The 288,358-nt window shown below is 44.2% G+C and overlaps 2 protein-coding genes across 4 annotated transcripts; both read left to right on the forward strand.

The window, feature by feature from the left end:
• Window positions 1-20,296: 20,296 nt before the first annotated feature.
• On the forward strand, window positions 20,297-45,121 carry LOC144506229 (zona pellucida-like domain-containing protein 1; the record flags this gene model as incomplete). The annotated part of the gene is made up of 9 exons (XM_078232086.1): window positions 20,297-20,530; window positions 23,577-23,761; window positions 25,404-25,476; window positions 28,451-28,548; window positions 29,464-29,547; window positions 36,255-36,423; window positions 37,997-38,111; window positions 42,326-42,349; window positions 44,982-45,121. Coding segments are annotated over 9 exons (1,122 nt in total), but the record flags the coding sequence as incomplete, so codon positions are not given.
• A 9,189-nt stretch (window positions 45,122-54,310) lies between these two features.
• Window positions 54,311-198,525, forward strand: LOC144506594 (E3 ubiquitin-protein ligase DZIP3-like). 3 transcript variants are annotated; one of them, XM_078232930.1, is made up of 25 exons: window positions 54,311-54,404; window positions 68,841-68,877; window positions 74,731-74,765; window positions 75,904-75,953; window positions 86,823-87,137; window positions 92,081-92,386; window positions 98,339-98,989; window positions 100,886-100,933; window positions 103,244-103,341; window positions 105,139-105,192; window positions 107,131-107,198; window positions 113,042-113,118; window positions 131,844-132,007; window positions 134,995-135,048; window positions 135,571-135,720; window positions 141,986-142,125; window positions 147,154-147,222; window positions 152,810-152,906; window positions 154,018-154,121; window positions 159,624-159,714; window positions 161,817-161,924; window positions 165,493-165,617; window positions 187,695-187,794; window positions 190,189-190,284; window positions 198,117-198,525. In XM_078232930.1, the coding sequence occupies exons 2-25, from the start codon at window positions 68,842-68,844 to the stop codon at window positions 198,210-198,212; spliced, it is 3,132 nt and encodes a 1,043-aa protein (XP_078089056.1). In that variant the 5' UTR covers window positions 54,311-54,404; window position 68,841; the 3' UTR covers window positions 198,213-198,525. The 3 variants fall into 3 exon arrangements, with proteins under 3 accessions (XP_078089056.1, XP_078089059.1, XP_078089057.1); XM_078232931.1 differs by having other exon boundaries at window positions 54,355-54,596; XM_078232933.1 differs by lacking the exon at window positions 74,731-74,765 and having other exon boundaries at window positions 54,344-54,404.
• The last annotated feature ends 89,833 nt before the right edge of the window (window positions 198,526-288,358 follow it).

Genomic DNA, 288,358 nt, shown 5'->3' on the forward strand with positions numbered 1-288,358 from the left:
CACACCCCGGACATTCTCTCTTCCACCTTCTTCCGTCAGGAAAAAGATACAAAAGTCTGAGGACATGTATCAACCGACTCAAGAACAGCTTCTTCCCTGCTGCCATCAGACTTTTGAATAAGAACATAATAAGAACATAAGAACTAGGAGCAGGAGTAGGCCATCTGGCTCCTCGAGCCTGCTTCGCCATTCAATAAGATCATGGCTGATCTTTTTGTGGACTCAGCTCCACTTACCTGCCCACTCACCATAACCCTTAATTCCTTTACTGTTCAAAAATTTATCTATCCTTGCCTTAAAAACATTTAATGAGGTAGCCTCAACTGCTTCACTGGGCAGGGAATTCCACAGATTCACAACCCTTTGTGTGAAGAAGTTCCTCCTCAACTCAGTCCTAAATCTGCTTCCCCTTATTTTGAGGCTATACCTCCTAGTTCTAGTTTCACCCGCCAGTGGAAACAACTTCCCTGCTTCTATCTTATCTATTCCCTTCATAATCTTATATGTTTCTATAAGATCTCCCCTCATTCTTCTGAATTCCAATGAGTATAGCCCCAGTCTACTCAGTCTCTCCTCATAAGCCAACCCTCTCAACTCTGGAATTAACCTAGTGAATCTCCTCTGCACCCCCTCCAGTGCCAGTATATCCTTTCTCAAGTAAGGAGACCAAAACTGTACACAGTACTCCAGGTGTGGCTTCACCAGCACCTTATACAGCTGCAACATAATCTCGCTGTTTGGTGCCATTATTAGTGCAAAATCCACGTAAACTACTGAACTACCAGGATGGGAACAATGGGAAAAAGGCACTGATCTTTCTCTACACCCTAGCTATGACAGTAACACTACATTCTGCACTCTCTCGTTTCCTTCTCTATGAATGGTATGCTTTGTATAGCACACAAGAAACAATACTTTTAATTGTATATTAATACATGTGACAATAATAATCAAATCAAATTATTCGAGTGAAGTGAAAGAGCAAATGACTATTCCTGTCATATCTGCTTGTCCGTCAGTTTGCTACTAAAATGATTTGATTTGATTTATTATTGTCACATGTATTAACATACAGTGAAAACTATTGTTTCTTGCGCGCTATACAGACAAATCATAGAATCATAGAAACCCTACAGTGCAGAAAGAGGCCATCTGGCCCATCGAGTCTTCACCGTCCACAATCCCACCCAGGCCCCTTACTCCCTTATCCCAACACATCCCTCTAACCTACACATCCCGGGACACTAAGGGGCAATTTTAGCACGGCCAATCCACCTAACCCGCACATCTTTAGACTGTGGGAGGAAACCGGAGCACCCGGAGGAAACCCACGCAGACACGAAGAGAATGTGCAAACTCCACACAGACTGTGACCCAAGCCGGGAATCGAACCCAGGTCCCTGGAGCTGTGAAGCAGCAGTGCTAACTACTGTGCTACCATGCCACCCCGAAGCCCCCAGAATGGTCTAGTTTGGACCAGGGAGCGGCGCGGGCTTGGAGGGCCGAAGGGCCTGTTCCTGTGCTGTATTGGTCTTTGTTCTTTGAAGCATCCCACTCATAAAGAAGGAAATGAGAGAGTGCAGAATGTAGTGTTACAGCCATAGCTAGGGTGTAGAGAAAGATCAGTGCCTTTTTCCCATTGTTCCCATCCTGGTAGTTCAGTAGCTTACGTGGATTTTGCACTAATAATGGCACCAATGGCTCGACCCAGGACCATCCTACATAAATTCCTTCAGAGGCCATAGGTTAGCCCAAAGGTTTTTGTCCAAGAGCCAGCATCAAGGAAATTCCAGTCCGTGCATTTTGTTTATGGCTTAAAGTACTTACTGTCTCGCTGCTTTGTCATTACATGTTAAAACCTCTTCTCTTTTCAAACATTTAATCTTTGATTCACTGCTACTATCTACGTTAGTGATCTTCCTTGGCCAATGTCCTATTCCAGGATATACCAAACTATTATTTACAGTGCTGGACCATGGTGAAGCAACAAGCACCTTTATTTTCTATCATGTGCATGTCATGATCCCTATCATGATGTTATCTGATTGATACTGGAATTAATTCAGCTCTTCTGCGGGAAGTGAATGGAAGATAACCAGCAACCTTCAGACTAATGTTATGTGGCACATAGCTCGTCAACATCTGAACTAGCCAATAAGGCACATTACTCACAAAAATCAAGGACAAGTAACCAACATCAGAGATATTTGTATTTGACTCGAATCACAACTCCAGAACTGCAAGTATCGAATGAGCAATGAAATCAGCTGGCAGGTATGATCATGCATTAGCAAAGATGGCTATCAAGGCAAAATCTTGAAAACAAAAGGTGAGTTCTTAGAATTATAAACAAAGAAGACAAGAATCCGCTGAGCAGGAATCGTGGCACTTTTGTTAAGATTGCACCTGGTAAGAATTTCCCTTGCTATCCCACAACTGACCCTGGCAAATATTCCAGGATTTACAGGGGATTCCCTCATTCTTATTGGAATTCACTTGCAAATCAAATCAGTCAAAAGCTGCTGAGTGAGCACATGGAGCCACCCTGGATGCCTGTCACTTGAAAAACAACAATGCCTACAAGCGACCTGGAATTTGGCTGCATGTTCTCTTAGCAAATGTTGATCAATCGCTGCTGCTCTGTCAAGCCCAGATATATTAATGATCAGCATTCTCATTTGGCAGGGGAACAGTTGGTAGGAGATCTTTTTCCTGCAATGATGTTCACAGGGGCACAGTGGTTAGCACTGCTGCCTCGCAGCCCAGGGACCCGGGTTCGATTCCCGGCTTGGGTCACCGTCTGTGTGGAGTTTGCATGTTCCTCCCGTGTCTGCATGGGTTTCCTCCGGGTGCTCCAGTTTCCTCCCAAATTCTGAATGACGTGCTGGTTAGGTGCATTGACCCAAACAGGCGGCGGAATGTGGCGACTCGGGGAATTTCACAGTAACTTCATTGCAGTGTCAATGTAAGCCTTACCTGTGACTAATAAATAAACTTTAAAACTTTACTCTTATCTGGCATTCTTCATCCTTCTAAACCTGCCTTCAGCCTTTGACATGGTTAACCACAAAAATCTGTTCCAATAGCTCTGTCAAACAACTGAGTGGGTGTGCACTGAACTATGCAGTTACTTGCAGTGGCTTCTCATTCTATGACTGGTGTCCCCCAAGGATCTACCCTGGTCCCCCTCCCATTTCTCATCTGTGCTGTCTCTCAGCGACATCAATCAAAACCACAATATCCTATGTCATATTTACATGTTTGACACCGGGTTCTACCACACCACCACCTCTCCTGATCACTTCGCTGAGTGTAAATTGTGTGACATTCAGTCCTAGGGGAACAGAAATTTCAGTGAGATAAATATTAGGAAGCCAGAAACAATTATCTTCAGTCTCTGTCACAATCTCCATTCACTGACCACTGTCTCTGCCCCTAAACCTGGCAAAATCTTCGATTGAATCAGGCCATTTGCAACCCTGCTGCGGACTTTTCCCATCCACGGGAATCGTAGCGGGCGGGACACCCGCCATGCAAAGGCGGGATTTTCAGGCCTTGGGGCAAGCACCATAGTGTCATGTTTGACTCCAAAATGAGCATCCTATTGTTAAAAAGGCCACAAAACCTGGAGGGAACCTAAGATTTTACAATATTGATTCCAGGTTAGCATTGTAAAATGGCTGCTTGAGGGAAAAAAAGCTATGAAACTAAAATGGTTTCAATTGAATGGTTGCCTTTATATCTCATGTGCAAAATACATCCTTCAAGCATTGTAAATTGGGAAGAATCCAAATTAGCCCCCAAACACACACCAAAAACTAGCAACCATGCCATGAGTGCACAGAGCAAGACAGCAGTCCAAAACACTTGCCACAACTCATCTGTTGCTGAAAGTCTCATTCATACCTTTTTTACCTAGACTTGACTATTCCAAAATACTCCTGTCTAGCTCTCTAGCTCTACCTTCCTCATACTTGGTTTTATAATAACTCCAGGAGTCAGCTGTAAAGGAAAAGTGCTTTATTCCACAAAATAAAGTAAGGCAAAAACCTTAAGCCTGTGGTGAACACAAGCAGGTCCCAACCGGGACAATACAATAATGGACCCACTCAGGGGCCTGCTTTATACAGGCACCGGTTTGCAAGGCGGGTAAGGTAATTGGTAAGGTAATTACCAATTGCCAGGGAGCTCATATTCTATAAGTCATACAGGGAGGTCAATCAGTGATGTCCCATGCGGGTTTCGGGGTTATCATAAGGTCATTCAAAATTCTGTTGCACATTTCATCCAACGTAATTGTTCATTTTTGTGTCCCCTGTCCAAAATCTGAAATCCAAATTGCAGTCTTCTCTTTAAAATATTCTAAGTTCAAATATGTCTCTTTGGCCAATTGATCTGTGGTGAGTGTTAGGAGGGGAGTGGCCCTTTCCTTGTGACAACTAACTCTTGAGGGGAAGCCACAACTAACTGTATCTCTGTAGTTTCTATCTGGTCAGCTTGGTGTCATTCTCTATGAGATTCTTCAGTGATGCCCAGAGGGGGAAGGCTCATTGTTGTTGTCCTAAAAATCAGCAGCATCAACAGGAGGAAACCCACGCAGAGAAGGTGCAAACTCCACACAGGCAGTCACCCAAGGCTGGAATCGAACCCGGATCTCTGGGGCTGTGAGGCAGCAGTGCTAACCACTGTGCAATCGTGCCGCCCCTGTGTCTATATCCCATCCCCTAGGATCTGAAAACTACTACACATGGTATTGCCCAATCTCTTCTTAATTGACACCAAGACATTTTATTTTCTACCTTGGAGGAGGAGATTCTTGACAGCTCATGGGCTGATTCCGAGGTTTGGGAAGGCAGTGGGGTTGGCATTCCACTGCAGTTGCAATAGATTCAACTGATCCTGCAATAAATCAGAAGCTTCCTTGATGTTCCACAAGTGCAAGATGTGGGTTGCAGACTGTTGTAATATACCGAGAGACACTGACCTCAGAGTTTGCTTATAGCAAAATATTCCTTGAATATCATTTTCAGGCAACTGCTTATAAGCCAGTAGCATCCTGATTATATTATTGGGTTAGTAATCCAGAGGCCTGAATGAAGAACATACAAGTTCAAATCCCCAATTGGTAGCTGGGGAATTTAACTTCAATTCATTAAATAAATCTGGAATTAAAAAACAGATACTGTAATGGTGACTGCTGGATTGTTGTGAAAACTCATCTGGTTCATCCATCTCTTTAGAGAAGGAACTCTCATCTATAAATGACTCTAAACCTACAGCAATGTGGTTGACTCTTAAGTGACCTCTGAAATAGCCTAGAAGGCCACTCGTCAAGAAGGCAGCTCACCACCACCTTCTCCACAGTCTCCAGTGAGAAGGTGATACATCCTCACTCACCCCACCCTCCAGCATTCTTATGTCCTGTGAATCTCATCGATTTTCACAGATTTCACTATCCAATTCCTTTCATCCTGAAAGTATCTGAGCTGATTAAAGGTTCACATGAGGGGGTGGAGCACACTTTGGCAGAGAAACATTCAATAAAATCTTGTTCCAGGGCTCATCAGTATCCTCAATGTCTTCCTCCTTCGCATTAAAATGCTGATTATTGTCGTCAGATTCCAATCCACAAGGAAGAATTTCCTTCCCGTTTACTCCTCATCCTCATTATCATTATTATCATCTTCAACCTTTGGTGTTAGAACAAAGAACAAAGAAAATTATAGGCCTCCAAATTTGCACTGACCATGCTGCCTGACTGAACTAAAACCCCCTACCCTTCCAGGGACCACATCCCTCCATTCCCATCCTATTCATGTCTTTGTTAAGGCCCCCCCTTAAAAATCACTATTGTATCTGCTCCCACTACCTCCCCTGGCAGCAAGTTCCAGGCACCCACCACCCTCTGTGTAAAACGTTTGCCTCATACATCTCCTTTAAACCTTGCCCCTCGCACCTTAAACCTATGCCCCCTAGTAATTGACTCTTCCACCCTGGGAAAAAGCTTCTGACTATCCATGTAGGGAGCATGAGTCAGATCAGAACACCATGCTCATGCTCAAGCTTTGCAAAATTTTCATTCAGCTATTCTGACCAGAATTTACTACACCGTGTCGGATGAATGAAATATTCACCATTTTTAGGGGAAGCGATGGCCTAGTGGTATCGCTAGACTAACTAATCCGCTAACTCAGCTAATGTTCTGGGGACCTGAATTCGAATCCCACCATCACAGATGGTGGAATTTGAATTCAATAAAAAATATCCGGAATTAAGAATCTACTGATGACCATGAAATTATTGTTGATTGTCAGAAAAACCCATCTGGTTCACTAATGTCCTTTAGGGAAGGAAATCTGCCATCCTTACCTGATCTGGCCTACATGTGACCAGAGCCACAGCAATGTGGTTGACTTTCAACTGCCTTCAGGCAACTAGGGATGGGCAATAAATGCTGGCCAACCAGTGATGCTCATGTCCCATGTATGAATAAAAAAATTATGCCTGTGAAATGAATACTTGGGTGTTTGGGAAGTTTGAAATTACCATTTTAAATAGACATTCAAATTCCATTTTTTTGTGATTCAATTTTTCAAAATTTCTACAGGATGAAACCCGCCAAAGCAAAATTGGGACCACTTGCCAATATAGTCAGTGGCTCTTAAACACAGACAAAAAAAGGGAAGAAGTGGAAAATGTAATCCATATTACTTAGATCAACTGATTTGTAAATGGAACAAATATTTTGGCTTTCAATTGATATCACAATAGCTGCGAACATTATACCTGTGTGAGGATACAAGCTCCTTACTTCGTTTTGAAATTTTGCCTCAGGCAAGTTGTGTCCTATAATAAAGAAAAGTTCAATTTTTTTAATTCTAAAATTTACATCTGAAAAGTATGCCACATTGTGACATCAATGCTATCCAATCAGCTGCGAGGAAAGCTCTATAAAAGTGCAGAAGCTATAGAACACTAAATACAAGTCAGCTACGCCATACAAGAGGCAAAGTATCACTATTTTCTGGATTGTTTCATACTGGTATGTTTTACATTAATATTATTTGTTGACTTATTCATTGGCTCTAACTGCCTATTGACTTGTCCTGTTACCTATCGATTTATTTAGGTGTATTACACACACAATCTAGGTGCTCGTTTATAATCTAAACACACCATAACTATTTATTGATTTTTCAGAATCAATTTTGAAATATTTTACTTAGTATTTTGGAAAAAAGGGAACATGTGTAGTATACAGAACTAAGATGAATAGTATGAATATTGTGCTTCATAGTATGGTATATCTGGGAAGTACGTACAACGTTTTAAACAGGGGAGTATTTGTATAACATTGTACAGCCTCGGATTAACTCTGAAGTTTCCTTTTGTTTAGTTTCATTCTCATTGTGTTATTTGCGCACTTCTCCAGGTTAAGTAGAAGTTTGGTGTGAAAATAACTTTTGTGAAATAATTTTCAGTAGAAATGCTGCAATTAAACACAGTAAATCAAGGAAAACTGGTAAATTTGCCCATATTTAAAATGTTAGGACAGCTCAGCAGGTTTACGTGATGAGTAGCAGAGCCATCTAGATAGGCCAAGTCCCACAATGGAGTCCTGATATTCAATAGATTAGCAGAACCATCAAGGTAGGCAGTGCCCCACAATGGAGTCCTGATGTTCACCAGGCTAGCTAATCTCAGATAACGCAGCAGCAGCAGCAGACACAACAATTGTCTTCCCCACACAGGAGGCAGGAATAGGATTGACAACATCAGACAAAAGTTGTCCCTTCTGGAACTCCAGCTGACAAATACATGTGTCGGCATTGAGCAAGGACAGGGTAGAGACAGCATGCTGCCCCTGCAGTCAAATAGTGCAGTGGCATTTACTATTTGGTTTCAGGTGCGAAGAATGATCCATAGGGCAAGGTATCAGTCTGCATTACGGAACATCGTCCAAAGAAGCAGGCAACATCTTCACAGATGAAGATGGACAAAGCAGTAAATGCGCTGTGAAAAGCAGTTCAATGTGTGTTGAGTGCCAAGCTTATTGATGTCAGTTCGGGCAGAAGTTGGACTCTTAGGCTTCAGAGCCTTGATCTTGGGAAAAGAATAGTGAACCAGGGGGAGCCATGTTTATTTGTTATGGAGTGACTGGAAAGTATCTGTGAGTGTTAGTAACAAGTGGGAACAGGATCGGGTGCAGCTGTGATGATGTCCACTGTTCAAAAGCCTGCTAAGATTTGGGCTCAGCCATGAAGATGAGGACTGTTAGGGGCCACAGAAACATCAGCCAACATTTACAGAAAAAAAGGAATGGAAAAGAGGAAAGGAAATTCAAACAATTATTTTAAATTATGTCCCCAATTCGGTCAAAAGAGCTTTGACAAAACTTGAGATATTTATAATGTTTTGATTACTTCTCCCATGTATAAGTTGGCAAATATCCAGATAAGAATACATAGTTACACAATTTTACTGATATCTGTTTGTGCAATGACTTATTCATATGATGTTATATTAATCTAGGGAACACAAACCTTGAATGAAATGTAAGAATACAAGCTACATAATGCTTATTCGGATATTTACTGTTGTTGCTGCGAAGTTCTCCAATATTTCCTATTCTTTATTCTACTGTCCAACATCTATTGTTGGAAGAAATGTTGGAAGCAATTAATAAGGAAGGGATAGCAGCACATTTGGAAAATCATAATCCCATCAGCATGGCTTCATGAAAGGGAAATCGTGTCTGATTAATTTATTAGAATTTTTTGAGGAAGTCTTGAGCAGAGTGGATAGAGGGGAACCAGCAGATGTGTTGTATTTGGACTTCCCAAAGGCATTCAACAAGGTACCGCACAAAAGATTAAGACATAAGATAAGAGCCAACGTGTTGGAGATAGTGTATTAGCATGGATAGAGAATTGACTAATTGGCAGGAAACAGCAAGGGGTTATTTTTCAGGTTGGCGACCTGTAACCAGTGGGGTCCCACAGGCATCAGTGTTGGGACTGTAATTGTTTACAATGCATATTAATGACTTGAAGGAAGGAAGTCAATGTACTGTCGCCAAATTTACAGAAGGCAAAAAAATAGGCAGAAGGCAAGTTGTGAAAGGGACACAAACAGTTCACAAAGAGATATTGATAGGTTAGGTAAGTGAGCAAAAAGTTGGCAAATGGAGAATAATGCAGGAAAATGTGAAGTCGTTCATTTTGGAAGGGAGAACAAAAGAACAGAGTATTATTTAAATGGAGAAAAACTGCAGAAAGCTGCAGCACAAATGGACTTGGGGGGTACTTGTGGATGAAATACAGGGAGGTCTTACTGCAACTGTACAAGGTAATGGTGAGACCACATCTGGAGAACTGTGAGCAGTTTTGGTCCCCGTGTTTAAGGAAGGATACTGGGGGTGATTCTCCCAGCCCGCTGCACCACTTTTGTAGTGCAGTAGGCCGGGAGAGTCAAGCGGAGGCCATTGCGCGGGCTCCTCACTGGGTGCCATGGCCTCCGCAGCTGGCTTTCCAGCACCATCAGTTCTGCGCCAGAAATCGGCGCAGAGCTGCATAGTTTATTTAAATCATCATTTAAATGTATTTTGAATGTAATTAGTGGGCCCGGGACTTAAATCTCCAGGCCCGCTAGCCTCTCCATCCCTCCAGGAGTGTTTCACTCCAGCAGAGTCTACTATAGCTCCCTACTCACAAGGAGCTGGCGGCCTGACCCCGCTGGAGTAAAAGGGGGCCATTGAGGCCCCTCAGAGGGTCAGGGGTAAGGGGTGGGTGCCCCCGGGCATTGCCACCTTGGCAGTGCCAGCCTGGCCCCTGGCACTGCCCAAGGGACAAAATGGCAATGCCCAGGGGCCACTTGGCACTGTCCACCAGGCACTGGGCACTCCAAGGGAGCAGGTCCTAATGGGGGTGGGGCCTAATGTGGAGGGGCCTCTGGGGGAGATCGGTGGGGGTGGGGGGGTTCCCGCTGCCACTCTGCATTTGGAATCACAAGCAGAAGGAGGGAGGCCGGCGATCAGGGCAGGGCATTGGGATGGCAGTGGGGGGCGCTGGCCTGCTGGGGGGGATTGCAGCTGCAGAGGAGGGAGTGGTCGGAACTGTGGGGAGGGGCAGATCAGGACTGCGGGGAGGCGGGGGGGGGGGGGGATGGTCGGGGTTGCTGGTGGGAGGGGGAGATCAGGGCTGTGGTCAGGGTGGGGGAGATCAAGGTGGGCTGTGGGAGTAGGAGTCGAGGCTGGCCCAGACATGTCCTGGGGGCCAGCAATCGGGCCGTAGGGGGGGTCGCACAGTCAGCAAATTGGGGGTTGTGGGGCTGGCCAGTGATTCAGCTGGCCAGCGATCAGGAGGTCGGCAATGCAGGGCCACTGTGCATGCGCCAACCTCGGCACTAACAGATCGGCAGATGCGCAATGGCCCACTCAGCGCTCGGCCTCTCCAGTGGGAATAGGCCCCGTCCCCTGATTTTTAGCGTGATTCCTGCTAGTGCATCCTGCAGTGCACAGAATGTGAGAGATTAATTTTGAAACTCCTGCTGAAAAAACCAACAGGCATTACTCCAGTTTTTACACAAATTTGATACTTTGAATTTTGATCTCAGCCTAAAATATACACAACAACTCTATCCCTACAGCTTTCTGTGGTAAGAAGTTCTAAAATCTCACAACCCTCTGAAGAGAAGTAACTCCTCCTCATCTCAGTCTTGATTGGCGCTCCTTCATTCTGAGACTATGCCCTCTGGGGTTTAACAGCCTAAATGCTAAGAGGATTGCCCCATTATTTCATTTTAAGGTAGTTCAGAGAAATGGATGATCCCCAATATGGAGGGATTGTCTCATGAGGAAAGTTTAAAAAGGTTCATTGAAATTTAGAATAATGAGAATCATAGAATTCCTGCAGTGCATCAGGAGGCCATTTGGCCCATCAAGTCTGCACTGACTCTCTGACAGAGCATCTTATCCAGGCCCTATCCCCATAACCCTACGTATTTACCCTGCTAATCCACTTAACCTACACACCTTGGGACACTAAAGGGCAATTTAGCATGTCCAATCAACCTAATCTGCACATCTTTGGACTGTGGGAGGAAACCGGAGCACCCAGAGGAAACCCTCGAGAGGTGATCCTGTTGAAATCTTAAGGGGTTTAACAGCCTAAATGCTAAGAGGATGTTTCCCCTCATGGAAGAGTCTAGGACCAGAGGGCATAGTCTCAGAATGAAGGAGCGCCAATCAAGACTGAGATGAGGAGGAATTACTTCTCTTCAGAGGGTTGTGAGATTTTAGAACTTCTTACCACAGAAAGCTGTAGGGATAGAGTTGTTGTGTATATTTTAGGCTGAGATCAATAAACTTTTGATCACTAAGGGAATTAAGGGCTATGAGGAAAGGGCAGGAAAGTGGACATGAGGGATGTTGAATCAACCTTGATCCTATTGAATGGTGGTGCAGGCTCAAGGGATCAAAAGGCCTACTGCTGTCCCTATTTCCTAACAGAATTATTGCGGGTTTCTGCCTGGTGGCTCAACACGGTGGGATACCAATGGAGAATGAGGAAAAAAGCTTACTGCTGCCTCACGATCCCAGTCTCAATTTCCTTCGTTCTACCTTGTCACGATTGTAGTTGGCTTCCCCCCTAGCTTGAAACCACATGTAAATGCTGGTGGATAGTTTGAGTCCAGTTCTGGGTTTATTTCCATCCCAAATGCCCCATCACCTCCGCTTCCTGGAATCACTATGTATAAGATGATATTAGGACTATGCTAGTGGTAGTAGTGGTCCTAAGACCTCTACTAGTAGGTACCTATATTTCCTGACCCCAGGACCAGAAATTCTACCTTTAACCTACCATGCATAATCAGTGACCATTTAGTCACAGACATGGATTGGAGTTACGGTCAAGTTGAAGGAATGGGTGGGAGCAACATGTGGGCTAAAGAAGATAATTTAGCCAACAATTTCAGATACCCCTGCATAATATTTTGTTCCATCATGACTAAACTGCATAATCCTATGTCAAAAACTATCTGCTGCCACATTAATAATAAAGCAAATATTAAAATGCCTCCAATGTCACGTCACTTTATTTGCTAAATAGTCCCTTCCTTTTTGAATCGGGGTGTCACATCCAAAAATGAGCGAGGTTTTCCAATCCTCCAATACTCCAGAATCCAAGGAATTTTGGAAAATTACAACCAATGCAATCTATGTAGCTGTTTCTTTTGGGGATCTTAGGATGCAAACCATCAGGGCGAGGGGATTATCTGCCTTTAGCGCCATTAGTTTGTCTAATACTGTTTCTATGGTGATGGTACTTAATCGCTACCACATATTCTTTAGTATTAAGGGAATGTTCGAAATATCTTCCACCATAATGATGGTTAGCTGACCGAGAGTAAGAATCTATACTAAACTAATTTCTATTGAAAATATTTAAATCAGTAACTATATATAAGTGCCCATAGAGACAGTTCCTGATAGTTTCCTGGTTTACATTTGATCATATGGCATAACTGCTAAGGCCAACAGCAATGCTGCATCTGTTATTCTATGTTGAAGCCTATTGTCATCCAATTAAAGTTCTTGACTTACTTCATCTTCCATCAATCTCTTCCTAAATTTGGTGGTTCCATGTGCTTTGGCTCTTCAATTGGGTTTAAGTTAATGAAAAAAATCAAAATGGAGTGCAAATATATGGTTGCAAAGCAGTAATAAAGAAATAGTATATATTAGAGAAGCTAAAGAGGGCAATGACTTTGACATAAACTACGTGTAACTGATATATATTCATTTTATATTCAGAAGTTAGAATGATTCGGGTGGTAGCAAGACAGCATGCACACATTTTCAGCAATTTCATACAGTTAGTTCTGGATTTCAACTAATCTGTTGGAGAAAGAATTCGGCAAAGTTAAAGCATTTCTTTTCCTGGGAGAAGACAGAAATAAAAATCACAGTGTCAATCAACGTGAGATCCTCACACACCTAATGAGAGCTTATAGGGCATTGGCAGAAAGTGGTGATCAGGCTTTCTGATGCAATGCTGTTGTCCACCAGACAATAGAACATAGAACATAGAACAGTACAGCACAGAACAGGCCCTTCGGCCCACGATGTTGTGCCGAGCTTTATCTGAAACCAAGATCAAGCTATCCCACTCCCTATCATCCTGGTGTGCTCCATGTGCCTATCCAATAACCGCTTAAATGTTTCTAAAGTGTCTGACTCCACTATCACTGCAGGCAGTCCATTCCACACCCCAACCACTCTCTGCGTAAAGAACCTACCTCTGATATCCGTCCTGTATCTCCCACCACGAACCCTATAGTTATGCCCCCTTGTAATAGCTCCATCCACCCGAGGAAATAGTCTTTGAACGTTCACTCTATCTATCCCCTTCATCATTTTATACACCTCTATTAAGTCTCCCCTCAGCCTCCTCCGCTCCAGAGAGAACAGCCCTAGCTCCCTCAACCTTTCCTCATATGACCTACCCTCCAAACCAGGCAGCATCCTGGTAAATCTCCTCTGCACTCCTTCCAGCGCTTCCACATCCTTCCTATAGTGAGGTGACCAGAACTGCACACAATATTCCAAATGTGGTCTCACCAAGGTCCTGTACAGTTGCAGCATAACCCCACGGCTCTTAAACTCCAACCCCCTGTTAATAAAAGCTAACACACTATAGGCCTTCTTCACAGCTCTATCCACTTGACTGGCAACCTTTAGAGATCTGTGGATATGGACCCCAAGATCTCTCTGTTCCTCCACAGTCTTCAGAACCCTACCTTTGACCCTGTAATCCACATTTAAATTTGTCCTACCAAAATGAATCACCTCACATTTATCAGGGTTAAACTCCATTTGCCATTTTTCAGCCCAGCTTTGCATCCTATCTATGTCTCTTTGCAGCCTACAACAGCCCTCCACCTCATCCACTACTCCACCAATCTTGGTGTCATCAGCAAATTTACTGATCCACCCTTCAGCCCCCTCCTCTAAGTCATTAATAAAAATCACAAAGAGCAGAGGACCAAGCACTGATCCCTGCGGCACACCGCTAGCAACCTGCCTCCAATCCGAAAATTTTCCATCCACCACCACCCTCTGTCTTCGGTCAGACAGCCAGTTACCTATCCAATCGGCCAACTTTCCCTCTATCCCACACCTCCTCACTTTCATCATAAGCCGACCATGGGGGACCTTATCAAACGCCTTACTAAAATCCATGTATATGACATCAACTGCCCTACCTTCATCAACACACTTAGTTACCTCCTCAAAAAATTCAATCAAATTTGTGAGGCACGACTTGCCCTTCACGAATCCGTGCTGACTATCTCGGATTAATCCGCATCTTTCTAAATGGTCGTAAATCCCATCCCTAAGGACCCTTTCCATCAATTTACCAACCACCGAAGTAAGACTAACCGGTCTATAATTACCAGGGTCATTTCTATTCCCTTTCTTAAACAGAGGAACAACATTCGCCATTCTCCAGTCCTCTGGCACCATCTCCGTGGACAGCGAGGACCCAAAGATCAACGCCAAAGGCTCTGCAATCTCATCCCTTGCCTCCCAAAGAATCCTAGGATACATTTCATCAGGCCCAGGGGACTTATAGGCCTTCAGTTTATTCAAAACTGCCAAGACATCCTCCCTCCGAACATCTATTTCCTCCAGCCTATTAGCCTGTAACACCTTCTCTTCCTCAAAAACATGGCCCCTCTCCTTGGTGAACACTGAAGAAAAGTATTCATTCATCACCTCGCCTGTCTCTACTGACTCCATACACAAGTTCCCACTACTGTCCTTGACCGGCCCTAACCTCACCCTGGTCATTCTTTTATTCCTCACATAAGAGTAAAAAGCCTTGGGGTTTTCCTTGATCCGACCCGCCAAGGACTTCTCATGTCCCCTCCTAGCTCTCCTAAGCCCCTTTTTCAGCTCATTCCTTGCTAACTTGTAACCCTCAATCGAGCCATCTGAACCTTGTTTCCTCATCCCTACATAAGCTTCCCTCTTCCTTTTCACAAGACATTCCACCTCTTTCGTGAACCATGGTTCCCTCACTCGGCCATTTCCTCCCTGCCTGACAGGAACATACCTATCAAGGACATCCAGTATTTGTTCCTTGAAAAAATTCCACTTTTCATTAGTTCCTTTCTCTGACAGTTTCTGTTCCCAACTTATGCCCCCTAATTCTTGCCTAATCGCATCATAATTACCCCTCCCCCAATTGTAAACCTTGCCCTGCCGTACGGCCCTATCCCTCTCCATTGCAATAACAAAAGACACCGAATTGTGGTCACTATCTCCAAATTGCTCTCCCACAACCAAATCTAACACTTGGCCCGGTTCATTTCCCAGTACCAAATCCAATGTGGCCTCACCTCTAGTCGGCCCATCCACATATTGTGTCAGGGAACCCTCCCGCACACACTGCACAAAAACTGCCCCATCCAAACTATTTGACCTACAAAGGTTCCAATCAATATTTGGAAAGTTAAAGTCCCCCATGACAACTACCCTGTGACCCCCACACATATCCATAATCTGCTTAGCAATTTCTTCCTCCACATCTCTATTACTATTTGGGGGCCTATAGTAAACTCCTAGCAACGTGACCGCTCCTTTCCTATTTCTAACTTCAGCCCATATTACCTCAGTGTGCAGATCCCCCACGAAGTGCCTTTCCGCAGCCGTTAAACTATCCTTGATTAACAATGCCACTCCTCCACCTCTTTTACCAGCTTCCCTACACTTAGTGAAACATCTATACCCCGGAACGTCCAACAACCATTCCTGTCCTTGTTCTACCCACGTCTCCGTAATGGCCACAACATCGTAGTCCCAAGTACCAATCCACGCCCCAAGTTCATCTACCTTGTTCCGGATGCTCCTTGCATTGAAGTAGACACACTTCAACCCACCTTCCTGTCTACCAGTACCCACCCTTGACCCTGATACCTTCCCCAATACCTCACCACCCTCACTGACTTCTGGACTACAACTCCCTTTCCCACTCCCCTGACAAATTAGTTTAAACCCCCCTGAAGAGCCGTAACAAATTTCCCTCCGAGGATATTGGTGCCCCTCTGGTTCAGGTGCACCCCGTCCTGTTTGTACAGGTCCCACCTTCCCCAGAACGTGTTCCAATTATCCACGTATCTGAAACAATGAATGGAAAGATCAAAACAAACAATACTACTTCATAGGATAGAAGAAGGAAAATATACCGCATGTCTCAGTATGTCTATGTTTTGTCATTTACAGGTGTCTGACCTATAAACAGGGAAGATGCTATCCCCCATCTATTCACTGATTGCTATTACAATTATCAAAGGAATTAATTCTCAGTCTATTGTTATTAAGGGTCAAGATTGTGGTGAAACCTATCGGCTTCCAGGTAATCTCATATCTATGAGAGATTTCTAACCGTACATCTATAAAATGCCATGTGAAGTAGTTTGGCCAGTGGTGACAATACAAGCATTTTTCACTGTCTAGAGATATCAACTCATTCTAGCCATGTTCCATGACAACTCCTTTCTTGGGGCTTAGATTCTTGCCCTTAATGGTATCCAATTGCATAATTCCTTGTGTCTAATGCATTCTGAACACAGTCGAGTGTTACAATTAGCCTCAGCAAGCCTAGGCTCTACAACACTATTGCTGATCCATGCTGGGAAGCTTTTATATGTGGTCAGAACAGGGCTTCAGTATGAGGCAGTAGCAGGGATGGTGACATCCTTTGCCAAAGTTCAATACGAACAATGGCCACTTGTTGGCAATAACGGAAGTTTGTTGAAATCTGTAGAAATGTGCACCAAAAAGAATCAACATAGAAACATAGAAGGTAAGAGCAGGAGGAGGCCATTTGGCCCTTCGAGCCTGCTCCGTCATTCATCACAATCTTGGCTGATTGTCCAACTCAATAGCCTAATCCTGCTTTCTCCCCATAACCTTTGATCCCATTCGCCCCAAGTGCTGTATCTAGCCACTTCTTGAATGCATTCAAGGTTTTGGCATCAGCTACTTCCTGTGGTAATGAATTCCACAGGCTCACTACTCTTTGGGTGAAGAAATGTCTCCTCATCTCCATCCTAAATGGTCTACCCTGTATCCTCAGACTGTGACCCCTGTTTCTGGACACCCTCACCATCTGGAACACCCTTCCTGCATCTACCCTTCCTAGTCCTGTTAGAATTTTATAAGTCCCTATGAGATCCCCCCTCATTCATCTGAACTCCAGTGAAAACAATCCTAACCTAGTCAAACTCTCCTCACACATCAGTCCCGCCATCCCTGGAATCAGCCTGGTAAACCTTCGCTGCACTCCTTCGAGAGCAAGAAAATCCTTCCTCAGAAATGGAGACCAAAACTGCACACAATATTTCATATACATCTTCAGGAGAACAGGACAGAAAGGACAAAAAAAATCATAAACACAGCATTTACAAATGTTGTTTATTCATATAGCTAATATTATCTGAATTTAGAAATTAATTTAGCAACTAACTTTGTTTGTTCTGCAAAATATAGCTAAATTAATACAGATAAGTGCAATCAGAAGTAACTGAATTGTTAGCCCGAACACTCAAACAGGTTTAGAACAATGTCAGGTGTCCAGGCTAGCACAAATCATAAACCAGTTCACTCTCAGGTCTCACTTACACATCAATACATCTTAATCATTATGTGTAACAGGTATATATTCATTTTATATTCAGAAGTTAGAATGATTCGGATTGTAGTAATGTTTGAAAATACAACATTAAAGTTTATTTATTAGTCACAAGTAAGGCTTACATTAACACTGCAATGAAGTTACTGCGAAATTCTCCCAGTGGCCACAGTCCAGCGCCTTTTCGGGTCAATACACCCTAACCAGCACGTCTTACAGAATGTGGGAGGAAACCGGAGCACCCGGAGGAAACCCACGCAGACACGGGGAGAACGTGCAAGCTCCACACAGACAGTGACCCAAGCTGGGAATTGAACCCAGGTCCCTGGCGCTGTGAAGCAGCAGTGCTAACCACTGTGCTACTGTGCCACCCCACTGTGCTACCGTGCCGCCCTTGCAGAAGAAAATTGACATTTTGATGTAATGTATAAGATAACAAAGTTATCAAAAGGGTTCTTCCAGAATGCCCATTGCAACTTTGGAGAAAAACACAGAAAAATATTTTGGCCTGGATTTTCAGGTCATTCCCGCCCCACTGCCGCTGCCAATAAGGACAGAGTATTTGGCGCTCAGCCAAATCTCCGTTCACTGCAGTTGAACCAGAAAATCCCGCTGGCGCGAACAGCCGGAAAATTCAGCCCTATTTTTTTCAGGGATTGGACCACATTTCCACCAAGGAAACAAGCACCTGGTGTCTTCTGCCATTGACAAAACATGAGACAGTCATGCGCACAAACTGCAAAGATCAAGGCAGGATGCCCCCAGCCCTCGTGGAGTGTTTGAAAACAACGGAGGGTCGGGGAGGGAAGGGGGAATGGTAGGGAGACAATGGGATCTCCCAGTCCCACTGATGTCAATGCCGTTTTGTGTTGTTCACCAGTCGTGCTGCCGGGGAACCTGGCGCTGGGGGGGGCGGGGGAGGCATCAGTGAGATTGGAAGATCTCACTGGAGAGATGTGTATAAATGTGTATAAAACTGTGTATCAATGATCTTTCTTCCCAAGGACAATTCCACAATGGAAAAGTTGCCAAGGAAATAGTCACAACCCCATCACTTGAAATCTTTAGATTATTTCGATTTAACAGTTTCCATTATAAGGACTGCTATTTCAGCAGATTAGGCCTGGTTTAGCTAGCACTCGCCATATAAATGTTGGTGGAATATGAATGGTCTGTGATACCAACACAACAAAAGCTCAAAACAGAGGTTAAAGCAAGCAGGTCGAGAGAAGCAACGCTAACATTTTATCTCAGGCTTTACTGGAATACAAATTTATACTACTACAAGAAATACTAGCCTAGAAATTAGTTTTTAACAATATATGCTTTTGAGTAAACAAAAAGCAATTGAACAGATTAACTTATTGAGAGCCTTATAAAAGACTACTGCGATAAAGAAACTTGAAAGAAAATTTAAATACCATCTTGGAGACTGATAATGCATCCCATCCCCAGTGATACCCACCAAGGCCATGACTCTGAATACTCCCTCTCTAAAGAGACCAGGGTGCAACTGTGGACATGGAAGAGAGAAAGATAATTGAGTCAAGCACCCTCAACCACCTCTGGACCTGTTCATGACCACTTTGGCCAGGTCCATGAGCAGGCTACTAGAAACTCATTCCCAAATGTGGGACTTGAACCCATGAACCTTGGATTGAGAATCCCATTAGCTGCTAACTGAGTTATATACGTGGACAAGCATTTTTGCAAGTTCAGCCGCCATCCTACCAATCACTGCTCTAACACAGGTGCTAATTTGTTTAATCTGGATGTGTTCACATTTCTCCTAAAACAGCAGAAAAGAAAGGGGAAATTTTAAATCCGTCCTGCCCACAAAATGGTGCAATGATGTGTCGCAAGGTTAGAATAGTTGCGGAAAGAGTCGCTCACTTCTCTGCTTGATTCCTGCCTGCTGCCATCTTACCTTTTTTAGGCAGCTGAATCTCCCTTTCAATACGGCCAAGAAGGCATCACCTAGACTCGTGAGGAAAGATCGGTTGTCTCCTTCCTGAGCCTGCTTTTCCAATCAACAAATGTCTCCAATTCCCCACTACTTCCCTTGGTGCTGCAGGGCAGCCCCCAGGTTCCATTAATGTAACCTATTCGGAGCTGACTACTTCTCAACCTCAGCTGCTGCTCATTTCAAGTAGACAGCTAACTATGGAGTGACATGGACTGGAATTCTTTGACCTTGCCAATGAGTGGGATTCTCCGATCCCGCTGCAGTGGATGGAGTTATGGCTGAGCATCGAATTCTCCATTCTTGCTGGCAGGGGGACAGGGTGGACAAGAATCCCGGCCCTGGTCTTCTGGCTGACCTATTCATATTTTCTGCTAATTTCCAATACATGTACTACCTCAGTAAAAACAAGAATTACAGGCAGAATTGAATATGGAAGTACATGCAAATCACGGCAAGAATTAATAAAAGCCCTGGCCACAAACTGATGATATCTGGTGGCTGTGACTGTCAGAAACCTGTTCCATGTTAAAATCCACTCTAACAAATGGGTTTAACCCAAAATAGTAATATTTAGCTACTATCAATTACTGCAACGTTTTCCTTCATGACAGTATAATCTATGTAATTTCTCTTGGCAGATAACAATGATATCAAAGTGACCTGTGGGACCCAAGATGTGCAGTTATCAATCTTTTTGTGCCCAATTTACTTTGCTGGCTACAATGAGAGCCAAGTGGCTTTAAACAGTAAATTTGATGACAACAAATGCAAGGGAACAGTTGATGCATCAGTTTCTCCTCCCCTTCTCAGATTTTCCTTTCCCATCAGTTACACAAACTCTACTTTCTGTGGAAACAAACTTGAGGTATGTCAGTCATAGATACCGGAAGGAATGCCATGTTTAAATGAAGCTGATGGTACACGTTGCTATTTGATACATATACGTATAGAATTTAAAAAGATAACAAATATACAAATGATAATGTAAATGGAGTGACATGGACCGGAATTCCCCCACCTCGCCAGCGGCTGGGATTCTCCGGTCCTGTTGCTAGAGTTTTGGCAGAGCGCCAAATTCATGGGTGGGGGGGATGGGGGACGGGACGGGGGGGCGGGGCGGAGGGCGTATAAGATCAGAGAATTCCGGCCATGGTCTTCCCACTAATCTCCATATATTTCTAGTTAATTTCCTATATATATATATATATACTAATTCAATACCAACAAGAATCACAGGCAGAATTGAATACAAAAGTAGATTGCAACTTGGTACTTTTTTTTGCATGAATTTCCACAGTAAATTAATACATAGAACATAGAACAGTACAGCACAGAACAGGCCCTTCGGCCCACAATGTTGTGCCGAGCTTTATCTGAAACCAAGATCAAGCTATCCCACTCCCTATCATCCTGGTGTGCTCCATGTGCCTATCCAATAACCGCTTAAATGTTCTGAAGTGTCTGACTCCACTATCACTGCAGGCAGTCCATTCCACACCCCAACCACTCTCTGCGTAAAGAACCTACCTCTGATATCCTTCCTATATCTCCCACCATGAACCCTATAGTTATGCCCCCTTGTAATAGCTCCATCCACCCAAGGAAATAGTCTTTGATGTTGGCTAAAAAAGTGTAAAAAAGTGATACCGCAGTAAAAAGTGAGACACGAGTGGTTTGCACAGTTGTCCGACTCTCATCTATCCCTCCTGAAGGGCAATGTCATTAAGAGCATAATCTTTCTCTTGAGGGCCACAATCTCAACCAATGAGTTGTTCAAGGGTCATTTGCTGGAATGCTGTAATATTCTATACCATGGAGTGATGGGACACAAGTTGGCATTTGCTATTTCCCAAACTCTGAGGTCCTTGTTTCAACAATATTACCATCGAGTGAAGCCTAAACAATTCCTCATTCGAACAGGAAGGTTAATGGACTATTAACAGGGTCATTTCACTTGCGTTATGGAAGCTCTAGCCTTTGATAGCATTTGGGATTGTCTTGCCTTTTTTGCTGGCAAGCAATAAAAACAAAGAGAACAACACTGTTGATATTGTTGTTATGGGTGGCATGGTGGCGTAGTAGTTGGCACTGCTGCCTCACAGTGCCAGAGACTCAGGTTCATTTCTGGCTTGGGTCTCTGTCTATGCGTGGTTTGCATGTTCTCTCCGTGTCTGCATGGGTTTCCTTCAAGTGCACTGGTTTCCTCCCACAGTCCAAAGATGTGCTGGTTAGGTGGATTGGCCATACAAATTGACCCTTATTTTATCCCCACTATCAGGAAAATTTGTGATGAAGAAAGATTGGAGAAACTTGAGCTTTCAGGCAGGTAAGGAAGTATCTCAGAGGTGTTTTTTTTTTAGGTATGTAACTAATGGTAAGGAAAATGTAGAATATTAACTTAAATTAATCTGTTAGACAGAGAAGAGAACACATCTGGCAAGGAAGAAGCGCAAGTAATATTCATGTCACACAAGTGCTAGGCAATGGTCATCTCAAACAAGAGAGAATCTAACCATCTCCCTTTGACATTAAATGGCACCAGCATCGCTGAATCCCCTACCGACATCTTGGGGGTTAACATTGACCAGAAACTGAATTGGACTAGCCATATAAATACTGTTGCTACCAGAGCAGGTCAGAGGCTCGCTGCAGATCCTGCAGTGAGTAACTCACCCCTGACCCCACAAAGCCTGTCCACCATCTACAAGGTACAAGTCAGGAGTGAAATGGTATATTCTCCACTTACCTGGATGAGTGTAGCTCCAACAGCACTGAAGAAGCTCAATACTATCCAGGACAAAGCAGCCCACTTGATTGCTATCCTTTCCACAAACATTCACTCCCTCTACCACTGGCCAACTGTGACAGCCTTGTGTACTATCTACAAGATGTACTGCAGGAACTCACCAAAGCTCCTTACGCAGCTCCTTCCAAACCCATGACTGCAACCATCTAGGATAATGGCAGACATATATGGGAATGCTACCACCTGAAAGGTCCCCTTCAGGCCACTCACATTCTGGACTTGGAAATATATCACCATTCCTTCTCTGTCACCAGGTCAAAATCCTGGAACTGCCTCTCACTATGGGTGTACCTACACCTTAGGGACTGCAGTGGTTCAAAGAGGCAGCTCACCACCACCTTCTCAAAGGTAACTAGGGGTGGGAAATAAATGCTGGTCTAGCCAGTGACACCCACAACCTTTTAATGAGTTCAAAATTCAATTTGAAACTAGCAAAAGGTAACTTTAGGACTGATAAGTTGTTCTTCCGATAGAATGGACAAGTGGACAGAGCAATGGAGAAATTTAAGAAAGAGCTGATATGGTAGCAATGAGAGGATAGGGTTATTCTAAATAGATTAACTTTCTTCACACCTCAGCATTTCTTTTTAACACTGCCTCCCAGATCAGTTGCTACCCTCATGTGTGTAACAATCTGGGAGGCTCCAAACTAAATGAAGCAGCGGGAATATGGAAGCTGGTCTTTTTAAAATTTATTTATGAATCACAAGTAAGGCTTACATTAACACTGCAATGGAGTTACTGTGAAAATCCTCTAGTCGCCACACTCTGGCGCCTGTTCAGGTACACCGAGAAAGAATTTAGCCTGGCCAATGCACCTAACCAGCATGTCTTTCAGACTGTGGGAGGAAACCAGAGCACCCGGAGGACACAGGGAGAACGAGCAGACTCCGCACAGACAGTGACCCAAGCTGGGAATCAAACGCGGGTCCCTGGTGCTGTGAGGCAGCAGTGCTAACCACTGAGCCACCGTGCCGCCCATCTATACATGGCCTGACAGCCATGTTCGGAACACCACTGCCTACCAATATGTTTCCGTCTTGAATATCTTTTAAATATCCATTAATTTACCCTGGTATTTATTTATATTTTCATCTACATACAGATCACCAGTGCTGAAGGAACGGGTGCTTTTAAAGACTTCTCAAAAATCCAGTCTGTCGAAGTCAGTGGTACAATAGAAACAAATGATCCAATAGCAAATGTCATAACATATAACCAGGAACTGTTGTATTTGTATTCCTGCTCCTACCCTTTGGAGTATTTTATCAATGATACTAGGGTGGATGTGTAAGTGAAGAATTTGCTTCTTGTTTGGTTAGGTGAATCCACTTTAGAATAGAATTTTTAAAAATCTGAGTTAGATGTCTAACTATTTAAGAGTTAACATGTTCCTTTAGAAAATGTATGATTTACTTCGATTCTTGTTGCATCCCTTGCTTATTATTTTTAATATAACTGCTCGCGATGTTTTCTGATATATCCAAATAAAGATGGAAGTGGGGATTTTCCATTCCTGTTTTTTTTGGGAGGGGGTGTGTAAAATCCCGCGTGAGTCCCAAATTGCCTTTTACACCAGCGGGATTTCCCGTTGAGATTATCCCCGACCCCGCCAATGACGTAACATTCATATAGATTCAAATGTCGTACCAATATCATATCATTATCATTATCTGTACCCAATAGTCATTCCCTCCCCCCAACCCGGGATTGTCAATTCACATTGGCTTGAGCACAGTCTGGATTCCATTGGGAAAGTGCCAGGAGGAGGAGTTCTGTGGCCGGGGGGTGGGGGGGTTGCATGACAGGGGTTTCTACTTTCATTTTTCATTTAAAATCATAGAATTCCTACAGTGCAGAAGGAGGCCATTCGGCCCATCAAGTCTGCACCAACAACAGCCCCACCCAGGCCCCGTAACTCCACATATTTACACTCTTCATCCCCCTGATACTACTGGGCAATTAGCATGGGCAATGCATCTAACAAGCACGTCTTTGGACTGTGGGAGGAATTCGGAGCACCGGGAGGAAACCCACTCAGTCACGGGAGAACGTGTAACAGACAGTCACCCAAGGCCAGAATCGAACCCAGGACCCTGGTGCTGTGAGGCAGCAGTGCTAACCACTGTGTCACCGTGCCCCCAGAATTGGGGCACCCTTTCAAAATGGCTCCTCAATCTTTTGTAAACTTGAGCTCACCCCACCAGCATGACGTCGTGGGGCCTGCCCGTTAACTTCCTCTTGCCCAACTGGCTAAAAACATGGCAGAGGAAGCCGATCTTGGGGTGGGTGGCTTCCACCCCATTTTTCCCACCCACTGCGCCACTCTGCACAAAAATGAGAAATTTCTGCCCGTAGACTTCCACCCTCCTTGTGCCCGACCCCAGCCCGGTCCGAAGAGAATGGGGTCTGATTAGGGCGGGTTGATGGGGATTGCACTGCGTTCCTGTCTATCTCCATCGTAACCTACCTGTGAACGGGGGCAGGAAAGGCATCCACTCCACCTGGCGGCTCTTACTTTATACTGACAAGTCACACCACAAGTAAGTCATGTTTACTCACTAGTTTGTGATCAGCAATGATAACCCTGATTGAATTCCCTTCCCTAATGCCGAACTACACTCCAATCAGCACTCCTGCTGAGACTAGCAGTCCCATGTCGCATTCCTCATTTCCTGCGCTCATTTTAGCCTCTCAATCCTCTAAATATCCTGTTTGATTCAGACGAGCCAGAAAAGTCAATGTTCCATTTGGACAATGGAGTAATCTTTGCAAATCTGAACCGTTCAATCAATTGAGTAGATTTCTCCTGCCACACTATTACAGAGTACAATCTGATAAGTATAATGGATTGAGTGTGATAATAAGATAATTTGGGTGCAATTTATCATTATGATTTCATACTGATTGATTTATGTAATTGTATTTACAGGGCAGGAGTCAGTATAGCCATCAAGGATAATAATGGTACCTTCAGAAGCACCCTCGCCCTTCAGCTTTACAGTGTAAGTAACCGCATCATCTTTGCTGTCAGCAGGCTAACAAAGTTGCAAAATTTCACCAAAGCTTAATTCACAATGGATAAATGAACTCAGGAGTATCCAGCCTCCAAATCTCCTGACTTAATGCATCCCTTAAATGTATTACGAGCAAAAAATCTGAAGTAGAATTTGAAGATGTACAGGCAGATTGCAATACCTGGAGTTATTAGATCCTGACCAATTCTTCTTTGGCCATTCACTTACATTCCTGGAAAATTGAACAAATTCCATTATAGATTAAAGTTTATTTATTGGTCACAAATAGGCTTACATTCACACTGCAATGAAGTTACTGTGAAAATCCCCTGGTCACCACACTCCAGCGTCTGTTTGGGTACACTGAGGGAGAATTTAGCATGGCTAATCCACCTAACCTGCACATCTTTGGACTGTGGGACGAAACCGGAGCACCCGGAGGAAACTCACGCAGACACGAGGAGAACGTGCAAATTCCCCACAGACAGTGGCCCAAGCCGGGAATCGAACCCAGGTCCCTGGCGCTGTGAGGCAGCAGTGCTAACCATGGTGCCACTGTGCCACTGAAAGCTTGAGGATGAAAATAATTATGTCATGAGGAGGCTGGACAGAGTATATAGGGAGTAATTGTTCCTGCTCATAAAAGGATCAAAAATAAGCGGGTCCAGATTTAAAGTGATTTGGAAAAGAAGCAAATGTGTGATGTAAGAACAACCTTTTCCACACAGTGCGTGGTTCAGGTCTGGAATGCACTGTCTATGAGTATGGTGGAGGCAGGTTCAATCGAGGCATTCAAGAGGGCATTAGATGGCTATTTAAGTAGAAACAATGTGCAGGGGAACGGGGAAATGGCGGGGGGTGGCACTAAGTCATGTTTGACTTGTTTGGAGAGTTGAGGGTGCAGGCATGATGAACCAAATAACCTCCTTGAGCACTGTAACAATTCTTTGATCTGCACAAATCATTGAAAATGGTGGGGCAGGTTAAGAAAATGCTTAACAGTCAAAGAGGGCATACATAGAGGTATAGAATACAAAAGCAATGAAGTTATGGTGAAACTTTATAAAATGCTAGTTTGATCTCCGCTGGAGTATGTTGTTCATTTCTGGGCATTGTCCATTGGGAAGGATGTGAAGAATTTAGAGACTGTGCAGAAAACACATATGAGAACAGTTCCAGGAATGACAAACTTCAATTGTGTAGATAAGACTGCAGATTCTGGGACTGTTTTGCAGAGTCAGTATAGACATAACAGGCCAAATGGCCTCCTGTGCTGTAACTATTGTGTGATTCTATAAGTTCAGAAGGCAGAGTAAGCTGTCATTTGAGATGATGTCTTAAGAAGAAGAAGATCTTGATAAGCAATGGAACTGTAAAGTGATGGAACACCTCCAGTAAAGTGATTATTGAGGCTAGGGAAATTGAAGTTAGCAACCTGACAAAGAAAAACACAGTAATCGCAGATGTAGGTAAATCGAGATTTGATTAAGTTTAGAGAGTAGAATCCACATAAAAGGGATATACAGTGAAAGTACAGTGAACTGGGGAAAAATACTGACCAACAGGGCTGCTTTCGAAGCTTGGGAGAAAGATAGGAAAGACCCGTACAGGATAGGATTATGAGATTGGAGGTAGGGTGGGCAAACACTAACAAAAGAGACAAACTCCTTTCAAGTCCAACTTGGTATTCAGTGGTCAGCCAGGTCCTGGTCAAAGGGAGTAAGGAACAGGAGTCAAACTGTTGCACTTAGTTTCAGTGAGGTAGATGTGCTTGTACCATAGTTTTCAGATTTACTGGTAATGTCTAAGCCGGTATAAGAATGAGGAAGTAGCGGAATTCATATCGCTATTAATGTGGTGGTGATTTTCAATGAAAAGGTTGACTGACTTTAACCACATTGCCTGATGTGAACAGGGCATTTGGGTGGTTATGACAGTACCCTTCAAGAGGCAATGGTGTAGTGGTATTGTCACATTACTAGAGATCCAGGGTAATGCTCTGGAGACCCGGAATCAAATCCCACCATGGCAGATGGTGAAAGTTTAATTCAATAAAAGTCTGGAATTAAAAGTCTAATGATGACCATCAAACCATTGTCTATTGCTGTAAAAGTGTAATGTGTATACTAATGTCCTTTAGGAAATTAAATCTGCTCTCTTTACCTGGTCTGGCCTACAAGTGGCTCCAGACACACAGCAAGGTGTTTGATTCTCAAATGCTCTCTGAAGGGCAATTAGGGATGGGCAATAAATGGTGGATCAGCCAACGACACCTACATCCCATGAAGGAATATAAAAATCCTCTGAGTTTGCAGCGTACTCATGCTCACATGTTTCAGGCACTTCCATGACTGCCTGAGCATCTTCATGCTGGTTTGCTGCAGTCCAAGAGACTGTTCTCAATTCCCACTGGAACTGGGCAGGAGATTCACCTGCAAGATGGAAATAAAGCGATCAAAGGTTATGGGGAAAAGGCGGGAGAATGGGGTTAAGAAACTTATCAGCCATGATCGAATGGCAGAGCAGACTCGATGGACCGAATGGTTTAATTCTGCTCCTATATCTTATGGTTAGATTATGGAAAGATTATTGGGGATGGGCAGGAATGTGGAGTTGAGATTACAATCAGATCAGCCACAATTTCATTGACAGGGGGAGCAGGCTCAAAGGATCGAGTACTCCTGGTTCATATTTGCATGTGAGCTCAGCCAGATATTTTGAAATCAAAAAGACAAAGGACAAATGAGATGGTAAAAACACAGCAAAAGGCAGCCAGACAGGTGTGGGATCAGACAAAAGGGAGATCTAGATGAACATGGCTTTCAGAATCATGAATGTATTTCGATTTGAATTATTTTCAGATTTAGGTCTATAAACAAAAGTAGCCGAGAAATCAGATTACTGTACAGAAAATGCCACAACTATCATGTCATAAATATAATAAAACTGCTTTCTTTTTCAGGATGCAGAATACACAAATGCTTTGATCATACCAGAGTCTGGACTCATCTTGAAAACCAAGATTTATGTGGAAGTAAAAGCTATCAATTTAACCAGCAAGTAAGATTTGTTCTATTTGTCATGCCTGAAAAATTCTGATTGCTTTCATAATTAGAATAAGACAAACTTTTGTTTCACAAAAGATAATTGTCCTGAGAAATGCCACATGTGAGTTTGTGTGAATTGTTGAGAAAATATGGCCAGAATTTTACCAGGACGGCGGGGGAGCCAGTGGGGGTGGGGGTGGGGGGATAATAATAGCTTAAAATAGCATGGGCATGATGCCCTCTGGGATCTTGTCCACTCTGACCCAAACACGATTTTATGGTGGGACAAACAGTGCATTGGACTGGACGCCCGCCCTTGCCCCTATTCAGGCCCTTAAGCAACCACCTGAAGGCCTTTTCCGCCCAGCCTCAATTTTTAAGCCGTGGGCACCCAATGACTGAGGTTGGGAAACAGAAAAAGTCCTCACCTTCGCTCTCAGGTGGGAAGGGAGGCACCTCCATTGAAAGGCCTGTTCAAACTGGGGAGGTGGTGGCATAGTGGTTTTGTCACTGGAGTAATAATCCATGGATCCGGAGTTTCAAATCCCACCATGGCAGATGGTGACATTTGAATTCAATAAAAATCTGAAATTAAAAATCTAATTACGATTGTCGTAAAAGCCATCGGTTCACTAATGCTCTTTAGGGAAGGAAATCTGCCATTCTTGCCTGGTCTGGCATTAATGCGATTGGCTCTTACTTAGAATGCCCTCTGAAAGGCACAGCATGCCATGCAGTTAGGCAATAATTGGTGGCCCAGCCAGTAACGCCCAAATCCCATAAATATAACGTCCCACTGTTACTGCTTGATTAGAGTCCTGCAAAGTCAACTCCCTATTGCCATCAGGGGGAGACAAAATCCATAGGTAATTTAAAAATTGGGAAACTCCCATGCACTATTTACTATAACTTATTTTCCACCACACAGGTTCAATGTCCTTCTTGATCGCTGCTATGCTTCAACCTCACCTTTTCATTTAAATTCTTCACAGACATATGATCTCTTCATTGGGTGAGTATTCCAAACCTCACGGCTTATAATAGGTTTTAGTCCAACTATTAATTTTTTCTATCAGCTTACTTGTATGCAATTCCATTCACTCCCCATTGCAACTCCCATATTACTTGAAAGTCTAGGGATGAACTGTTAGATGTAGAAATCAGATTACACCTGTAAAATAGCTTTGATGAGGAGCCAAAGAAAAGAGCGAGAAATAGCTTCTTCAGAGTCTCCTTCGTTCAAAATAATAAGATGGTAGACCCAGGAACAATCTCTCAACGTATTTACGTCTGTTGTAAATCATATGTTTTCCAAGTTTCAGTTGTCTGCAACCTGTCCAATAAAAAGCACCATTTACCCATCATCATTATCCTCATGGGCCTACATTATCTCCCTGTTCAACATGCATTGAATTTAAATCTTCAACTAAAAACCACTTCACTGCCACATTTCAATCTATTTCTACAATCTCAGCCAGCATTTATAAATTAGAAATTTATCTCGGGCAGTGGCACAAATGAGCAATATTAAATTAATTGTCCATTTGTTGTATTCCATTGCTGTCAGATGAATTTCAAGCCCTGTATCTCTTCTTTTATTCTTCAGCCTTCCAATTATGGTTGTATGTTATCCTGCTCTCCTTTTGTTCCACTGTCGATGACAGAACCTTCAGTCACCTTGACCCCCTGCCCAAGAATTTTCGGCCCTTCTCGTTAGGTGCTACAATAATCATGAGTGACTTTAGTCCACTTATAGATTGGGCTAAACAAATTAACAATCATGTTGCGGCAGAAGAATTTCAGGGGAGTGTAGAGGATGTTTTTATTTAGACCAATATGTTGAGGAACCAGTTGGGAAAATGCTATTTTAGATTTGGTATTATGCAATGAGAAGGGGTTGATTAATAATCATGTTTCGTGGGGAGATTTAGGGAACAGTGACCATAACATGATAGAATTCTTCATTAGGATGGAAAGTGAAGTCCAGTAAGAAACTAGAGTCCTAAATCTAAACAAAGGAAACTATGAAGGTATGAGGCTAAGATAGATTGGGAAATTTCATTAAAAGGCATGACAGTGGATAATATTTAAGGAATGACTGTATGCATTGCAACAGTTATACCTTTATTCTTCCTGTTAAAACAAACTATTTCACATTTGCCCACATTAAACTCCATTTGCCAATGTTTGGCCCACTCACTTTGCGGAGAAAATAAGATCATTCATCCACTTGTTGGCATTGGATTGCCAACCTCCTAGGCATCTCCTGTGCGCTAGCGGCTTTGACCCCCTGTGCCCGTGTCAGGTTTGTTCCCCTGTTGTGCCTCCTCCTACCATCAGCCAGATATAGGACATCCTCCTAACCTCAATATAGTCGAGGAGGATGTGTAGGGAGGCATCGCTAACTTTAGGTGCCTGATCTTCACCTTCCTTTCATGACTTCTCCTCATTGGTAGACAATAAGGATTCCGGACATCTTTTAAAAATAGTGCCTGAATATGATGGCTGGTTGCACGCCATCAGACCTGCCCCATCCCAGAATACAGCGCGAGAAACCAGATTGCACAACTAATGCGGTCAGGGCTGGAAGAGATGGGGCCGGAAGAGATGGCATGGCTTCCTACTGACCTCCATGGTGGGGAACACTCCCCTTCCTCGCCATGGGATTGAGTCTCAGGTTGGAGAATTCTGCCTTATGTTTATAGATCTGTACAAATCAGAAAATACCTATCCTTTGGACCTTTGCTTCATGAGAGAAGCCTCTACAGAGTTGTACTATCTGCTGAAATTAACCTGGACACAACACCCAGGTCAAGAACAGCTCTTCCTATAGAAGGAAGGTTATCGCATGATAGGTTCTTCAAGTAATTGCATCCTTCAGACACAGCAGGGGGAAGCCACCTATCACTCGGATCAGCGAGTAACAAATACTCTATTTGCTCAGAGCAGTACCTTCATCACTTTCCCTGCACTAAGGAGCCATTAATTAGATAAGGCACAGAGCTTGCACCAGATGGCAGGGTGCCCTCACATTCAGCAAATTATAGATGTGACTCATGTGAGTACCGGCACTTCTAATATCCTCAAGAGTCCATGAATACATATTCAGCCAAGGTTCAGGAGATGTCTGTTGTTAACATCTATTATTCAAGAGGCATTAAAGATGGCTTTCAATTTACAACAGCTCATAGTATCTACATTTTTGGAAGGAGAGAAAACAGCTGGTTGGTGATAGTTTGGAAACCAGGCCTCTGCAAACATAGCTGTTGACCACACTGGAAAACCTTCTTCTTCTTAGGCAGTCCGGCTGGATCAAGGATGACTTGCTTCCACTCCAATTCTGCTGTCCTTCTCGAAGTCTCCTGCCATGAGCAAGTTCTGAGTAGAACAATTGCCCCAGAGTCTGGTGCCAGGCATACAAACTACATGTCCCACCAGGCAGTGCTAGTTTTGAGTGATTAGCACCTCAATGCTGGGCAAGTTGACTGGGATGGGGACAGTGCTGTTGGACCGCATTTCTTATCAGTGGATTTGGGGGATCTGGCAAAGGTAGCGTTGATGGTACTTCCCCAGTGCTTTGAAATACCTGCTGTAGGTTGTCCAAGTCTCCAAAGAATACAGGAGAGTGGGAATCATTGCTGCCTGGTTAACCATGACCTTAGTGTCAGGTTGGAGATCCTGGTCCTCAAATACTCTTTTTGTTGGTTGGCCAAAAGCTGAGCTGCCACGTTGCAGGCAATGATGAATTTTGTCACCTGTGTCTGCCTTCTTCGAGGGGGGCTGTCACGATACGGAAAATGGTCCACATTTTGCTGACCGCTCTGGGAAACACTCAAAAAACAGGGAACTGCTTTGAGGGGCGGCACGGTAGCACAGTGGTTAGCACTGCTGCTTCACAGCTCTAGGGTCCTGGGTTCGATTCCCGGCTCGGGTCACTGTCTGTGTGGAGTTTGCACATTCTCCTCGTGTCTGCGTGGGTTTCCTCCGGGTGCTCCGGTTTCCTCCCACAGTCCAAAGATGTGCGGGTTAGGTTGATTGGCCAGGTTAAAAATTGCCCCTTAGAGTCCTGAGATGCGTAGGTTAGTGGGATTAGCGGGTAAATATGTGGGGGCCTGGGTGGGATTGTGGTTGGTGCAGACTCGATGGGCCGAATGGCCTCCTTCTGCACTGTAGGGTTTCTATGATTTCTATGAGGTAGAAGTGAGACATCATTTTGCTCTTCTTCAGTCATCACCTCCAATTTCAAGAAAAGTGATCCTCCAACCGTAGCAGAATGGAATTGTGTGATAAACATCAGCGGTATTCGGAAATGCTTGAACTGGTGCCTCCCACAAGATGTCAAACTCCCACCTTGGGTCCGTGTTATTCTTAATGGACTCAATCAGAACTTTCCACCATTCCCCTGTCTGGGATACCCTTGTTGTAATGACAACAGGGAAACTTGCATAAAAGAGTGGATTACAGTGAGCGATGGTCTGTGCATTAGTCAGTCTTACTTGTCGCGATTTTCCCATCCCACTGCGCTAATTCGTTGACGCAGCAGGCCGGAGAATCTTGTGGCAGGCGATGCGTGGGATTCGCGCATGCGCTCCCACCCCGATAGTGTCTGCTCCATGCTGGAAATTGGCGGGGAGGTGCGGAAGCAATTTAAATATTATTTTTAATGGAATTTAAATGTGATTAGCGGAACCAGGATTGAAGTCTCCAGGCCTGCTAGCCTCTCCCCCATCTCCCCCTTCCCCCCACCAGAGTGGTTCACTCCAGCTGGGTTTAGAGTAGCTCCCTACTAATGGGGAAGTAACAGCCCGTCCCTGCTGGAGTGAAGGGGTGGGGGCAATCGAGCCCTCCCGGAGTTGGGCGACAGGGGGGTGCCCCCTGTGCTTTGGCACCCTGGCAGTGCCAGCCTGGGCCCCCTGGCACTGCCCAAGGGGCAAAGGGCCAATGCCCGGGGGCACATTGACACTGTCCATTGGGCATGTGGCAGTGCCAAGGGGGCAGGGCCTATGGGGATGGCGCCTACAGGGCGGGGCCTGATCAGGGCAGGGTCTAGAGGGCGTTTGGTGGGGTGAGGGAATCCCACTGCCACTCTGCATAGGGATCGGTGCGGGGAGGGAGGGAGGGAGGGAGGCCAGCAAGGGGGGGGAGGTGTAACTCTGTCAGGTGGGGTAATTGGGGGGGGGGGATGGAGATTGGGGCAGGCCAAGAGGTTTGGGGCTGACCCGCGAATGGTTGGGGGGGCATGAAATCGGGCCATGGGGGCGCGGAAGGCTGGCGATGCAGGGGTTGTGGGTTGGCCGGCGGATCGAGCTGGCCAGCAATCCGGAGGCCATCAGTGCGGAACCACTGTGCATGTGCCAATCTCAGCATTGACAGATCGGCACATGTACAGTGGCCCGCCCAGAGCGCTGATTTCAGCCTCTCCAGTGGGGATCGGCCCTGTGCCCTAGTTTTTAATAATATTCCCGCTGGTGGCCTCCTCAGTGCATAGAGTGTGGGAGATTCTTCTCTGAACTCCCACTGAAAAAAACAGCGTGAATTACGTGTTATGAAGTTGCATAAAAGGTTAAAAATATGGCGTTTGACAAATATAAATATTGAAAAAAAATGCCGAAACCAAAATAAGAGATCGTATAGCATTGTCTCTTTAAAAAACGTGTTTTTATGCGGGGGGTTTTTAAATTGATGAAAGCAGGCTGCAGAAGCCAATTTTGCAGCATTGTGTCAGCAGCCAGAGTTCCAGCCTAGCAAAACAGGCTTTTGAATTGGAGCAATGAGTTTGAAGCAAGCATTCAAAGACACAGAACCAATTGAATTCAAATGTGAGGGTTGTTGACAGCCTCAAGCCACTCAAATTGCAGAAATACTGTGAGGTAATTCTAGGTATTTAAAACTGGACAAGAGGAAATAACGGTTAGAGTAATCTTGCCACCTCTTTAGTCAGAAGGAAGGAGAGGCGAGTCTCTCATATAGAATCCTGCAGTTTAATGTGTCTTCATAAAACTTACCATCTACAGTCAAAAATAGATCAACACGGAAGATTTGTCAGATCTGAACAGCAAAACCTTCAGACTGCTAACAAGTGCCTGGTTGTATGTACAGTGGAGCCCCGTTGTAACGCGATGGATGGTTGGGGTCCATAAAATGTTATCGCGAATGTTATCGGGGTCGCGCTAAATCGGGGTCGCGCTAAATCACTAAACCGGAAATAGCAAAAAAAAGGGTCCATCGCGTCATCGCGTCATATCCGATTTCACGCTAAATCGGGGCGCGTTACAACGGGGCTCCACTGTATATCCTTTTGAGAATGACTGGAATTTAGAAGCCTTTGTTTCATTCATATATTGTATTATCCAGACAGCATTTTATTGGGGAGTTTATACAATTTATTGTTAATTGTTTTAATAAGGTTGTCACCTGCTTTAATTTACCAAAACTAATAACTTCCTACTCCCTCACACATACTTACTTAAGGTTACGAGGTGAGGTATATCCCTTTGGGTGGTTCCAAAATAGTGCAGAGGGCAACATCACCTCTGCATTGTAACATACTCCAATTTTCACGCAAATTCGACACTTCGAATTTTTTTGGGAGAATTCCAGCCACTATTTCATCTGTACAGATCATGACCTCTTGGTAAGGAATATCTTAATAAGGGAATTGGTAAGCATGAATGTAGCATGTTGAGAGTAGCTGGAATGAAGTCCTCCATCTGAACTCATTTATGGTCAATGTGATTATAGCCCAATGCCGGGGCTGGGCCACAGTACGGAGCAGATCATGGGTGATAGTCCTAGAAGATCACACTAGTTGAAATACTAAGTCATTAACTGAACGCTTCATATATTGATTGCTATCATGGCAGCAAGTCCAGGAGATGTGACTGGATACAGTCATTTTGCTGCCCCAGAATGCAGGCACATCATGCCCACATCCCTTCCACATTCCCTGTTGATTTAATATAATCCATGGCATTGCTGGCTAAACCAGCATTCATTGCCCATCCCACACACCCTGGCTGCCCCCTGAATAGCGAGTTGCGGTTCATTAAACTATGCTGTCTTTTCTAACTTCATACTCCTCATCCAAATGTTCTGGGTAAGCCTTCCATGTTCAGGCAGATTATTCAAACGGTGGCACAGTGGTTAGCACTACTGTCTCACTGCGCCAGGGACCCAGGTTCGATTCCCAGTGGGTCACTGTCTATGTGGAGTTTGCACATTCTCCCCGTGTCTGCATGAGTTTCCTGCAGGTGCTCCGGGTTCTCTGTAGCTGAGAGTTCGGTAAGCTGTATTGCCTGCCCAGTGCCAGGGGCATCTGCTTGGGGATGGCGAGGAACTTTCAGAGGGAGGGGAAGAATCCAATTTTCGCGGTCCACATAGGTACCAACGATATAGATAGGGCTAGGAACGAGGTTCTGCTTAGGTTTCCTCCCAAAGTCCAACGATGTGCGGGTTGGGTGCATTGGCCATGCTAAATTGTCCCTTAGTGTACCCAAACAGGCAACTAGGGGATTTTTGCGGTAACTTCATTGCATTGTTAATATAAGCCCACTTGTGATTAGTAAATAAACTTCACTTTAAGAAATTCCCATTGTAAAATTTGACTTCTCCAAAGCTGGCAGCACAGAAGGGCGAGCTGAAACTCAGTCTTTGCAAGACTCACAGAATTGGGGCTTTTCTGTTGAAATCTTAGCTGAAATAATCTATTTGACTTTGTAGATGTAATAAAGAGGAACAGACCAATATAGTGTCCAACGGGAAGGATCAATTTGCCAGGTTCTACTTTGAGGCGTTCCGCTTCACTGAGCATCGAAACCTGTCAGTCTCTACATTCTATCTACACTGCATAACACGTCTCTGTGCAAAAACAGCTTGCAGTGAATTTTATGTAAGTACAAAGCACATGTATTTTTGAATAGAAAAATGGGAGTTGAAATTCAACTGCATGTGAGGCAGGAGTATGGATCAACAAGGTAGAAGTGGAGAAGACTCAGCCTTTGCAGTTATTCAACGGGTTTGAGATTCTTGCAGCTTGTACGGATAAAAGCAAGGGTTGCAGGGTGGTTGAGTGAGCTGACGATGGCACCATCATACAGGAACCATACAAGCAGGAGAGTTCTTAGAAATATAGGCAGGGATTTTACGACCTTGCTCGAGCAAGGCTAGTAAAATCCCGCCCGAGGCCAACGGAGAATTCTGTTCTGCGAGCCTCGCCTGCCCCAATTCCGAGGCGGGCGTGGCAGTAAAGGATTCCAGCCATTGGATGGGATTTTACGGCCTTGCTTGACCTGAGACGGAAGAATCCTGCCCGAGGTCATTGGACATTTCCATTTTCTGCCCTTCGCCGGCTCCGATTCTGTGGCGGGGCGGGGCGGTAGAATTCAGCAATAGTCTTAAAGGATGGATAATCAAGCGATAGATACAGTTATCTGTAGCTGAAAGTCCTGCTCAGTGCCAGGGGCATCTGCTTGAGGATGGCGAGGAACTTTCAGAGGGAAGGGAAGGATCCAAGCTTCGCAGTCCACTTAGGTACCAACGATATAGATAGGACGAGGAATGAGGTTCTGCTTAGGGAGCATGAGCAGCTAGGGACTAAATTAAAAAGGAGAACTTCAAATCTGTGCCCTGAGCAAATTAGTGTAGGATAAGTAAGATTAGGGAGCTGAATGCATGGCTGAAATATTGGTGTGGAGAAACGGGTTTCAATTCATGGGGCACTGGCTCCAAAACTCGGGAAAGTACCATCAGGACAGCCTTCACTTCAACCATGCTGGGCCCAGTGCTCTGGCAAGTTTGATAACTCAGGCATTAGAAATGGCTTTGTGAAAATACTTTGATATTAATATATTTTACATTTAAGGAGAACTGCTTAAAGTTTGAGTGACTTGTTAAAGGGAGTCGGTTTATCTGGAGAAAGTACTGCAGATGCTGAAAAGCAGGATAATTACTCATTTTAGCCATGATTATTTAGCAGAAGGCATAATGGACTTTGGTTTACCAAAGAAAAGACCCCTTTTCAATTAAAGCAATGGAAGGTGAGTTAGGCATACAGGGTCATATAGTCATGTGATACTAGAAATGGGAGGAAATAGTTTTATAATTGAGAAAAACAGCTTGCTGTTCAGTTGGTGACTGGAGCTGTTAAAAATAAGGGGCTCTCTCAATCTCTCTGAAAGCTCCGAGACTGTTAACCAAGTTAAAGCATGTATGCCTGGATTTGCTAACTATATATAAAGTGTGGAGTCACATCCCAAATTGTATGGGCAAGATAATATGGACAGAAGACAGGGATGTTTATGAAAAAAAGTCATATGTGTCTGTAACCTATTTGTAACTGAAAATTAGAGAAGAAATGTTGAAGAAAGTGGTACACTCTGGATAATTAAGCTCAGCTACTCTTTTCAACTTTTACCTGCAGAAAACTTAATTTGCATCTATTTTTCTCCTTGCATCATCTTTAGAAATGCAACAGGAAAAAAAGAGAAGCACCAATTATAGTCTCTACTCCCGTACCAGACGAAGTATCTGATCCTTCAACAATTATCTCTGAACCAATCTTGACCAAGAATGATAATGGTATGTATTCATCAATTTAATTTATATTAAAATACACAAGATAAAAAAAATGGAGGTGTAATTGACACAAAGTTAAACAAAACAATGATCCACCACTATTCTAAAGGCAAGGGAACAAGCAAGTAAAAATGGGGCCATTCTTCATTCTATTGTGTTCCCTGATTTTCCCCCAGACCTGGAGCTAGTTTTAGCAGAACTGCGACTATCCATTAATACAGTATGAATTTTGCATTTTATTTACTCTTGTTCCGGCCTAAACTGATCTAAAAGTTAAAATATTGAGCCACCTCAATTATAGTATTGATTCTCCTGAACTAGACTTTACTATTTTCTCTGAAACTCACTTATTATGATTATCAATCATATTATAGTTTGAGTTTGAGTTTATTTATTAGTGTCACAAGTAGGCTTACCTTAACACTGTAATGAAGTTACTGTGAAAATCCCCTAGTTGCCACACTCCGGCCCCTGTTCGGGTATCAGCTGTACTCAAGCTGATGGCACAAAATCTGGTTGCAGTACAGAGTCATAGCAAGTCAAGTTTGACCAATATTCATGGTGTCAAGATTACCTCAATTTTGAGGCATCAGTCGTGTTAACATTGGTCCAGCAAGTTACAGGGTGCCAAACTTCTTGCAATACCTTCCTTTCCTCATGAACCATCGCCCCACCCATATCGACTTCAAAATCTTCTTGCTTACTGCAGTTACAAGTCTACTACTAACTTCACAGAATCACAGAATTGTTAAGGTGCAGAAGGTGGCCATTCGGCCTGTCGGGTTTGCACCAGCTCTCCAAAAGAGTAATATGATTCAATGCCATCCTTCTACATTTCCCTGTAACCCTGCGTATTGTTCCTATTCAAATAATCATCTAATGCTCTCTTAAATCCCTCAATTGAATCTGTCTCCACCACACTTTCAGGCAGTGCACCCCAGACCTGAACCACTCACCGTGTGAAAAAGTTTTTTCCTCAAATCATATTTGCTTTTACAGCAAGTTACTTTAAATCTGTGCATTCTTTTCCTCAATCCTTTTACGAATGGGAACATTTTTTCCCTATCTACCCTGTCCAGCCCCCTCATGATTTTGAACCATCTTGATCAAATCTCCTCTTAGCCTTCTCCTCTTCAGGCAGAACAATCCCAACTTCTCCAATCTATCTTCATCACTGAAGTTTCTCATTTCTGGAACCATTTTAGTAAACTTCTTCTACACTCCCTCCAATGCGTTCACATCCTTCCTAAAATGTGGCATCCCAGGTTCAATTCCCAGCTTGGGTCACTGCCTTCGTGGAGTTTGCACGTTCTCCCCGTGTCTGCGTGGGTTTCCTCCAGGTGCTCTGGTTTCCTCCCACAGTCCAAAGATGTGCGGGTTAGGTTGATTGGCCATGCTAAATTGCCGCTTAAAGTGCTGGGATGCACAGGTTAGAGGGATTAGCGACTTAAGTATGTACGGTTACGGGGATAGGGCCTGGGTGGGATTGTTGTCGGTGCAGACTCGATGGGCCGAATGGCCTTCTTCTGCACTGTAGGGATTCTATGATTCTGTGAGAACAGAACACAATACCACAAGTAAGGTCTACCTACTGCCCTACAGAAGTTCAGCATAACCTCCTTGCTTTTGCACTCTATGCCCCTATTGGCTACTGTGTGATTTATTAACAGCTCTCTCCATCTGTCCTGCCAAGTTCAATGGTTTATGCACATGTACACCGAGACTCCTTTGTTCCTGCCCTTTATTTTATACTGTTTCTCCATGTTCTTCCTACCAAAATGAATCATCTCACAAAACTCTACATTGAACTTCATCTGTCACCTATCTGCCCACTCCACTCATTTCTACCTGCCATTTTTTTAAGTTCTACACTGTCCTCCTCACAGTTTGCAATGCTTCCAAGTCTTATATCATCCACAAACCTTGAAATCGTCCCCTGCAATCCATGACCTAGATCATTAATAGATAATCAGGAAAAGCAAGGGTCCCAATACCAGCCCCTGGGAAACTCCACTGCAAGCACCTCTCCAACCCGAAGAATATCCATTAACCATTACGTGCTAATTCCTGTCACTCAGCCAATTTCTTAACCAAGTGCCTACTTTCCCTTTTATTCCAGGAGTTAGAATTTGCTCACATGTCCATTGTGTGGCACTGTACCGAATGTCTTGGGGAAGTCCATGTACACCACATTAACAGCATTACACTCATTAACCTTCTCTGTTATTGTTCAAAAAAACTCCAGCAAGTTAGTTAAACATGATTTTCCCTGAAGAAACTTGTGTTGCTTCTTCCGAATCAGCCGATTTTTTCCATGTGACTATCAATACTATTACTATTAATCATTTCTAGAAGCTTCCCCACCACCAAAGTTAAACTGACTGACCGAAAAATGGCCAGTGCCCCTGCTGTTTCCACTTTACAGCTGAAACTCCTTCCTCATGTCTTCACCCTCGCCTGCAGTGAGAAACTTATCTTTCGTGTTAATTTCAACCTTGACCTGAATTTCCCTGGTCCACTTTCCTCTGATTCTTCTTCACTCTTATCCTTTCTCTCTCTCACACCCACATCTACACCTACTCCTATCAGCAGCTCCCTAGATTTGGCTCATCTTCAGAAATCCTGCAACATCTAAATCTCTATCTGAGGTAAAGCTTTCTCTAATAATGTCTTTGCCATCTCTAATATTCACATTGCCAGTTTTAGATCACTCTATTATCCCCCTCTGTCCCTGGAACCTTAGCATTTGCCAACACTCTCTCAAACTCCCAAAGTACACTCCTCTGGCTTCCCATCCACCTCAATGCATATAGTGCACTCACCTTACCAAATAACTCCCTTCTTTCTGCATCTTGTATGCTCTAATGCAGTGGGCAACATGGTGGCACAGTAGTTAGCACTGCTACATCACAGCGCCAGAGACCCGGGTTTGATTCCCAGCTTGGGTCACTGTCTGTGCGGAGTCTGCATGTTCTCCCCGTGTCTAAATGGGCTTCCTCCGGATGCTCTGGTTTCCTCACACAGTCCGAAAGACTGGTTAGGTGCATTGGCCATGCTAAATTCTCCCTCAGTGTGCCCGAACAGGTGCTGGAGTGTGGTGACTAGGGGATTTTCACAGTAACTTCATTGCAGTGTTAATGTAAGCCTACTTGCAACACTAATAAATAAACTTTAAATTAACACATCTCCTGTAATGTCTTTTCATCCTGCCTCGATCATCATATTGGGCATTTTGTAAAGCTTCATACTGCTCTTTCTTTTCATTTTCCACAAACTGTCCCTTCGCAACATCATTCAGAGACATGGAGTCTTCTTTGACATGTATGCTGCAACACCCTCATCAATATCTCTCCCTCTACTCCTAACTGCTCAGCCACCACCACTGAGCTCAGTGACCTACTGGAAAGCTGGAAAGATTTCAGCATATGCCTACAAAGGAGAATCCCAATTATGTGCACTCTGAGCCACTCAATTTTCCAATATTCAATGATTCCTTGTTGTGTTTTCACAACTTTCCTGTAAAAATAGGTCTTCAAAGATACAGTAGACAATCTAAATATTGGAACTCCAGCCTTCCCTGATGTGTCCTCACCAGTTTCCCTCACTGAGAACCCCTACCTCACCAGTGTCTTACATTTGCTTTCCCCCTCAAAACTGGCAATAGTTTGAGTTGATTTATTATTGTCACGTGTATTCGCATACAGTGAAAAATATTGTTTCTTGCGTGCTATACAGACAAAGCATACCGTTCACAGAGAAAAAAAGAGAGAGTGCAGAATGTACTGTTACAGTTATAGCTAGGGTGTAGAGAAAGATCAACTTAATGCAAAGTAGGTCCATTCAAAAGTCTGATGGCAGCAGGGAAGAAGCTGTTCTTGAGTCGGTGGGTACGTGACCTCAGACTTTTGTATCTTGTGTTTGTGTTTGTTGGGCTTTGTACCTACACAACAGTGATTCTATTTGATGTGTGAGGGAATGTGCGCTTTTGGCCAGAATGATACACAGTTTAGTCCATTTAGCACAGATAAAGGCCAACGGCTCGTTCTGATCACAAATAGAACATTTCCCTCACGGAAGGCCAATCTTTCATCACATTTATCTTTAGAATTAAACTCTGATAAATTGGGAATAATATTTACTTATAGTTATAATATTTATATATTAATTAAATATTAATAGTTTCTATAATGGCTTTTGTTTTGTACTTTTGTCCACAGTGGTGAACACAGATGATGATTCAGGTAAGACAAGCTGCTGCCAGAGCGCGTTTCAATGCTTCACAAAATAATTTTAACCAAATTAAAAATCAAGAGAGATGACGGTAAAGGCCAAATATTATAATCGAATTAGAAACAGCATATGATGCTCAATTGTGGTTTCAGAACCAGTTGCCCTTGGTTAACAGAAGGGAATTCCCCATTGGTATTTGCTAGCACTTAACATTCATTAGTTTAAAGTTTACTTATTAGTGTCATAAATAGGCTTACATTAACACTGCAATGAAGTTACTGTGAAATTCCCTAAGTCGCCACACTCCACCGCCTGTTCGGGTACACCGAGGGAGAACATAGCACCTAACCAGCTCGTCTTTTGGACTGTGGGAGGAAACCAGGGCACCCAGAGGAAAACCACGCAGACATGGGGAGAACGTGCAGGCTCCACACAGACAGTGACCTAAGCCGGGAATCCAACCCAGGTCCTTGGGGCTGTGAGGCAGCACTGCTAACCACTGTTGCACCGTGCCGCCCCTGAACCTGTCAGAGAATGGTCAACTTATTCCTACATGCTCAACATGGACACTATTCCCCCATTTTAGACATAAAAACCTGGTGAATAATTGTTCAGATAATTAGAAAAATATGGAACATCCAACATTCAAATCCATTCAATTCCATTCGGGATCTCCTTTATATCCCAAAAGATGGACAGCTGATGTACAGTCCAAAATTATTGGTAGCAGAAATAAATTGGTGCTGACCATTGACATCCTCTTGGGTTCAATGGTGTCAGCCACTTCCATAAGTCTTTGGTACTTTTATTGTTTGACATATGACCAACACTGATCTATATTGATTTGCACGGAAACATGATAGCATCACTTTGCAATCTGAATTAGATCATAGAATCCTTACAGTGCAGTAGGAAGCCATTTGGCCCATCGAGTCTGCACCGGCTCTCTGACAGAGCATCCCATCCATGCCTTATCCCCGTACCTCCACATATTTACCCCACTCAGCCCCCTAATTTACACATCTTGGGACAATAAGGGGCAATTTAGCATGGCCAATCCTCCTAACCTGCGCATCTTTGGACTGTGGGAGGAAACCAGAGCACCCGGAGGAAACCCACACAGACATGGGGAGAACGTGCAGACTCCACACAGACAGTCACCTGGGGCTGGAATTGAACCTGGGTCCCTGGCGCTATGTGGCAGCAGTGCTAACCACTGTGCCACCATGTCGCATGCAGATATCCATGCCATTCATATTAACCCTTCTTCAATCTCTTCAAAGACAGATTAAGCAAATATGTGATGACATGAGGTTTCATGTTAATCCCCGCAAGCCTGGTAGCTGTGGGAAATATGGTGTATAGAAGACTGACGATGCTCAAGGGACCCCAAGTCCTTCTGATCGAGGCTTAATCAATATGCTGTTTTATTGTAGCATGGACATCAGACTAGTAGTTCTGATTAGACTTGTATCACTTATATTAAAAATGCAACAGGCTACCAGGCTGGCACTGCCCAAGGGGCACCCCCCCCCCTTTACTCCCAATCTCCTGGGGCCTCAACGGCCTCTGTTCCCCGCAGTGCGGTCAGGCCGCCAGTTCCCTGTTAGTGGGGAGCAGTTGTGAAACTCCGCTGGAGTGAGCCGCTACAAAGAGCTGCCACCACTGCAGCAAGAGCCCACAGCCTTGTTTGGGGAGGTGGGGGGATGAGGGGGAGGGGTTGTGTGGAGGCTCTAATGAAGTGCAAATGAAAATTTCCATATGCTAATCAGCTCGGTGTGGAGCTGATTACTCTGTAAATCTTTGGCTGGGAGACTCATTGCGCAGTGGGCTGGGAGAATCACCCCCAATAACACAATTCTACCAGGGACTGGCATTTCTCTGGGCAGCACCACCAACCACTGAAATTCCCCTACCCCCTCCCCCCTGCTTCTCCAAATGAGACTGTGGGTTCTTGCTGCAATGGTGGAAGCCCTATGTTGCCTCATTCAAATATCCATTACACATATGTGAACCAAGATAATGAATGAGGGTAAACTATTCAACTTATTAAGGGCGGCACGGTAGCGCAGTGGTTAGCACTGCTGCTTCACAGCTCCAGGGTCCCGGGTTCGATTCCCGGCTCGGGTCACTGTCTGTGTGGAGTTTGCACATTCTCCTCGTGTCTGCGTGGGTTTCCTCCGGGTGCTCCGGTTTCCTCCCACAGTCCAAAGATGTGCGGGTTAGGTTGATTGGCCAGGTTAAAAATTGCCCCTTAGAATCCTAAAATGCGTAGGTTAGAGGGATTAGCGGGTAAATATGTGGGGGTAGGGCCTGGGTGGGATTGTGGTCGGTGCAGACTCGATGGGCCGAATGGCCTCCTTCTGCACTGTAGGGTTTCTATGATTCTTTGATTATTGGGCGTCACAGTTGGGTCCAATTATGCTATCCGTATAATTGTACTGAAGTTACTGCTTGGTAAAATCCGTCTTATTCTTCCTCTGCTCGATAGTCCAGGGATGATGAGGCTGACTGTAGCATTCTCATCAAGTTTCTGATTCAATGTTCATTGCTGGATCATTATGCTGTTTGTGAATTACAAGCAGGTGGACTGTTATATTTCTCACACACTGTTTAATATGCTTGTTCTTTTTCCCCTTCCAGCCTTAGCTACTCAACAAGCTATAGAAGTATATACCGGACTGGGAGTTGGTGTGGGAATCCTCGCAGTCATCTGTGTTGCCATGATGGCAGGTGGTGTACTGGTCTACCGAAAATTCCAGCAAAAAAGCAACTTGCCTTAGGTTGGAAAACCCATGAAGGAGAGCAAAAATAAACAATTTCCCTTCACTGAAAACTTCGAACAACATTCAAGCTTCGAGTAGTGCTTTTTAAAGTAGATATGTTGGGTCCTATTTTATCTTTACTTGCAATACAAGCAATATTTCCTGGTGTTTAACAATGCAGACTTTATTTAATGTCACTCGTAATGAAAAACATTTTCTTTTATTCTTCATTTTAACTGCACCTATGCTGGGATTGTGTTGTGACACATTGGCACGGACAGTGTTCGCATATAACTAGCTGAAGTGAACAGGGTGCAGTAATTAAATTCGCATCAGGAAATGGTATTACGCACGGTGCCGCAAAATATTGGTTCACAATTACTCTTGAATGATTCCGTGATTTAAATATTCTGGCTGGCCAATCGGGCTACTTAAATTACTGCTTCTCAAAGTTGCAATTTCTTTGCCACATCTAAATTCCTGAACATTTTTGTCTTTTTGGTCTAACGTGTAAACAGGAGGCAGATGCAGAGCAATGTTATAAATGAGTAAATTCGTAAATTTGTGCAAGTATGATTTCCACACAACTTTTAGCCGATGTTGTGTTAGCATAGAATTAAAAAGTAAAATCAGAGCTACTCCATGGCTGAATGTGTATACCGCTCAGTTTTGCTATCAAGTCAAATGAACATGGAAGATCCCTAATTTAAACTCTGGTCTTTCGCTGTTTTCGCTGAGGTTAGTGTTAGTTGGGCTCACCTGAGTTGACAATAGAAGTGAATAGTGGCAGGTTGAAATCAGTGAGTCAGCCAACATCTAATTGCTATCCAGTGGTTCCAGCTACAAAGTGCCCTAAGTTGATGTCAGGTGAAGACAAGATTTGGTTCTACATGAGTAATTAGCCCACTAGCATTCACTATCCCACCTCGTACAAGAGGACTAACATGTTTGGTGGTGTACCCCTGGAATCATAGTATGTGATTGATGATCTTCAAAGAAATGGACAGGAGGAAACATTTAATGGGGAGAAGCATAAAATCCCACCCTTTAATTTTTTGAGGGTGACTGCCTGTACACAAACAAAACACAAAGGTATTTAAATTTAGTTGCTATTGTTCAGCAGTTCTCCCGTAAAAACCATCCCTATGTTGCACTCATATAGCTCTGAATTACTTTGTTAATATGGAATCAGTAAGCTACATGGCATTAAGTTATATTGCTCACTAGTGTCCTTTAGGGAAGGAAATCTGCTATCCTTACCTGCTCTGGCCCACATGTGACTCCAAATCCACAACAGTGTGGTTGACTGCCAAATGCCCCCTGAAATGGAGGGCAGTTAAGGATGGGCAATATGTGCTGGTCCAGCGATGCTCATATCCCGTAAATGAATTAAAAACAACTTGCTGGACTCCACAGGGGATATTTGCCTAGATTTGGGGATGCTGGATGCAGTAAATAGTTGGGCATCGGATGGAACCGTGTGCATGCATTTAATGGAATCCACCTTATTGTCAGGTGTTCACTGCACCCTATGCATCTGGGTGCAGACCCTGAAAAATCTCTCTTTATGGGCACTATCTTACTATTCATGCCCCGCTGCCGCAAGGACGCAGAATTTGGCACCCAGCCAAATCTCCATTCACTGCTGCAGTGGGACCAGAAAATCTCATTGCTGTGAACAGCAGTAAGATAGAGGCCATGATTCTCCCAACCCGCTGTGCTAATTTTTTAGATGTGGAGATGCCGGCGTTGGACTGGGGTAAACACAATAAGAAGTCTCACAACACCAGGTTAAAGTCCAATAGGTTTATTTGGTAGCAAAAGCCACTAGCTTTCAGAGCGCTGCCCCTTCATCAGATGAGCGGGAGTTCTGTACTCCCACTCATCTGATGAAGGGGCAGCGCTCTGAAAGCTTGTGTGGATTTTGCTACCAATTAAACCTGTTGGACTTTAACCTGGTGTTGTGAGACTTCTTACTAATTTTTTGGCACAGCGGGCCAGGAGAATCGCGCGGAGGAGTGGGGGCGGGGGGGGGGGGGGGGCGGTGGTGGTGGAGGGCGATGCACAGCATTCGCACAAGAGTTCATACCCTGCCAGCATCTCTAGATTTCAGGGGAAGTTAGCCCTTCTGGGTGTACAAGTCCACAGATCCTTAAAGGTGGCAGCACAGGTGAAGAGGGTGATCAAGAAGGCATATGGCATGCTTGCCTTTATTGGACGGGGCATAGAATATAAAAGTTGGCATATGATGTTGCAGCTGTATAGAACGATGGTTAGGCCACATTTGGAATACTGCGTCCAGTTCTGGTTGCCACACTACCAGAAGGGTGTGGAGGCTTTGGAGAGAGTACAGAGAAGGTTTACCAGGATGTTGCCTGTCATGGAGGGTCTTAGCTATGAGGAGAGATTAGGTAAACTGGGGTTGTTCTCCCTGGAAAGACGAAGGATGAGGGGCGACTTGATAGAGGTGTATAAAATTATGAAGGGCATAGATAGAGTGAACAGTGGGAAGCTTTTTCCCAGGTCGGAGGTGACGAACACAAAGGGTCACGGGTTCAAGGTGAGGGGGGCAAGGTTCAACACAGATGTCAGGGGGATGTATTTTACACAGAGCGTGGTGGGAGCCTGGAATGCACTGCCAAGCAAGGTGATTGAGGCGGACACGCTGGGATCGTTTAAGATTTATCTAGATAACCACATGAACAGACTGGGAATAGAGGGATACAAAAGAATGGTCTAGTGGGCACATGAGCGGCGCAGGCTTGGAGGGCTGAAGGGCCTGTTCCTGTGCTGTATTGTTCTTTGTTCTGTTCTTTGTTCTGGGCAATTGCTGGGAAAACCCTTATCTGGGAATTTCCAAGAGGAATTCCCCAGCACATCTTTGGGGTACCTTCCCTAATCCAACACTGGGGAGCCAAGATGTTACAGGCCAAACATGATGAATACAAAGACTTTTCCAATGGGTATTGGACATCCTGTTTTGCAGTCTCTAACTACTTTTTTGTCCCTTTTTGAAATAACAAATTATATTAGCTACATTTCAACTTCAGGAATCCAAATTTGTCAAATTGGGATGAATTTACAAAGGAAAGGAATGTAAGATCTATCTTGTGTCTTCAGAAATCCAGTTCTACTGCTTTTATTAAATCTGATATTACCAATATTCTCAATATCTTTTATTGACATATTAGCTTGTAAACAGTCGTCAGTTTTGAAATCATGCTTTTTTGCAGCACTTCAACATCTCTTGTCATTTGGTTTTGGTACTTCACAGTATATTTATCGAAATGTGTCCTCAAAGTGTTAAGACAGCAGATGGCACAAAAGCTTTTTCAATGCTGGATCAATATAAACCTGCTATGCAAACATATTGTAAACCACAAATAATCAAGATATTTACATTGTCGTATTTTCATACATTCTAATAAATGTTCACTCTGTAGAACTGACACTCGTGTTTCAGTAGAAAATCTCCGTACGTAGCCAAGTAAATATATTCGTGTGCATGACTACATATCAGCCCACTTCCTGTGATTAAAGAAATGTAATATTACATTATTTTCAGGAAGCCTGGGTCTCATATTGCATCGCCGTACCTAAGTTGACGTAGTTTAAGTGTACCAGATAGTCACATTGTACTCACCTTCAGTCCTCTGTTACAATCCCACTTGATATTACTACTGGATGGGAAGGTCCCAGAAAATAATCCTGGCTCAAAAGACTATAACTTTTACCTTTTGTTTTAAGAAAACATGGATGAACAGCCACAGGATTGCCAATTAACTTTTTAACAGACAAAAAAGACATTTATTAAACATAAAAAGTTTGACTATAGTACAATACTCCTTCACTCTCACTATGCAGATTTTGAGGATAACACAGGTTACAAAATATATCTCATGCTCTGACGAACGGTCATCCAGACTCGAAACGTTGGCTCTATCCTCTCTCCACAGATTTTACAGCATTTTCTGTTTTTATATCTCGTGCTATAATGTTCTCAGTAATTACACAGTAAAGGGATGGGCTAACTGTGGTCAGACAAACCTGACTCTAAAACCAAGTGGCGATATCACCCAATCACACTTCTGTGGATTCCTCCTCAAATCCACCCAGATGATTATTACACTATGAGCCAGCTGATCTCACTGGACTCTGGCTTCCACACGAGTGTTTCAAAACTCCACTCTCGAAAAGACATGCTTTAGAATCTGCAAGCATAACTTTCTCTCAGCTGTTTTCAACAAGGACCCAGTTCCAGGGTTTCCAACTCTCCTTTCAGTATTCCTCTTTATTGAAATGTCGCATGGTGGCACAGTGGTTAGCATTGCTACCTCACAGCGCCAGGGATCTGGGTTCGATTCCCGGCTTGGATCACTGTCTGTGTGGAGATTGCACATTCTCCCTGTGTCTGCGTGGGTTTCCTCTTGGTGCTCTGGTTCCCCCCACAGTCCAAGATGTGCAAGTTAGGTGGATTGGCCATGCTAAATTCTCCCTCAGTCCAAACAAGCACCAGAGTGTGGTGAATAGGGGATTTTCACAGTAACTTCATTGAATGTAAGCCACCTTGTGACTAATAAATGAACTTTACTTTAAACATGCTTCCACACAATCGCTCAAGTACACAGCCACCAATAGAATACGACTGCTTCACAGGCTGTATTAAGATGTCACCAAACATTTGATACCCCTGATGATTGGTTCCTCAATTTAAATCTGGTTACTGCAGCTGTCTCTTTAACTCAGAATATTTTCTCTGCCTTTTACTTGAATTCCAATGAACAGTGCCGTGTTCAAATTCCAGTTTATTTTGCCTCTCTGTCTTCAACCTTCCTAGAACCTTTCTTTTCATTCACTGGTTTCGAGAACTATTTGTTCTTTAGTATCTGTGATTTGTTTTCTTCCCATTACTCCATTGTCCTGCTTCTGGCAACAGCTGTGAGAGTTGTTTCTTCTCTAGCTGCTAATCTCCAACTGCCTTGGGTCCAGTTAAAAATAACTCAAAAGGTCTTTCTAACTTAAAGGTGGCCCCTGGTTGCTAAGCAACAGCCAAGTCCCTCGCGAAGCTCTGTTTGCTTTTCACATCGTAAACTCTCAAATCATAATGAAGACCCACCATGAAATGAAAGCAAAACCCCCATATACACAAACATCATGACTCTGGACAAGTCTGGAAGAGCCTCTGATGAATGGTCATCCAGACTTAAAATGTTGGCTCTATTCTCTCTCCACAGCTGCTGTCAAAGCTGCTGAGATTTTCCGGCATTTTCTGTTTTTGAATAAACGTTATATTTTTGATAGTCCCTGAACAATATTAAAGCTAGTTCTCACTTCAGCAGGAATTCAGCATTTCTGTTTTCAGAATCAGAAATCTCACTCTGGTGGGAAACTCCCTTATCCTCCTATACCATAGAATCATAGAATCCTACAGTGCAGAAAGAGACCTTTCTGTCCATCGAGTCTGCACTGACCACAATCTCACCCAGGTCCTATCCCCATAACCCCATACATTTACCCTAGCTAGTCCCCCTGACACTAAGGGGCAATTTAGCATGGCCAATCCACCTCACCTGCACATCTTTGGACTGTGGGAGGAAACCGGAGCACCCAGAGGAAACCCACACAGACATGGGGAGAATGTGCAAACTCCACACAGACAGTGACCCAAGCTGAGAATCGAACCCGGGTTCCTGTGAGGCAGCAGTGCTAACCACCCAACCCACCCTGAGTGGAATGGTCCATAACAGCAGGAAAGGATCAACAGATGGGAAAAGTGTTTGTAATAATCAAAGAGCACTTAAACAGCATGGTAATGGAGATAGTCGAGGTTTGGTGTCCTGATGATACAGGGAGTGCAGAGGCTGAGGCTATTTGCACTCAAAGGGGTAAAGCAGATCCAAAGAGCTTAACAATGTTGATGGGTTTAATGATTTCAGAGCCAGAAATGGATGTTTGGACACTGATGGGCACAGAAAATACAGTAGCATGGGTGATCAGGATCCTGGTTGGGACATAGTGGCCAGTGGGAACCTCAGGTTGGTGTGAGGAAAAGGTTGTAGTGGCTGACGTGGGGTGAGCGTCTCTGAAGCAGTAAAGGAGTGTAATGTCTGTTGAAGGTTTATATTTTGGTGGGATAACTGGGGACAGGATAGCTAGCCATGTGCAATCTGGTACTCTTCAGCTCATTACGTGTGCCTCCATGAGCAGCTCAATGAACCGTGCAGCAGACTGCTTCAGAAGTCGCTGTCCCTGCCATTACCTCATGGGGTCAAGGATCCAGGCATCATCTTTGCCTGGCTACTGCTCAGCCCTTCCCCACTAACCCTTCCTCCCTCCCTTGGTCATCCTCCATGCAACTTGCATTATCACCATCAGGTCTCCAGCATAGGCTGGCAGTTACAGACGCTTCCCAAAGAAGACAAATGCAACAACTCACAGTTAATTATGGAAAATCATAGAATCCCTACAGTACAGAAGAAGCCATTTGGCCCATCGAGTCTGCACCGACTCTCTGACAGACTATCTTACCTCTCTCTTGCCCTGTCCCTCTAACCCCACATATTTAGCATGGTTTATCTACCTAGTCTACAGGTCTTGGGACACTATGGGGCAATTTAGCATGGCTAATCCACATAACCGGCACATCTTTGGACTGTGGGAGGAAACCGGAGCACCCGGAGGGAACTCATGCAGACAAGGAAGAATGTGTAAACTCCACGCAGACAGTCATCCAAGGCTGGATTTGAACCCGGGTCCCTGGAGCTGTGAGGCAGCAGTGTTAACTAACTGTGCCGCCATCCCGCCCACTCCAGGTGTCTACTTCACCAGGTGCATGCCACTTATGTGCAGTTGTTAAAGTGAATGTTTTAATTTCTCACTGGAAAGGAACATAATTTGGACAGAGATCTTAACTCCAGTGAGCTCGCCTTTTAAATGAGCAAGCATGATATGCTGATGCATACAAGAGGAATTCCCAACATTATTTGTCAGGAGGTTTGACCCGCCTTTAACTCTCCATTAAACGTCCAAGAACATAGGGTGGAATTCTCCCAAAAAAGTTGTAAGTGTCGATACGTTGGAAAACTGGAGTAATTCACGCTGTTTTTTCAGTGGGAGTTCACACTAGAATCTCCCACACTCTGCGCACTGCAGAGGCCACCAGCATGAATATCATTAGATTTCAGGGGGCAGGGCCTATTCCCGCCTGGGAGGCTGAAATCAGCGGGCCTCTGTACATGTGCAGTGGCCCCGGAGTGTCAGCCTTTAGTTCGCTGGCCAGCTCGATCACTGGCCAGCCCGGGACCCTCGCAGTGCTACCCCCCAGCATCTCAGTCCATTCGCGGGCCAGTCCTGAACCACCCTCCCCCGTCCCAGCCCGCCCCAACCTCCAGCACCCACCACCCCCAACAGTGACGATACATCCTACAGGCAGACCCCCTACACCCTCCCCCACCCGGCAGCACCCCCCCTGCCCCGATTGCTGGCCTCCCTCCAGCCCCAGCTACCAATGCAGAATGGCAGCAGGACCCCCACCGATCACCCCCTAGGCCCCGACCCTCATAGACCCCGCCCCTCGGCCCCGTCCCCTTGACACTGCCCCATTCCCGGTGGGCAGTGCCAAGTTGCCCCCTGGGCATGGGCACTTTGTCCCTTGGGCAGTGCCAGGGGGCACTGACACTGCCAAGATGCCCATGCCCAGGGGGCACCACCCCCCCACCGCCTGACCCCCTGGGGGACCCCGATTTCCTCCCCTTCACTCCAGCGGGGTCATCCCGCTAGTTCCTTGAAAGTGGGGAGTTAGTCTGAATCCTGCTAGAGTGGAATACATCTGGCAGGGTGGGAGCTGCTTGTGGGCCCGGAAATTCAGTCGCGGGCCTGCTACTCACACTAAAATAACATTAGAATAATATTTAAAGTACTTACCTGGTATTTCCACCGGTTTCCAGCGTGAATCAGATGGTGCTAGAAATCCGGCGCTGGGAGATGCGGACATGGCAGGAACTAATGCACGAATCTCGCTCATGCCTGGACGAGAGATTCTCTCACCATGCCTTGCTAGAAAATTAGCGCGGCGGGGTGGGAGAATCACCCCCATAGTTGCTGGAGTTTATCCTGCCCCCGAAAAACTGATTTTTGGCCTTGTGCCAATTTAATTTCCCCCACCCACCGCGGGTTTATGCCTTTTGTAGCCTCCACACAACTTGCGTCCCTACCTATCTTCATATCATCCGTAAATTATAGGCTACATTACAGCTCCTTCATCCAAGTCATTAATGCTAAATTATCAAGGCCCCGCACTGATCCCTGTAGCACCCCATCAGTTACAAATTGCCAATCTGAAAAGGGCCCATTTATCGCAACTCTCTGTTTCCTGTATCCAATCCTCAGCACAAGAAGGCTTAACCAATGGCTGATCCGAATGCCAGAATTCACATGGGAATCATGGCATGTTCTTCCACACCTGACACACAGCTTCCCAAGAGCTGATCACCTGCCCCCATGCCCACCCTGTCATCAGACGTTTGAATATATTGAGCTGATCTTTCTCTTCACCCTACTGCAGCACTATATTCTCTACCCTCTCCTTTACTTCTCCCCTATATACTCTATGAATGGTATGCTTTGTCTGCATAGCGTGCAAAAAACCATGCTTTTTTACTGTATCCCAATACATGTGACAACGATAAGTTTATTTATTAGTTACAAGTAAGGCTTACATTAACACTGCAATGAAGTCACTGTGAAAATCCCCTAGTCGCCACACTCCAGCGCTTGTTCGGGTCAATGCACCTAGCCAGCACGTCTTTCAGACTGTGGGAGGAAACCGGAGCACTCGGAGGAAACCCACGCAGACACGGGGAGAACGTGCAAACTCCACACAGACAGAGACCCAAGCCGGGAATCGAACCCGGGTCGCTGGCGCTGCGAGGCAGCAGCGCTAACCACTGTGCCACCAGTGCCAATCAAATCAAATCTGCAGAAATCCACCTGCCCCTCACCATCCAACAACAGAAAATGCTGGAAAATCTCAGCACTTCCGACAGCATCTGTTCTCTCTCCAACAGATGTTGTCAGAACCGCTGTTATTTTTGCAGCATCTTCTGTCTTTCTGCAGTCATTTGCTTTTGCCTCTCTCCATGCTTGGGTTTCCTTGGGTTAGCTGCCGTGGCTGGCAGGTGCCTTGTGGCGGCGCTGCTGGGGGCGGGCGGGCTGGGAGATGGGAGGCGGGCCATCGGGGCTGATTCGGGCTTGTTGGTGAGGAGGCGTTGGGCCGGTGGCTGAGGGCTGACCATTTAGACAGGTAATGAAAGCAGCTGGCCTTTCACCGAGAACCGCGCCGCCGGCCCATTGTTGTTTGGCACTTCCTTTACATTTAACACTTTGCATCGATGAAGGTTAAATTTAGAAAAAGCGTGTTTTAGGAGCAACTTGTTTGTGAAGTTGGGAATCAAACTGGGAGCTGTGCTGTCAGGAGCACTGAACAACTGCAAAGGTGGATTAAAGAACAGTTCCACTTTCTCCATCCTCACGACATGATAGTTACTTTGATTATCTTCTGCCCCCTCTGATCCCATTACTTGTGGGATTTGATTTGATTTATTATTGTCACCTGTATTAACATACAGCGAAAAGTATTGTTTCTTGCGCGCTCTACAAAGCATACCGTTCATAGAGAAGGAAAGGAGAGAGTGTAGAATGTAGTGTTACAGCCATAGCTAGGGTGTAGGATGGAGTGGCACAGTGGTTAACGCTGCTGATGTGTATATGGATTTCAGTAAAGCGTTTGATAAGGTTGGGTAAGCTGTTGCAGAAAATACGGAGGCATTGGGTGTTTTTTAATCCATCGTGGAGTTTTACTTGGAGCTGGTGTACTTGGTCACCGCCTTTGTCCCTCCCGACACGGCGTGTTGATGTAGATGGAGTAACTCTCCTTCCTCGACCTTCGCCGCTTCTTGCCGCCCTTTGTTGTAGGATTGAGGGCGATTTAGCGGTTTGGATCAGGAATTGGCTAGCTGTATGAAGACAGAGAACAAAGAACAAAGAACAGTACAGCACAGGAAACAGGCCCTTCGGCCCTCCAAGCCTGTGCCGCTCCTTGGTCCAACTAGACCAATCGTTTGTATCCCTCCATTCCCAGGCTGCTCATGTGACTATCCAGGTAAGTCTTAAACGATGTCAGCGTGCCTGCCTCCACCACCCTACTTGGCAGCGCATTCCAGGCCCCCACCACCCTCTGTGTAAAAAACGTCCCTCTGATGTCTGAGTTATACTTCGCCCCTCTCAGCTTGAGCCCATGACCCCTCGTGATCGTCACCTCCGACCTGGGAAAAAGCTTCCCACTGTTCACCCTATCTATACCCTTCATAATCTTGTATACCTCTATTAGATCTCCCCTCATTCTCCGTCTTTCCAAGGAGAACAACCCCAGTCTACCCAATCTCTCCTCATAGCTAAGACCCTCCATACCAGGCAACATCCTGGTAAACCTTCTCTGCACTCTCTCCAATGCCTCCACGTCCTTCTGGTAGTGCGGCGACCAGAACTGGACGCAGTACTCCAAATGTGGCCTAACCAGCGTTCTATACAGCTGCATCATCAGACTCCAGCTTTTATACTCTATACCCCGTCCTATAAAGGCAAGCATACCATATGCCTTCTTCACCACCTTCTCCACCTGTGTTGCCACCTTCAAGGATTTGTGGACTTGCACACCTAGGTCCCTCTGTGTTTCTATACTCCTGATGACTCTGCCATTTATTGTATAACTCCTCCCGACATTATTTCTTCCAAAATGCATCACTTCGCATTTATCCGGATTAAATTCCATCTGCCACCTCTCCGCCCAATTTTCCAGCCTATCTATATCCTGCTGTATTGCCCGACAATGCTCTTCGCTATCCGCAATTCCAGCCATCTTCGTGTCATCCGCAAACTTGCTGATTACACCAGTTACACCTTCTTCCAAATCATTTATATATATCACAAATAGCAGAGGTCCCAGTACAGAGCCCTGCGGAACACCACTGGTCACAGACCTCCAGCCGGAAAAAGACCCTTCGACCACTACCCTCTGTCTCCTATGGCCAAGCCAGTTCTCCACCCATCTAGCCACTTCTCCTTGTATCCCATGAGCCTTAACCTTCTTAACCAACCTGCCATGTGGGACCTTGTCAAATGCCTTACTGAAATCCATATAGACGACATCCACGGCCCTTCCTTCATCAACCGTTTTTGTCACTTCCTCAAAAAACTCCACCAAATTTGTAAGGCACGACCTCCCTCTCACAAAACCATGCTGTCTGTCACTAATGAGATTGTTCCGTTCTAAATGCACATACATCCTGTCTCTAAGAATCCTCTCCAACAACTTCCCCACCACGGACGTCAAGCTCACCGGCCTATAATTTCCTGGGTTATCCCTGCTACCCTTCTTAAACAACAGGACCACATTCGCTATCCTCCAATCCTCAGGGACCTCACCCGTGTCCAAAGAAGCGACAAAGATTTCCGTCAGAGGCCCAGCAATTTCACCTCTCGTCTCCCTGAGCAGTCGAGGATAGATGCCATCAGGCCCTGGGGCTTTGTCAGTTTTAATGTTCCCTAAAAAACCTAACACTTCCTCTCTTGTAATGGAGATTTTCTCTAACGGGTCAACACCTCCCTCCGAGACACTCCCGGTTAACACGCCCCTCTCCTTTGTGAATACCGATGCAAAGTATTCATTTAGGATCTCCCCTATTCCCTTGGGTTCTAAACATAATTCCCCTCCTTTGTCCCTGAGAGGTCCGATTTTCTCCCTGACAACTCTTTTGTTCCTAACGTATGAATAGAATGCCTTAGGATTCTCCTTAATCCTGCCTGCCAAGAACATCTCGTGACCTCTTTTTGCCCTTCTAACTCCCCGTTTGAGATCTTTCCTACTCTCTGTATTCCTCCAGAGCTCCATCTGTTTTCAGTTGCCTGGACTTAACGTACGCCTCCCTTTTCATTTTAATCAGATCCTCAATTTCCCTGGTTATCCACGGCTCTCGAATCCTACCTTTCCTATCTTTCCTTTTTACAGGCACATGCCTATCCTGCAGCCTTATCAATAGTTCCTTAAAAGACTCCCACATGCCAGACGCGGACTTACCCTCGAACATCCTCTCCCAATCAACATCCACCAATTCCTGCCTAATCCGGCTATAGTCAGCCTTCCCCCAATTTAGCACCCTGCCCGTAGGACAGCACTCATCCTTGTCCATTACTATCCTAAAGTTAACAGAGTTGTGGTCACTATTTGCCACATGTTCCCCTACCGAAACTTTGACGACCTGACCGGGCTCATTTCCCAGAACTAGGTCCAGTATAGCCCCCTCTCTAGTCGGGCTATCTACATACTGTTCCAAAGAACCTTCCAGTACGCATTTTACAAATTCCTCCCCGTCCGGACCCCCAGCTCTCATCACTTTCCAGTCTGTGCCAGGGAAATTAAAGTCCCCCACTACAACAACCCTATGTTTTCTGCAGAGGGTGGTGGTTGATGGGAAACTTTCATCCTGGAGTTCAGTTACTAGTGGTGTACCGCAAGGATCTGTTTTGGGGCCACTGCTGTTTGTCATTTTTATAAATGACTTGGATGAGGGCGTAGAAGGATGGGTTAGTAAATTTGCGGATGACACTAAAGTCGGTGGAGTTGTGGACAGTGCGGAAAGATGTTGCAGATTACAGAGGGACATAGATAAGCTGCAGAGCTGGGCTGAGAGGCAAATGGAGTTTAATGCGGAAAAGTGTGAGGTGATTCACTTTGGAAGGAGTAACAGAAATACAGAGTACTGGGCTAATGATAAGATACTTGGTAGTGTGGATGAGCAGAGAGATCTCGGTGTCCATGTGCATAGATCCCTGAAAGTTGGCACCCAGGTTGATAGGGTTGTTAAGAAGGCGTATGGTGTGTTAGCTTTTATTGGTAGAGGGATTGAGTTTCGGAGCCATGAGGTTATGTTGTAGCTGTACAAAACTCTGGTGCGGCCGCACTTGGAGTATTGCGTACAGTTCTGGTCGCCGCATTATAGGAAGGATGTGGAAGCATTGGAAAGGGTGCAGAGGAGATTTACCAGGATGTTGCCTGGTATGGTGGGAAGGTCTTATGAGGAAAGGGACTTGAGGCTGTTTTCTTTAGAGAGAAGAAGGTTAAGAGGTGACTTAATAGAGGCATACAAGATGATCAGAGGATTAGATAGGGTGGACAGTGAGAGCCTTTTTCCTCGGATGGTGATGGCTAGCACGAGGGGACATAGCTTTAAATTGAGGGGTGATAGATATAGGACAGATGTCAGAGGTAGGTTCTTTACTCAAAGAGTAGTAAGGGCGTGGAATGCCCTGCCTGCAACAGTAGTGGACTCGCCAACATTAAGGGCATTTTAATGGTCATTGGATAAACATATGGATGATATTGAAATAGTGTAGGTTAGATGAGCTTTAGATTGGTTTCACAGGTTGGCGCAACTTCGAGGGCCGAAGGGCCTGTACTGCGCTGTAATGTTCTATGTTCTACTGCTGCCTCACAGTGCCAGGGACCCGGGTTTGATTCCCGGCTTGGGTCACCATCTGTGTGGAGTTTGCACATTCTCCCTGTGTCTGCGTGGGTTTCCTCCGGGTGCTCCGGTTTCCTCCCACAGTCTGAAAGATAAGAGGCTAGGTGCATTGACCCGAACAGGCGCCGGAGTGTGGCGACTAGGGGAATTTCACACTAACTTCATTGCAGTGTTAATGTAAGCCTTACTTGTGACTAATAAATAAACTTTTTTTTAAGAAAGATCAACTTAATGTGAGGTAGGTCCATTCAAAAGTCTGACATTAGCAGGGAAGAAACTGTTCTTGAGTGGGTTGGTATGTGACCTCAGACTTTTGTATCTTTTTCCTGATGAAAGAAGGTGGAAGAGAGGTGTCCGGGGTGCGTGGGGTCCTTAATTATGCTGGCTGCTTTTCCGAGGCAGCGGGAAGTGTAGACAGAGTCAATGGATGGGAGGCTGGTTTGAGTGATGGACCGGGCTTCATTCGTGACCCTTTGTAGTTTCTTGCGGCCATACCAAGCTGTGATACAACCAGAAAGAATGCTTTCCGTGGAGCATCTGTAAAAGTTGGTGAGAGTCGTAGTGGACATGCCAAAAGACCTTTGTCTTCTGAGAAAGTAGAGGCATTGGTGGCTTTCTTAACAATAGCATTGGCATGGAGGGACCAGGGCAGGTTGTTGGTGATCTGGACACCTAAGAACTTGAAGCTCTCGACCATTTCTACTTCATTCCCATTGATGTAGACAGGGGCATGTTCTCCACTACACTTCCTGAAGTTGATAACTATCTCCTTCGTTTTGTTAACATTGAGGGAGAGATTATTGTCGTTGCACCAGTTCACCAGATTCTCTATCTCTTTCTTGTACTCTGTTTTGTCATTGTTTGAGATCCGACCCACTACAGTGGTGTCATCGGCAAACTTGAAAATCGAGTTGGAGGGGAATTTGGCCACACAGACATAGGTGTATAAGGAGTATAGTAGGGGGCTGAGGACACAGCCTTGTGGGGCACCAGTGTTGAGGATGATCGTGGAAGAGGTGTTGTTGCCTATCCTTACTGATTGCGGTCTGTGGGTTAGGAAGCTCAGGATCTAGTGTGGTTTATAAAAACTTGAGTTGCTTAATTTTGCACTGTTGGAGTTTAAAGTTTTTATTTATTAGTATCACAAGTAGGCAATGAAATTACTGTGAAAATCCCCTAGTCGCCACACTCCGGTGCCTGTGTTCGAGTATACTGGGCGAGAATTTAGCATGGCTAATGCACTTAACCAGCATGCCTTTCAGACTGATCGAGCAAACCAAAGCACCTGAAAGAAACCCACACAGACATGGGAAAGACGTGCAGACTCCACGCAGACAGTGACCCAAGCCGGGAATTGAACCTGGGTCCCTGGAGCTGTGAGGCAGCAGTGCTCTGTGAAGCAGCAGTGCCACTGTTGATTATTGGTAGCCATGGCTCTGAGTGAAACAATACTTTTCATTGTGCCCCAATAAATATGACAATAAATCAAATCAAATTGCCTCTGAATCGGTTGTTGGTGCAAGTTTCACATCAGAGAGTTGAGTACATGATCTAGGTTGACTCTCAGTGCAGTGCTGGACTTGCTGTTCTTCGGATAGGATGCAAAACCGTGTCGCCAATTGCCCTCATCTGTGGATGTCAAAGATTCTGTGATGCAATTTAAAGAAGTGTTCTCCTGAAGTATCCATGACCATATCTTTCAACTGAAATAAATAGTCTGGTACTTAACATATTGCTGTTGTGGGAACTTGCTGTAAGCAAATTGGCAGCTCTGTTTAAAAAAAATGTTAAGAATACAACAGAAGTTGGTGTTTCGGCCCCTTGAGCTTGCTGTCCCATTCAATAAGATGATGGCTGATTGCACCTTGGCCTCACTTCCACTTTCTTTTTATTCATCCAAGTGAAGTAGGTGTCACAGCCTAGGCCAGTATTTAATGCCCATCACGAACTGTCCTTGAAAAGGTAGTGGTGAGCTGCCTTTTTTAACTGCGCCATGTGGTATTGGTATACACAGTAAGAGTTTTAACAACACCAGGTTAAAGTCCAACAGGTTTATTTGGTAGCAAATACCATTAGCTTTCGGAGCGCTGCTACTTCATCAGATAGAGTGGATATCATATACATCAGTGTTGTTAGGGAGGGAGTCAGCGAAAGTGAAGGAATCATAGAATCATAGAAACCCTACAGCACAGAAAGAGGCCATTCGGCCCATCGAGTCTGCACCGGCCACAATCCCACCCAGGCCCTACCCCCATATCCCTACATATTTTACCCACTAATCCCTCTAACCTACGCATCTCAGGATACTAAGGGGCAATTTTAGCATAGCCAATCAACCTAACCCGCACATCTTTGGACTGTGGGAGGAAACCGGAGCACCCGGAGGAAACCCACGCAGACACGAGGAGAATGTGCAAATTCCACACAGACAGTGACCCAAGCCGGGAATCGAACCCGGGACCCTGGAGCTGTGAAGCAGCAGTGCTAACCACTGTGCTACCGTGCCGCCCCTGGTGGCACAGTAGCACAGGAATGGTGATATATTTCCAAGTCAGGATGGTGAATGGCCTGGAGGGACCCTTCCAGCTGGTGGTGTTCCCATGTGTCCAGAAGACCATAAGAATTGGGAATAGAAGTTGGCCATTTATCCCTTCAAGCCTACTCTGCCATTTAATAAGCTGATGGCTAATCTAACGATTACTAAGTCCATTTTCCTGCTTTATCTCTCCCCTTAGTGATTAAAAACCTATCAACCTCAGCCTTGAAAATATTCACCACTCTTTGAGAGAAGAAATGTTTCCTCATATATGACTTAAATGAACATCCCCTTATTCTGCGACTATATCCTCTGGCCCTACACTCCCTCACGAGTGGAAACATCCCCCCAACATTTGTCCTATCTAACCCCCTGAGAATCTTTCGATATTCAATCATATCACCTCTCATTCTTCTGAACTCCAAGCAGTATAGTCCCAACCTGTTCAGTCTTTTCTCATGTGGCAGTTCCTCCATACCCGGGATCATCCGAGTAAATGCCCTCTGCACTGCCTCCAATGATGTATCTTTCCCTCAGTTAGAGGATTGTAGTCGCTAGCCCCTTTAAGGGGTGCTGATCAAAAGGGTCATTTGACCTGATCACCCAATGGGGAATGAGCTTGGGGTCCTTAAAAAGTTTATTTAAAGTTTATTTATTAGTCACAAGTAGGCTTATATTGACACTGTAATGACGTTACTGTGAAAATCCCCCAGTCGCCACACTCCGGCACCTGTTCAGGTACATTGAAGGAGAATTTAGCATGGCTAACGCACCGAACCAGAACGTCTTTAGACTGTAGGAGGAAACCGGAGCACCCGGAGGAAACCCATGCAGACACGGGGAGAACGTGCAAACTCCACACAGACAGTGACCCAAGCTGGGAATCGAACCCAGGTCCCTGGCACTGTGAGGCAGCAGCGTTAATCACTGTGCCATGCCGCCCATGTGGCTGAGCGTGAGCTTTTGCAGCCAGACTGATCCTGGTGCTGTGGAATGAAGACATCTATTATAGTACTCTGTAAAAAAAGGTAATAAACCGATTGCTGTTCATTTGCTAACTGGTGGTCACCTATCATTGCATTTATTACATTGGCAATGCGGAAAGCAGCAACTCCGTTTACAATGGAAAATTTGAAGGAAAGTTTTATTTGCATGAGTTGCAGAAACAAGTCCAGTCGAGTCAAGGAAAAGAGATAACCATGCCTGTCTGGAAAATTAGAACCTTCAACACTAATAGGGAAAAGTGGGTACAGTATGTGGAGCATTTGAAACATTTTTCCATGCTCATGAATTAGAAGGGGTGGATAAGAGGGCGGTTATATTGCTGACTGCATGTGGGACCCAGATGTATAATTTGATCCGAAGTTTAATATTCCTGGATGCGCCCAACATGAAAACACTTGCAGAGCTCGTTGAGCTAATAAAGAGGCATTATCACCTTCAGCCCTTAGTAACATTACAAAGATACAAATTTAATTCTACAGGGAGAGCCCCAGTGGAGATCATTGCAGCCTTTGGAGCAAGGCTGAGACAAATCATGGGACATTGTGATTTTTTAGCAGTGTTAAATGACATGTTAATGGACCAATTGGTATGCAGGGTAAACATGACTCCAGTGAGTTATAGGCAGCAGTCAACACAACTAACTTTGATAGTGATGTCGGGCCAAGGACCGAGTTTATAGGGACATGATTGGCTCCGAGAGATCAAATTGAAATGGCTAGAATTTTTTTTAAATAGAAGAGGGGGCCTGCACAAAGTCATCAAACATACCCCCAGGATTTGTTCCAGGAGGAATTGGGGAAGGTCAAAGGATTACAACAAAAATCCATGTGGATCCAGAAGTGACCTCAAGATTTTTTAGAGCAAGACCTGTGTCCTATGCATTAGTAGAGACGGTTGAGATAGAGCTAAAACAACTGGAAGACCTAGGCATCATTAGACCCGTACAATTTGCAGAGTGGGCAACACCCATTGTGCCAGTAGGGTCAAACCAAACAAGACTGTTTGTATTTGATTACAAGCTAACAGTGAACCAGGCTCTAATAGGTACCCCATCCCCAAAATATAGGATCTGTATGTGAAGTTGGCTGGTGATCCGAGCAGTTAGAATTGGGCAACGCAACAAGGGGATGTGTCACCATAAATACCCTTAAGGGGTTGTACCAATACACACGTTTACTGTTTGGGGTTTTGTCAGCTTGTGCCATATTCCAAAGTACCATGGAGAGTTTGCTACTAGCTTTGCCTAAAGTTGTCATTTACTTGGATGACGTTTTAATAACAGGATCCACTGAAGAGGAACATTTGGCCAATTTGGACAAAGTTCTGAAGTGATTTCAGGAGGCAAGAGTGCATCTAAAAAGAGAAAAATTCACTTTCAAGGTGTAGGAGGTGGCTTAATTGGGTATTGAGCTGCTGTACAGGGGTTGTACCCCATGGAGGACAAAGTGAGAGCAATTAAGGAGGCACTGGCCCCCCGGAACACTTTGGAACTAACATCCTTTCTTGGAATGGTCAGTTATTATGGGCAGTTCCTCTTAAATCTATCAACATTGCTAGCACCCTAGCACGTGTTGTTAAAGAAGCACCAGTGATTATGTTGGAAAGCACCACAAAAAGAAGCTTTTTAACCAAGTAAAGCAAATACTCCAGTCATCTTGCTTATTCGTGCATTTCGACCCTGCTAGGAACCTTGTACTTACTTGTGATGCATCACTATATGAGATTGGGACTGTTCTGTCCCATAGAATGGATGATAGGTTTGAAAGATCAATTGGATACACATTAAGAACCCGGACAGATGTGAAACTTGGGTACTTACGGATAGAAAAGAGCGGCCTAGCCATTATCGACAGCATCAAGTAGTTTCGTCAATACACATACGGGCAACATTTTACTATCATCACAGACCCCATGCCACTTTTGAGGCTTTTCAAGAAAGATAAGTCGATTCCACCAATTGCTTCTGTTGGGATACAACGATGGACTCTGTTCTTATCAGCCTATGAAGATATCTTTGAGCATAGGCATGGGGTGCACATAGCTAATGCAGATGTTTTAAGTCATCTCCCGCTGTCAGAGAGTGCACTACCCCATCTAGTGCTGGAAGAGATTGTAATAGCCTTAAACTTTCTGGGCACTTTACCAGTGACTGCACAACAAGTTAAGTATTGGATAAATAGTGACCCACTGTTACTGAAGATTAAACATATGATAATGTATGGATGGCAGAATGAGAATGCTTCAGAAGAAATGAAGCCTTATCAGCTCAGGAAAGCCGAGCTTAGTTGTGAGGATGCTGTCATCCTTGGGGGATCCAGAGTAGTCGTCCCCAGACCAGGGTGAGAATTACTGCATAATGCCCATCCAGGCATCTCGAAAGCTATAGAAACATAGAAAAACTACAGCACAAACAGGCCCTTCGGCCCACAAGTTGTGCCGAACACATCCCTACCTTCTAGACCTACCTATAACCCTCCATCCTATTGAGCTCCATGTACTCATCCAGGAGTCTCTTAAAAGACCCTATTGAGTTCGCCTCCACCACCACTGACGGCAGCCGATTCCACTCGCCCACCACCCTCTGTGTGAAAAACTTACCCCTAACATCTCCCCTGTACCTACCCCCCAGCACCCTAAACCTGTGTCCTCTCGTAGCAAACATTTCCACCCTGGGAAAAAGCCTCTGAGAGTCCACCCGATCTATGCCTCTCAACATCTTATACACCTCTATTAGGTCTCCTCTCATCCTTCGTCTCTCCAAGGAGAGAAGACCGAGCTCCCTCCCTATGATGTTGACAAGAAATTATCTTTGGTAGCCTGGCATTGATGCTGATCTAGGAGCGATTGTGAAGCAATGTGACCAGTGCCAATTACAAAAGAATTGCCCACAGAAGCCCCTTTACACCCTAGGAATGGCCAAGTCGGCAATGGGTGAGAGTTTATGTGGGTCCGTTTATGGGCCTGATGGGTGGAGGTGTTCGAAATGAAGCCACAACTTTATACGCCACAGTGGAGAAACTGTGCCACTGCTTTGCGACCTACAGGGTACCGGAAATATTTGTCCTGAACAATGGATTGACGTTCACAAGTGTCGAATTCCAGAAGTTTATGGAATTTAATTGAATCCAGCATATTCGAACCGCACCATATCATCCTTCATCAAGTAGGCTGGCTGAGTGGGCAATTCAGACCTTCAAGGCTGAGATGAAGAAACAGACACCTGCATCACTGGACACCAAGCTAGTAGGATTCCTGTTAGCCGATAGGACCACCCCGCACACCACTATGGAGTAGCTCCAGCTGAGCTGCTCATGGATCGCTGTTTGAGAACTTTGTTAATCAATTCTAATATTTTTCGAATAACCAAAGTAAGATTAACTGACCCGTAGTTTCCTGCATTTTGCCTCCTTTACTTTTTGAACCACATTAGCCATTTTACAATCTTTTTTGACAGTTCCAGAATCCAAGGATTTTTGGAAAAGCTCTGATGTCTGTTTTAATGTTTCTCGCTCGCTTGCCGTTGGTTTATTTTCTCATTCCTGCCTTTGTCCTTCTAGATGGTGGAGATTGTGGGTGTGAAATGTGTTGTATAAGGAGCCTTAGTGAGTTCCTGCAGTGCATCTTGTAGCTGGTACACAATGCTGCCGCTGTGTGTCGTTGGGGAGGGAGTGAATGTTTGTGGATGAGGTGCCTTTCTGCCTGTTTCCCATTATATTTGACTCACCTATTGTTCAAGATTTGTCTAAGTTGCAGCAGTGACTATGCTTCAAAGTTACTTCATTGTCTCTAAACTAGACAAGCTGAGGTCTTGAAATGTGCTGTGTAAAAATGCAAGTCTTTTATTTCAGTTTCACAGTTCTAAATCTTAATTGTAGTAAAAATAATTTTCAATAATTTTCTAATCTTGCATAAAAGGAAGAACCCAACGTCTTTACTTAATAAATTGATGAAATATAAATCTATGAATAAGTGGGGCTGAAGATTGTTGTTGATCTACATGTGGAGATATGAACATTTCCCATGACAGGTGATAATAAATTCTGATTTTTATAAAATGTTAAGCCATGGTTCTATTTGTTGGCAAGGGAGCATCTTTCTGAAAATATTTGTAGAAGTCATGATGACTGGTGGGCGAGGGGGGTAGTGGCGGGGAGAGGAGAGAGAGAGAGAGAATATTTGAATGTTTACTGCTGTTCTTTGCTAATATTTTTTGTTTTTGATTTGAGGGACATGCCACTGGCTGGCCAGCATTTATTGCCTATTCCTAGTTGCTCTTAAACCGAGTGGCTTGCTAGGCCATTTCAGAGGGCAGTTGAGAGTCAACCATATTGCTGTGGGTCTGGCATTACATGTAGGCCAGACCAGGTAAGGAGGGCAGATTTCCTTCCCTAAAGAACATTGGTGAACCAGATGGGTTTTTCCGACAATGATCAAATGGAATTCTTAATTCCAGATATTTTTATTGAATTCAAATTCCACCATCTGCCGTGGCAAGTTTCGAACCCGGGTCCCCAGAACATTAGCTGAGTTTCTGGATTAATAGTCTAGCGATAATTTCACTAGGCCATCACCTCCCCTTGATTGACTCAGCAGGTTAAACTTCCAGTAGTACCATTGTACAATTTTGGTTCCCTAAGCATTGGCTCTTGTCATCCAATATTTTAAGATACCCAGATTTAGTTTATATCCCTATGATCAAGCAGAAATAGATATGAAATTCCGAGATGCTTGGTCTGTGTCTCCCTCGAGGACTGAGTTTTCACACTTATTAGAGACCACCTGACCCAAAAAGAAGCAACACAGCTATCATCAGCATATTTATGATCCTGTTATCATTGCTGTGAGCAGAATATATTTATGCAAACTCTCAGGTGAATTACATTTCATTTATTTATACAAAATGTTTAACTGATTTTTTCATAAAGACACTAGTTCGGATTTATTTCTTTTTTACTTGTGTGTATTTATAGAAAGCAAACATTGCCAATCCATGCTTGGGTCTAAAAACTATAATTTTGGTTCGTAATCTTGTGGCGTAATGTGTATTTTACAGCTAAAATAAATTAGTTTTGAAACTGGGAGGGAGAACCTTATGATTCTATGAACATGGTTAACGTCAGTAAATATTCTTCATAGTTCTTCAAGACCAGACAAATTAAAATGTGGGAGCCAAAGAGATGAATTTGCCAAGTATAAGGGAGTCTTCCTGGGTGACCCCTCTGGATCAAAGATTCCTTGCTTTCATTCGAGCTTGATGGGTTTTTAGACGGCTGATAAGTCCAGTATGCAACGTATAGACTCTACCAGTTGTGGGGCAATGGCTGCTTAGTGGTCGGGTAGATAAATTGCTTGGAAATTCATGCACCATCTCTCCAATGCCTTGACTTTGCCTCTGCATGTTTCTGATGAAGTGTCTCGATGCGGTTGGTGTCTTTTCAAATGAACCTTCTCCATCTAGTTAGTCACAGACCAGGGACTCCCATGAGACAGCATGAATGTTTGATCGCTTCAGGGAAACTTTGAGGACATCCCTCAAGCGTTTCCGCTGTCCCCCTGGGAGATTTCCACCACGACCAAGTCCTGAGCTCTGCAGTTGTTTTGGGAGTTTGGTGTCAGGCATATGAAAGACATGTTCTGCGCAGCAGAGCTGGTTTTGAATGATTAGCGTCTCGATGCTAAGCATGTTGGCTTTGGAGAGGATGCTGCTTTCGGACCTCTTTGCTTGCCACCTGATTAGGAGGACTTTGCGAATGCACTATTGGTGGTATTTCTCCTGTTTGTGGTAGTTTGCTGAAGGTCCTGAAACAGACAGGAGTGTGGGGATCATTGTTGCTCAGTAAACCATGACCTTAGTCTCAGGTTTGAGTTTCTGGTCCTCAAATCCTCTTTTTCTCAGTCAGCTGAAGACTTAGTTGGCACCTTGGTGTATTTTGATATCTGTGCCTGCCATCCAAGGGAATTACTTGCAATTTAAGACCTTCTAGCCCTCCCTCCCCCAACAAGTCTCCTCCCGTCCCTTAGAATATCCACAAGAAGTTGTGCTTGGATTGGAGCCCTGTTCAAGAAAGAAAAACTTTGATAACTTGTACCTGGATGCATCTCTCATTGTCTCAGGTTTCACTGAGAGCCAATCAGCATCCTTCTAAGCTTTAAAAAGTGAATTATGCTATTTGAATGCAAATCAAAGCAATTTTTGGCTAATATAAACTTTTCATTTTTATATTACTGGCATATGTAGAGTTATAAACTCATCTGAAAAATTCACAGTGCTTCACATACCTTTGAAGAGCTGTAACTTTTGTCAGATAGACAAACACAACAATCACTTTGTACCAGCAATGTCCCATGGATGACAAGCTAAATAGGCTTCTAAGGGACTTTAGAAGAATTCTCACTTTAGATTTAGTGATTGCACCAACGCTAAACTTATGGGATTTGAATGCAGCCTTAGGCCAACTCTTGATTATACTTGTCATTGGTTACCTATGTTCTAATCGTTGTTTGCATAGAGTAAGAAAAATTTATCCAGATACACTATCTTTTTAAATAAATTTAATTTCTTCCCATGCTCATTGTTTGATTCTTAATAACTAACCGTGTTTCTTATTATCTCCTGTAGAATGGATGAAAAGAAAAAGAAGTTGGAAAAACGTTCTGTAAGTACATGTGTTTGCTGGTGTCCTAATGGATAATTTAAACACAAGTCTTGTGGAGAAACGTAAATAGCGTGTATCAATATGTTGCTCTATTTTTTAGCATTCAACTATGATAAGTCCAGGAACAAGGAGATAGGTATGAGAGGACCTTTAAAAATCAAAGAAAGAATTTGAGAGGAATTTCTTTAAAATTGGTGAGAATGGCCCCCAGTGCCACATGGAATGGTTGAAACAGATAAAATTAACACATTTAAGGGGAGACTTAAGGGATCCATGCATTAGGAAGTAGTAAGAACATAAAGAGATATGGGGGCAGGTTGGAACAAGAGATTTGAAATGGGAGGAAACAGGTATGCAGTATACACATACGCAAAGATCGTGGTAACGCCTCGAACAATCAGTCCACTTTCCAACTAATCAACATCCTTTTCTCATGCAGCATAAATTTAGTGTTCCCTTTGAAGTTTGGTATTCTTGTGATTCTGTCCTGTTGAGTGCAAGACAAAAAGCTTCAACAGCATGCCTCTTTTTTCAGCAATGCAAAATAAAATTATGCTAGAGTCATAGACATGGAGGTTAACAACATAGAAACAGGCTCTGTGGCCCAACTTGTCCATGCGGCCCAGTTTTTACTGTTAAGCTAGTCACAATTGTCCGCATTTGGCCCATATCCCTCTGTACCAATCTTACCCATGTAACTGTCTAAATGCTTGTTAAAGGACAAAATTGTACCCGTCTCTACTACTACCTCTGGCAGCCCATTCCAGATACTCACCACCCTCTGTGTGAAAAAATTGCCCTTCTGAACCCTTTTCTATCTCTCCACTCACCTTAAACCTATGCCCTCTAGTTTAGACTCCCCTACCTTTGGGAAAATATATTGACTACCTACCTTATCTATGCCTTTCATTATTTTACAGACCTCTATAAGATCATTCCTAAGCCTCCTACACTCCAGAGCAAAAAGTCCAGTCTATCCAGCCTCTCCTTATAACTCAAACTATCAAGTCCCAATAGCATCCTAGTAAATCTTTTCTGCAATTTTTCTAGTTTAATGTCCTTTCTTCAATAAGGTGACCAGAACTGTACACAGTATTCCAAATGTGGCCTTACCAATGTCTTATACAATTTCAACATACCAACTCCTGTATTCAGTGTTCTGACCAATGAAACCAAGCATGCCGAATGCCTTCTTCACCACTCTGTCCACCTATGACTCCACTTTCAAGGAGCTATGAACCTGTATCCCTAGATCTCTTTGTTCTATAACTCCCCCCAACTGCCCTACCATTAACTGAGTAAGTCTTGCCCTGGTTCGATCTACCAAAATGCGTCACCTCACATTTATCTGAATGAAACTCCATCTGCCATTCATCAGCCCACTTGCCCAATTGATCAAGATCCTGTTGCAATCTGAAATAACTTTCTTCACTGTCCACTATACCACCAATCTTGGTGTCATCTGCAAATTTAATAACCATGCCTCCTAAATTCTCATCCAAATCATTAATATAAAAGGCAAATAACAGTGGACCCAGCACTGATCCCTGAGGCACACCACTGGTCACAGGTCTCCAGTTTGAAAAACAACCCTCTACAACCACCCTCTCTCTGTCTTCTGTCGTCAAGCCAATTTTGTATCCAATTGGCTACCTTACCCTGGATCCCGTGAGATTTAACCTAATGCAACAACCTAACATGCAGTCCCCTGTCAACAGTATTTTTTAATTCATCATGGTATGTAGCATCATTGGTAAAGTCAGTATTCATTTTCCATCCATAATTTCCCTTGAAAAGTTGGTGTGAGCCACTGCCTTGAATATGACTGAGTGGCTTGCTGGTTTATTTCAGAGGATCACATTGTTGTGGATCTGGAATCACATATAGGCCAGACCTGGTAAGGATGGCAGATTTCCTTTGCTGAAGGATTTCAGTGAACCAGATGTGTTTTCATGACAACCCAGTAGTTTTCTGGCTAACATTACTGATTTTTTATTCCAAATATAATTAACTGAGTTAATTAATTCCATGTATCTCGATCATTTGTCCAGGCCTCAGTCTAGATAACTAGTCTTGTAACACAAACATAATGCTCCCATACCCCATTACGACCGCGCACGCCTCATGAAGCTAGCCAGTAACACCAAAGTAAACTTCATAAATTCTCAGGGGCCAGCATTTAATGTGAGTCTTTTTTTAAATAGAGGCAAACAGTACTCAGCACGTTTTAAAAGTAGCTAAATAAGTGCATAGAAAGTAATGAGCTGGCCTAAGGCTTCATTTCCAATGAGATGATTCAGTTCAAGGTCCCACTGCACAGTCTTGTAAATTATTTGATTATTTGGATGAACTCTTCATCATTCCTGGCTACCCTACACTAAAGCAATGGAAGTTACATTGAAATGAAAAGCCCCGTGGGGTTTATGCCGGCAGTCAGGAAATATCACTAACGTGATTGAGATCTTTGAAGTAATAGATATGAGAGGCAGTGTGATTGCTTTTGTGCACATGGACTTGATAAAGTTCCGCAGTATAGACTTGTTTGCAAAATTGAAGCCCGAAGGTTTAAAGGAGCAGTAGCTGAATGGATACAAAATTAGCTAAAGCACGGAGGGCAGAGATGAACGGGTCATTTTTTTAGACCCAAAGCAAATGTACAGTGATCTTCCTCAGGGGTGAGCATTGACAACCAGGGCTATTTTTGGTGTATAGTCAAGCCTCGGTCGGTTACTAATGTATCAGGAATAATTTCAAAGTTTGTAGATGACCCAAAATTCAGTAATGTAGTAGACAGCAATATAATTGAGGAAGACATAGACTGGTGAAATGGGCAGACACATGGCAGATGACATTTAATGCCTAGAAATTTGATGCGATTCATATTACTAGGAAAATGGGAAGAAACAGAGAGCTGGATTTTTTTGCGGGAGGTGGGGGGGGATTGGGGGTGTGGTGTATGCACATAGTTTTGAAGGTATTGAGAAGACATGTGGATCCTTGGCTTTATGGGCAGGTACATATAGAATGGATGAGCAAGGAAATTGTGCTAAACCTTTATAAAACTCAGGTTGATGAAAAATTCTGGGTACACATTTTAAGAAGGATTTCAGTGCCTAAGAGAAGTTTGACAGAAATTTACCAGAGATGAAAGGCTAAAGAAATTGGGGTTGCTTTCTTCAGAGCTGAGGCTAAGGGGGATTTGACAACAGTATTCAAAATAATGTGGAATTTTAGTTATAAGGAGCAATTGTTTCCAATTGCAGAATGGTCACTAACCAGAGAACACATTCAAGGTACATAGCAAAAGAGCCGAAGGTGACATGAGGAAAGAAAATTTACACTACAAGTTAGAATGAACTGTCTGAGCGGGGGTGAAAAGAGATGTCCTTTACCTGGTCTGGCCCTCATGTGACTCCAGATCCACAGACTCTCAAATGCCCTCTGGAATGGGGAGCAGTTAGAGGCGGGCAATAAATTTGGAATTCCATTCTTAAACCCTCTGCTTCTTTCCTTTAAGATGAGCCTTAAAACTTACCCTTTTGGCAAAGTTTTTGGTCTCCTGTCCTAATGTCTCCTGATTTGGTTCGGTGTAAAATTCCATTTGATAATGGAATGACGTACCTTGAGATATTTTACTATGTTAAAGGTGCTGTTTGTTTAAATGTTGTCGCAGTCGAGCAGTGACCAAAAATGGAACAATTTTGTCTATTTGTGCACGTCTTCAATTCAATATTGGATTGCAGCTAGTAATGCTGGTGCTTTTGGGCAGTTGATTGAATTGGATTTTGAGTGATTAGGTTAAATTGAGCTGTCACTAAATCATCACTATAAAAGCACAAAATTGGGCTTCACTTGTACAAACCTTGTATAGTAAGAAGTTTAACAACACCAGGTTAAAGTCCAACAGGTTTATTTGGTAGCAAAAGCCACACAAGCTTTCGAGGCTCTGAGCCCCTTCTTCAGGTGAGTGGGAATTCTGTTCACAAACAGAACTTATAAGACACAGACTCAATTTACATGAATAATGGTTGGAATGCGAATACTTACAACTAATCCAGTCTTTAAGAAACAAAACAATGGGAGTGGAGAGAGCATCAAGACAGGCTAAAAAGATGTGTATTGTCTCCAGACAAGACAGCCAGTGAAACTCTGCAGGTCCACGCAACTGTGGGAGTTACAAATAGTGTGACATAAATTCTGATTCTAGGATCGCATGATAAAGACTCAGGAGGAAAAAAGCAGAAATATTTATGTGAAATAGTGTGACATAAACCCAATATCCCGGTTGAGGCCGTCCTTGTGTGTGCGGAACCTGGCTATCAGTTTCTGCTCCGCGACTCTGCGCTGTCGTGTATCGCGAAGGCCGCCTTGGAGAACGCTTACCCGAATATCAGAGGCCGAATGCCCGTGACCGCTGAAGTGCTCCCCAACAGGAAGAGAACAGTCTTGCCTGGTGATTGTCGAGCGGTGTTCATTCATCCGTTGTCGCAGCGTCTGCATAGTTTCCCCAATGTACCATGCCTCGGGACATCCTTTCTTGCAGCGTATCAGGTAGACAACGTTGGCCGAGTTGCAAGAGTATGTACCGTGTACCTGGTGGATGGTGTTCTCACGTGAGATGATGGCATCTGTGACCTTGTATCACATTGAAGTGAAGTCAAAATGGAAGGGAAGTAAAGTACATGATTCGGGCTTAGTTTTATAATTTTGCACTCAATACAGACATGAAGCGCTGATGTTCTGTGCATTTCTGAGTTTTACTTGGAATATTCAACATAGGAACAGGAGAAAGTAATTCACCCTCTCAAGTCAGCTCTGCTATTTGGTTTCATCATTGCGGATTTGTACATTAAATCTACTGTTCTGTCTTCACTCCATATCCCTTGTTATCCTTAACTGAAAATATATATATTAGTCTTTCTTGTAAGCTCCAGTTTACCCGTAATCCACAGTCTTTAGGCGGGAACATTTCCAGATTTCTATCACCTTAAGTGTGCAAAAGTACTTTTTGATTTCCCTCCGAATATGGCCTAGCTCTAATTTTGTGATCATGTCCACTGATTCTTGATTTTTCCTTCAGAGGAAATAGTTTATTCGTACCTACTCTACGGGTGGCATGGCGGCACAGTGGTTAGCACTGCTTCGATTCCCAGCTTGGGTGACTTTCTGTGTGGAGTTTGCACATTCTCCCCGTGTCTGCATGGGTTTCCTCCACGTGCTCCGGTTTCCTCCCACAGTCCAAAGATGTGCGTGTTAGGTGCTTTGACCATGCTAAACTGTCCCTTAAGTCCTAGGATGCATAGGTTAGAGGGATTAGCGGCGTAAATATGTGGGGTTACGGGGATAAGGCCTAGATGGAATTGTAGTCGGTGCAGCCTCGATGGGCCAAACGGCCTCCTTCTGCACTGTAGGATTTCTGTGATGAATCCTTTTAACATTTTAAGCACTTTCATGAGTTCGTCCTTTTTTTCTTTATTTTTAAATAACTCTTGAGTTAGATTTTGCATATTAACTTCTCCTGTGTCATACTCACTGGTAAAATTCCCTCCTCGCAAGAATAAATGACTTACTACCAGCTGTCCACCGGAATAGCTTTTGAGGCTGGTGCAGGTTCTGTGGAAAACCACTTGGTTCATCATCGAGGTTCACATGGGAAATCATTGCTTTCTAACTTGTTGCTATGTGACACAGCATGTTAGAACATGCTGTATACTGGAAAATTTCAGGTCACTGTATGTTTTGCAAAATGGTCTTTAAAAGACTTTTCACATGACTTTTTCAATCAACATTCATTCACAATTCATGCATGAAGTCGTGCCATGTTACTAAATTACAATTTTGTTTTTCTTACAGGTTAACTCTAACACACAAAGCTCTAGTGATACTAGGTAAGGGATGTACTTGTAGTTAATACATAATCAAACTTGCTGATCACTGAAAAATAGAGTACATTATTTGCGAAAGAAAGGGGGAGGGGCTGAATAGCCATGGCTGAGCAAAGCTGGCAGATGCTGAACAAATTTACTGAATAGCAGGAAATGAAATAATAATACAACCTAGTTCAATAACACAACCAGTAACGAACTCCAAGGGCCAGCCTCTGAATCTCTGCTTTCCATAAAAGTTTTAAGTGATTTGAATAAACTATTTTTAAAAATTAAATATGCCAAGTTATGGAAGAAAACAGGAAGATAGGAATGTAAATCAAATAAATTAGTAGACTTAACAGTGCAAAAATAAATCACAAATGAAATAAACCACATGGTGGCACAGTGGTTAGTACTGCTGCCTCACAGCGCTAGGGACCCGGGTTCAATTCCCGGCTTGGGTCACTGTCTTTGTGGAGCTTGCACGTTCTCCCCGTGTCTGCGTGGGTTTCCCCCGGGTGTTCCGGTTTCCTCCCACAGTCTGAAAGATGTGCTGGTTAGGGTGCATTGACCCGAACAGGCGCCGGAGTGTGGCGACTAGGGGAATTTCACAGTAACTTCATTGCAGTGTTAATGTAAGCCTTACTTGTGACTAATAAATAAACTTTAAACTTTAGAGTGTGTACACAGCAAGAATCATAAATCTAACGACATATAACTTAATGTTATTTTGAATTATTGGGCTTACATTAAGAATGTTTTACATCTCAAGCAGTGGCGAAAATAAAACTGCACGGGTGAAATTGTCAGTGTTATACTTTCTGATTTAAGTTTTGTGTGTAATTTCTTCTACTTTCAATTTTCATTTACCCTTCTGTGTGTGAAACCAGCTGATTTGTGCCCACTTTTCGAATTGAAGGCAATTCTCAATGACTACTTGTGCCCAGGAGTTAAGTATTGCATAAAGCTGCTGAGAGGCTTTGAGCGAAAAAGCACCCAGAGTATTTTGAACTGTTAAAAAACAAATTGCATGCTTCGAGCAATGGTCCATCAGTTTTATTCAGTGAGTAGCTGAGCTATACAGTCAAGAAGGTCACTGGTTCAATATCTGATTTGTGCTGAGTTGTGTAACAACAAACCTCTTTAAATTCTTTCCTAGGACAAAGCAAATGCCTGAAGCAAAAAATGAAGCTATCCGCCCCAAAAGAGGTAATAAATCTTTTAATAGATTGTGTTTTTAGATATTTAGATAAGATTTCAATGCTGAGATTTAACCAAACAATTGTGTTTACAAGTATTTCTGTTCAACAAACAGTCCCAGACATAGCAGATGCCAGGCATCTAGCCAATGTTGGTTGACGCTGAGCATATTAGATAGTGATATTTAAAAATGTCATCTAACGGCAGAATGCTTTGAATAGAAATATGATTATGGATCTGATGCAATTTGGTTTCTTTCACAGTATGATCAGATAACTTGGGCGCCTACTTAAAATCTTGGTGAACATTTAGGCATATTTAATAATCATGCAATTGGAAAAATAAGTTAGCTTCCTTTGGTAGTTTCCTCACACCTTTCTTCTAAAACGCAGCTTCGACACTTGCTGGAGTGAGGCAATCCTGGAAGATTCCAGAAACTTTCTCATCGCAGGCATGCCACATGTTTCTTGGTCGTTTTGGGCTATGCCCACTCCCTAAGTTTCCATTCATATTTTTTCGATAATAAAAGAAATATGAACACATGGGGCAGAATTTTACCACCTCGCCATGCCCAGTGATCAGCGCAGCGAGCTGGAAAAATAGCGTGCGAAGCTAAAAATCCAATTCGGGCCCAGTGCACAACGGTTTGCCATCTTCCCGGCCCCTTTAGAATGGTGCTAACCGCCTCATGCCCAGAAAGGGCAGGAAGTTGATTAGCATGAGATTGACTGGATTTCAATATCATTAGCAAGCTCGGCATGCAATTGTTTCCCCTCTCCCAGCTGCATCTCACTTCTCTGACGGGAGGGCACACCGGTGAGAATCACGACAGGTCTTCACTAGTGCAGACCTGACATGATAGTCGTGCCAGGGGAGCTTGAAGGCCAGATGGTCAGGGGCATGGCTGGGCAGTGCACATCAGGCAGTGCCCACCAGGCACCCAGCAGTAGCCTTTGTGCCAGGGGGGTGGGGCCTGGGTGGGGGCAATGATTTAGGTGAGGGGGGGGGTGGTGTGAGTGTTTGTCTAGGGACCCATCGGGCAAGCCCTGATGCCCCGATGCAGGAGATCTGTCAGGCTGTGGGAAGAACATGCCGCCGATGAAGGTGGGTGTGACCCTACATCAACCTAGGCACCGGAAGCGACAATGGTAACCTGTTGATCCTGTAATGTCCTCCTGACTATCATCAGGGAACCTGTACCAAATTTTGGAGAGCAAGCCACAGACTAGTCAAGCAACAGCCTGACACAGTCATATCCATGGAATCGTACCTTACAGACAGTGTCGCAGACATCACCGTCCTGAGGTACGTCCTGTCCCACCAGAAGAGGTGGTGGCAGCACAGTGATATACAGTCAGGAGCAAGTTGTCCTGGGAGTCCTCAGCATTGACATGGACCCCACGACGCCTCATGGCATCAGGTCGAACAAGGGCAAAGAAACCTGCTGATTACCGCCTCCCCTCCCCCTCTCATCTGGTGAATCAGTACTCCTCCATGTTGAAAACCACAGGGAGGAAACACTGGGGTCCATTATTGAGAGTGGCTTGGGAGCAACATCTATTGACTGAGCTGATCGAGTCCGAAAGGACATAATGGTGAGGGATCCAACATTAGGGAAAAACCTGCCTGCTGCAGATGTATCTGCCCATGACAATATCTGTGGGAGTGACCACCGCACAGTCCTTGTGGAGACTAAGTACTGTCTTCATAATGAGGATGCCCTCCACTGTGTTATGTGGCACTATCGCCATGCTAAATGGGATAGATTTCAAACTGATCTTGCAACTCAAGATTGGCAACCATGAGGCGCTGTTACTCATCAGCAGCAGCAGAAGTTTTACCTATGCACTAGTTTCAGTACATTGTGTATGGGTACCCAAATCCCTTTACTCACACATAGTGTGTGGACATTTGAATCCGATGCTGGGAAAACCAAAATGAAAGCTGTAAACGAGCTTTACCTTACAATGCAGAAGCAGCCATAGTCATGTGGTGCCTGCGATGCAGCAAGGTTATCATGTGTTTTTTCACCAAACGATGTGCCTCAGTACCAGCTCTCTCTCCAGCAGTACAAGGAGGTTGAGTGCTGTAAAAGATTATAATTTTCCATGCACTTGTAATTTATTGCTATATTAAAGATGGTTTAGGCTCTTAACCACCAGAAATCAACAATTTGTCCTTTATGAACTGTAGGAATTTGACATTTCTAGATTTTACCTGAATTACAGAATCCAGCAGAAGAAAGTAACCCTTGGCAATTAAAGAAACATAAAAATCACACCTCAGTGATTCAAAGTTCAAAACATTAATGAAAGAAAGAAGACAATGCACAGTGGCACAGTGGTTAGCATTACTGCCTCACAGTGCCAGGGATCCGGATTTGATTCTGAATGAGTTTGCATATTCTCCCGGTGTCTGCATGGGTTTCCTCCAGGTGCTTCAGTTCCCCCTCTCAGTCCAAAGTTGTGCAAGTTAGATGGATTGGCCCTTAATGTCTCAAGATGTGTAAATTAGGGGAGATTAGTGGGGTAAATACGTGGGGTTGTGGTTGTGGGGCTGGCGAAGATGCCCTTGTCGGAGAGTCGGTGTAGGCTTGATGGGCTGAATGGCCTCCTTTAGCCCTATTGGGATTCTATGGTTCCTCAAACATCACGTTGATCAGTGATGGACATTGAAAATCATTGCCAGCATAAGATTAGATATTTTCTATCTTATTGATGTAAGTGGTAATTCCAAAAAATGGTTAAATGATCATAAAAAAGCGGCCCCATTAATTTAGCGCATATGCCACCAGGGATCCAAATTTACCACAGAAAAAACCTATTCTTGCTGGGAAGAGAGTAGTAAATTTTGTAGAACTGTAGTAGATTACAGCACAGTCCATCATATCTCTGCCAACTATTTTCTAGCGGAATCCCGCTTCTTTCCGACTTGTGCGTTAGAAAATCAGATCTAATTAAGGTTTCCAATTCTGGGCTGACATTATGCAGCTTGTTGAATGGAAAGACGAACATTGAAACTGATGCTGATGAAGAGCATTTTACTCTGGTTTACTATTCTTCTCTTCAATGGAGTGGGAGACCAGACACAACCAAGCACAGATCTACAGAAACAAGCTTTAATCCTCTGCCAGTCCCAATTCTAACTCCTTTTTCCCCTCCCTCTCTAAATTTCTACATGTTCTCTCCTGTGGAAAGGAGTATGATAATGTGTAAGCCATGAACTATCCCCATCAGTATCACTGGGCCTTAACTGCCTGAAGGCATAGTTTAGATTCTCTTTCTACATCAAGATGAGACACAGGTCATTCAAGTCATTCCGTTTTAGGATAAGACAGTTCAAATGACAGTTAACTTGGAACGATGTCACTATTGCTTCACTGTTGCTCGATCTAAACCCTGGAACTCCTTACCAGCACCACGGGTGTACCTACACCACATGAACTGAGGCAGATCAAAAAGGCAGCTCACCATCCCCTTTTCAAGGTCAATTAGGGATGGACAATGAATGCTGGCTGAGCCAGTGACACCCACATCCCATGCACAAATAAGAAAGTTAAGGATTAGATTCAAAGTCCTGGTTCAGTTATGTAATAATTGGATTGTGCAGCTGTTGAAGGCGGAAAACACTTGGCTTTCAGAAACCTTTTAAGAATGATATCTATTATCATGAAAAATATTTCCAATTGAAAGTGGAGTTTCTGGCAGCAAAAATATTCTTCTCTGGGCTATTTATTCCATGTGCTTTCCGGCCATCTCACTTACACCATAACACAACCATAATGAGAGCATAAATAACAATCACCTTACTGTGCTAGATTTTCCCTGCAATGTAAAAACTGAAATCAGATACCTACATAAAGGAAAAAATCTTTACAATAAGATTGTTGTGGCCAGCTCAAATCACCCTGGAGCCAGTTCACATCGTACAGTATTCTTTCCACTGTTATTTTCTCAGATCTAGGCCATGATGTTAGATGAAAAATTGTTGACTTCTCCTGAAGGTGCATTTACAGTATATCACTGTGGAAGCTGCAGAGATGAATTCAGCTTTATTACTGTAATGGGAAATGAGGCGACCTTGCGACATTTGGAAGCCGAAGGTTCACCACCGAAAGAGGCAATTTTGCCAGTGTCTCTGGCAGCAGCAAGCTCAACACATTTCTGTGGCCCAGTGATTAAATCTCTCATACAAACCCTTTTCAGGGGTATGGTGTAGCACTGCAGCCAAATAATAAAATTGAGAAATAGCCCTCTCAAAGGAATTACAAGCAAGTTTGTCTGTCAGTCGCGCCAGTGATATGAAATTTAAATGGAGCAAATTCCATAGCACAATGTCTCTGGATTTAACTGAACAATGTCTTTAAGCAGTTCTAAAATAATGAATAGCAGGCAAGTGGTATATTGAACTTAATACTGAGAAGTGAGGTGAGGTGCCTGAAGATCGGAGGGTGGCAAAGGTTGTGCCTTTGTTTAAGAAGGGCCGCAGGGAAAAGCCTGGGAACTGCAGACCGGTGAGCCTTATGTCTGTAGTGGGTAAGTTGTTAAGAGGTATTTTGAGAGACAGGATCTACAGGCATTTAGAGAGACAAGAACTGATTAGGAACAGTCAGCTTGCTTTGTGAGTGGAAAATCTTGTCTCACAAATTTGATTGAGTTGTTTGAAAGGGTAACTGAGAAGGTAGATGAGGGCAATTCTGTTGACGTTGTCTAATGGACTTTAGCAAGGTCTTTGACAAGGGACCGCATGGTAGGTTGTTGCATAAGGTTAAATCTCATGGGATCCAGAGTGAGGTAGCCAATTGGATGCAAAATTGGCTTGACGACGGAAGATGGTTGTAGAGGGTTATTTTTCAAACTGGAGGTCTGTGATCAGCGGTGTGCCTCAGGGATCGGTGCTGGGTCCACTGTTATTTGTTATTTATATTAATGATTTGGATGAGAATTTAGGAGGTATGGTTAGTAAGTTTGCAGATGACACCAAGATTGGTGGCATAATGGACAGTGAAGAAGGTTATCTAAGATTGCAACTGGATCTTGATCAATTGGGCCAGTGGGCTGATGAATGGCAGATGGAGTTTCATTTAGATAAATGTGAGGTGATGCATTTTGGTAGATTGAACCAGGGCAGGACTTACTCAGTTAATGGTAGGGTGATTGGGGAAAGTTACAGAACAAAGAGATCTCGGAGTACAGGTTCATAGCTCCTTGAAAGTGGAGTCACAGGTGAATAGGGTGGTGAAGAAGGCATTTGGTATGCTTGGTTTCATTGATCAGAACATTGAATACAGAGTTGGGATGTCTTGTTGAAGTTGTATAAGACATTAGTAAGGCCACGCTTGAAATACTCTGTACAGTTCTGGTCATCCTATTATAGAAAGGATATTATTAAATCAGAAAGAGTGCAGAAAAGATTTACTAGGATGCTACCGGGACTTGATGGTTTGAGTTATAGGAGAGGCTGGATAGACTGGGACTTTTTTCTCTGGAGTGTAGAAGGCTTAGGGGTGATCTTATAGAGGTCTATAAAATAATGAAGGGCACAGTTAAGGTAGATGGTCAACATTTTTTTCCCAAAGATAGGGGAGTCTAAACTAGAGGGCTTTAAGATGAGCGGGGAGCGATACAAAAGGGTCCAGAGGAGCAGGTTTTCACACAGAGGGTAATGAGTGTCTGGAACAAGCTGCCAGAGGCAGTAGTAAAGGTGGGTTAAATTTTGTCTTTTAAAAAGCATTTAAACAGTTATATGTGTAAGATGGGGAGAGAGGGGCATGGGCCAAATGCGAGCAATTGGGACTAGCTTAGTGGTAAAAACTGAGTGGCATGGACAAGTTGGGCTGAAGGACCTGTTTCTGTGCTATAAACCTCTAAGTGTGGAGTGTTGCTTTTTGGCAAAAAGGTTGGAGAGAGGCAATATAGACTAAATTGCACAGTTTAAGTACTGTACAGGGTAGAGCAACCTGGAGATACATGTGCATAGATTTTGAACGTAGCATGACATTTTGCGAGACTAGTTAACAGAGCATATGGGATCTTGGGCTTCACTAATAGAGATATTGAGTACAAAAGCAGGAAAGTTATGCCAAATCTTTATGAAGCTTTTCATTAGAGGCAACCATGTCATTGTGTCCAGTTCTGCTCACCATTTTGAGAGGGTGCAGAGGAGATTTACCGCAGTGCTTCCAGGGATGAGAATTTCTTTTTGGTTCGTTTGGAGAAGCTGGCGTTCTTCTCCTTGGAGCAAATGAGATTGAGGGGTGATTTGATACAAGTTTGCAAGACTCTGATAGGTTTAGTACTCTAGTTCTCCAGATATAAAAATGAGCACACCATTCAACGTTTGATTATTTTTTGGACCTGTTCTTAACACTTTAATAATCTATGTACCTGTCTCTTTAGACATTTTTTCTTTATTCTTACATGGGATGTGGGTATCACTGGCAAAGCCAGCATTTATTACCCATCCCTAATTGCTCTTGAACTGAGGACAGTTAAGAGTCAGCCACTTTGCTGTGGGTCTGGAGTCACATGTAAGTCAGACCATGTACGGATGGCAGATTTCTAAAGGGCATTAGTGGACCAGTTGGGTTTTTACAACAATCGATGTTAGTTTCATGGTCACTATTACTGAGGCTGGTTTTATATTCCAGATTTAGTGGTTGTATTTAAATTCCATCATCTGCCATGGTGGGATTTGAAGCTTTTCATCATTTTTAAAGTACACTGTTCTAACCTTTTTAGTGGATGACTTCACATTTGATGACATTGTAATCCACAGTTTTGCCCATTCATTAAATCTATCGCTATCCCTTTGTAATTTTATGTTTCCATCTACGCTGCTTGCAGTACTGTTTTTCTGCTTTGTCATCAGGAAATATGGATGCATGGCTTTTTATTCTATCATCTAAATCATTAAGCAAAGTGAGTCTTTAACGCCATCATAGATCCTTGTGGAACACCATTAGTTACACCCTGCCATTATCCTATTCTCTGTCTCCTACCTTTCAGCTAATTTCTTAACCAAATGAATAATTTGCCTTCAGTTCCGTGAGTTTCAACTTTAGCTTTTTTAATTCATTCATGGGTTTTCAAAATTGCTGGCGAGGCTAACATTTATTGCCCATTCCCAACTACTCTTGAGAAAGTGGTAGTGAACCGCCTTATTGAACTGCTTTAATCCATGTAATGTAGGTGCATCCACACTGCTGTTAGTGAGGGAGTTCCAAGATTTTGACTCAGCGACAGTGATGGAATGGTCAAGTGAGATTGGTGTGTGACTTGAAGGGGAACTTGCAAGTGGTAGTGTATCCATGCCTCTGCTGCCCTTGTTCTTCTGGGTCCTAGAGGTCATGGGTTTGAAAGGTGCTGTTGAAGGAGGCTTGGCAAGTTCTAGATGGCACACAGTGTGCCACAGTGAGCTGGTGTTGAAGGGAGTAAATGTTTAAGATGAAGGATAGGTGTGCCAATCAAGTGTGTTTGCTTTGTCCTGAATAGTGTGGAGCTCCTTGCGTGTTGTTGGAGCTGCACTCATCCAGGCAAGTGGAGAATATCCCATCATATGCCTGACTTGTGCATTTTAGATGGTGGACAGACTTTTGAGAGGCAAGAGGTGAATTACTCGTCACAGAATTTCCAGTGTGTGACCTAGAATTATGGTATTATAGAATGCTGACAACACACATTGTGGCTCTTTGCAAGAGCAATTCGTCTAGTCCTACTCCCCCAACTTTTCACTGTTGCCCTGCAAACATTTTCTCTTCAGATAATTGTCCAGTTTTCTTTTGAAAGCCACTATTGAATCTCCCTCCATCACGCTCTCAATAGGCTGAGCGGCAGGAAGCAGAGGTTGATGGTAAAGTGGTGCATTTCTGACTGGAAGCCTATGTCCAGTGGTGTCCCACAGGGATCAGTGTTGGGGCCCTTGCTGTTTGTGGTTGATATGAATGATTTAGACTTGAATGTAGGAGGATTGATCAGTAAGTTCACAGATGATGTGAAAATTGTAGGGTGGTTAATAATAAGGAAGATAGCCTTAGATTACAGGAGAATATAGACAAGCTGGTCAGATGGGCTGATCACTGGCAAATGAAATTCAATACAGATAAGTGTGAGGTGATGCACTTGGGCAGGACAAACAAGGTAAGGGAATACAGGGTGAATGGCAGGATCCAGGAAAGAACAAAGAACAATACAGCACAGGAACAGGCCCTTCGGCCCTCCAAGCCCGCGCCGCTCCCCGATCCAGGATTGAATCCTGAATCCAGGATCCCCGCCCAATTTTCCAGCCTATCTACATACCAATATCCTATCCACCGAGCTGTCCCTCACAGCTACGATGCTTTGTTCATTACAACCTATTAACTCACCTCCACCCCTCTATTCCAGACCATGTGATCCCCAGGGAGAGGCGAAAACCCAGAGTGAAAAACCCCAGGGCCAATATGGGGAAAAAAAAAATCTGGGAAATTCCTCTCCGACCCCCTGAGGCGATCGAAACGAGTCCAGGAGATCACAATGGCCCTGATCGGAAAATGCTTCCCAACCCTAGTCATTTCCACTTCCATGAACACCATATGAATTCCCTGCCCCCGAGACAGGTTCCCAACTATCCGCAGTCTCGCTCTGTACTGGCACCAGCAAGATGATCATAGAATGAAGCCTTGAAACGAGAAACAAGGAACAATTAGCCCGCGCCGCTCCCTGGTCCAAACTAGACCACTCTTTTGTATCCCTCCATTCCCACTCCGGTCATATAGCTGTCTAGATAAGTCTTAAACGTTCCCAGTGTGTCCGCCTCCACCACCTTGCCCGGCAACACATTCCAGGCCCCCACGACCCTCTGTGTGAAATATGTCCTTCTGATATCTGTGTTAAACCTCCCCCCCTTCAAAGAACAAAGAACAAAGAACAGTACAGCACAGGAAACAGGCCTTCGGCCCTCCAAGCCTGTGCCGCTCCTTGGTCCAACTAGACCAATCGTTTGTATCCCTCCATTCCCAGGCTGCTCATGTGACTATCCAGGTAAGTCTTAAACGATGTCAGCGTGCCTGCCTCCACCACCCTACTTGGCAGCGCATTCCAGGCCCCCACCACCCTCTGTGTAAAAAACGTCCCTCTGATGTCTGAGTTATACTTCGCCCCTCTCAGCTTGAGCCCGTGACCCCTCGTGATCGTCACCTCCGACCTGGGAAAAAGCTTCCCACTGTTCACCCTATCTATACCCTTCATAATCTTGTATACCTCTATTAGATCTCCCCTCATTCTCCGTCTTTCCAAGGAGAACAACCCCAGTCTACCCAATCTCTCCTCATAGCTAAGACCCTCCATACCAGGCAACATCCTGGTAAACCTTCTCTGCACTCTCTCCAATGCCTCCACGTCCTTCTGGTAGTGCGGCGACCAGAACTGGACGCAGTACTCCAAATGCGGCCTAACCAGCGTTCTATACAGCTGCATCATCAGACTCCAGCTTTTATACTCTATACCCCGTCCTATAAAGGCAAGCATACCATATGCCTTCTTCACCACCTTCTCCACCTGTGTTGCCACCTTCAAGGATTTGTGGACTTGCACACCTAGGTCCCTCTGTGTTTCTATACTCCTGATGACTCTGCCATTTATTGCATAACTCCTCCATAAAGCACTGAGGATCCGACGGATCTTGGTGTGCATGTGTGCAAGGTCCCTTAAGTTCGACGGACAGGATGATAAAGCGGTTAAAGAGGCATATGATATACTTGCCTTTATCAACTGAGGCATAGAATTTAAGAGCAAGGAGGTTATGCTGGAACTGTATAAAATGTTGGTTAGGCCACAGCTAGAATATTGTGTGGCGTTCTGGAATCCACATTATAGGAGGGTTGTCATAGCACAGAGTAGCACAGGGTGCAGAGGAGATTTACCAGGATGTTTCCTGGACTGAAGAGATTTAGTTATGAAGAGAGATTGGATAGACTAGGGTTGTTTTCTTTGGAACAGAGGGGACTGAGGGGGGACAGGATTGGGATGTATAAAATTATGAGGGACATAGGTAAAGGAGACAGGAAGAAACTATCCCTTTGGTGGAGGGATCAATGACCAGGGGGCATAGATTTAAGGTTAGGGGCAGGAGGGAATGCAAGTACGTGTTGTAGCTGAAAAGGGAAGGTCAACTTATATACCCGAGTAATTGCAAAAACATGATTTTTGTGGCCAAACAAATATGTTTTTCTTGTATGCCGAGTCAACTTGTATGCTACAATCTACAGTCGCTTTTTTGCAGCACTTCACTGGGCTCCATTTTAATTTCTAATGTGTTGGCTCTCAAAGTGGCTCACACATGAAGAAAGGCTCTTTGAAGGCGACATTAGAAGTCTGTTCACTTTTTTGAGGGAAAGAGGTGGCTCACTATCACCTTCTCAAAGGGAAATTGAAGATGGGTAGTCAACGTTAGCCTTACCAGTGATGATCACGTCAAATTGAAGAATCAATATAAAGCACTGAATCAAAAAAAATTAGGAGAGGGAAATATGTCCCTAGAAAATTCCTCTGTTAGATCTGTGTAATGGGGATACTTTTCCAGAAGAAAAGCATTCATATTTAATTCATGCTTGTATTTTTGTGACTTATGGATGTTTTGTACTGTGCAACAAAGCCAGGAATTCCATGCTGCTGATGCACAGATTCCATTGCCTGGTTTTAGATAATACAGGGCTTATGAACTTCTCCCAAGAACGTACACAATGATGATTTTATACTGCGGCTTTTGTATGGATGCAAAAGCAAAAATAAGTAGGTCTGAGACCCCCATCAAGCATTCCAAAAGTTTGAAAAACATTGATTTGTCCGAAGTAGTAAAAGCTGCATTGTTAATTCTCCATTCATTTTTGTCTCTGTCCAGTTGCTGTGCCAGTGGAAGAACCAAGCAAGTGTTACTTACTGCGAGAACTCTCAGTAGAGAGATCGTCCATTGAGAAAGGAATGCTGGATGTTGATCGACTCATTCTAAAACTCTTAACATCTGGCACTTTGGACTTCATCTCCCTGAACAAGATTACAAGATATCCCGTTAGGAATGACAGGACCCGTGCTCTCCTGGACCACTTCTTACAAATAAATAATAATGGCATTTTGAGGCAATTTGTTTCTCACATGAGGGACCCAGTAATACTAAATGCAGAAGCACTAAACTGGGCTGAATATATGCAGGGATGCAGTGAGTATACTTCCCTTTGTCTGGTTTCTACTTTGATGTTTGTCGTACTTTTTATGCTCAGTCCGGTATGTATTTTTAGTATCAATATCAACTGATCTTCTTGGGAATAGGATCCTTTTACCGTAATGAAACTAAACACACCACCTGAGTATTGTGCAAAGCTGAATTGCTAATATTTTTCCACCACTGCTGGGGAAACTTAGCTGCTCCGCCAGCCCCATTTCATGGTGGTTCAGTGGGAGTTAATTGGTGAATCAGCCAAGTGGTCCATCACCATCTTGTCACAAAATGAGTTTTTCGATTTGCTAGCTCCAAAATGTAAAACTAAGTACTAGATCCTCGAGTCTCATAAATCATGGATTCTGTGTGGGTATACAGATTAGGAGAGGATTGGTCTCTTTTCTCTTGTCAGAAAGAAGGCTGTGAGTGAGAGATCTTTAAAACGGTGAAAGGTTCTGGCAGAGTGGATACAGAGAGAATGTTTCCTCTTGTGGGGATGAACATTAATAGAAGCTGTCAATATAAGATAGTCATCAAGAAGATGCGGAAAGATTTTAAAGTTCACCTAGCAGGAACTGTAAGACCTGATCATGGATTACAGGTTGTTCAAATCGTAAACTGAAGTTGAAAGTGTTTCATTGGTGAGCAACAGTTCAAGACAGCACATAAGCAGAATAGATATAGTAGACATACGACCCATGATGGGTAAGGATCCCTGATTTTGGATTGAAAGGGCAGAATGATCTAGTCTCTGCCTCCTACCATAATAATCTCTTGCTTGCTATTTGGCTAATTAGGGCATTAAGCTGAAGTTCCCAACCCTAAACAGCCTCTTCCCTTCATTTGTGCTTTTTCCCTCTTAACCGCCTGTTTACATACTTTATTTTTAGAGGTTAGTGGGTATCTCATGCTAATCAGTTGCTCAATTACATCTTCCCATCCAGTTGTCCAATCGTCCATAAAAAGTGGGAACAGGAGTAAGCCCCTTGAGCCTGCTCCACCATTCAATAGGATCATGGCAGATCTGACATTCCTCATGTTCACTTTCCTGCCCCTACCCCATAACCCTTGATTCTCTATCTGTCTCAGCCCTAGATATATACAAGGACTTTCAAGATACAGGTTTGTAAATTACACCCCTCTCACTCTAGCCCCTGGTCCATAAGGTTACCCACTTTGCTTGTCTCTTGGAAGGATATCTGCTGGTTAATTTCACCGAGACAAAATTATTTAGTTAAGTGGGAAAGAGTTCCATCTTATCAAGCCTAGTAATGCCTACCAAAGGTCAGCTTCCATGTTGTGTCCTTGATCAGATAACAGGCTTCCTAATGAAAACATAAATCAATCCTGATTGTTATTCTATATCTACCTTCACTCTGGCACGATGCTGAGGACTTCTTCTTAATAAGGGAGAAAGGAAGAGAGCTACTTTGAAGATGTTCAATTAACTTTGTAAGATTTTGTAGCATCATTAGACAACCATTTTGTACAGGCCAGTTTTGCCCCAAGGTAACTGAAGGTAATTCCAGACGAGTGGGTGAGAATGGGCCAACAGCAGCCCGCAACTTTATGGAGTCCGCTCTTGCTGACAACTAAATACTAAAAGGTTTCCAATATTTTTGGGCCTAGTTTGTTTGGCTTCCTGCAATCCCTTTAGGATCACTGGTTTAAGTTGCTGAAGATCCAGAAATGCAATAGCTCCACTGCTAACTCAATCTAAGCAGGCACCTCAGTGCCATCCAAAGAAAGTGTTGCATTGCACCTGAGACATTAAACCAAGATTCTCTCTGTTTGGGTGGACAGAAAATACACTATGGCATGTTTACAAAGAAGGGCAAGGAATTTTCTCGGTGTTCTGACTAGCACCACCCAAGACTTGGTTAATCGCCTCATTGCTGTTTGCAATTTTTTACTGTGCGCACATTGCTTACACCAACAGGGAGTGCGCTTCAAAAGTAATTAATTAGCTGTGAAATGTTTTGGGACATCCCGAGGACATGACAAGTGGTATTGAATGTAATTCTTGTTTAATTGGATTTGGAAAACTTTGTGCATAGCATGCATGTAAAAATGTCATCCAGATGGTGCAGATACTGCCAGTACTTCTCGTGTTATATAAAGCCTTGTGCTGTATGCATAGCATCAACTTGTTTCTTCTTGAGCTAAAGAGGCTGTACCCACTGCTCTTTGAGTTATTACCTCTCATTGAAGGAAAAGCTGTGGTTCCTCCTCAGAAGTAGATTAGATTGTAAAACTTCCAGTTGGCCCATTGTTCTTTCAGGATTTTCTGACAATTGTAAGATTTGGATGTCGCAGGATGGGGCAACAGTAGTAGTAAAAACAAATTTGGCCTCCTTCTGAATGGCATGAGAGCAAAGTATAAACAGGCTGGACAGCAAGGAGAACTGTTTTTAGATCACATAGCAATAAATAGCAAGCAGTTACATGGTTACAGGCTGTCATTTCAAATTAAATCAAAAAAGCAGACAAAAGAAGTGGCCTAAGACCTGGATTTACAGTCAAAAAATTGTGACCCTGCTGTTCTATTGCCAATCTGTTAACTGCGGACAAATGTCACATAATGCTTGCAGGAAAACAAAAATAAAACAATGCATCCTTAGTTGAGATAGTATGTTAGTACCAGTCCAGGACAGAATTTTGAATAATGGGAAAAATTCAATACCCTAGTCACAATTGCATGATGAATGCATTAAATGCTTGTTGGAAATTTGGATTCTCCAAGTCTATTTACAAAGAGTGTATTGAGAGCAAAATTGAAAAGGCAGTGTTCCAACCTCAGTCGGCAATCATAGATTGTCCAGCCACTTTGCTGAATAATCTTGAACATTTATTGACACTTAGCTGTACTAATGGAAATTCCAGCACTTAATTGTACCAAGCACTCATTACAAGCATCCAGCAGCAGGGATGCACCAAGCTGGTGTGAAATCATGCTGGCATGAAGTGGTGCCAAAGACATTTTGATGCTAATTGGGGCTGGCAAGTTTCTGACATTGGGCAATGACACAGACTTGGCACTGCCATTTGATTTGAGAAATGTGCCAGTGTACAACCACTCTGGGGACATATTGGCACCAGTCTCCGTTAAGGATGCATCGACTTTAATTGCTTCTGAATAATATATGAACCAGAGAGAAAAACACTCACTATTTCGAACAACTACCTTTGTGGAAAGTAGTTTTAGATTTTCAGATTTCATGGGCAAATTGAAATGAAGAATGGCTTAAACCTATCCACTTTGGCCAATTCAATAAATACCATACTTCTTCCAGTAGGGAGACAGCATTACTGTTTTATGGCATTTTTTTGTACTTAAGAATGGCTCTCCACAGCACAATAGAATCCACTCCAAGCATCTTTTATTGTGTCGTCTTCCATTCGATTCTCTCCATAAAGTTCACCGCAAAAAGGGGAAATTATTATAGATGCAATGATTTTGAGAAACCATTCAGTAAGGTTATCTATGTTTCACAGGTGACATCTGTAAAACAACCAAATGGCATAACAGATTTACAAAGCCTTAATGTTTAAATGTGATAGTTGCTTAAGATCATTTATCAGAAAGATCGACCCTGACAGCTGGTGCAACATATGCACAAGGGACCTCTTTCCAAATGCTTCGGTGTGCTACTTCGACATGTGGAGTATATGAGGAAGAAAGATGGTCTAACTTAAAGAAAGATGCGCACTTTTGTACCAAATCCAATTTTAGTGGTAGAAAAGTGGCTGTCGACTATGTTCTTTCCCACAATTCATCAGTGTAGGGTTTAATCCTACTTTGCAAAAGATGCAGATAATTTGAAGAGTCTTTTAAATCTGTTTTGAAAGCACTAAGAATGGTCATGATGCCATTTTAGTTTAATATAATCATAATGTGGTGTTGATGGTCCCCCCTCCTCTTGCGTTGTCCAAGGAGGGGCCTTTTTGACTTGATCGCTAATATATCAGATCCCCTTGTATTAGAAAGGCACAAAGGCAAAATGTTTTGTTACATTTAATACTTTATACTGAATATTTGTTCCATGAGAAAATTACTCATTGCCTAAAACTATTTACTGCTCTGCCCAAAATATCGCTCTACTTCAATTCTTCAATTGCAGTAGGTTGGAACATGTGAAAACATGTTTATATCTATATTTTCACACAAATATAATAATTTATCAGCCTATAGAATCAGAGATCACAGTCCTTTAACCAATCAATCATATCCCTTTAATCGGTCCTCTCAAAAGTCATATATAAAATTTACAATGGCACGGTGGCACAGTGGTTAGCACTGCTGCCTCACAGTGCCAGTGACCCGAGTTCAATTCCCGGCTTGGGTCGTTCTCCCCATGTCTGCGTGGGTTTCCTCCGGGTGCTCCAGTTTTTTTTCCCATAGTCTGAAAGACATGTTGGTTAGGTGTATTGGCCATGCTAAATTCTCCCTCAGTGTACCTGAACAGCCGCCGGAATGTGGCGACTAGGGGATTTTCGCAGTGACTTCATATTGCAGTGTTAATGTAAGCCTACTTGTGACACAAATAAATATAACTTTTTTAAAAACTTTATTGAGTAAAAGAGGTGACATTTGGGGGAGATATTAGATCATTTATATGGATAAAGTCCAACACCACCTCTTCTCTTTCTGTCTCCACAATATTGTTCCTTCATTTTAATTAAATTAATGTGAGGAATCCTGATCCAATTCCCAGTCACTAAGTCAAAAGTAGAAAAGTAATTTAAATCTTTGGTCAAAAATAGACATCTCAGTACCTATTCCAAGATTGTTCTTGAGTTATTGGGCCGATAATATCCGGTGAGTATCCTGCCAAATCAGGCCAAACCTTTAAGCATTTTTGGGCGCTGTCTTCGTCAGCACAATTACTATAAAAATAAATTGTGCCATTTTTACATATCTCCCCTGGATTTTTGTTGCTTAGGTGACAGCTGCTGCATGTTCTTCATTAAGAAATATGCAGATGTTTTTAAATACGTCTTGGAGGAATATGGTGTGGAGCGCTTTGCTGAATACTTTGTGAAGTCTGGAATGCTGAAGGAATCAGAGAGCAACGATTTATGCAAGTACAACTATAAAGAGGGAGCAGAGCGTTTTATGCACATCCTGTTCACCAAAAAAACCATTCTGTGTGTGGCAGACATGTGGTTTACATTAGTGGAACATCAGCAAGACCTCCCTTATCTCGGACCATACATCAACAGTTTCCTGAAAGCATTTGATGAACAAAGTAAGTGCATCATTTTGTTTCTACTTGTGTAGTGGTGACAGAATTTCCTCTGATTGCAAAAGTAAATTTGAAATATAAACATCAAAATATAGTGTAAAATGTATGCTTTTTTGACAGACATATAAAAACCAGAGTCACATATAGAAAATATAAGACTGCTGATTTTTCCCTGATACTCCAGCAGGTGGCATTGTGATGGCACTTTAAGGGGAAAAAAATGTCTTTCTGACATTGCATATAAGGTATACCAACACAAGTCCAAGTGATCAAGGAATGAACTAATTAAGACCAAGCAAAATCAAAATGTGTTTAATGTAGAGGAACATGACTCAGTTAACATTTGAGCTCAACTCTCTTTGCGCCCCTTCCTAATTCTTGGCTGGGTGGTTTGACATTGATAATGTGCCCCACCTCCTTGAATAGAACTTCAGGGATCTGACTTAAGAAATCCTTGAAACTGAGAACCATGGAAATCAAAGGATAACCTCCAACAACTTCTCAGGTGACCTGTTGAGGAATGTTTAGCTCTCCTCAGTGCTAAAATTCCATTTTCCACCACACAGCCCAAGATTGACAGTGGGTCTGGTGGAAGGAGGGACAGTGCGCCACTTCTCCACTCCATTTTCTGTCCACTGATGGAAACCTGGATCTGTGGACGAAAGGGAGCTCCCTGCAACCTCCTTCCTCCACTCCTTCCTTTCCCTTGTCCAATTATCCCCTCTAACATAAATGCACTGAATCTTGACTCTCCAAGTGTGGTGTCACAGGAAATCAACTATTTAATGAATAAATACTAAAATTAAGGAACTTAGTCATGTAGCAAACTCTCTCCATGACAGAGAAAACCTAATTATGAAAGATGATGAATTTTCCATAGCTTCTCTCAATATATACAGTGACTGGCTAATTTATGGGTATGTGTAAGAATTGAATATTTCTTGCAGATTCAAGCATTAGATTTATAGCTGTAATATTGCTTTTACACTTTAATTGGCTTGAGTATAAACATCTAGTGGAAAATTCTGTGTATGGGTGTGAGTTCCCACACAATTCTGCCATATCACTGGGGGAGGTGTGATGAGGAAGATTGGAGCTTCCTGACAAAAAAAAACAGCAAAGTAAAATGAGATTGAAACTTGCCGGGGATCGTTATACTTTAGCCATTGACACGGCAATTCAAGGAGACTGATTATTTATTTTGTTGGGCTTGCCAGTCCCAGTAATTCCACCAATTATATCATCATCCGAAAATAAAAATTTTGAGTGCAGACGAAAAATAATTGCATTTATAAAGTGCCTCTGACACCAAGCCATAGAAGAAGATTTCAGAAACAAAAACAGAAAATGTTAGGAATATGCAGCACATTGGCAGCATTTGGGTGTGGAATGGACTGCCTGCAGTGATAGTGGAGTCAGACACTTTAGGAACATTTAAGCGGTTATTGGATAGGCACATGGAGCACACCAGGATGGTAGGGAGTGGGATAGCTTGATCTTGGTTTCAGATGAAGGTCGGCACAACATCGTGGGCCAAAGGGCCTGTTCTGTGCTGTACTGTTCTATGTTCTATGTTCTATCTATGGAAAAACAGAGTTAACATTTCAGGTTGAATGGGTCAGGCTGAAGGATGAAGAGGAATAGTTTGCCACAGTCACAGTTGTTTATGAATTTTATAAGGGCCGTTTCTGTAGAATGTTCTTTAACATCAGATGTAGGCTCTTATCAAAGGATGAGGAGGAATTTCTTCTGTCGGAGTTGTCAATCTTTGGAATTCTTTTCCACAGAGAGTAGGGTAATTGAATATATTCAAGGCTGGGTTAGATGGATTTTTGATCAACAGGGGAGTTAATGGTATGGGGAGAGGCAGGAAAGTAGAGTTAAGACCACAGTAAGATCAACCATGATCTTATCAAATGGCAGAGCAGGCTCAATGGGTCAAGTGGCCTACCTCTGTTCCTATATTGTATATTTCACACCAGTTTGAAGTAATTGCTTTTTCTTATGTTCAACAGATCAGCTGATCATGGCAATTTTTAAACAGGATGGTAGTTTTTCTTTTAAATATCACCATCTTTATTTTAAAAAACTGCTTAGCAACCTTTTGTTTATTTGAAAACATAGCACACTGGGTTAAACTGCATCAGAATCGTTATGTGTAGCCAAACTCTTTCTCTTCTAGTGTTGCTTCTACAGTTGTCCTGCAATGCAATTGCACCCTAATACACTGTGCCACAAGTGCTCCCGCAAACCAGTTACTCCTGTCAAGGCTCCCAGTTGCTCTTGCGTTCCTAAAATGGTTGTAAACCTGAGGAGGCCAAAGAATAAAGAGAACAAAGAACAGTACAGCACAGGAACAAGCCTTTCGACCCACCAAGTCTGTACCAACACAGATGCCTTTCTAATCTAATATTTTCTTGCCTCTACAAGGTCCATATCCCTCCATTCCCTGCCTATTCATGTATCTATCCAGATGCCTCTTAAACGTTGTGATAGAATCTGCTTCCACCACCTCCTCCGGCACCGTTCCAGGCATTCACCGCGCTTTGTGTGAAAAACTTGCCCCTTACATCTCTTTTAAACGTTTTCCCTTTCACTATCAACCTATGCCCCCGAGTAATTGATCCTTCATCCCTGGGAAAAAGACTCTGACTATCCACTCTTTCCAAGCCTGTCATAATCTTGTAAGCCTCTATCGGGTCCCCCCTCATCGTCCGACACTCAAATGAAAACAAACAAGTTTGTTCAACCTTTCTTCATAGTCCATATCCTCCAAACCAGACAACATCCTGGTAAATCTCTTCTGCACCCTTTCCAATGCCACTCTGCAGTGCGCTGTGACCTTGCAATCTCCTCACACTGTGTCTGAATCCTCACTCATCCCTGAATCTTTCCACACTGACACTGCTGAGACTTATCCATGCTGAGGGTTTGTGGTACCCCTTTACAGTATTGCCTTACATCAGAAATGCCTCCCAATGCCAATCCTTCTGTGTTTATAAGATAGAAGTAAAGAAATAGAAATTAAATACAAAGTAAAGGAATAACTATTAATTAAGGTCACTCAGTTACAGTTTCATGGAATAATGTCCAGGGTCATGGAATTCAATCCCCAAATTATTGGTAAAAATCTTGAGAAATTCCACCTTCATTGTATCATTAGCATAACAAAGACACTGCACTATGTTAATATAAGAGTTCTAAGGAATCCAACAAGGACTGTCACATAATGACTATCTCAAGTGATGTAAAATGGCTTCCTGGAAGCTGTCTGATTTAGTATATTCCTGACAAATTGGGAGCTGACTCAGAAATTATGCTGCCTCTTTCTCATCAATGATATTTGGGTGGCACAGTGGTTAGCACTGCTGCCTCACAGCGCCAGGGTCCCAGGTTCAATTCCGGCCTCGGGTCACTGTCTGTGTGGAGTTTGCATGTTTTCCCCATGTCTGCGTGGGTTTCCTCCGGGTGCTCCGGTTTCCTCCCACAGTCCAAAGATGTGTGGGTTAGATTGATTGGCCATACTAAATTGACCCTAGTGTCGGGGTCAGCAGGGTAAATGAGGATTATGGCAATAGGGCCTCGGTGGGATTGTGGTGGGTGCAGACTCGATGGGCCAAATGTCCTCCTTCTGTACTGTCGGGATTCTATGAATCTATGATTTTATATTAAAGGAAAATAGCAGGTTCTCAAAGTCTAGTATTTCTGCATCACCTTCATACTAATATGATGGTGATAAAATAAGTAATATCAAATTGCTAATTCCATACCATTTACAATTATGATGCTGTCATTGAAAAACAGTCACCTGCCAGGTGAATATTACTATTAGACAGTGTAACACAAGGAGCTGGTATTATACCTCTGATTATTCAAATCAAAAGACAAAATACTGATAAAAGTAGACATTCCAATTTCTTTGGAACTCATCAAACCATTGTGCAGGCATGTATGTAGTGGTTCATGTATTACTAACATGACTGGAATGTGTGCAGCGATACCTTGATTTTGAAGAACGATGCCTTTCTGGTGTATATGTTTAGTATAACTTAATAGGCACAGTTGGAACACATTGCATTGTCTAATCCTTGTAGCGAGGTTTCATGTAGACTTAAGTTACCACTCTGATATGTTTCTGTCTTTAGCTTATTAGTTGGAGGGCTTATAATGTAGTCTAAAGACAGAAAATGCTAGGAATACTCAGTAAATCTGGCAGCATCTGTGTAGAGAAACAGAATTAACATTTCAGATTCAGTACCCTTCATTATATTGTTTATACATTGGTTTTAATTTTCCAGACATTCCTAGATTCCAGGATGGTTCCATTAGATTGGAAAGTAGCAAATGTAACTCCTTAATCCAAAAAGGGAAGGTGACAGAAAGCAAGAAACTACAGATCAGTTAACATAACGCCTGTCATAGGGAAAATGTTAGAAGCTATTATTAAAGAGGTTATAGCAGGGCACTTAGGAAAATTCATGGTAACATGGTCTTCTGAAAGGGAAATCATATTTAACCAATATATTGAAGATATTTGAAGAAGTAACATTTGCTGTGGATAAAGGGGGATTGGTGGATGTGCTGTACCTAGATTTCCAGAAGACATTTGATAAGGTGTCACATCAATGGTTATTGTGGAAAATAAAAGGTCATTGTGTCTTAGAGAACATATTGGCTTGGATAGAAGATTGGCTAGCTAACAGGAATCAAAGAGGAGGCATAAATGGGTCATTTTCTGGTTGGCAAGTGAAATGCAGTTCCACTGTTCGTCTGTTCTTCCGAAATACTGAATACCCCGGATGTTCAGTTTCAATCCTAAGTCACCCTGCAGCCACGTCTCTGTTATCCCGACTATATCATAACCCTTTTACATTTATTTGTGTGATTAATTTTCCTCTTTATTGTGAATGCTCCATGCATTAAGGCACAACGCCTTAAGGTTTGTCTTTTTAACATTCCATGTCCCGTTCCCATTATTCTTCACTGTGGCCCTGTTTGATTTTGACCCTTGGTTTCTCTACCTGTCACTTTTCTTTTTTCCCTTTCTGTATTTAGTTCTTATCCTTGTTTCCGCCTCCTCTGACTCCTTGCATCCACCTGCCATTTTAATTTAAACCCTCCCCAACCCCTGTAGCAAATACTCCCCCGAGGACATCTGTACCAATCCTGCCCAGGTGCAACTGGAGCACTGTATACAGTATTGGTCTCTTTATTTAAGAAAGGATTGCAAGCAGTTCAAAGAAGGTTTATTAAATTAATCCCTTGAATGGGCAGGTTGTCTTATGAGGAAGGGTTGGACAGGCTAGGCTGAGGCAACTTGATTGAAACATATAAGATTCTGAAGGTTCTTGACAGGGTGGATATGGAAAGGATGTTTCCTCTTATGGGAGAATCTAGAACTCGGGCTCATTTTTTGGAAGAAGACAGAAATGAAGAGAATTTGTTTCTTAGAGGGTTGTGAATTTTTGGAATACTTCCTCAAAAGTGGCGGAAGGAGAATTTTTGAATATTTTGAAGGCAGAGCTAGACAGATTCTTGATAAGCAAAGGATAAAGGGGTCAGGAGAGGCGGGATTGGGGAGCTGAGGTCACAGTCAGATCAGCCATGGGCTTTTTGAATAGTGGAGCTCTTGGGGCGAAGTGGCTGACTCCAGCACCTTGTTCGTCTGTTCAAATGTAACTGTTCTGATCAAGGGTAATCAACCTGGAAAGCTAACTCTGTTTATCGCCAGAAAATGCTGCCTGACCCGAGTATTCCAAGGTTTTCAGTTTTTATTTCTGATTTCCAGTGTCTACAGTATTTTACTTTTTTGAAATAATATGATCTGGTGGTAAGTGGACCCCATCTTTGCAAACGAGCTTGTTGTAATTCTTCCTTTATGCAATCTCTTTATAGAAGACATAAATATGTGTGAGCTTCTGAATTTTCTATAATTTTTTCCTTCTTCATATTCAGCTGGACCCTTCTGCCCACAATTTGACCCTGAATTGCCAGTCAAACCACTATTAATAAAGAAATGCTACGTTAACATGTATCGCCTACTTCATTTAATACACGTGGAAGGCACAGAGGCTGTTCGGACTATTTTTGATGCCCACATCTCGCCAGAAGAATTGGAAGAAGAAATTACAAAGAATAAAGTCCTAATCAAGAATCGGTTAGAGGGGACAGATTTTAGCAACGTCAGAAAAAAATGGATGAATATTATTTATTCAACAGAGAAATCAAAAACTCTGCATTTTCCACTGCCTCTGTTTCAGTTTCTTGCTGTGTTTATGAAGAAGTTTCCCCGTCCTAAAAAGGGCTGGACTGGGCGGCTTGCAAGATCAGACACATCCCCGGGTGCATACCTGCGGCGGATTTGTGAGATGAGAGATCACCTTTTGAAAGATGTTTTCCACATGGACCTAACTTACGAAAAATTTGACAGAATATGGAATGAAGCAGCAGAGATACTTGTTCACCTTGGAGTCAATGATGAAAGGCTCCAGGAATTTCGCTTACAACCGATGAACGTTGTCTTCATTGACAGGAGATACATGGAGAAATACTTTAACAAACCGCTGTCCCAACTTTTGGAAGAACTTATTGTTAGACATCACAGGGGTAATTTTTTTTATTTCTAAAATGCCAGTTGGATTATTCCCATTTGTTTTTCAGTGAAAGTGTTACTATTGCCCTTGACAGATGCCCAGAATATTTTACACCACGCCTTTAACAACCGTTAGAGGAAAAGGACCAATAGTTATTGTTTCATCTGAATTGAGGGAGGAAATAGCTTGGTCTGGGTTTCAGACAAAGCTCGGCACAACATCGTGGGCCGAAGGGCCTGTTCTGTGCTGTACTGTTCTATGTTCTATGAACCTATATCGAAACCAGCCGCAACCCCATCTTTTATATTTAACTTGAGTCTTGTGTTTTTGAATTGTTTTTAAAAATCTGATGCATTAAAAAAACTTGCAGCAGCATCAAAAGTAAAATCAACAAAAATCCTGAAACCATTTGATCAGCACATTGCCCAGGTTGATATACAGTCAGGCACCTAAGGGAAGATTCCTCGGGCTGTACTAAGTTAAGTGATCTCAGCTGATCAATGATAGAGGGCTATATTTGTGTTTTGAATCTCTGTGATGTGGAGGAGAAAATCAGGCAGGTTTCCTGATCTCATTATGCACCCAGTAACCCCTAGCGACTTGGCTTGATGTCCCTCAGAGTTGAATACAGTCTAGAGCACAAATGAGGCATGCCATGTGAGTGAAGCACTGGAGTGTGACCCATAATATTGGGACTGTCACCTTCAGGAAGGAAAAGAAGCAATTTGAACCTTCCACGTAAGGAGATGTTGACACAACCCAGACTTTTCCCGCTTAATTCCATGAAGGATAAAACAAAAAGGGTTTGGGGGCAAAAAAGATATAGGTCAGAATTTTACCATGCATATGTGTGTGTGTGTATGTATGTATATGTATATGGGGGGGTGGAATTGGGCCGCCAGCTTCCCGTTAGAAATTCGTGACCCGGAAATGCGCGAAGGCCATGGCGTCCAGCAGGAAGCCCGCTAAACGGCCCCCAATGGGAAGCCTGCTAAACAGCCCTCACTGATGTCTCGTCCCTGTTATGCTGTCTCTCATAAAGTGCATCACTTCATACTTGCATACATTAAATTGCATCTGCAATATGTCTGCCCAATTCACCAATTTGTCTATGTCTTCCTGAAGTCCACTATTATCGTGCTCACTATTTTTAATGTTGCCAAGTTTGTATCATTCCCAAACTTCGAAAATATGCACTTATATAACCAAATGTAAGTCATTTGTACAATAATAAAAGCAGTGGTCCTCATACCAGCCCTGTGGTACATACTTCTCTCCTGCCAGAAAAATATCCATTCATCACTATTCTCGGCCTCCTTCCCCTTTGACAATTTGCAGTCAAGGCAATTGTTTCATTTAAAACATTATTGATTGAGAAAGTTGTAGGTTGTCTCTGCTGCTGTGGTGGACTTTTTCACAGCTGTCAAAATGTGAGCAGAGTTTTTAGAGCAGGTTGTTGGATGTGGTTTGGCCTGAAGTCTCCTCAATGAGATGGAAGTTCCTTTAACAAAAAAAATTTTTTTTTTCAGCTTTGTAGTCACAGAACATAATCAGGCTGGGAAAAGCGGTGTAATTGTAATAATATTACGTTAACTCTGTGTGGCGAATGCATGTGCTCTACTATCGACTGAGTGTCTTCTTCACTTGTTAGTACCTGGAATAGTTTTCCAGCGACGGGGAGGCAACAACGGCCGTGAAATGGAACATATATAACTGAAAAGGATTGAGTGAATGTTTACTCTTAGCTGACTGATTGCTTTCTTCATGCTTACGGTTTCTTGCAAAGGTACATGTGGTCTTATGGCTGCTGGATTGTGTACAGCTTGATGCCTGCTCAGTGTAGACTAATATTTGCAAATTTCTGTTTTTTGCCTTTTCATGTGCAACAATGCTGTTTCTCTTTCTTCAGGTATCAGTTCAATTTGTGCTTGCTCATTGGCAGTGGATCTGTGTGCAGGTAAGCCTTACAGCAGTCAAGTGTTCTTTTTGGAGAATTGATTTTTTTTCTTCTAAATTACTCTGGCTAACCCTTCAAGTAGTGTTTCACCTATGTATTTGAATATAGAGTGAATCTGATGAAGCAATCTATTAGTGAAATTTCTCCAGTCAATAACGCTAGCATAAATAGGAGATTAAAGACATTTCACCCCTACAATGGTTCTTTAAGATCTTTGTACAAAATCAAAAATAATACCAAAAATCCGTTTTGTGTAAGACTATACGATTGCAGTTTTCGTTCAATCATTTGCACACCGAGAAACAGCAATCACTACACCTGCAACCAATCACAAAGCACACTATTAGCTTTAGGCTTCTGTTTGCGTACTGGCCCCTTAGTCTGTCCTTTGAATCGATCAAATCCTAGAAGTTTGTAACCAGAGATCAGTCATATTTTAAGATAACCCTGGTCAGAGTACCGTTAAAAAGAACTTCCAATGACAATTGAGCAAAATAAAACTTATCTGGCAAACAGTTGTCCTGACATTTCTTCACTCCCAATCTAAGTAAAAGTTCAGCATTTATCAACATCTTCAGGTCACTCCCAACAACTTTTTCTGGGCAGCTTGATGCCCTGTAATGGGCCTCATGAACAACCCTACTCTTGGCTACACCTTCCCTTCAGACTTCACAGTGTGTTGAGTCATGCAGGATAGACGCTTGTACATACACGCTTCATTATGTCCTCTCTTCCTTCACTGTTGTTTTGTTGCAAAAAAATTGATCAGTTTAATATTTATATCATTATAAAACTTTATACAGCAGTTCATCTGTTGGGCATTTATATACAGTACTTTGTAGTTATTGATCTGTTGATGTATGTAATAATGGAATAATTTTTATATTCAATAGTTGGATATTAACGAAAAGATTTTGTCCATTGTGTTTCACATATCTGATTGATTCAAGTTAATTATACTCCTGCTAATGCATAATGCCTGTTGTGGTTACTTGCTTCCTGCCTAACTATCCATTTGCAGCCATTGCCCCAATGTAAAAGGTTCCTCCAAGTCCTAGTCCCCAAGCTTTGTCTCAACTCCCAAGTCTGGCATCTCAGTGACTCAGCCTAGGCACAAATCTGACACTCCGATCTTCAATGCAGATGGGGAAAGGAGAAAGATAAAGGAAAAGTGTGTCAGAGAGTTGCAAATAAGCCTGCAAAGAATCAAGACGTAAAGTGTGAAAGATATGCAGAGGAATGAAGAACTGAGTGAGCTGGAGATATTTAGATTAAGGGAATTATAGTAAGACACAGTGACGGCAGGAGAAAGTCTACAAAGCATGAGGAGGGAGGCAGGGTGTAAGACAAACCAAATGGAGAGAGAGATGAAAAGAATTGGATTGGAAACTATGCAGAGGAACATTTACAAAGAGAGAGACATTTTTCTCACCTTTTTTCTGAATGGCACTGTAGATCAGCTAATTAGCGTAAAAATGGATGCAAATTTTCTAAACCTACAGATTTTGCCTTCAGGAATATCTTCTTTGCTCATAGTGGTGAGAATGTGGAACTTACGACCGCATTGAGTGATTGTGAGGATTGGTATAGATGCATTTAAGGAAAAGCTAGGTAAATACATGAGGAAAGAAAATAATAGGAAAATACATTGATAGGCTGAGATGAAGTAACGTGAAAAGAGGCTTGTGTGAATCATAAACACAAGTACATAGAGCTGTTGCCTTTTATGTGCAATAAAATTCTATGGAATTCTAATTGTGTCAGAATATTTTTACATAGTGTCGATGTCAGGTTGCTATTTTGCTTAGATATGCAAAATTATGCAAATAGGATAATTACCTCTTTTTTTCTGTGAAGTACTTGGTGCAATTTTCAACAACATAATGTCTGTGGACTAAAGGCAACCCTTAAACTATTTTGATGGGAATGGAGAAGAGATCCAGAATTATGATTGTTAGCCGGTGGTCCTTAATTCCCGCAAATAGTTGTGTGGTCCATTGAATTCAGCAGCTGCGTATCACAGCAACGCTGCAAACTGGTAAACAACATTACAAACAGTTCCTTATTTTTATTTGTCCTTTAATGAGATGTGGGCGACGCTGGGAAGGTCAGCATTTGTTACCCAACCCTAAAAGCTCTCACTGCACCGCAGCTTTCCCAATTATGCACTCAGTTCTGCCACTTGTTCCTGTGATTTAACCTTAAATGATATGAATTAGCATCTCGAATTAATAGTCTGTCAAATAGAAATGCCTATTTTAAATACGTTATCTATCTTTTTAAAAAATAATCAAGCCTCTTGCACTGCAGGGCAACAAACCAAAAGACTTGACGTAAAAGTGGTTGATGCTGAAGATGAGCAGAAGGAAAAGGAGACTTCAGAAGATGAGTTTGCAAAGTCTGTTCCTGTAAGTTACTGACTTTATGAATCCAATATAGCATCACATGCTCTTTGGTATTTCTTCATCTCTGTGTCAATAACAAATATTGCATCACTATTTGTGGACAGAAGTCCAGGGTCACTGTGAAGCAAATAATCACGTAACAATAAACAGAATTAGAAGCAAGCTAAACTGACGCTTGTGCTGAGTTCAATAATACTCAGTATTCCCCCCACTTGGTTGTTCCTGAAAGGATTTATTAAAAATTGAGGAGTTTCTGTAATTATTTTTGAACTTATTTTCCCCTCCTCTCCAGGCTCAGGAGATTCCACATCCAGCAATTCTCCTTTGGTCATTCAAATGGCTGTTTTTTCTTTTCATTCCTGAGGTATGGACATTGCTGGAAAGACCAGCATTCATTGCCCATCCCTAGTTGCCCTTGAGAAGGTGCTGGTGAACCTTTTTCTTCAGCAACTTCAGAGCACCGGAATAAAATGGATTCTTGACTTTGTTGGCAAATACACAAGGTAGAAGGTTGATTGTTTAGCAGTTGGTTGGGGGAATCAAGGGAACCAGAGGAGGGCTTGTAGAAGGGATGAGTTTGGAAAGGGAGCGCAGAGTGATGATGGATTGGAGATCGGGTTGGTGCCAACCTTGGTTGGGGGTGGGAGGAGGGTTGGGGTGCAAGAACAGGAGGAGGTCCCAGATGCAATTATGTAGATAGTTTAAATCTTGAACAGAAAAATCCGTGGGCTCTTCATATTTTGTATTGGACAAAAGGAAAGAAAAAGTATAGGAAATGGTAAAAGATGCCATAGTCAGTGATGAGACATTAAAATTGAAGTAGCCACAAGAGATGAAACGAGCCAACAGCATACAAGCACATTAGTAATTTTTGTTACCTATTGCACCATCAAGGTGGACTAAGAGTGAACGTAACTACTGGTACATTTCTACCAAGTAGTATAGTCACCATAGTATTTAGTGAATACTGTTTGGCAGTTTACGCTTTGTGATAGGAAATAGCAAAATACTTCATGCAATACAGCAATACAACTAATCGTATTTCGCCCCAGTGTAGTGGATCTTTGTGCTTCTGTAGTTAAGCCAGGCTGCATGATCAGGTTTATTAATGAGAAACAATCGAGGTGGAGCTGTAGATCAAATAACCATCTCTTCCTAGTTTTTGTTTGTGTGCATTATGAAAAATGTAACCTTGTATATCTGAGAATGGGCCTGGTAATCCCTGATATAGATTGTGATCATTTTCTCTCAATTCTGACATGGGCAGAACTATGTATATATTAATCTTGGAATAATTTTACAGATTTGTACCTTTCAGCAGCACATGAAAACATATTCTACTGTGCACATTGTTGACATGGTATCATTGAAGATTATAAAATATGTACTGTGTTACAAACATTGGATTTCAATTTTTGCACTTGCCTTTTGGAAGAAAATTTATTTGTCACCACACACTTCCCATTTTATGTTGCAAGACTGGGATGACCCAAGTTATAGACTGTAACTATAGCGATCATTCCAGCAGGAGGTATATTTACTGCTTGCCATGGACAAAAGGTTTCATTTTTCTTCACACGCACACCAATCCTTCTGCAAAGTAGCAAAATAACAGATCATACTAACTGTAATTTTGGAATTTGGATTAAAGGCTGCTACAAAATTCAGGTTCCAGATGACCTCATTCTGAAGTGAGCATTTAGCCACTATACTATAGGCCATTCAAAAGTTTATTTTGCTTTTTTAAAAGAAATCTCAATAGGTTAAAATCTTTTGTATCAATTCATGTTGGACGAATAGGCAACAGGAGACTCAAAATCAAAGAAAAGACGGAAAAAGTCAAGAGGTAAAAAGGTACGATTTTGCAATGTTTTGGTGCATAATTGTATATAATTTGAATTTGATATTGTACTTTCCCTGAATAATCATAGGTGTATTAGCACTGTCTTTTTCATTTCCAAAAGCTTGATTGGATTGTTGTGAAAATCACCCCATGCCATTTGCAACATAAATTTATTGTCTACTTCAATGCAGTGTTTGATACAGACTGAGTGTCTCCGTGTGTTGATATGCATACTCTTTACATTACAACACTGTCATCAGTTGGCGTCCTGACTTTGTAGTCGGGATTTAAAGGGGTCAGTGCAGCTGTTTTTGAAAGAGTGGCAAACCACTTCAAAAAGTGGTTATCCCAGGCCCCAATAGAAGAAGCAGCATCATCAATGACTAAACTAAACATTGATTTGATTTGATTTATTTTTGTCACATATATTAGTATACAGTGAAAAGTATTGTTTCTTGTGCTCTATATAGACAAAGCATTCCGTACATAGAGAAGGAAAGGAGAGAGTGCAGAATGTAGTGTTACAGTCATAGCCAGGGTGTAGAGACAGATCAACTTAATGCAAGGTAGGTCCATTCAAAAGTCTGACGGCGGCAGGGAAGAAGCTGTTCTTGAGTCGGTTGGTACATGTCCTCAGACTTTTGTATCTTTTTCCCAATGGAAGAAGGTGGAAGAGAGCATATCCGGGATGTGTGGGGTCCTTGATTGGCTGCTGGCTGCTTTTCTGAGGCAGTGGGAAGTGTATACAGATGGGATGGGAGGCTGGTTTGCGTGATGGACTGGGCTTCGTTCACAATCCTTTGTAGTTTTTTGCGGTCTTAGACAGAGCAGAAGCCATACCAAGCTGTGATACAGCCAGAAAGAATGCTTTCTATGATGCATCTGTAAAAGATGGTGAGAGTCATAGTAGTCATGCCAAATTTCCTTGGTCTTCTGAGAAAGTAGAGGTGTTGGTGGGCTTTCTTAACTATAGTGTCAGCGTGGACGGAACAGGACAAGTTGTTGGTGATCTGGACAAGCTATGATGTCTGTGGGGAATTAGAAATGTCTTCAGGCTCATTAATCTTTCCCAGCCATTCCGAATAGTCACCAGGTGCAAACATCTGTCATATGTTTAGACTGTGTATTTAGACTTCAGCCATAATCAGGATGTTAAATAAGTTTTAAAATTTTCATTGCTGGATGTTTGTAATTGCTAAATTTAATTAAACTTTATTTAGTGAATGAAATTGAGGAACCAGTTCTTGATAGTATAGCCCCTGAACATAAATTACATTGGGTTTGTTTAGATTCCCAGTCAAAGTATAGAAAGTATTGTGTGGATTTGGCTGATAAATTTTGAGTACGGTTTTACAAGAAACACAAGATTTAGTAGTCAATTATCCTGAAGGTGTGTGATAATTTACTACTCTCCACTTAGAGAATACAGTGTGGTATAAACTGATTAACTCAGTTAATAGGATAAATTACAACCTTTACTGGTTTGGAATTAAATTCACATCTCTTGAAGGTGAAAGCAAGCAATTATACTTACATTAATCAGCCAACAAGTCTCCTGTTCTATTTTGAAGGATCTCAGATCATACATGCTCGCCCCAAACCTGCAGATAAACCATCTAACTCTATTCTCATCTCTTGTAACACTGAATTATGGAGGCCTGCTTGCAGAATTGCCATTTGGGCTCAGTGCAAGATCTAGTGCTCTCTCAAAAATGTACATGTTCTTACAACTATACCACCCAAACCTGCAACTTCAGCCTGCTGTGGCTGGATTGTGTTTGAGTCCTAATTACAGATTTAAGACTTGTGTGAAGAAGATCCTGACCTAATTGTAGCTCTGTTATTCATAGAAGAACTTCTCTTTATGTATCAGCAATGCTCTCTCACTATCTATCTATCTAAATTTAAATGAAGTACTGCCACTGAAAGTAATCATTATGTGAATACAGGGTAAAAAGATTGAAGCTGCTGCCCAGACACTTTCACAGGATACTGAAATCCTCAAGGAATTAAAAAGGTAAGGATTCTTCATGATAACTCAGAGTCTAAATATTTCTCTGATATTTTTGTTCACGAGAAGCCAATAAACACGATGATCATATATAGGTCATTTTCTTAAAATGTTTTTGTGGTGATTGCCCATTTTGCGGCTGCTTCAGTGATTTTGGTGCCATAGCTGGCTGCAGGTTCCCACGCTAATTGGTAAATAGTGCCATTTTGTGCGTTCTGCAGCTCTTGTGCACCTTTTAGCACTTTCCGCCGGCAGCGCTATCTCCATTGCTCATTTAAAATTTATGTTGATAACTGCAAGCAATCTGCATTGAGTAACGCCATTGTCCAAGCACAGACTAACCTATCCCTTAACATGTCATTTAGGGTCACTTCAAAATCACAATACTCCGATGATTACTTCAGTTCAGCAATTGCTTTGCCTGGGGGTCTCACCCTCAAAATAAATTTGAATCTCTGCAATATGACTGATGGCTGAGGTTGTAGTTGAGCCTTCACTAGATCCACAAGCTCACTAAGTAATTTGGGGTCAGGCACGCTCGTGGTTTTAAGACTGGAAATAAGGTCATTGGTCTGACTTCCATAAACACTTAGGAGAATTGCTTTCCGTTTCACCTCCTTCCCTGTTTCGTTTGCTTGGCAATAATACCTAAGATGTTCAGTACATTGTGTCCAATCCTCCGTTGAGGAGTCAAAAGAGTCTGTTCATCCAAAGAGAGGCATGCTGGCGCATAGATATTCTCTTTTTTTCAGACTTCAATTAAAACAGGATACTCAAAGGTGTTGGGCCAGAGGCAGTGTCAGGATCATTTATCCTCATCGCCAGATGTAATGATGTGCTTTCAGAGACTTCATTAGTGAACAAAAAGCGATTTGTTTCATGATCTTCAAGAGCAGCAGCATGTTTGCAGCTAATTCTGAGATACTGTGCCTAGGAGAACCCCATCCCCTGGGGTGATTCCCTCCCCTGAGCCGCAATTGGTCACCTAGCCCAGGTGACCCTTATTCTGCTGTGTTTCCCTTAAAGGGACAATTACCACAGTTTTCAACTTTTAAAAGCAACTGTTTTGGTGGTTACTGAAATAAACATTTTATTGTGAATCTTGTTAGATGTTTTGCAGTTGTTTTACAGGTTATGTGTCTAAATACAGTACGTAATTGATGTGCATCATGCCATTTTCTCAACTTATATTGTATTCTGAGAACCTAACGAGTAAAAGGTAACAATGAATGCCTCTACTCGTTATTGTGAAGGATTCTGGGGATTACAAGATTGTTATTGAAATATGCATTTAAACACTTCAAAGCCAATGATTTTGCATCAGTAGTAACACGTATAGTATAAATGAGTTTTTAAAATCCAAAGATGCCCTGGAGTGAAACAGACTCTCTTCAGGTAAATTCACCACACATTGTCCCGGTGATGACTCAAACTGTGGTATGGGATTCAACATCTGCATTGTAATTGCAATATTTACTATAAAGGAGTATAAATTACCCTTTTGGATTTTGACCTGCCTTGTGCTTTTTTTCCATGGAATGTGTATTGCATTCTTTTTCAGGATAATTGTTTTTAATTACATGCAGATTGTAGGCCAACTCGGAAGCTACTATGCCTTCTTAACCATCCATCAGGGGCCTATCGGTTTCTTGTCCACTTTCAATCTAGTTCTTAATTTTGTTAATACTCAGGAGAAAATAATCTTTGCATTCATTCAGCACTTTGCATTCATTCAGCACTTTACAGAACATTGCAAAGTGCTTTGCAGCATTTTAATCACTTTTGAAATGTAGTTAGTTTCTGTTGGAACATAAACAAATGTGGAGGCCACTTTTCACAAAGCAAATCATAAAAAGTAATGAGAAACATGACCAATTAACCTGTCTTCTGGTGATGTTAGAGGAGTATAACCGAGAGCACCCCTGCTCCTTATCACAAAAGTTGTTTGAAATATTTTGAACCCATCTGAACTGACAGACAGACGGCTCTCATTTTATATCTCTTCCAAAATCAGACAGTGCAGCACTCACTTGATACTGTACCAAAATGTCAGTCTAGACTCTGTGGTCACATCGGAGTGGAGTTTCAATCCACAATCTTTTGACTTGGGTGAGAGTATGATCACTGAACCTTACTGATAGCTGAAGTTCCCCAAAATAGTAATGTTTGGAAAGACAATGGACAGAATTTATTGCCCATTACCCCCACTCCCAGGTGGGTTGAGTGGTAGGTTGGCTGTACGAAGGGTGCTGGGTGAATATCCCGCCACGTTTCCGCCTTCCTCTATTTAAGCCTTCCACAAGGCTTGTGGAAGGCATTCCCACCCAGTTGCCAATTGAGGCTTTAATGCCCACTTAAGGGCCATAACAAGGTACCTGGCATCAAGAAGGGGGAAAACTACTGAGAACCACTTCCCTTCTCTTTCTTCTGGATGTTGACCCACATCTTGCCTTCACTTGCCTTTCTCCAGTGATCCCGGGTAAAGGCCCAAATGAATTTGTGACAGTAGCCACCACTCTAGGTGGCCCTGCCGGGAATGGAAACCCACTGGCCTCTGATTGGCCAGCAACTCTCTGGGGGGGCAGAGTTGGAAGTCATGCAGTTAAATATCCACCATGGAGCCAGGAGGCCTGGCGCAGTGTTCCCACTGCCAATTGGGGATTTAATTCACCCGGGCTCCCAAAGATCGCGTCAACAGGGAACAGTTTTGGTGGTGGAGCCAGACCCCCACAGCCCTCAATAATTTCTGCTTAATGCATCTCTGATTCCTGCAGACCTGGATACCTCATGTCTTAATCCCTTCTGATTTTAGTTAGCTAATCTCAGGTGGGTTTCAACATTACTAGGCTATAGGACATGTATGCTGATGACACTCAATCTTAATTACATCATCCAATGCTACAGCCTTCAAGATCTATGCATTCTTTCAAATGTGTCATCTTGGGTATCCCTAAATGTAATTACTTTGCCATTGGATGCCATGCCTTCAGCAGCCTACGGCCAGAGCTGTGGAATTCCCTCCCTAAAACATTCTGCCTGATTATTATCTCTTATTTTAAAATACATCTTAAATCCTAACTCCATCGGTGCAAAGAGCTATTTGTTTAGCTCTGCGTCAAGTTTTCTTTAATGATGCCCCAGAGATTTGTCTTGGAACTTCTGACTATGTTAAAGGCATGATATTAGTACAAGTTGTTGAAGCAGGAGAAAATATCAACATTGGTTGATATTCCTCATCACTCAGTCTTGACCACAGGAAATTGTGCATTTCTGAATGCTGGTTTACGACACAATTGCTAACCACCGATACTTCCGTCAAAACATTTGCTGACATTCACTGTAGACCCTCACATGATGACAAACTACTTCCTGAGGTACAGAAGATGAATTCTCTGGAATGGAAACACTGATGCAGGAGAGGCAAATGTTCGAAATGAAAATAGACTCTTCAAATTGATCAGAACAGTGAAAATTCAGATTTGTGATCACATCTTTGTTTTACTTACTAATTTATAAATTCTTAAAACTTATTTATAATCATATCCTGACAATCCTGGATTTCTCCGTCAAAGCATTTTAGGAATTAGTTTATATTGCCTTGATTGTGTATGTAAATGAAATAGATGGTTTTTTTGTCACTATTAACCAACTTTCTTCTGAAGTTGCAAATGTTGTAGTGCACCATCAATTCACATCTAGCATTCCAAATTTAGCAGAATAGAATGTTTCAGCTAATGTGTTTTGTTGCACTGAGAGATAGTAATGAGTGCATGAGGCTCTTTAAGCAACATTACTTCAATTCACAGTAGGGTTATACTGCCCACAGACAATTGCAGTATAGTTCCCTTCAAAACCTGGAGAATTACTGACCAGTTGTGTACTTTAGGCATTTGATATTCTATTATGCATATATGTGTGACATATAATGATATGCATATGTGCCTATGCTTGCTTAGTGGCATTTGGTATTTTGTAAGAAACCAGAATGTCCATTTGAATATATGTGGTCTGAAGGCTATTGTAGAAGCTCTATTGTTGAGGGTCCCAGACCCAAACCCCAAGGTATATTATGAAGTCACATTAGACCCCAACAATTTTATTATTGTTGGCGTAAATGTGGCGATAGAATGCTTCACTCCAGGTGTGATTCAACTGACAAATTAGGGTTCTTTTATCAAAACAAGGTTTATTCATAACACAGTTTATATATAGTGCAAACAAAATGATGTAACTTAACTTTTAACAGTTGAACAATACTTGAAATGAAAGGAAACAATTCTAATTTCTAACTTATAACTATTTCAGTTCCAATTAAGCAATATTTCTCTTATAGACTTAAAACACATCCTAAATAAAGTTAGCAATCACAGGTATACTTGCTCTGACGTGGGTAACAGTTGTGAAGGTTCCAGAGAGTCTTTGCAGAGAAATTGGTCAGAGAGAGAGCAGCTTATAGGATTCTATCTTTTTAACAGCCCCCTCCAGTAACTGAACACAAAAAAAACTATTTTTCTGCTATAAACCTAACTCCTCCCACTTCTAGTATCACATGACTATATAACCCTGTACACCTAACTCATCTTCCATGACTTTAATTTAAAAAAAGGGATCTTCTCTCATTATAAATAAAGGGCAATTAGCTTCATTCTAAGTAAACACTACAGGGCTAAAGTGAATATTTATCCTGCTTTCCAGCATCTGCTGCATTCCCACCAGACATACCAACTGCTTTGAGGAAAATAAAAACACTGAACTTTAAATACTCCACCGCAACATAAAATATATCAATAGCACAGTATCATCACACTATTAAGTAGACATGGATAGGATAGTGTCAATATATAAGAAATAGGAGCAGTAGTAAGCCATATGGCTCCTCAAGCATGCTCTGGTCTTTTACATCAATTTCACTTTGCCACCCCATTCCCAAATTCTCTAACTCCCTTTGTGTACAAGAAGCAATCAATCTCAGCTTTCATATCAATCCTCATGAGGTGTTGCCAATCCTTTGTATTGATTGTCATCTGTCCCAATGATGCAAGGAAATATTGCTAAGGACCACCAGACTGAGCATGAACCAGGCGGTTGAAGGATAGTACCAACACATTGTCCCGATATCCATTCTTGTCAAAGTGGTTGACAAGATTCAGAAGGGGTCTTTTGGACAGTATTGAAAGTTTTAATGTTTACTGCTCTCTGCCATGCTCTGCAAATCACTGAGAACTTTGTGACCATGACCTGGAAAGAACACCTAGCTCCCCTGCTTAACCTCGATCAACAGTCGTTTAGTTGTAAATATAGGCTGCCTTATGCCTCCAACCTGCCTCACAGCCATTTCAACCTTTTGTGTATTTGGAAGATAAATCTTTGAATCCAGCACCAAACTAAAAACATCTGCTCATAAAATGGCCCCAATTTGTTCCAGGATAACTCAGTTAAAAAGGTTTATTTATTCGTCACAAGTAAGGCTTATATTAACATTGCAATGAAGTTACTGTGAAATTCCCCAAGTCGCCACACCCCGGTGCCTGTTCGTGTCAATGCACCTAACCAACACATCTTTCAGACTGTGGGAGGAAACCGGAGCACCGGGAGGAAACCCACACAGACACAGGGGGAATGTGCAAACTCTACAAAGACACTGACCCATGTCGGGAATCAAACCCGGGTCCCTGGCACTGTGAGGCAGCAGTGCTAACCACTGTGTCACTGTGCCATTGCTGCAACTGTGACAATTTGTAGTTATTTGATAATTAAGCAATTGCGTTAGAAGGCAATCATAAGCTTGCAGTCATTGTGCTATAAATGAGGCTGTGTATTCCAGTGACCATTGTTCTGTTATTTTGCAGTTCCCTGACACAGAATAATGAAAACCCCAAGGAACAGAATCAGGAGCTCACACAGGAGCCTGAAGCTACAGGATCTGGTAAAGTTGATCTTATTTTTATCCACAACGGTGGGGAAGACATGAGAATGATTGGTACCAAGAGTTTTCTACTTAGAAGTTTAGTGGGATTAATTTCAACATTTCAAACCTTACCTTCCTATGGAACTTTAGGTACACATGTGTAGCCAAGGTAATTAAGTGTCCCATGCCACTAGATAAGGTGGTACTCTACCTTCTTTTGTACAGTTGGACACTAAGGCCCTGATTTTACCAGCACACCCTCCCTGAAATCGGGGCGGGCAAGGCTCGCAGAACAGCATTCTCCGTTGGCCTCGGGCATGATCTTACGAGCCTCGGGCGGGCGTGCCAGTAAAATTCCGGCCTGAGTGTGCGTCCAGTGACAGCTGGGATTCCATGTCCTACATGTCAATAACAACCTATTAGTTAACTAAGCCACTCATACCCCTTAAGCATATTGGACCATTAAATATAATCAGAAACAACATGCAATATTGAGCTTCATGTGAGCCAGTTTGCTTTAAACTCAACAGTCCTGATTGCGCTTGAGGTTGAGGAAGCCACTTGATTACTAATGAAGGAGGAATTTAGCCATTCTGCTCAGAGAGAGGGAATTACTTACATATATATCTTGTAATGAGCCTTTTTGTTCTCATTAAAGAGTGTGGATGAATTCTGCTAACTCTGTTAGGACCAAACTGCAAAGCAATACATCTCTCTCAGCAAAATCAGAAAAGACAGGTTACAAAAGCTACCAACAAAATAATTAAGGAAGTAGCAAATAAAAGGGATTTGGTTCAAACTTGTTTCAAACTAATTAAATTGCAAAGGCAACTCATTTTTAAATGTCAAGCATGAACCAGTAGAGTTCAACTGAGTTCTGAGTTTCACCACCAACTCTTTCCCCATTAGCAGCATGAGCAGTCTAAACTGAAATGTCTGTTTTTGTAGAAAGAATATCTGAGGAAGATTTGAGAAAATCTAATAAAGCTTAATTAAACCATATAGGAGGAACAGATAAATGTAGCGAGTGCACTCAAAACACTTAAAACTGAACTCTGCACTTGTATGAAAGCCAGTACTTTGCACCTCTTCATCTATTCATGAAAAATAAATAATAAAGCCAGTAATTTATCATGAATTCAAGAGAACAAGGATATTGACCTGAAAGAAGCAGTAAAAAGGTATGGCAGAGAAGGAGTGAAAGTCAAATTTAAAATTTTATTAGAATGACAGCTGAAGCAGTTGCTGTTTATGGTCAAATCAACCTACTTTCTTCCCATTCTGATAAAAGGTCACAGACCTGAAACGTTGGGTAGAATCGTGTGCCCTCATTCTGGCGTGTTTGGTGGCAGGCAGCATTTAAATGGTTGCAAGGGTGGGGACCCCGCTGCCTTCTTGCCTCCTGTTAGGAGACCAGATTAGAAACCTGTGGGTATATTGTGAAACCAAACTAGACTCCAACAACTTTCTATTTTTATCATTACTGTGAGGATAGTATTTTTCATTCCAGGCGTGTTTCTACTGACACACTGGGAAACCTTCAGCAAAGCAAACTTTATTTAATGACACAGTTTAAATTATAACAAATGAATTAGTTTAACATTTAATAATTGAACAATACTATAAGACATGGGAGCAGAATTAGGCCACTCGGCCCGTCAAGTCTGCTCCGCCATTCAATCATGACTGATTTTTTTCTCATCCCCCATTCTCCTGCCTTTTCCCCATAACCCCTGATTCCCTTATCAATCAAGAACCTATCTATCTGTCTTAAAGATACTCAATGACCTGGCCTCCACAGCCTTCTGCGGCAAAGAGTTCCACAGATTCACCATTCTCTGGCTGAAGAAATTCCTCCTCATCTCTGTTTTAAAGGACCATCCCTTTAGCCTAAGGTTGTGCCCTCTGGTTCTAGTTTTTCCTACTAGTGGAAACGTCCTCTCCATGTCCACTCTATCCAGGCCTTGCAGTATCCTGTAAGTTTCAATAAGATCCCCCCTCATCCTTCTAAACCCCAACGAGTACAGACCCAGAATCCTCAACCATTCCTCATATGACAAGCTCTTCATTCCAGGGATCATTCTTGTGAACCTCCTCTGGACCCTTTCCAAGACCAGCACATCCTTCCTTAGATATGGGGTCCAAAACTGCTCACAGTATTCCAAATGGGGTCTGACCAAAGGCTTATACAGCCTCAGAAGTACATCCCTGCTCTTGTATTCTAGCCCTCTCGACATGAAAGCTAACATTGCATTTGCCTGCTGACTGAACCTGCACATTAACCTTAAGAGAATCTTGAACAATGACTCCCAAGTCCCTTTGTGTTTCTGATTTCCTAAGCATTTTCCCATTTAGAAAATAGTCTATGCCTCCATTCCTCCTTCCAAAGTGCATAACCTCACACTTTTCCACATTGTACTCCATCTGCCACTTTGTCCACTTTCCTAACCTGTCCAAGTCCTTCTGCAGCCCCCCTGCTTCCTCAATACTACTTGTTCCTCTATATATCTTTGTATACTGAAACATGACAAGATATAATTCTTAACTGTTAACCTATCACTGAGTTAGCAAAACACAGGCATACTTGTTTTGACTTAGGTTACCAGGCTTAGAGCTTTCAGAAAGCCTTTGGAGAGAGAGAGAGAGAGACACTACTTTCTTCTGGCAGCCCAGACAGCAACTGTCTGTTTTTTAAAATGCAAATAAAACTGTTTTGTTTCTTTAAGCTTAGCTCCCCTCATTAACCACATGACTCTGTATCTGTCAATTAACCTGATCAAAAACTCACAGGACTCTGCATTACCGAATCTAAAATCGCAGAAGAACTTATATAAACAGAAGGTCCATTAATTCACATTTCTAGCTAAAATCAAGCATTAGTCTGTATTCTTAGCATCTGCTGCATGTTTACCAGACAAATCGACTCTTGTAACAAAACACATCCTTGTAAAGTAACCCCACCTTAAACACAAAATACAGCCCACTATCATCACACTCCACCTTGACTAAGTCAATGGTGGGCAAGCCCATGGATGGCTGTCCCACCCCACCACCAATAGAAACCCTAAAGTGGACAATTACTACCCACTTAAGGGCTTCATCCTGCTGCCACTATTATTAACACGGCAGCTTGCAGGAGGCTCGCAATGTGGGGAGCACGGTATACATATCCTGGTGTGCTTACTTGGGAGCTTCCAAGGGCACCCCTTGATCCCTTGTTCAAATGCCCTCATTGCCTGACTAAGTGTCCAAGCCAGACACTCCACCAAGAACCACCCCACCCTTGTTATGGAGCCACACCCCCACCCCCCCACCCAGGGAAGGCTGACTGCTGGCCTGTTAAATGCCTGAGGGGCACAAGATGTGGCAAACCTTGTCGAAAAGAAGCAGCGTGAGGGTCTCACCTACGTTCCAATGAACTCCATCGCTTCCACAAGATTCTGCCCATTAACTCTGCTTCTCGCTCTAAAGATGCTGCCAGACCTGCTGAGATTTTCCAGCATTTTCTGTTTCTCTTTCAGATTTTCAGCAGCGGCAGCATTTTCCTTTCCTTCTTTGCTTACTGATTTATCATAATTATAATTTGGATGCAAAGTGATTTGTCATAGCTGGCATTATTTAGAACGATGAATATTCAATGGGTGAAAATATAACCATTCTGATACCATGGTCTTTACATCATGTGATTTAATTCTACAGCAGCAGTTTTACATTTAATCGCAGAAACAACGATCTTGTTTCTTTAAAACTCAGAGTAAAGCAGCAATATTTCTGTCTCTCATAAACTGATACGATTCAAGATACATTTACGTATTAGAAACATTTTCTCGAGTCTCTCTTGTTAAAGAGAGTGTTTTCCTTGCTGCAGTACTGCACTTATCTCCAGCAAATTATCCACAATGTGGAGATAATCAATTCCTTCTCTGAAGTATATGAGGGAATGGGCCTTTCACTAAATAAATAGAAAACCAAGGTCCTCTTCCAACCAGCTCCCACAGTACAACATCTACCCCATCGATTATGAATGCGGACCATTTTCCATATCTTGGGAGCTTCCTCTTGATGAACGCAAATTTAGACAAAAAGAAATCATCTCCAATGTGTCAGCTCAGTCTTTGGCCAATTGAATAAGAGTCTTTTGAGGAGTAAGCTTTCAAACCCAAGACTAAAGTCAAGGTTTACCAGGTAGCAGTGATCCCCATTCTCCTGTACGCCTCAGAGACTTGACGACCTACAGCAAACATCTCAGAACATTGGGACAAGTACCACCAGGAGTGCCTTTGCAAGATCCTCCAAATTCAATAACAAGAAAAGTGGTCCAACAGCAGCACCCGCTGCCAAGCCGACTTGCCCAGCATCAAGGTGCTGATCACTCATAAGGAGTTCCACTGGGTGGCACGGTCGTTCATATACCTGACACCAGACTCCGACAGTAACTGCTATACTCAGAACCTTGACGCAGCAGAAGACTCCCAGGAGGACAATGGAAAGACTTTAGTTATGTCCTCAAAGCATCCCTAAAGAGGTCAACTATTGCTTCTAACTCTTGGGACACCCTGGATTGTGACCAGCCAAAATTAAGAAAGCTCATTCAGGAAGGCAATGAACACATCAAGTGATTTCATTAGGAACGTGCAAAAACTAAGTAGAGGCATCAGAGTAGCGCACAAATCTCCGGACCATCTCATCTATGCAATGCTTCGAGCACCACCTCCCCCATCTGCAGAGTGTACATTAATCATCCAGCCATCTGAGAGCTCATAAACCCGGAATGAAAATGAGTCATCCTCAGTCCCAAAAAAGAAGGACAATAATCTGACAGAGTGGATCACCTTCCCATTGTAGAGATCATCCAATTTTCAATCCATTCGCTTCTCAACAGCCAGGAGAGCCCGTCACCCTGCCATGTTGCCACTAATACAATGAGGATGAAAACTTACCCTAGTGTTTTTAACTCATTGCCATTAACAGCAGGAAAATATGCTCCTTAAATGTGGCATGATTTCGATATCATTCTTAACCATCATGTTGTCTATTGCAGCCTGGTTTTCTTATTACATATGACACGAAACTGTGAAGAAAATATTCGATCGGCATTGCTGCAGAGAAGTAGAAATCTACAGCCCTTTTCCGTTATCTCCACTAATGCATTCATAATGCAAAACAGCTTATCAACTAGAGAGATTATACGAAACAGGTTTGAATGCGTAATTCATCCATAGTATTTCTGAATCTCTTTTATTTCTCCTGATTAATTTAGCGGTATGATTAGTCTAACAGTATCCAAGCAAATTTTTGCCATGGTATTAGTTTGTTCAACTAGATGTGATATGAATTTTATTTTCCACAGTGATGGTGGATTTATAATCCATGGATGACAAGGTTCTAAATTAGATGTGATCAATTTTGCATGCAAATAAAAATTGTATCACACCAAACTCCAAAAAACAACTTAAAGCATTTGTATTACAAAATTATGTTAGTAACAGCTGCACGTTACCATCTTTTGGGGGGGGGGGGGTCTATATTTCACAGGATGTGGGCATTGCTGACTAGGCCAGCATTTGTTGCCCATCCATAATTGTCCTTCAGGAGGTTTGGTGAACATAGGCGGCAGGGTGGGACAGTGGCGACCACTGCTGCCTCACAGCGCCAGGGACCCGGGTTCGATTCCTGGCTTGGGTCACTGTATGTGTGGAGTTTGCGCATTCTCCCTGTGTCTGCACGTGTTTCCTCCAGGTGCTCCGGTTTCCTCTTGCACTCCAAAGATGTGCAAGTTAGGTTGATTGGCCATGGTAAATTGCCCCTTAATGTCAGGGGTAAATACTTGGGGTTACGGGGATAGGGCCTGTGTGGAATTGTTGTCAGTGCAGGCTCGATGGGCCGACTGGCCTCCTTCTGCACTGTAGGGATTCTATGATTTCTTAAACTACTACAGTCTGTGTGGTGTAGGTACCCTCACAGTGCTGTTAGAGAGGGACTTCCAGGGTTTTGACCAAGCAATGGTGAAGGAACAGCGATATGTTTCCAAATCAGTATAATTTGTGTTTTGGAGGGAACTTGCAGGTGATGGTGTTCCCATGTGTCTTCTGCCCTTGTCCTTCTAGATGATAGTGGTTTTGGGTTTGGAAGGCTGCCCAAGGAGCCTTGGTGAATTTGTGCAGTGCAGTGCAGCGGTGGCACAGTGGTTAGCACTACTGCCTTACAGCTCCAGGGACCTGGGTTCGATTCCCGGCTTGGGTCACTGTCTGTGTGGAGTTTGCACATTCTCCTTGTGTCTGTGTGGGTTTCCTCCGGATGCTCCGGTTTCCTCCCACAGTCCAAAGATGTGCAGTTTAGATTGATTGACCGTGCTAAATTTCCCCTTAGTGTTCTGGGATGCCTAGGTTCGAGGGAGTAGTGGGGCAAATATTTGGGGTTATGGGGATAGGGCCTGGGTGGGATTGTTGTCGGTGCAGACTCGATGGGCCGAATGGCCTCCTTCTGCACTGGGGGTTTCTATGATTTCTATGATCTTGTGGATGGTACACATTGCTCATCGATGGTGGAGGGAGTGAATATTTGTGGAAAGGGTGTCAATCAAGCGGGCTGTTTTGTCCTGGATGGTGTTGAGCTTCTTGATTATTGCTGGAGCTGCACTCATCCAGGTAAGTGAAGAGTATTCCATTATACTCCTGACTTGTGCCTTGTAGATGCTGAACAGGCTCTGGGGAGTCAGGAGGTGAATTACACACCGCAGAATTCCTAGTCTCTGACATACTTTTGTAGTCCCCGTACTTACATGGTGCATTCAGTTCAGTTTCTGGTAACCCCTCAGGAGGTTTATAATGGGGGAATTCAGTGGTGGCAATGTCATTGAATGTCAAGGGGCGATAATTAGATTCTCTCTTGTTAGAGATGGTCGTTCCTTGCCACTTAAGTGGTGCAAATGCTACTTCCCTCTTTATCAGCCCAAGCCTAAATGTTGTCCAAGTCTTGTTTTACTAGAAATGGCCTGTTTCAGTATCTGAGGAGTTATGAATTGTACCGAATGTTGCACAATCATCCAAGGACATCCCCATTTCTGACCCAGTGACCTGGAGGAATGGTCATTGATGAAGCATCTGAAAATGGTTGGGCATAGTAATATCCCTAATTAAGTGGTGAATTATAAGGGTGCACTCATATTGCACCTTGAACAGTGCCACAAACCCCAACTGGTTGCTGCTTCACAACAGTGCTCATGCAGAAAAAAAGCAAAATATTCTGGATGCTGGAATCTGAAACATTAACAGAGAAAGCTGGAAAATCTCAGCAGCTCTGGCAGCATCCGTGGGGTGAGAAAACACAGTTTCTTCAGAAGCAAAGAGTTGGAAAATTGTGATTATATATAAGAGGGGTTGGAAGAGCTGGAATAGTGATTAGTGGGAGCTGGGAGAGATTGCAACAAAGATGTAGGAAAACTTAAGAACAAGTGACAGAAAGCCTGGCGCAGGGGGAAGGGTTTTTGTATAGGAACAAAAATGTTTGGGATATAGAAAAAAGATGGAGGAGAATGTCACTGTCTAAAAAGTTTATTTATTTATTAGCCACAAGTAGACTTACATTAACACTGCAATGAAGTTACTGTGAAAATCCCCTAGTTGCCACACTCCGGCACCTGTGCGGGAGAATTTATCATGGCCAACACACCTAACTAGCACGTCTTTGGACTGTGGGAGGAAACCGGAGCACCCAGCGGAAACCCACGCAGACACAGGGAGAACGTGCAAACTCCATACAGACAATGACCCAAGCCAGGAATCAAACCTGGGTCCCTGGCACTGTGAGGCAGCAGTGCTAACCATTGTGCCACCGTGCCGCCCCAACGTTGAGTCCTAAGGGCTGTCATGTGCCTAATCTGAAGATAATGTATTGCACCTCCAGTTTGCATTGGGTTTCACTGGGACATTGCACCAGGCTAAGGAAAGACACGCGGGTATGAGAGCAACTTGCTGAGCTGAAATGGCAAGCTACAGGAAGGTTGAGTTCATGCTTGCAGGCTGAGCAAAGGTGTTCCGCAAAGTTATCACGCAGTCTGCATTTAATCTCCCAAATGTAGAGGACACCGCATTGCACCATCTGCTCACACAGACTTGATTTAAGAAAAACTTGAATTATCTCTTCTTAAGCACTGAATAAATCTACATGGAGTTGATGTAAATCTTCAGCATGCAGATGATCAAGCTCCCCTTCTCTGAGCAGCTAAATTTCAACCACAGGACATGAACACTCTGTAGATGCAGTGCTCTCTCCTTTTCTCTACAGATTTCCTCTGTTATATTGCAAGGGGTCGCCACAATGCTGGTCGATCACCCATCGTTTTTTTTTAGATTTGATGGGTAGCTTTACAGCCAAATGCTCTAACTGCTGCCAGCCCTCTCAATTTATCTGGATTGGGTCCTTCATTGATGCGTACTGGCTTGCATGTACCGGTGGCTGGGTTAACGAGTGCTCTCCAGTGAATCAAAATTGGAGTTCAAACAAGGCAAGGTAAACAATATCTCGGACAGTCAACTGCAATATAAATACATCATAGGTTGCAGAAATCATTTTTATTGTTGCTTTTCTGCAACTGGATGAATGTTAAAAAAATTACAGTTACTTCAGTTTTGTGATTTCCGTCAAAAGGAATGGTAAATATTGTTTCTAATGTGTAGAGTACCTTGATGTACTGCTGCAGAATATCAGCAGGAAGCATGGAACAGATACATTTTCATTGTAGCTGTTCATCTATTTCCATTTCTCTCTTGGATTTTTTTTACAACTGAAGGGACTGGATTTTTGAATATAAGGTGATTGTAAAATTTGGTTCCATGTGCTTGTAGGTGACATATTCCCACACACACAACTTTTCACTCACAGGATCAGTTTCCTCCATGTTTCTGTCATTGCGTTTAACTCTATATTAAAGCTCCCTATAATTGTCCTTGCATTTTAATGGCCTGGATGTAAGTTATTGTCAAAGCTTTGACAAAGGGTCATCTGGACTCGAAACGTCAGCTCTTTTCTCTCCTTACAGATGCTGCCAGACCTGCTGAGATTTTCCAGCATTTTCTCTTTTGGCTTACAATAGCAATGACCGGCACTCAGATTTGGGGAAACTCTGAATTGGATGTTAATGCCAATCTGAGGTTAATGAGAGGCTGCCATGCTCCCTACCTCTCTCTGATTTGCTTCCCGGTTCCATCACCCCAGATTAATATGATTTTTGGTACGGTTGAAAATTGGCCAGTTAGAAAACGTTGTGTATTCATTAAATCAGAATGAAGGGAATTCTTTGAAATCCACTTCTTCTTCTTTGCCAAGAATATTTACTGCCAAAAGCTGTCTAGAAATCTGCTGGTAGTCTGCTGTAAACTTTGCAAAGGGGATCTTTCTGGCTGCGTTAGCTATCGTTTTCAAATCTTTCATCAACAGTCATCAATGTCACTGCAGCTGCCAACTAAAGCAATATAGCCAAAAATCAATAAAACATATTTGGAACAGACCCCTGGATTGCCGGTAAGACTTCCATGTATCATTCTAAACTTATACATCGTATACACAGAATCATATAATACTCACCACTAAACATATCGCTGCGTCGTAATTGAGAATAATTGCAAAAAGAAATGGAGGAAAAAGAGAAAAAAAATATGGAGGCAACTCTCCCGTTTTAGAAGTACAGGACAATAACACTATATGGAATAGAATCTAAATATCCTTTTAAGATTAGAAGGTTTTTAATTGCTTTTTAATTTCAAAATGAATCCTGGGGTCAGTTACAGGTCAGGCTCTAAAGCATCACATAACAATTAGAGCACAAATCAGGCTATTCAGACTGACCTGTCATTTTTAGTATTTATCCCTCCATCGAGGAATTGATCCTAATCCCATGTACCTTCCCTGCTTTCAAATCCCTTTATTCACATTTCTTTCAGCCATCCAACTAATTTGTTATTAAATGCTAAAAACGTACCTGAAGATCAAGCCCTGATTTTGCTTGACTGACAATCAGTTAAGAAGTTGGAAAGACATTGGCAGATTCTTATCATGAGAGATAGAAGTGAATTGCAACACATTTTAAGATGGTTTTGCATCCATTAGGAAGGGACTTGAGTGCAGCAGGTAGAAGGCGTAAGATTTTCTAATGGTAAAGAATGATAGCTGACAATTTTTAAAAGCCCATCATATACACCGATCTTGTTTGATTGTTTGTAATTTGCTTTAATTTACTTCCCGAAGGTGTGCTGCAGCTATTGGAAAAAGTGAAAATCAGGGCTGTTAGGCCTGGAGCCAGTCACCTGGGAAGAAAAGCACAGTTAGTGTGGCAAAACGAATCTGCCTGAATGGGAAAATGTTTGACTATGACTAGAGTGGGAGAGAAAAATAGGACATACAAATACTTAAGGAAATGTATAATGATGAACAAATAGAACTTAGGCCATGATTCTCCAACCGTGTGCACTCATGCACAGATTGCGCTGGGGCTGCGAGGGACCAGAGAATTGCAGGGGAGAGGCCATTTAGCACCAGGGAGAACCCCCTCGGGATTCTCCCAGCCCCCGCGTCCTGATGTAATTTGGTTCATGCCCAGTGAGGGCATGAACGAGATTAGCATATTTAAATAATCATTTAATTATGTGGGGATCTGTTTGGAGCCAGATCATCCCAGCTCCGGCAATTCACCGACCCTCGAGTGCAGCGGGAACCTGGCACAAATGACTACTGGTATCCACAAATGGAGACCAGTTGTCATGGCCACACCAGGGGGCTCGGAGGCCATTGAAACCCCCGGACGGTCGGGGATATGGCTGGTCAGGGCCCTGGCATTAGGCATTAACCCTGACAATGCCAGATTGGCAGTGGCAAGAGGCGTAGCCTGAAGGAGTTGGGGCCTCAAAGAGGCTTCTGAAGGGGGTGGAGCCTCTAGTGGGGTTTCACCCACTAGGTTGGGGGGAGGGGCAATGCTCTGATGCTGGTGTGGTGGGGTGAGGGGATGCATGGGGAGGGTTGGGGGTGACCTTCAACTTAACTTTGAGATTGGAGTGCCCTTTAAAAAGTGCCCCAGTCTCTGTGGAGCTGGTCTCGCTGGCACCTTTAGGTCTCCACTCCAAGAATAATTGTAAGTGTGGGAGAATTTGGTGGGAACCTCCCTTAGCTACAAAAAATCTTCTAAGTGTCATTAAATTATGACCTAAATCGCGTTGACCCTCCCAGTGGGGATGTCAGTGGTTTCCAGCTGAGAACAACACTTCGAAATTTTTTGGGAGAATTGCACCCTTAGCTTTTTATATAAATAAAAGGCTTGTGTGCACCTTTTGTTTGCATGACTTAACTTCCAGTTATTAGTGATTTTTTTGCAATTTATATTGGATTTTCCCATGAACTTCAGGACTCTGATGTCAGAACAAATGGACGGACCTGAGTCTACATATCCTGGCTGATGACACAATCTATCTAGAGGCAGACCCCGAATTGTCTGCAGTGTCTCAATGCTTGTCCTCCTATTAAGGAAGGTGGGAGTGGGGGTGCAGTCAATGCTACCGGCCCAATCAGAGGACTCACAGTTATGGAGTCTTGGCAGCCCCCACCAGGAGTGCCCCTGGACCTGACCTCGGAGGCATGCATTTGAAATTAAAATTATTAGGGATGCAACTTGTTGGACCCTGTAGGGCCTGTTTACTTCTTCAGAATAAACGTGAGCATGACTGGTTCAAAGTAAATACTCCTTTCTTTAAGCGTCTTTTATAAGCATTTTACAGAAAGTGAAATAAGGACTACTTAAGAGAGAGAGAGCAGCCAAAAGCCAGCGCTGGATCGAACAACTCAAAACATAGTCTGGGTCGAACTAACTAAACATCGATCTGTATCTACAATATAACGGAATACTTATATTATTAAAAGCTGGGTACAAGCAACAGCTGGCTTCTGTGACCCTGAAAGTTTATGTTTATCTTCTGAGCAAGCTTGTTTACCTTACATTGTACTTTCAGAGAATGCAGCTATGTCTCTAGGCTGGACCAAGAATTCCAAGCTGATGTGGCCAAATTAGCTTCAGTTAGCTTAAAGCATAGCACAATTAGTTACATTAGACTGAAATACCTTAAAATGAAGCCTTTTAACTGGGCAAACCATACAGAGGATCCCACAGACCTCATGAAATGGTAGGGAAACCCCTCCACTTGCATTGTGTAGGTTGCAAGTGCAACCTTTCCTGTTGGCGACCCACTCTTTTAGGATATGGATCCTCTAGCTCTGATAGCCCTCAGGCCTACCAAAGTGAGGCTGCCTCCATGGAAATGTGGCCTCCACACGCAACTTGGTGACAGGGGAAAGGCACTGTTCTGCCAGTGGCAAAATGGCCGTCACACCTGCAAAATCAGTCCCCAGTGGGTCTGTAATCAACATAACTATCTGGCTGATCCGGCCTCTGCCCATCTATGGGAAACTTCCTTGATGTAGAGAATGCATCGGGAAGCTGTCCTTTTGCAGCTCCCCCTATTTTGTTGGCCCCCACATATCCAAGCCTGCTATCACAGGGCTAGAAAAATCAAGTGTGTTAACTTTCTACCAGTATAAATTCTAATGCTCATACTTATACATTATTGTGCTATGCTTATTCTGTTCTTATGCTTATATTTATGTATTACTTATACTGTGCTTTGCCAAGTAAACTCACCTTTTAATTGCCCAGTCTGACTACCATAGAATTGTTACAGCACAGAGGAGGCTATTTGGCCCATTGTGTCTGCACTGACTCTTCGAATAAGCAATTCACCTGTTGCCATTTCCAAGCTTTCTCCCCATAACTCTGCACATTCTTCCTTTTCAGCTACCAGTCTAATTCCCTTTTGAATGCTTCAAATGAGCCTGCTTCCACCACACTCTCAGGCAGTGCATTCCAAACCCTAACCACTCGCTGTGTGAAAACATTTATCCTTTTATCATGGTTTGCTTCTTTTACTAATTACTTTACTTTAAATCTGTCTCTCTTTTTCTCAATCCTTTCACCAGTGGGAGCAGTTTCTCACTATCTACTCTGTTGCGACCCTCATGATTTTGAATACCTCTATCAAATCTCTGAATCTTCTTTTCTCTAAGGAAACAGTCTTAACTTGTCCAATCCATCTTCATAACTGAAATTCCTCATCCCTGGGAACATTCTTGTGAATTTGTTTTGCACCCTTTCTAATGTCTTCACATCCTTCCTAAGGTTCGGACTCCGAACTGGAGGCAGTACCCTAGCTGAGGCCTAACTAGTGACCTATACAAATGTAACATAATCTCCTTATTCTTGTCCATATTATGCCCCTATTAATAAAGTCAAGGATACTGTATGCTTTACAGTATACAACCTGTCCTGCCGTCTTCAATTATTCATGCACACATAAAACCAGGTCCCTCTGTTCCTGCACCCTCTTTAGAATTGTACCCTTTTATATTGTCTCTCCATGTTCTTCCTACAAAAATGGAACACTTCACATTTCTCTGGGTTAAACTTCATCTGCCACCTGTCTGCCCTTTCCATCAACTTGTCTGTATCCTTTTGAAACTCCAGTTACTCATTGTAACTGAGTATCCTCCTCAGTTACAATGCTCCCAAATTTTTACGAGGTCTGTAGACTTTGAAATTACCCTGTACACCAAGGTCCAATCATTATATGTATCAGGAAAAGCAAGGGTCCCAGCACTGACCCCTGGAGAACTCCACTACCAGACCTTCCCACAACATGGAAAATATCCATTAACCACGACTCTCTGTTTCCTGTCTCTCAGCCAATTCCATGTCCGTATTGCTATTGTCCCTATTGTTCCATGAGCAATGTTCCGACAAACCATTCAGAATGTTTCAGCTTTTTCAATCTTCTACCTTTTTAATCAGTGACTGAATGTTTATAGCACAGAAACACAGAGGGCGGAATTCTCCCAAAAGCTTCTAAGACCTGAATTCACACTAGAATCTCCCACACTCTGTGCACTGCAGAGGCCACCAGCATGAATATCATTAGATTTCAGGGGGCGAGACCTATTCCCACCCGGGAGGCTGAAACCAGCAGGCTTGAACTGTCGACCTCCCATTTGCTGGCCAGTTTGATTGCTGCCCAGTCGGGAGCCCTGCAATGCTGACCCACAACCCCCCATGGCCCATTCGTGGCCACTCCCGACCAATCCCGGGCCCATCCCGTCCCGGACCGCCCTGAACTCCAGCCCTCCCCCCTCATTGTTTCCCCCCCCCAACAAAGCAAAGCCCTCCCCCCCCCCCCCCCTCTTTCCCCCCAACCCCCGCAATGCAGACACCCCTGCAGGCAGACCCCTCCCAAGGCTGCCCGATCGCTGGCCTCCCTCCTGCCCCACCGATCCCAATGCAAAGTGGCAGCGGGACCCCCCACCGATTGACCTTAGGCCCTGCTCCCTATGTCATGCCCCCTTGGCACTTCTCTATGCCTGGTGGGCAGTGCCAGGGTGCCACCTTGGGCAGTGCTGGGGGCTCAGGCTGGCACTTCATGGGTGCCCATGCCCGGGGGCACCACCTCCGCTCCCGCCAGACCCCCGGGGGGGCTCCGATTATTGCCCACCCCCCCCCCCTTTCACTCCAGCAGGGTGGGGCCACCAGCTCACCAGAAGTGGGGAGCTACTCTGAACCCGCCTGGAGTGAAACACTCTGGTGGGGTGGGAGATACCAGCGGGTCTGGAGAATTCAGTCCCGAGCACGCTAGTTACACTAAAATTAGATTGAAATAAAGATTTAATTGACTTACCTCTCTTCCTACCAGTTTCCAGCACGGATCTGATGGCACCGGAAATCCGGCGCCGGGAGATATCCGCACAGCAGGAACGCCGTGCGTGCCCGGCCGTGAGATTCTCCCACCCCACTGCACTAGAACATTAGCACAGCAGGATGGGAGAATCGCTCCAGCATGTATGAAATAACAGATTAAACATTTTTAAAATAATATTTTTCAACACCTTTTTTAGCCAGCTGGTTGTTATGTGAAATCAGCAACAGTATGACAATGGCCCAAATTTTCTTGTCAAAATAGCAAATGCGATTCGCCTCACTGTTATTATTTACATGAAAATGCTACAGCAGTTAAAAACAAGGGTCAGGTAAGCCATTAAACTCAAAAATCCAAAGATTGCTTTCCCAATTGGCTCCATCATTAGCTTTCTGAAAACAGGATCTTGCTATCTGCCTCAGTATCCAAATGTGTTGAAAGGATTGGAATTGCTGTACTTATGTGGAGTTATGAACTCAACTCATCATAGAAAGTTATCTTGTCCATTCTAGTTTCAGTCCTCTATGAATCTTATAAGTGTTAATTACTGCCAGTCACTCCCTAATTTATACTTCCTTCTCGGTCCTTATGCTGTTAATTTCACAATCCTACAAACTGATTGGCTAAAGAATCATAGAATCCCTACAGTACAGCAGGAGGTCATGCACCGACTCTCCAACGGAGTGTCCGACCCAGACCCTGTCCTCGTATCCCCAAATATTTACCCCACTAATCCCCCTAACCAGTGGTTAGACTACTGGCTCAGAGTGGCAGGGGCCCGGTTCAATTCCCGGTTTGGGTCACCGTCTGTGCAGAGTCTGCACGTTCTCCCCATGTTTGTGTGGGGTTCCTCCAGATGCTCCGGTTTCCTCCCACAGTCTGAAAGGCATGCTGGTTAGGTGCATTGGCCACGCTAAATTCTCCCTCAGTGTACCCAAACAGGCACTAGAGTGTGGTGACTGGGGGATTTTCAGTGATTTCATTGCAATGTGAATACAAGCCTACTTGTGACACAAATAATTATACAAAATAAAATCCCACACATCTTTGGATGCCGAGGGGCAATTTAGCATGGCCAATCAACCTACCCTGCACATCTTTGTTGTGTTTATTTAGGTCTCAGATGTCCCATTCCTATCCCTGGAATCTTAAATGAGAAAAACACAGATGCTTGAAAAATGCAGTCATCCTCACCCAGATCAATTAGTGGTATAATTTTACCCATAACTTTACACTAATAAATAATTAAAAAAATAAAAACCTGCACACCTTGGGACACTTTCAGCAACTTACCTCTCAAAAAAAACCCTCAAATGGACAAGTACAAGTCTAACTATTGATAGATATCATTAGATGCTGCACTGCAGTAAAATCAGGCCCATTATGCTTGCAGCAAAATTTCACTAGTTCATAGCGCAATGCTGCAAATAAGGTAACGTTCTTATAACCAACCAAAGTTCACAAGGGAAAACAACATCTCTTGAGTTTAGTTCTTGACCTATGATGCTGTGTTGAATTCAAATTCCCATTACAATTCTCTACCTTTCTTGACTACTAATCTAAATTCATTTGTACGGAATGCTGAAAATGGCCTATTCACATGTTCACTTGCAACTGCACACCTCGAAGCTACAAAATATATATGTGACCAATGGGTAACGTTATACCACTAATTGACCTGGGTAAGGGTGACTGTATTTTTCAAACACCTGCTTTTTCTCATTTTCAGACTTCTGGTCTCTTCCTCCGAGTTATTTTAATTAAGTCTTCAGGGTACTGCCAGACAGTGCCATTTCTGTCCTCTCATGGTCCATGCCACAGTAAAAGTGCAGTTGTTTAGTTCAAATGATGTTTCTTTATTTTTCTCTCTCTCTTTGTTTCTTTTTCTCTTCCCTTCCTTATGCGCTGTAACCTTACTGTCAATGTATGCTCAAGTTCATTTCTATGTTTAAACCCATTTTTACCTAAGCTTCTACATGGTTAAATCAAACAATGGTATTATTATTTGTGCCTTCATGAAGTATTTACTTGAAGCCTCAGTCTCTACAAAATGGCTGATCTGGAACTTGATATTTTAACCCATACCTGTGTGCTGGTCTTGGATTGTGGAGCCTGAGAATCTATCCTGGGATAGATTAAAATCATTCAATTAGTTGCATTGATCATAGTTTCAGCTCAGTTAAGGTTTCTTTTAAAATTTGAATTAAATTATTTAAAGTTCCATTTTGGTAAAATTTGTAATTACATTTTTAAAACTTGACAGTATGTATCTGTGTCTGTGTGTTGCAATAAAATGGCAAGTATATAGATTACATCCCAGTTTCAGCTTTTGGCCTTTATTGCAAAGGGGATTGATTATAAAAATAAGGAAGTCTGGTTGCAACTTGAGAGGACATTGGTCAGATCACACCTAAAATACTGTTTATAGTTTTGGTCTCCTTTCTTCAGGAGGCACATACTTGCATTGGAAGCAGCTCAGAACTGGTTCACTTGGCTGATTCCTGCGATGAAGGGATGAGAAAAGGTTGAGCAGGACAGGCCGGTACTCATTGGAGTGAGAAGAAGGAAAGATAATCTTATTGGAACATTTAAGATTCAGCTCTGACGAAGGGTCATTTAGACTCGAAACGTTGGCTCTACCCTCTCTCCACAGATGCTGTCAGACCTGCTGAGATTTTCCAGCATTTTTCTGGTTTTGTTTCCGATTCCAGCATCCACAGTATTTTGCGTTTATTTAAAATTCTTAGGGGGCTTGACTGGGTGAATGCTGAGAGCATGTTTCCCCTCGTGGGGGAATCTAGAACTAGGAAGGGTACGGTTTGAAATAAGGGGTCTCCCATTTAAGTGGGAGATAACAAAGAGTTTCTTTTCTCAGATGGCCGTTAGTCTTTGGAATTCTCTACCCTGGAGAACTGTGGATGTTGAGCCATTGAATGTATTCAAAACTGAGTTAGGCAGATTTTTGAACCAAAGGGAGTGAGGGTTGGGGAGCCTGGGGCAGAAAATGGGAAAGTGAAATAAAAGACAGTCAGATTAGACGTGAACTTATTGAATGATGGAGAAGGCATTATGGGCTGAATGGCCTGCTACTCCTATTTCTTATGAACTGTTTTTGTACTCTGTAAACTTCAGAAAAATCCTTCAGCTGAGAGTGGAATGAAAGACACAAAAAAAACCTACTTAATTTTTAATTTCAATTTTCAGACAAACATCTGTAAAATTCCCAGCCAACTATCTAATTTCTGTTTTTGTGGTAGTTTGAAAAGGTTCATGCCCTGAACAAGTAACTTATCTTTTTTGATTTGATTTGAATTATTATTGTCACTTGTATTAGCACACAGTGAAAAGTGTTGTTTCTTGCTCACTATACAGACAAAACATACCGTTCATTGGGAAGGAAACGAGAGTGCAGAATGTAGTGTTACAGTCATAGCTAGGATATAGAGAAAGATCAACTTAATGCCAGGTAGATCTGTTCAAAAGTTTGATGGCAGCAGGGAAGAAGCTGTTCTTGAGTCGGTTGGTATGTGACCTCAGACTTTTGCATCTTTTTCCCAATGGAGGAAGGTGGAAGAGGGAATGTCCGGGGTGAGCGGAGTCCTTAATTATGCTGGCTGCTTTGCCGAGGCAATGGGAAGTGTGGACAGAGTCAGTGGATGGTTTGTGTGATGGATTGGGCTACATTCACGACCTTTTGTAGTTTCTTGGGATCTTGGGCAGAGCTTATATTTTGAAAGTAAACAAAGCTTCGTTGAGGAAATGGATAGGAAGAAAAGGTAGGCACAGGGAGAGACAAGCTGAGAATGAGATGTTTCTCCTCTTACCACCCTTTATGGAGTAAAGAGCATGAGTTCATTTTAAATCAAAGACTTGGGAAATAATATTTGTTTTAATCTGTGAAGTATAGTTTTGATATAAGTTTTTCATTTGTTTTTCAAATTTCTTTTTCTGTTTTGGTGCTAGGTTTGAAACCAGCTCAGGGCAGTTTAACAACTACATCTGATCTCAAGGATAATCAGAGGGTACCTGCACCATTTCTAGTCTCTGCTACTTCTCCAGCTGAATCATGTGACTCCAACAATAGAAGTGAAGATGAACCTGAAAATGAGGAGACGAGCCAGATCAAGGTAAGTAGCTTACAGTGTGAAATCCTATTTCTTTATCAATGCCAGCTGCATTATATGGGATATATATATAAGGGGATATATATAGGAGAATTTCACAGTAATTTCTTGCAGTGTTAATGTAAGCCTTACTTGTGACTAATGATTAAACTTTACACTTTATTATATTCTCATTTTAAAGTGTTGTAATCTAATTGCATGGGAGGTTACATGGATGCCTTGGTTTGACATTTGCAGTTAATGAGTAAACGTTGTGGGGTCACATATAGCTGAAGCTATACCCATATATCTATATACATGTGTATAATTGAGTTAATTTAAAAGTGGGTGGGTGAATACCAGCGAGTTGAGCATAAAGCAGCGCAGTGGGCTGGGAACCTCAAGTAGAGGCTGCTTAATAGGCTTCCTGCTGGGCTCCGCGAGTCACTGGCCGCCAGATTTCTGGTGCCTTCAGCTCTGCGTCAGAAATTGGCATGGAGCTGTATAATTTATTCAAATGAGGATTAGCATCTTATTAGTGGGCCCAGGACTGAAGTCTCTGGGCCCGCTAGAGTCTCCCTGCCCACCGTCCAGGAGTGTTTTACTCCAACAGGGCTTACAACAGTTCACCACTAGCGGGGAGCTGGCGGCCCGAGCCCACTGGAATGAAAGGGGGCCATGGAGGCCCTCCAGGAGGTTGGGGGTACAGGGGGTACCTCCTGGGCATTGCTAGATTGGCGGTGCCAGCCTGGCCCCCTGGCACTCCTCAAGGGAGCAAAATGGCAATGCCCAGGTGGCACCTTGGCACTGCCAAATGGGGAGGGCACTATGGGGGCAAGGCCTCTGAGGGGAGATCAGTGGGGGTGGGGAGTCCCACTGCCACTCTGCACTCGGCGGTGACAGAGGGAGGGAGGCCAATGATCGGGGTGGGGGGGTAGAGAGAGAGAGATTGGGACTGCCAGGGTAGGGGAGTGAGAGATCGAGGCAGTCGGTTGAGACTGGCCGTTTGTGGGGGGGGCGGGAATCGGCCAGAGATGCAAGGTCGCAGAGCTGGCCATCAATCAGGAGGCCGGCAGTGCGGGGATACTACTCATGTGCCAATCTCCGCTCTGACAGACTGGCGCACGCACAGTGGCCCGCTCAGCGCTATGCTGCCAGCCTCTCCAGCGGGAATAGGGCTCATCCACTGATTTTTCACGTGAATCACACTAGTGCACTCTGCAGTGCACAGAGTGTGGGAGATTCATTTTGAAACTTCCGCAGAAAGAAACCAGCGAGATTTACCCAGTTTTTACGCAAATTCGGCACTTAGAATTTTTTGGGAGAATTCCACCCAGTGTACTTCGAAGACATTTGTGTAAGATTCATCGGTGCAGAATCTCATATAATTGCAAGTTGTACATGAAGGTTATTTTCCAAACATATGTTAATTTGTTCACCAGTCTCACTGGATTTCTAGTTGGCAGGAGGTACTGCTGAACCACTGGAGTCTTCGGTAATGGTGCTTCCACAGTGGTGTTAAGTGCAGTATAGAGAATTTCCAAATGATGTCCCAGCAACAATTAGAGAACAGCAATGTGTGTCCAACTCAGAATGAGTTGTGACTTGGTAAAGAGCCTGCAGTTGAAGATGTCTATGATAATTTCAGTCTTATCCTTTGTCGTGGTAATTGTCGGGAGGTTGGGAGATGTTGTTGAGGTCAATTTGGCAAATGGTTTCGGTGTGTCCTGCATACAGCAACCATAATGAGCCTATGGTAGCGGGCGTGGATGCTGAATTCAGTGGTTGAGAAAGCAGTGAAGCTAACTGCCTTGTCCTGGATATATTGAGCTTCTAATAGTTGTTGCAGCTATAGCAATCCAGTGTCCTGCTACTGTTTCCAGTATTAACCCCATGAATGTTGTTAGATTTATATTTTTATCTGTCCTCCTGAATTCTTGCCTCCTCCATCCTGGAAAGCTGACAAACCTTTTCACGTGAATGATGTGGAGTGAATGACTGACAGGAATCCTTGGTGCAGTTGGATTGTACATTTTATTTTTACTCACCCTTGGAGATAAAGCCCTTTGCCATTAGGTGGCACCCAAGTAATTCTGACCCATCAGTGTTGGCGCTAATCCTTTCAGACAGTACTTTATAATGAAGGGAACACTTGTTTTTATGCTGTTGCATTTGACAGCTTTGCTACTCATTTATTTTTGTGCCCCAATTCATTTAATTAGGTGGGTTGACAAATCATCAATGTTGTCTGCCTAGTTTGTATTAACAATATTCAGCACAGCTAAGAGATTTTTCCTTTCCATGCCATCCATATAATCTGCACCAAAATATGTGCCTTAAATTAGGCAACTGCTCTCATGTCCTGGGGAGAGAGAATGGAGCTAACGTTTAGAGTTTGGATCATCCAGACTCGAAACGTTGGCTCTATTCTCTCTCCACAGATGCTGTCAGACCTCCTGAGGTTTTCCAGCATTTTCTGTTTTTGTTTCGGATTCCAGCATTCACAGTAATTTGCTTTTATGCTCTCATGTCCTGAGTTGTCGGTTCAATTTAGGTAATATCATGGTTTGCCTTTAAGTCAGAAAGTTATGAGCTCAAACTTTAGTCCAGAACTTCAATACATTGTTATGGCTGACATTTCAGTTGGGTACCGAGGCAGTGTTGCATTCTTAGGGGAGCGGTCTTTTAAGTCTGATGTTAAACTGCATCCTAAATCCATCTGTTCCAGTGGCTCAGTTAGATGTTTAAAATGCCATGGCACTATTCAAAGAGCAGGCAGTTCTGGTATTCCATGTAACGATAGTAACAACACAAAGTACTTTGTGATGCTTCTAAAATATGCTTAGATGTTACATAAGTACAATTTTATTCCATTGTTCAAATAAATCATTAACTGAATAAACAAAGGAATGGGCTAATTTATAAAATAAGTAGTGTCTACTTCTGGGCTGGAAGAGAAAGGTGAAAAATATTGTGTTGCTCTCTCACTTGTTGCTCTGTTTAATTTGCAGATTTTGGACGGAATGGTTGATGCTTGTGTCAACACTGATGATGTTGATTTCAAGGTAGTTTGAATAATTACTTTTTTAGAAACGCAATGCAGTTTTTTGCTGTCTTTCTCCACTCTCGTTAACCCAGTTTTCATGCTGTTCTTTCTCCCTGGCAATATGAGTTTGAATTCACCTTAAACTGATGTGAAGTCTTCTCTCTGTGGGTCCTATGTGAAATGAGTTCAATAATTTCAACTCAGTTCCCACAGGGGATTGAGAGCAACACAAAAGTTGCCCTTATTTTGCCACCCACGGCCAGAGAGGCCATGAGGATTGGTCAAGTGAGAAGTAGAAAACACTCTCACCATTAGTACACAGATAATCCAACTGTTTGTCACTTAGTTTGAACATGGCCTCATTTTGCCGTGTAATGTACCGTGTGATGGAAAAGATAAGCATTTAAAATCTGTCTCTTGTTGATCCATACAGAACGCATTCATAACATTTCATACATAGTTCTCAAAATTGCAAAATAAAGGGTTATTTTAATTCAATCAATTAACTTTTTATTAGAATAAGTTCTACTCTTCTCTGTAGGAGACTTTCAAGAAAATAGAGGAAGAGAGGAATGGATTGATACATACCATTGAGGACCTGCGTGACAGTTGCAAACAAATAGAAAATGAAAGCCATCTTGAAATTAAAGCATGGAAACAAAGAATCCAAGAGAAAGAGAAACAGTGTGTGGTATGTGCCTAATGTTTATCATTAAACAAGTATCATGACGGGGCAATATGAAGCTACAGGGTTGCTTTAGTTTAAAGGAATAAGACATTTGCTTTGCATTTTGCGATTGCATAGGATATACAACACAGAAACAGGCCTTTAGGCCCAAACAGTCCATGTTGTGTTTATGGGCCACATGAGTCCCCTTTCTCATTTAATCCAACATTGTAACAATCTATCTCTTCTCATAAGTTTGTCTAGTTCCCCCTTAAGTGCCTATGTTTGCAAAGATATGTCTGGTACATTCAATATAATGCTTCAAGTCAAATGCAGGATGTAGAAATTTGTGTTAGTGCCAAAATGATTAATCAGTGAGCATGTTGGAATGTGAACAATTACTTAATTTAAATACTAACCCAGGTTTAGGCGTCACATGTGGCATCATATCGCTCTAACATCCAAGTGCGAGGAAAAAGCGCTTGTTAAAATCAACAGATGTCACTCAATGACCTTCTCTGACGAAACTGTCTATCCAACACCTCTTGACATTCAATGGCAATTTGAGAATTTGAATTTAGTTTTTTTAGTATTTGCTATCAGTAACATAAAACAGGTGCATCATTATATAAAGCTAACTAGTTCACTAATGCTCTTTAAGGAAAATAAACTTACTGTCCATATCAAATCTGACTATGCTTTGTTATGTTTATGTGTATTAATCTAAATCTGTACCAGAGCTATTTATAGAACATAGAACATAGAACATAGAACATTACAGCGCAGAACAGGCCCTTCGGCCCACGATGTTGCACCGACCAGTTAAAAAAAAAACTGTGACCCTCCAACCTAAACCAATTTCTTTTCGTCCATGAACCTATCTACGGATCTCTTAAACGCCCCCAAACTAGGCGCATTTACTACTGATGCTGGCAGGGCATTCCAATCCCTCACCACCCTCTGGGTAAAGAACCTACCCCTGACATCGGTTCTATAACTACCCCCCCTCAATTTAAAGCCATGCCCCCTCGTGCTGGATTTCTCCATCAGAGGAAAAAGGCTATCACTATCCACCCTATCTAAACCTCTAATCATCTTATATGTTTCAATAAGATCCCCTCTTAGCCGCCGCCTTTCCAGCGAAAACAATCCCAAATCCCTCAGCCTCTCCTCATAGGATCTCCCCTCCATACCAGGCAACATCCTGGTAAACCTCCTCTGCACCCTCTCCAAAGCCTCCACATCCTTCCTGTAATGTGGGGACCAGAACTGCACACAGTACTCCAAGTGCGGCCGCACCAGAGTTGTGTACAGTTGCAACATAACGCTACGACTCCTAAATTCAATCCCCCTACCAATAAACGCCAAGACACCATATGCCTTCTTAACAACCTTATCTACTTGATTCCCAACTTTCAGGGATCTATGCACACATACACCTAGATCCCTCTGCTCCTCCACACTATTCAAAGTCCTCCCGTTAGCCCTATACTCAACACATCTGTTATTCCTACCAAAGTGAATTACCTCACACTTCTCCGCATTAAACTCCATCCGCCACCTCTCGGCCCAACTTTGCAACCTGTCTAAGTCTTCCTGCAAACTACGACACCCTTCCTCACTGTCTACCACACCACCGACTTTGGTGTCATCAGCAAATTTGCTAATCCACCCAACTATACCCTCATCCAGATCATTAATAAATATTACAAACAGCAGTGGCCCCAAAACAGATCCCTGAGGTACACCACTTGTAACCGCACTCCATGATGAATATTTACTATCAACCACCACCCTCTGTTTCCTATCCGCTAGCCAATTCCTGATCCAATTTCCTAGATCACCCCCAATCCCATACATCTGCATTTTCTGCAGAAGCCTACCATGGTGAACCTTATTTATTTCCATACAATGGATCTTATAGTACTTTCAATAAATGAAAAAAGAAAAAGATTGCATTTAAATATTGTCCTTCATGACCTCAGAATGTTGCAAAGTATTTTACAGCTAATACAATACTTTGGAAATGCCATCATTGTTGTAGGGAAACATGGCAGCCAATATATGCACAGCAAGCTCCCACAAACGTATGAAAAAAAATTGTTTTGGTATTGTTGGTTGAGGGACAATAGAGTCACGACACCATGGAGAACATCCCTGGCTCTTTGAACACTTGTCATGCGGTCTTTTACATCTACCTGAGAGGACAGAAGGGGCCTTGGTTTAATGTCTTATCTGAAGGAAATAATTCAGTTGAATACCAGTTTGTGCAAAATTGTGCTATTTTATGGGATTGAGTTTTACAGGGTCCCCTCCCCCATAAATGTCAGGGCAGACCCACTTCCACTTGGCCAGCTCACCCCTCAGTCACGTAACAGCCATTGGGCTGTTAAATGGCTTGAAGTTGGCCTACTGCCTCCACTTGGAGAGGAAGACTCACCTCAGATTGCCAACCAATCAAATGGTTGGCAGCTTCCTGGTCCCAGGAGTGGCACCATGCTGGAACTGCAGTCAGTGCTGAAGAAGGCGTTGACAATGGAACTCGGACTTTAAAGTATGTCGGGGGTTTCCTTGAGGCCAGTTTAGCAAGTCCAGGTGAGGAGGTGGGGGCCAAAGTGGACTAGGCAGTGGGAGATGGGAAGTGGGGTTGGGAACACCTTGAGGTGAGGAGGACCCTCTGATGGGCACAGGAGGCCTAAAAGTAGGTACCCCACCTTGACTGGCCACCAGCCTGATCAGTGAAACCTGCTGGACTGCAAACTTGGCATGGGCTTCTCTTAACACGAGTAAACCCAAGACAGCGAAGGGAGGAGACCCTTGAATGACCGACAGTTGGCCTTTATGGACCTCAGTTGGTCTCCACAGGCAGACTGGACTGATGGCTCCCCGCTGCTGGTACAATTGCGAAGGGGCCAGATGGGTATGTGCCAGGACCGTTTCACAATTCTAAAGCCTATCTCCCCCCCCCCCCCCCCCGAAACACACACCCTCTGACTTGCCAACCCGTCAAAACATCCAGCCCCTGGTGTTTACCCGTACCTACTAAGTAACTGTGTCAAGACTCCCCACACCAATGTCATGAAGTACTCTTAGAATCAGCAGAAAGTGAGTGGAGAGTAAATTTGGGCTGGAGCCAGATCCATGTTGCAGAGATAAAAAAGCAGTGTGCCAATAATGGACCACAATTTAAATTTTAAAATCCCTAATATCGGAATGTGGGCTGGAATTTCCTGGCTGTTCACTGCGGTGGGATCTTCTGGTCCCGGTGACGGTGCACACCGCCGCAGGATTCCTGGCGGCGTGGGATGCAGTCAATGGGAAATTCCAGGCGATTCCGGTGAATGGCACCCTCCCCCCCCCCCCCCCACCCCCCCCTACCACATGAGAAACAAACCACGGGGATGCCAGGAAATCTCTCCCCCCCCCCTCCAACCCCGAGCATTTAATAGAAGAAGCAACTTTTAATAAGAATTTGGAAATTTGAAACACATTCTTGCAGAAGGAATTTTGTTGCTGTGATCAGTGTAATGAACCAGTGAAAGGGCTTAATATCAAAATAGATTTTCTGGAATTGTTAATGAGAGTACATCCTCCATTTCACATCGCTAAGTTATCAAAGAGCACAAAGTGATGCTTGGTATCAATATTTAATTTTGTTTTCTGCCTTAACCATCCATTAAACCCATTAGCCTACCCAACAATTTATTTCAAATGGGTACCATTTGGAACGTATGGATTTGATGGCCTGGGCAATTATCTGAAATTTATATGCAGTGCAGAACAGTGCTTTAAAGATAATTTTCAACTCCTTTCTGTAATTAAATAAATATAATGAAAATAAATGTAATGCTTCCACTGGAAGTGTTTCATGTTTTCTTTTTTAATTATTTGCATCACTGGCATAATTTTGTGTACTGCCTTGCACCGGATTAGCAGAAACTAATTGCAATTAAGCTAAATATTAGAAGTTAAAAGGATTAAAATAGATGGTTGGCCAGATGATTGCAATGCTATCAGACTAAATTTTGTATGCTGTGGATTTGACCTTTGCCTTAGGATACAGAGATCCCATACCTATGAGGCAAGTGTTTATTGTGCTTCCAGATCACTGCCGTGTTTCCATGAGCTAATCACTTTCAAGGGCAAATGCTTTTTTCCCCCTCTTTTGTGGAATGCTACCCTTTGTTTCAGAATATTTTGTTTCTGCAAACATGAAAGATTGCACCGTTTGGTAGAATTCTGATAATGGGATTAGGTCCTTTTAATTTATTTTCTAACCTTTGCCTCCTCAGAGGGTAATTAAAATATATTGCACTGTACACATCTTGATAGAGTACAATACGTCTCCAAGCTTAAGAATGCAACATTAGAAAGGGAACAGGCTTGCCATTGATTCTGATGGAGGGGGATGAGTGCGTGCAGTGCGCCTGCCTCTATCCATTGTATTGACTGCGTGTCTTTGTCAGACATTGTTCTGGAGCGCGAGCTGCCAGGTAAGGAAAGATGGGTCAGCTGCACCATGTGAATGTCACAAAGCAGAGGGACCAATTCTGAGATCAAACCAGGCCTGGTGCACAAGACAACCAGACAGGCGGGATATTCCCGACCACGTCTGCCGACAAGGAAGAAATTGGATAGCTGGCTGGCAGCCAGCTTCCAGAGATCGCAGTCCGCAAACACTGTGCATAAGTACAATTGTGTAACTCTAATTTTCCCTATTCTCCTGCTAGTTGTACTTGCTCTCCAGATCAGGCCTGCCCTGGGCAAACATTTTTATCTTTTCGCCAATGACTCCAGACTCCCTATTGGCAAAGACTGGTGAAAGCCCCTTTTCAGCCTGTTGTGAATCCTTGACCTGATAGCCCCCCTCTCTCTTTCTCTTTCTCTCTATCTCTCTCTCAGACCAGTATGTGTGAAGTTGGAATTGGGACTGCTTTGCTGAACTTTTATGTGGCAAGCTCATTCTCTTGGTTGTGCTGCACTTGATTGTAGGAATTTTCTCTACTTGTGCCCTAATCTCTGTATTCTTTAAAACTGCTTAGCTTTATTGACCAGCATCACTGAAAATTAGCATAAACAATTGTGTTGACAGCGTGCCCAGTTTGTAGTTAGAAAACCTTCCAACTGAGACAAAAATATTAATTTTAGGAATGTGGCTTGAATTAGTTTGGAGATAGTGGCTGCCACAATGTTTGGAGAAATCAGTCCCAGTGGTTCAACATTCTTGTATACAGTGCAGTGATATGTATTTATAAAGGGGCTTTAATGTAATAACACACCCTCGGTGCTTCTCAGGAACATTAAAATAAAACTGAGCCACAGAAGGAGATCTTAGATATGATGACCAAATGCTTGGTCATAGAATTAGGTATTAAGGAGTCTCTTAAAAATAGAGAGTGAGGTAGGAGAGGCAGCGAGCTTTATGGAGGGAATTCCAGAGCCAGCTGAAGACCTGGCCACCAACGGTGAAACAATTTAAATCAGGAATGTTCAAGAGGCCAGAATCTAAAAAGTGCAAATATCTTAGAGGGTTCCAGAGCTGGCGAACGTTGTAGAGGTAGGGAGGGTCCAGCCATGGAGGGATTTGAAAACAAGGATGAGAATTTTAAAGTAGAGGTGTTGCTTAACCAGGACCCAGTGTAAGTCAGCGAGCACAGGGATGATAGGGGCATAGGATTTAGTGTGATTAAGAATGCAAGCAGCAGAGTTTTGGATGTCTTCAAGTTTACAGGGGTGAGAATGGGGGAGGCTGGCCAGGACTCTGCTGGAATAGTCAAATGCATAGGTAACTAAAGACATGGAATATGGTTTCAGCAGCAGATGAGCTGAAGCTGGGGTAAAGATTGGCAGTGTTACAGAGGTGGAAATAGGCAAACTGAATGATTACGCAGATATTTGGTCACAAGCTCATCGTGGGGTCAGAACAGACTGGTTCAAGCCTCACAGAAGGATGAAATCAATGGCTGTGGAACTGAGTTTGTCCTGGGAACTGAGAATAATGGTATCGGTCCACAGTCTTGATAATAGTTGAAAAGAAACGAAGCAAAAACTCATGACCCACTTGTAGTTCAATAGTTTTATCCGTCTTAAGTAATCTAGAAACATTTCACTACAAATAATAAAAAAGTGCTATAATTATATTTATTCTTTCGCAAAACTTTTGGCCATTAATTTTCAGAAGTTTTTATCTTTGGCCACCCTCATCACTCGCTTCTGCAAGAATGTTCATGTTTCAATTACAGATTATCTTAATGTACTTATTTAAAAGACAATTTTCTTTATCCCTCAGGGCCTCCAGCAAGAAATTGTAAGCATCCAGCATCATCTCCAGGAGGAATCTTACAGGTTGCTCCAGGAACAGAAAAATCATCAAACGCAGATAATGAAAGTCAAAGAACAAATTAGAGTCAAAAAATCTCAATTTGAAGGGTACTATAGCATTTAAATAGAGTGCATTTGTGCATTGGCTGTAACAATTATTACTGTTAAAATTTGAGCTGTTTCCCAACTTTCCTCCCCTCTGTGTGTCAAAGTGCTGTGCGGTTTAAGTAAAAGAGAATAACTTGCCACACAATTAACAATTACTCTTTTACGCCAGCTTGCAACATGTAATCTTGCCTCTACCAAAAGGTGGAGAGTGCTTTGCTGTTGGATCGTGTAGTTCAAGATAAAATTAGTGAATAGAGAATGTACAAAATTAATAATTACACATGCAAAAGACTACATGCAATCAACAATGTAGGTATTGACTTGCACAAAACTTTATTCTGTCTCAAATGTTTAAATTTTCTCAAATTTTAGAACCTTTTTCAGAATCATTTAACTGAGACGTGAACAAAAGTTATGCAGGTGTTTCTTTGTCCCGCAGAATTGTGTCTCACCACCATGACAAGGAAATAGAGGTTGCAACAAATACAACTGCAGAGTGGGGAAAACTGGCAGCAATTATATTTATTCCAGACAAGTTATTGACCACATCAAAAGTCCCCTCACCATAATCATATGAGAGTGTTGTTCACCCACTTGATTTTTCAACCAACACATTTATGAAATGTGATTACTTTTAACACCTGATTTAGGCGTCAGATAGGTTGGTACTGATTTATTATAATCTAGATCTGCATGCCAGCTTTTTTCTGCCAAATGCTATAAGGGGCTACCTTGAAGCTGAATTGTATATTTTTGATGTTGTTGCTGGCTGCAGGAAGTGGCAGCAATGCATAACCTGCCCAACTGGGGGCTCACTCGCCAAACTTCAGTGGAAGGACTTCCATGTTCTTGCCCACATGTAATTTTACACATTAGAGTGAACAGGGTTGACATATTGAATGGCCTGCCCTTATTCTGTACTTTGTAACTTAACTAAAAGTGGATTTTCATTCACGTTGTGCATCTTAGAAAGAATGAATCCCTACACACTGGGTGAGTTCACTGTTTTGTGTCACTCCTCCAATACCCAGTACCAAAATGATGTGTTTTACAGTAAAAAGCAAGACATTTTCAACTGGGTTTCTAGGCATTGTCAAGATTGATTTCAGAGTGAAATTTGTTCATCCCCTAAGATATTCATTACCCTTCTGTCTCTTCAATACTTTTGAGCAATAATTATTTCCACCTCCCAGCCCACATAGATCTTCAGTACTCTGAGACCTTTTAAATAATATTCTGCTTTTTTATTCATGTGATCGAAGTGAATGAATTCGCAGTTGCCTACATTTTACACCATTTGCCATCTTGTCCTCTCACTTAGGCTGCAAGTAGATAGACAGATTATCTGTTTCTTCCCCAGAACTTAGTTTCCCAGCTCGCTTGGTATCCTCATCAAACTTTGATATATCACTCTTTGTCTTTTCATCTAAGTCATTAATGTAGATTGTAAATAGCTGAGGCCCCAGCACTGATCCTTGTGGCACTCCACCATTCACAGCCTGCCGACTTGAACAGCTGCCCCATTTATGCCCACTCTCTGCTTTCTATCTGTAAACCAATCCTCTATCCTTGTTAAAATATTATCCCCAATTCCATGAGTCCATATCTTGCCTATTAACGTTTTGTTTGGCACCTTATCAAATGCCTTTGGAAGTCCAGCTACTCTATATCCACTGGGGAACCAGTAGATGTAGAGTACCAGTGTTTATCTGCCCTATTAATTACATTCTCAAAAGCTCTAATATATTTGTCAAACAGGATTTCCCTTTTGTAACCCCATGTTGACTTGTTCTAGTCATATTATGCTTTGCATCAACCATTAAAAAAGCACAGCATCCTCTCAGTGAAACCTATCTGAACAAGACAAGCAACTGTAGAGCTGTAACAGAAATAGATTGAAGAACTATCATTGAGCAACATGATCAGAACTAAGAAGTATCAATTAAGATATTTCATCCAGTGTCAAATCAGGTACTGAAAATGAAGTAGAAAGTAGAAGATTGAATTGAGAAAGAAATTATAGAAAAGGAAAAAAAATTAAATTAATTAAAATTTTAATCTGCAGCACTAATTAATTTATTCGTTTAACTGCATAATTACCAAAAAATACTGATTTAAATAATCCAGACTGGGAAAGTAAGATTTCCAGAACACAATGTGAAACTTGACTGGTAAAAATTAAACTATTTTATCAATGTTCCATAAGTTCTTTTTCTTTCCACCACATTGTATATGGGGTGAAATCCCAGGTTTACTGTCAGAAAGTGGTATAGCTACCCTATTTCCTGTGAGAAAAAGCATAACTGGATACCTGTAAAGTCAATTGAGTTAGATCTGGGCGGCACAGTAGCACAGTGGTTAGCACTGCTGCTTCAGGGGCCTGGGTTCGATTCCCGGCTCGGGTCGCTGTCTGTGTGGTTGGTGCAGACTCGATGGGCCGAATGGCCTCTTTCTGCACTGTAGGATTCTATGATTCTATCTTGGAAGAGAGTCTAACCTAGTAAGATTTAATCCAACAATTCATGCTACCAGTCAGTTGATGGAATGTTTGCAGCATCGAACTTCTTTTGATCCAGTTTCTGCGTAACATAGATGTTTTGCCTGTGATGGATATGCATGTAACTACCAGATACTTTGTCCAGTAAAGTGGTGTGGGGGGGATTGTAAATTGGCAGTGTTCAATTGTCAGTCAAACTAAGTAGGAACGCAGGATAGCCTGTATATTGGAGTTAAAATCAGAATGTCATTCAGGTGGTGTGAGGGTCTGACAATTCTGAGTTGTATGCAAATCTTGTGTTTAAAAATGAGGTGATTTGACACAGATTAAAACCCTCCTTGCAGTAGCTGAGGCAAAGAGAAGATTGATAATAAGCCAACAATAATTACTGTTTTTCATAATAACAAGGGGAAATAAAAAATTCATTATCTTGCTTCAGAGACGTAAAGGTTTGTCTTCCTCAGACTTGGTCTCAACGAACAGTTTGGTTTACAAGTTAACCAATGAGTCCCTGAACAGAGAAAAGGCTTGAGCGAGGAATAGCTACCCTATTTCCTATAAGAAAAGGCATAACTGGATATCTGCAAAGTCAGTTGAAATAGATCTTGGAAGATTTGATTTGATTTGATTTATTATTGTCACATGTATTAGCATACAGTGAAAAGTATTGTTTCTTGCGGGCTACACAGACAGAGCATACCGTTCATAGAGAAGGAAATGAGAGAGTGCAGAATGTAGTGTTACAGTCATAGCTAGGGTGTAGAGAAAGATTAACTTAATGCAAGGTAAATCCATTTAAAAGTCAGACAGCAGCAGGGAAGAAGGTGTTCTTGAATTGGTTGGTACGTGACCTCAGACTTCTGTATCTTTTTCCCGAAGGAAGAAGGTGGAAGGGAGAATGTCTGGGGTGCGTGGGGTTCTTAATTATGCTGGCCGCTTTGCTGAGGTAGCGGGAAGTGTAGACAGAGTCAATGGATGGGAGGCTGGTTTGTGTGATGGATTGGGCTACATTCACGACCTTTTGTAGTTCCTTGCGATCTTGGGCAGAGCAGGAGTCATACCAAGCTGTGATACAACCAGAAAGAATGCTTTCTATGGTGCATCTGTAAAAGTTGGTGAGAGTCGTAGCTGACATGCCAAATTTTGTTAGTCTTCTGAGAAAGTAGAGGCGTTGGTGGGCTTTCTTAACTATAGTGTCGGCATGGGGGGACCAGGACAGGTTGTTGGTGATCTGGACACCTCCCACCGCCCAAGCCACGGAGTTTGGAGATGGGTTTCGTGGGATTAATGGTGTTGAAGGTTGAGCTGTAGTCAATAAATAGGAGAGTCTAACCTAGTCAGATTTAATCCAACAATTCATGCTACCCAGTTAGTTGATGGAATGTTTGCAGAATCAAACTATTGCCATAACCTCAGGAAAAAAAATCAAGGCTGAAGCTGTTTCAACTGACAAAATAACATAAGTGATAGAAGTGGTAGTTAGAGGTCGTTTCAACATTCAGCTTCTCTTGAGAAATGAATTAAAATTATGATGAAGAAATTCATTGCATCCGCCTCTCGACTTAATGCACATTCTGAAATCTGTAGACCACAAAAACATGATAAATATGTGAGTAATCAACAATTGTTTTTAATTCTCGCATATTGCAGAATTTTCAATTGCATGAGGGGGCGGGTAAGCCCACAATTAACTGACACCCATTATCAGTTTGCTGGTATGTTCCCACCCACAGCCCATTTTGGAACATGCCAGTTTGGGTAAGAAATGGCTGCCCGCCTGCAAGTGGCATTTGGAATTTTCCAATTGACAGGTGGGTCATCCGCAGTGGCCAGAATCCAGCCAGGGGATGGAGGTGGCCACCCAGCATCAGATAAGGGGACAAAACTCCAGTTGACTCTTTAAACCTTCCCCTCCCAATCTTCAAAGTGGTCAGTTTTTAATTGGAGAAATGTTATAAGCTTTAAGAGGGCACCTCCATCTTTAAGGTTCTCTCTGTCACACGCCTCCATCAACAACACTGACTTCCGACAGTGGGGCTGCTGCTCTTCTTCAGCGCTTAATGATATTCCTGCCTTGGAAACCCACACGCCATCCTTAACTGGATTACAATTATACACTTGGCCATGAAATTTGACTATTACCTTTCCAAAACAAATGAACAGTGATTGCTAAAAACTAAAACAAGCCCCAGTTGTTCAATTGCGGAATAGTGCAATCTAAGATAATAAGGACATGGCACAGTGAGAATAGTTTTCATTTGTCTAGCAAAGAGCCAGCAAGGGAAGGCAGACAGAAAGGCCAACCTCTGTGATAATTAAATGCTAACTCCCCTTGGAAGAATTATTTATTTCAGCCAGTTGCAAAACTTTGCCCAATGGGTATATGATGCAAGTTGTGATGCCTTTGTAAGTCACAGCATGCCAGTTGTATACCCGAGGCACAAAGCTGTTAAATATGTTAAGATATAGATATTTCAGAATTCTCCAGGGGTTTTTGTGGGGATTTCTTATGCACTTCATTATTTTTTCAGATATGAGAAATCAATAAATGACAAGATTGAGGAAATTGAGAGATTAAGAAAAGAGCAGCAAAATGAACAGTAAGTACTGTATTTTAACCCTTTAAAGCTAGTAATTTTAAAATATTGTTGGTAATTCTCCTGCAGTGAACAGAAATGAGTTTGAACTTATGTAGTAATCCAGGGTAAATCTATACTCTAGACAAGGCTAGTTGAACTTTTGAGGTTCAAGAACCATAGAGTCATCGAGGTTTACAGCATGGAAACAGGCCCTTTGGCCCAACTTGTCCATGCAGCCCCTTTTTCTCTCTGCCCCCAGAAAAGAAAAAACATATGTTCAGGCGGGGAAAGAAATGGTGGAAGGTTTGTTGTGGAGCAATTGAAACAATTTTCCCAAGAATGTGTACATGAATTATAAAAAGAATGAAGGCTTATTCTTTTAAAAGAGAAACCTCCTTTAGTAGTGCAACATAGCCAAGGACAGTGATTCTTCATGCACATCCAGTCGTAAAATTACAGTGAAGTCAAAACATTTAGATTTAAATGTAGCAGAATGCAAGATAGGTTGCCTGTTTTGTGGTGGCTGATAGTGTCCTTTGTTATTCTCCATTCCTCACATCGAAACTGTGCGCGTAGGCATTGCAGCTAAACAAAAGATTCAGAGAGGCACATTTTTGCTATATACAGCTAGCCAGTCATAAGTTGATCCATCCCTTCTCTAGACTAACAGTGCGACAAAAATCAGTGGAATATTTTATCAGCAATGCATTGTATTTCTAATTGTCACTATTATAAAATATTTTTAATGGTCATCGTAGGTAGCCATGCCCTCAGCTGGGAAGAAATCCTGCCCTAATCCCTAAACGGGAAAACCAACTTCAATGGGGTAAGGACAGATCTGGGCTAAATAAATTGTAGGCAAAGAGGGATGGCACGGTGGCGCAGTGGTTAGCACTGCTGCCTCACAGCGCCAGGGACCCGGATTCAAATCCGGCCTCGGGTGACTGTCTTTGTGGAGTTTGCACATTCTTGCCATGTCTGCGTGGGTTTCCCCACACTCCAAAGATGTGTGGGTTAGGTTGATTGGCCATGATAAATTCCTTCTTAGTATCAGGGGGACAAGAAGGGTAAATGCTTGGGGTTATGGGGATAGGACCTGGTTGGGATTGCTATCAGCATGGGCTCGATGGGCCAAATGGCCTCCTTCTGCACTGTAGGAATTCTATGATTCTATGAAAGATCGGTTGGAAAAAAGGTAACTGAACAATGGACTATCTTTGAGCGGATTCTGGCACAGTCAAGTTATAGTCCCTCAGAAGGGAAAGGGAGGGCAAACAAATCCAGGGAACTCTGGATACATGAATGCAGCAGGCATGGCTGAGGTATTAAGTGAATACTTTGCATCTTTCTTTACGAAGGAAAAGATTAGGCCAAGGTGAAAGTGAAGATAATTCAGATGCTAGAATGGTTAAAAATTGATGAGGAGGAGCTATTAAATGGGTTGTCTGTACTTAAAGATGATTAGGTACCAGACCAGATTAGATGCTTCCTTCAATGGATACTGAGGGAAGTTGGACTGGAAATTGCCAGAATTTTCCAGTCTTCCTCAGATATGGGTACTGAATAGGATAGAGAACTGCAAATGTTACACCCTTGTTCAAAAAACGCTGTAACAGTAAGCCCAGCAACCAATGACCAGTCAAATGAACTTTGGTGATTGGGAAATTTCTAGAACCAATTACTGGGGCCAAAATTAAAAGTCACAAACTTCTGGGCGCTTACTTAAATAAGAAAAGCCAGCATGGATTTCTTGAGGGAAAATTGTGTTTAACTAATTGGCTGAAGCTTTTTAAAGAGATAATAAAGAAGGCTGATGAGGACACTGCTGTTAATGTTGTGTACGTGGACTTGCATGTCATTTGATACAGTGCCGCACAACCAACATGGTGACCAAAATTAGAGCTCATGGAATAAAAGTACAGTAGCAGCATTGATATGAAATTGGCCAAGTGACAGAAAACCAAGCGTACTGGTTAATGGATGCTTTTCAGACTGGAGGAAGGTTTTAAATGGAGTTTGCAGGGGCTGGTGTTGGGACACTTGCTCTTCCTGATGTATATTGATGACCTATACCTTGGTGTACAGGGCACAATTTTAACATTTGCAGATGATACAAAACTTTGAAGTATTTTGAACTGTGATTTTATTTTTATTTATTATTGTCACATGTATCGAGATACTGTGAAAAGTATTGTTTTTTGCGCGCTATATAGACAAACCATGCCATTCATAGAGTGCATGGGAGAGAAGGAAAGGAGAGGTGCAGAATATAGTGTTACAGTCACAGAGAAAGATCAACTTAATATAAAGTAGGCCCATTCAGAAGTCTGATGGCAGCAGGAAGGAAGCTATTCTTGAGTCGGTTGGTATGCGATCTCAGACTTTTGTATCTTTTTCCCGAAGGAAGAAGGTGGAAGAGAGTATGTCCGGTGTGCGTGAGGTCCTTGATTATGCTGGCTGCTTTTCCAAGGCAGCAAAAGGTGTTGACGGAGTCAATGGATGGGAAGCTGGTTTGCGTGATGGACTGGGCTACGTTCACAATGTAGAACTTCAGAAGGATAAATTGGCACAATGGGTGGACAGGTAGCAAGTGAAGTTCAATGCAGAGAAATAATTCATTTTGGTAGGAAGAACAAAGACAATATAAAATTAAGGGAAGGGCTGCAGGAGCAGAGGGACCCGGCTGTAAATGTGGATTAGTCATTGAAGCTGGCAGGATAGATGAGATGGTGGTCAATAAAGCATACAGTATCCTAGGCTTATTAATAGGGACATAAAATACAACAGAAAGGAGGTTATGTTGAAATTGCACAAGACACTAGTCGGGCCTCAGCTGGAGTATAGTGTCCATTGACATTCAATGGCATACCATCACCAAATCCCCCAATATCAATATCCTGGGGGTTACCATTGACCAGAAACTCAACTGCACTAGCCATATAAATAATGTGGCTACAAGAGTGGTTAGAGACTAGTAATCCTGTAGCAAATATCTAACCTCCTGACTCCCAAAAACCTATCTACAGTCAGGAGTGTGATGGAATATTCTCCCTTTTCCAGAGTGAGTGCAGCTCTAACAATACTTAGGACGTTTGGCACCATCCAGGATAAAGTAGCACACTTGACTGGCATCCCTTCCACAAAAACACTTGCTGCCTCCACCACCAACGTATAGTTGCAGAAGTGCATGTCATATAAAAGATGCACTGCAGCTCTCTGGATGACCAATTCACTTAGTGTCATGCTTCTCCGATCTCCCTGTAACTGCACATTCCTCTTTTTCAGATAACAGTCTAATTCCCTTCTGATTGCTTCAATTGAATCCACCTCCACCACGCTCTCAGTCAGCGCATTCCAGACTTTAAAACTCACTGCATGAAGATGTTTTTTCTCATGCTGCTTTTGCTTCTTCGGACTCTTTAGACAGCACCTTCTAAACCTGAAACTTTCACCACCTAGAGGGACAGGGGCAGCAGATATGTGGGAAAACTACCATCTGGAACTTCCCCTCCATGCCACTCACCATCCAGACTTTGAAATATAACACTGTTTCTTCACTGTCGCTGGGTCAAAGTCCTGGAACTCCCTTCCTAACACCACTGTGGATGTACCTACACCATATGGGCTGCAGCGGTTCAAAAAGGCAACCCTCGGGCAACACCTTCTGAAGGGCGAGTTAGGATGGGTAATGAATGTTTGCCTAACCAGCGCAGCTCACATCCTGTAAATGAATTTTAAAAAAAGTTCTGGGCACAGTACTTTCGGAAGGATGTGAGGCATTGAAAAATGTGCAGAAAAGCTTCACAAGAATGTTTCCACGGGTGAGGAACTTCAGCTACTGAAGATAGATTGGAGATGTTCAGAAGAGAAGGTTGAGAGGAGGTTTGATAGATTTATTCAAAATCATGAGGGGGCTGGTCAGAGTGGATAGGGGGAAAACTCATGACAGGATCGAGAACAAGGGGGCGCAGATTTAGAGTAATTAGCCGAAGAAGCAAAGGCAGCATGAGAAAAAACATCTTCATGCAGTGAGTTTTAAAGTCTGGAATGCGCTGACTGAGAGCGTGGTGGAGGTGGATTCAATTGAAGCATTCAGAAGGGAATTAGACTGTTATCTGAAAAAGAGGAATGTGCAGTTACAGGGAGATCGGAGAAGCATGACACTCAGTGAATTGGCGAGAGAGAGAGCCGTGCAGACACAGTGGGCTGATTGACCTCCTCTGCACTGTAACAATTCTGTAACTCTGCCATCCTCTCTACTTCTCTTTCCTCCTAAGGCTTAATAAAACCTACCTCTTTGTCCAAGATTTTGGACTCTGCTCCATTATCTCCTGAGGTGCCTTGGTGTCTGTTTCATAATGTCGCCTCTAAAGCACTTGGCAACATATTATTGAAGTTAAAGGTTCTATATAAATACAAGATGCTGCTATTATCCTGAAATAACTGGTCTGCATTATCTTTCACCTGCAGTTTCAGAGCTATAGATTGCAAGAGTTATATCTGATAGGAGACAAGTTCAATTGGAAATAACAAGTGTAAATGAATTATGATATAAATCTTTTTTAAAAAAGGAAACTGATTATTCCGAGTGTTTCTCTAGTTTCTGCACAAATACAATTAGAAATACACGTGCTACTAGTTAAATATGTAGTGTATTCAACCGGTAGCTTTTTCTGTCAGAATCAGGCAGCTTTTCATAAGTTGTCAGACTGATCTCAAATTGCAGACACTATTCAAAGGAATGGAACTTCCTGAAACTTCCTACAAGTGACATTATTAGAAAGGACTAGTGAGAAAGAGATCCAACATGGCAGATATGTGATATTTTAAGTAGTAAGAAGTATGTAATTTTAATAATCTGCGTCATGTATGTCTTAGAGGAGTACAAAAAGCTACCACTTTCAAACATACCATCACTGCTAAGGCACAGCCAACTTTTCTAACCTTTGGTAATGAATGATCAGAACATGTAGTACTACATGCCTAAGTGCACTTGTGTTTTTTAACCACAAGGCTCAGCCTTGCTCGCTGGAGTACAAATCGGAGTCCGACAGAATTTGATTAGTGGTGCCCCCAATTTTCCTGTCGTCCAATCAATTTACCCTTTTATTTCAAACCAGTGATAGATTATGAAGGTACAAAATTCATATCTTTCAAACTCCACTGAAAAGTCTGACCCTCTGATTTTCCCAAGGTTATCGATGGAGGCGATTGTACGTGTTACCGTGTAATTGGTACCGCACAACTGTTGGGGGAAAAAATAAGTTGTGTACGACCAAAACATCATTGGACCATTTCACTTTGTTTTAGAATAGTATATATTATCAAAGATGATCGAAAATATGTCACTTTGCATAAATATTTTTAGTGGAGGTCATGCAGCTTCATATCTGTCTGGCTGTGTGTAAATTAAGTTGCTAATATGGATGAAACTTCAATTTAACTTCATATCAGACTGATCTATTAGAACTGTTTGACCTGTCTTGTCCCTTGTGGCATCCACCTTTGATGAGTGCAGTATCTGAGTTACCAACATTGAGTCGGGGACAGTAATCCATTTATAACTTTGCAGCATAAAATATTTTAAGTACTGTTGGCATTTTCACAGAGAACAATGGCGCCATGAAAAGCCACAGCTGGAGGAAGAGCTTGCAATTGCCCAACAAAATGAAGTGGAGAGTATAAGGAAAGCAATCAGCCAGGAGGTGAGAAGTCTGGTTACACTTGCACAGATTTGTTGATGGGTACTTAGTGATACTTGGATATTATCTTTTAATGCTGCATCTGTCTCCATTTCAACTTAAATCAAGGGTGTCAACAGATGATCAGATGATATAGCATTATGGCTTGAAAAACAACTTTTGTTTCTATTTCTTCACTCTAGTATTGACTGGTGGCTGATGTGGTAGTTTGTTTCTGAATTTGTGGAACATTGCTAACAATGTAATTGTTATCCTATCAGTAAGTTATGTTTATCGGCAGCTTCTCTTTGATTTACTGTAACATGCAGCAAAACTTACCTTTTACAGAACAATGTAAAACATTTAAGGAAAAGTATTGTGGTTTCTATTTTTTCACACAATGTGGCCATCGCTGGCTAGGTCAGCCTCTATTACCCATCACTAATGGCCCTTGAGAAAGTTGTGGTGAGCCATCATCTTGAACCACTGCAGCCTATGTGGTGTAAGTACACTCACAATGCTGTGAGGAAAGTGGAGTAAGGGACATGCCGGGCCATGAGGTCACTGCATGTCTTTGTATATAATTCTGCTGCTGCTTTTGGCCCACAGCGCCTCATGGATGACCAGTTTTGAGTTGCTAGATCTGTTTGAAATCTATCCCATCTAGGACGGTGGTGGTGCCACGTAATATGATGGAGGGTTAGCTCATTGTGAAGACGGGATTTTATCTCCACAAGGACTGTGCAGTGGTTACTCCTACCAATACTGTCATGGGTAGATACAACTATGACAGGTAGATTTGTGTGAATAAGGTCAGGTAGGTTTTTCCTCTGGCTCCCTCACACACCTGCCACAGACCCAGTCTAGCAACCACGTCCTTTAGGACTCAGCCAGGTCGGTAAGTTGTGCACTCTTGGTGATGGATATTGAAGTCCTCCGCTCGGGTACACTCTGTGCCCTCGCCACATTTTAAAATGAAATACTTTCTTGATTATCTTAACATGTATCAGGGTAGGTAATATTCGCTTGATTCACTGCCGAACTGTGATTTGTAGTTATGTTCTTTAGAAAGGTAGACTTGAACTAAAGTTGAAGTGAAGGAATACATACTGAAGAGGTTATGTTTTTGTGGCAGAGTCTTTTGCTGGAGATGCGCAGAGATTTCTTACTCAGGAACCTGGAAGATGCCTTGCTGGAGACGGAACATCAGCTGAGCATGCTTGGGGATAAGATGAGGGGGTATGTTTATTTCATTTTAATTTGACTCGCTGGGCACTTTATTACATATAAATAAGAAGAATCTTTGCCTTATTAATTAATGCCCTTATCAAATTAACAAACAGCAGTTTAAAACTTAACTCTCGATAGTTCTGGCAATCATTTGTTTTTAATTTTGGTTCTCAGGAGAGCATCTCATTTTTGGTTCCATTAAGGACCATTGGGTAGGCTGCACACAGATCATGTTTCTCTTAACACAATCCAAGGCAGCCCACTTCTGCAAAAGGATCCTCAAACAGGTTTTAGGCTATTTTTTGCTTACCCACCGAATGTAAAATCTGTTTTGGTTTTGGACCTTGGACAGTTCTTTGTCTGCCTTTGCCAAATGCCTTTCAATGCACTTTGATGCATGTTGTTTAAAAACATGAACTAGAAGCAGGAATAGTCTATAGTGCCCCTCAAACCTGCTCTGCCCTTTCATATAATCTTGGCTGATCCTCAATTTCAACTTCCATTTTCCCACCCGCCCACCTTAGTTCCCTTAGTACCCAAAAATCTACTGATCTTAGCTCCAATTAACCTCAAATGACTGAGCATCTAAATCCATCTGCAATAGAGAATTCCAGAGAGTCACATACATCTGAGTGAATAAAAAAAATTCTCATCTCTGTCTGAAACTGCCCCGAGTTCTAGACTCTGCACCAAGCAAAACAGCCTCTAATCATATACTTTGTCAAGCTTTCTGAGAAACTTGTATGTTTTTCAATGAGGTCACCTTTCATCCTTCAAAACACGAGAGTATAAGCCCACTCTACACAATCTCTCCGCTCATCCCAGGAATCAATCATCCCAGGCACCCCCTCAAAGGCAATTATATCCTTACTTGGGTACGGAGACCAAAATTATTCACAGTACTCCACGTGTGATCTTACCAAAGCCCAATACAGTTGCAGCAGGATTCTTTACTCTTACACTCCAGTTCATTTGCAGTAAAGGCCAACATGCTATTTTTCTTTGTCAAACTTTTTCTCTTCCTTTCAAATTCTAAGGAATGCAAGCTCCAACAACTCATTGATACCAACGGCCAAACAAGACCCTCCTTTGGGATTGTTTTCGCTGGAAAGGCGGCGGCTAAGAGGGGATCTTATTGAAACATATAAGATGATTAGAGGTTTAGATAGGGTGGATAGTGATAGCCTTTTTCCTCTGATGGAGAAATCCAGCACGAGGGGGCATGGCTTTAAATTGAGGGGGGGTAGTTATAGAACCGATGTCAGGGGTAGGTTCTTTACCCAGAGGGTGGTGAGGGATTGGAATGCCCTGCCAGCATCAGTAGTAAATGCGCCTAGTTTGGGGGCGTTTAAGAGATCCGTAGATAGGTTCATGGACGAAAAGAAATTGGTTTAGGTTGGAAGGTCACAGTTTTTTTTTTTAACTGGTCGGTGCAACATCGTGGGCCGAAGGGCCTGTTCTGCGCTGTAATGTTCTATGTTCTATGTTCTCCCTCCCGTCCCTCCCAACCCCAGCCCTTATCATATATTCGCCAACCCCTCTGACCTTTCCCTCTGAGAGTGATCATGCTGTGCTCAGCAAAGACTTGGCTTCATACCCTTTCACCCATTTCAATGTATTTCCAACTCGACATGATGCTGAACTCTTCTGCTGCCGCCTTTGTCTCCTTGGGCTGAAGTCCATCACCTGTTCAACAGACCAAGCACATCTTCCCCTCGCTCCCTATCAACATTCTGCAGGTGCTATTCCCTCTGGGATACCCTGGTCCACTCCTCCATCACACCCCTTCCCATGTCATCTTCCCAAAAATCGCAGAAGGTGCAAAACCTGCTCCTTTACCTCCTCGCTGCTCGCCATACAAGGGCCTAAACACTCTTTTCAGGTGAAGCAGCGCTTCACGTGCACCTCCTTTAATCTGGTCTATTGCTTCCAATGCAGTCTATTCTATATCAGAAAGACTAAATGCAGATGGGTGACTGCTTTGTAGGACACCTTCAGTCCGTTCGCAAGCAGGGCCCAGAACTTCCAGTTGCTTGCCATTTTAGCACACCACCCTGCTCTCATGTTCACATGTCTGTCTTTGGCCTCATGCAATGTCCCAGTGAAGCCCAACGCAAGCTGGAAGAACAGCTCCTGGGGCGGATTTTTCCCATCCCGCCCACCACGGGAATTGTAGCAGGCGGGACAGGATCATGCAAAGGTCCGCTGACCTCGGGCGGCATTTTCCAGTCTTGGGGCAGGATTTTCCGGCCACGCTCGCCGCTGATCTTCCAGTTGGGCACTTTGCAGCCTTCTGGACTTAACATTAAAAAGTTTTTAAAGTTTATTTATTAGTCACAGGTAAGGCTGCAATGAAGTTACTGTGAAATTCCTCTAGTCACCACAGTCCAGCGCCTGTTCGGGTCAATGCACCTAACCAGCACGTCTTTCAGAATGTGGGAGGAAACCGGAGCAACCCGGAGGAAACCCACGCAAACACGGGAAGAACACTCCACACAGCGAGTGACCCAAGCCGGGAATTGAACCCGGGTCCCTGGAGCTGTGAAGCAGCAGTGCTAACCACTGTGCCACCGTGCCGCCCCATTTGAATTGAGTTCAACAACTTCAGACCATGAACTCTCTCCTGCACCTTCACCTTATTTTCATCAATTTATTTTGTTTATTTGTTATTCATTTTCATTTCTTCTGTTGCTTCATTTTTCAATTTCTTAAATCTTGCTTTCCATCTATTTCCTTTACCGCTGTTTCCATTACCCCGTCCCACTGGGGCCACTGTTACATGCCTCAGGTTGTCCTTGGACACACTGCTTACCTTTGTTCTGCCATTTACTCATTCTGATCTCTTAATGGCTGTATCACCACATCTTCTTCGCCATGATCACCACCATTTCCATTCCCTTTGTCTTTTTGTCAATGGCAACTTTGTCAATCTCTCCTGTCTTCACCAACTGCTGGCTCTCAATCCGGCTCTCACAGATTCCACACCTCCTCATCACAACGGTACAAATCTCATTCTATTTTCTATTGTCTTCAGCTATGGCAAAGGGTCATCCAGACTTGAAACATTGGGCAGGATTCTATGAGAAAAATTCAAAGTGTCCACCTAGCATGACAAAGGGAGAGTTGCAGATCCGTTTTCAGGGCGTGTTTTTACTCCCAATCTTATGCACATAGTGCTTGAAAAAATGGGCTAGGCTGTTTCTAATTTCAACACGCAGTGGGCAGGGCTTAATTCTCCAGTCAGCCTGATCAGGCAGCAGAGGGAGACCTCTGTGGCTGCACATGCTCAATTCCAACAGCAGAGGCCTGAGAGAGAGAGAGTTGTCAGGCCTCTGCTGTTGCAGCCAGCCTCAACACAGCACCTCCCCCACCCCGCAATCGCGGGGGTGCCCGGCTGATTGTGAGCCCCACAATGCCTAAAACATGTTGTCCCTGCCCCTGCTGCCGCCCAATCACGCCACACCATGCCTCCCCACCCCCACTGATCACAGGCAGAGTGGCAGCAGGCCCCCCCCCCTTCCCTCCCCCCACCGATCACGGGCAGAGTGGCAGCTGTCCCCAGCACCCCCCACTGATCACAGCTGCAGAGTGTGCAGCGGATCCTTCTCCAATTAGGCCACCTCGGCCTGACCCTGCGACCCCATAGGCACCACCCCCTTTAGGACCCATCCCTGGCACTGCCTGGTAGGCAGTGCCAAGGTGGGAGACGCAGTGCCAAGGTGGCAGGCTGGCACTGCCCAAAGGGCATCCCCCTTGCCCTCGCTTTCCCCAGGGTGCCTCAGTGGCCTCCAGTTCGACTGGCGAGGGCAACACAACTGTTCCCCGTTCATGGGGAGCAGGTGATTTCCTCGCCGGAGAGAATATCTCCCGGTGAGGCCAGAAGGCAAGTGAGCCCGGACAATTGATTGCCAGGCTCGTTAAACACATGCAAAACACTATTTAAATATATTTAAATAATTTATTCAGCCTCTCGCTGGAAATAGGCAAGATAGGCAGAGCGAGCCAGTAAAATGGCTGCTATTAGCTCTGTTCCGTCTCCACAGATGCTCTCAGTCCTGATGAGATTTTCCAGCATTTTCTATTTTTGTTTCAGATTCCAGCATCTACAGTAATTTGCTTTTGTACAATTATCCTTCCTAATTGCTCTGCTGTATCTTCAGGTTAACTTTCTGCATTTCTTGTACAAGCACACCAAAATCCCTCTGAACACCATTGAATAGTTTCTCAACTTTAAAAGATATTCTATTTTTCTATTCTTCCGACCATAGTGAGTAGCCTCACATTTCTCCCAAAAAAATTCGAAGTGTTGAATTTGCGTGAAAACTGGAGTAATTCACACTTTTTTTTTCAGTGGGAGCTCACACTAGAATCTCCCACACTCTGTGCACTGCAGAGGGCACCGGCGTGAATAGCATTAAAAACTAGGGGGCAGGGCCTAACAAGAGGCTGAAATCAGCACGCTGGGCAGGCCACTGACATGCGCCAATCTGTCAGTGCCGAGATCGGCGGATACACAGTGGCCCCACACTGACGACCTCCTGATCACTGGCCAGTCCTGTGACCCCCGCAAAGCCTGCTCTCCGCTCCTCCCCCCCCCCCCCCCCCCCCCCCCCCGATGGCCTGATCGCCTGTCCCCCGATCATTCTCAGGCCGCGCCCTGACCACCCGACAGTTATCCCTCCCCTGCCACCCCCACAGACCCAATCACCCCGCTTGCCCTGATCACTGGCCTCCCTCCTTCCCCCACCAATCCCGACTGCAAAGTGGCAGCAGGACCCCCCTCATCTCCACCAATCGTCCCCAGCCCCCCCCCCCCCCCCCCCCCGTATGCCACGTCCCCATATGCCCTGCCTCCTTGGCTCTGCCCCATGCCTGATGGACAGTGCCAAGGTCCCCCTTGGGTATTGGCACTTTGCCCCTTGGGCAGTGCCAGGGGGCACAGGCTGGCACTGCCATGGTGCCAATTCCCAGGGGGCACCCCTGCCTCCCAAACCTCTGGGTGGCCCCAATTGCACCCCTCCCTTTTACTCCAGTGTAGTCGGGCCACTAGTTCCCCATTAGTGATGAGCTACTCTAAACCCCACTGGAGTGAACCACTCTAGCAGAGGAGGGAAGGGGAGGGGGAGAAACTCTAGTGGGCCCACAGACTTCAGTCCCAGGCCCGCTAATCATATCGAAATTTCATTAAAAATAATATTTAAATTACTTCTGCCCCTCCCCACGATTTTCAGCACAGTGCAGATGCCGGCAGATAGCGCTGGGAGACGCTATCGGGGCAGGAACGCATGCTCCCTAGTTTTTCAGCGCCGCGGGATGGGAGAATCGCGGCCTGTACCTTTTCATCACCTTTTTGCCCACTCAGTTAACCCATCTGTGTATTTCAGCAGACTCTCTGTGTCCTCCTTAAAGTTTGCTTGTATTGTTAGCGATATGGATGAGGCTTAAAAAGTAGGTGCAGATGTGATTCTAGGCTGAATGTTTACTTTGTACACATGTGTACTGAAATTGCAGGCAGATGACTGACCCATCACAGATACAGGCTGCTATAAACAAGTGGGACGCTGTAGCTGCTGATCTCAGAAGCAAAATTGAATACACAAAAGTATGTACTAAGTTTTACTACCCCTTTGCTTTGAGGAATATTGCATTATAATTTTGTAAACACATCTGATCTAAGTTAGAACCTTGGGTCTATTCAAACTGCCATTAAAATATACCTACAAATGCAATCCTTTTTTTAAAACCTTGTGCCTTTTATGGAAAATCTTGCCCTGTGTTGCTATGGTACCCTTGTTTCAAGTAAAGCCAGTAGTAGGATGCATAAGCAGACCCACATCTCTTAACAAAATGTAACACGTCACATTTATCTGTATTGAAATTTGTTTGCCCACTCTGCAAGTTTATTAATACCTTTTTGTCATTTACTGCAGTTCTCCTCAGCATTGACTGTCCCCTCCCTATTTGGTGTCATCTGTAAATTTAGAAATAATGCTTTTGATTCCAAAGTTTAAATCATTAATATAATTGTGAACAGCAGTGGCCACAGCAATGATCTTTGTGGTATCCTACTTCCCACTTTCTGGCATTCTGAATAGCTACCCTTTACCCCTATTCTCTGCTATGTGTCTTGAATCCGGCTAGCTATACATATTACTTTTGATCACCCGAGTTGCCCATACATCCAGTCCATTCCAAAAGCTAAACTTCTCTATGCTTTCAAAATCTTTAAACTGAGTCTTTGAGGAATATAAACTGGGCACTTCCACTCCACAAAGCCTTTCCTGTTGCTGCGACATAGACGTGTAGGGTGAGAATTGGGATTAATAAAATAAAATATTGCAAGGCTATGAAGAAAGAACAGGGGATGAAATGAATAGCTCTTTCAAAGAACTGGCTTTGGAACAATGGGATGAATGGTGTTGTTCTGTGCTCTGTGATTCTGTGAAGGCTGCTGTTGAAATATATTTGTGGTTTGCTTTGAAGCCAAGTTGCCTTCATTTGAAGACCTCAGATCAAAGCAGTTCCTGGCTATTACACATGCAAACGAATTATCAAACAAATTTCCGACCCTGACAGAAAATGAACACCAGCTATTTTGTTGTCTTTTTTTTCTTTTGATACTTAGCATATCTACCAAATAGCACAGTTCCCAGGACAACTCTATAGTATCTGTCAAGCCTTTTTAAGCATTTAACAAAGGGATATAAGGGAATGGATGATCTAATTAAATTGTGCATATAAGTAATCATTGCAGGTATGGCAAGCAATTGTGAAACCAAATGGCATGCTAGCTTTTATTGCAAGAATGTCAAAGTGTAAGAGTAAGAAATTGTTTCAATTATACCTTTGGTGAGACCACACCTAGAATAATCTGTACAGTTTTGGTCTCCTTATCTAAGGAGCAATATAGTTGCCTTAGTGAATGCAGTGAAGGTTCACTAGATTGATTTCTTTGAATGAGAGGATTGTCTAATGAGAAGATATTGAGTAGAATGGGCCTATAGTCTGAAGTTTAAAAAAAGGATACATGATCACACTGAAATGTATAAAATTCTTCGACTTGACTGGGTAGATACGCGGCTAATTGCATTGGCTGGAGAGTCTGGAACTGAGTCATAGAGTCAGAATAAGGGTTTGGCCATTTCATACTGTTGAATAGAAATTTCTTCTCTTGAGACATTTGCAAATCTTTGGAATTCTCTGTTCCAAAGGGCTGTGAGTGCTCAATCATTGAATATTTTCAAATGTGAGATTTTTTGACATGAGGGATATGGGAATAGAGTGGAAATATGACGTTGTGGTGAAAGATCTATGAGTTTATTGAATGGCAGAGCAGGCTGAAGGGGCCACAAAGCCAACTCCTGCTTCTATTTCTTATATTCTTTTGCATTGACAGTGAGCAACCCATATCTACTTAATGGAACTAGTCCAATCCCCTTCCAACCTGGGTTATTTTCATTCTTCCTATCTTCAGAACTATAAAATTAATTCTGATACCCATCTCACTAACATCAGCTGGGATCAGATACTTAATTCAATACAAACCAGGTTTCGATTTGAAACCTTCCTGGACTGCAAGACCTAAGTGCATATTAAGAAAAACAGATACTCATTCATGATGATCTGGAATTTGAAGCAAGTTAGTTTCCAAAGGAGAAAAAGACACAAAGCAGTGATTATTAACTGACTTTTTTCACCATTTAGACAAACTTCAATAAGCATATCTACCTGATCAAAAATGGAGCTAAGTTGAGAAATCTTCCTGTGCTCAACAATCCTGAACCACCAACCCAGCTCGCTTTGCGCATTCTGGTGAGTCGATTGTTTTCCCTGTGCAATAGAATTTGGATAAGTAAATAATTTTATTGCCATTGTACGACAAGTTCAAATTGGGTTTTTTTCAGTTTATTTATTAGTGTCACAGGTAGGCTTACATTCACACACTGCAATGATGTTACTGTGAAAATCCTCGAGTCGACACACTGCGGCGTCTGTTCGGGTACACTGAGGGAGAATTTAGCATGGCCAATTCACCTAACCAGCACATCTTTTGACTGTGGGAGAAAACCGGAGCACCCGGAGGAAACCCGTGCAGACAGGGCGAATGTGCAAACTCCGCACAGCCAGTGACCCAAGCCGGGTCCCTGGTGCTGTGAGGCAGCAGTGCTAACCACTGTGCCACCAGTGTTGAGAACATAGAGAACAGAAAAGCATGAACGATTTGTTGGATTTCTATTTCGCTCTTAAGAAACAAGATAAAATAGTCATGCACCTCTAACATTTGTGTTAATATAATGTGAATTCATGTTAAATCCATCCAAAGTTTGTCTTGAACCAATATTGCCAGATATCTACATCCATTTTTCCCATTATATTTGGTCTTTTTGAAGGGAAACTATGGAAATATTAGTAATATTACAGAAATCATTGTAGAATCCCTACAGTACAGAAGCGTAGAAGCCTGTGTGCCAAGGAAGCAAGTCAGTATGTTTCCCAACCAGAAATCATGGATGAACGAGGACTATAGTATCCACTGCTTGCTGAAGTCCTGGCCTGAGGCATCCAAGTCAGGCGACCCTGACCTACACAAGAAATTCCGATACGATCTATAGAAAACCATCAAAGATGCCAAGAGACAGCACCGGACCAAGCTAGAGTCCCAAGCTGGCCACACGGATTCCCACTGACTATGGCAAGGTCTGCAAGACATAACAGGCCACAAGATGAAAGGATGTAGAATCACCACTACTAGTGTACCCTCCATGATGAGCTCAATGCATTCTATGCCCGTTTTGAGCAAGAGGTCAGCGAAAGCACACCTTCCAGCCTAGAAGCCTCGGTCGAACTGGTATCGGAGGTCATCTTTGTAGACCTTAGATCAGCCTTCTCGAAAGTTAACCCATGGAAAGCGACTGGCCTGGATGGGGTACCTGGATGAACACTCAGATCCTGCGTGAACCAGCTAGCGCAGACATCTTTAACCTCTCCTTACACTGATCTGAGGTCCCTATCTGCTTGAAGAAAACAACCATCATCCTCGCACCAAAGAAAAGCCAGGCAGTGTGCCTTAATGACTATCGCCCAGTGACTCTGACATCCATCATTATGAAGTGCTTCAAAAGGTTAGTCATGGCACAGATCAATACTAGCCTCCCAGATTGCCTGGATCCACTACAGTTTGCCTATCGCCGCAACAGGTCCATAGCAGACGCCATCTCCCGGGCCTTACGTTCAACCCTGGAACACCTGGATAACAAAGACATTTCTGTCAGACTCCTATTTGTTGACTACAGCTCAGCCTTCAACACCATAATTCCTACAAAACTAATCTCCAAACTCTGTGGCTTAGGGCTTGGCTGCTCCCTCTGCAATTGGATCATAAACTTTCTAAGCCACAGACAGCAATCAGTAAGGATAGGCAACAACACCTCCTCCATGATTATCCTGAACACTGGTGCCCCACAAGTCTGTGTCCTCAGCCCCTTACTGTAGCCATTATACACCTATGACTGTGTGGCAAAATTCTCCTCCAATGCAATTTTCAAGTTTGCTGATGACACCATTGTAGTGGGTCAGATTGCAAACAATGATGAGACAGAGTACAGGTAAGCGATAGAGAATCTGGTGATCAAGTGCAATTATAATTATCTCTTCCTGAGTAAAACGAAAAAGATAGTCATCGACTTCAAGAAGTGTAGTGGAGGATATGCCCCTGTCTCCATCAACGGGGATGAAGTGGGAATGGTCAAAAGCTGCAAGATTTTAGGTGTCCAGATCACCAACAACCTGTCCTGGTCCCTCCATGCTGACGCTTTAGTTAAGAATGCCCACCAACACCTCTACTTTTTCAGGAGGCTAAGGAAATTTGGCATGTCCGCCACGACTCTCACCATAGAAAGCATCCTTTCTAGTTGTATCACAACTTGGTACGGCTCCTGTTCTGTCCAAGGCCGCAAGAAACTACAAAGGGCCGTGAACAAAGCTCAGTCCATCGCACAAACCAGCCTCCCATCCATTGACTCTGTCTAAACTTCCCGCTGCCTTGGAAAAGCAGCCAGCATAATTAAGGACCCCATGCACCCCAGACATAAAAATTGTCAGGATATTGAAACTTGGGGGCTATTAGACACTCTACATACACCTTTGGCATTTTTTTCTATTTAATAGAATCCTAGAATCATAGAATCCTATAGTGCAGAAGGAGGCCATTCGACCCATCGAATCCTAGCTGAGTGTGACGTTAACATTGGCACATTCATGGCCTGTATGATTCAGTGTCATGCGGTTATTGTACTTGCCTAACAAGCTGCTTTGCACCTCATATTTATGATTTACTTTGATCTATTTTTAGAGACTTTGAGTGCAAAGTAAGGAGGTAATGTTGAACTTGTATAAGAAACTAGTTAGGCCTCCAGTTCTAGGCACCTTACTTGAAAAATGATGTGAAGGCATTGGAGGGAATACGAGGAGAATCACAAGAATGATTCCAGAGATAAAGAACTTTAGCTATGAGGAGAGATTGGAGAGGTTGGGACTGTTTTCTTGCTGAAAATAAAGCTGGGAGTAGCTTTGATGGAGGTATTCAAGATCCAGTGAGCTATGGACAGGATAAATATTAAGAAACTGTCCCTACTCAACAGATCATCAAGAACCAGAAGGCATCGATTCAAAATAATTGTCAAAAGGAGTAAAAATGATGTGAGGAAAAGACTGTTTGCCCAGAGGGTAGTTGAAATCGAGAACCAACTTCCTGAGAGGGTGGTGGAGGCAAGTTCAATCAAAGGGAATTAGATTGCTATCTGGCGATAAAGCAGGGGCGAGAGGGACTTGGTAGAATGCTCTTTCAGAGAGTCAATGCAGACTGAATGAGCCGAATAGCCTCTTTCTGCATTGTAAAAATTCTTTGATTCATTATTTAGAGCTATTGACTTTTTTCAGTTTCATTTGGTATCATTCATGCAATCATACTTATTTTGAAAGCAGAGAGAGTGAATAGTGAGAAGTGGAAACTTTGTATATGAGAGGCATTATATCTAATAATGCAACCTCACATTCTCACTAATGTGTACAATAAGAGCACTTTCCATCAGGGATAAGAGTCAGATCATTAATGCTAGCTGTCTTAGCTCTTCCCGAGGTCTGCGATGATGATATCAATTTTAATACCCCCAGTTCTAGCCACGCTAAGAACAGCTGAAGAGCAAAGACCATGAATTCAACTTCATCTGTGTGGCTCAGCTACAACATTGCCTTTATCCACTAGTATTCAAGAAAATCTTGAAACGGGTTAATAGGGGATCTGGGAAGAAAGTTTAATATTAGAAATATTCCACAGCTCCTACAATGTCATCTCTGTGTTATATTTAAATTGTATTTATAGAAATCTGGAAGGAAAACAAGCTCTCAGCATTTACCAGGGTTCCAGCATTCTCTGCAAATGCATGCCGCAACTACTACTGCCTCAGCGAATGCAACGTCCAGCCTGCTACAAGGGTATAGAAACAGGTAGGTATTGAACCAATTGCAAGTTTGTTTGGTACTGATTTCTTAATGGAGTCAAACTCATTACCATTGAACATACCTACTGATTATAATGTAAGAGCATCTCCTGTAGGCCACTGATTTGAATACATTTGAAATGGTACCACTGATTATCATCAACCTCCTACCATTGAAATCACACTTTCTTCCCAAATTGGATATCAACTGAAAAATGTACCATTTGTTCCTTTTTCAATTTATTTTGGCTGCAATTATATTGATATTGTTTCATCAGTTATCAGAATCCTAAACCAGGTATAATTGAATGAAATCTTCATAGTTGTCAACAATACTGATAATTTCCAAATTATTCCGTTAATCATCACCACCTAGCTATGCCACAGCAGCTTCCTCCATGGCTAAGCAAGATTGTACAATGAGTAGTAATCTATGTAGATCCTAGGCTCCATTGCCATTACATATTGAGTTTAGATATATCAGTTCAGTTAGAGGTACTCCAATTGTCTTTAGTGCTTCTGGATTAAGCTAGAGAAAATGGACGTGGAAAAGATTGAAAGGGTGCAGAGGAGATTTACAAGGATGTTGCCTGGATTGAGTGGCATGCCTTATGAGGATAGGCTGAGGGAGCTCGGTCTTTTCTCCTTGGAGAGACGTAGGATGAGAGGAGACCTAATAGAGGTATATAAGATATTGAGAGGCATAGATCGGGTGGACTCTCAGAGGCTTTTTCCCAGGGTGGAAATGGCTGCTACGAGAGGACACAGGTTTAAGGTGCTGGGGGGTAGGTACAGGGGAAATGTTCGGGGGAAGTTTTTCACACAGAGGGTGGTGGGCGAGTGGAATCGGCTGCCATCAGTGGTGGTGGAGGCAAACTCAATAGGGTCTTTTAAGAAACTCCTGGATGAGTACATGGGACTTAATAGGATGGAGGGTTATAGGTAGGCCTAAAAGGTAGAGATATGTTTGGCACAACTTGTGGGGCCGAAGGGCCTGTTTTGTGCTGTAGTTTTCTATGTTTCTAAAATGGCTCAGGGATCTATTCATTATTGCTAGCCAATGATCCTTTCTAGAATTGTGTGCAGTAATTAGGTACAAAGTATTTGACTCCACTATGGTATCTCCAGTGGTAAAACAGTCTCCAAACAGATGAGGTATTGGAAGACATTCATGTTGCAGTAACCCAAGAAGAAGTTAACAATTCCAGAGTGGAAAGGGAGAAATTGGGTGAAATAAAAAGATTTAAATCTTTGTTCCTTTCTAAACTGGCATAGATTTTTTTTTGTTGAATAACAATACATTTGATATCATTAACTCGATCATCATTAATTCAATTATCATTCTCTCTTAATTTCCTCACCGAATTGTACACGGAACAGAAGCTAAATGGTGCCTATGGAACTCATTTGTTTTCTTGCCTTCATTGTAACTAAGAAATCTGACTTCATGTATCAAAATGTCAGTATTTTTAAAAACTGAGCATGTGATGAAATTACATAAAAATGATTACATTTTGTATTTTACATTTTGGCACAAATGTATCACATTATTTAGAAATAAACCCATAACAGTGAAAATAGACATGTGCAAAAGTGGCACTCATGCAAATCCATCAAAGCAGTTCCATAATACCTGTCACCTTGGAAAGTATTGTCATGAGAGTATAAACAGGCTGGTAGAATGGCTGGACTTGTAACAGACATGATTTAATGCAGAGAAGTGTGAAGTGACATGAAGTGAAATCATAAGGGAACACCACCACCTGCAAGTTCCCCTCCAATTCACATCCCATCCTGGCTTGGAACTTTGGCACCATTCCTTCACTGTCACTGGGTCAAAATCCTGGAACTCCGTTTAGAGTCATAGGGCCCGATTTTACCATTTGGAGTCTAAGGGTCGGATCCGGGCGTAATACAGATCCAAGCCTGGAATCCTCTTTGCAGCGCGCCCAAACGCTTTTTGCCGGCTCTGGTCTGATCCGTGCAGTGGGCGGGGCTTAGCGCTGCCGGAACGATCGGAGCTCTGAACTGCGCGTGCGCAGTTCAAAAAAAAATCTGAAGCAGCGCGCCCGGGCGGGAAAGAAAAAAAAGCAGAGAGAGCGGCTCTCTGACACATGGAAGAGTTGGCAATAATTATACCTGCTCTTGTTAGAGAAAATATTGTTCTAACAATCTGATAACGCTATTAAACTCAAAGCTTTTGTCGAAAGATTACACTTGTATCTATTTCAACTGTCTACTTTAGTCTCAGTAATGAATGTGAGCTGCTTGGGTTATTTTGGGCTGATTGTGTCTGCTTGCAGGGCTCAAGTGAAAAATAAAATGTGCATTTCTGAGAATCTTCGGCCACACAGAACAAAGTACATCCATATCATTGTGAGTGTCTGTTCATTCCTGTTGTCACAGAGACGTCTCCCCATCAACATATTGTAAAATAAATATATAACAAACCCAGTACTTGTAGCATATATCCTGAAGCAACAGTTCTTTAGAAGAAATTTCTAGTCCCAGGAACATCTAGGATATACTTAAATAGTGTCAGAAGTTTAATATTTTAGATCAAATGAATGTAATGGTAGTTTATGCAGAAAAATTAGTTTATTAACTTTCTAAAGTGTAACAATATTTTGAAAAGAGATGCTTTTTACTGTTAAAGGATAGGAATTAAAACATTCAAACGTTTCAATTCCTATCCTTTAACAGTAAAGGTAATGAATGGTTTACGTGCCTGGAATGGTTTATGTCCTCCCCTCCCCAACCAGAGATCCATCCTCCCCCCCTCCTCCCCCCCAACCAGAGATCCATCCTCCCCCCCCAACCAGAGATCCATCCTCCGCCCCCCCCCCAACCAGAGATCCATCCTCCCCCTCTCCTCTCCCCCCCGCAACCAGAGATCCACCCCCCCCCCTCCTCCCCCCCAGCCAGAGATCCATCCTCCCCTCCTCCTCCCCCCACCCCCCCCCCAACCAGAGATCCATCCTCCCCCCTCCCTCCCACACACTCGCAGAGCCGCCACCAACCCGGGACGGCGAAATGGCTGCGACTACAAGACACCCGTAAGTACCGGAGAGCTTTCGGACGCCATGCACCTACCTCCTCACCAACCCTCACTGAGGAACCGCCAGCTTACGACTTTTATTTATCAGGTCGCTAAAAGCGCGGATCCGGATTGGGCCGCGTGGTGGTAAAGTGTGATTTGGCGGTAGAGTTGGGCGGGCAGTTCATTAATGCATTTAAATCGTCAGGCTGCCCGATTCGGGCGCGGACCAGATCCGCGCCCGAATCGGGTGTCGGTAAACCCGCGATCTGCTCAGAGTCGGGTGCAGATCGTGTTAAAGGCCTGACGCCCGAATTTACCGCGATTTCGCGCCCGAAAACAGGTGCGAATCTTTGGTAAAATCGGGCCCATAGAGTCATAGAGGTTTACAGCATGGAAACAGGCCCTTCGGCCCAACTTGCCCATGCCGCCCTTTTTTTTAAAAACCCCTCAGCTAATCCCAATTACCTGCATTTGGCCCATATCCCTCTGTACCCATCGTACCCATGTCACTATCTAAATGCTTTTTAAAAGATAAAATTGTACCCGCCTCTACTACTACCTCTGGCACCTTGTTCCAGACACTTACCACCCTCTGTGTGAAAACAATTGCCCCTCTGAACACTTTTGTATCGCTCCCCTTTCACCTTAAACCTATGCCTCTAGTTTTAGACTCCCCTACCTTTGGGAAAAGATATTGGGCCTGATTTTACCATTTTCAGTCTAAGTGCCGAATCCAGGCATCAAATAGATCCACACCTGGAATCCTCTTTCCAGCACGCCCATACATGTTTTGCTGGCTCCGGTCCAATTCGTGCTGTGGGCGGGGCCTAGCGGTGGCGGACCGATTGGAGCTCTGAACTGCGCATGCGCAGTTCGGAAAAATCTGACAGAGCGCGCCCGGGCACGAAAGAAAGCAGAGAGCGGCTCTCTGACGATCATCCTCTGGTCGGGGTGTTTGTGGTGGGGTGGGGGGGGGGGGGGGGGGGAGGAGGTGGGGGGCGGGACCCAGATCATCCTCTGGTCGGGGGGGGGGGTTGGGAGGGGGGGTGAGACCCAGATCATCCTCTGTTCGGGGGGGGGGGTTCCGCTGCCAGTGTGCGGCCGATCGGTGGGGAGGGAGAGGGCAGGGGGGTCCGCCACCACTCTGCGGGCGATCCCTCCTCCCCACTGGAGGGACGAATCCTTCCTGCCGGTGTGTCTCTATCTAAGCCCCTCAACATATTGAACACCTCTATCTGAGGAGGGGCCAAAAGAGGTGGGGGAGTAGCAGTATTAGTTAGAGAGCATATTACAGCGGTGCAGAGGGAGGACAATTCAGAGGGGTCGTGTAACGAGTCACTGTGGGTGGAGCTCAGAAACAGGAAGGGCACAGTCACTATGTTGGGGGTATACTACTGGCCCCCCAACAGCCCAAGGGAAGTGGAAGAACGGATATGTCAGGAGATAATGGATAGGTGCAGGAAAAATAGGGTTGTTGTAGTGGGAGACTTCAATTTCCCTGGTATAGACTGGAAATCCCGTAGGGCTGGGAGTCTGAATGGGGAGGAATTTGTAAAATGCGTACAGGAAGGTTCTTTGGGACAATATGTGGATAGCCCGACTAGAAAGGGGGCTATACTGGACCTAGTACTGGGGAATGAGCCCGGTCAGGTCTTCAAAGTTTCAGTAGGGGAACATGTGGCAAATAGTGACCACAGTTCTGTTAGCTTTAGGATAGTGATGGAAAAGGATGAGTGGTGTCCCACGGGTAAGGTGTTGGATTGGGGGAAGGCTAACTTTAGTGGGATTAGGCAGAAATTGGCAGCTGTTGATTGGGAGAGGCTGTTTGAGGGTAAATCCACATCTGGCATGTGGAAGTCTTTTAAGGAACAGTTGTTAGGGCTGCAGGAAGGCATGTGCCTGTAAAAAAGGATAGGAAGGGTAGAATTCAAGAACCGTGGATAACCAGGGAAATTGAGGGACTGGTCAAAAAGAAAAGAGAGGCGTACTTTAGGTCCAGGCAGCTAAAAACGGAGGGAGCTCGGGAGGAATACAAAGAAAGTAAGAAAGAACTCAAACGAGGAATTAGAAGGGCAAAAAGGGGTCACGAAATGTCCTTGGCAGACAGGATTAAGGAGAATCCCAAGGCATTTTATTCATACGTTAGGAACAAAAGGGTTGTCAGGGAAAAAATCGGACCTCTCAGGGACAAAAGTGGGGAATTATGCTTCGAGCCCAAAGAAGTAGGGGAGATCCTAAATGAATACTTTGCGTCGGTATTCACAAAGGAGAGGGATGTGTTGACTGGGAGTGCCTCGGAGGGGAGTGTTGACCCGTTAGAGAAAATCTCCATTACAAGGGAGGAAGTGTTAGGTTTTTTAGGGAATATAAAGACTGACAAATCCCCAGGGCCTGATGGAATCTATCCAAGGCTGCTCAGGGAGACGAGAGATGAAATCGCTGAGCCTCTGACGCAAATCTTTGTCTCGTCACTGGACACAGGTGAGGTAAACACAGTAAGAAGTTTAACAACACCAGGTTAAAGTCCAACAGGTTTATTTGGTAGCAAAAGCCACAGGTGTGGCTTTTGCTACCAAATAAACCTGATGGACTTTAACCTGGTGTTGTTAAACTTCTTACTGTGTTTACCCCAGTCCAACGCCGGCATCTCCACATCACAGGTGAGGTCCCAGAGGATTGGAGGATAGCTAATGTGGTCCCGTTATTTAAGAAGGGTAGGAAGGATAACCCGGGAAATTATAGGCCGGTGAGCTTGACGTCCGTGGTAGGGAAGTTGTTGGAGAGGATTCTTAGAGATAGGATGTATGCGCATTTAGAAAGGAATAAACTCATTAACGATAGTGAGCATGGTTTTGTGAGAGGGAGGTCATGCCTCACTAACCTGGTGGAGTTTTTTGAAGAAGTGACTAGAATGGTTGACGAGGGAAGGGCCGTGGATGTCGTCTATATTGACTTTAGTAAAGCGTTTGACAAAGTCCCTAATGGTAGGTTGGTGCAAAAGGTTGGATCTCATGGGGGAGGTGGCTAGATGGGTGGAGAACTGGCTTGGTCACAAAAGACAGAGGGTGGTAGTGGAAGGGTCTTTATCCGGCTGGATGCCTGTGACTAGTGGTGTTCCGCAGGGCTCTGTTTTGGGACCTCTGCTGTTTGTGATTTATATAAACGATCTGGAAGAAGGTGTAACTGGGGTGATCAGTAAGTTTGCGGACGACACGAAAATGGCTGGACTTGCAGATAGTGAGGAACATTGTCAGAGGCTACAGAAGGATATAGATAGGTTGGAAATTTGGGCAAAGAAATGGCAGATGGAGTTCAATCCAGATAAATGCGAAGTGATGCATTTTGGTAGAACTAACGTAGGGGGGAGCTATACGATAAATGGCAGAACCATAAAGGGTGTAGATACGCAAAGGGACCTGGGTGTGCAAGTCCACAGATCCTTGAAGGTGACGTCACAGATGGGAAGGTAGTGAATAAGGCATATGGCATGCTTGCCTTTATAGGACGGGGCATAGAGTATAAAAGTTGGGGTCTGATGTTGCAGTTGTATAGAACGTTGGTTCGGCTGCATTTGGAATACTGCGTCCAGTTCTGGTCGCCACACTACCAGAAGGACGTGGAGGCTTTAGAGAGAGTGCAGAGGAGGTTTACCAGGATGTTGCCTGGTATGGAAGGGCTTAGTCATGAGGAGAGATTGGGTAAACTGGGGTTGTTCTCACTGGAAAGACAGAGGATGAGGGGTGACCTAATAGAGGTGTATAAAATTATGAAAGGCATAGATAGGGTGAACGGTGGGAAGCTTTTTCCCAGGTCAGTGGTGACGTTCACGAGGGGTTATAGGTTCAAGGTGAGGAGGGGGGAGGTTTAACACAGATATCAGAAGGACATATTTTACACAGAGGGTGGTGGGGGCCTGGAATGCGCTGCCGGGCAAGGTGGTGGAGGCGGACACACTGGGAACGTTTAAGACTTATCTAGATAGTCACATGAACAGAGTGGGAATGGAGGGATACAAAAGAATGGTCTAGTTTGGACCAGGGAGCGGCATGGGCTTGGAGGGCCGAAGGGCCTGTTCCTGTGCTCTATTGTTCTTTGTTCTTTGTCTTTTGGACTGTGGGAGGAAACCGGAGCACTTGGAGGAAACCCACGCAGACACGGGGAGAACGTGCAGACTCCGCACAGGCAGTGACCCAAGCTGGGAATCAAACCCAGGTCCCTGGCACTGTGAGGCAGCAGCGTTAACCACTGTGCCACCGTGTTGCACAAACCATTGAATGGTGGAGGGAGATGGAGAACATGGTTAAAAATGTTTATGGGATTCTGCATTTATAAGCAGAGGCATAGAATACAAATGCAAGGAAGTTGTGGTGAACTTTTATAAATTCAGCTACAGCAGGAGGATTGGGTCCAATTCTGAGGACCGCACTTTAGAGCCCTTTTGGGAAGGCTCAGAAAAGATTTATGGAAATGATTCCAGGGATGAGAGACTTCAGTTACTTGGATAAGTTGGAGAGACTGGGATTGTTCTCCTCAGAGCAGAGAAGGCTGGGAGGAGATTTGATAGAGGTGTTCAATATCTTGAGGGGTTTAGACAGAGAGAAATTGTTCCCATTAGCAGAAAGGTTGCGACAGTAAGAGTTTTAACAACACCGGGTTAAAGTCCAACAGGTTTATTTGGTAGCAAATGCCATTAGCTTTCGGAGCGCTGCTCCTTCGTCAGATGGAGTGGAAATCTGCTCACAAACAAGGCACAGAGACACAAGATCAAGTTACTGTGTTTACCCCAGTCCAACGCCGGCATCTCCACATCAGAAAGGTTGAGAACCAGAGGACATGAATTTCAGATATTGGCAAAAAGACTAAAGGTGACACGAGGAAACACTTTACACAGCTAGTAGCTGGGATCTGGAAAGCACACCTGAGAGTGTGGTGGAGGTAGATTCAATAGTAGCTTTCATAGGGGAATTGAATTAGCACCTAAAGTTGGGAACATTTGCAAGGCTAAGAAGTAAGGGCAGGAGAGTAGGACTAGCTAAATTGCTGTTGCAGGGAGCTGGCACAGACTTAATTGGCCAAATATCCTGCTTCAGTGATGGATTTTATACTTCCCAATATTATGCATGTCCCAGATCCTCTATAATCCACCTAATTCAAATAGCCTATAAACATGACAGTCTAATCCCTTCATTACTTTGAACCTCAATCAAATCTCCATACAGCCTACACTTAAAATAAGATCTAGCTCCCTAAGCCAGTTTCGTAACTAAGGATCTTTAAGCTTGATATCTATCTAGTGACTTCTCACCCGACCTTTCATCTGGTCTTTCTGTGACTTATCATGTGTGGGAAACAAGGCTCAACACAATATTTTAGATGGCACTTAATCATGGTCTTGTACAACAATAGTGCAGTGATTTTTATTTCATATTGTATTATCCCAAAATGCATAATACTTTATTTGATCTAACTACGGCCTTACAGCACCAATCCTCTGGTCGGAGGGGGGGGGGGGGCGGTGGGAAGAGGAGGGGGTGCGGTGGGAAGAGGAGGGGGGTGGGACCCAGATCATCCTCTGGTCGGGGGGAGGGGGGGAGGTGGTGGTCCGCTGCCAGTCTGCGGCCGATCCCTCCTCCCGGAGTGGACTGGTACACTACCAGCCACAGATTACTCTTCCCTGCAGGTGCGAGAGAGCGGGAGAGATGGCTGTGGCTGGTAGTGTACCAGTGATGGTGTATCCCTTTACAGGCCCAGCTTGGTCCTTCTCCAGTGTCTCCTCTTGGACTTGCACTGATCTTGTTGCCGGTTTTCATGTGGATCCACTGTGGAATCGGCCGGTTCTGCTTCATCTTCTTAGCGAGGAATCGCTTCATCCTGAAGGTTTTGTGGGATGGCATGGCCGCACGTCCACTGCGGCAGGACAGATCGGCCACAGACTGGCAGTGGGCCCCCCCCCCCCCCCGCCCCCAACCAGAGGATGCAAATGCATTTAAATCATCAGGCCACCCGATTCGGGCGCGTGCCGGACCCGTGCCCGAATCGGGTGTTGGTAAAGCCGCGATCTGCTCGGAATCAGGTGCAGATCGCAGTATAGGCCCGACGCCCAACTTTACCGCGATTTCGTTCCCGAAAACGGGCGCAAAGTTTTGGTAAAATCAGGCCCTGTATCCAACTTAAGGATGCAAACTTAACCACGCAAAGGTCCATTGGCCTCGAACGGGACTCTCCGCTTTTAGGGTGAATTCAGCCGGAGAATCCCACCCGGAATATCTTTTATCCTTTCGAGCAACTTTCCTACAACCGTAGTTAAGCTAACAGGTCTGTAATTTCCTGGTTCTGCCTTGTTGTTATTCATGGATATTGGCCTTACTGAAGACCATGGGAACAGTCCCAGACTATTGTTAGCTGTTAAATATATGAACAAGCTGAACACAGCTCCCCTTTCTTTGAGCACCTTTGTATGAATGTGATCAGGACCAGCAGTCCAAATGTTTTGAGACATTTTATTTTATCCAAGACTACATCTAGTTTGACACTTCAGAATTGGAATCATCGGTGCACTGCATTATTGGGAAGTGAATATCACCCACTAGAGTGAAGATTGATGCGACGTAGCCATTTAAAATCTGTGTTATTCTGGATATTCACCTTCACCTGTCCTGAGGACTCATGCAGCCATTTGATTTCTGATGAATATTCCCGATTACTTTGTTCACAGGCACTTTTTCAGTGTATGGCAGCCTTAATTTGTTTTACACAGGCATGGTATTTAAAAATGAACAGGGCCTGTGTGGTACCTTTCCAGGCTGCTGTTTAGCCCTGCACACATGGTTTAGGAGGTACAGGGATACTAATTGAGCTGAAAAGGATTTTACTGTTTCGACCACAGTTAAAAGAAAGAAAGACAAGCATTTATATAGCATTTTTCAAAATCGCTGGATGTCTCAGTTTTGATGTGGAGATGCCGGCGTTGGACTGGGGTAAACACAATAAGAAGTCTCACAACACCAGGTTAAAGTCCAACAGGTTTATTTGGTAGCAAAATCCACTAGCTTTCGGAGCGCTGCTCCTTCGTCAGGTAAGTGCCACCCCGAACTGCCCCTGGGGGGGGCGGAGATGTCACATCCCCCCCCCCCCCCTCAGGGAAGAGACGTCAGATTCACCCCCCCCCCCACCAGGGAAAGTCAAAGGCAGCGCAGACAGTAGTGCTGTCAGCGCTGCCTTTGACTTTCGCGCTCGGGCGCGCTGAGTGCTGTCGGCTCCGGGCTGCGCATGTGCAGTTCGGTGCTCCGACAGATGCAAATGCACTCGGCCCTGCCCACTGGACCGGCGCTGAAAAAAGGCATATGGGGGCGCTGGAGCACGGCTGCCGGGCGCGGGTCTGATTTACGACCGCACCCGGCACTTAGAGCCGATTTGGTAAAATCGGCCCCTCAGTTTTCACAGCCAATAAAGTACTCCTGAAGTGTAATCGTAGTGCAGGAATCCTAAACTCCTACAAACAGCAGTGTGACAAATCTATTTTTGTGAGGCCGATTGAGGAATAGATATTGGTCAGAACTCCAGCAATAACTCCCTTGCTTTTCTTTGAAATCGTGCCCTGGGCTCTTTTACTTCCACCTGAGTGGACAGATGGTCCTTGGTTTAACATCTCATCTGAATGACAGAAACTCCACCACTGCACCACTCCCTCAGTCCTGCACTGAAATGTTAACTTTGATTTTGTGCTCAATTCTTGGAGTTGGACTTGAACCCAGAACTTCATCTTCATCAGCTAACTTTTAGCTGCTCTGATAGCAGCTTTTGTTGCCTTTACTGTTGTTCTGAAATATATTATCTCTTAGTCTGTAAAGAGCAAGTCTCTACTTGTCCTTGATCAGTTAAACACTTTGTCTTTGTTTCACCAAGGACATAGATTTCTTTTGCATTTGAATGGTTTTAAAGGTATTCCATTTCTCTTCTGTGTTGACAGTTTTCCCCATCCAGTAAAATTGCCCAGACCATCGCTTTGCAAATCTAGTCCAGACCTGGAACTACTATTATGTTTTTGTCAACTTCCATTGAATCTAATAATATTGTAGTCACTGTTGCTTAGGTATTTAATACCATATCACGGTTGCCACTAGTAACTAAATTCAGTACCTGGTTATACCTGATTCCCTTACCAACACATGTTAGGAACATTTACTATCTTTAAATCTGCTTGCTGCCCTTTCCTCAGTGTTAGAATGCTTATCTATGGATGAAATAATCTCTAGGGAAATTAAAATCTCCGACATTCTACAGACATTTCAGTATTTAAATGGCTATTAGTAGTGGCTTCTATTTTCTTTAGCTTTCACTATCTTTCACATAAGAGACACTAAACAGGATAAATCTACTCTTTGTTTCTAAATATGTCTACAAGACACCAGTGAATAAAACTTAGGTAATATTGCTCTTGGAGGCAGTCAGTACTTCCCTGGAAGAATCAAAAAAGATCCTGGGCACAGGTGGCATGATAGGACATAGTTTACAGGAAGAAATAAATGGAGTGCACAAGAAAAGCATTGCAATAATTATGGGTGACTTCAATCTACATGTAGATTTGGACGAATCAGGTTGGCAAAGATAGCCTGAAAAATGAATTCATGCAGTGTATTTCAGGACAGTTTCTTAGATCAGTATGTTCCAATGCCAACCAGAGAGCAAGTTGTTTTAGAGCTGATAATGTGCAATGAGACACAATTAGTCAATAATCTCCTAGTAAAGGAGCTCCTTGGTGATGGTAATCAGGACAAGATAGAATGTTACATTCAGTCTGAAGGTGAGAAGTGTGGGCCTATGACTAAAGTTTTTAACCTTAGTGAAGGTAATTCTAAGGGCATGAAGGCAGAGGTGGCTAAAGCAAACTGTAAAACTAGGTTAAAAGGTAAAGCAGTTAACATACAATGGCAGACTTTTAATGAGATATTTAATAATTCTCAGCAAAGATTTATCCCCAGTAAGAAAGCATACTTGAGAAGACTGCATCACCATGACTAAATAAAGGAAGTTAAAGATAGCATCAAATTGAAGGTAGCACTGTGCAATTCTATGATGGTTTGTGGTAGATTGGCAGATTGGACAGATCCAATGAAGAATGATGGGAGAAAGTAGAGTATGAATGAAAGCTAGCTAGAAATATAAAAGCAGAGAAACATTGTTATAAGTATTTAAATAGGATAAGAGTAATTAAAGTGAGTGCTGATCCTCTAATGAGTGAGTCTGGAGAATTAATAAAGGGAAACAAGGAAATGGTGGAAGTGGTGAACAAGTATTTTGTATCTGTCTTCAGTGTAGAAGATTTAGAAAGCCTTCTCAAAGATACTTGAAAATCAAGTGAAGAAAGGGAGAGACAAACTTAAAACAGTCACCTTCTCCAGGGAATTGATGTTGGGAAAACTACTGGACCTAAAGACTGATAATTCCCCAGGACCTGAGGGCCTGCATCCCAAGGTCTGAAAAGAAGTGGCAGCAGAAATGGTGGTAGTAGATTGGTTATGACCTTCCAAAGTTCATTTGATTCTGGAAGGATCCCAGCAATTATTCAAGAAAGAAGGAATACAGAAAGCAGGTCAGTTAGCCTAACATCTGTCATAGAGAAGTTGCTGGAAGCCATTATTGAGGAGGTAATGGCAGGATATTTAGAGACTCATAATGGGATCAGACAGAGTCAACATGATTTTGTGATAGGGAAAACATGTTGAACTAATTTATTACAGTTCTTTGAGGAGGTAACAAGCAACGTGAATATAGGGGAACCTGTAGATCTAACATAATAGAATTTCCAAAAGACTTCTGACAAGATGCTACATCAAAGTTTATAGAAATCATAGAATCATAGAAACCCTACAGTGCAGAAGGAGGCCATTCGGCCCATCGAGTCTGCACCGACCACAATCCCACCCAGGCCCTACCCCCACATATTTACCTGCTAATCCCTCTAACCTACGCATCTCAGGACTCTAAGGGGCAATTTTTAACCTGGCCAATCAACCTAACTCACACATCTTTGGACTGTGGGAGGAAACCGGAGCACCCGGAGGAAACCCACGCAGACAGGAGGAGAATGTGCAAACTCCACACAGACAGTGACCCGAGCCGGGAATCGAACCCGGGACCCTGGAGCTGTGAAGCAGCAGTGCTAACCACTGTGCTACCGTGCCGCCCTAATTTTTATTACACAAAACGAGAGCTCATGGCGGAGGGGATATAATAAGGATTAAGGACGGTTTAGCTAACAGAAAGCAGAATACGGATCACTGAGAATGAAAACTGCACAAGAAAAGAGGCAATCAGGAGATTGAATACAGGGCGAGTGGAGAGACAGGAGATTGAATACAGGGCGAGTAGAGAGACAGTCGGGAGAATGAAAAGAGCATGCAAAATCAAATTGTAGCATCACAGCAAAGATGCAGTTTAATTGAGTGGAGAATGAGCTAGCTGCTTGGTGAGGATGTGATGAGTATCTAGTCAGTGTTTAAGATTTATTCCATTCCTAAAGTTTAAAATCATATTTAATAAAACATATAAAAAGCACCATAAATAATTAATTTAATTCAGTAATTATTTATAACACATTAAGGATGGCAGGCCAGGTGATCTGTCAAGGTTACAGCATGTGGGAATTTCTGAATAACAGTGTGATCCAAGCTAAACCCATCTGTAATAAGTGTGTGCCGCTGGATGATATGTTGCATTGTCTGCAGCTCAGCCTCCAGCTCAATGACTCTGGGCCGCTGGATGAACTTTGGCCCAGAGTCATTGAGCTGGAGGCTGAGCTGCAGACAATGCAACACATCAGCGAGGAAGAGAATTAGCTGAATCCTTTGTTTCAGGAGGCAGCCAAAAGCCTCAGGATGGGGTCTTTTGGTTTGGAACATCATCAGGGACAGGAGGGCGTGACTGGAACTGAGGCAGGTAAGGGAACCCAGAGGGCAGGAGTGTCATCCTCTGGAATTGTCCAACAAATTTGAGGTTCTCTGAGCTGCTTTTGGATGATTGTGTGGCCTGCAGGGTGTATCAGTCGTATATTGCGAGGGGGATAGAATATAAAAGCAGGGATGTCTTGATGCACCTGTACAGGGCATTGGTGAGGCCGCGGCTGGAATACTGTGTGCAGTATTGGTCCCCTTATATGAGGAAGGATATATTGGCATTGGAGGGAGTGCAGAGAAGGTTCACCAGGTTGATACCGGAGATGAGGGGTTTGGATTATGAGGAGAGGCTGAGGAGATTGGGTTTGTACTCGTTGGAGTTTAGAAGGATGAGGGGGGATCTTATGGAGACTTATAAGATAATGCGGGGGCTGGATAGGGTGGAGGCGGAGAGATTCTTTCCACTTAGTAAGGAAGTTAAAACTAGAGGACACAGCCTCAAAATAAAGGGGGGTCGGTTTAAGACAGAGTTGAGGAGGAACTTCTTCTCCCAGAGGGTGGTGAATCTCTGGAATTCTCTGCCCACTGAGGTGGTGGAGGCTACCTCGCTGAATATGTTTAAAGCGCGGATGGATGGATTCCTGATCGGTAAGGGAATTAAGGGTTATGGGGATCAGGCGGGTAAGTGGTACTGATCCACGTCAGATCAGCCATGATCTTATTGAATGGCGGGGCAGGCTCGAGGGGCTAGATGGCCTACTCCTGCTCCTATTTCTTATGTTCTTATGGTCTTATCAGCTGACTGACCATGATACAAGAAGCCACTCAACTGAGGGGAAGCACATAAGAATGTAGTGGTAGAAAAGGTCAGTATAGTGAAGGGGATTGACACTCTTCCCTGCAGCAAGGAGCCCCCGAATTCTAGGCGGCTGTGTTGCCTTCCTGGGTGCCAGGGTTCAGGACATCTGCCCCGGGCTGGAGAGGAACCTGCAATGGGAGGGGGATTCTGTTGTCACGGTCCAAGTAGGTACTAACAACATAGGCAGAACGAGGAGAGGTTCTGCATAGAGTTTGAGGAGCTGTAACAACAGGACCTCCACGGTTATAATCTCTGGATTATTACCTGAACTAAGCGCAAATTGGCATAGGGTATATAAAATTAGAGCGATGAATACATGGCTCAAAGATTGGTGTGGGAGAAGTGGGTTTTGAGTCATGGCACACTGGTATCAGTACTGGGGAAATTGGCAGCTGTACTGTTGGGATGGCTTACATTTTAATTATTCCAGGTTTACGCAAACCGCATAACTGGGTAAGAATTTAAACTAAATAGAAGGTTGGGGGGCTTCTAGAGAGGGGATTAGTAGGCTAACAATGTAAAAAGAACTGGTGACATTGCAAAACACCTATTTAGGAAATGGTACCCAGAGCAGCAATTAGGGTCAAAGGGGGAATAATGGTAAAAGACAACATTGAAAGCCCTTAAATACAAGTAGTATTTGGCATAAAATAACATGAGGTATGATTTTATAGCCATTACAGATTCGTGGTTACAAGGAAATCAAATCTGGGAACTAAATATTCAGGAATTTGTGACTTTTCATAAGGACAAGCAGGAAGGAAAATGTGGTGGGGTAGCTTTGTTCATGAGATATGGAATAAGTACGATTGCAAGAAATGATCTTGGATCGGAAGATGTAGAATTCATAAGGGTGGAAGTAAGGAATAACAAGGGGAAGAAGACGCTGGTGAGAGTAGTCTATAAGCCTCCGAACAGTAGCTTTACTGTCGGACAGAGAATAAATCAGGAGATAATGAGGGTTTGTAAAAAGTCAGTAAATGGGTGACTTCAATCTTTGATTTGATTTAGCATACAGTGAAAAGCATTGTTTCTTGCACGCTATACAGACAGAACATACCGTTCATAGAGAAGGAAACGAGAGAGTGCAGAATGTAGTGTTACAGTCATAGCTAGGGTATAGAGAAAGATAAACTTAATGCAAGGTAGGTTCATTCAAAAGTCTGATGGCAGCAGGGAAGAAGCTGTTCTTGAGTCGGTTGGTACGTGACCTCAGACGTTTGTATCTTTCCTGATGGAAGAAGGTGGAAGAGAGAGTGTCCAGAGTGCATGGGGTCCTTAATTACGCTGGCTGCTTTGTCGAGGCAGCAGGAAGTGTAGACAGAGTCAATGGATGAGAGGCTGGTTTGCGTGATGGATTGGGCTACATTCACGACCTTTTGTAGTTTCTTGTGGTCTTGGGCAGAGCAGGAGCCATACCAAGCTGTGAACCAGAAAGAATGCTTTCTATGGTGCACCTGTAAAAGTTGGTGAGAGTCGTAGCTGACGTGCAAAGTTTCCTTAGTCTTCTGGGAAAGTAGAGGCGTTGGTAGGCTTTCTTAACTATAGTGTCTGCATGGGAGGAGCCAGGACAGGTTGTTGGAGATCTGAACACCTAAAAACTTGAAGCTCTCGACCCTTTCTACTTCACCCCCGTTGATATAGACAGGGGCATGTTCTCCACTTCTTGTGGATTGGGAAAATCAAATTAGCAGAGATAGCCATGAGGAAGAATTCATAGAGTGTATTCAGGACAGTTGCTCAGAATATATTGTGGATCCAACAAGAGATCAGACTATTTTGCATCTGATAATGTGTAATGAGGCAGGTTTAAATAACAATCTCAGAGTAAAAGATGACCTGGGAAACAGTGACCATAACATGGTAGAATTTAGCATACAATTTGACATTGAGAATCTTGGGTCAGAAACAACAATGTTAAACTTAAATAAGTGTAATTACAAATGAATGAGGGCAGAATTGGCTGGAGTGCACTGGGAAAGGAGTTTAGTGGAAAAGACTGTTCATCAGCAATGGCGGATGTTTGTGAAAATAGTTTGTTACTCACAACAAAGCTATATCTCAATGAGGAAGATGGATTCTAGAAAGGGGTTAAATCAACCATGGTTAACCAAGGAAGTTAAGGATAGTGTTAAACAGAAAGAAAAAACATACACAGCGGAATTTTACAGTCTCACTCGACCCAAGACCAGAAAATCATCATCATAGAATAGAATCATACAATTAGAGGCCTTTTGGTCCATCGAGTCCGCACCGACACATTAGAAATACCTGAACTCCCACCCAATCCCATCTGCCAGCACTTGGTCCAAAGCCCTGAATGTTATGATGTGCCAAGTGCTCATCCAGATACTTTTTAAAGGATGTGAGGCAACGCGCCTCTACCTCCCTCCCAGGCAGCGCATTCCAGACCGTCACCACCCTCTGGATAAAAAAGTTTTTCCTCACATCCCCCTAAACCTCCTGCCCCTTACCTTGAACCTATGTCCCCTCGTGACAGACCCTTCAACTAAGGGGAATAACTTTCCTTATCCATTCTGTCCATGTCTGTCATAATCTTGTACACCTCGATCAGGTCACTTCTCAGCCTTCTCTGCTCCAACGAAAACAACCTAAGCCTATCCAACCTTTCTTCATAACTTAAATGTTCCATCCCAGGCAGCATCCTGTTGAATTTCCTCTGCACTCCCTCCAGTGCAATCACATCCTTCCTATAATGTGGCGACCAGAACTGCACACAGTACTCTAGCTGTGACCTCACCAAAGTTCTATACAACTCTAACATGACTTCCCTGCTTTTGTAATCTATGCCTCGATTGATAAAAGCAAGTGTCCCATATGCCTTTTTCACCACCCTTACTAACATGCCCTTCCGCTTTCAGAGATCTGTGGACAAACGCACCAAGGTCCCTTTGTTCCACAGAACTTACTAGTGTCATACCGTTCATTGAATACTTTCTTGTCAAATTACTCCTTCCAAAGTGTATCACTTCACACTTTTCAGGGTTAAGTTCCATCTGCCACTTATCTGCCCATTTGACCATTCCATCTATATATTCTTGTAGCCCAAGACACTCTGCCTCATTGTTAGCCACCCATCCAGTATTTGTGTCATCCGCAAACGTACTAACCCTACCCCCCACATAGTCATCAAATGTCATTTATATAAATGACGAATAATCGAGGTCCCAACACAGATCCCTGTGATACGCCGCTGGATACTGGCTTCCAGTCACACCCGCCCAAAGTCAACGAACCTTCTCATTGTCTGCCCCTTGCCCACTCCGATTCCGTGGCAGGTGGAGCAGTAGAATTCCAGCGACAATGTGGCATAGATTTGTGGTAAGACTGAGGATTAGGAAAGTTTAAAAACCAACAAAAGATGACCAAAAATCATAAAGAGGGAGGAGATAAACTATGAGGGTAAACTAGCAAGTCATGTAAAAACAGACAGCAAGATCTTCTTTAAATATATAAAAAGGGAGAGAGGGGCCAAAGTGAACCTAGGCCCTTTAGCAAATGAGACTGAGGAAATAATAATGGGGAACCAGGAAATAGCAGAGGAATTAAATAAATAATTTTCGTCAGTCTTCATAATAGAAGAAGACATTAATTCCAAAAATAGTAAATAATCAAGGGGCAAAAGCAGGGAAGGAAATAAATACAATAGCTTTCACTAGAGAAGAAATACTCGGAAAACTAATGGGGCTAAAGGCCAATAAGCCCCCTGGACCTGATGAGTTGCATCCTAGGATATTAAAGGAAGTAATTACAGAGGTCGTGAATGCACTGATAATAATCTTCCAAGAACCCTTAAACCCTGGAAATGTCCCAGAGGATTGGAAAACTGCCAATATAACACTGTTATTCCAAAAGGAAGGGAGACAAAAAACAGGTAACTATGGGGCATTTAGCTTAACATATATCATTAGGAAAATCATAGAGAAGTCCCTAGTAAAGGATGTAATAGCAGATCATTTAGAAATACATAATGTAATCAAACAGAGTCAGCATAGCTTCATGAAGGAGAAATCATGCTTGACAAATTTATTGGAATTCTTTGAGATGATAGCAAGCAGGATAGATAAAGGGGAACCAGTAGGTGTAATATACTTGGATTTCTAAAAAGAGTTTGATAAGATACTGCACAAAAGGCCACTTTCTAAGTTGGGCAGCATGGTCAGTGCAGGCTTGGCGGACTGAAGGGCCTGTTCCTGTGCTGTAATTTTCTTTGTTCCTTGTAATAAGAACCCGTTGATGTTGGGATAGTGTATTAACATGGATGGAGGAATGATCAACTAATAGAAGACGGAAAATTGAGATGAGAGGGGTATTTTCAGGACAGCAACCTGTAACTAGTGCAGTGCCACAGGGATCAGTACTCGGGCCACAATTATTTGTAGTATATATTAATGACTTGGGCGAGGGAAGTGAATGTACTATTGCCAAGTTTGTGGATGACACAAAAATAGGTGGGAAGGATGACATAGAACCTACAGAAGGATAGAGACAGGTCAATTGAGTGGGCAAGAACTTGGCAGTTGGAATATAATGTAGGAAATGTGAAGTTACGCACTTTGGTAGCAATAATAAAGGAGTTGAATATTATTTAAATGGAGAAAGACTGCAGAAAGCTGCAGCACAGAAGGATTTGGGGGTCCTCGTACATAAATCACAAAAAGCTAGCTCTCAAAAAGCTAGCTCTAATAGGGAAGGCAAATGGAATGTTAGTCTTTATTTCAAAGGGAATAGAATATAAAAATAGGAATGTCTTGCTAAAACTGTACAAGGCAGTAGTTAGATCATGTCTGGAATACTGTGAACAGTTTTGATCCCCTCATCTAAGGAAAGGTATACTGGCATTGGAGCAGTCTAGAGAAGGTTCACTAGATTGATCTTGGGTATGGAGGGATTTTGTTATGAGAAGAGATTGTGTAGGTTGGGCCTGTACTCGCTGGAGTTTAGAAGAATGAAAGACCCTTTAAGATTCTCAGGTGACTTGACAGGGTAGATACTGAGAGCTTGTTTCCCCTTGTGAAAAACATCCAGGACCAAAGAGCATAATCTCAGAGTAAGGGGTTGCTCATTTCGGAAAAAGATCAGGAGGAAGTTCTTCTCTGAGAGAGTAGTGTATCTGTGCAATCCTTTATTGCAGAATGCTGCAGAGGCTCAGTTGTTAAGTATGTATATGGCTGAAATAGATTTTAATCAGGAAATCAAGGGTTATGGGGATAAGGCAGGAAAGTGGAGTTGAGGATTATCACATCAGATCAGTCATGACCTAATTGAATGGCAGAGCAAACTCAATGGGCCGAATGGCCCACTTCTGCTCCTACGTTTTATAGTGAGCTGTTTAACTAGTGGAGTGCCATAGTGATCAGAATTGGGGCCTCAACTATTTGCAATCTATATCAACGACTAGGATGAAGAGACCTAATATACCAAAGACAGGTTTGCTGATGACATCAAGATAGGTAGAAAAGTAAGTTGTCAAGAATAGGTAAAGAGTTCACAAAGGGATCTAGGTAGGTTAAGTGAGCAGCCAAAACTTGGGCAAGTGCAGTATAAAATGGGAAATAACGAATTTGTCCACTTTGTCAGGAATAATAGAAAAGCAATGTTCTATTTAAATAGAGAAAGATTCTAAAACTTGGCCATACAGAGGGATCTGGGTGTCCTGGTACATGGATCACAATAGGTTAGTATGCAGGTGCAGGAAATGATTATGCAATGAGAATGGGATATAAAAGTGGAACCCATATAGGGCCATGGAGAGTCCAAGGTGCACTGTGTACTATTTTACTCTTATTTGAAAAAGAATATAAATGCGTCAGGAAAAGTTCAGAGATGGACCAATCGACTTATTCCTGGGTGAAGGACTTATCTTACAAAGAAAGGTTGAACAGATTCAGCCTTTATCCACTGGAGTTTAGAAAATTGAAACGGATAAGAACCTGAGAGGACTTGAAAGGTTGGAGACTAGAACTAGAGGACACAGTTTAAAAATAAGTGGTCTCCCATTTTAAGATGGGGATGAGGAGAATTATTTTCTCAAAGGGTTGGTAGTCAGTGGAATTCTCTTCCTCAGAAAACAGTGGCGACTGGGTCATTGAATATTATAGGCAGAGTTTGTTTTTTGATAGTCAAAAGGTTATGAGGGGCAGGCAGCAAAGTGGACTTGAAATCATGGTCAGCTCATTCATGATTATATTAAATGATGGAGTAAGCTTGAATGGCCATTTGGCTTCTTCCTGCTCCTAAGTCCAATGTTTCTATGGCTCAGCAGTATTTTTTTCCACCCTGGGGTCTTAATTCGAGTCCAACAATTGATATGAGTCATATTTTTCTGTCAGCTGTAAAATTCCAAAGTGGAATGAATTTAGAGTCTTTCTTAGCTTATTTAACTTCACAATATAAATTGCTAGTAAATTAACAGTGCTACTCAGCAAAGACTGTAATAATGCATGGTATTGGAAAAGGAAAATTGCCACTTTAACCTAGTAGGAGCTTTGATATTTAAATTAGATACTATGGTCTCTAAATGTGGCTGTGCAGTTTTATTGGTGGGGGGGTGGAGAGTGGGTGGAGAGGTTAGCTAAACAGCTAAGACTCTACCATGGAGATCAGAAAGGAGAAGCTCATTGCAAATTGGAGGCGCATGCCTGCCATCTTATTAAAGGCCAAACAATCAGCATGCAGTGCCTGTGCTCCAAATATACGTTAGGGCCTTTTCATTTGCAAAGATCCGGCCACCACTTTACTACCAGCTTTGAGGCCAGCATTACAAGATTGGTTTGCCCTGAGGCAATTGGTGCTGTACTCAAAAAAACACGATCTCCCTGCAGACAGCAAATGGTCCTCAAAGAGACCATCCATGAGGCAACAACCAACAAGGCATGGTATTATAATATACTTACCTGAGCAAGAATACCCTTTCTGACACCAAACTCAAAGGTAGCAGATTGTTACTGGCCACTGTGTCCTGTCCTGCCTCCCTCCCTCCCTCCAAACTATTGAACACCACTGCCCACCCTCTCTTATTGATCACCACCTTGATTATCCTCCCTTCATCTCTGATCTACAGATTGCCATATTGTCTGCCCAACCTTTAGTCTCACTTTGTCTGCAAACTGCACGTTGCTGTCCCCAGCTAGCCAGCTAAACGTTGATAAAGATCCCGGGCCAAAACCCGGTACACCTTGAGATGAGTACCTGCATAAAACAGGCACATGTGAATTTCTAGACCATTGTTGTGTAGCATTGTGTAATTGTATGTCATTTTTCTTGCAGGTCGGAATTAAGCGATTTTGTTGACCAAGGAGAAATTGAGCAGGAGTTGTGGGTAGGAATTGAAAATCAAAAAGCCTCGAAGCAGTTTGTGAAACAGGAGGTATGAAATGAAATCAGATATTGATTGTATTTCTAAAATATGGTTAGTGAAATAACTGATCTTGAAGGTGACCAACTGACAATTTACTACTTTAAATGCACTTCTTTGGAGCAGGCAATCAATGTGTTTTAAAATAGTTTGAAAAATGAGAGGAGACCTCAGGGTGAAGACTGAGGGGTAAGTGCATCTCAGTGCGATACTGCCTCTTAACATGCCACTAAGGCTGTTAGTCTTCGCTGATTTAAGCTGATCTCGGGGGGGGGGGGAAGCACAGCATAGACTGCACTTGGTCTCAGAGCCCTTGGCGGAGGAGAGGAAAATCAGCCACAATCCCTGCTGCTGATTGTCATCTGGTGACCCAAGCTCGAAAATGCACATGTTCCCGTCAGGTCAGGATGGAATTAGGGTTCACCTCATGACAAAAAAGTCTTACAGCGCGTTTTGGATTCTAAGGGTAGAAGCTTATTGCAACAGTAATATTGGATGGGCGAGGATTGCATTGTCTGTCTGTTATATGAAACACACAATATTCAGTTTCATCTACTTTAATAGAACTGGGCATCTGGTGGGACACATATTGGGCAGACAATGCCCATACCATCCAGATTTCTCCAACGTCCAGGATTAATTTGTATCCAATATCTGAATAATGACAACTTTGGCAGATTGCTGAAGAACTATATGTTCTTATTGTGTTGTCCCTACAGTTTGAGCACTGCCTTCAGAGAAGATGGGGAGTAAGATAAGAGGAAACTGGGGAAGGAAAGAAGCATGTAAAATCATTGCTTTTAATTCTGCGCACAATGAGCAGAATTGCCTCCAAAATCAGCAAAGTCCGTTGGTGGGTTGAGAAAGTAGCGCTGTGCCTGCCAACAGCAATGGTGGCTTTTTCCACCATGAGGGGCATAGATCACCTAGATGGTCAATGTCTTTTCCCAAAGGTAGGGGAGTCTAAAACTAGAGGGCATAGGTTTAAGGTGAGAGGGGAGAGATACAAAAGTGTCCAGAGGGGCAATTTTTTCACACAGAGGGTGGTGAATGTTTGGAACAAGCTGCCAGAGGCAGTAGTAGAGGCGGGTACAATTTTGTCTTTTAAAAACCGTTTAGACAGTTATATGGGTAAGATGGCTATTGACATGAGCCAAATGCGGGCAAGTGAGACTAGCTTAGTCGCTAAAAAAAATAAGGGTGGCATGGACAAGTTGGGCCAAGGGGCCCGTTTCCTTGCTGTAAACCTCTGTGACTCTATCGTGTGACACTTTGAAAGAAATTGACAGGCATGCGTTCCACGTCGTATCACTAGCGAGCAGCCTCTGCTTCGCCCACCCCACCATCACCTCACCCTGCACACTTTGGAGTTTGCTGGGGAGACATGACTGCCAGACCCCATAAACATTCTACACCCAGGTTCATCCCCTGCCTTCTACCGCCACTGCCCAAACTGTGCTCTCTCTCCCTCTCACTGTCTGTCCCCCCCCCCCCCCGAGGCCATGGTGCCACTTTGGGAATGCCGCGCCAGTTTGGGTGCACTCATTCTGGGCTCCCTCAGAATTTACCTCATCGGGTGCATGCTATTATCGAGTCCATACAATCCCCACAGTGCAGAAGAAGGCCATTCGGCCCATCGAGTCTGCACTGGCCACAATCCCACCCAGGTCCTACCCCCGTAACCCCATGTATTTACCCTTGCTAGTCCCCCCTGACACTAAGGGGCAATTTACCATGGCCAATCCACCAAACCAGCATGTCTTTCGGACTGTGGGAGGAAACCGGAGCACCCGGAGGAAACCCACGCAGACACGGGGAGAACATGTAAACTCCACACAGACAGTGAACCAAGCCGGGAATCGAACCCGGGTCGCTGGAGCTGTGAGGCAGCAGAGCTAACCACTGTGCCACCGTGCCGCCCTGTGGCCGTACATCAGACCATTCTGACATCCCACCGCCGTGAACGCATTATGTAATATGGGCCTGATAATGATATGTTAATATATTACAATGAGGTTCCCGACATTGAACGGCAGGAAACGCTGTCCACCCCTGCGAGGCGGCGGGGGGGGCGCGGTGTGGGGGGGATCGTGTCCTGCATTTACATTGGCGTGGAATGTAGCTGAGACCAGCTCATGATGTTTTTCCACTCTCTCTGCTAAATGCAAATGGGAGTGGAAAATCTCAGTCAATATGTCTGAATAACATCCCTAACAGTTAAACACATTCCATCCCTGATAATTACCTCCTTACTTCAAGGGCAAAATCTTAAGTTTGTTACAAAGCAATTCTGATCCAGATCTAGAATTAAAACTTGAAGTCCATGCAGTCTGAATTTCAAAGTATGTTGAAGCCTAAAATTCATAACATTTTAATCCATTGTAATTTTATCCTTTTGTGTTTAAGAGTATTGAGGAAGACCCTTGCGTCATTTGCCATGAGGAATTAGTTCCCCCAAAGGATTGTTATAAGCTGGAATGTAAACATATTTTCCACAAAAAGGTGGGTGTGTGCTGTAGCCTTTTTAATATACAGCTGTTTGATCTTCCCGAGCACTGATTATGATCTAGACTACATTTTAAGTAAAAGAGCATGCTTATTTAATTTATTCTTACCTCAAAAATTCAAAGACTGAAGTAACCACCTCCTCTAAGATATACATTTTGGAGCAAGTATAAATGTTGTTTATCATTGGGATAAGTACATGAATTTCCCATTTTTCCGCCACAGATCACACCACAAACAAGGGGAAGTTATGAGTGTGGCTACTCCAGTAAAGTAAAAAGCTTATTTATTAGTCACAAGTAAGGCTTACATTAACACTGCAATAAAGTTACTGTGAAATTCCCCTAGTCACTACACTCCGGTGCGTCTGTTCGGGTCAATGTACTTAACCAGCGTGTCATTGTGGGAGGAAACTGGAACACCCGGAGGAAACCCACGCAAACACCGGGAGAACGTGCAAACTCCACACAGGAATCGAACTCGGGTCCCTGGTGCTGTGAGGCAGCAGTGCTCAATGCTAACCACTGTGCCACCGAGCCACCCCCAATAGGTCACAGTTCAGCCGAGAATCTAGAAAGGTTTTACAGCGTCTGTTTGTAGGCAGGTATTCATTGTTTCTCTCCCACTGTCTGTCCAATTGAAAACATTACATGCATAGACTTGTTAATAGGAATTTGTTGAAGCTAAAAATTTCATAAACCCAGTCAAATTTTCAGCAATTTTGGTTGTGCTAAAAGTGTAAAATGTAAAAGTGTAAAACTTACGAACTTGATCGAGTTTTTCGAGGAAGTGACAAAGATGATTGATGAGGGTAGGGCAGTGGATGTTGTCTACATGGACTTCAGCAAGGCCTTTGACAATGTCCCTCATGGCAGACTGGTGCAGAAGGTGAAGTCGCATAGGATCAGAGGTGAGCTGGCAAGGTGGATACAAAACTGGCTCGGTCAAAGAAGTAGCAGTGGAAGGGTGTGTTTCTGAATGGAGGACTGTGACAAGTGGTGTTCCTCGGGGATCAGTGCTGGGACCTTTGCTGTTTGTAATATATATAAATGATTTGGAGGAAAATGTAACTGGATTGATTGGTAAGTTTGCGGACGTCACAAAGGTTGGTGGATTTGCGCATAGCGATGAGGACCATCAGAGGATACAGCAGGATATAGATCAGTTGGAGATTTGGGCGGAGAGATGGCAGATGGAGTTTAATACGGACAAATGTGAGGTAATGCATTTTGGAAGGTCTAATACAGATAGGAAATATACAGTAAATGGCAGAATCCTTAAGAGTATTGATAGGCAAAGGGATCTAGCTGTACAGGTACACAGATCTCTGAAAGTGGCAATGCAGGTGCAGAAGGTAGTCAAGAAGGCATACAGCATGCTTGCCTTCATCGGCCAGGGTATTGAGTTTAAAAATTGGCAAGTCATGTTGCAGCTTTATAGAACCTTAGTTAGGCCGCACTTTGAATATAGTGTTCAATTCTGGTCGCCACACTGCCAGAAGGATGTGGAGGCTTTGGAGAGGGTACAGAAAAGATTTACCAGGATGTTGCCTGGTATGGAGGGCATTAGCTATGAGGAGAGGTTGGAGAAACTTGGTTTGTTCTCACTGGAGCGACGGAGGTTGAGGGGAGACCTGATAGAAGTCTACAAGATTATGAGAGGCATGGACAGAGTGGATAGTCAGAAGCTTTTTCCCAGGGTGGAAAAGTCAATTACTGGGGGCATAGGTTTAAGGTGGGAGGGGCAAGGTTTAAAGGAGATGTAAGAGGCAGATATTTTACACAGAGAGTAGTGGGTGCCTGGAAATTGTTGCCAGGGGAGGTATTGGAAGCGGATACAGTAGTGACTTTTAAGGGGCATCTTGACAAGTACATGAATAGGATGGGAATAGAGGGATATGATCCACGGAAGGGTAGGGGGTTTTAGTTAAGTCGGGCAGCATGGTCGGTGCAGGCTTGGAGGGTCGAAGGGCCTGTTCCTGTGCTGTAATTTTCTTTGTTCTTTGTACTGTTTACTCTATAACTAAGCAACTGCAGAAGAGAAAAACTTTGAAATCGATCTCCAATCTTTATGAAACATTTGCTTTTCAGCCGAGCTACATTGCTTAAGTAGCACAAAGTGAACAGTGTCCAGCTGAGTGTTTTAGCCAATATCAGGTCTCTGTTCATTTTTATCTTCACCAAACTATTGGCTTGTGCACGCCTCAGCTAATTTAGAAGTAATGTTGCTGGGTAAATATCTGTGGTTTAAAAATAGATCTTAAAATTAGAAACATGGTTTTTTTTGTAAATTCTTTTATGGGATTTCGGTGTTGCGGAGTTGCCGGCAAGGCCAGCATCCCATGTTGCCTTTCAACTGAGCGGCTTGCTAGGCCATTTCAGAGGACAATTAAAAGACAACCACAGAAACATTATGGCACAGAAAGAGACTATTCAGCGCATCATGTGTGGCAGCCACAAAATACAAAAAACTAGCCTCCCATTCTCATCTCACCTTTTGGTACCCGGTCTGTAGGCTTATAGGTTACAGCATTTCACATACTAATCCAGGGACCTATTAAATGAGTTGAGGGTTTCTGCCTCACCCACCACCGTCTGAGTGAAGAAGTTGTTCCTCATGTCCCCTCTAATCCTCACAATCACTTTAAATCTGCCCCCCTGGTAATTGACTTCTCCACTAGGGGAAACAGGGCAATCCTGTCTACTCTAGCTAGGTCTCTCATAATCTTGTACACCTCAATTCAGTCACCCATCAGCCTCCTCTATTCTAAGGAAAACAACGCCTGTTGGTCCAGTTTTTCGTCATAGCTGCAATTTTCAAGTCCTAGTAGCATTGTTGTAAACCTCTTCATGTACCCTCTCCAAAGCTCCCTGTAATGTGGCAATCAGAACCACAAAATTCTAGCTCTGGCCGAACCAGAGTTTTATACAGTTCCAGCATTACATCCCTGTGTTTGTATTCTATGATGTGGAGATGCCGGCATTGGACTGGGGTAAACACAGTAAGAGTTTTAACAACACCAGGTTATTTCCACTCCATCCGACGAAGGAGCAGCGCTCCGAAAGCTAATGGTATTTGCTACCAAATAAACCTGTTGGACTTTAACCTGGTGTTGTTAAAACTCTTATTGTATTCTATACCTCACATATTCCATGTTTTCTTTACCAGCTTATCCACTTGTCCTGCCACCTTCGGGGATCTGTCGACAGGCACTCCAAGGTCTCTAACCTGCTCTACCCCACCCAAAATCCTCCCGTTTGTTATGTATTTCCTAACTTTGTTTGCCCCCCCTTCAAATGCATTACCTCACACTTGCATCTGAATTGGATCCCACTTGCCACTTTGTTGCCATGGTGGGATTTGAAACCATGTCCCCCCAGAGAATTAGCCAGGCCTCTGAATTACCAGCCCAGTGACATTACCACTGCACCACCGTCTCCCCCATTGAGATAGGTAATTAATTTCCAATTGGAATCCGGTTGGTAAATTTCAACTTTTATTAAAACCAAAACGTACACCAGTACAAGTGCAAAATCCTAATCTGTTGTGCATAACACCATGGTGACCTTTTTTCTGAGCTAAGTTTAGTATCTTGAAATCTGCTTTCTCCATCCAATGCATCATTCAAGCATATTTGAAACTTTATATCAAAGGCATATTACATCCTCCAAAAAGCTGAACAATCCATGCCATTTTTATTTTTCCGCCTAGGTATTTGCTTTCCTTGGACATTAGTTCCAAAAACTAGGAGCAGAGGGCCTTTCAATCAAACTAAGTTTCCATTAAGAGATATTCTTGATCTATGGCCAGGATTAAATCACAGTAAGAAGTCTCACAACACCAGGTTAAAGCCCAACAGGTTTATTTGGTAGCAAATGCCACGAGCTTTCGGAGCGCTGCTTCTTCATCAGATGAAGGAGCAGTGCTCCGAAAGCTCGTGGCGTTTGCTACCAAATAAACCCCTTGGACTTTAACCTGGTGTTGTGACTCATCTGATGAAGGAGCAGCGCTCCGAAAGCTTGTGGCGTTTGCTACCAAATAAACCTGTTGGACATTAAACTGGTGTTGTGAGACTTCTTACTGTGTTTACCCCAGTCCAACGCCGGCATCTCCACATCAGGATTAAATCACACACGTTTCTATTACCGAATTTTGAACAGTGTAAGACTTGCATGATGGGAGGCACAATCAAGGTGAAGTTACAAAATTAAAAGGGTGGCACAGTGGTTAGCACTGCTGTTTCACAGCGCCAGGGACCCGGGCTTGATTCCCAGCTTGGGTCACTGTCTGTGTGGAGTTTGCACGTTCTCCCCATGCCTGCGTGGGTTTTCTCCGGGTGCTCCGGTTTCCTCCCACACTCCAAAGATATGCGGGTTAGGTGGATTGGCCATGCTCAATTGCCCCTTAGTGTCAGTTGGACTAGCAAGGGTAAATACGTGGGGTTACGGAGTTGGGCCTGGGTGGGATTGTGGCCGGTGCAGACTTGACATGCCGCTTAAGTGCATTGACCCGAACAGGCGCTGGACTGGGCGACTAGGGGAATTTCACAGTAACTTCATTGCGGTGTTAATGTAAGCCTTACTTGTGACTAATAAATAAACTTTATTTTGAAAAAAAGTTTGCTTCAGATCACTATTGAGTGATCTCTGTTCTCAGATCACTGTTGAAAAGTGTAAGTGGGCAGATATTGGATGAAAGTACAACTGGAGTTAGCTATAATCCCCTCACCATTGTCTTTTGACTCACTGCCATGGGCAGGACGGGTGCCGGGGGTTAGTGATTTAAAAAATGAAATGGAGTAACAACAAACGGAGTTAATACTGTTTTTCAGACGCGAGTTACCCAGGGGCCGGTGTTGGGATTCTTGCTCTTCCTGACATATACTAATGACCCTGACCTTGGTGTAAAGTGCACAGTTTCAAAATTTGCAGATGATATGATTGTGAATTGTGTGGAGGATCGTGTAGAACTTAAAATAAAATCATGTAAAGGATACAATTCTAAACAACAACGAGGGGCACAGATTTAAGATAATTAGCAAAAGAAGCGAAAGCAAGACGATGAGAAACTTTTTCACGCAGCAAGTGGTTAGCATCTGGAATGTACTGTCTCAGAGTGTAGTGAAAGCAGATCCAATCAGGACATTTAAGGGGGAGTTGGATTCTTACCTGAAAAGGATGACTACACAGTGCTACAGGAAGAAGGTAGGGGACTGAGGCTAGATGATATAGGGAGTGGGATAGCTTGATCTTGGTTTCAGATAAAGCTCGGCACAACATCGTGGGCCGACGGGCCTGTTCTGTGCTGTACTGTTCTATGTTCTAGGTAATTTGTTCCTATAGAGAGAGAACCAGTGCAAACACGACAAGTCAAATGGCCTCTTTCTGCACTGTAACAATTCTGTGATTCTATAAGAGAAACTCTACTAATTATAGCAACAGAAAAGCTGATTTGCAAAGGTGGCTCAGATGTGGACTGTACTCAGTTATTTTATATAAATATAAATATGGCCATTTAAAAGCTAATTCAGTTAAAATTAGCGCTAGCCAACATTCTCCAAAAGGTTCTGACCACACCGTTACCACAGGTATAATCCTTATTAAATGTAAATCATCCAATCAACATGAGACACATTTATTTTTCATGAGCACTTAACAATAAATTAACATTTATTGCTTGATTATATTTTGATTTTTTTCAAGGTTTCAGCACGGTGGCACAGTGGTTAGCACTGCTGCCTCACAGCGCCAGGGACCCAGGTTCGATTCCCGGCTTGGGTCACTGTCTGTGTGAAGTTTACGCATTCTCCCCATGTCTGCGTGGGTTTCCTCCGACTGCTCCGGTTTCCTCCCACAGTCTGAAAGACGTGCTGGTTAATGCATTGGCCATGCTATATTCTCCCTCAGTGCGCCCGAACTGGCGTCGGAGTGTGGCGACTAGGGGAATTTCACAGTAACTTCATTGCAGTGTTAATTTAAGCCTACCTGTGACTAATAGATAAACTTTACTTTTACTTTAGAAGGGAAACAGAAGTTTCTTCCATGATAAATGTACAATACTTCGGGCATCTACACATGCACAACCTTGGTGCCCTGAAAAGTACTGCCATTCAAGTTGGTTACTTCAGCTCATGTTAAAAATTATCATTTTATTTCCCAGTGAGGCTACAGTTGAGGACTATTCCCATGAATAATGCACGGAGTAAAAAAAATAACATTGAAACACACAATTACATGCTCACAGCATTTCTATGTGTTTTTAAATTAGAAATTATTTTTAATACATTATACTTTTAATGATGCAAAGACATGTTTTATACGATGAAAATTGGGCCAAGAAACCTTTCTTCAAAAATCAGCACAGCAAACTCGAGAAATTCAGAATTAAAAAGTTAGTTCCTTTTGTATGCACAGAAGAGATGTTAAAGCTGGCAAAATCTAAATAAATTAATATTGTTATATTGGCATCATGTTGTGAATAAACAGTGCAAAAATTAAAGCTGGAGAGGAGGCAGCAGCAATTGCACCAACATACATCTTGGAAAAAAGTGGAAAACAATGAGCGTAATTCTCCAGCCTGTTCACCGCACACACAAATCCCGTTGTGGCCCTCTTGCAAAATATAGCGGCCACAACAGGATCTGCGCGACAGTGAGATTGGATTACCGAGTGCATTCATGCCCAGAAAGGTCGTGAACCTGATTTCCATAAATTAGAGTGCATTTAAATGTGATTAGATGGCTTTCCACCATTGCTTCGGGCCACGTTAGATGCCTCCCCCTGCTGGCGTGATCTCCACAACACCAGTTGTGATGACCACGCTGGGGGCGCATTGGTGAGTAGAGCCCCTGGGTGGTGAAGGACAAGGCTGGGCAGTGCCCCGGCCTGTGCTATGGAACTGCCCTCTGCCAGCTTGGCACTTCCAGGTTGGTATTGTGTGGGAATGGGGGTTATGCCAACACGGTGGTGAGGGGGTGGACACTGAGAAGGGGGATGCCCCCCCAAATGCCATTGAAGAGGGGGGTGCCCAGTGAAGATGGGGGGGGTTGCCTCCCGATGCCGATGAAGATGGGGAGTGGTCACTCTGATGCTTGTGTGGTGTGAGGGGTTAACTCAACCATTGTGTGGTGGGGGAATTTGGCCCTCTGATCAAGGGCTGGGGGTTCTCCCCGTGTCTGCCAGTGGCCCTGATGGCCATGTGGGGGGGGGCCTATAACCTGACCTTGAGATTGGGGCGCCCTTTAAAAACGGCACCCCAGTCTCTGGAGCTGGCCTTGCTGGCTTTATCAGACCCCATCCCGCCAGAATGATGGAGCAAAACATGCCCCACCCTGCTTTTGTTTGGCAAAGTGTCAGAAGATCTGGAATGAAAACCTGGCTGTGTTTCTGGGGAGAAACATACCCGTTTCCACTCATAACCTGACACTTTGCCCTTTATCCTGTCCAACATATATTATTAGTTTTATACATGTAAGTTTTATGGTCCCATTTTAATAGTGCCCAAGTCTGATTTTCATCCAAAACCTCGGACTTTAAAGATTGCTGTTTATGTCTTAGACGTTTATTTCCGGACTAGTTATGTAATCAGTGGTTCTGGTAGCCCAGTTTTCTGGGAAAAGATAATACATCCACCATGCAGAACAGCTAATGAAATTATCCCTCTGTAACTCAAACACTACCTAATTTACGCAATGACACGCATCAAAGTGTATGAACCTATCATTGGATTTAAATTGTACATTATTCTCTATCATCTAGCAATGCACTGGCAATATGGATGATTTTCTGCCTTGCTGTCTAATATCTGAACTATTATATTTTTCTTTCCAGTGTATTGATCACTGGCTGAAGGAACAAAGCACATGTCCGATTTGCAGGATTCTTGTACTAAAGCCCGAGGACTATCCACAGCTTTCAAAAAAATAAGGTTATTTTCGTGCTATTGGACAAATTGGGCTTTCAAGCAAGAATATAAACATTGGATTATGAACCTATATTTGAAATAAATATATTCAAATACTGATTGTACAGAATCTGATGGTTGGAAATGTTTTGGTAATCTCTGTTCACGGTATTTTCTTTGACTGAGTTAACCCGTAATAATTTCAAACTTCAAAGTTTTGACATGTGCATACATATTTTCATGTAATTGTTGTAAAAATAATTTTATTCTGTTTCTAATGCCTAATGTTACGGTGTTGGAATCAGGGGTGTAAATAAACATGTTTGATTTGCATTAGTCCCTTGTGAAACTTAATGTAGAAGATAAAAAAAACATGAAGTAGGACTTTATTTTCTTTTTACAAAACATGAGTCTCCTTTACACTATTGCCTTAGTCATGTAGACTCTCCCCCTCTGGCATCCAGACACTTCCAGCAGGGATCACAGGTTAGCATTCAGGAGGCAGCACTCTTACCAGATTTGTTTTTTCCTTCCTCCGTGTATGGAGATTTGAATGTGGGACCTGTCTGTCTCAATTACTCTCAGAAGTGCATTTACCAACTGAGAAGGTATTTTTTTAAACAGGAGACCAAAGTGCACTTCCTTAGTTGAAGAGTGAAAGAACAAGAAAAATAACAAGTCATGCCTACAAACGAGAAAGGGTGAGAAAGTTCAGTTAAAACAATTGAAAGAAAACAATCAGGTTGATGCCGTCAAAATTGCAATGTAAGAGAAGTTGCAAAAACTTTATACGGCATTCAGGAACTTCCCAGAACATGAACATTGTGTAATTTAGAATTGTTTACCTTACTGCACTTTTTAGAATTAGAATCCTTCCAGTACAGAAGGAGACCATTCGGCCCATTGAGTCTGTACCGACCACAATCCCACCCAAGCCTCAGTCCCGCAACCCCACACATTTACCCAGCTAATCCCCCTGACACTAGGGTCAATTTATGATGGCCAGTCAACCTAACCCGCACATCTTTGGTGTACTTTGGTCGGATGGCGTTAAAAATAGTGCCTGTGAAAATTGCAATATTTATGGATATATCCCCTTTTAAATTACAATGGCTAAAAACACAATGACAGCACGTAGTTAAATACACCATAGCGACTGTGTCATTGTTTGGGATGATGGAAGAAAAGAACAATGGACAATCCAGAGTAAGAGTAATTAACTGGAGGAGAGCTGTCTTCAATGGGGCAAGAACAGAGCTGGGCCGAATAGACTGGAACCACAGGTTGGCAGGAAAACTGTAGCTGAAGAATGGACTACCTTCAAAAAATAAATGGTTCTGGCACAATCAGCACATACTCCCATCAAAAGGGAAACGTAGGGCAAACAAATCCAGAGCTCCCTAGATGAGAAGGAGATAGAAATTAAGATAAGAAAAGTTGCACTTATGATAGGTGCTAGGCAGAAAATACAATTAAGAACCTGGCTGAATACAGAAGGTTCAGAAGTAAAAAAGAGAAGCAAAGAGGGATAATGAGAAGAGGCTGGCAGCCAACATAAAAGGAGCAGTAGGGCTGCTTAGGGACCAAAAAAGGGATTTACACATGGAGGTAGTGGGCGTGGCTGATGTGTTAAATGAATACTTTGCATTGTCTTTAACAAGGATGTAGATGCTATGCAGACCATAGTGACAGAGGAGGAAACTCTCATTGGAAGGGTTCAAAGTTTAATAAGGAGGTGTTATTGGATGGACTGTAAGTTCTTAGTTGACAAGACACTGGGACCAGATGAAATGCATCCAAGGATATTGAAGGAAGTGAGAATAGAAATTGCAGGGGCACTGACCATAATCATTCAGTCTTCTCTAAGACTTAGAGGAGGTAACAGAGGACTGGAGAATTGCAAACATTATGCCCTTGTTCAAAAAAGATTAAGGCAAAAAACCGCGGATGCTGGAATCTGAAACAAAAACAAAATGCTGGAAAACCTCAGCATCTGTGGATAGAGAACAGAGATAATGTTTCGAATCTGGAAGACCCTTCATCAGAGCTATTGTGAAAAAAGGTTGTACGGTTAAGCCCAGCAATTATAGATCAGTCAGTTTAACTTTGGTGGCAGGGAAGCTTCGAGAAACAAATATTCCTTCGGGTGGATGGAGCTATTACAAGGGGGCATAACTATAGGGTTCGTGGTGGGAGATACAGGAAGGATATCAGAGGTAGGTTCTTTACGCAGAGAGTGGTTGGGGTGTGGAATGGACTGCCTGCAGTGATAGTGGAGTCAGACACTTTAGGAACATTTAAGCGGTTATTGGATAGGCACATGGAGCACACCAGGATGATAGGGAGTGGGATAGCTTGATCTTGGGTTCAGATAAAGCTCGGCACAACATCGTGGGCCGAAGGGCCTGTTCTGTGCTGTACTGTTCTATGTTCTATTCAGGATAGAATTAATAAGCACATGGAAAAATGGGGGTTGATTAGGAAGAACCAGCATAGATTCTTTTATGGGAAAATTGTTTTTAACTAACTTGCTGGAGTTTTTGAAGAGGTAACTGCAAGGGTTGATGAGGGTATTACTGTTGGTATGATGTACATAGACTTCCAAAAGACATTTGCTACAGTGCCACACAACAGACTTGTGAAAAGGGTTATAGCTCATGAGATAAAAGGGACAGTTAGGAATGTGGATATGAAATTAGTTGAGTAATGAGTTGAGCAAATCAAATGAATGAGTTGAAACAGAGCAATAGTTAATGGATATTGTTTGGGCTGGAGGAAGGTTTGTAGTGGAGTTTCTCGGGGGGTTTTCCTGGCATATTATTGATCTAGATCTCAATGTGCAGGGGGCAATTTCAAAGTTTGTGCTTGACTCAAAACTTGGAAGCGTTGTAAACTGTGGAGGACAGTGCAGAACTTCAAAAAGACATAGATAAGTTGGTAAGTGAGCAGATAGGTGGCAGAATAAGTTCTATGCAGAGAAGTGTGAGGTGATTCATTTTGTTCAGAAGAATATGGAAAGACAGTATTAAATAAAGGGTACAACTCTAAAGGATGTGCAGGAGAAGATTAGAAACTTCCTATGAAGGTAGTTTGGAGAAGTTGGGATTATTCTCCTTGGAGAGCAGAAGGCTAAGAGGAGAATTGATAAGAGGTGTTCAAAGCCTTGAGGGGGTGCTGGACAGAGTGGATAGGGAGAGACTGGGCCAGATTTTACCATCGCATTGCGCCCGCTTTTGGGCACGAAAACTTGGTAAAGTTGGGCGTGAGGCAAGTAGCGCAATCCGCACCCGCCTCCGTGCTGGTTCCTCCTTTACCAAGGCCTGCAAATGGCCGCGATCGGGATGCATGCATTTAAATTGACTGAATGGGCTGCATGCCCAACCTTACCGGCACTTCCCCCTTTACGACCACGTTCGCCCATCCCGAATCAGTGCGAAACAGACATGCTCCATGGAAGCCCCATTCAGGTGCTCCAGTTAGTGAGGAGGTAAGTGCTGAGCGTTCAACGGCTGTCTGCTTGAGATCGGTCAGGGGTGGTGGGGGGGGTCTGCTCCCACAGTGCCTGAATTCAGTGGAGGGAAAGGGGGAGGCTGCTGCCACTCTGCCTGAGATCAGTGGGGGGAAAGGAGGGAGGGACCTGCAATTGGTCTGGGTGGCAGAGGGGGTGGGGGGATAAGGGGGTCAGTAATGTTGTGGGGGTCGTGCAATGTCTGTGGGGGCCAGGAGGAGGTATTATCCGGCCTGGGAACGATGTGGCAGGGGAGCAGCATTCTATCATTTTTTTCTGCGCGTGCGCAGTTGGAGGCGCCGATCGGAGCTGCACGTTAAGCCCCGCCCCCAGGCAGAGTGTGTATGGGGGCGCCTGAGAACAGGTCTAAAAGTCGGATCTGAAACACTCCCAGTTTCAAATCCGCCCAGCACTCAGAATCAAAATGGTAAAATAGGACCCACTGTTCCTGTTTGTAAAAGGATTGCGATCAAGTGGGCACAGATTTAAAGTGATTTGCAAAAGAAGCAAATGTGTCATTAAAAACTTTTTTTTCCACACAGCGAGTAGCTCAGGCCTGGAATGCACTGTCTGGGAGTGTGGTGGAGGCAGGTATTCAAAAGGGCATTGGATGATTATTTGAATAGAAACAATGTGCAGCGTTATCGGGAAAAGGAGAGGGAATTTCATTAAGTCATAATGCTCATTCAGAGAGTGGGTGCTGACACAATGAGCCAAATGGTCGCCTTCTACACTGTAATACGTCTGTGATTCCTAGCAAAGATCTTACACTTTGTAAATGTTATGACCCGGTGGGGAGGGATAAATTAGTTTCCCTTTATTCAGTCTACTCGCAAAGATTTTTATTAAGTGTATTTTCCCCGCAGTTGCCTTTTCCAATGAACATGTTCCTATCTTTTTAATAAGGAGCCAGTCAAACCAGGTTTCTGAGTCAAAGAATGGGGAAGTTTATTTGTTATTAAATCCAAGAAAAAATAATAAAATATGCAATGTCACAAACACACACACATCAAAGTAAGAAAAGTTAGAGTCCAAATAAAAGTTAAAAGAAATACAATTAAGCTCTTTGCTTGTTCTTGAACCATAGATTGCTGCTTGAAGTTAGTTCCTTTAAAATCCAGGAGTTGAATTGAAGTCCAGGAAACTACACTTTGTTGGAGACAATTTCCCTTTAATTCCATGATCCTCCGCCCAGAAATTGGTGGAAGTCCTTTCTGAGGAACTGCGCTATCCCTGCGATGATTTTTAGACTGTTGAGAGGAGAGTTTCCTTTAGCGGTTTTTCCAGAGGACTTTGATCACTTCTCTCTGCATCTAGCTTGGCAAAACCAGTTCTTAAACCTCCTGTCTGTATATCCCAAGAAAGGATTAACGTGATTAACAAGTCTTGTAGTCATTGTTGTGAAACAAGTAATCACATTTTTTAACTTTCATCTCAGAAACATTTGTCATATTTCAGGATAAGACCATAAGACCATAAGACATAGGAGCGGAAGTAAGGCCATTCGGCCCATCGAGTCCACTCCACCATTCAATCATGGTTGATTTCAACTCCATTTACCCGCTCTCTCCCCATAGCCCTTAATTCTTCGAGAAATCAAGAATTTATCAATTTCTGTCTTGAAGACGCTCAACGTCTCGGCCTCCACAGCCCTCTGTGGCAATGAATTCCACAGACCCACCACTCTCTGGCTGAAGAAATTTCTCCTCATCTCTGTTCTAAAGTGACTCCCTTTTATTCTAAGGCTGTGCCCCCGCGTCCTAGTCTCCCCTGTTAATGGAAACAACTTCCCTACGTCCATCCTATCTAAGCCGTTCATTATCTTGTAAGTTTCTATCAGATCTCCCCTCAACCTCCTAAACTCCAATGAATATAATCCCACGATCCTCAGACGTTCATCGTATGTCAGGCCTACCATTCCTGGGATCATCCGTGTGAATCTCCGCTGGACCCGCTCCAGTGCCAGTATGTCCTTCCTGAGGTGTGGGGCCCAAAATTGCTCACAGTACTCCAAATGGGGCCTAACCAGTGCTTTATAAAGCCTCAGAAGTACATCCCTGCTTTTGTATTCCAAGCCTCTTGAGATAAATGACAACATTACATTTGCTTTCTTAATTACGGACTCAACCTGCAAGTTTACCTTTAGAGAATCCTGGACTAGGACTCCCAAGTCCCTTTGCACTTTAGCATTATGAATTTTGTCACCGTTTAGAAAATAGTCCATGCCTCTATTCTTTTTTCCAAAGTGTACGACCTCGCACTTGCCCACGTTGAATTTCATCAGCCACTTCTTGGACCACTCTCCTAAACTGTCTAAATCTTTCTGCAGCCTCCCCACCTCCTCAATACTACCTGCCCCCCCACCTATCTTTGTATCATCATCATAGTAGAAACCAACAGGAAATAGGGTTATTTCATCCTTCACAGAATGCTTTGAGCATTTGTTGGATGTATCCAGCTTGTAAGCAGTTCCTATCATCTATACTGCTGATTACAATGCAGCATTTTGCATATATGATGCTTTCTTTTCAAGACTCCCTGTTTGAAGTGAATCTTTACCCCACTCCCCCCGGTATGAAATTCTATGCAACAATGTCAGGGCAGATCTGCAATTCAATCCACTGCAGAACTTTACTGAATAGTGGTCAACTTAGAATACCAGACATCAGGTGACCGGTAGTAGCCATCTTTGGTCAGTGTCTTCTTGTATTTTTTTTGAAAGATCCTCTTTAAACAGTTCAATATGTTTTTAGTTAGCTCAATGAATTTGAAGGTGGAGCCAGACAGAGTGGGCACTGTTTACATAAAAGGAATGGTTGCATCTCCAACCACGTCTACTCAATTTCCTCACTTAGTTATACAACTGCCCTTGCCTGATGATGTGTGGCATTTGCTAATAAATTATGGAGAGCACTATTAGCCTCATCGTTACCTTGAAAGCAAATTTTAGGCCAAAGTGTTTGCCAGCAAAATGACATGAATGCGTTTCCCTGGGATAACTGGATCCCAACTCAAGAAACCTATGCTAGAAATTTTTGTGTTCAACACAATAAAAGAAATAAAGAATGACTTGCATTTACGTAGGGGGCTTTTCATGACCACGAGGTGTTTCAAAGTGCTTTACAGCCAATTAAATACTTCCTGAAATTTATCGCTGTTGTAACGCGTGAAACACGGCAGCTAATTTTCACTCAACAAACTCCCATCCACACAATGTGAAAATCACCCGATAACCTGATTTTTCTGATGTCGACTGAGGGATAAATATTGATCCGGTCGCCAGAAATAATTCCCCTGCTCTTTGAAATAGTGCCATGGAATCTTCTGCATCCACCCAAGCAGTCAGATGGGGGCCGCAATTTAACGTCTCATCCAAAAAGGGCAGAGATATTAAGAGATAAACGTGAATGCATTTTTAGGGATTGTCACGTCCATTGAAATATCAGAGGAATGTAATACAAATAAACAATGCATTCGTTCAGTGCCGCCAACGGTAAAATTTCAGCTGCTATTATTATGTCGAGTACATAAACATTTTTAAATGTAGAATGGCATTGGACCAATATAAATGAAGTTATTACATTTTGTTCTTTACTTGATCAATCCAGGAACTGTAGACCGCACTCCTCATACTTCATTTCAATTAATATGTAACAGCGACAGAGCACAGACATGTGAATAGTGGGGTTTTCTCACGCAGTTGCCATAGACACTTAAATTGACGAGATTTATTTTGTTGCAGAACATCTGCCTACACAAGCTGCTGACAGGTTATGAATCAAATTTTCTCGTGGAATGTTTCAGTGAAAAGGTTATCAAAAAGCATAATCTAATTTTATTTGTACGTTATAGGATCCTAACAGCACGAAATCCTTCTAAAGTTCCCGGTACGAAAATGGGCCAGGAGGCTTTGAGTAGATCCAGTTAGCTTTATTTGGATGTTTGAACGTTCTGTTTTCACTGCAAATTAGGACATGATGAGTAAAAATTCTTGACATAATTTCACACTATTATAAATTACATATGTATTTTTTTTAATTGTAACAGGTTAACCACAGTTTGTTTCCTCCCAGCAATGTTACTAAAATGCTTGTTTTAACATGAAAATGTATTTGCCTTATAAATGAAATATGCTGTGTAACATGGGTTCTCATTTATGGTGGTATGGTTTCATATCCCACTACTGGTTTCGGAAACACACCAGAAGCCTAAGCATTTGGTTGAGGAAGCTACTGTCCTTAATAGGGAATGAATGTAATCTCATTGATTGCGTAAGTGAAATCAAAGGTTATCCCAGCGAGGAAATAGCAGATTAACTTTACGTGCTTGATTTCTACATATCAGCCAGATGATCACTGGCTACTCTCCCCTTTGAGGGGGAGAGCTGACTAGTGGTGATTTAACCTGAGGATCACGACACCTCAAGTAAAAAGGTGAGGCCTTTATGGATAATCTCAACCAGTACAGGAATTGAACCCATGACGCTGGAGTTGCTCTGCAGCCCTGCCCAAGATGGCGCCGGAGTGTGGTGACTTCTTGCAAGCTGTGCCCAGCGTACCCTCTGATTCAATCTTTTACTCTCATTCTATGCTTCTAAAACTTCATTCATTAAATTGCTCTTTCTCCACACCTGGGCTATGACTGTAACACTACATTCTGCACTATCTCCTTTCCTTCTCTATGAACGGTACGCTTTATCTGTATACCGCGCAAGAAACAATACTTTTCACCGTATGCTAATACATATGACAATAATAAATCAAATCAAAAAATCATAGCCGTCCAGCCAACTGAGCTAAATAATTCCCCAAATTTGGGTACATGTCACAGTGTCCATTGGAGATATATTTTCAATTGCAGCATCAGAAAACATAATGACCCATTGAGCACTGTGCTGTGATGAATTGAGAACAGTACATTCTGACGCGAATTCTCTTGTGGTTGCCAATTATTTGGCATTGGTCAAGCAAGTTTGATTTTTATCGGAAGTTCCTGTAACGTAAACCAATTTCTTTCCACGACCACTTTGCCATGATAGTCACTGAGGGAAGTAAGGATAGAAATTACAGAGGCTTTGGCCACAATCTTTTAAGCCTCCTTAAATAAGGAAGTAGTGAAGAGGACTGGACAAGTTTATATGTTACACCCCTGTTCAAAAAAAATGGCGAGGGATAAACTCAGCAACTACGAATCAGTAAAATGAGACTGAGGAAATAACCTGGTGCAGAATCCATGAGCACTTGGCTAAAACATACTGAGTCAATCAGTAAAAGCTAGCACAGATTTGTCAAAAGCTAATTATCTTGACTTGATTGATTTCTTTTGATGAAGTTACAGAGTGCTGATAGGAGTTGTGTGGTTGTTGTGGATCAGACTTTCAGAAGGTATTTGATAAAGTACCGCTTAAACTTGTTCACAAAATTGAGGCCAGTTGGATCAAACAGACAGTATAGCATGGACACACTGACTCAGAGAGTCGGTGCAGACTCAGTGGGCTGAATGGCCTCCTTCTGCACTGTAGAGGTTCTATGGAATCTGTGGATGCAAATTGGACCAAGGGATGGAAAACAGAGTAGATCCAAATGGTTGTCGCTCTGAAAGGAGGGTATAGGGGTCAGTATTAGAACCACTGCTGTTGTTAATTATCTGGATTTGACTTGTGTTTACATGGCAGCAAGTCAAAGTTTGCAAATGACAGGAAACTTATAAATACCACAAACAATAAGCAGGACGGTAACAGACTTAGGAGGACTGACAGATGGACAAAGTGAACAGATATGTGACGACACTTAAAGCAGAGAAGTATTAAATGATTCATTTTGGTGGGATAAATGACGAGAAGCAACAAAATAAATGGCACAATTTTAAAGTGAGTGCAAGAAAAGAGAGACCAGTGAGCGTATCTTCACAGCTCTGTGAAGGTTGTAAGGATAAGTTGCGAAGGCTGTTAAAATAGCGCAATGGATCCTTGGTTTCCTAAGTACAAGCATGGAGTACAAACGCTAAGCATGTATAAACACTAGTTTGGCCCCAACTGGAGTAGTATGGCCAATTCTGGACACCATACTTTGGGTAGGCTATCAAAGACTTAGAGGGAATGACAGGGAAATTTAGTAGAATGGGAGCAGTGAAGTGGGTTATAATCCTAGCCCTTTTTTGGGAACTAATCTGGATCAGGCATACTCCTCGGATGATTATTCTCACTTAAGGTTGAGAAAGATGCATTTCACAGACATTTAAATAGGTCTGAAAAATGGATCCAACTATTCCTGAAGGAAAGGAACCACCAAAGAATGTTACCGTCCTTCAGATAACCTTTTTAACAAGTTTTAGCCGGACTATAACAACCCAGATTTTATAAGAATCTGAGCAATAATGTACCTTCCCACTGAAGAGAATAAGGAGATGCGATCTAGAGTTTGGATATAGACAATGGGCTGGATTATCTGGCCTCCTGCTGTGTATTTCTTGTGGCAGGAGGCAGCACGCTGTTCGCTGGTGGCGGACCGTCTGGTCCCGTAGCTGTCAATGGTATTTCCCATTGATTCCATCCGGCATGAATGGCTGGAGAATTCCGGCCAAGATATCCTATAAGTTAAATGGAATTTTTTAAAGAACCAAACCCGCAATTCACATTTGATGGTAAGTCAATTGCAACATTGGTAGTTCTAGGAAAAGAAGGTATAATCTTGTTTCTATTAGACAATCCAGGTTTAAATGTTATGGAGGGATATTTAAGATATCCATCAGTTTAAAGTAAAATCTAACTTGAATCCCTGACTGGAAAGCTACAGAATCTTCTGAGAAAAGCATGGATGTTGGGGAACTTGGGGAAAAAAATAGTGATATCTTGAGGAGTGTACATATTACAGAGAAGGAGGTGCTGGAAGTCTTAAAGCACATCAAGGTAGATAAATCCCCGGGACCTGATGAAGTATATCCCAGGACACTGTGGGAGGCTAGGGTTGGAATTGTGGGTGCCCTAGCAGAGATATTTGAATCATCGATAGTCACAGGTGAGGTGCCTGAAGATTGGAGGGTGGCAAATGTTGTGCCTTTTTTAAAAAAGGGCTGCAGGGAAAAGTCTGGGAACTGCAGGCCGATGAGCCTCACATCTGTAGTGGGTAAGTTCTTGGAAGATATTTTGAGAGACAGGATCTACAGGCATTTAGAGACACAAAGACTGATTAGGGACAGTCAGCATGGCTTTGTGAGTGGAAAATCATGTCTCACAAGTTAGATTAAGTTTTTTGAAGGGGTACCCAAAAAGGTAGATGAGGGAAGTGCAGTTGATGTTGTCTACATGGACTTTAACAAGGTCTTTGACAAGGTACCGCATGGTAGGTTGTTGCATAAGGTTAAATCTCACGTGACCCGTGGTGAGGTAGCTAAATGGATACAAAATTGGCTTGATGACAGAAGCCAGAGGGTGATTGTAGAGGGATGTTTTTCAAACTGGAGGGCTGTGACCAGCATTGTGCCTCAGGGATTGGTGCTGGGTCCACTGTTATTTGTCATTTATATTAATGATTTGGATGAGAATATAGGAGGCATGGTTAGTAAGTTTACAGATGACACCAAGATTGGTGGCATAGTGGACAGTGAAGAAGGTTATCTCGGATTGCAACGGGATCTTGATCAATTGGGCCAGTGGGCTGATGAATGGCAGATGGAGTTTAATTTAGATAAATGCGAGGTGATGCATTTTGGTAGATTGAACCAAGGCAGGACTTACTCAGTTAATGGTAGGGTGTTGGGGAGAATTACAGAACAAAGAGATCTAGGGGTACAGATTCATAGCTCCTTGAAAGTGGAGTCACAGGTGGACAGAGTGGTGAAGAGTGGTGAAGAAGAACCAGTATTCTTGGTTTCATTGGTCAGAACATTGATTACAGGAGTTGGGACGTCTTGTTGAAGTTGTACAAGACATTGGTGAGGCCACACTTGGAATACTGTGTACAGTTCTGGTCACCCTATTATAGAAAGGATATTATTAAACTAGAAAGAGTGCAGAAATGATTTACTAGGATGCTACTGGGACTTGATGGTTTGAGTTATAAGGAGAGGCTGGATAGACTGGGACTTTTTTCTCTGGAGCGTAGGAGGCTGAGGGGTGATCTTACAGAGGTCTATAAAATAATGAGGGGCATAGATCAGCTAGGTAGTCAATATCTTTTCCCAAAGGTAGGGGAGTCTAAAACTAGAGGGCATAGGTTTAAGGTGAAAGGGGAGAGATACAAAAGGGTCCAGAGAGGCAATTTTTTCACACAGAGAGTGGTGAGTGTCTGGAACAAGCTGCCAGAGGTAGTAGTAGAGGCGGGTATAATTTTGTCTTTTAAAAAGCGTTTAGACAGTCACATGGGTAAGATGCGTATAGAGGGATATGGGCCAAATGCTCAAATATGGGCAATCGGGATTAGCTTAGTCATTAAAAAAAAGGGCAGAATGGACAAGTTGGGCCAAAGAGCCTGTTTCCATGCTGTAAACCTCTATGGCTATGACTCTATCTTACAATTTTTAATGCCTTGCTGAGGTGATGTAGTGGACAGTTTTTCAGGAATGCCGTGTATTAAAGGATATACTGGGGGAAATGTTCGCTGTCAGAGAGAACAGCAACATGGGCTGAAAATCCAGAGATAATCGGGAAATGTGATTCTCTCTGTAGAGATTGTGTTCTGCGATTTTCCCCGCCACTCATTGGTGATGTCACAAGGTTCACGCCCACAAAGGGCAAGAACCTCATTTTAATGTATTTGAATGAATTTCAATATAATTATCAGACCCCACGCTCCTTCCCCCCCACCCACCATATTTTCCCTCTTCATTTTCACGACATCACGTCGGCGAGGTTTACAACCGGTTCATCTCGACGTGAACCTGCCAAGGGGATCCCTCCAGGGACGCAAGGATGGAGTCTAGCCTCCGGGAGAGAGGGACACGCCTGGGTACTGCACCCTGACAATGCCTTCTGGCACAAATTGACAACCTGGCAGTGCCAACCTGTGGCAGGGGCCGTGTCAGGGTGGATTCTGGATTCATGGGGGTGGGGGTCATGTATGTGTGGTGGGAGCCCAGGCAGAGAGTGTGCACTGAAAGGGGAAGGAAATGTGACAATGGTCAGTGGGAGGGGAGAGGGAGATGTTGGCGATAATCGGGGTGGGGGGGGGAGGTTCCTGAGGATGATAGGAGGGATGGAGGTGAGACGGAGATGCTGGGGACAATGTTGAGGGTGGGGGGGGAAGAGGGAGAAATCGGCAATGATCGGTGGGGGGAGAGGGAGTTGCAGTGATGGTTGTTTTTTGGGAGGTGCTGATACTCCCACGGTGGGATGGTGGGAAGGTTACATTTTGCTCTGAATATGGAAGAATGAATATGGAAAAATTTCAGATAACTCAATACAGACAAAAAAAATCAAACCTGGGACTTTATAGTCAGCAAGATTGGCCTTTACTAACTGAGCCTTCGTGGAGCTGTCTATCAATTTTAATTAGCAAAAAAGAAAGTAACTCAGGCTCTCAGCCCACCCTTATTAATCTTACCCTCTACTTGTCTTTAAAAGAGTATATCTTAAAATCCCTCATGAACCACTAATATGTGACAGGTTGTCAGCTGATCCTGCTCTCTCTGTGAAGTATTCTGATTGAGGCGAACAGCTAGAAAAAGACAGAAAACAGAACCAGCTGCATAAATGGTAGTTGAGACTGTTAATGAGTGGTAACGAGACGGTAGCACAGTGGTTAGCACTGCTGCCTCACAGCGCCAGGGACCTGGGTTCGATTCCTGGCTTGGGTCACTGTCTGTGTGGAGTTTGCACGTTCTCCTCGTGTCTGCGTGGATTTCCTCCGGGTGCTCCAGTTTTCTCCCACGTTCTGAAAGATGTGCTGGCTAGGTGCATTGACCCGAACAGGCGCCAGACTGTAGCGACTAGGGGAATTTCACAATAACTTCATTGCAGCGTTAATGTCAGTCTTACTTGTGACTAATAAATAAATAAAATAAACCCATGAGAAAAACAATTGAGAATTGCCTCGTTTATAGTCACACGCCTTTATGGATTTTAGATTATATTTAACCTACTGTGATAAGTCATTCTTCCCTAATTGTATCATATCATATTGGGAATATCATAAAGAAAAAGTCATAACTATTTCAACTATTTATATCACCTGAAACATTTAACAAAAAGTTTTTAAGCAGTCTTTGGAAAGCTTGCTGATCATATTATATTTGTTCCAACTGCCAGTACATCTGAGGCAATGCCTTTCCTATTCCGACATCTTACACCAGGTTAAAGTCCAATGGGTTTACTTGGTATCATGAGCTTTTGGAGCATTGCCCCTTCATCAGGCTCTTTCATCCACTCACCTGATGAAGGAGCAGCGCTCTGAAAGCTCGTGCTACCAAATAAACCTGTTGGACTTTAGCCTGGTGTTGTGAGACTTCTTATTGTGCCCACCCCAGTCCAACGCCGGCATCGCCACGTTATTCCTACATAGTCACTTCAAGGCTGCATCCTTTTTCTCTTTTGCCTCTTTTCATGGTTCCGTGAGCAATATCATTCGAAGCTGGAGACAGTTCCCATATGCAAGTTCATGCACCTAACCATACTCCTGTACCACCTCCTTGAACTCCTCCAAGTCACTGGCCGGTCATTACTGTTGAGCCGTAACTTGCCCTAATTGACCATCGCTTCAAGTGAAGCCAACTTATTCATAAACCATCCCTCTAACTCCACCTCTCTCCCTGCATACTCGTATAATGTGCAGGCTTGGTATTCTATTTCATCCAGATTTCCGTTTCCAACCTCGTATCCGAAACCATCATCAAGAGAGATTAATGCATTTGTTGCCCTCCTCTGCAGAGCCAACTCCCAGCAAAATTTAAAACTTTTGCCCGCATTTCTGTTATTTCTAGACACACTGGGCCCGATTTTACCATCGCAATGCGCCCGTTTTTGGGTGTGAAAACTTGGTTAAGTCGGGCATGAGGCGAGTAGCACGATCCGCTTCCACACCGGTTCCCCCTTTACCAAGGCCCGAAAATGGCCACGATCGGGACCGTGCCCGAAACAGGCGTGAAAGCCATTTAAATGCATTTACATGCATTTAAATTGATTTAATGCGCTGCACGCCCAACCTTTCCCGCACTTCCCCCTTTACCACCGCGTTCACCCATCCAGAATCAGCACAAAACAGACATGCTCCACAAAAGTCCGATTCGGGCGCTCCAGTTAGTGAGGAGCTAAGTGCCAAGCGTCCAACAGCCCTCTGCTTGAAATCAGGAGAGGGGAAGGAGGGGAGGGGCCGCGATCGGTCTGGGTGGCGGGTGGGTGAGGGGATAAGGGGGTCAGTAATGTTGTGGGGGTGGGGCAATGTCTGTGGGGGCCAAGGGGAGGCATTATCCAACCTGGGAGGGATGTGGCAGAGGGGTAGTATTCTATCTTTATTTTTCTGCGCATGCGCAGTTGGAGGCGCCAGTCGGAGCTGCAGGGTTTCGGGTGCGTTAAGCCACGCCCACAGGCTTGTGCAGGGCGATTTGAACTCGCTGATATTTTATCAGGCAAAGTGCGTATGGGGGCACCTGAGAACGGGTCTAAAAGTCGGATCTGAAACACTCCCAGTTTCAAGTCCGCCCAGCACTTCGAATCAAAATGGTAAAATAGGGCTCAATTTCTCTAATACCCTGTTTGACGGCTTTCTGAGTCCCACTCTTCCCAAACTAAATGCGTCTAAAGCTTGGATGGCATGCTCTTTGGGTAACTCAAAACTGTCGTTACCACTTCCATCAGCTCCTTGTTTCCCAAAATCCTCATCTTCCTTTATATGTATCTCTGGAGACTGACACTGATTGTACACCAGGTCTGCCCTTTCACCCCAGCTAGTATCCTCGTTCCTCCCAACCTACCATCCTGCACCTCAGTTTCTCCTTTCCCGATTTCATAGCGTTCTCTGAACTTCACTCCCTTACTTTCTTTTGCTTTCTTTTTAAAAAGATCTTCCCCAAATCTCTCTCAAGCCATCTCTCCTAACTTTACTGCATTTTGGCTCACATTTCACACACTTTTTCTCTTCCCCCTACACTGGGTGTGGCGTCTGAAGGCCATTAGACATATGCAAATGTAAATATGACCTGAACGGACACGGACCCAGAAACTTTCTCACCTATGATAAAGGTTATCAATTTGCAAGCGTTTAAATTGTATGAGAACTTGTGTAATGAATCCAGCTTGAATCTGCAGATCAGGACATGTGGAGAATTGATGTTTATTGATTATTTTGTGTGTACTGTAATCTAAATGCTAAGGAGATGCCAAGCCAGGTGGGCAAGCATACTAAATACAAATTTGAACAAGAGATGTTTTAAATGTTGAAAGCAGTCAAATTTTATTCAGATACAAATGATTGCATTCAGATGCACCCTAATTAAATCTAGTTAACCAGAAGTGACCTGTGGGGATTTTTGCAGATATATCTAAATATCTGCTAACTATGTAATCCCGTGTTACGATTATCCTTGCCATCAATGTTTGTACTGGAATGCAGACCAAGCAGGGTGTCTGATCTTGTGCAACAGTAAATACAAGTGCCCCAGTGGAGGAAATAACTCTATTCCAAACAAAGAATAATTTTAAAAGTCCTTGGTCTTTGAAACACAGAATTAAAAGTGTTTTTTTTCAATCCTATAAAGCACTCAATAACCCACAATGCTTGACACAGAACATTACTTTAAATGACCTTGAATTGCCTCAGCTAGGTACACAGCAATTGACTGAGGATTCACAGTCCCTAACGTCATCCAAAGTACCTTTGGAAACTTAGAGAGTGAAAACTATTGTTTGTGGTTTGGCCATTTGTATTATTAAGCACTTCTTCACCACCTTCTTCCACAGATTATCTTGAAGAGAAACATTTCTAATGCTGCAATACACCTGTAATAGCCAGTACAAATTGTGGAGGAAGATCAACCTAGTTTGCAGTCTATATATTTCAAAAAAGAGGGAAGTTTCCAGGGACTTCAGCAAATGTTTGCCGTATGTTTCAGATAAAGCTCGGCACAACATCGTGGGCCGAAGGGCCTGTTCTGTGCTGTACTGTTCTATGAGGAACAGTTGAGGACTCTGGCTCTGTACTCGTTGGAGTTTAGACGGAAGGGGAGGGTCTTATTGAAACTTACAGGATACTGCGAGGCCTGGATAGAGTGGACATAGCGAGGATTTTTCCACGAGTAGGAAAAACTAGAACTAGAGGGCACAACCTCAGGCTAAAGGGACGATCCTTTAAAACAGAGATGAGGAGGAATTTCTTCTGCCAGAGAGTGGTGAATCTGTGGAACTCTTTGCTGCAGAAGGCTGCGGAGGCCAGGTCATTGAGTGTCTTTAAAACAGAGATAGAAAGATTCTTGATTAATAAGGGGATCAGGGGTTTTGGGGAAAAGGCAGGAGAATGGGGATGAGAAAAATATCAGCCATGATTGAATGGCGGAGCAGACTCAATGGGCCGAGTGGCCTAATTCTGCTCCTATGTCTTATGGTCTTATGAAGTTGGTTGATACTCCAGTGCAGTACTGAGGGAGTGCTGCACTCTCAGAGTTGCCATCTTTCAGTTAACACAATAAACCAAGGTTTTTTGTTTGCTCCTTCAGTTGGGCATAGGTATTGTTCAAAGAAGCACAGGGGAAATGCGCCTGGTGTGCCGGCCAATTTTACCAACAAATTAAAACGGAATATCTGGCCAGGTATTTAATCGCTGTTTGCGGGATCTTGCTGTGCATTCTTTCTGTCATGTTTCTTACATTGCAACAAATGACTGGACTTCATAAGTACTTTACTGTATTGGCTGTACAGGCTTCCTAACAGCACTGTGGGTGGACCTTCACCACATGGACTGCAACGGTTCAAGGAGGCAGCTCACCACCACCTTCTCGAGGACAAATAGGGCTGGGTGACAACTGCTGGCCAGTGACACCCACATCCCATGAAAACAAAACTTAAAAAGTACTTTGGCACATTCTGAGGTTGTGAATGATTCAGTGTAAATTTAAGTCTTTATTTTCCTGTATTATGGATAAATGTGAGGTAACATATTTTGAGTGGAAAATCAGAAAATTGAATTATACACTCAAGACCTAATACTTAATTCCTGAAAGTTCATAATACGCATAAGGTATAGCACAAATTAAAACCCTGGGAGATTTTCAGGCTGTAATAGCAGTGGCGGGTTGATTTGTTCTGCTACTCCGAAGAAGTGTGGTCAGGGTGGCACAGTGGTTAGCATCGCTGCCTCACAGCACCAGGGACCCAGGTTCGATTCCCATCTTGGGTCACTGCCTGTGCGGAGTTTGCACGTTCTCCCCATGTCTGCGTGGGTTTCCTCTGGGTGCTCCGGTTTCCTCCCACAGTCCAAAAGACGTGCTGGTTAGGTGGATTGGCCATGCTAAATTCTCCCTCAGTGTACCCAAACAGGTGCCGGAGTGTGGCGACTAGGGGATTTCCATAGTAACTTCATTGCAGTGTTAATGTAAGCCTACTTGTGACGAATGTGGGTGTGCAAGTCCACAGATCGTTGAAGGTGACATCACAGGTGGAGAAGGTGGTGAAGAAGGCATATGGCATGCTTGCCTTTATAGGACGGGGCATAGAGTATAAAAGTTGGGGTCTGATGTTGCAGATGTATAGATCGTTGGTTCAGCCGCATTTGGAATACTGCGTCCAGTTCTGGTCGCCACACTACCAGAAGGACGTGGAGGCTTTGGAGAGAGTACTGAGGAGGTTTACCAGGATGTTGCCTGGTATGGAGGGGCCTAGTTATGAGGAGAGATTGGGTAAACTGGGGTTGTTCTCCCTGGAAAGACGGAGGATGAGGGGAGACTTAATAGAGGTGTATAAAATTATGAAAGGCATAGATAGGGTGAACGGTGGGAAGCTTTTCCCCAGGTCGGTGGTGACGTTCACGAGGGGTCATAGGTTCAAGGTGAAGGGGGGGAAGTTTAACACAGATATCAGAAGGACATATTTTACACAGAGGGTGGTGGGGGCCTGGAATGCGCTGCCAGACAAGGTGGTGGAGGCGGACACACTGGGAACGTTTAAGACGTATCTAGATAGCCACATGAACGGAGTGGGAATGGGGGGATACAAAAGAATGGTCTAGTTTGGACCAGGGAGCGGCACGGGCTTGGAGGGCCAAAGGGCCTGTTCCTGTGCTGTATTGTTCTTTGTTCTTTGTTTGTTCTTTGAATAAATAAACTTTAATAATCAAGGGTTTGGGAGTAGCAGGCAGCTGGGAAGAGAATGATTTCCCAGCTCCTGTGCATTGGCCTTCTGAATGATGGGCTTGCCTCCTTAGTGCATACCTGCATTACTGTGGGGCAAGCTGTTTCAGAGGAAAGGAAAGAGACATTCTTCATAGTAGGAGGAATTGTCGAATGCTGAATGTCACAGCAGTCTTTGAGTTATAGGGATCTGAGTAAAATTACAGTACATATTGACTTTTTCATTTGTTAAGAAGTGCTCTCTATTAAATAAGGATATTACCTCATATCGCAGGGTTATTTGAAAATACTACAAATGATGAGTTATCTATTTGACTGCCTCTATTTTAATTTCCGCAATATTTCCCATCTCCGCCTATACGGCTGCGAAGTCTTCATTCAAATTCGACTACCCTCATACAACCCAACCAACCTTACATCCTTCTCCCTTCAGAAATGTCCAAACTGTTGCTTGGTCCCATCCCACACCAAGTCCTTTTTACCCACCACCTCCGCATATTCACCCTGCTGGTGCCCCTGACAATGAGGGACAGTTTGGCATGGCCAGTCAACCTAACCCACACATCTTTGGACTGTGGGAGGAAACCCACACAGACACAGGGCAGATGTACAAACTCCGCACAGACAGGGACCCGAGACCGGAATTGAACCCCGATTCCTGGCGCTGTGAGGCAGCAGTGCTAACCACTGTGCCACCGTGCCATGCAGAACATGCAAACTCCACACAGACAGGGACCCGAGGCCGGAATTGAACCCGGGACCCTGGCGCTGTGAGGCAGCAGTGATACTTGTGTTTAAATCCCTCTGTGAACGCAACATTCCTATCAGCAAAACCTTCTCCAGGCTTACCAATCTTGTTCCCCCAGTTCTGTTCCTCTAACTGAGACCTCTATTACATCTACACAACCCTTCCTTTTTTCCGCACTTAGTGTAAGTTCGGCTAACACTCTGGAATTCCCTCCCCAAATCCCTGTGTCTTCCTCCTCCCTCCTCTCTTTTGAAATCGCATTCCCCTGCCTCCCCCCCCCCCGTCCCCCGTCCCCCAGCCCCCCACCCCCCACCCCATGCCCTCCACCCCATCTACTTACACCTTTGACCAAGCCTGTGGTCATTCTTCCCAATCCGGGTTCGATTCCCGGCTCGGGTCACTGTCTGTGTGGAGGGTGGCACGGTAGCACAGTGGTTAGCACTGCTGCTTCACAGCTCCAGGGTCCCGGGTTCGATTCCCGGCTCGGGTCACTGTCTGTGTGGAGTTTGCATATTCTCCTCGTGTCTGCGTGGGTTTTCTCCGGGTGCTCCGGTTTCCTCCCACAATCCAAAGATGTGTGGGTTAGGTTTATTGGCCAGGTGAAAAATTGCCCCTTAGAGTCCTGAGATGCGTAGATTAGCGGGTAAATATGTGGGGGTAGGGCCTGGGTGGGATTGTGGTCGGTGCAGACTCGATGGGCCGAATGGCCTCCTTCTGCACTGTAGGGTTTCTATGATTCTATGATCCAATCGGTCCTCCTTTGGCCCAGCCTCCCTCCAGCATCGTGGAATATTTTCTGTGCTGAAAGTACTATTACAGAAAATGGAAGCCACGATACCTGGTTGGATAAACCTATTCTGCAACACTAGTAGAAATTGTAAGACCATTTTTTGTACCGTCACCATGAAAATGAGTCTGAAGAATGAGGATCAGAGATCTATTGTTATTTGTTGAGAAACCAAAAATGCTGATCTGAATTCAGAGAGACCTGTAAAGATGCTGCATTATGTTGTATAGTTGTTTACCAGCAGATTGCACAGCAGATAAATGGCATCAAAAGATAACAGCAGAGTCCTGCAATCATACATTATTAAACAGAAAAGTACATTTTCTCATTTCAAAACTCAAATCTTTTCTTTGTCAGGGCCTGGAACTACATCTTAAGCCATACATATTATTCGTTTTTCTACTCAGCATCTGGTGCCATTTTCTGTTTCTTGGCAACTTTTTCCTCTCTCTTCACCTAGACCATAAAGCAATAGATAGAATCATAGAATCCCGACAGTGCAGAAGGAGGCCATTCAGCTCATTGGGTTTGCACCGACCACAATCCCACCCAGGCCCTATCCCCATAACCACGTGCATTTACCCTAGCTAGTCCCCCTGACACTAAGGGGTAATTTTAGCACGGCCAATTCACCTAACCCGCACACCTTTGGATTGTGGGAGGAAACCGGAGCACCCGGAGGAAACCCACACAGGCACACGAAGAATGTGCAAACTCCAGACGGACAGTGACCCCAAGCCAGGAATTGAACCGGGGTCCCTGGCACTGTGAAGCGGCAGTGCTAACCACTGTGCCACCCCAGGATACAACATAGAAGGAGGCCATTTGGCCCATTGTGCATTTGTCATCTCTTTGAAAGAGATACCCACTCCACTGCTCTTTCTCCATAGCCAGCAAATTTTGCCTTTGTAAGTATTCATCCAATTCCCTTTCAGAAGTTGCAATGAAATTTCCTTGCTCCATCCTTTTGGACAGTGTGATCTAGGTCATTAACCACATACTGCCTAAAAGAAAATCTTATACTGCCTCTGGTTCTTTTATCAATAACAGAAATCCATGTCCTTTGGTTACCAGCTTTAATCTCATAGAAACATAGAAGATAGGAGCAGGAGGAGGCCATTTGGCCCTTTGAGCCTAGTCCGCCATTTATTATGATCATAGCTGATCACCCAACTCAATAGCCTAATCCTGCTTTCTCCCCATAACCTTCAATCCCATTCACCCCAAATGCTATATCCAGCCGCCTCTTGAATACATTCAATGTTTTGGCATCAACTACTTCCTGTGGTAGTGAATTCCACAGGCTCACCGCCCTTTGGGTGAAGAAATGTCTCCTCACCTCCGTCCTAAATCGTTGACCTTGAATCCTCAGACTGTGGCCCCTGGTTCTGAACTCCCCCACCATAGGGCGGCACGATAGCACAGTGGTTAGCACTGCTGCTTCACAGCTCCAGGGTCCCGGGTTCGATTCCCGGCTCGGGTCACTGTCTGTGTGGAGTTTGCACATTCTCCTCGTGTCTGCGTGGGTTTCCTCCGGGTGCTCCGGTTTCCTCCCACAGTCCAAAGATGTGCGGGTTAGGTTGATTGGCCAGGTTAAAAATTGCCCCTGAGATGCGTAGGTTAGAGGGATTAGCGGGTAAATATGTGAGGGTAGGGCCTGGGTGGGATTGTGGTCGGTGCAGACCACAAAAAAAATAAAATTATGAAAGGCATAGATAGGGTGAACGGTGGGAAGCTTTTCCCCGGGTCGGTGGTGACGTTCACGAGGGGTCATAGGTTCAAGGTGAAGGGAGGGAGGTTTAACACAGATATCAGAAGGACATATTTCACACAGAGGGTCGTGGGGGCCTGGAATGTGTTGCCGGGCAAGGTGGTGGAGGCGGGAACGTTTAAGACTTATCTAGACAGCTATATGAACGGAGTGGGAATGGAGGGGTACAAAAGAGTGGTCTAGTTTGGACCAGGGAGCGGCGCGGGCTAATTGTTCCTTGTTTCTCGTTTCAAGGCTTCATTCTATGATCATCTTGCTGGTGCCAGTACAGAGCGAGACTGCGGATAGTTGGGAACCTGTCTCGGGGGCAGGGAATTCATATGGTGTTCGTGGAAGTGGAAATGACTAGGGTTGGGAAGCATTTTCCGATCAGGGCCATTGTGATCTCCTGGACTCGTTTCGATCGCCTCAGGGGGTCGGAGAGGAATTTCCCAGATTTTTTTTCCCCATATTGGCCCTGGGGTTTTTCACTCTGGGTTTTCGCCTCTCCCTGGAGATCACATGGTCTGGAATGGGGGGGTGGGGGTGAGTTAATAGGTTGTAATGAACAAAGCATCGTAGCTGTGAGGGACAGCTCGGTGGATAGGATATTGGTATGTAGATAGGCTGGAAAATTGGGCGGGGATCCTGGATTCAGTATTCAATCCTGGACCGGGGAGCGGCGCGGGCTTGGAGGGCCGAAGGGCCTGTTCCTGTGCTGTAAAAAAAAAAAGACTCGATGGGCCGAATGGCCTCCTTCTGCACTGTAGGGTTTCTATGATTTCTATGATCGGGAATATCCTTCCTGCATCTACCCTGTCTAGTCCTGTTAGAATTTTATAAGTCTCTATGAGATCCCACCCCCCTCATTCGTCTGAACTCCAGCGAAAACAATCCTAACCTAGTCAATCTTTCCTCATACATCAGTCCCGCCATAGAACATAGAACAGTACAGCACAGAACAGGCCCTTCGGCCCACGATGTTGTGCCGAGCTTCATCTGAAACCAAGATCAAGCTATCCCACTCCCTATCATCCTGGTGTGCTCCATGTGCCTATCCAATAACCGCTTAAATGTTTCTAAAGTGTCTGACTCCACTATCACTGCAGGCAGTCCATTCCACACCCCAACCACTCTCTGCGTAAAGAACCTACCTCTGATATCCTTCCTGTATCTCCCACCACGAACCCTATAGTTATGCCCCCTTGTAATAGCTCCATCCACCCGAGGAAATAGTCTTTGAACGTTCACTCTATCTATCCCCTTCATCATTTTATACACCTCTATTAAGTCTCCCCTCAGCCTCCTCCGCTCCAGAGAGAACAGCCCTAGCTCCCTCAACCTTTCCTCATATGACCTACCCTCCAAACCAGGCAGCATCCTGGTAAATCTCCTCTGCACTCTTTCCAGCGCTTCCACATCCTTCTTATAGTGAGGTGACCAGAACTGCACACAATATTCCAAATGTGGTCTCACCAAGGTCCTGTACAGTTGCAGCATAACCCCACGGCTCTTAAACTCCAACCCCCTGTTAATAAAAGCTAACACACTATAGGCCTTCTTCACAGCTCTATCCACTTGACTGGCAACCTTTAGAGATCTGTGGATATGGACCCCAAGATCTCTCTGTTCCTCCACAGTCTTCAGAACCCTACCTTTGACCCTGTAATCCACATTTAAATTTGTCCTACCAAAATGAATCACCTCACATTTATCAGGGTTAAACTCCATTTGCCATTTTTCAGCCCAGCTTTGCATCCTATCTATGTCTCTTTGCAGCCTACAACAGCCCTCCACCTCATCCACTACTCCACCAATCTTGGTGTCATCAGCAAATTTACTGATCCACCCTTCAGCCCCCTCCTCTAAGTCATTAATAAAAATCACAAAGAGCAGAGGACCAAGCACTGATCCCTGCGGCACACCGCTAGCAACCTGCCTCCAATCCGAAAATTTTCCATCGACCACCACCCTCTGTCTTCGGTCAGACAGCCAGTTACCTATCCAATCAGCCAACTTTCCCTCTATCCCACACCTCCTCACTTTCATCATAAGCCGACCATGGGGGACCTTATCAAACGCCTTACTAAAATCCATGTATATGACATCAACTGCCCTACCTTCATCAACACACTTAGTTACCTCCTCAAAAAATTCTATCAAATTTGTGAGGCACGACTTGCCCTTCACGAATCCGTGCTGACTATCTCGGATTAATCCGCATCTTTCCAAATGGTCGTAAATCCCATCCCTAAGGACCCTTTCCATCAATTTACCAACCACCGAAGTAAGACTAACCGGTCTATAATTACCAGGGTCATTTCTATTCCCTTTCTTAAACAGAGGAACAACATTCGCCATTCTCCAGTCCTCTGGCACCATCCCCGTGGACAGCGAGGACCCAAAGATCAACGCCAAAGGCTCTGCAATCTCATCCCTTGCCTCCCACAGAATCCTAGGATACATTTCATCAGGCCCAGGGGACTTATCGACCTTCAGTTTATTCAAAACTGCCAAGACATCCTCCCTCCGAACATCTATTTCCTCCAGCCTATTAGCCTGTAACACCTTCTCTTCCTCAAAAACATGGCCCCTCTCCTTGGTGAACACTGAAGAAAAGTATTCATTCATCACCTCGCCTATCTCTACTGACTCCATACACAAGTTCCCACTACTGTCCTTGACCGGCCCTAACCTCACCCTGGTCATTCTTTTATTCCTCACATAAGAGTAAAAAGCCTTGGGGTTTTCCTTGATCCGACCCGCCAAGGACTTCTCATGTCCCCTCCTAGCTCTCCTAAGCCCCTTTTTCAGCTCATTCCTTGCTAACTTGTAACCCTCAATCGAGCCATCTGAACCTTGTTTCCTCATCCCTACATAAGCTTCCCTCTTCCTTTTCACAAGACATTCCACCTCTTTTGTGAACCATGGTTCCCTCACTCGGCCATTTCCTCCCTGCCTGACAGGAACATACCTATCAAGGACATCCAGTATTTGTTCCTTGAAAAAATTCCACTTTTCATTAGTTCCTTTCTCTGACAGTTTCTGTTCCCAACTTATGCCCCCTAATTCTTGCCTAATCGCATCATAATTACCCCTCCCCCAATTGTAAACCTTGCCCTGCCGTACGGCCCTATCCCTCTCCATTGCAATAACAAAAGACACCGAATTGTGGTCACTATCTCCAAATTGCTCTCCCACAACCAAATCTAACACTTGGCCCGGTTCATTTCCCAGTACCAAATCCAATGTGGCCTCACCTCTAGTCGGCCCATCCACATATTGTGTCAGGAAACCCTCCCGCACACACTGCACAAAAACTGCCCCATCCAAACTATTTGACCTACAAAGGTTCCAATCAATATTTGGAAAGTTAAAGTCCCCCATGACAACTACCCTGTGACCCCCACACATATCCATAATCTGCTTAGCAATTTCTTCCTCCACATCTCTATTACTATTTGGGGGCCTATAGTAAACTCCTAGCAACGTGACCGCTCCTTTCCTATTTCTAACTTCAGCCCATATTACCTCAGTGTGCAGATCCCCCACGAAGTGCCTTTCCGCAGCCGTTAAACTATCCTTGATTAACAATGCCACTCCTCCACCTCTTTTACCAGCTTCCCTACACTTAGTGAAACATCTATACCCCGGAACGTCCAACAACCATTCCTGTCCTTGTTCTACCCACGTCTCCGTAATGGCCACAACATCGTAGTCCCAAGTACCAATCCACGCCCCAAGTTCATCTACCTTGTTCCGGATGCTCCTTGCATTGAAGTAGACACACTTCAACCCACCTTCCTGTCTACCAGTACCCACCCTTGACCCTGATACCTTCCCCAATACCTCACCACCCTCACTGACTTCTGGACTACAACTCCCTTTCCCACTCCCCTGACAAATTAGTTTAAACCCCCCTGAAGAGCCGTAACAAATTTCCCTCCGAGGATATTGGTGCCCCTCTGGTTCAGGTGCACCCTGTCCTGTTTGTACAGGTCCCACCTTCCCCAGAACGTGTTCCAATTATCCACGTATCTGAAACCCTCCCTCCTACACCATCCCTGCAACCACATATTTAACTGCACTCTCTCCCTGTTCCTCAACTCGCTATCACGTGGTACCGGCAATGTACCAGAGATGACCACATGTTTCGTCTTGGCTCTCAGCTTCCAGCCCAGCTCCAGAAATTCCTGCTTTAAATCCCCGTCCCTTCTCTTACCTATGTCATTGGTACCAATGTGCACCACGACTTGTGACTGTTTCCCCTCCCCCTTCAGAATCTGGAAAACACGGTCTGAGACATCACGGACCTTGGCATCCGGTAGGCAACATACCATCCGTGAGTCTCTTTTGCTGCCACAGAACCTCCTATCTATCCCTCTAACTAACGAGTCCCCAATAACTATCGCCCTCCCGCTCTCCCCTTTCCCTCCCGAGCCACAGAGACGGACACAGTGCTGGAGATCCTCTCACTGCGGCTCCCCACTGGTATGTCATCCCCCTCAACCGTATCCAAAGCGGAATACTTGTTGCTAAGGGGAACGACCACCGGGGATCCCTGCACGGACTGCTTCCTCCCAGCCCCTCTCACCATCACCCATCTGTTTTCAATCCTCGGAGTAACTGTATTCCTAAAGCTTGTGTCTATGGCCATCTCTGCGTCCCTGATGATCCTAAGTTCATCCAACTCCAGCTCCAGTTCCCTAACACGGTTTTGGAGGAGCTGCAGATGGGTGCACTTCCCACAGGTGTAATCAGTAGGGACACTGTCGTCGTCCCTCACCTCAAACATAGTGCAAGAGGAACATTGCACTGCCTGCACACCCATCCCCTCTAGATACCTTGCCAGTACCAGGTAGAAAGTGCAAAAATGAATTCAACTCACCCCTGCTCGCCCTTTCAGCCTAAGCCCTGTGAGCCAAAGTCTTATAGCTCACACTCTGCTTCCCACACACTCCACTGCCCGCTCCCGACGCTGCCCGCTGTATACTGCAGCCTACCTTTTATACTTCACGTGCTTAAAAAACCCTTCCCAGCCATCCCCGGAATCAGCCTGGTAAACCTTTGCTGCACTCCCTCGAGAGCAAGAACATCCTTCCTCAGAAAAGGAGACCAAAACTGCACACAATACTCTAAGTGAGGCCTCACCCAAGGCCCTGTATAATTGCAACACATCCCTGCTCCTGTACTCGAAACCTCTCGCAATGAAGGCCAACATGCCATTTGCCTTCTTTACCGCCTGCTGCACCTGCATGCTGACCCAGGTCTCGCTGCACACTCCTATAAAAACCCCATCTGGTTCACTATTGTCCTTTCGGGAGTGTGGGAAGAAACCGGAGCACCCGGAGGGAACTCACGCAAACATAAGGAGAATGTGCAAACTCCACACAGACAGTCACCCAAGGCCGGAATTGAACCCGGGCCCCTGGAGTTGTGAGGCAGTAGGGCTAACCCCGTGTCAGCAGAATCAATTTCTCCCTATTTACTCTATTAAAATCCTTCAAAATTTTAAACGCCTTTATTAAAATCCCCCCTTAACCTTCTTTAAAGAAAACACCCAAGTTTTTCTAGGTCCAACAATGAAGCCTTTCAACCCCAGTATCGTTTTTAGTCAAAAGGCACAGTGATTCCAACACCAACCCCTTGGAGCAACCACTGTATATTTTCCTCCATTAGGAAAATGCTCCAGTCATTCCTACTGTCCATTTTAATTCCATTAACTATTATCATATCCACACAGTCGCTGCCCTTTAAGCTCAAGAGCTTCAATTTTGCTAATAGGTCTATTAAGTGGTACTTGATCAAATGCCTTTTGAAAGTCCATAAATACATCATCAACCACACTGCATTCACTAATCCTCTCCAATGAACTCAAATCAAGTTACACAAACATGATTTATCTTTAATACAACTGTGCTGCCTTTCATTTATTAATCTACTTTCCAGGTGCCAGTTATTTTTATCCCAGATTTTGGGCCCGATCTTACCATCACGTTGCGCCGATTTTCGGGCACGCAAACTTGGTAAAGTTGAGCGTGAGGCGAATAGCATGATCCGCGCCCGCCTCCGCGCCGGTTCCCCTTTTATCAAGGCCCAAAAATAGCCGCGATTGGGACCGTGCCCGAAATGGGCGTGACGGCCATTTAAATGCATTTGCATACATTTAAATTGACTTAATGGGCAGCACGCCCAGATTTACCGGCACTTCCCCCTTTACCGCCATGTTCACCCATCCGGAATCGGCGCAAAACGGACATGCTCCATATAAGTCCTATTCGGGCGCTCCATCAGTGAGGGTTAGCGAGGAGGTAAGTGTCGGGCATCTGACGGCTCTCTGCTTGAGATCGGTGGGGGAAGGTGCATCTACTGCCACTCTGCCTGAGATCAGTGGGGGGGAAGGAGGGTCCGCTGCCACTCTGCCTGAGATCAGTGGGGGGGAAGGAGGGTCCGCTGCCAGTCTGCCTGAGATTGGTGGGGGGAAGGAGGGAGGAGCCCGCAATCAGGCTGGATGGTGGGGTGTGGTGGGGATAAGGGGGTCAGTAATATTGTGGGGGTGGGGCAATGTCTGTGGGGGCCAGCGGGAGGCATTATCCGGCCTGGGAGCGATGTGGCAGGGAGCAGCATTCTATCTTTTTCTGTGCATGCGCAGTTGGAGGCGCCGATCGGAACTGCAGGATTTTGGGCGCATTTAGCCCCGCCCACAGGCTTATGCAGCGCGATTCAGAATTGCTGATATTTTTTCAGGCAGAGTGTGTATGGGGGTACCTGAGAACGGGTCTAAAAGTCAGATCTGAAACACTCCCAGTTTCAAGTCTGCTCAGCGGATTGAAAGTGGTCAAATCGGGTCCACTGTCTCTGAAAGTGACATTAGGCTGACTGGCCTATAATTGTTTTTATTCCCTTTCCCTTTTTATCGGTAATGATGTGACAATGGCAGACATATTTAAAATGTCAGTATTCACAGGGGAGGTGCCGGATGATTGGAGGATGGCTCATGTTGTTCGTTGTTTAAAAAAGGTTCCAAAAGAAATCCGGGAAATTATAGGCCAGTAAGTTTGACGTCGGTGGTGGGCAAGTTATTGGAAGGTGTGATAAGGGATAGGATCTACAAATATTTGGATAGACAGGGACTTATTAGGGAGAGTCAACATGGCTTTGTGCGTGGTAGGTCATGTTTGACCAATTTATTAGAGTTTTTCGAGGAGGTTACCAGGAAAGTGGATGAAGGGAAGGCGGTGGATGTTGTCTACCTGGATTTCAGCAAGGGGTTTGACAAGGTCTCTCATGGGAGGTTAGTTAGGAAGGTTCAGTCACTGGGTATACATGGGGGGGTAGTAAATTGGATTAGACACTGGCTCAATGGAAGAAGCCAGAGAGTGGTTGTGGAGGATTGCTTCTCTGAGTGGAGGCCTGTGACCAGTGGTGTGCCGCAGGGATCGGTGTTGGGTCCATTGTTGTTTGTCATCTATATCAATGATCTGGATGATAATGTGGTAAATTGGATCAGCAAATTTGCTGATGATACAAAGATTGGAGGTGTAGTGGACAGTGAGGAAGGCTTTCAAAGCTTGCAGAGGGATTTGGACCAACGAGAAAAATGGACTGAAAAATGGCAAATGGAGTTTAACGCAGACAAGTGTGAGATATTGCACTTTGGAAGGACAAAGCAAAGTAGAACGTACAGGGTAAATGGTAGGACTCTGAAGAGTGCAGTTGAACAGAGGGATCTGGGAATACAGGTACAGAATTCCCTAAAAGTGACGTCACAGGTGGATAGGGTCGTAAAGAGTGCCTTTGGTACATTGGCCTTTATAAATCGGAGTATCGAGTATAAAAGTTGGAGTGTTATGGTATGGTTATATAAGGCATTGGTGAGGCCGAATTTAGAGTATTGTGTACAGTTTTGGTCACCTAGTTACAGGAAGGATGTAAATAACGTTGAAAGAGTGCAGAGAAGGTTCACAAGGATGTTGCCGGGACTTGAGAAGCTGAGTTACAGAAAGAGATTGAATAGGTTGGGACTTTATTCCCTGGAGCGTAGAAGAACGAGGGGAGATTTGATAGAGGTGTATAAGATTTTGATGGGTATAGATAGAGTGAATCCAAGCAGGCTTTTTCCGCTGAGGCTAGGGGAGAAAAAAACCAGAGGGCATGGGTTGAGGGTGAAAGGAGAAAAGTTTAAAGGGAATATTAGAGGGGGCTTCTTCACGCAGAGAGTGGTGGGAGTGTGGAATGAGCTGCCGGATAAAGTGGTAAATGCTTTTAACATTTAAGAAAAACTTGGACGGGTTCATGGATGAGAGGGGTGTGGAGGGATATGGTCCAAGTGCAGGTCAGTGGGACTAGGCAAAAAATGGTTCGGCACAGACAAGAAGGGCCTAAAGGCCTGTTTCTGAGCTGTAATTTTCTATGGTACTAATTGCAAACATCTAGTCCTCTGCCACCACTTCATTATCTTAGGAGATTTAGAAGATTGTAGCCAGAACAACCGCAAATTCCATCCTTAACACCCTCAGCAATCCAGGCTGCATCCCCTCTGGATTGGACGGCTTTTCTATGTTGATTATTACTTTAGGTACCTCTCTACCTATTTGTGTCTTCCAATTCTCTCCTTTGCTTTGATATTGTCGGCATTTGCATCTGTGACGAGGACAGATGCAAAGTAATCATTTAATATCTCTGCCAGCCCCTCTGCCTCCAAAAGAGGATTCTCCTGTTGGTCCCCAATCAGTTCCACTCTTCCTTTAGCTGCCCTCTTACTATTCATATGCACAAGACTTCACCCTTATAACATTTTTGACCTTTTATCTTAACCGTTAATCTATCTTCATACTTCCCTTGATCTGTCTTATTCCCTTTTTTAAATCCCCGTACTTTCAGCTTGGCTCTTAATATGAACCTTGCGTTTGTCATTTTTGCTTTCTTTTTCTGTTTAGGTTTAATCTCCGTGGGTGAGATTTACCGGCCTCCCAGCCTCATGTTTCCTCCGGCAGGATGTGGCGCATCGTTTGCTAGCGGCGGGATTCTCTGGCCCCGCTGCTGCCAATGGGAATTCGCATTGACATCACCCCACGCCGGTGGGGAACCCGTGGGTGGAGGTGCGCTGCCAGCGGGACCGGAGAATCCCACCACTATGATAATTCCGGCCTTTTTCTTTAGTCATCCAAGGAGTTTTAGTTTTGGACGCCCTTCCTTTTATGTAGTCTGTACCCACCATAAATCTTCCTTGAAGTTCCTCCCCCCGCCACCCCTCAATACGCTTTTACTGTTTTACCTGCCAACATTTCATTCATTTCCACAAGGACCAGATTAGCCCTCCTGCAGTTGAGTATTTTTACACTTGATTTTTCCTTATCCTTTTCCATAATTACCCTAAACCTTTAAGTATTGTGATCACTGTTACCAATACAGTTTTTTAAGTTTAAAAGTTTAAAGTTTATTTATTAGTCACAAGTAGGCTTACATTAACACTGCAATGAAGTTACTGTGAAAATCCCCTATTTGCCACACACCTGTTCGGGTACACTGATGGAGAATTTAGCAAGGCCAATGCACCTAACCAGCACGTCTTTCGGATTGTAGGAGGAAAACGGAGCACCCGGTGGAAGCCCACGCAGACACAGGGTGAACGTGCAGACTCCACACAGACAGTGACCCAAGCTGAGAATCGAACCCAGGTCCCTGGCACTCTGAGACAGCAGTGCTAACCTACTGTGCCATTGGGCGGCATGGTGGCACAGTGGTTAGCACTGCTGCCTCACAGCGCCAGGGACCCGAGTTCAATTCCCGGCTTGGGTCACTATCTGTGTGGAGTTTGCACATTCTCCCTGTGTCTGCGTGGGTTTCCTCAGGGTGCTCCCATTCCCTCCCACAGTCCAATGATGTGCAGGTTAGGTGAATTGGCCTTGCTAAATTCTCTCTCAGTTTACCTGAACAGGCACCGGAGTGTGGCGACTGGGAGATTGTCACAGCGGTGTGAATGTAAGCCTACTTGTGATTAATAAATAAACTTTACTTTTTGCTCCACACCCACTGAAAGATGTTGCAGTTGCCCCACTTTATTCCCCAGAATTAGACCATCATTGTTTCCTTTGGACCGGAATTATGCTTATCAAGAATGTTCTTCTGAATACTTGAAGAATTCCTCCCCCTCTCTGCGCTCTCCCCTTTTATTTTCTTTTAGCATCTCCCATTATAGCCACTACTCTAAAATTCTTACATCTTGCTACAATTTGCCTGCAAATTTGCTGCTGCATCTCCTTCTCGCAATTTGGTGACCTATATTACACACCAAACAAGTATAATAGCTCCTCTATTGTTCACTAATTCTAACCCTTTACGCCTTCAAGTGCATCATCCCTTTATCATGTTATAACAGTATCTTTGATAAATCCTGCTAAAAGCACCCCCTCCTCACCTTCCTTTTTCCCTTCTCTATCTTCCCTGAATATATTGTAGCCAGGAATATTAGATGCCTGTTTGAGAGTCATTCCTTCATTATTGCTACTATATCATAATTCCATGTGACTACTTCTACATTCGGCTGACCAAACTTATTTACCACCCTCTGGACATCTATGTGTTTGCGTTCTAAACGCATCCCAGTCCGCCTTGCATTTGCCCCCTATCTGACCCCTTCTATTTCTGAATTACAGCATTCTTTATCCTAATGTTGTTTGTCTCTCCCAGTTCTCTGTGCACCTTGTGTCTCCGCTTTATTGCTTCATCCTAGTGCTCCTCCTCCTTTCTGGTTTGTTTAAAAAACCCTCCCCTATGCTCTCGTTTCGCAAAAGCTTATTGTCCTCCAATGAGCGTTATTCCACTTGGAGGAAACACTAAGAGTGGCAAGGCTCTTCAGTATCCATCACCAAGAATGGCTTGGTAGTACCACCGCAGACCGAGCTGGCCAGGTCCTAGAGGATATAGCTGCTAAACTGGGACTAAACTGGGTGGTGAGGGAGCCAACGAAAGGGAAAAACATACTTGACCTCATCCTCATCAATCTGCCTGCCACAGATGTCTCTGTACTTGACAATATTGGTCGGAGTAACCAATGCACAGTCCTTGTGGAGACAAAGTCCTGTCTTCACATTGAGGATACCCTCCATCGTGTTGTGTAGCACTACCACTGGGTTAAATGGTATCGACTTTGAACAGATCTAGCAACTCAAGACTGGGTCATCAGTGCTATGGGCCATCAGCAGCAGCAGAATTGTACTCAACAGAATCCATACTCAACAATCCTCATGGTCTGTCATAACCCCCACCAAGCCAGTGGATCAACCCTGGTTCAATGGAGAGTGCTGGCAGGGCATGCCAGGAGCAACACCTGGCACACCTAAAAATAAGATGTCAACCTGGTTAAGCTACAACATAGGACTTCTTGCATGCCAAACAGCAGAAGCAACAAGTAACAGACAGAGCTAAGCAATCCCACAACCAATGGATCAGATCAAAGATCTTGCAGTCCTGCCACATCCAGCCGTGAATGGTGGTGGACAATTAAACAACTCACTAGAGAAGGAGGCTCCACAAATATCCCCATCCTCAATGATGGAGCAGCCCAGTACATCAGTGTAAAAGATAAGGCTGCAGCATTCGCAACAACCTTCAACCAGAAGTGCCGGGTGATGGATCTATCTCGGCCTCCTTTAGAGGTCCCCAGCATTACAGATGTCTGTCTTCAGCCAATTCGATTCAAAAAGAAGATCTAACCATTGCTCCTTGACATTCACTGATTTATCATAGTTGAATCCCCTACTATCAACACCCTAGGGATTAACATTAACCAGAAACTGAAATGGACTAGCCAAATAAATATTGTGGCTATAATTGCAGGTCAAAGGCTAGGAATCCAGCGGCGAGTAACTCAAATCCTGACTCCCCAAAGCCTGTCCACCATCTACAAGGCAGGAGTGTGATACATAGAAACATAGAAACCTTACAGTGCAGAAGGGGGCCATTCGGCCCATCGAGTCTGCACCGACCACAATCCCACACAGGCCCTACCCCCACATATTTTACCCGCTAATCCCTCCAACCTACGCATCTCAGGACTCTAAGGGACAATTTTTTAACCTGGCCAATTAACCTAACCTGCACATCTTTGGACGGAATGATGGAATACTCTCCACTTGTCTGAATGGGTGCAGCTCCAAGAACACTCAAGAAGCTTGACACCATCCAGGACAAAGCAGCCCGCTTGATTGCTACCCCTTCCATAAACATTCAATCCCTTCATCGACGAACAGTGGCAGCAATGTGTATCATCTACAAGATTCACTGCAGGAACTCATCAAGGCTCCTTAGGCAGCACCTTCCAAACACATGACCATTTCCACCTAGAAGGACAAGAGCAACAGACACCTGGGAATGGAAAACCTTGGATGTTCCCCTCCAAATCACTGACCATCCTGACTTGGAAAGATATTGCTTTTCCTTCAGTGTCGCTGGGTCAAAATCCTGGAACTCCTCCCCTAACAGCACTGTGGGCGTGCCTACACCACAGGGACTGCAGCAGTTCAAGAAGGCAGCTCACCACCACCTTCTGAAGGATAACTAGGTATGAGCAATAAACACTGATCTAGCCAGCGACGTCCACATCCCGTAAATTAATTCTTAAAATTCACATGCAAAAACCTTCAGCCTTTAACACCTGCGTTTTCAGCTCTTCAGTTTTATTATCACAAAGCAGGAGTAAATCAGTTTGAGGGATGGACCTAAAATTCCAAGGCATCTTCAAAGAAAATCATGAAAGCAAATTGTGGACTCAAAGGTGCTTACAGGTGCTGGATTGTCATGCTTTCTTCAAATGTTCTTAAAGTCTTCAAGGTTTTGCTCCTCTTGCACACCTTTTGCATTCTATATGCCTCAGGCAAAGACCAGCCTTTTCTTTGGTCATATTCCAGATGATAACATCAAGAGCACACCTTGCCTCTGCTCAGAGCGACATCATCATTGTTATAATTCATGTCAGAAGCTCCAAAGTGTTTTATGAAGTCTGCCTGGATCATAAGTTTTCCACTTTAAATAGGCTAAGGTGAGCATGAGACAGTTCACTTCAGGTACGATTCAACTAACCCATTAGGGAGCTTTTATCAAACAATGTTTACTTACAAATACAGCTGACTTGTATAGAAAGAAACTTAGCAATAACTTTTACCAATTACCAGCAGGAAAGGAAAAAAACAATCGTGATATTGTATAACCCCTTAATAAATATATGAAATGTTCCAATCAAATAAATGTCCCTATACAAAACCCTTGCCACAGGTTTCGCACAGAAAATATGAATGCTCTCGTGATGCTGGAACGTAGTCCCTTAAATGGATGCTGCAGTTCTCTTGATGCACATACAGACAAGCTTGAAGTTAAAACAGCTTCCCAAAACATCAGAGAGAGAGAAATTCTAAATACTAGCTATCAGAAACTTCATCAGCAGAACTTTCACTCCAGAAAACTCCTGGAAGCTAGCCAGCAGAATTTCTAATACCAGGGAGCGAGAGAGAGAAACACTGCTTTTCAATCTAATGTCCACCCCTTTCTAAACCAAAACCTGAAGCCAGCAGCCAAACTGAAAATGCAACCTTGAATTCACTAGAAAAAAAACTGTCCAAAACACATGACCTGCCAATCAGTCTTCCTCCTAACAATGCAGGGTCATAAACCAAATCCCAGAAAGTACCTGAGGCCCAGAGTAAAAATAAACAAAATCCCATTTAAACCATTGACGCAGCAATAAAAGAACTTCTAGCAGGCAACCTGGCAACAATGAAACCAAAAGGCCTGCTTACAACCGCAGAGAACATGATTAAAAAAAACATTTCTTCAATGTACAATAACGTCACAATCATAAACAGCAAGAAAAGCAATTTCAACCAATGAAGATATGGAATCGTCTACACCTGCCTGATTTGATGCTGAAACTCAATCCTGAGATACACACACACACACACATTGTACTAGTGACACCACCACATATATTGTCTGCTTACGTCATCACATTATGGTATCGTGTATGATTTCCACAATCTCAGGGTACGCAAGCAGCAGAAGAATTTTAGCTTTTGATAGGTCGAGGTCAGGCAACGACAAAAAAAAATGTTTCAACTAAATCCAGAAACATCCTGAAATCCATCTCTGGAAAGTGATAAGCATCCATCTTGGAGGTCACTATTTCTGTTAACCCATTTGACCTATTTGACACACTGACCTCCTCCATTAGCCACACACGCATATTTCCAACAGATGTTCTGGATAGTGATCAGGAATGGGAATCTGAGACAACCTTCACTTCCCTTACTCCAGAGAGCTAATAGTACCTGTGTCTTCCATCAACTCACCCAGCAACCCAGGGGTCCAATATGGAACTTTCATAGTCCATATGGCTCAGCTACTCACTGAATAAACTCACTGAGCTATTAGGGGAGTCTGCTGGGTGCACCTGGGAAAACGCAAATTTCTTTGAACTCCGACTTGTTCAGGGCGGCAAGGTGGCACAGTGGTTAGCACTGCTGTCTCACAGTGTCAGGGACCCAGGTTGGATTCCCGGCTTGGGTCACTGTCTGGGTAGAGTCTGCTCGTTCTCCCTGTGTCTGCGTGGGTTTCCTCCGGCTGCTCCGGTTTCCTCCCACAGTCTGAAAGATGCGCTGGTTAGATGCTTTGGCCATGCTAAATTCTCTCTCAGTGTACCCGAACAGACACCGGAGTGTGGCAACTCCGGGATTTTCACAGTAACTTCATTGCAGTGTTAATGTAAGCCTACTTGTGACACTAATAAATAAACCTAAAACTTAAATAACTGCATAGCATGACGTGGTTATAAGTCAGACAGGCCAACAAGGCCCCAGGTTTGTAAAAACATAGAGAAAGGAACAAGAAAACCCCAGTAGGTCCACAGACAGCAACCTCGGTGGAACAGCATGTTATATGCAATAGTGTTTTAGATGATCTCAGATTATTCTTATAGCTAAACTTTCCAGTCCTGTCCTCATCCAATTATTCATCCAGTTCGATTAAAGTTGATTGGGGCAACATCATCAGTGCTTTTGCCCATGGATTTGTTTGACACATTTCTGTGGGAAGAAAATTCCTTTTAACATCATTCATAACCTGGTCATTTCTAACTTCTTTCTGTTTCCACGCTCCACAATCAAATGCAAAAAGCCTATTTACATCTACATCACTGATTGCTCTCAGCACCTTAAGATTCTGGATAGTGTCCCTTGTCAATGCCCTTCTTTTCCTTTTATTTCAGAGGTTGTGGATGTCATTTAATACCCATCTTAATTTCATTTGAACTGAGTGGCTTGCGAGGCCATTGAGGAGCCCAGTTTAAGAGTCAACCACATTACTGTGGACTTGAAGCCGTGATGTGGAGATGCCGACGTTGGACTGGGGTGGGCACAGTCAGAAGTCTCACAACTCCAGGTTAAAGTCCAACAGGTTTATTTGGAATCATGAGCTTTCGGAGCGCTAAAGAATGAAGGAGCAGCGCTCCGAAAGCTCGTGCTTCCAAACAAACCTGTTGTACTTTAACCTGGTGTTGTGAGGCTTCTTACGGTGGATTTGGTAGGCCAAACTGGATAGCCAAGCTTCTTCCCTGAAGGGAATTACATTTGTCAACCATATGTGTTATTACAATAACCGATGATAGTTGTCATTCCCACCATTACTAAGACAAGCTTGGTATTCTGGATTTATTCATTTAATTTAAATTCTATCAGCTGCCAATGTCTCAATAATATTAGCCGGGGTCTCTGGGTTACTGGTCTAGGGACATTGCCACTGTATCACCAGCATCCTTTTCCCTGCATCAAACAAGTGATGCCTGGCATTGCTCACAATCTATGGCCTTGAATCATCTTTGTTACTTTTCCTTGAATGCTCTTTGAGATATCAAAGTCCTTCTGAAAGTAAGGTACCCAACCAATCTCCTGAATAGAGAGGGTCAAGCTTTGCAAACTTCCATCCACCAGCACAGCCTCTGTGTAGCCGGTAAGGAACTACAAAAGGTCGTGAATGTAGCCCAATCCATCACGCAAACCAGCCTCCCATCCATTGACTCTATCTACACTTCCCACTGCCTCGGCAAAGCAGCCAGCGTAATTAAGGACCCCACGCACCCCGGACATTCTCTCTTCCACCTTCTTCCGTCGGGAAAAAGATACAAAAGTCTGAGGTCACGTACCAACTGACTCAAGAACAGCTTCTTCCCTGCTGCTGTCGGACTTTTGAATGGACTTACCTTGCATTAAGTTGATCTTTCTCTACATTCTAGCTATGACTGTAACACTGCATTTTGCACTCTCTCATTTCCTTCTCTATGAACGGTATGCTTTGTCTGTATAACGCGCAAGAAACAATACTTTTCACTGTACGCTAATACATGTGACAATAATAAATCAAATCAAATCAAATATTCTGGAAAATCGCAACTTAAACAAGATGCTATTGGCAGCTTGAACAAAAAACGTGTAAGGTGAAGGATAATAATGAGTCTTTCAGTGCATTGTGCATGACAGTTCATTATTCTCAACAAAAATCCAAATGCAGCTTAAACTCTCCCATTGTGTTTGTCTCCATTTACCTAGTAGATTATTCCACACTCGTATTCTTTCATTCATTAAACTTTTTCTGAGATCTTTTGTAAATTTATTCCTCCCTAATGGAAATTTATGTCCTCTGTTTATCGTAATTTTCTGTGTTCATCTTATGTATGCCATTTCGGTGGCGTAGTGGTTAGCACTGCTACCTCACAGCGCCAGGGAACCGGGTTTGATTCCAGCCTTGGATGACTGTCTGAGTGGAGATTTTGCACGTTCTCCTTGTGGGTTTCCTCCGGGTGCTCCAGTTTCCTCAACTCCACGGTCCAAAGGTGTGCAGGTTAGGTGGATTGGCCATGATCAACGCACGGGGTTACGGGATATAGGGCGGGGGAGTGGGTCTAGGTAGGGTGCTCTTTCGGAGGGTCAGTGCAGACTCAAAGGGCTGAATGGCCTCCTTCTGCTCTGCAGGGGGTTCTATGGATTCTAATTGTTTTAAATGCAGCGCTAACGCTTAAGGCTTTATCTTCCCTCGAGAATGTGCAGCTTGTACTTTGTCTATTCTTTTTATATTAGTCATTCAGTTTAATCTGAGGATAATTCTTGTTGCTTGTCTTTGCACCTTTTCTCATGCATGCATGTCCATTTTGAAATGTGAGAACCAGCACTGCACATGATTCCGTGAGTATCTAATGAATGCGTTTTGAAACTTTAGCATTGCTTCTCTAGACATTTCTTTCTGCAGATGTAACCCAAAATTTTCTACACTTTTCTCCACCTTGTCTTGACATTCAAGGTGAAGTGTTCATTGAGTTTCAAAGGTAATCCCTGTGTTAACTTTATTCCATCCACTGAATGCGATATTGCTTATTCTTTTCACCAAATCTAACCAAGCATAGAATTACAGTTAATTTGATATTAATTAGCCTCTAAGGCCTCAAGGCAGGGAACAGGAAAATCTCAGACTGGTGCTGTAGGTGGTGCTCTTCAGAAGACGGAAGTAGACTGTTTTGTCAGGGCAGATTAAATTGATCATAATTTGCAGCTGGTATGGGAAGCCTCGATGCTGGCACCTGGAGGTTCAAATTGGATCCACAATTGACATTTTGCTCTCCTTGGCTAATCAAAGTATTACAATTGTAATTGAGACTAGCTTGAAGGAGTTACTGAGCTTGACAGGATGCTAATTGCCACCTCCCTATACTTGCTTGGTACTGCATACAACCTGAAATGGATTAAACTTCAAATTGTATCCCTTTTAGATTGGCGAAGGCTATGGACAATTGCCTGTCCATGAATCTTGAATGTTGTGAATCTTAAACATTCTCCTTTTTCTCAGTGGAGGTTGAAGAAAAGTTTTCTTATCCTATTTTGCATCCATAATGGATGGCATGGTGGCACAGTGGTTAGGGTGGCACGGTGGCACAGTGGTTAACACTGCTGCCTCAGGGACCCTGCACGTTCTCCCCGTGCCTGTTTGGGTTTCCTCCAGGTGCCCTGGTTTCCTCCCACAGTCCGAAAGACGTGCTGGTTAGGTGCATTGTCCATGCTAAATTCTCCCTCAGTGTACCCGAACAGGCGTCGGAGTGTGGCGACTAGGGGAATTTCACAATAACTTCCTTGCAGTGTTAACGTAAGCCTACTTGTGACAATAATAAATAAACTTAAACTTAAATAACATTGGCCAAAACACATCAGTGATCAAAAAGAGGAGGCAAAATGTAATCCAGCATATCATGATAAGAAACATAGTGGCCATGCTCATTGAATCATGGCAAACGCTGCTTGTCTGCCTTCTGCCAGTGAGAAAATCTCCTGTGGTTAACTTGCAGGCAGGAAGCGGCCAACACTGAAAACTCAGCCACTTAGGGCAGGATGTTAGTTGGGCTTCAGAAATTAGCCAATTGACACCAATTATCCCTGAGGCTATTGGAAATAAGCGGGGGCCCAATGATAAATGTTGCATGGCTTTCCAGTGCCCACCATCCAGCGAACCCTGTGAGGTTCACCAAAGGACAACCGTGTGTGGGGGTGAAATTGGGGTCTTTCATTCTCAGGTATATTGCTCAATCGAGGGACTCGGCATTGGGAAAGGGGACTGTAGAAGGCCATTCGCTGTCCTTGTCTCCTACCTCTCTGCCCTCTCTCCCGTGAACCCCTCCCCACAACACACATCCTGCCCTTATTCATCTTAGAACTTAGAAACCCTACAGCGCAGAAAGAGGCCATTCGGCCCATCGAGTCTGCACCGACCACAATCCCAACCAGGCCCTACCCCCATATCCCTATATATTTACCCACTAATCCCTCTAACCTACGCATCCCAGGACACTAAGGGCAATTTTTTAGCATGGCCAATCAACCTAACCCGCACATCTTTGGACTGTGGGAGGAAACCGGAGCACCCGGAGGAAACCCACGCAGACACGAGGAGAATGTGCAAATTCCACACAGACAGTGACCCAAGCCGGGAATCGAACCCAGGTCCCTGGAGCTGTGAAGCGGCAGTGTTAACCACTGTGCTACCGTGCTGCCCTAATTCAGAGATCTCGGTGAACTCCTTGCAACAATACCAATTGCTCCTGGTTAGACCATAAGATATAGGAGCAGAATTAGGCTAATCAGCCCATCAAGTCTGCTCTGCCATTCAATCATGGCTGATATGTTTCTTACCCCATTATCTTGCCTTTTCCCTGTAACCTTTGATCCCATTCCCAATCAAGAACCTATCTCTGTCTTAAATTACACTCAATGACCTGGCCTCCACAAACTTCCATAGATCCACCACCCTCTGGCTGAAGAAATTTCTGCTCATCTCAATTCTAAAGGGCCGTCCCTTTACTCTGATGCTGTGCCGGATCCTAGTCTCGTCTACTAACGGAAACATCTTCGCCATGTCCACTCTATCCAGGCCTTTCAGTATTCTGTAAGTTTCTCTCTAGTAATAGAAAGTTGTGGCATTTGATTGGCTGGCAGCTCCTGGTTGGCGGGACTCAGTTGCCGGGGTCCTAACTCCTGGGGAAGGCCCGGTGCTGCCCAGCTAAGTGTGTGAGTGACATTTCATTTGGTTGGGCCTCCCCTGTGGAAGCAACATCAGTCACCCAGCCAGTGGGTGGGACCTTGTCAGGAACATTAAATTGGGCTCAGAAATTCTAGCTGACTTTTTTCTCCATGATGCTGGGTGCTGAGGCAAACTCGATCCCACCCACCCCAGCTCTCCCACCAACCCTTCATTCATCCCTGCTGGAACCCAGCTATTTCAGTACATTCAGGAAATCAAGTTGACACCTGTGGTTTATATGGTTCAGTGCTACACCAGGTTAAGTGAGTAATGATTACAATACCTTTACTAAAGAAGTTCTGACCACTTGCACCTGACTATAAAGGGTCAAAGGAATGGGACTAAACACTTATAGTAAACACAAAACAGCGCCAAGTATCAGTGGAACTCACAATCCACATAAAGGTCAATTTGGGAACTTTTCAATTTTTTTAATGAACTTTAAATTTCCAAAAGGAGCAAGCTGCCTTATAGATTGATAGACACTGCTGTATTATGGAGTAGCTGCTGAGAACCAAGTTGTGTTACGGGTTCTTTAGATTTCTCAATCATTAGATCTTGAGACTTGTATGTTTAAGCATTAACTATCTATTATTAATCTTTAATACGTACAGAACTCAGATATTGGGTGGCATTCTCCAGCCACTCTCACCCCTAAACCGGAGAATCCCGCCCAAGGTCGATGGACCTTTGCGTGCTCTGCCTCCTGCCCGCTACGATTCCCGTGGAGGGCGGGATGGAAGAATTCCCCTCCCCCTTTGTCATGCATGATGCTGTCTCCATGCAGAGTGTTCTCTCTGTGTCCATCACCATGTGACTCTTTACATTAAACTGTGGCAGTGCTATTCTCCAGTGCCAGACTAACCCTTGCTCTGCTGAGCATCTTTTCATTACAACAACATTCTGGCACATAATACAATAGGTGCAATACTTCATTCCTTCATCATAAGCATAGATGCACGCTGACATGTGGGGCAGCATGTTGGTGCAGTGGTTAGCACTGCTGCCTCACAGCGCCAGGGACCCAGGTTCGATTCCCGGCTTGGGTCACTGTCTGTGTGGAGTCTGCACGTTCTCCCTGTGTCTGCGTGGGTTTCCTCCGGGTGCTCCGGTTTCTTCCCGCAGTCTGAAAGACGTGCTGGCTAGGCGCATTGGCCATGCTAAATTCTCCCTCAGTGTATCCCAATAGGCGCCGGAGTGTGGCGACTAGGGGATTTTCACAGTAACTTTTTTGCAGTGTTAATGTAAGCCTACATGTGACACTAATAAATAAACTTTTAAACATAGATTGGGACCTGAATATTAAAGGGATGTAACATTTAAGAAGGACAGGAAGTAGAGAAAACTGGAGAGGTGGCTTTGTTAATTATTGATGGTATTAACACATTAGTGAGGGATGACCAAAGTTCCGGAAACCAGGATATAAAAACAGTTTGGTTAAAGATGAGGAATGATAAAATCAAGATGTCACTTGTGGGAGTGGTGTAAAGGCCCTCTAACAGTAACTATATAGTAGGGCAGCATTTAAAGGAAGGAATAAAGGGAGCTTGCCAGAAAGGTACTGCAATATTCACGAGGGATTTTAATCTACATATTGACTTGGAAAATCAGATGGGCAAAGGTAGCCTAGATGTAGATGATATCTTAGAACAGCATATTCTGGCATTAACCAGGCTTTATTGGGTGGGGGGCAGACAGGGGATGCCCACAGTATTTACATAGCTAGTTTAGTTCAGTTTCTGGTCAATGGTAATGCCCCAGGATGTTGATAGTGGGGGATTCAGTGATAGCAATGCCATTGAATGTCAAGGGTGAATTGTAAGGAGCCACTAGCTTTCGGAGCGCTGCTCCTTCGTCAGATGGAGTGGAAATCTGATGGAGAGCAGATTTCCACTCCATCTGACGAAGGAGCAGCACTCCGAAAGCTCATGGCATTTGTTACCAAATAAACCTGTTGGACTTTAACCTGGTGTTGTTAGACTCCTTACTGTGTTTCCCCCAGTCCAACGCCGGCATTTCCACAGGGTGAATTGTGCCAGGTTGCCCAGGTGTGTGACCATCTGATCATGTCCTCATCTGACTCCCAGTAAAATCCTCTTACTGGTCCAGGGAAGTTAATACTAATTGTAGTGGCGACAGCCCTGCCTTAGCTAAGTGAATAAGGCCAGGATTGAACATGGGGCCTTTGTGGTGTGTGTGGATAAGTATCACATGACACCATAAGCTTATCCAATAGTCCACTAGGGAATATTTGTACCAGATTTTGTTCAGTTTTCATCATTTTAGGTTTACGATGGCCTATCCCTTTAAAGTATTTTGGGTCATAAGCAACAAAGGACAAAGCATCCCTCTGAATAGGTATGCTGCTATGAGGCTATCATTACTTTCCTACTGCTACGGTGAATGGCAACCAAACAGCTGGCACAATAGTTATTACCATAGCAACAAGCTTCGTCGTTAGATTTGTGCATTTATTCTTTTCAGTACTAGAATGGGTGGTAGTGGGGGTGGGGAAAAGAGAAAGTGATTCCTGGCTAACCAGCAGGAAGAAATCTGACTCCTGGAAATTAGCAAGGTGCTTCCATCTGCTTTTCCTGATGTTTCAAGTGGAGCATCCATCTGTTGTCCCTGATAGTGTTGGCGGGGTGATTGGTAAGATGATGACCCTCATGTTATGGTTGCTGTGGTGGGAGTGAATATGTGTCGGACATTGTAACAGTGTAGTACTTCAGTTTTACTCATACCTCCCAACAAGAGTCACATATTGGCTTTACTTGCCAATTACCTCAGTCTGGGCAGGGTCTGTGCCTCACCTACTAAGACAGCTGAGAGGGTTCCAGTTTCCAGTCTCTGCCTCGTGCACCTTTCGGGGGTTTGTTGAGAAAGAATAGAATAGCAACGTCACCAAGATTTCCTGGTCCAATCTCCCCTACTCTTTGCAAACAGACGTCACAGCTTCTGACCAGCTCTTGGTTACTCAGCTCAGATAGGGAACTGCGCATGATTCAACTGATGTCCTCCTATCCTAAGGTGCTTTGTGTTAGTTCTACAATTACACTGGTGGGCGGTGGGGGGAGGGGAGGGGCGGTGGGGGGTGGGGGGGGGCGGTGGGGGGGGGGGTGGGGGGGGGGAGTGGAATTCTACCATGCCCCTGCTAGCAGAATCAATGGTGAGCAGTGGGGGTGGGGGCGGAGGATTTCAACTGCAGGCCAAAGAATAGATTTCACGGCTGGTGTGAATTTTACAGCAGGATCTTCTGACGTTGCCTGCATGGGTGGATCGGGAATCTCATTGGAGCATGGCATGAAACCGATTTGGATTCCACTAATGGGGTGTAAATGAAGGCCCAACCAGAATCTCCCCCCCCCTCCCCTCCCCCCCCCCCCCCCCCCCCCCCCCCCCCAGCCCAATTCTCCATTATACACCAGTGGGGAAACATGCCACTCCAGAACACGTGCAAAAGTTGGGACTTAACTGAAGAAGACCTGAGGCTGCCTCCTGATTACAGATGGAGGCCACCAGCAACCCCTGGACCCCAACAGTGGTGAGGGAAACATCCATCAGGTGGATTTATCGGCTTCCGTGCCCTTAAGGGGTCCATCTTGTCTCGTCAAGCGATCCACCTTCTTTATTCAGAAGGACCATCTCCTTTCTTCAAAGGTGGATCAGTGATATTGGACGTCTTTCCAACACGCATTTCACAAAAGGCATCCCTGGATGCTTATCACATTAGGCCGGGAGAAGGAGATATGGGCGGCACGGTAGCACAGTGGGTTAGCACTGCTGCTTCACAGCTCCAGGGACCTGGGTTCGATTCCTGGTTTGGGTCACTGTCTGTGTGGAGTTTGCACATTCTCCTCATGTCTGCGTGGGTTTCCTCTGGGTGCTCCGGTTTCCTCCCACAGTCCAAAGATGTGCGGGTTAGGTTGATTGGCCAAGCTAAAATTGCCCTTAGCGTCCTGGGATGCGTAGGTTCGAGGGATTCGTGGGTAAATATGTAGGGATATGGGGGTAGGCTTGTTTGGGATTGTGGTCGGTGCAGACTCAATGGGCCGAATGGCCTCTTCCTGTGCTGTAGGGATTCTAAGATTCTAAGATATGCCGCTGTTGTTTCCTGTCAGCCTCGCAGCAGGAAACACACTCCACCCCCACCCCCACCATGACAATTCCACCCATTGGGGGGAATTTTCCCATCCCGCCTTCCATGGGAATCGTAGCGGTAGTGGGGGACAGACCATGCAAAGGTCCATTGTCTTCGGGGGGATTTTCCGGTTTTGGGGTTGAGCAGGGCCAAAAAATCCCGCCCATTGTCTCTGTGCCATTGAATCATAGAATTCCTACAGTGCAGAAGGAGGCCATTTACACCCATCGAGTCTGCACTGACCACAATCCCACCCAGGCCCCTATCCCCATAGCCCCATGCACTTACCCTAGCTAGTCCCCCTGACACCAAGGGCAATTGAGCATGGCCAATCCACCGAACCCGCACATCTTTGGGACTGTGGGAGGAAACCAGAGTATCCGGAGGAAATCCACGCAGACACGGGGAGAATGTACAAACTCCACACAGACAGTGACCCGAGCCGGGAATCGAACCCGGGTCCCTTGGTGCTGTGAGGCAGCTTGATGAGGATTTTTAAAATCTCCGCTTTGATCCTAACTTTAATGAGCAAGAGGGACGTGGGGATAAAATAGTAACTTTGCTTTATACTACCCGGTGCTACTCATTTATACACAATACTTTGGCAAATCAAAGATTTGAGAGCTGAAGTATTTTTGGGGATTATAAACATTTATTTGTAATGTCGATCCAGTTTTATTTTATTTTTATATCTCCTCCAAACCCTTTGGCCTCTGAGCATTCACTTATTGGCAGGATGTAATCCAGCCACCATTATCCCATTTCAAACAAGTAACGAGTGCTAATTGATCTTGCTTAATAAAAATTGTCCATTTTGCTGCAATATTCATAAACCTTTCAGTTTTGTTTCAGAACCTAGATGGATTGATAATAAAATTAGACAGAAAATCAAAGGAGCGTTTTAGTGCCTAATGGCAATTATCATGTCATGAATCTTTTAAACTTATTACAGGAATCATTAAAGTGCATAATACTATACATTTTGGATGTCTCTCACTTAGGGATTATAATTTTTAACATTATCATAAATCTACACAGGGTGCTCCCTTTAATGATCTCACTTCCGAAAGCAAATATTTTATGGGCAGAGAAAAGCATTTGCAGTACATTAAATGGAGTGGTGGCAACCAATCCATTACAATGTGAGAGAATTCACTAGAGTGTTGCTTATGCCTGGCCTGGACCTACAGTGATTGGAGAATAGGAGTCCATTCAGACTCTAACCAAGTCAAAGTGCTCCTATCCTGGCAAATATTCATCCCCCCCAGTCAACCTCACAAAACAGCTTATCTGTTCATTGCCAGATTGCTGTTTGAGGGAATTTGAATTGGGCAAAAATGAGCAGTCGCATTTATAGAATCATAGAATTTTACAGCCCAGAAGGAGGCCATTTGCTTCCTGCATTACAACAGCGATTTCACCCCATAAGCATGTAATTGGGTGTAATGGCCTTGAGACATCCGGTGGCCGTGTAAAGTACTATGTAAATGCAGATCTTCCTTACTTCAGGCCATCAGAAGCTGCTAATCTGGATATCTACAATACTGTACTCTTATGTTCTTATGGCGAGGTTTTGAAATACCAGCCCTCATTGTTACAGAAAATCGCTGCAAGTGCTTTTCCCTGTGTTTTTTTCCCATGAGTGTCAGGTTACAGTCCTAACATGCTTTATAACGCACATATTATAAACTATCCACCACAACAATTAAATTTTATCTCGGTATCCTGTTTCCAGTGTTCTTTTACTTTCTGCATTCCAAGGGCTGGAAAATTTGACACCTCAACAAGCCAGGGGCAAGGAAATTTTGTCAGCCTTAGCAAACTGAAATGCAAACCAACTTGTTAATATCCCACTGATGCCAATATGTCACTGTTTGGTTCTCACTTTCTCTGCTCACCTGCTGCACTTTACTTCCTGACTACCTTGAGCAGTATCTGTTCTTTTCTTTACAATCAGATTATATTGGCTAAAGTTCAGAAGAAAGAGGGGTGAATTTCCTTGGGGTTTCTCCCCATTTCCCCACCAGAACTGCAGGGAAAATCCATTTACATGTGGAAACAAAGATGTCAGTCCAACTTTGCCAAAGTTACTGCAGCAGGGCGGAGGAAAGATGGAGGAAATTGGACCCCCCCCCCGCCCCCTTTGGTATCTTCCTTGTTGTCCCTTTGCTACAACTCTTAGAAATCTCGCTATTTCTTCACCAATAAGGGAGCAAAACTAGACACAAAGCTCCACGGGACTGACTTTGTGAATGTGTGTACCATTGACAGATCTGCAAGACATCTCCAGTAGTGGCTTGGAATGATCCAGCAACATGGGATGTTAATGGCGTAGTGACCTACAATAAAACCCAGCTACGTAGATTAGCTGATATGGCAAGGGATGGTATCCTCATCAAGATACAGTCTCTGGACAGAGAATAAGGTTAGGAACTAGGAAGCATTCATTTTCTCAAGGTATTAGTGTCGTGTGAAGCAAATTGCTAAAATGTCATTCACTAAACATTGACATAGACCTCTGAAAGATTTGAAAATTCTCCAGTGAGGAGGATAATTCTAGTTATTGGGGTAAATTACCATTGAGTTGAGATTGCACTGCTGTCTCCCAGAACTTTGCTTGGGTGGCCAGGCAGATATTACTCTGGGTTTTCTCTGAAATCAACTGTGGGGTTTTTTTCTCTCTCTACTTATCCCAGGAGAAAGCCTTGCTGGAAGGTGGTGGGAATGGTGTGTGGGATTGCACTGTTATTGAGATTGGATGAGATGAATGGGAACTGATGGCCCATTTTTCACTATTCCTGTACGTTCACATATTGAGAGCAGATTTCCACCCCATCTGACGAAGGGGCAGCGTTCCGAAAGCTAATGGCATTTGCTACCAAATAAACCTGTTGGACTTTAACCTGGTGTTGTTAAAGCTCTTACTGTGTTCACATATGTACAATGTCTTCTGTCCTTTTTATCGAGTGTCTGCTTTAAGAGCTTTTTCAGTGAAGAAGGTGCGGTCTTGTGACTGTCAGCTATTCCTCAATAAAGCCGTATGAGATTTATACGGCTATGATATCCTTGTGCTGGATTCTGCGATGCCCCAGCAAATACCACCAGCATTTTGCCACTGAATGTCGAGGGAGTTGGTATGCTTCAATTAACGACATTATCCTGATAAGGGCTGAAATATGACCAGCTTCCAGAAGGCAGGATGGAAGGTGGGGGGGCAGGCCTGCAGTAAAATCGCAGTGAGCTCGGCCAGAACAGTTTCACGATGATGTCCCACCATTCGGGCATTTCACCGATCACAGGACTGGAAGAGGGCAGGCTACCAGCACCAAGGAGCCAGCTCTCACAATCAAAGCCCAATTAGGGCCCATTTAAGGGTGTCCAAAAGCATTCTTCCGACAGATCAACTGCACCACTGTGTGAAGAGGCCGCCCGTAAATGGAACCAGCCATCCAGTGGCAACTCAGGGAGAAAACAACAGAGGTCCATGAACAGGGAATGTGGCCCTCACGATATCCCTAAAGCGGTTCCCCCCTCCATCACTCAACCCTGTAATTATTTCCAAAAATCTTCTTTCCACCAATCTCCTGTCATGACCATTGCACACATGGTGCTCTGCTGTTTGTCCCAGCACCTCTTTGGGCATGGGGGAAGGAGCCTCAGCCAATTGATTAGCTGCTGCCTGTAAAGTGGGGTCCTGAGCCTCACCAACCACTTCCCAAGGAGGAGTCCCACACTCAACCCCCATCACTGCATCCCAGCTAGAGAGTGGGACCACTGCCCTTCCTGAAAACACAGCTCAAGAAGCTGCCTTATTTGTGCCTCCTATATGTCCTATACATATCTTGCAGGTGAACAGGAATTTCTACGGATGTGGACAGTTTTCCCACACTGAGCAATGCAAAGCCTAACAGCAGGTTTTCCTCATGTTGAAATTGCAGTTCAGGATCAGGATTGTCCAAATTGGATTCATCCGAGACCATGCAATCAGTGCCTGTGTCGTGGGCCTGTTCCTTCAGGCACTCTGTGTTCCAGAATATCAAACTAGGGGGCCTGTAGAAGGAGAAAGGGAATATATCATTCTCTGATACCTCAGTGTCATAAGCCGGCATTCTCCATGATATCGGCCGATGTTGGGTGGGAAAAGGGGCATTGAAACCATTGATGGTTTGGGCAGCTTCTCCGCCGTATAGTGCAGCGCTTCGAAAAAAACCATTCCAGTCGCAGGTCCCACGACATATTGCTGGTGGGGTGGCATCTGACTCACCCGCCCCACCATCAACACAGACCCTCCCTGATCCAGGGTGCCATCTTTAAAGGCCACCCCAGTACACAATGGGTCCACCAAGTGCAGCAACATCTGACACGCCCCCTTGGCAGAGTCTGTGCACTTAGAACCATAGAATCCTACAGTACAGAAGGAGGCCATTCGGCCCATCGAGTCTGTACCGACCACAATCCCACCCAGACACTATTCCGCAACCCCACATATTTACCCTGCGAGTCCCCTGACACGAGGGTCAATTTAGCACGGCCAATCAACCTAAGCCGCACATCTTTAGAATGTGGGAGGAAACTGGAGCACCCGGAGGAAACCCACGCAGACATGGGGAGAACGTGCAAACTCCACACAGTCACCTGAGGCCGGAATGGAACCCGGGTCCCTGGCGCTGTGAGGCAGCAGTGCTAACCAATGTGCCACCGTGCTGCTACGGTGGCACAGTGGGCACTACCCAGGCACTAACCTGACATCAAGCCAGCATTACCTGTGTAGTGCCAGCTTAATGCCAGGGTAGTGCTTGAGCAGTATCTAAACATGACCCTCCCCCTCCCTGAGCACTGCACTCACCTGAGCGCCCCTGGAAGATCTGCTCGCCAGGTGCACGCCTGTGGAGACTAGTCGTGCTACGCGCCGTTCTGCCGTAACACCGGCGTAAATGGATATTTTGACGTGAGGAGGATGATTCCGGCATATGGACCTGATAATGATATGTAAATTTATTATAATAATGTTCCTAATGTTGAGCCTCAGGAAATGGGGTCCAGCACTGACAGGGGGAGGGAACAAATGGCATCTTGTATTCATACTGACGTAAAATATGATTTTGTGTTTCTCATGATATTTTCCACTCCTGTTGCTGAACCTGCCCAATCTGAACAAGTTCAGAAAATCCCGGCCATCGAATTATTACAACACAGGAGACCATTCAGCCCATCATGTCTGTATCGGCTCTGTGAATGACCAATTCTCCTAGTGCCATCCCCCCACCTTCTCCCCTTAAGCCTACACATTCTTCCTTTTCAGATAACTGATTCCTTTTTGACTTCCTCAATTGAAACCTGCCTCCACCACACCCTCAGGTAGTGCATTCCAGAACTTAACCACTCACTATGCAAAGAGGCTTTCCTCATGTCGTTTCTTTCTTCCAATGCCAATTAATTTAAATCTTGATGCTGCCAAGAGTGGGAACAGTTTCTCCCTCTCTACGCCCACCAGACCGCTCATGATTTTGAATACCTCTTACCAAATCTCATCAGCCATCTCAAACTTACACGCTGAGTTGGCAAGCATTCAAGATGGATGAGAAGGAGCAAGAGGGGCTTTGTTGATACCCATCCAAAATCCCGGTTTCTCTTCCTGACATCACCAAAATATTTTTAACATTTCCTTGGCCGTTTTCTGAAGAGCCTGCAGAAATTCCTATGTGGAACAATGCTTCAAGCCTGGTCCTCCCATGCTGACAATATAGTTAAGAAAGCCCACCAACGCCTCTGCTTTCTCAGAAGACTAAGGAAATTTGGCATGTCAGCTACGATTCTCACCAGGTTTTGCAGATGCACCATAGAAAGCATTCTTTCTGGCTGTATCACAGCTTGGTACGGCTCCTGCTCTGCCCAAGACCGCAAGAAACTGCAAAGGGTCACAAATGTGGCCCAATCCATCACACAAACCAGCCTCCCATCCATTGACTCTGTCTAAACTCCCCGCTGCCTCGGAAAAGCAGCCAGCATAATTAAGGACCCCACGCACACCGGGCATTCTTTCTTTCACCTTCTTCCATCGGGAAAAAGATACAAAAGTCTGAGGTCACGTACCAACTGACTCAAGAACAGCTTCTTCCCTGCTCCCATCAGATTTTTGAATGAACCTACATCGCACTAAGTTGATCTTTCTCTACACCTTTTTTTATTCATTCGTGGGACATGGGCACCGCGGGCTGGCCACCATTTATTGCCCATTTCTAGTTGCCCTTGAGAAGGTGGTGATGAGCTGCCTCCTTGAATCGCTGCAGTCTATGTTCTGTGGGTTGACCCACAATGCCATTAGGGAGGGAGTTCCAGGATTTTGACCCAGCAACTGCGAAAGAACGGTGATATATTTCCAAGTCAGGATGGTGAGTGGCTTGGAGGGGAACATGCAGGTGGTGGTGTTCCCATTTATCTGCTGCCCTTGTCCTTCTAGATGGAAGTGGTCGTGGGTTTGGAAGGTGCTGTCTAAGGATCTTTGGTGAATTGCTGCAGTGCATCTTGTAGATAGTACACACTGCTGCTACTGAGCATCTGTGGTGGAGGGATTGAATGTTTGTTGATGTGGTGCCAATCAAGCGGGCTGCTTTGTCCTGGATGGTGTCAAGCTTCTTGAGTGTTGTTGGAGCTGCACCAATCCAGGCAAGTGGGGAGTATTCCCTCATACTCCTGACTTGTGCCTCTTAGATGGTGGCTAGGCTCTGGGGAGTCAGGAGGTGAGTTCCTCGCCGCAGTATTCCTAGCCTCTGAATGCTCTTGTAGTCACTGTGTTTATGTCGTGAGTCCAGTTGAGTTTCTGGTCAATGATAACACCAAGGATGATGGCAGTGGGGGATTCAGTGATGGTAACACCAGTGAATGTCAAGGGGCGGTGGTTAGCGTGTCTCTTATTGGTGATGGTGGTCATTGCCTGGCATTTGTGTGGCACGAATGTTACTTGCCACTTGTCAGCCCAAGTCTGGATATTGTCCAGATCTTGTTGCATTTGAACATGGACTCTTCAGTATCTGAGGAGTCATGAATAGTGCTGAACATTGTGCAATCGTCGGCAAATGTCCCCACTTCTGACCTTATGATTGAGAGAAGGTCATTGATGAAGCAGTTGAAGATTGTTGGGCCTAGGACACTACCGTGATGGACTCCTGCAGAGATGTCCTGGAGCTGAGATGTCTGACCCTCCACAACCACAACCATCTTCTTATGTACCAGATATGACTCCAAGCTATGACTGTAACACTACATTCTGCACTCTCTCCTTTCCTTCTCGATGAACAGTATTCTTTGTCTGTATAGCAGGCAAGAAACAATACTTCTCACTGTAAACTAATACACGTGACAATAATAAATCATATCAAAATCAAAATCACTCACCACCTGGTACAAATGGGCGGAGTAGCCATAGACCATGTGGCACTTTTATGACTTGGAGTTCCACAATTCCTCCCAAAACAGGCAGCTGTCCTGGTCATCCGTGTCTGGTCCTTATCCAAGATGGCAGTAGCCAGAGCAGCAGAGGGCAGTCAATGACCAAGATGCAGCAGCTGGTCATGCCTGCACAGAAAAGCTTGTACATAATTGCAATTATGCATAAGTACTTCAGCTTTCTTACATGTTTCAATCGCCTCAGGGACAATTCCATCTAATTCCGGATGATATGCTGCATTTTACACGTCCACAGCAGTCAACAATGGGGGGATACTTTAGAGTAAAATGAATGGTATTGATTGTAAATCTCACTAAATATTTTAAGGTTAAGTGGCTGATTTTGAGGTTGAAAGGAGCACTGCGTTGAAAGACCCTCCTCCTACATTGGTACATTTCGCTTACAGAGGATACTTTCTTTTCAACTTGTGGCATGGAGTGTTTGATTGAATTTTTCCATCTTTTATGGAGTCTTGTTAATTGGTCTTTAATTGTTAACCCATTTTGTTGTTTTGCTGCCTTGCCTGAAGGCAAGCTTGTTGAGAGCTTAATAAAGTTGCAGCCATCTGTTAATCTGCATGTTTCCCCAGGGATATTTCATTGTCTGGTGCACATATAGAAGCCATGACATCTCACTGCCTGTCTATGTACTTTTAAAGTTTATTTATTCGTGTCACAAGTAGGTTTACATTAATATTGCAATGAAGTTGCCATGAAAATCATCTAGTCACCACACTCCGGTGCCTGTTCGGGTACACTGAGGCAAAATTTAGCATGGCCAATGCACCTAACCAGCATGCCTTTCGGATTGTGGGGGGAAACCGAAGGAAACCCACACAGACACGAGGAGAATATGCAGACTCCACACTGATAATCCAGGAATCGAACCCAGGTTCCAGGCGCTGTGAGGCAGCAATGCTAACCGTTGTGCCACCGTGCTACCTGCAGGCTGTGGGTGGGTGGAGGAGGAGAAACAGAGGAGGCACTACCAGAAGGATGCTTGACCAGATTAGGCAATGATTTAGGATGTGCCCTTATGCCACCACTTGTGTTTGCAGGCGAATTGTACTTAGGAAAACGCAAAGGAATCTACACACAAAGCCCGCGGCTTCCCTAATGTGCTGTCACAGGCGCTCTCAGATTTGGTGACTACTTTGAGGACAAGAACTGGTTTAGCAACACCTGTCATAGTGGCAGCTACATTAAACTTTTATGCCATTGAATCCTCTAAGCAGTAGCGGTGTAGTTGCTGCGTCCGCAATTGTGTCACACAGCTGAGCGATACTTTCCCCTGGAGAATGCGGTGGCTACTAAGGATTGGTGTTTGTCCCTCAGAGCAGAGTTAGCCTAATGCCTCTTATCACTGCATTCGTAGAGGAACTGCCCAAACAGCATTAACAGATCGTATATCCAATTGCTTTTAAATAATGATATGTATTTGAAAAGGACTAACATTAATGGTTGCAGGAAACAGCGCAAAGGAGTAACATTAGACGAATGAGCTTTTGTTAAAGAAGTGGTGTCAACAAATATGCAGAAGCCTGAATTAGCACCTCATTCTGTGCTGTAGTTTCTACGATCTGGATCTTACAGACCCCCATCAGTGTGTTTGAAGGTGTGAGGGGGTCAGGGACTCGCAAAATGCCACTTGTGGCCTTCCCAACTGCCCCTGACCAGTCTCCCATTTCATGTTGGACAAGGGGGGTGTCAGACAGCTTACCCATCCTTAGGCCTATTGAGTCCCTTAAGTAGCCAAGTAACGACCACCTAAGAGCCTTTATCTGCCTCCACTGCTAATTTACCCACAGTGGCAAGGGGCCCATGCCAGCTGGGCAACCCACAGTTTTTATTGCGTGGGCTGGTGTTGAGTAAGTGGCGGGGGGGGAACCTCCTTAAGATCATGCTTCCCCTTTATCCTCCCCTTTTCCTCCCTCCTCCATCCTATCAAGCCCAGCACCCGAACCCCCGCACCCCCCCCCCCCCAATCTTTCTTTGGTATCAGCCAGTCAGGCCTAACGTACACCCTGGACTTATCTTAAAGTCCGGCTCCATACCTCCTCTTGTTTGGGGACTACACATTGTCTCAGCAGTGGCCAGCACTCAAACCTGGCACTGCTGGGACCACAGTCAATCAGATTGCCCTGTGGCTCTCCGAGATACGACTTCCTGCCCAGATGGGGGTGGAAGACTCAACCTGTGACAATGAATGTTGCTTCAAGTGTAAAATGGCTGCGGGACAGTTGGCTTTTTGGTGGGCAGGTTCCCTACTGACGTTTCAGTCAGAAATGCGAGGAACCAAATCTATCAATTCAGTGGTTTCTGCTGGAAAACGTACATGTTGCGGAAGGTGCGCTTGGTTGTGATGCATCCCATTGCCAAATAGCCTGCTGACATTCATTGTCTTGCCTCACATATGATATACTGGAAGGCTCCTGCACTAGTAGATGTGGAACTCGAGCACAAATCATGGCCTCACGGAGGAGGGCAGCCATGGGGCAAAAGTTAGGGGGCATGAAACACAGCAACTTTCCTGAAAGCCTCAGAGGTTGATTTCAATTCACTACAAGAAGAAGAGGCCTTCATTTTAGTCCCTGATTTGAGATTTTGGTGATTGGAACCAGAACGATTACCGGTGTCCTCGGAATTCCTGTTAACAGAAAGATTGGAAAGGTTTCCGATGACTTTTCACTCTCAGCAGCTGGAAGGTACGTGCGTGTGTGTACTTTATTCAGAAAAGGAATACACTGTCAAACCTCATAGCTGTCTGGGTTCATGCGTGGATTCTGATTATGTCAATTAGGTAACTGGTGTGCACCCCGCGATGAATCACTCTCAGGAGTGAAGGAGAAGAAGGTTGGGCAAAATACTGATCCATGTTAAAACCAATCACACAATGAATACAGAATGAGCCATTGCCACTGCTGGTGAGAAGGAAAGCTTGGCACAGGCATTATTACTGAATCATTCTTCTGAACGATATTTGCCCTGAATAGCACGTTACTTTGTGGCTCGGGGGTCACTGGCGAGTAACTTCTGTAAGGAGTCTAACAACACCAGGTTAAAGTCCAACAGGTTTATTTGGTAGCAAACGCCACGAGCATGAGTAACTTCTGGAGCAGGAATGGCAGTAACAGGGATTACATGTTTCTGCTTGTCTCACACCTCAGATTCTTTAAATTAATAGCAGAATCGCCCAGGCATCATCCACAGACCCGACCCAGAGATTAGATTTGATGAGATCATAGGCATTAATGTTTTCACCTGTTTTCCAAACAAATTTAAGCTTCGCCGCCCCCCCCCCCCCCGCAGCCTGCACTGACAACAATCCCACCCAGGCCCTATCCCCGAAAACCCACGTGTTTACCTTGCTAGCCCCCTAACACTAATGCCGGGATTTTACCGGCACTCCTGCCCCGGTATCGGGGCGGGCGAGGCTCGCAAACGGAATTCTGGCCTCGGGCGGGATCTTACGAGCCTCGCCCGAGAGAGGTCGTAAAGTCCCGGCCTAAGGGGGTGGGGATCAAAATATTAGGTCTACAAGTGTAGAGGCTGGGGACGAGCTTGGGGCTGGGACAAGGCTGACAAAGAAGAAGAGCACTCTGGGGGAGGATGTGTGGTGAACCATCGTTGGTTACCACTGTGGGGTTATTCCAATGTTACTGTTGGGTTAGGGTGTTGCCACTGTGGGGGTTGTTATAATGTTGTTGTTGGGTTAGGGTGTTTACACTGTGGGATTAATATACCTGTGGTGGATGCTGTTATGGCACATCCCGGTCGGGCCCCGCCTCCTGGGGAGCGGTATAAGACCCTCTGCTCAGGCGGGACCCCTCCAGTCTGGATTGGTGTACTCGTGTTAGATAGTTCCATTGTTTGTCAATAAAAGCCTTCAATCGCTGAAGCCTTGTACCTCGTGCTTGATTGTCGCGCATCAGGATGACCTCACTGGGCCTGGAGGTCTGGAGTGCTTATACTTCAATGCAAGGAGCGTAGCAGGTAAGACAGACGAACTTAGGGCCTCAATGCTCACGAGGAATTTGGATGTGATTGCGGTGACAGAGACTTGGTTGAAAGAGGGACAGGACTGGCAGCTGAATATTCCGGGGTACGAGTGTTTTAGGCGAGACAGAGGAGGGGCCAAAAGAGGTGGGGGAGTAGCAGTATTAGTTGGAGAGCATATTACAGCGGTGCAGAGGGAGGACAATTCAGAGGGGTCGTGTAACGAGTCACTCTGGGTGGAGCTTAGAAACAGGGAGGGCGCAGTCACTATGTTGGGGGTATACTACAGGTCCCCCAACAGCCCAAGGGAAGTGGAAGAACGGATATGTCAGGAGATACTGGATAGGTGCAGGAAAAATAGGGTTGTTGTAGTGGGAGACTTCAATTTCCCTGGTATAGACTGGAAATCGCTGAGAGCTGGGACTCTGAATGGGGAGGAATTTGTAAAATGCATACAGGAGGGTTCTTTGGAACAATATGTAGATAGCCCGACTAGAGAGGGGGCTATACTGGACCTAGTACTGGGGAATGAGCCCGGTCAGGTCTTCAAAGTTTCGGTAGGGGAACATGTGGCAAATAGTGACCACAGTGCTGTTAGCTTTAGGATAATGATGGAAAAGGATGAGTGGTGTCCCAAGGGTAAGGTGTTGGATTGGGGGAAGGCTAACTTTAGTGGGATTAGGCAGAAATTGGCAGCTCTTGATTGGGAGAGGCTGTTTGAGGGTAAATCCACACCTGGCATGTGGGAGTCTTTTAAGGAACAGTTGTTAGGGCTGCAGGACAGGCATGTGCCTGTAAAAAAGGATAGGAAGAGTAGGATTCGAGAACCGTGGATAACCAGGGAAATTGAGGGACTGGTCAAAAAGAAAAGAGAGGCGTATGTTAGGTCCAGGCAGCTAAAAACGGAGGGAGCTCTGGAGGAGTACAAAGAAAGTAGGAAAGAACTCAAATAGGGAATTAGAAGGGCAAAAAGGGGTCACGAAATGTCCTTGGCAGACAGGATTAAGGAGAATCCCAAGGCATTTTATTCATACGTTAGGAACAAAAGGGTTGTCAGGGAAAAAATCGGACCTCTCAGGGACAAAAGTGGGGAATTATGCTTCGAGCCCAAAGAAGTAGGGGAGATCCTAAATGAATACTTCGCGTCGGTATTCACAAAGGAGAGGGATGTGTTGACTGGGAGTGTCTTGGAGGGGAGTGTTGAACCATTGGAGAAAATCTCCATTACAAGGGAGGAAGTGTTAGGTTTGTTAGAGAATATAAAGACTGACAAATCCCCAGGGCCTGATGGAATCTATCCAAGGCTGCTCAGGGAGACGAGAGATGAAATCGCTGGGCCTCTGACGCAAATCTTTGTCTCGTCACTGGACACAGGTGAGGTCCCAGAGGATTGGAGGATAGCTAATGTGGTCCCGTTATTTAAGAAGGGTAGGAAGGATAACCCGAGAAATTATAGGCCGGTGAGCTTGACGTCCGTGGTAGGGAAGTTGTTGGAGAAGGTTCTTAGAGATAGGATGTATGCGCATTTAGAAAGGAATAAACTCATTAACGATAGTCAGCATGGTTTTGTGAGAGGGAGATCATGCCTCACTAACCTGGTGGAGTTTTTTGAAGAAGTGACCAAAATGGTTGACAAGGGAAGGGCCGTGGATGTCGTCTATATGGACTTTAATAAAGCGTTTGACAAAGTCCCTCATGGTAGGCTGGTGAAAAAGGTTGGATCTCATGGGATAAAGGGGGAGGTGGCTAGATGGGTGGAGAACTGGCTTGGTCACAGAAGACAGAGGGTGGTAGTGGAAGGGTCTTTTTCCGGCTGGATGCCTGTGACTAGTGGTGTTCCGCAGGGCTCTGTATTGGGACCTCTGCTGTTTATGATTTATATAAATGATTTGGAAGAAGGTATAACTGGGGAGATCAGTAAGTTTGCGGACGACACAAAATTGGCAGGACTTGCAGATAGTGAGGAGCATTGTCAGAAGCTACAGAAGGATATAGATAGGCTGGAAATTTGGGCAAAGAAATGGCAGATGGAGTTCAATCCTGATAAATGCGAAGTGATGCATTTTGGTAGAACTAATGTAGGGAGGAGCTATACGATAAATGGCAGAACCATAAAGGGTGTAGGTACACAGAGGGACCTGGGTGTGCAAGTCCACAGATGCTTGAAGGTGACGTCACAGGTGGAGAAGGTGGTGAAGAAGGCATATAGCATGCTTGCCTTTATAGGACGGGGCATAGAGTTTAAAAGTTGGGGTCTGATGTTGCAGATGTATAGAACGTTGGTTCGGCCGCATTTGGAATACTGCGTCCAGTTCTGGTCGCCACACTACCAGAAGGATGTGGAGGCTTTGGAGTGAGTACAGGGGAGGTTTACCAGGATGTTGCCTGGTATGGAGGGGCTTAGTTATGAGGAGAGATTGGGTAAACTGGGGTTGTTCTCCCTGGAAAGACGGAGGATGAGGGGAGACTTAATAGAGGTGTATAAAATTATGAAAGGCATAGATAGGGTGAACGGTGGGAAGCTTTTCCCCAGGTCGGTGGTGACTTTCATGAGGGGTCATAGGTTCAAGGTGAAGGGGGGGAGGTTTAACACAGATATGAGAAGGACGTATTTTACACAGAGGGTGGTGGGGGCCTGGAATGCGCTGCCAGGCAGGGTGGTGGAGGCGGACACACTGGCAACGTTTAAGACTTATCTGGATAGCCACATGAACGGAGTGGGAATGGAGGGATACAAAAGAATGGTCGAGTTTGGACCAAGGAGCGGCACGGGCTTGGAGGGCCGAAGGGCCTGTTCCTGTGCTGTATTGTTCTTTGTTCTTTGTTCTTGTTCTTTAAGGATCAATTTATCATGGCCAATCCCCCAACCCACAATCTTTGGACTGTGGGTGGAAACCGGAGCTCCTGGAGGGGACCCACGCAGACACGGGGAGAATGTGCAAACTCCACACATACACCCGAGGCCGGAATGAAACTGGGGTCCCTGGTGCTGTGAGGCAACAGTGCTACCTATGCTGCCCCTATTCTTTAGATTAGAATTGTTACATTTGTTACATGGCGCAGCTGAATGAATGAACAAGAGTTCTCCCATGAGTTGGCCACCGCTCCTCACTCGAGTGAATACCAAACCACAAATTAACTACCTATTGCTCTTAGCTGTCAGTTGTGGGACCTTGCTATTTGCAAATGGGTGCCTGTGTAGCAACACTCACTTTACTTCAGGGTAATTGTATTTGGAATACTTTGAGACATTTGTGAATGGGGTGTTAAGTGCGGAATAAATGAATGTATTGGTGAATACAATAAATTGAGGTAGTTATAGGGGCCGATGGAATTTTAAAAAATGTATAAAACTTCCATTATATTTCCAAATGGGAAACAGGTCTGAAAAGTGCCTTTGCTGTATTGTTTAGCCCAGGAGTCAGCAACCTACGGCTGCCGTGGCTCTTTAAGCTTTTTTGTTTTCAGCTGCCAGTCTTTTTCTAGTCAGATTGCATTAACATAAGAAAAGACTCAAAATAATTAAATCAAGCAAAGTAAGAGCGTGTTTTTATTGTGGGGATAAAGGCTAATCGTTGTGCTGCACTTGACGGTTTCAAACGATTCTTTCAACAAAAAATGTGGTTATGCTTTAAATAAATCTGTTTGAATGGTATAGCCGCATCTTGGTTATAGATAATGCCTCAGATTCGAGGACCAGGGTTTCATGGGTTTTTCTAATATAGCTGACAAAATAAATTATTTTAAAAAGGTGCTGTTGGAAGTTGTTTATTTTAACATGAGAATTAATAGCAGAAAAAATGCCTTACCCTAATCTAAGATGGTTAGAATTATGTCTTAAACCATAGAACCCCTATAGTGCAGAAAGAGGCCATTCAGCCCATCAAAACAGCATCTTATCCATCCACTTATAGATAAATTCAATACATGTATTATATTTATTGTATATTGACTGATTTATTATTGTCACATGTATTGGGATACAGTGAAAAGTATTATTTCTTGCGCATTATACAGACAAAATATACCGTTCATAGAATACATAGAGGATAGGTTGCAGAATATAATGTCGCAGTTACAGATAGGGTGAAGAGAACGATCAGTTTAATGTGTGATATGACCATTCAAAAGTCTGATGGCAGCAGGGAAGAAGGTGTTCTTGAGTTGGTTGGTACGTGACCTCAGACTTTTGTATCTTATTCCCAACGGAAGAAGGTGGAAAAGAGTATGTCCGGGGTGAGTGGGGTTCTTGATTATGCTGGCTGCTTTGCCGAGGTAGCAGGAAGTGTAGAAAGAGTCAATGGATGGCAGGCTGGTTTGCGTGATGGACTGGGCTACGTGATATATGCAAATTATGCAGTCTACCAGAGATACTTGGCAATTTGCCATGTATTTGGGTCAATCTTAAGCTCATCAATTATAAAACAATATACTTCTCAGATGATACATTAAAATTCTACTGGGTAATAATAGGTGCAGGAAATGTTGGCACAGTGATACTCCTCATTGTATCCATTGGCCATGCTTGCTACTTTTTTTTGGAAAAGTGAATGGAGGCAGATGATAGTTTTAGAGATTGCAAACAACATTACACAGAATATTGACATTGGCAGCAAATCTGGAAGATCCATAACCTTTTATCACCCAGAACAAAAACTAACAGGAAAGCCATTGGGTGAGAAACTGGAAATTGCTTGCTCTCATACTTGTGGAGATGCTGGCGTTGGACTGCGGTGAACACAGTAAGATGGATAGTCACATGAGCAGCCTGGGAATGGAGGGATACAAACGATTGGTCTAGTTGGACCAAGGAGCGGCACAGGCTTGGAGGGTCGAAGGGCCTGTTTCCTGTGCTGTACTGTTCTTTGTTCTTTGTTCTTATGTCTCACAACACCAGGTTAAAGTCCAACGGGTTTATTTGGTAGCACGAGCTTTCGGAGCGCTGCTCCTTCATCAGGTGAGTCACCTGATGAAGGAGCAAGACTCAGAAAGCTCGTGCTACTAAATAAACCTGTTGGACTTTAACCTGGTGTTGTGGGACTTCTTACTGTGCTCTCATATTTTGGGAGCTGTGAGTGCCCGCCGTGTTACAAACTGGCATCTCCAGCGCACACACACACTTTAGGGTAAACTGGACAATCATCATAGAAATCATAGAAACCCTACAGTCCAGAAAGAGGCCATTCGGCCCATCGAGTCTGCACCGACCACAATCCCACCCAGGCCCTACCCCCATATCCCTACATACTTTACCCGCTAATCCCTCTGATCTACGCATCCCAGGACACTAAGGGGCAATTTTAGCATGGCCAATCAACCTAACCCGCACATCTTTGGACTGTGGGAGGAAACCAGAGCACCCGGAGGAAACCCACGCAGACACGAGGAGAATGTGCAAACTCCACACAGACAGTCACCCATGCCGGGAATCGAACCCAGGTCCCTGGAGCTGTGAAGCAGCAGTGCTAACCACTGTGCTACCGTGCCGCCCAGCACATTGCTATTGGGTATATAATGACGTTTTGCTGACTCTGAGGTTTTTTATACAAACTAGTTGTACACAGACATGGGTGTATGAAGAGGCATTCTCCTTGGAACACAGCATGACTTGCAAAATGAACAGACAGCATGCAGAACAGAGCAAGCTGCTTGAAGAGGGAGAGGGGCATTCGAAAGGAAGCTGTTTCCAATTAGGGAGCAATTCTCCTATCTGAAACTCAGTGAGGATCAATGTGTGGGATATCTCTACTTCAGCAGGGACACTCTCCTCACAGATGTCGTCAGCCACATCCTCAGTGAGTCGCCCAAAACTGCAGCCTCTGAGGACCCTGAAGGATGTCAGGGATCTGAGAGTGGCTGAGAAAGTAGGAGTCGCGCACACCCCCTGGAAATCATGTACAGATCCACTGAATATTTAGCGGTTCATTTGGTTGACGGCTTAATGCTATGGAACTCTGAGTTCCACGTGAGTGCAGTCAATGGCATCCTGTATCTATGAAAAACATGAGATCTACCCAAATTCCAGTGCCCTTGCTTCCTGGCCCGTGGTCAAAATGGAATAAGCTGTATGCCTTCACAAAGATTGCAACCATGACCTCCAAGAAGCACTTGTGTGTGAAGGCTTGTGAGGTCCTGCAGAGGTCACCTGTGAAGCCCTGGAAGAAACCATTGGTATAAAAATTGAGCGCCACAGTCACTTTCACTGACATTGGCACCGGATGCCCTCCAAGTCCCTGTGACACCAAATCTGGCAACAAGGGACAGATGTGATCAATTCATTCCCTGGACAGTCTTTGGCAACACTGGTTCTTGTTTCTCTACAGAAATGACAAGGGCCATCTCCAGACCTTGGGTTCAGCTTGGTGCCTAAGTGGTGACTCATCACTTGTGTGCGGAGGAGGCCCTGTCAATCTTGACCTTGAGAGTTCTGCTCCTGCCTTTGGTGAGCCAAATGCCACTGTCACATCCTTCTTCATCTCCTCCACTGCGATAAGCAATGATATATACAGGTAGATCACCGTACTCCATCTTCCTGACAGTCTCATCATTGCTGTATTAAAGAAGGAGACTTGACGGTCAACATTTGTCTGTAAAGGATCACTCTTTGTCCATTCATCGTCCAAAGCTGCCTCTCAAGGCTCATTGCCGCATGTTGAAGGATATGGGCTACAACATGGATGCCCAATGTTTAGTGCACATGATGGTTGAGCAAAACTCCACACTACCCCTGCCCTACACCACGTTACTGAGTGGCAACATCTTTGGCCACTCGACTACATCCCGAGCACTCATCTCGGCGCAGGCGTTTTCCGCACAACAACCCAAGCCCCAGCACCATAAGGCAGCCACAAAGAAGCTTATGTCATCCCCTACATCCCCCGCACTCCAAATACTTGGAGCCACACGGTGAGTGTTGCATCAGGTTGAGAACAGTTACCTTGGTGCTCTGTTCGCCAGCTACACGTGGCATGGTGGCAGAGTGGTTAGCATTGCTGCCTCACAGCGCCAGGGACCCGGGTTCGATTCCCAGCTTGGGTCACTGTCGATGCAGAGTCTGCACGTTCTCCCCATGTCTGCATTGGTTTCCTCCGGGTGCTCCGGTTTCCTCCCACAGTCTGAAGGATGTGCTGGTCAGGTGCATTGGCCGTGCTAAATTCTCCCTCTGTGTACCTGAACTGGCGCCGGAGTGTGGGAACGAGGGAATTTGCAAATAACTTAATTGCGGTGTTAACGTAAGCCTACTTGTGACACTAATAAATAAAATTTAAAACTGTCATACATTGTGTTATGAGACCACAACACCACCGTGGGATTTAAATATGATGTGGGGGAATCATTCCAACGTGTGGGCTTTATACTGATATGCAGATACCTTATAACGACAGTCCTGATGTTGGACAGTGTGAAATGCAGCCCGCCACTGACCCAGGCAGGGAATAATCACACCCTGCATTTATATCACTGGGAAATGAGGCTGGGGGTACAGGGAAGATCCAAAACCACATTCTTGCTGGCACAAACCCTGTTTTGGGCCTCTCACAAGATTTCGTGACCATTGGGCCGAGAGGTGGCGGATGGAGTTTAATGCGGAGAAGTGTGAGGTAATTCACTTTGGTAGGAATAACAGTTGTGTTGAGTATAGGGCTAACGGGAGGACTTTGAATAGTGTGGAGGAGCAGAGGGATCTAGGTGTATGTGTGCATAGATCCCTGAAAGTTGGGAATCAAGTAGATAAGGTTGTTAAGAAGGCATATGGTGTCTTGGCGTTTATTGGTAGGGGGATTGAATTTAGGAGTCGTAGCGTTATGTTGCAACTGTACACAACTCTGGTGCGGCCGCACTTGGAGTACTGTGTGCAGTTCTGGTCCCCACATTACAGGAAGGATGTGGAGGCTTTGGAGAGGGTGCAGAGGAGGTTTACCAGGATGTTGCCTGGTATGGAGGGGAGATCCTATGAGGAGAGGCTGAGGGATTTGGGATTGTTTTCGCTGGAAAGGCGGCGGCTAAGAGGGGATCTTATTGAAACATATAAGATGATTAGAGGTTTAGATAGGGTGGATAGTGATAGCCTTTTTCCTCTGATGGAGAAATCCAGCACGAGGGGGCATGGCTTTAAATTGAGGGGGGGTAGTTATAGAACCGATGTCAGGGGTAGGTTCTTTACCCAGAGGGTGGTGAGGGATTGGAATGCCCTGCCAGCATCAGTAGTAAATGCGCCTAGTTTGGGGGCGTTTAAGAGATCCGTAGATAGGTTCATGGACGAAAAGAAATTGGTTTAGGTTGGAGGGTCACAGTTTTTTTTTTTTTTTTTTTTAACTGGTCGGTGCAACATCGTGGGCCGAAGGGCCTGTTCTGCGCTGTAATGTTCTATGTTCTATGTTCTATGTTCTATTACGGGATTTGCGCCCACGGCTACTGCAGCCGCTAAATCACAACCCTTGTGTCAGAACGGGGGGTGAATAGGTTTCTTCATGTCCTTGCAGTGGAGTATATGGATTACTATAGTCCGGCTTTTTAGTCCGGCCGTTCCAATCTTGTTTTTCTTTCCTTTTGCTTTGGGCACCATTCCTAAACATGAAGCAAGACCCGCCAAAAGTGAGAGTAAGTACATTAGTGGATAGTACATTCACAAGGTGGAAGGGTACTTTTTCTCCCTATATCTCTATTGGTTAAGGTCGTGTGGAGGCAGATGGATAGAGAGCTCTGGGTTAGATGTTTGCACCTGTGGACCACACCAGAGATGGTGACAGCTATGCCAATGGAAACTTCTGTAGTGTCAAGTCTATCCAATGTTACTCAGTGCACATCACCCTATCAGTGCTCTCTGTACATTGGTAATGATCACTTTATCCTCTGTTGTCACCATGAGTTGTGGTTTTGGCAGGTCTAACTGCCTCTTCTCCTACTAATGTCCTCCTACTCTAATGTAACTCCGAATGCAACTTTGACTCCATGGGAGTAAAGGAAAACTCCCCTCTTCTTGTCTGACCCTCTCCCACCATCTACCTGAGAGTCACCTTCTCCTGCATCACCAGTTCTCAGTTACCTCCATCTTCGACAGTAGATCCTATGTTGAGGGTTTTGCCTCCATTGCACTCCTTCCTCTCCTTCTTCTCCCATGTCCTTCTCAGGAACCCATCCTTCCTCCAGAGGGTGTAGTCCCGCATCACCACAGGGCCCAAAATCTGAGCTGTGCCATCATTGCCAGCAGGTCCTGCCCAATTGTCCTTGGCAGTCATGCCCCCTACTCTTCTGCCCATGATGCCAGGTTACAGTCCAACAGGTTTATTTGGTAGCAAAATCCACTAGCTTTTCGAAGCGTTGCTCCTTCATCAGGTGAGTAGGATTTCAGTTCACAAACAGGGCATATAAAGACACAAACTCAATTTACAAAATAATGGTTGGAATGCGAGTCTTTACAGGTAATCAAGTCTTAAAGGTACAGACAATGTGAGTGGAGAGGGGGTTAAGCACAGGTTAAAGAGATGTGTATTGTCTCCAGACAGGACAGCCAGTGAGATTTTGCAAGCCCAGGCAAGTCGTGGGGGTTACAGATAGTGTGACATGAACCCAAGATCCCGGTTGAGGCCGTCCTCATGTGTGCGGAACTTGGCTATCAGTCTCTGCTCAGCGACTCCGCGCTGTCGTGTGTCGTGAAGGCCGCCTTGGAGAACGCTTACCCGAAGATCAGAGGCCGAATACCCGTGACCACTGAAGTGTTCCCCAACAGGAAGAGAACACTCTTGCCTGGTAATTGTTGAGTGGTGTTCATTCATCCATTGTCGTATCATCTGCATGGTCTCCCCAATGTACCATGCCTCGGGACATCCTTTCCTGCAGCGTATCAGGTAGACAACGTTGGCCGAGTTGCAAGTGTATGTACCGTGTACCTGGTGGATGGTGTTCTCACGTGAGATGATGGCATCTGTGTCGATGATCCGGCATGTCTTGCAGAACTATATGATGACATCAATAAGTTCCATCCCACCATCAGACTCACCATGGACTACTCTCCTGAATCGGTTGCATTCTTGGACACACGCGTTTCCATCAAGGACGGTCACCTCAGCACCTCACTGTACCACAAGCCCACGGATAACCTCACGATGCTCCACTTCTCCAGCTTCCACCCTAAACACGTTAAAGAAGCCATCCCCTATGGACAAGCCCTCCGTATACACAGGATCTGCTCAGATGAGGAGGATCACAACAGACACCTCCAGACGCTGAAAGATGCCCTCATAAGAACAGGATAGGGCGCCTGACTCATCGATCGACAGTTCCGACACGTCACAGCGAAAAACCGCACCAACCTCCTCAGAAGACAAACACAGGACACGGCGGACAGAGTACCCTTCGTCGTTGAGTACTTCCCCAGAGCGGAGAAACTACGACATCTTCTCCGGAGCCTTCAACATGTCATTGATGAAGACGAACATCTCGCCAAGGCCATCCCCACACCCCCATTTCTTGCCTTCAAACAACCGCACAACCTCAAACAGACCATTGTCCGCAGCAAACTACCCAGCCTTCAGGAGAACAGTGACCACGACACCACACAACCCTGCCACAGCAACCTCTGCAAGACGTGCCGGATCATCGACACAGATGCCATCATCTCACGTGAGAACACCATCCACCAGGTACTCGGTACATACACTTGCAACTCGGCCAATGTTGTCTACCTGATACGCTGCAGGAAAGGATGTCCCGAGGCATGGTACATTGGGGAGACCATGCAGACGCTACGACAATGGATGAATGAACACCACTCGACAATCACCAGGCAAGACTGTTCTCTTCCTGTTCAGTGTCTAATTTCATAGAATAGAATCATAGAAACCCTACAGTGCAGAAAGAGGCCATTTGGCCCATCGAGTCTGCACCGACCACAATCTCACCCAAGCCCTACCCCCATATCTATCCACTAATCCCTCTAATCTACGCATCTCAGGACACTAAGGGCAATTTTAGCATGGCCAATCAACCTAACCCGCACATCTTTGGACTAATTTATTGAGTTCCCATTCTCTGTACCCTTTTATGGGACTGGCTCAGGACTGGTTCCCCATTCTGTGTCCAACTCCCGTTAGATGATCTGTTTCTGAAGGCATTTTTCACACAGCGAGTGGTTAGAGTCTGGAATACGCTGCCTGACAGTATGGAGGAGGTGGCTTGAATTGAGGTATTTTAGTGGAAATTGGATAATTATCTGAAAAGGAAGAACATGCAGGGCTATGAGGGCTATGAGGGCTATGAGGGATGGTGGGGGAGTGACGCTGAGTTGCCTTGCTCATTTGGAGGTGGACTAAATGGCCTCCTGCTGTCCTGTAATGATTCTGTGATTTTTATCATGCGCCCCTTTAAAACTTTTAACTTTAAAGCTCTTCATGAACATTGAAGCAGCTTTTACCGGCTTTAACTTGGAGAAGAGCAGGATTCCTATCCTGGCGAACCTTGCTGGCACTGCGATTGGCATCTGGAAACATACACAGTGCCCATTGCCAGTATTTTCAGGGCCGCCATTCTCATCTTCTGGGGACCCTGAAAATTTAGACCTTGGGCTCTGAAGATATTTTAATACCCGAACGATGTGGAGACTTTGCTCGGGAGTGCAGTGATAATATGGCTGGCACGCAAATAGTTTACCATGCATATTTATTAACTGAAGCTTCCTACTGCCCTGTGGAAGACAATACCCCTCCCCAACATCTGTAACGCAGGTGAACACACATTACACAGGTCATGTCAATTAACTTACGATGCCGTTTAATAACCCTCTCCTAACTGGTCAGAACAATGACCTGCCATGTCATTACAATCTTGATCGTTGGAAAATTTGGACTTTGAATAATTCATGGTACATGTCTCACAAGTACCCTCATATCTAATTACCTGCATTAATTTGCTTTGTTAATACACCGTACATTGAAATTGGTTTTAAAGATATGGCACCTGCCATAAATCTTAATGAGATCCTAATTACTGGCAACATTTTTAACACGGTAATGACACCATCTCGCCATCTGTCGTAGGGTGGTACTGTGTGGATACGACATCAGCCTCACTGGCTCTGACAGAATGCAATGAGATTAGTGGTCAGCTCAAACCTCCATTTAATGTCATTTTTAGCATCCATTTAATGTCAAAATAAATGAGTAAACCCATTCAGAATGTTCTATTTTAATAATATTCCTATTTCTTATGTACCTTGAAATGACGTGTAGCTCAAACTGACAGGCAAATATTAAAAAATGCATGGGAACTTAAGGACCTATCCGTGAACATGCTGGAAATTCTGATTAGCTGCAGTCAAACTGTCATGTTTGCCTTCTTCATCACTGTATCTTTATATAGCAACAACTAGGCAGCATTTTTAGTGTGAAAGAAAATGTTCCAAGGTGCTTCATGGAGCTGGAAGGAAACGTTGGCCGGAGATGGAAACATTCACGTGGGGTTGGGTTTTGTGTGAGGGGTGCTTGACCTGAATGAAGAAATGGCTGCAGGCTCTTACAGGAGGAGAGAGAGGTGGAGAGACACCGTGTTCAGGGAACAGGTTTCAAAGCATTCTGCCTGGACAGCAGAAAGCAGCACTGTCACTGCAGTGTGCGCTAGAGGCTGGGATAAAAGAAGCACAGAATTCGGGGGGTGAGGGGATGAGGGGGGAGTCTGGAGAAAAGCTGAGATAGGAATGGCTGTTGTCATAAAAGGATTAAAACATGAAAGGCTTGAATTTTAGCCTCCAGTAAGACCCACAATCAGAGGTGTGCTGGGTCTAAAAATAGTGCCACTGGCCTGTGTGCTGCTTCATAGAATGCCCACACTACAGAAGGAGGCCATTCAGCCCATTGAATCTGCACCGACTCTCCAACAGAACATCCCACCCAGGCCCTATCCCTGTAGCCCCACGTATTTATCCCGCTAATCCCCCTAACCTACCCATCTTTGGACACTAAGGGGCAATTTAGCATGGCCAGTTCACCTAACCTGCACATCTTTAGGACTGTGGGAGGAAACCGGAGCACCCAGAGGAAACCCACGCAGACACGGGGAGAGCGTGCAGACTCCACACGGACTGTCACCCTAGGCCAGAATCGAACCCGGGTCCCTGACTCTGTGAGGCAGCAGTGCTAACCATTGTGCCACCTCCCAAGCTCCATTCCAACCTGGGCCATTTTCATGGAGGTGGGGATGGGGGGATGGTGGAGGGTAGGGCTACCTGCCCACAAGAAGCTGGTAGTTGGTCCAACTTGTTAATGCCCACTTGAGGCCAATTAAAGCAGGCCCCGTAGGCCTGTTTCATCACCTGGAGGCTGCCTTCCAGCGGCAAGCTGAAGGGCCAGTTCACCTAGCAAACCTGGAGCTCCTCCTGCCTGCCCAGATTCTGCAGCAGCAACAAACCGCCCTGTGGAGGGGAACCTCCTCCAACCAGACAGGGTTCCGCTATTTTCTCCTTCAGTGACCTGCTATGAGAGCCTGTTGCTGCTTTTAAGCTCTGATAATCCCTCCAATTTCAACAGCCTGCCTGTCATCCTTAACTGGACGGTAAACCAGCCCTCTGCCCATTAATTAGCTATGATAAGGGGTGGCACGGTAGCACAGTGGTTAGCACTGCTGCTTCACAGCTCCAGGGTCCCGGGTTCGATTCCCGGCTCGGGTCACTGTCTGTGTGGAGTTTGCACATTCTCCTCGTGTCTGCGTGGGTTTCCTCCGGGTGCTCCGGTTTCCTCCCACAGTCCAAAGATGTGCGGGTTAGGTTGATTGGCCAGGTTTAAAAAATTGCCCCATAGAGTCCTGGGATGCGTAGGTTAGAGGGATTAGCAGGTAAAATATGTGGGGGTAGGGCCTGGGTGGGATTGTGGTCGGTGCAGACTCGATGGGCCGAATGACCTCCTTCTGCCCTGTAGGGTTTCTATGATTCTATGATTCTATGATATGGAAATGCCGGCATTGGACTGGGGTGGACACAATAAGAAGTCTCACAGCACCAGGTTAAAGTCCAACAGGTGTAGTTGGAATCACAAGCTTTCGGAGCACTGCTCCTTCCTCAGGTGAATGGAGAGGCAGGTTCACAAACACGGCATATATAGGCAAAGACACAATTGCAAAATAATTACAGGTTGGAGTGTGAAGACTGGTTGGAATGTGAGTCTTTACAGATAATCAAGTCTATGCAGGTACAGACAGTGTGAGTGGAGAGAGGGATAATCACGGGTTAAAGATCTCCTTGGTAAACCTTATTTAATCTTGTATGACTTTAAACATTAAATATGTTTTTTCACACAACAAGCTCCATCATTAATTTTAAATGAAGTGCAAGCATTCTTCTCCTCAATGCCTTGTTTACTCATTAAGTTCCTATTACTGCAAACTCCTTTCCATGTTGTGTTCTGTTCTCTCTGCTCGACTGAACTCTTTCTGCTTTTCAATTTAATTCAATTTATTTTAATTTAAATCTGTTTCACATCTCAAATGAATATAGTAAGAAGTCTCACAACACCAGGTTAAAGTCCAACAGGTTTATTTGGTAGCAAAATCCACTAGCTTTCGGAGCGCTGCCCCTTCATCAGGTGAGTGGAGAGTTGGGTTCAGAAACAGAGCATATATAGACAGATAATGGTTGGAATGCGAGTCTTAACTGGTAATCAAGTCTTTACAGGTACAGTAAGAAGTCTCACAACACCAGGTTAAAGTCCAACAGGTTTATTTGGTAGCACGAGCTTTGGAGCGCCGCTCCTTCATCAGGTGAGTACAGACAATGCGAGCGGGCAGAGGGATAATCACAGGTTAAAGAGGTGTGTATTGTCTCCAGCCAGGACAGTTAGTCAGATTTTGCAAGCCCAGGCCAAATGGTGGAGGTTACAGATAGTGTGACATGAACCCAAGATCCCGGTTGAGGCCGCCCTCACGCATGCGGAACTTGACGATCAATTAGCTGATCCAAAAAAAACCCATCACAGTGGGACTCTGCTTCCCACACAGTGCAGGCAGTGCACCCCACGTCAGCTGGGTTCAGATGTCCGCAGAGAAAATCCAGCCCAAGGATGAGAATTTAAAATGTAACATATGGGACTGAGAGGTCAGGAAGGTCGCAGATAATGACTGAGCGCGACTTGGTGTGGAATCAGATATGAGCAGCAGAGTTTTAGGTGAGCTGAATTTTATGGAAAGTTTGAAATCTTGAAATATTCAGGGCCAGAGGTAACAAGGTGGCTTAATTGTGCTGTGTCTACATTATTGATGAATATCTACCTCTCAATGCGCTGTATATATTTACTTCAGAAGTGCGCTGCATTCATATTTTTCTGTTCATTTCAACTTTAGTCTTCTTTAAAAAAAAAATCCTCATCATATCTCGAAGCATTTCTCATACATGAATTCATCCGGTTGAGGTTCAGTTAGAAAAGCACGTACTCCAACCATTTCACATGCAGCGAAACCTCACACCGACCACACTTAGACGAACGAGCAGGTAATTTATTCTGAGTGTTGGCTAAGAGGGGAACTTTGGGCAGAGTCTGAGTTTAAAGTTTGATTTTAACACTAACACCTCATTCAAAGTCGTCTTCCTCCGTGACTGCACTGAAGGGCCATGGACTCAAATTCTGGAACGGTGCTGGGGCCCGCGTACAGCCTGTGCGCGAGTCGGAAAGTAACCCAACGGACGCAAGCAGACGCTGCAATGCAGATGTGAAATTATTCCTTGTCGATTGAGCTTTTTCATCCACATGGTGCAGCGCTCTGCTTTCATTTCCACCTGAAACTGGAACTGACAAAAAAAACAAGAAAAACCAGATCCCTGCCATTAGACATGCAGCAGCTGCCGTTCTCTACAGCTGACCTTGGGAGAATATGTGGGTCAGGAGGAGTTCAGTAAATTTAAATATCTCAGGCAAGCAAGTGGCCAGGACAAAGTGCAGCATTGGTAGTGCAGGCCAGGGAGGATGTCGGGCCTACTCAAGAAACTGCCTGGCACCCCTCTCGTCATTCCAATTAGACTCTCAGCAAAATGTTCAAAATTCTTCTCCTCAGGGGCACTGGCCGCAGTGAGTGAATCATAGAATCCTACAGTACAGAAGGAGGCCATTCGGCCCATCGAGTCTGTCCCGACAACAATCCCACCCGGGCCCTATTCGCATAACCCCGCACATGTATCTTGCTAATCCCCCTGACACCAGGGTCAATTTAGCATGACCAATCCACCTAACCCGCACAAGGGCGGCACGGTTGCACAGTGGTTAGCACTGCTGCTTCACAGCTCCAGGGTCCCGGGTTCGATTCCCGGCTCGGGTCACTGTCTGTGTGGAGTTTGCACATTCTCCTCGTGTCTGCGTGGGTTTCCTCCGGGTGCTCCGGTTTCCTCCCACAGTCCAAAGATGTGCGGGTTAGGTTGATTGGCCAGGTTAAAAATTGCCCCTTAGAGTCCTGGGATGTGTAGGTTAGAGGGAATAGTGGGTAAATATGTTGGGTGGGATTGTGGTCGGTGCAGACTTGATGGGCCGAATGGCCTCCTTCTGCACTGTAGGGTTTCTATGATCTTTGGACTGTGAGAGGAAACCGGAGCACCCGGAGGGAGCCCATGCTGACACGGGGGAGAACATGCAAACTCCACACAGACAGTGACCCAAGCCGGAAATTGAACCCGGGTCCCTGGCGCTGTGAGGCAGGAGTGCTAACCACTGTATCACCATGCCGGAGGTGATAACATCTCTTTCTGGATCTTCCTGGTGGCTAGCAGTCCTCTCCCTACTTTCCAGGCTGGACAAGGGAACGTCTTCAACCCCACCTTCCCCAACGGCCATCCTAAACATAGGCTGAAGGAAATGACCCAGCTAACTGTAATGACTTTAATCAGGCAATTGAGGTGGGCCTGTTAGAATATGAACTCCCTGAGTAAGGGCAAATTGATGGGCCAATCAGGGAGCCTCTTTCTTTGTACTTAACCATGCGTGTCAGTTCCTCTGGGACTCCTAGCGCAGACTGCTAACTGAAAGCACTCTGTGTGTTGTTGCCAGACTTGCAAATAAAGGGATTTTGGTGAAGGGACTTCTGCCTCTGAGGACGTATTATGGGCAGAAGGGATTTTTTTTGTTTAGTTAGGGCATCATGATTGGCACAGGCTTGGAGGGCTGAAGGGCCTGTTCCTATGCTGTACTTTTCTTTGTTCTTTGTTCGTAAGCTGTGCTGAGAACATTTTGTAGACATGCGGGTAAAGGGGGGGAGGACTGGTTACAATTGAGGAAAGCTCCTTCAAAGAGACAGCACAGATACGATGGGTTGAATGGCCTCCTTTACTGGAATACTTTAGTCCGAGCTTCATTGTACTATCATAGAATTGTACAGTGCAGAAGGAGGCCATTCAGCCCATCGAGTCTGCACCAACTCTCTGACAAAGCACTTTACCCAGGACCTACATGCACAGGTTCAAGATCACAAAAGATCAGCCGTGATTTAACTGAATGGCGGAGTAGGCTCGAGGGGCCAAATGGCCTACTCCTGCTCCTAGTTCTTATGTTCTTAAGCCTAGTTTACAGTCCTTCCGGCACATTCCCACTAGAATGATGATAGGAAAGCAATGGAAGCTGAGAGTTTCTGGCGGTCCCATGTTGTATCAATATTGAAATGTTGACCTCACCCTCTCTGGGCTCTCAACTGTGGTGCCCAGGAACATGTATCATTTTTAATGCAGTGTTTACAAAACAGAATATTTCTCTGAAACCGGAGGAGACCACTTGTTTTTAATGTATACACAGTTGTTCATAAATCAGAATCAGTGACTACATTTTGGCTTCAGATCTTTGGCTGGGATTGCCATGTAAGAGCAAATTTTGTGGAGCCACTATATTCCTTCTATAAAGTTTTTTTAAAATTTATTTATTAGTCACATGTATCTTACATTAAGTTGCAAAGAAGTTACTGTGAAAATCCCCTATCGCCCCACTCCGGCACCTGTTCGGGTACACTGAGTGAGCACTTAGCATGGCCAAGGTACCTCATCAGCACGTCTTTCGGACTGTGGGAGGAAACCAGAGCACCTGGAGGGGATCCACGCAGACACAGGGAGAACGTGCAGACTCCACATAGACCCAAGCCGGGAATCGAACCTGGGTCCCTGGCGCTGTGAGGCAATAGTGCTAACCACTGTGCCATCCCTCTGATACGACCTAAAACTGCACATATATTTCACCTGCATGTTATTTTTTTACAAAATAATGCTTGTTTTTGTATTCTATTCCTCTTGCAGTGAGCTGCAAATTGCCATTTGTCTTCTTAATTACGTTTTTAACCTGCCCACCCACTTTTGAATATTCATACATCCATCCACTTGAGCTCCAATTTTAACCCTGACTACCTGTCAGGAAAGGGGTGAGTGTATGGTTAAAATAGCAGCAGAGTATTTACTACCAGTTCGTAAGTCAGCTTGTCCGTAACTATTCAGGACAAGTGTGTCCCTGTGAAAATGAAGGATAAAGATGGCAGGATTCGGGAACCCTGGATGACAAGAGATATTGTGAGCTTAGTTGAAAAGAAGAAGGAGGTATACATAAATTTCAGGAAATTGAAAATGGATAAGGCTGTTGAGGAATACAAAGATAGCAGGAAAGAGCTTAAACAGGGACTTAGGAGGGCACAAAGTGGCCATGAAATGTCCTTGGCAGGCAGGATTAAGGAGAATCCCAAGGCTTTTATGTGCATATAAGGAGGAAGAGTGTAGCTAAGGAAAGGGTAGGTCCACTCAAGGACAGTGGAGGGAATTTGTGTGTGAAGCCAGATGAGGTGGGTGAGGTCCTTAGCACGTACATTGCATCAATATTCATAAAGGAGAAGGATGTGGTGGATGGTGAGTGTGGAAAGGATGTTGACATTCTAGGACATGTTGAGATAAAAAGGGAGGAGGTATTGCAGGTTTTGAAAAACATTAAGGTGGACAAGTCCCCAGGGCTCAGATGGGGTCTATCCCAGAATTCTGACAAAAAAGGTGAAGGAAGAAATTGCTGAGGCCTTGGCCAAAATCTTTGTATCCTCTTTAGCCATGGGTGAGGTACCAGTGGATTGTAGCTAACATTATTCCCCTGCTTAAGAAGGGCTGAAGAATCAATCTGGGAAATTACATGAGCCTTACATCAGTGATGGGGAAATTATCGGAGAAGATTCGTAAGCATAGGATATACTCACATCTGGAAGAGAATAGGCTTATTAGCGATAGGCAGCATGGTTTTGTGAAGGGGAGGTCGTGTCTCACAAACTCGATTGAGTTCTTTGAGGAAGTGACAAGAAATATTGACCAGGGCAGGGCAGTGGATGTTATATACATGGACTTTAGTAAAGCCTTCAATAAGGTTCCTCATGGCAGGCTGATACAGAAGGTGAAGTCATATGGGATCCGAGGTGAGCTGGTAAGATGGACACAAAACTGGCTTGGGCATAGAAAGCAGAGAGTCGCAGTGGAAGGGTACTTTTCTAACTGGAGGCCTGTGACAAGCGGTGCTCCACAAGGATCAGTGCTGGGACCTCTGTTGTTTGTAATACGTATAAATCATTTGGAGGAAAACGTAGGTGGTCTGATTAGCAAATTTGCAGATGATACAAAAATTGGCGGAGTAACAGATGGTGAGGAGAGTTGTCAGAGGATACAGCAGGATATAAAACAGCTGGAGACTGAAAGATGGCAGATGGAATTTAACCCCGACAAATGTGAGGTGATGCGATTTGGAAGGCCTACTGCAGAAGGAAAGTATGCAGTAAATGGTAGAACCCTTAGAAATATTAGCTTCAGAGGGATCTAGACGTGCAGATCCACATTTCCCTGAAGCTGACCACTCAGGTGGACAAGGTGGTGAAGAAGGCGTATGGTATGTTGGCCTTCATCAGTCGGGGCATTGAGTAAAGGAATTGGAGAATCATGTTGCAGCTGTATAAGACTTTGGTTAGGCTGCATTTGGAGTATTGGGTACAATTCTGTTTGCCACACTACCGGAAGGATGTTGAGGCATTGGAAAGAATGCAGAAGAGATTTACCAGGATGTTGTCTGGTTTGGAGGATATGGACTATGAAGAAAGGTTGAACAAACTTGAATTGGTTTCATTGGAGCGTCGGAGGATGAGGGGGGACCAGATAGAGGTTTACAAGATTATGACAGGCTCGGACAGAGTGGATAGTCAGAGTCTTTTTCCCAGGGTCGAAGGGTCAATTACTCGGAGGCATAGGTTGAAAGTGAGAGGGGGAAAGTTTAAAAGAGATGTAAGGGGCAGGCTTTTCACACAGAGGGTGGTGAGTGCCTGGAACGTGCTGCTGGAGGAGGTGGTGGAAGCAGATTCTATAACAACATTCAAGAGGCATCTAGATAGATGCATGAATAGGCAGAGAATAGAGGGATATGAACCAAGTAGAGGCAAGAAAATATTAGATTAGAGAGACATCTGTGTCGGCACAGACTTGGTGGGCCGAAGGGCCTGTTCTTGTGCTGCACTGTTCTTTGTTCTTTGTACCGAGATTCGAGAGGCCAAATAGGCTCCTTCTGCATGGCAGGGATTCTATGATACCACATTTTCAGCATACCCCTGCTCACTGTCCTATTATGTGGAGATGCCGGCATTGGACTGGGGTGGACACAGTAATAAATCTCACAACACCAGGTTAAAGTCCAGCATGTTTATTTGGCAGCACGAGCTTTAAGGAGCTTGAGACTCCGAAAGCTTGTGCTGCCAAATAAACCTGTTGGACTTTAACCTAGTGTTGTGAGACTTCTTACTGCACTGTCCTATTAAACGGGGAAGTAGCTGAAAGCAGACTGGGGCACCATGAATACATTTAATCCTGCAGTAAGGACCCTAATGCCCTCATGCCACTTTGGCAGTAGGTTGTTGCCCCACCCCTGTGTCACGCTAGCTCTGAGAGACACTATTAAAAGGGGCACACACTTGCGGCAAACTGGATTTCAGGATCTCTGTGCTATGTGGGTTTTCAAGTGAGTTACCAGTACCCAGACCAATTCCTTCTTCCTTTCTCTGCCTCAGTAAGATTGATCCTCATCACGGCTGGTATTTTCAGTAAGTCAATTTAGTTGGAGAAACAGCTGTGGAAGAGCAGCGGCATCTTCTATTAGAGGGCAACAGGTGAGGGCGTGGGCACTGGTAATAACATGGGCACTGGTAATGGGTACAAGCACACATGGTGTGTAGACAAAGGGCTGGATTTATGGAGAGGGGTATTGCTCACCCCTCCCCACCCGCAAACTGACCAATTTAAAAAATGCCTATCCCCACCGCGATATTATGCTGCGAGCGGACTTAATGAGCTCAGTGTGGCACTTCTGCTTGTCAGAGAAAGAAAGTTGCACACTTGAAAGTTGCCAGCCGACCTCAGTTGTGGGCACTGTGGAGACTGAGTCCCACGAGAAGAGAGCAAGTGAATCATGGACTCAGCAAATCACAGCCGAGTTAGCACTGCTGCCTCAGAGCTCCAGGGACCCGGGTTCGATTCCTAGCTTGGGCTCACTGTCTATGCAGAGTTTGCCCATTCTCCCCGTGTCTGCGTGACTTTCCTCCGAGTGCTCCAGTTTCCTCCCACAGTCGGAAAGACGTGCTGGTTAGGTGCATTGGCCATGCTAAATTCTCCCTCAGTGTACCTGAACAGGTGCAGGAGTGTGGCGACTAAGGGATTTTCACAGTAAATGCGTTGCAGTGTTAATGTAAGCCTATTAATAAATAACCTTTAAAATCCTTGATTTTTGGATCTGCTTTTGAGTTCAGAGTTGATGAAAAGTGACCTTCCCCCTCATCCCCAACCCTTCCCCCCCCCTCAGCACATTGCCATTGGCAGCGTAATATTGGGGTGAATTGGTTTTTTAACAAGCTCTATTGTCTATTTGTGAGGTTTTGTAAAACTGTGGGTGGGTGAGTGGGCTGCTGCCATATTATGGGAAAATGGTGCGTTGACATCAGGTTTGTGACCTGTCGTCACCATGCCAGATTTCATTCACCTGCGGGACATTAATTGTCTCAATTTCCACATGTAAAATGCTGGCCCTGAAGTCAGTTCTTTGGATGTATTCAAAGTGTCAGGAAATCTGCTTCAGGACCTGTAGAGACTTCTACAATGGGACCTGCCACCAGACCACGCTTTGCCATTTGCTCCCAAAGTCATCACACCCTTAACATCACTATCATGGCCTCCTTCCAGTTGGTTAGAGGGAACATCAGTGACATCTTCCAGTGTGAATTAAACACCTTGCCAAGACCCACTTTGCCTGGACTGACCACTACGTCAACTTTTTCACAGACCTGTACCTCAACATGAGAAAATGGAGGGAGGTGGAGCAGTGACCGGTTTCCCTTGCGTCCATGACAATGTTTACTGCATCCTTGTTGTTATCTGTACCTAATATCACAGTAGTGTCTGATTGCAAAAACGGCACGCTGAGGAACATAGAAAATAAAGTAACGTTTATTTATTAGTCACCAGCAAGGCTTGCATTAACACTTCAAAGAAATTACTGTGAAAAATAGGAGCAGGAGTAAGCCATTCAACCTTTTGAACCTCCACCATTCGTTATGATCATGGCTGATCTGTGACCTGTTCCACCTTTTCCCATATCCTTTGATCCCTTTAGCCCCAAGAGCTACATCTAAAGTAAAGTTCATTTATTAGTCACAAGTAAGGCTTACATTAACACTGCAATGAAGTTACTGTGAAATTCCCCACATTACCACACTCCAGCGTCTGTTTGGGTCAATGCACCTAACTAGCACGTCTTTCAGGCTGTAGAAGGAAACCGGAGTACCCGGAGGAAACCCAATCAGACACGGGGAGAACGTACAAACTCCACACAGACAGTGACCCAAGCCGGAATGGAACCTGGGCCCCTGACACTGTGAAGCAGCACTGCCAACCACTGTGCTACAGTCCTTTTCAAAAGCATACAATGTTTTGGTTTCAACTGCTTTCTGTGGTATTGAATTCCACAAGTTCACCACTCTCTGGGTGAAGAAATTTCTCCTCATCTCAGTTCGATATGGGTTTACTCCATATCCTCAAACTATGACCCTTATTTCTGGTCGCGCTCGGCATTGGGAACATCCTTCCTGTATCTACTTTGTCTAGTCCCATTAGAACTTTATAGGTTTCTATGAGGATTCTATGAGATAAGGATGTGGTGGCATTGGAGACAGTTCAGAGGAGATTCACCAGAATGATTCCAGAGATGAAAGGGTTGACGTATGAGGAGAGATTAAACTGTTTGGGCTTGTATGAAAGCAAAATACTGCGGCTGCTGGAATCTGAAACAAAAACAGAAAATGCTAGAAAATCTCAGCAGGTCTGACAGCACCTGTGGGGAGAGAATAGAGCCAACATTTTGAGTCTGGATGACCCTTCGTCAGAGCCGAGGGCAAAGGGAATTAGCAGAGATTTATACTGTGAGGGTGGTGGGGGGAGCGGGGGTGGGGGGAGGGGGGGGGTTGGTGGGGAAGGTGGAATGGGACAAATGAAAAGTCGAGGAGGATACAGAAGGCTGAGAAGGTGCTAAAAATGTCCATTAAGCATCAGAATGCGTGAATGGCAGAACAGAGGTGCAGATTGTAAAGGAACTGCCTGAGGAATGTAGCAGTCACCCTGGAGGGAAGGGAGGGGCAAGGAGGAGAGCTGGAATTGAGAAGTGGAAAATGGAAGTGAGAGAGAAGGACGATGAAATGGATGAATGAGATGAAAGAAAATGAAATAAAATAAATGGAAGTGGGGTGTAGGTGGGAGGAGAAAGTTCATGCTCTGAAGTTGTTGAACTCAGGTGCCCAATCGGAAGATGAGGTGTTGTCCCTCCAGTTTGCGTTGGGGTTCATTAGAATATTGCAAAAGGCCTAGGATGGACATATGGACAGGAGAGCAGGGGTGGTGTGTTGAAGTGGCAAGCGACAGGACAGTCGGGGTCCTGCTTGTGGATGGACCGAAGGTGTTCATCAAGGCAGTCACCCAGTCTGCATTTGGTCTCTCCGAAGTAAATCATGTCACTGGGGCGGGGGGTGGGGGCGCGGGGTGGGGGGAAGGGGGGGGCGCATGGGGGGAATGGGGGGCATGGAGGCGATCTCAAAAGGAGATCACGCAACGCAAATCCCGCTTACAGATGACCGACCTCGATTTCTCTCGACACAGATGTATGATTGTTCCCTTGTCACAGTGGAGGGGTCCCAGACAGGCATAGAACATAGAACAGTACAGCACAGAACAGGCCCTTCGGCCCACGATGTTGTGCCGAGCTTTATCTGAAACCAAGATCAAGCTATCCCACTCCCTATCATCCTGGTGTGCTCCATGTGCCTATCCAATAACCGCTTAAATATTTCTAAAGTGTCTGACTCCACTATCACTGCAGGCAGTCCATTCCACACCCCAACCACTCTCTGCGTAAAGAACCTACCTCTGATATCCGTCCTGTATCTCCCACCACGAACCCTATAGTTATGCCCCCTTGTAATAGCTCCATCCACCCGAGGAAATAGTCTTTGAACGTTCACTCTATCTATCCCCTTCATCATTTTATACACCTCTATTAAGTCTCCCCTCAGCCTCCTCCGCTCCAGAGAGAACAGCCCTAGCTCCCTCAACCTTTCCTCATATGACCTACCCTCCAAACCAGGCAGCATCCTGGTAAATCTCCTCTGCACTCTTTCCAGCGCTTCCACATCCTTCTTATAGTGAGGTGACCAGAACTGCACTCTCAACAACTCCCACTGGAGTAAAAATAAGCCCTTTCGCCAACCCTCCCTAAAGCAATCAGACTTCCTGTGAGCCTTTCATTCCACTAGAGCACGAGTCACAGCTGCCGGAGATCTGTTTTGGCACAACATTATACATGACTTTCAGAATAAAGTTGAGGTATGAAGAAAAATATAAACAACTTGCTGCGCAAAAAAAAATTCAGCTTCAAAGCATTAAATTGATAATTTGGAAAAATGAGTAATTGATAAAAATGGGATTAAAAAGTGCCAGGCAGCTGAGCTAACTAATAAAACATTTTTTTCTCTCTTATTTTCTTGAGAAGCAGGGCCAGTGAGAGACAGACAGGCCCCAAGTCCTGGTTACCATGGTGAGGGGAGGGGAGCAGCTAGGGAGGGCCAGGCTAAGGAGTTGGGTTTAACCCCGACATCCACAGTATTCCGCATTTAGTTAACTGGCACCAACCTTGCATTCACCGCAACGGAGTTCATATATGGCAGAGGAAGCAGGTTGGCTTTCAGCCTGGGATTTCCATCTCACCAGGCCCAGGGTGTGGATGGTTTTTTGGGGAGGGAGGAGGAGCTTGGGGCAGGTGTGTGTGTGTGTGTACATGTGTGCGTGTGCGTGTGTCTCACCCCCAGTCTCAGGGTTCTCACTCACTCTCACACACACTTATGCCTGTTCCCACCCACTAAGGAGGAGTTCAGGACAATGGCGAAGGTGGCAAACGCACTTCCCCTCCGTCCTGTCTGACACTCCAGCTACCTCAGGCCTCGCTGTTGCTGCAACTGCTGCTTCCCCCGACCTCCCTCGCCTGCTTTGCCATCCTGCCTCCTGTGGTAGTATTTTTGTTTATTTATTCGTGGGACACGGGTGTCGCTGGCTGGCCAGCATTTATTGCCCATCTCCAATTGCCCTTGGAGGGCAGTTGAGAGTCAACCACATTGCTGTGGCTCTGGAATCACATGTAGGCCAGACTGGGTAAGGGCAGCAGATTTCCTTCCCTAAAGGATATTATTGAACCAGATTTGTTTTTTCAACAATCGACAATAGTCATCAGTCGATTCTTAATTCTAGATTTCTTTTTTATTGAATTCAAATTCCAGCATCTGCCATGGCAGGATTCGAACCCGGGTCCCCAGAACATTAGCTGAGTTTCTAGGTTAATAGTCCAGCGATAAGACCACTAGGTCATCCCCCCCTCCCACCCCCTTGAATTTAGTGGGAGAGCACCTGCACGGGAAGGCAGGAGCATGGCCAAGGGTGAGTTACATCACCCAGCATGCACCCTGGCTGCCAAAACAAATGGCCACATGGATTTAGCTCTCTCTCCAGTAATCCTCTGTAATACAGAACTCTGTTCTGGGGTAGAGCGCCCACGTGTGCCATGTGTGTGCCATGTGTGTGCCATGAAGGGGCTACTTGGGGAGGCAATGGCCTAGTAGTATTATCGCTAGATTATTAATCCAGAAACTCAAGTAATGTTCTGGGGACCCGGGTTCGAATCCTGTCACGGCAGATGGTGAAATTTGAATTCAATAAAAATATCTGGAATAAAGAATCTACTGATGATTGTGAAACCATTGTTGATTGTCGGAAAAACCCATCTGGTTCTGTAGGGAAAGAAATCTGCCGTCCTTACCTGGTCTGGTCTACATGTGACTCCAGATCCACAGCAATGTGGTTGACTCTCAACTACCTGCACTAGGCAACTAGGGATGGGCAATAAATGATGGCCAGCCAGCGATGCCCATGTCCCGTGAATGAATAAAAAATAACTTGTGAGAGGGGTGGCCCTGCTGGTAAAGGCAATAACTGCGAGTTGAGCCCTGACCCCACAAAGGCACTGGTCCCAGTGTTTAGCATCTTGGGCACATCCTTCTCCTGAGCCTTGGCTGCATGTATGGCTCAAGAGACCTCTCCACATGGAAAATGAACAATCATACAGTGGAATATTGCTGTGCAGAAGGAGACTATTCTGCCCATTGAGTCTGTACTAGCTCTTTTGTAGAGCAATCTATTCCCCCAAGCCCCTCTCTGCTCTTTGATTTGATTTGATTTATTATTGTCACATGTATACAGTGAAAAATATTGTTTCTTGCGCACTATACAGACAGCACCTTCCAAATCCACCACCACTTCTATCTAGAAGGACATTGGCAGCAGATACATGGGAACACCACCAACTGCAAGTTCCCCTCCAAGCCACTCACCGTCCTGGCTTGGAAGTATATCTCCGTTCCTTCGCAGTCGCCGGGTCAAAATCCTGGAATTCCCTCCCTAATGGCATTGTGGGTCAAACCACAGAACATGAACTACAGCGTTTCAAGACGGCAGCCCACCACCACCTTTTCAAGGGCAACTAGGGATGGGCAATAAATGCTGGCCAACTAGCAACGCACATGTCCCACAAATGAATTTAAAAAATATACAAAACATACCGTTCATAGAGAAGGAAATGAGAGAGTGCAGAATGTAGTGTTACAGTCATAGCTAGGGTGTAGAGAAAAATCAACTTAATGCAAGGTAGGTCCGTTCAAAAGTCTGATGGCAGCAGGGAAGAAGCTGCCCTTGAGTCGGTTTGTACGTGACCTCAGACTTTTGTATCTTCCCCCAAATCACTGTTTTTTTTAACCTTGGAAGGATTTATCAACAGGAGGATTATCGAGCACAACATCGAGCTGCTGATGTCGAGGTTTAGGGTGGCTGGAGAATTCTCGGGCCGACCTTAAATATTCCCCTCAGAGAGATTTCCAGCTACGGATCACGCAAGCTCACCATGCGGAGAGGGCGACACGGCGGTGGCAGCGTGGCAGGCGCTCGGCAGGCACCCTGCGAGACGAGGGCGAGGGGGGAAGGGAAGGATTCAGCAGGAGAAAGAGGGCCAGTTCAACAAGGGTTGTGAAGGATGATCTAATTGGTTAGCATTTCTGGTGTCATGCTCATTTCTCTGCCTTCAAAACTTACACAGAGCCTTCAGCATTAGTAGCGTTTTTACATGCTTCACCACTGTCTTAATCCTGCATTAAAGGACATTCAAACCATTCATCAACCTCTATATCAGTGACATACTGACAGTGCAGCCTCAGAAACTGCCATGAAGCCACACTGCAGACGTGTCAAATGTGATTAAGGTGAGGAATAAAAAAGCAGAGATAATAATTGCCTTTCATCCATTTTTCACCCAATTGTGAACCCATACTGCCTTCCATATCAGGAGAACTGATATTTATCGGGTCCCTTCGAGATGTTCGTGGTCACTGATTTCCGGGATCCTGGACCTATGAAGGCCCAGCTGCTGCACCTCAGCTGCTTTCAGGCCAGTCTGACCCAGCAGACCTTCTGGCACCGTGGTGGACATCAGATTTAGTGGTTAACGAAGGAGCAAAGCTAATGAAATCCCGAGAGAGGACAACAGATACTATCCCATTGTGCCATTGCCACTCCTGTGGTGGCAGGGTGGTCATGATGTGGAGATGCCGGCGTTGGACTGGGGTAAACACAGTAAGAAGTTTAACAACACCAGGTTAAAGTCCAACAGGTTTATTTAGTAGCAAAAGCCACACAAGCTTTCGGAGCTCTTAGCCCCTTCTTCAGGTGAGTGGTGAACAGAATTCCCACTCACCTGAAGAAGGGGCTAAGAGCTCCGAAAGCTTGTGTGGCTTTTGCTACCAAATAAACCTGTTGGACTTTAACCTGGTGTTGTTAAACTTCTTACTGTGGCAGGGTGGCACAGAGGTTAGCACTGCTGCTTCACAGCGCCAGGGACTCGGGTTCGATTCCCAGCTTGGGTCGCTGTGTGGAGTTTGCACGTTCTCCCTGTGTCTGCGTGGGTTTCCTCCGGGGGCTCCGGTTTCCTCCCACAGTCTGAAAGACGTGCTGGTTAGGTACATTGACCCAGATAGGCGGGTGGACTGTGGCGACTGGGGGATTTTCACAGTAACTTCATTGCAGTGTTAATGTAAGCTTTACTTGTGACTAATAAATAGACTTTACTTTACTTTTACGTTTTCTGCGGAGCTGGGCCTCAGCGCCACCCTACAGGGGAGTGGGATGGTCAGCTTTTCACTGCCCTGGGAAATGAGCATTATGGCAGCTCCCTCCCAGCTTCTCAAGGACAATTAAGGGATGGGAAATAAATACCTACCTGTCCAGTGACACTCACATCCCATGAATGAATACATGTCAACATTTTCCCCAAGCAGCAGCTCCACCCAACACATTATCAACCTCTTGTAGCTTGGGGTACTTTCCGTTTGTTAATTTCCAGGTGATGTTGTGGACATCGGGGCAGGTGTCACAGGCGAAGCAGTAACAATCTGTATCTGATTGGGATGTCATCTGACTGGTCTGCCAATCTGTGCAAGGTGGACGCCTGTCTCACTAAGGTGGAGCACCGAGACAGTATGGCAAACACGTACTTCCCGCCAGAGCTGAATAGTTTAACCGGGGTGGCACGGTGGCACAGTGGTTAGCACTGCCACCTCATAGCGCCAGGGGCCTGGGTTCAATTGCTGGCTTGGGTCATTGTCTATGTGGAGTTTGCACGTTCTCCCCGTGTCTGCATGGGTTTCCTCCGGGTGCTCCGGTTTCCTCCCGCAGTCGGAAAGATTTACTGGTTAGGTGCATTGGCCATGCTAAATTCTCCCTCGGTGTGCCCGAACAGGCGCCAGAGTGTGGCGACTAGGGGATTTTCACAGTAACTTCATTGCAGCGTTAATGTAAGCCTACTTGTGATACTGATAAATAAACTAACTGAACTGAGGTTATTGAATCCTTTATGAGGGTGTGCCTGCAGCAGCCTGGAGGTGATCGCACTCTCCTGAGTGAGTGGCAGAGTTCCAATGCCATTCAACATGACACTGCAAAGGCAAGAAGCTGACTCCTGCACACATTAGCCATTTGACTCAACCACTTAGCAGGCCATCCAGCACATTCTCAAACTACTTGCACTCGGCCAGAAGTTTTCTTTGAAGTCCTCATCTCTCTGCTGCTCAGATGAACTGGAAGAGGATCGGATGTCCAGCGAACTGTGCCTTGGACTTTCCCTGCTCCTGGTACTTGCTGCCGCCCACTTGTACTGGCCATTTAACCATGAGCTCATTATCTAAGCTATACTAGGTGCCAGTGGCTCTGCTGTTGATTCAAAGGGGGGAACTCAGTGGGACGGCACGGTGGCACAGTGGTTAGCATTGCTGCCTTACAGCGCCAGGGACCCAGGTTCGATTCCTGGCTTGGGTCACTGTCCATGTGGAGTTTGCACGTTCTCCCCGTTTCCTCATGTGTTTCCTCCGGGTGCTCCGGTTTCCTCCTTCCAAACATGTGCAGGTTAGGTTGGTTGGCCATGCTAAATTGTCCCTTAGTGCCCCGAGATGTGTAGGTGAGAGTGATTAACAGGGTAAATATGTGGGGTTATGGGGATAGAGCCTGAGTGGGATTGTTGTCGGTGCAGGCTCGATGGGCTGAATGGCCTCCTTCTGCACTGTCGGGATTCTATGATTCTAACTCATAACAATGCAACCTCAAGAAACTTCCTCACGTTCAGGTGCCTTCTGCAGGATAGAAGAACATCGAGGAATCCGTGTGGCACTAAGAGATGGACATTAGCAGGTGATGGTCAATGAAAGTGGAACTCAGATTGGGAAAGCCAGCTGCATATTTGCTTGGGTGACTGAAAGGTTGTGAATAATATGCAAATATTCCACGCAGGTGACTGCAAGACCTGAGCTGTTGTGAAAGAAAGAGCAGAGGGACCCGCATTGATGTGTGATGGCAGGAGTCAACAGCGGCAGAACATTGGCAGTGCTCAGTTTGTGCGTGAGTGCTAGTGTACTGAATGAAAAGGGAAAAGGAATCTAAGAATTACTGAACACTCAGTTGTCCTGGCCCCCAGATATGCACAGATTGATATATACTGCCTCCCACACCCTCCCCCAACACCCTCCCCCACCCCCACCTCCCCATGCCCCGACACCACCAAAGCAACAGTGAATGGAAGGGATTAAAATCAATTAAAGCAACTTACTGCCCAAGGCTGTACCATTCCTGCTTAGCAACATTTTAAAGTTTAAACTTTATTTATTAGTCACAAGTAGGCTCACATTAACACTGCAATGAAGTGACTGTGAAAATCCCCTCGTCGCCACACTCCGGCACCTATTCAGGTACACTGAGGGAGAATTTAGCAAGACCAATGCACCGTATTCAAGAGGTAGCTAGATACAGCACTTGGGGCGAACGCGTTCAAAGGTTATGGGGAGGAAGCAGGATTAGGCGATTGAGTTGGACGATCAGCCATGATCATGATAATGGCGGAGCAGATGGCCTCCACCTGTTCCTAATTCTACGTTTCTAACCCGCACGTCTACCCGGAGGAATCCCACGCAGACACAGGGAGAAGGTGCAAACTCCACACAGATAGTGACCTGAGGCTGGAATCGAACCCGGGTCCCTGGCGCTGTGAGGCAGCAGTGCTAACCACTGTGCCACCGTGCCACCCCTTGTGTTCCTTGCATTTTCCACCATGGTTGTATCAGACAATCAGGGTGCATTAGTTGGCACCATGCTGTCTTCAGCCTCACTAATGAACTTTGCTCAGTCCCTCCTAGCGAGCTGCAGTGCCAGTCAACCTATCCCATTTCTCACCCTCCAAGATGGCAAGCTACCTATTAACAGTGACAGCTGATCTGTGGCTTTGTGTGAAAATATTCCCAGATAGATTCCTTCTGCTCAGGATCAAGACCAACATCATTGCAAACCGCAGTCAAACCTGGCATGGAAAATACCCAAGGTTGCAGCATTGCCTCGGGGCTGAACAGCAGCTTTTTTTTCTGTTTAGTTTCCTGGATAACAGTTAGGCTCTCCCACAACCTGCCAAGCTTCCCCAGAAAATCAAATGCCATCGATGCTTGATCAGATTATGGGTTTGAAACATTTTTTCCCGAAAGTAACAGAATAGCAGAAGTAAGCGATAATGCAGCGCTATCTTTTACAAAACTTTATTCATGCGTTTCCTCCTTGGATGTACGAACAACACGCTTTTCCAACCCAACTGTTACTATTCAGCCTTAACAACTATCTCTAACTGTATGTTGACTGCAGTTAGATTACAGGGGTTACAGAGGGCCCTATTTTACCATTTTAATTCTAAGTGCTGGGCGGACTTGAAACTGGGAGTGTTTCAGATCCGACTTTTAGACCTGTTCTCCGGCGCCCCCATACGCACTCTGCCTGAAAAAATAGCAGTGATTCTGAATCGCACTGCACAAGCCTGTGGGCGGGGCTTAACGCACCCAAAATCCTGCAGCTCCGATCGGCGCTTCCAACTGCGCATGCGCAGTAAAAAAAAATAGAAAAGCGCTCCCCTGCCACATCGTTCCCGGGCCTCCCCCAGCACCCACAGACATTGCCCCACCCCCACAACATTACTGACCCCCTATCCCCCCACCCCCTGCTACCCAGACCAATCGTGGTCCCCTGCCCCCCTTCCCTCCCACCGATCTCAGGCAGAGTGGCAGCAGACCCCCCCCCTTCCCCTGCACTGAGCAGAGGCAGTGTGGCAGTGGAACCCCCTGCCCCCCCGCTCCCCTACCATTCTGATGAACAGAGCCATCTGACCCACCTCCTCCCCACCCCCCACCGATCTGACGCACAGTGCCATCTGAACACACCTCCCCCCATACCCCCCCCCCCCTCTTCCCTCCCACCCCCCCTCCCCACCGATCTGAGTCAGAGAGCCGCCGGAAGCTCGGAACTTATCTCCTCAGAAGCTGGAGCGCCCGAATCGGACCTTTGCCGAGCATGTCTATTCTGCGCCGAATCTGGACGGGCAAACGCAGTGGTAAAGTGGGAAGTGCCGGTAAGTTTGGGCGTGCAGCCCATTAAGTCAATTTAAATGTTCGCAGATGCATTTAAATTGACGTCGCGCCTGTTTCGGGCGCAGTCCCGACAGTGGCCAATTTTGGCCCTCGGTAAAGGGGGAATCGGCACAGAGGTTGGCGCAGATCGCGCTACTCATCTCACGCCCGACTTTACCAAGTTTTTGCGCCCGAAAACGGGCACAACGTGATGGTAAAACCGGGCCCAGAAAGACCCAAAGAACTCCAAAACACCACAGGCCGGATGCTCGACTTTGCCCACGGCTGGGATTCTCCGGTCCTGCTACAGTGGACGGAGATTTGGCTGAGTGCCAAATTCTCCTTTC

Source organism: Mustelus asterias, chromosome 17 (assembly GCF_964213995.1).
Source record: "Mustelus asterias chromosome 17, sMusAst1.hap1.1, whole genome shotgun sequence".
Classification (NCBI taxonomy): Eukaryota; Metazoa; Chordata; class Chondrichthyes; order Carcharhiniformes; family Triakidae; genus Mustelus; species Mustelus asterias.

Coding starts and splice junctions, on each gene's coding strand:
- LOC144506594 (XM_078232930.1), top strand. CDS start 68,842: ATGGATGAAAAGAAAAAGAAGTTGGAAAAACGTTCT. Junction 75,954..86,822: donor AGCTATCCGCCCCAAAAGAG/GTAATAAATCTT, acceptor GTCTCTGTCCAG/TTGCTGTGCCAGTGGAAGAA. Junction 107,199..113,041: donor ATCCTCAAGGAATTAAAAAG/GTAAGGATTCTT, acceptor GTTATTTTGCAG/TTCCCTGACACAGAATAATG.